The sequence below is a fragment of the Bufo bufo genome, chromosome 3 (assembly GCF_905171765.1).
Source record: "Bufo bufo chromosome 3, aBufBuf1.1, whole genome shotgun sequence".
In the NCBI taxonomy this organism is placed as follows: domain Eukaryota; kingdom Metazoa; phylum Chordata; class Amphibia; order Anura; family Bufonidae; genus Bufo; species Bufo bufo.
The window spans coordinates 134,951,130-135,239,487 of NC_053391.1; positions in this window are offsets into that span (position 1 = coordinate 134,951,130).

Below are 288,358 nucleotides of genomic sequence, written 5' to 3' on the forward strand. Positions count from 1 at the left end.
TGACCCAGAGCAGTCACCACACACACACTACCTGCTGGGCTATCTATCACGGCACAGGCTGCCACCATGTCAGGAGCTCCTACTACAGCCGCTGACTACGGTAACTTGTGCCTCCGCTGGGAGCTGACTTCCGGCCCGCGGCGCCCGACTTCCGGCCTGCACAGGAGCGCTGATAACACTGCGGTAAGCAGCCCGGACTTGCTGCACCGGGCTGTGTATTAGAGGAAAACCCGGCTCAACCCTAGCCCTGCTACCTGCCCGCAGGGCTAAGCTGCCTGCACAAACTACGGTACCTGCCCGGCGCCCGGAACTGCATGTCCCGGGCGTCGGGCGATAGGAATTCCACACCCCTGTAACATTATATCGGCATTATATCGGCGTATAACACGCATACATCATTTGCCACCTATTTTCAGGGGGGAAAAAAGTGCGTGTTATACGCCGATAAATACGGTAATTTACTCAGTCTTTTTAAATAAAGTCTGTCAGCAGTTCTGACCAGGCTAAACTGCTGCCAGCACTAGGTAGGGGCTGGGTAAATCAGGACAAACATACATTTTGTGGAGCTTCTATCATCAGTATTAGTGTGAATATGAAGTTTTAATTTTGCCAGGTTCCACACCTGCAGGTGCACAGGACAGGGCTTTACTTTTAAATGCTCTCTGCATTGAGCTACTTCATAGTCCTTTCCCTCAGATATGAGTGGAAACTGTAGCATTAAACCAAGAGTCCACTACAGCTATCACTCAGAGGAGAAGGACTATGAAGCAGCTCAATGCAGAGTACACTTCACACTCCCCTCTCTGGCACTTCTTAGGGCCCTTAAGGAGCCGAAGCTGGCAGAATAAATCTTTATATTCACATGATGATATTTCCATAAAAGGTCTGTTTGCCCTGCTCTCTCTAGCACTTACTGTATATACTGCTGGCAGAGGTTTAGCATGGTCAGAACTGATGGCAACATGGTTACTGTGTCATTAAAGTGTAAGGGGTGGAACTGCAATACCACACACAAAACTGTGGACAAGTGTGATTGACATTTTTAGGATGTCAACCACAAAGAAGGTGGCATCTTTTTCTGATGCCGGACAACCTCTTTAAGGACATGGCACCAAAGTTTGTACTTGCATCTGGGATATTAAACGGATCATATATTGTAAAGAAGGTATACAATTACAGTGATGCTTCAAAGTTTGTGAACCTTTCAAAAATGTTCATGTGCCTTGATAAACCTAAATGTTTCTGGTAATTATTGATTAGTCCTGCACATCGGCTTGAAGGAATTTTAGCCCATTTTGCCATACAAAACAACTTCACTACAGGTCCTTCTACAACATTTCTGTTGGATTAAGAAGATCAAGACTTTGACTTGGTCATTCTAAAACTTAGACTATTCTTGTTTAACCATTCTTTGGTAGAATGACTTGTGTTCTTAGGGTTGTTGTGTTGCTGTATGACCCATGTTCTCGAGAGTCAGCTCACAGACAGATGTCCTGACATTTTCCTTGAGAATTTGCTTGTATAAATCAGAATTGATAAACCGTCCTGGCCCACATGCAGCAAAACAGGCCCAAACCATTATACTACCACTACCAAGGGGTGAGGTTTTTTTTAATGCTGGAATACAACTTTTATATTTTATTAAATATAATGCTTCCCATTTAAACCAAAAAGTTCTATTTTGGTCTTATCTATTCACAAAACATTGCTCCAATACCCTTCTGACTTCTCCAGGTGATCTTTCGCAAAATGCAGGTGGACAGAAATGTTATTTTGTAAAAACCAAGCCATGAGGAAGAAAGAACTGCATGTAGATCTCAGAGAGGGCCAAAGGTTCAACAAAACAATAAGCCTAAGTATACAGCAAAGACAACACAGGAGGCGCTTAGGGACAACTCTGTGAATGTCCTTAAATGACCCAGCCAGAGCACTGACTTGAAAATGGCTGCCCAACGAAGGTCCCCATCCAACCTGACAGGGTTAAGAGGATCTGCAGAGAAGAATGGCAGAAAATCCCCAAATGCAGGTTTTCAAACCTACAGAGTATGACACCCATTTATGCATCCCTCACACAGTGTGATGCCCCTGTTTGTTTCCCAGCACAAATTAATGTCACTTATGTTGCCCCTTATGAGCCACCAACACAATATGGTCCTCCCTTATTCCACCCCCCCCCCCCCCCCAGCACAATAGGATGCCCCTTTAGTGTCTCCAAAGTCAATACTCTGCACATCTGCTCCAGCTAGGCACAGCAGGAGCAATAATGTGATTTCATCACACCTGTCAGCATCACAGCGTCAGTAGCAGGTTGAATGGTGGAGCAGGGAGCCTTCAGTATCCTGCTTCACCATTCTATTCTTGAGGACACAGATGCAGCTGAAAGTGGAGCCACTGCTGGGGAGAACCTGGTGGCTGGGGCTAGCAGGAGGCCCTTTGATCTCTGGGAACCCACACAATTATGTTTTCTCTGTGGTAGCCAAATCTGCCCCTGTGCTCACTGAAGACTCCACAGTGAAAGCTGAAATGATGTGATAATGGGTGAATAAACATCTATGTTCTTTCCAGTAAAATTTGATATATATGTACATACTGTAAGGGGTTACACTCTTAGGCAGGGCGGCGATGACAGATCCTCTTGCAGACCACAGGGTTAAAGTCCAAATGTTGCTTTATTTTTATAACACTCCGGCAATACAGGCAAACCCAGTTATAAATCACTGGCTAATACAGCGAAGATCCTAGCTCACCTATTGAATACAGGTCACACAGAGAATTCAGCTTCTCTAGCCAGCAGCACAACCATCTTCCCAGACTTTCTCCAGGCATTGCTCTCCCCAGACTAACAGCCTGGACTGTGCTTTATTTCCCCTTAACGATCCCAGCTGGTTTCAGCTGGGGATCCCTCAGGCTAGGGTAAAATCTGCCCCGGAATGGGGTGGACTGGGGAGGTCCCTCTACCAAGCCTACCTTCACCCAGTCCAATAAAATCCAGCCCATAAAGTTAACAAAACTGTCTCAGCAACCTACACATTGCTGAGACCATTTTAACCTTCTGGATTTTATTTACCTCACCTAGTTGAAGCTGGGTGGGATATACACCCCTTCCAGGACTTTACCATACACTTTTCTGTTCACCTTACCACAATACATACATGTATTTTTCTTCTGTAAGGAACTTGGAATGTATAGTAAAGTCTTCAAAAAAGACATATTACATATGAAAGTTTGGCATCACTTTTCTGTAAAAATGGAGATGAATTAGGGTAGGTCAGTTCAACCTGGTGTTGTTCATTAGCCTACATCATATCGGCATGGGGTTTGTTAAGTGATATGATTACAGATGAGCGAATCGAAGATGACAAAGTGGTATTTGATCCGAATTTCAGGAAAAATGGGATTCGCACTGAATGCGAATTTCCTCACGCTTCATGGTAAAAAAAATAAAAATAATATTTACAAGTGCAGGGAAAGATTACTCAAGGTGTAGGGAAAGGATATGGAGGAATCATTCCACAGCATTTGTGTTGAACAGGATTCATTCGGGGAGGTGACAGCCTGGGTAAGGCCTCATGCACACGGCCATGTTCCACGGCCGAGAGCGGTCCGTGGTAACCCAGCCGGGATTCCTGCCGACAGCAGGAGCGCACGGCGGCATTGGTTGCTCTGACGCCGTGCGCTTCATGCAGCCGCTGCTGTACAGTAATACACTTGTATAGATCATACGAGTGTATTACTGTACAGCAGCGGCTGCATGAAGCACACTGCGTCATAGCAACCAATGACGCCGTGCACTCCTGCTGTCGGCAGGAATCCCGGCCGGGTTACCACGGACCGCTCTCGGCCGCGGAACACGGCCGTGTGCATGAGGCCTAATAGGAACAATTCTATTACTCCTTGCCGCTCTGACTGGGGATCCAAATTGCCATTATACAGCTCTGTAATTCCAGCAAACCTGCCTTATTAGGGTGCAAGGGCTGTTTGATACAGGCATTAACAGGGTTTATTACAAGGAAATATGTATACGTTTTATTTGCCCTTGTGTGGTGCAGTTATATGTTCTAAAGCATTTTTTGGCTTGTATTAGTGGGGAAAAGGCTTATAAGCCAATGTGTGGTGAAGTGCGAAAATTACAGCCCTTTTTGTCGTGTATTAGTGGCAAAAGTAAAATATATTTTCCGCTCAGCGGTGCAGTTATCTGTTATAAAGCCCTTTTTTCCTGTGTATTAGTGGGAAAAATATATATATATTTGCTGCTTAGCAGTGCAGTTATCTGTTTTAAGGCCATTTTTTGCGTGTATTAGTAGAAAAAGGAAAAAAATATTTGCCGCTCAGCTGTGCAGTTATCTGTTCTAAAGCCCTTTTTTCCATGTATTAGTGGAAAAAGAAAAAATCTTTGCCGCTCAGCGTTGCAGTGATATGTTCGGAAGCCCTGTTTTCAGTGTAATAGTGGCGAAATAAAAATATATTCGCCTTCCAGCGTTGTGCTTCTCTGTTGAAAAGCCTGTTGTGTAAAAGTGGAACAAAATGTGGGCCTAATTGACGTTCTGCGGTGCAGTGATATATTCTGAAGCCCCGTTCGCAGTGTATTAGTGGCAAAATAAAAATATATTTAATCTAACATTGGATTATTTGATCTAACGGTATGTCAGACAGAGAAGTACCAGGCCCTGCACAGGGGAGTGGCAGAGGCGTAAATGTTTCTGGCGCAGGCAGAGGTCGCAGCAGAGTAAGGGGGCGTGTAGCAGGGGTCGCAGCGAGAGGCCTGAGCTCCCGGTGTCATCTAGCGGTCATGTCTTGATTAGCAATCCAGCAGTTCTTGAATGGTTGATTCGAAGTATTATATGCTGTGGGCTCGGCTCCACTTTTCAGCAAGGACGAGCTACTAGAGGACAGTCAGCAGCTACTGCCCAGCCAAGATCTGGATGAGACTTCCTCCGCTTCCTCTACTAGGCGGGCAAGTACTGATGAGGAGAGTGGTGTGGGAGCTGGTGTTGCAAGCGGTCAGGCTCCTGAACCAGAGACGGTTGAGGACGACATCAGTGACGTGCAGACAGTACTCGATGATGATGATGTGGCTGATCGCACTTGGGAGCCAGGTGATGAAGGGGCTTCATCATCATCGGGAGAATAGGGTGGCAGCTTGCCCGTGAGCCAGCGGCGGAGTCAGCAATTCGCTAGTGTGGCCGGGAGTCAGCAGGATGGCAGCAGTGGGAGGTCGGGAGTGAAACGTGGGAAGTAGTGGTGCATGGATTCATGGAGGCAGCGGCGTTAGCAGTCAGTCAGTGTGAAGTGTTGGGGTAAAATCACCTACTCGGCGGTGTGGCAATTTTTATGTTAAGCTGCCGGAGGAGGTGAACATGGCAATATGTAGAATATGTGGGCAGAAGGTGAAGCGTGGCCAGGGTGTTAATTAGAGATGAGCAAATCGAAGCTGACGAAGTGGAATTCTATCCGAATTTCAGGAAAACTTCAATTCGCAACTAATGCGAATTTCCTCACGCTTCGTGGTAACGAATTGCAATTTTCCTAAAATGGCTGATACACGTGTGAGGACTGAGGACATGGGGCAAGAAACTCTGGGAAGGCGGGACCACCCAGATTGACATGCCTGCATGCAGCCAATCAGCAGCCAGGCAGCCCTGTGATGTCACAGCCCTATAAATACGGCAGCCATTTTAGATTCTGCCATTTTCTAGCGTTCAGAGTTCAGGGACAGACGTGTGAAGGCGCTAGGTTACAGCTATTGGAAAAACCCCTATGTTTAAAAAAAACCTGAAAAAGGGATTTATAAGTGCAGGGAAATGATAGGGAGGAATAATTTCACAGCATCTTAGTGCAGGGAGAGACGTCAGAAGGTGCTAGGGACATTGATAGGAAAGTGATTTACAAGTGCAGGGAAGATTATTTGGGGATCCAAATAGTCATTAGACAGCTCTGTCATTACAGCTTTTTGTTATTGGGCCGCAAGTGTTATTTTGAAAAGCCTTTAGTGGCTTATATCTTAGTATCTTATTCAGTACGATAAGAAAAATATATAGGCATTTCACTTCTGCAGTTATTTCTGTTGAAAGCGTATAGGGGCGTATTTCAGTACAACAAGAAAATATATACGCACTGCACTGTTGCAGTTATTTCTGGTCAAAGTGTATAGGGACATATTACAGTAAAAAAAGAAAAATATATACACACTGCACAGTTAGTTATTTCTGGTGAAAGCATATAGGGGCGTATTTCAGTAAAAAAAGACAAATATATACGGACTCCAGTGTTGCAGTTACTTCTGGTGAAAGCGTATAGGGGCGTATTTCAGTATTACCAGAAAAATATATATGCACTTCACTATTTAATTGTTTTCTGGTTAAAGCGTATAGTGGCCTATTTCATTCCAACAAGAAATATACGGTATATTCTCAGGTCACTTCAGCAGTTATTTCTGGGGAAAGCGTATAGAGGCGTATTACAGTAAAAAAAGAAAAAATATATACGCACTGCACTGTTGCAGCTATTTCTTGTGAAAAAGTATAGGGGCGTATTTCAGTACTGCAAGAAATATATATACGCACTTCACTCTGTATTTTTTTCTGGTTAAAGCGTACAGTGGACTTATTCAGTCCAACAAGAAATATATATTCTCAGTTCACTGCAGCAGTTATTTCTGGTGAAAGTGTATAGGGGCATATTTCAGTACTGCAAGAAATATATATACGCACTGCACTCTTTAATTTTTTTCTGGTCAAAGCGTATAGGGTCATATTTTAGTACAACAAGAAAAATATATTCTCAGTGCATTTCAGCAGTTAATTGTGGTGAAAGCGTTTAGTGGCCTATTTCAGTATAAAAAGAAAAAGATATTTGTCGCTTTTAGGGGTGTTTTAATTTCCATTTCATTTGTTTTGTTCAGCTACAAGTATGTCAGGAAGAGCAGTACCAGGCCATGCACAGAGGAGTGGCAGAGGCCTGAATGTTTCTGGTGCAAGCAGAGGTCGCAGCAGAGTAAGGGTTCGTGGCAGCAGTAGTCGAAGCAAGAGGCCTGGGCTCCCGGTGTCACCTAGCGGTCATGTCTTGACCAGCAACCCTGCGGTTCTTGATTGGTTAACTCGGTCATCCACGTCATCCCAAGTGACATCAGACACCCCATCCAAAAGTCGGTGGGTTCGTCATACACAACCCTTAGTTGGCATGGCCCGGGAGCAAGCCCTGTGCCCTCACCTGTACTCAACCTGCCTCAAGCCTTTTCTGTTTAATCAACGCAAGAAGTTCTACATGCAGTGGGCTCAGCTTCACTTTTCAGCCAGGATGAACTACTAGAGGACAATCAGCAGCTACTGCCCAGCCAAGATGTGGAGACTTCCGCCACTTCCTCGGCTATGCGGGCAAATAGTGATGAGGAGTCGGGTGAAGAAAGGGCTTCGTCATCATCAGGAGAAGAGGGTGGCAGCTTGTCCATCAGGCAGTGACTAAGCCAGCAAGTCACTAGCGTGGCCGGGAGTCAGCAGGGTGGCTGCAGTGGGAGATCAGGAGCCAAACGTGCCCGGGGTAGACCACCTGCTTCGTAGAAGCCTACCTGTCCGGGAAGTAGTGGTGCAGGGATTCACAGAGGCAGCAGCGGTAGCAATCAGTCAGTGCGGAATGTTGGGGGGAAAATCACCTACTTGGCGGTGTGGCAGTTTTTTTTCAAAGCGCCAGAGGAGGTAAATGTGGCCATATGTCGCATCTGTGGGCAGAACGTGAAGCGTGGCCAGGGTGCCAATGTTGGCACTACGGCCCTGCGTTAACATATGCAGCATCGCCATACAGTGGCCTTGGAGAACTGTGGCTTCTATGTGGTGGTCCAGCTTGCCGCAGTAACTGCTGCATCAGCCAGTGGCACGCACCAGGTTTCAGGCAGTCAAGGCTCCTCCACCTCAGCCAAAGGGAGCGGTCTGTCATTCCCATCTTCTACTGGTCCAGATGCTACTGCTCCTCCTACTCCTCGACAGTCATTCCGTCAGCAATCGATCACCGAATCGATTGCCAAGAGACAGCAGTATGCGCAGAAGCTGAACGTGCTCCTGTCCAAGTTGCTGGTGCTGCAGTCCCTCCCTTTCCAAGTGGTGGACTCCGCACTTTTCAGGGAACTGATGGCTTGTGCCGAGCCGAGGTAGAGAGTCCCAAGGTGTAATTTATTTGCGAAAAAGGCAGTACCAGCCCTGTACAAATATGTAGAAAAGAAAGTGGGCCAGTCCTTGAGCCTGTTGGTGTCTGCCAAAGTGCACGGCAGTGCCGACATGTGGAGCTGTAACTATGGTCAGGGACAATACATGTCCTTTACGGCCTACTGGGTGAATGTGGTTCCTGCACAGCCACACCAGCAACTTCGCCAGGTGATTCCGCTTCCGCCTCCACATTGCCATGCCATTGGTCCTACAACAATGTCCGCCTCTGCCTCCTCATCCTCCACCATGTCCTCAGCTTCCACTGCAGGGACAATTCACAGGGGCCCTCCGGCATACCACATGTGCAGGGCACGGCGGTGTCACGCTGTCCTGCACCTCGTTTTTCTGGGTGAACAGATTCACTAGGGGAGGATGTCAAGGTGGGCTGAGCGATGCGCCATGCATGGCACACGTGTTCAATCTGGTTGTCAAGCTCCTGAAGTCTTCCACCCCTCTGCAAAACATACTAAAAAGACCTGTAAATTTGCATGCACTTCAGCCACCCGTACACCGCAAAGCACACCCTCCTTGAGCTGCAGCGGCAGAACGGCATCCCCCAACATAGGCTGATATGTGACGTTTCCACCCATTGGAATCCCACCCTCCATATGTTCGACCGACTATACGAACAGAGGAAGGCGATGAACAATTTCTTAATGATTTATGCAGACAAAAGTACTCCCCTGTGTAACTTCGATGTCAACCAGTGTAGTTAGTTGCTAACTCATGGGGGTCAGTGCACCAAGGGATCAGACAATACTCAGTCAGGACCAGTCCGAGATTAGGGCAGGCAGAGTTTCTGTGAATCCATAAAATAAAGCCTCATTCACACGTCAGTGTTTGGTCAGTGATTTCCATCAGTGATTGTGAGCCAAAACCAGGACTGGAGCCTCCACAGATATAAGGTATAAGGGTAAGATCTGCACCTGTTCTGTGTTTAGAGCCGTACCTGGTTTTGGCTCAAAGTCACTGATGGAAATCACTGACCGAACACTGACTGTGTGAATGAGGCCTAAGTCTGAGGCCAGGGCAGGCAGCTGAAGGTCAGAGTTGGTAATCGGGCAAAGTTCAGTACACATGCAGACAGACTAAATAGAACACCTTAGCAAGGTAGAATATGTATTGCTCGGGTACTACTTTCTTGGGAAAAGTGCTTTTAATATCCACAAGTGCCAAGCCATTGGCTGGAAAAGATAATGTGCAGGTACTCTGTCTCCTTAAGGGTCCGGGAACATGCGCATCTTATGGGAAAGAGGAAGAGGCCTGGCAGCCAAATTGTGGCCACCAATGCCAGACACAGGACCCCAGTGGCCAGCCCCGCTACTGGCAGGCAGGGAGGATTCAGTAGTGCTTGGCTGCTGGGCAACAGCATGGCAGAACAGTGGAGGGCATAGAGTGCTGCCTTAACATGGTAGAGATAGAAATAAAACCTATACTGTGCAAAAGTATACCCAGAAATGATTGACAAATTAACATATTAAGTGAATGGATATGCTAACTAGGCATTTATACTCTAAATAATATAATCATCCATTGCCTGTAAAACACTGCTGTCTGGCATCTGTTACACAACAATGGTTTGGGATTCACCTTTGGGAAGTTTTAACACTGGCAGTACATACTGCCAAAAAAATATCCAACCATCTGGAAATATTCTTTATGTACAATAAAGGGTGCAAAACCAATCAAATAGATTAAACTCTAAAAGTGTTCATGGAAATTTGACATTCACCTCCATATTGCAGCATTTATTTAAGTAAAGACAGATGAAGTGTTTGTTAAACAACTTGATTTACTGGGTCAAGGCATGGGATCATTGGTATGCAACCTGGAATATGTCAAGTGAGAACCTTTTAATTTAATAAGGCAAACACGAATATTCAGTCTTTTGAAGCCTCCTTTGGTGCTTGGCAAAATCTCCCAGAATGTTGGTAAGTCGATCCAAGGGATCTCTTGTAAGTTACAGAGGAGGTGCATATTACGACATCAAGTAACCACTGCTATCAACTAATAGCCTAATAACTCCCCTGCAGTAACAAATACATTGTATGCCTACATTTAAAATTATAAGTGAATATCACTTAAAACTATGATTTGTGGTCGGATCGGCTATCAGAAAGGTGAACCTAACCTATCTAACCCTATCTACAACGAGCAGTAGAATTATGCCATAACTGCTGTGGAAGGGTAGCCTAAAGTGGGCCACCCTAATGTGAAGTGACTGTAAGATGGTGTGGGTGGGTGGGTGAAATCAGCTGAATCGGCGTCAGCCTGGGCCCACAGGTGCCTATAAATAGCCTAGTAATCAGCCAGCCTGGGCCCACAGGTACGTATGAATAGCCTTGTAATCAGCCTCCCCTCCCACAAATGCAGCAATATCTTGCTTATACTTGTGGTCGGATCGGCTATCAGAAAGGTGAACCTAACCTATCTAACCCTATCTACAACGAGCAGTAGAATTATGCCATAACTGCTGTGGAAGGGTAGCCTAAAGTGTCCAAAAAGAGCAGACCTTAGTTTAGAGTAATATATACATACCGTTACGACACCCACTTTGAACGAGACGGAGAAGCCATGCGTGAGAGACTAATGGCGGAGTCATCCGTGAGAGACTAATGGCGGAGTCATCCGTGAGAGACTAATGGCGGAGTCATCCGTGAGAGACTAATGGCGGAGTCATCCGTGAGAGACTAATGGCGGAGTCATCCGTGAGAGACTAATGGCGGAGTCATCCGTGAGAGACTAATGGCGGAGTCATCCGTGAGAGACTAATGGCGGAGTCATCCGTGAGAGACTAATGGCGGAGTCATCCGTGAGAGACTAATGGCGGAGTCATCCGTGAGAGACTAATGGCGGAGTCATCCGTGAGAGACTAATGGCGGAGTCATCCGTGAGAGACTAATGGCGGAGTCATCCGTGAGAGACTAATGGCGGAGTCATCCGTGAGAGACTAATGGCGGAGTCATCCGTGAGAGACTAATGGCGGAGTCATCCGTGAGAGACTAATGGCGGAGTCATCCGTGAGAGACTAATGGCGGAGTCATCCGTGAGAGACTAATGGCGGAGTCATCCGTGAGAGACTAATGGCGGAGTCATCCGTGAGAGACTAATGGCGGAGTCATCCGTGAGAGACTAATGGCAGAGTCATCCGTGAGAGACTAATGGCAGAGTCATCCGTGAGAGACTAATGGCAGAGTCATCCGTGAGAGACTAATGGCAGAGTCATCCGTGAGAGACTAATGGCAGAGTCATCCGTGAGAGACTAATGGCAGAGTCATCCGTGAGAGACTAATGGCAGAGTCATCCGTGAGAGACTAATGGCAGAGTCATCCGTGAGAGACTAATGGCAGAGTCATCCGTGAGAGACTAATGGCAGAGTCATCCGTGAGAGACTAATGGCAGAGTCATCCGTGAGAGACTAATGGCAGAGTCATCCGTGAGAGACTAATGGCAGAGTCATCCGTGAGAGACTAATGGCAGAGTCATCCGTGAGAGACTAATGGCAGAGTCATCCGTGAGAGACTAATGGCAGAGTCATCCGTGAGAGACTAATGGCAGAGTCATCCGTGAGAGACTAATGGCAGAGTCATCCGTGAGAGACTAATGGCAGAGTCATCCGTGAGAGACTAATGGCAGAGTCATCCGTGAGAGACTAATGGCAGAGTCATCCGTGAGAGACTAATGGCAGAGTCATCCGTGAGAGACTAATGGCAGAGTCATCCGTGAGAGACTAATGGCAGAGTCATCCGTGAGAGACTAATGGCAGAGTCATCCGTGAGAGACTAATTGCAGAGTCATCCGTGAGAGACTAATGGCAGAGTCATCCGTGAGAGACTAATGGCGGAGTCATACGTGTAACTAAAACGGAGAAGCCATGCACGAGAGACTCTAATGGCGGAGCCATATATGTAAACCTAAAACGGAGAAGACATGCGTGAGACTAATGGCGGAGTCATCCGTGAGAGACTAATGGCGGAGTCATCCGTGTAAAACTAAAACGGAGAAGCCATGCTTGAGAGACTCTAATGGCGGATTCCTTTTTTTTTTTTTTATAAAATATAAACCACTTATGCAGCACCAGTATGACTTGTGGACTCGTATAACCAATGACCCTCTCCGATAATAAACCTAGGACGCTAACCAGCCTACAACCATATTGTACACCTAACGAACATGAAGAACGGTCATCGGGCCCCCGAGGCCATGAAGCCCCCCGAAGCCAAGAGACTGAACTGAATGACCTTACAGTGACAAGTAATTAAAACGTGACCCAGACCTAAAGAAGAATGCATAGACATTAGTGATCTGAAACACGTGCATAAACGAAACATTAAACCGACCGCGAAATGGAAACAGATGGGAGAAAAACAAGAGCCAGAGGCATTGCAGTTCGCTAAGAGAAGACCCTTATCGTGACAAACGAATGAACTACTGTGAAAACATAGTAGGGGCCCACTGACCGCTGGGGAGCCATTTGGTTAACTGGGGCAGGAGACCAATCTGAGTGAATACGAACCAGAAGTCAAGGAGACCAGTCTTAGTGAATGCAAACCAGGACTAAAGAACACCACAAATTTATTTTATTTTTTTGAAGTGAACAGAAAAGTAGACCTATGGAATGTAACAAACCACCAAGGAAAGAAACGTAAGCCTGAAAGGAAAGTAGCTATGTTTGTTTATCGGAAGAGTAGTATCAGAGCGGTGCGCCTTTTGCGCTAGTAAGAATACTGAGTAACCATAATGTAGCAAGGAAAGGAAATGCAGCTTTAAGTGGAAGCAGAGTATAACACGTAATGTAAGAACAAGTGGGTGAATGCAGCTCTGGATGAGAGTGGTGTCTAAAACATGGTATGGGCACAGCTCTGGGTACGAGCATGAAGAGCATGGTATAAAGCAGCCGTATGAATGCAATCTGAAAGTGAGCAGAGTATTAACATAATGCAACAGCGGACGTATGAACGCAGCTCTAGTAGTGAATGGTGTATAGGAAAAAATTTAAATGCAGACACACAGACGTAGTTTTGAAGGTAACAATCCTAACCACAATCATTCGACCATTAGCGCCAAACCCCCTTCGTCCCAGAACACTGCAAATCGCGGACCGCAGTGTGGGTCCTGTGCAGCAAGGCCGATGCTACCGTGAGCGCCAGCATTCACATGGCACCTTTTGCTGTTTACCCAGATGTGAACGAGATGCCACACAATGCTGCATTTTTATTTTTTTTAAATCGACCATTGATCCATATTTACCATCACTTAACACAGCGTGCATAGCTTGAGCCCCCTGCAGACACGCGTCCTGCATGTGAACCAGGTATCGGAAAACATACAACCATGCCTACTCTAAGCGCATGCTACCCCAATAACTGTATGCACTGGCCCCACCAGGCCTCTGAATAGCCAGACAAACAATACTAACAACCATCGTTTGACCATTAGCGCCCAAACTCTGCTTCATCCCAGAGCGCTACATGTCGCGGACCGCAGCGTGGGTCCCGTACAAACAACTCCGATCCTACCATGAATACTAGCGCCCTCCTGAGACATTCTGCCGTCGCCCAGCCGTAAGGAGCCTCCACACCATGCTGCTGTATCCTAGAGCTGAGGTAGTGAAATCAGCTGAATCGGCGTCAGCCTGGGCCCACAGGTGCCTATAAATAGCCTAGTAATCAGCCAGCCTGGGCCCACAGGTATGTATGAATAGCCTTGTAATCAGCCTCCCCTTCCACAACTGCAGCAATATCTTGCTTATACTTGCCATAATACTGGTTCATATTTTAAAAGTGCCTTCTTAATTAGAATCAGTGGTGGCCCAGAGGATAAGTTACATCACGTATATCTCTATAGATGGTGAAAAGTCCCTGGCAGCAATTACAATCAATGATTTAGGAGTGGAATACGATGTAAAATGAAGGGGCATGCAGACAGACAACAGATAATTTGTCCTCCATCACATCCTACATCTCAATGTGAACCTAACATTTCGTTCTTGTGCTTGCAAAAAAATGTCCTCCATAACACAGCTAAAAAATGCTCACATCTGCTTTGGATGTTGTGTTGAAATCAAATGGACGCCATAATATGTCAATTGTTTACATCATGTGTCAGTGTTATCCATCAGACATCAGAATTAGAACACTTTTTTTTATTTTTTTTATTTATCATTTTGAAAAATAAACTTTTGAACAGTTGAAACTGAACAAAAAGCATACAAACTGATAAGACATTGCAGCAGCGACTAGGTATATGATAGAAATTCTACGTAAGACTATCGGACTAATTCCTTCAAGCCTGCGGTTTCGCCGTTGCTTCTGTATTATTGTATTCTGAATTTTAGATACCATTCACTCACTCATACACACCACAACAGCGCCTCAGGAACCCCACCTCCATCTAAGCTACCGAAGTTCTACCAGCTATCCATAGACCCCATATTTTATCAAATAAACCCGGACTTCCTCTGGCAAGGTAAGTCACTTTATACATTGGCAAGGCCATTTCAATAAGTTGCATCCAATGTTGGACTGACGGAGCCTTGGGAGGCTTCCAGTTCAGCAGGATAGACTTCCTGGCATAGAACATTAAAAGTCAATATAAAATCCTAGAGTGTCTGGTTTGCAACAGACCAGTCCTAACAAGCTATTTTCACGGGAACACACCGCCAGTAATCCTAACTTCAAATTTAGGAACTCATGGACCACACACCAAAACTCTGCAATTATCGGACACTCCCAGATCATATGGATTAAAGTGCCAATCCCTCCATTGCATCTAGTACATAAAGAGCTGTTTAGGCGGATCATTCATTCTAGTCTTACCGGGGTCAAATAAACACAATGTAGCCATTTAACTTGTATCAACTGATCTCAGGCACATATAATTGTACTCCTCCAATTGTGCATAAGTTCCTTCTCATGTCTGTCCTCTAATCTCGGAATGTCTTTTTCCCATCTTGCCAAAGCTCTCGTCAACGGAGTGTCACGAGGGAGTCAAGAGCCACGCCTGACTCCGTTATACCTGGGGTCAGGAAGTCGCAGCGGGTGGCTGCGCGCTCTATGTATAAAGATAGGGCTGAATCTTAATGGTAGCTTTCTGGGTTTGCCTTGCAACCCTTTTTGGCTCACTCAGGGATCCGTAGCTCCTTCTCCTCAGCTGTTTCTTGTCCAGCAATCCCAACCTCCTTATATTCCCATCTCCCACTTCTCTGGTTGCCAGATATAGAGCTTCCTGCCTGGACCTCTATACTGACCCACTGGAGCTGTGTAGCTGTGTTCCCTGGTTGTTGTTCCAGAACTTTACCCTCCGGATCTCTGTTGGGCTTTTGTTGTCTGCTGTTGTCGTCCACATGGGATTATATGTTTTGCCTGTATTGTCTGTCCTCTCCTTGGTGTTTTCCTTTTAGTGTCAGTGGTGCGGACTAGTGTTTCCACCGCCCCGTTCACTACGTAGGGCTCATCTTGGGGAAAGCCAGGGTTTAGGCACGTGATCGGTGTACGGGTGAGGAACCCGTCTAGGGACGTCAGGGCAGTCAGGTGTCAGCCTCAAGGTGAGTTAGGGGTCACCACCTTTCCCTCTCCCTTGGACAGGGCCTTCCCATTTCCCTCCCTTTGCGTACTCCGGTCATGACATTATATCTGGCCCTTATTTTTGTGTAGGTAGAAAAAAAAAATAATAATAATAATTTTACTTTTGCTTTCTGCCTATCTAGAATCCAGCATGGATCCTATTGCTGCTTTGACAAGACAACTTCAAGGCCTGTCTATGGAGGTGGCAGGATTGAAGGCGTCGGTCCTCCAGCAACAGCAGCAATTGCAGCAGACCGCAAGCCCAGCAGTTGCTATAGGTAACCAGGTTGCTGCGGAACCCAAGGTTGTTCTTCCTGACAGATTTTCTGTGGGAATGGACAAATTTGTGACGTTCCGTGAGGCCTGTAAGTTATATTTTAAGCTGCGCCCGCACTCCTCTGGTAATGAGGAACAGCGGGTGGGGATTGTTACTTCGCTGCTTCAGGGGGACCCGCAATCCTGGGCGTTCTCTTTACCCACTGATTCCCAGGCTCTCCGGTCAGTGGATGAGTTTTTTGGGGCCTTGGGTCTCATATATGATGACCCTGACCGAGTCGCCCTGGCTGAGTCTAAATTACGGAGACTCAGACAGGGAGAGCGGCCAGCAGAGGAGTAATGCTCAGAGTTTCGTAGGTGGGCTACGGATACCCAGTGGAACGACCCGGCTCTCAGGAGTCAGTTCTGCTCTGGGTTATCCGAAAGGGTTAAGAATGCGCTTGCGCTGTATGAGACCCCCTTTTCCCTTGATGCTGTTATGTCCCTTTCTATCATAATAGATAGACGTCATAGGGACAGATTGAAAAATCCTGAGCAATTGGTAACCCCTCCCAAGCAGCAGTTAGTCTGTACGGACCTAGAAGAGCCTATGCAGCTAGGAGAAACTACTCGTCAGGTCCATCCTCCTGAGGCTCGCCGTAGACAGGGGGTTTGTTTTTTCTGTGGGTTAGGGGTCATTTCATTAATGTCTGTCCTTCCTTTCTAAAAAACATAAGACCATCGGAACTACTAACCCCAGGCTATGTGGAGGATGCCAGCCGGGGGGTATACGTTTCCTCCATTCGTACATCTCAATTTGTGTTGCCAGCAGCTGTTGTTTCTGGTGTTAAGAAGGAGACTATTTTTTTCTTTCTAGACAGTGGAGCAGGGGTAAATTTGATAGATGCCCATTTTGCCAGCACTATGGGTTTTTCTCTCTGTACACTACAGAGACCTATTCCCATATTCGCTATTGATTCTGCTCCTCTGTCTCAGAGAAACCTCACTCACATTGTCCATAACTTACACCTTCGGGTAGGGGACCACCATAACGAGTGTCTTTCATGTTATGTTCTGGAGGGGCTTCCCACTCCTGTGGTATTGGGTCTTCCCTGGTTGGTAGCGCACAATCCAGTGGTGGATTGGCAGGCCAGGGAGATATTGGAGTGGAGTGAGCATTGCAGAGAAAATTGCTTAAATAGCAATTGCTTAGTTGCTTCCATAGCTACTCTACCTACATTTGTCTCAGACTTTGAGGACGTGTTTTCTGAAAAGGGTTGTCAGAAGTTACCACCTCACCGTTCTTATGATTGCCCGGTTAACCTGATTCACGGTGCAAAATTACCCAAGACCAGGTTATATAATCTTTCGGGTCCCGAGAGACAAGCCATGAAAGATTATATCTCCGAGAGCTTGGCTAAGGGACACATCAGACCCTCTTCTTCACCCGTGGCTGCAGGGTTTTTCTTCGTTAAAAAGAAAGATGGGGGCCTGCGTCCTTGCCTAGATTTCCGCGAACTAAACCGGATAACCATCCGAGACCCATACCCTCTTCCTCTCATTCCTGACCTGTTCAATCAGATTGCGGGTGCTAGGTGGTTCTCCAAACTTGATCTTAGGGGGGCCTACAATCTGATTCGTATCAAGGAAGGGGATGAGTGGAAGACAGCTTTTAACACCCCTGAGGGGCATTATGAAAATCTAGTCATGCCTTTCGGTCTGACCAATGCTCCTGCTGTCTTCAAACATTTCGTTAATGACATTTTTAGTCATCTTATCGGCAGTTTTCTGGTGATATACCTAGATGATATTTTAATTTATTCGTCTGATCTGAAAACACATGAGGTGCATGTCAGACAGGTACTGCAGGTCCTACGGACGAATAAATTATATGCGAAAATTGAAAAGTGTGTCTTCGCCGTTCAGGAAATACAGTTCCTAGGTTATTTATTATCTGCTTCAGGTTTCCGTATGGATCCTGGGAAGGTCCAGGCAATTTTAGATTGGGATCTTTCTGAGAACCTCAAAGCACTGCAATGGTTTTTGGGCTTCGCAAATTTCTATAGAAAGTTCATTAAAAATTATTCGGTGATTGTCAAACCCCTTACTGACATGACTAGGAAGGGGACTGATTTTTCTAAATGGTCTGACGCCGCTAAAACTGCTTTCGCCTCTCTAAAAGAGAGGTTTACCTCGGCACCTGTACTAATTCAACCTGATGTCTCCCAGCCTTTTATTGTTGAAGTAGATGCGTCAGAGGTGGGAGTGGGGGCTGTACTGTCTCAGGGTCCGTCTCCTGGCAAATGGCGTCCTTGTGCTTTCTTTTCTAAAAAACTATCTGCAGCGGAGAAGAACTATGATATTGGCAATAGGGAACTGTTGGCTATTAAACTAGCGTTTGAAGAATGGCGTCACTTTTTAGAGGGGGCAGTCCACCCCGTCACGGTGATTACAGACCACAAAAACCTTCTGTACCTCGAATCAGCTAAGCGTCTCACCCCTAAACAAGCTAGGTGGTCGCTATTTTTTACCAGGTTTAACTTTTTTATTACCTATCGTCCTGGGGCAAAAAATACTAAGGCGGATGCATTATCTCGTAGTTTCCCTGGAGGGGATAATGTGAGTGATCCGGTACCCATTCTACAAAGAGGAGTGGTTGTTGTACACTCTGTTCTGGAGGGGAAGGTGTTAGAGGACCAGAGGGACCCCCCGGTCTCTTGCCCCTCAGAGAAATTGTTTGTACCGTTAAACCTGCGTCTCGAATTATTAAAGGAACATCATAATTCGGCACTTGCTGGGCACCTGGGTAGTAAAGCAACCTTGGAGCTATTGTTTCCTCATTTTTGGTGGCCAAGGTTGCGTCAGGATGTAATGGATTTTGTGTCTACTTGTTCTACTTGTGCACGCGCGAAAGTCTCTCATACATGTCCTGCAGGGTCTTTATTGCCACTTGTCATTCCTAATAGGCCATGGACACATCTGTCAATGGATTTTATCACTGACTTACCTTTGTCTGCGGGTAAAACAGTTATCTTGGTAGTAGTAGACAGGTTTAGTAAAATGGTACACTTCATTGCGTTACCCGCACTACCTAATGCTAATGTAGTGTCCCACTAGGTAAAGGTGGGCACTACACAAGGGTTAATGTGTTTTACATGCAATGTATTTCCCTGTGTTATCTGGGTGTCAGGCCTGTTAGGGTGCAGTTTAGCCTCCCAGGCGTTAGAGGGAGCTAGAGAGCCCTAGATATATATAGGTAGGCCGAGACAGGGGAGTGGTAGTGTATTCCAGAGGACTAGAGGAGTCACTTCGTCTACCTGAAGCTCCTGAGGCTAGGATTAGCTCAGTTGAGATACCCCAGTTGTAGCACAGCACCTCCTGGGAGAAACCTGCAGCTTCCCTCACAACAGGAAAAGCACCCCAAGATCAGATAAGTAACCTGATGAGCAGAGGATCTGTAAAGTAAAGCAAGTGCCAATACTGGAGGAAGATTATTCAAACCAAGGATTTAAGCCAGCAATTAGGCATCCGGGCCTTGGGACCCAGCCAGCTAGAATAGCTGAAGGAAATAGAGCAGCATAGCACTGCAAAGCATTGACTGCTTGCCCTCCATGTATCTTGCATGATTAATACCTGCCATCTTGTGAAATAAGCCTGCTTGTGAAGCATTCGATATAAGGGACTGCATGACCATCTTGATGTATAAAGTTGGACTGTTTTAAGTAAAGCAACGTTTGGTTCACTATACCACCTGTGTGCCTCACTTATTGCTGCTGAAACCGGTGTGCCACCGTTGCAGGCACTGGCGTCACGATCCTAGGGGGGACCTTGCTTCAGGCACTCTAAACACCTGCAACATCCAGGGCACCTCACACAACATCAGGCCAGGTCTCTACATACAGAGTGTGCCCCAGAGGAACTTGTGTCTACCTCTCCTTCACTGCCGCATGCCTGCCCAGGGTTCTCCTTCAAATAGTGAGTAACCCTCGATTGCCTATAACTGTGACCTCACTTCGCAATACCCTGCAGGTCTGGCAGGCTGCATAAATTGGCGTCACGAACAGGATTCACGAACATTCCTGCGCCATTGCGGATACAAGAACTGTGTGCTAATATATGCCTTAAAGTGACCAAGCCCTAAATGCTTTATTGAAAAATTGTTGGGCCAAAGCACTGTAATAATTTGCGGTGTGAAGATTATATTGCATGGACTGTTTGCTGCTTATTTGAGCCACCGCTTGCTGTCAGTGAATAGACAGCGATTTTGCCACTTAACCTGAGGTGGATTACAAGTGCGCCTTGTGGAACCGTTTGGAGCGAAAAAGAGGACTGTGGCGCTAAAAGAACCAGGCGGAGTCATCGCCCAGCCAGCAAGGAGGAAGAACGCCGCCCTGTCTGGAAGAAAAGGTGCCGCCTACCTGAGTCCCGGAGCTACGAGAGGCCGCGCCCACCTGCTGACGCTGTACGCAGGAAGCTCAACGCCCGTAGCCACGCATCTCGCGAGACCTGGAGCGAGCATCACCGGAGTAAGTACAGACTTTGAACTGTTGCCGGCTCTTCTGTTTAACTTACCGGAACATTCCCGACCCTGCCAGGGCACCGGAGGGAACCCCTTTAGTGACCAAAGACTTTACTGTGAAAAAAAATAAAATAAAAAGTTATTACTATTGCCGCTCCGGTCCGCTCCGCTGCATTTAAAGGACCATACCCACCTAGCAATGCCATGCCCACACCTGAGGAAATCGGACAGGTGGCCCAGTCGTGCCTTCTGAAGTATCCACCGCCAAGCCTGATACAGCCAACCATGCCGTATTATTTTGGGGCCCCCTGGTTCCCACGTTATTCAGGGGAAGCCCACAAGTTAAAGGACTTTAGGGAACAGATACTGGCCTTGTTCCGGCTTTACCCCATAACTGCTGAACAACAAATGGAGATCCTCCTAGCCCAGTTAGAAGGGGCCGCCCGCAGGGAAGTCATGTCATGGCCCCGCTCTGAGAAGAGTAGCCTGGAACAGATTTTTGACCGTTTGGGCACCACATTCGAGGCCAAAACGATGTCAGAAGTTAAAATGCGTTACTTCAGCAGAAAGCAGCAGCCTGGAGAGTCGCTCCGCGATTTTGCCCTTTCCTTACAAGAGACACTGAGAGCTGTATTCCAAGTGGATCCCAAAGAATCCGAGGATCAGGACCGGACTCTTAGAGAGCAATTCATTGCGGGCATAAGTACTGAGCATTTAAAGGGCCAGCTACGGATGTTGTCAGCTCAACACCCCCATTGTACATTTTTGGATTTTAAGGAATTGGCCATCAGTATACTAGGCCAGAACCCTGCTCCAGGGCCAGCAGCCTTCCCTGAACCTCAGGCTTGTCAGCCAAAGACTGTTAATGTGGGGCCTGCGGGAGTCAGTCAGGCCACCCAGGCTCCAGTCACAGATGTAGTGGCAGCACTAATGGAGCAAGTGAACCATCTTACTCTAAGCTTAGAGAAGGTGTGTAAGAAGATAGAGGAGTGGGAGAGACCACTGTTACTGGAGGATGAAGGCCCCTTTCCTTCGAGGATCCCACCTGCCTACAGGGATGTATATTCAAAAGAACCTGATGGGCGACCGAGTTACCGGCCCAGATGTAGGAAACAGCCTGTCTGCCATCATTGTAAGAAATATGGACATACCGAATCAATGTGCTGGCAGTTAAACGGGCAACCCCTGAGGCAGAGGACCGCCCCTCGGGAGGTAGAACAGTAGGTCCAAAGGATCCAAGCTGGATGCCTAAGTATGTAGGATCCCGTCCAAAAATTAATATATGTATCAACGGGAAGCCCTTTGAAGCCCTCTTGGACACTGGGTCTGCCTTTGATAAGTTCTGGGATCCAAGTCTTCTCACCCAGCCACCAGAGTCCTGGCTAGATATCATTGCCAGCAACGGTAAGCCAGTGAAAGTGCATGGGTATTGGGAACCTACCCTTCAGGTGGGAGAAGCCACCCTGCCACAGCAAGGCGTGATTGTGGTACAAGCAGGAGATAAAGGAGGACACCCTGTGATCTTAGGGACTAACGTTCTAAAAAGTTGTTACTCTGAAGTGCTTGACGCATTAAATCAAACTATATCTTCAGCCTCACCTGCTTCCAGAAGAGTTATTCAAAAGACTATTAGTGTGCTGTGTGCTCAACAAAGGTTCGCCAACAAGAAAGGAGAAATTTGCACTGTCCGGATCCAGGATAACCGGCCGGTAATTCTGCCTCCAAATTCCCAGATCATCCTGTGGTGCCGTGCTGTGTTAGGGATCCAGGGCCAGGACTATCAAGCCCTAGTGGAACCTATTCCCATTGAAAATCATCCCTTCATACGGACAGCCAAGAGCCTGGTGACCGTGTCTCAAGGTAAAGTGCCTGTCCGTTTAATTAACTATGGTGATCATCCCGTTACTCTCCTTAAACACTGCCCCGTTGCTCAGCTTTTTCAGGTGTCTTTCCAGGATGTGATCCGTCTGCCTGCCACGGAGGTGTTCCAAACCACACAGAGCAGCAGCAACCCTACAACATCCTGGTGGGAAGAATTACATGTGGGGAGCGAATCCATCCCAAAGGAGCAAATAGAGGGAATCCTGAAGCTGGTGAAGGAGCACCACCAGGCTTTCAGCAAGCACTCCACGGACTATGGAGAGGTCAGTGTAATCACACACACCATACCCACTGGCTCTCATCCTCCTATTAAGGAGAGACACCAACCCATACCACCTACTACCTATCAGTCCGTGAAAGAGATGATAAAAGAGATGAAAGACTCTAATATAATCCGGGACAGTCATAGTCCCTGGGCTGCGCCCCTAGTTGTTGTCCGAAAAAAAGATGGCAGCATAAGGTTCTGCGTGGATTACAGAAAAATTAATCAAATCACCCACCAATATGCATATCCATTGCCACGCATTGAAGAGTCCTTGACTGCCCTGGGGTCATCAGCCTATTTCTCCACCTTGGACTTAACCAGTGGGTACTGGCAAGTACCCATGGCCCCAGAAGATCGAGAAAAGACTGCTTTCACTACACCTATGGGCCTGTTCGAATTCAATTATATGCCGTTTGGACTGTGTAACGCTCCAGGAACGTTCCAGAGCTGATGGAACGTTGTTTAGGCCATAGAAATTTTGAGACTGTACTCTTATACCTGGATGATGTCATTGTATACTCCAAGACGTATGAGGACCATGTAGAGCACCTGGGTGAGGTGTTTCAAGTTCTTGCTCTCCACTAGAAAGAATGACTATTAAATCGTTTGATGCATGTATCTTTACAGAGGAAGATGTTCTAAGTTTTCTGTCTAAGGTGAAGACAGATAAGTCACAGGGGCCTGATGAGATACACCCAAAATTATTAAAAGAGCTTAGTGGTGAGCTGGCAAAACCGTTAACAGATTTATTTAACTAATCATTAGTAACAGGAGTCGTCCCGGAAGATTGGAAATTGGCAAATGTCGTGCCCATTCACAAGAAAGGTAGTAGGGAGGAATCGAGCAACTATAGACCAGTGAGTCTGACATCAATAGTAGGCAAATTAATGGAAACCCTATTAAAGGATAGGATTGTGGAACATCTAAAATCCCATGGATTGCAAGATGAAAAACAACATGGGTTTACTTCAGGGAGATCATGTCAAACAAATCTTATAGATTTTTTTGACTGGGTGAATAAAATAATAGACGGTGGAGGTGCAGTAGACATCGCATATCTAGATTTTAGTAAGGCTTTTGACACTGTCCCACATAGAAGACTTATCAATAAACTGCAGTCATTGAGCATGGACTCCCATATTGTTGAGTGGATTAGGCAGTGGCTGAGTGACAGACAACAGAGGGTTGTAGTCAATGGAGAACATTCAAAACAAGGTAATGTTACCAGTGGGGTTCCACAGGGATCTGTACTGGGACCGATTTTGTTTAATATCTTCATAAGTGATATTGCAAAAGGCCTCGCTGGTAAGGTTTGTCTTTTTGCGGATGACACAAAGATATGTAACAGGGTTGATGTTCCTGGAGGGAAACGCCAAATGGAAAAGGATTTAGGAAAACTAGAAGAATGGTCAGAACTCTGGAAACTGAAATTTAATGTGGATAAGTGCAAGATAATGCACCTGGGGCGTAAAAACCCAAGGGCAGAATATAGAATATTTGACACAGTCCTGACCTCAGTATCTGAGGAAAGGGATTTAGGAGTAATTATTTCAGAAGACTTAAAGGTGGGAAGACAATGTAATAGAGCAGCACGAAATGCCAGCAGAATGCTTGGATGTATAGGGAGAGGTATAAGCAGTAGAAAGAGTGAAGTGCTTATGCCGCTGTACAGAACACTGGTGAGACCTCACTTGGAGTATTGTGCGCAGTACTGGAGGCCATATCTCCAGAAGGATATAGATACTCTAGAGAGAGTTCAGAGAAGAGCTACTAAACTAGTACATGGATTGCAGGATAAAACTTACCAGGAAAGGTTAAAGGACCTTAATATGTATAGCTTGGAAGAAAGAAGAGACAGAGGGGATATGATAGAAACTTTTAAATACATAAAGGGAATCAACTCGGTAAAGGAAGAGAGCATATTTAAAAGAAGAAAAACTACCACAAGAGGACACAGTTTTAAATTAGAGGGGCAAAGGTTTAAAAGTAATATAAGGAAGTATTACTTTACTGAGAGAGTAGTGGATGCATGGAATAGCCTTCCTGCAGAAGTGGTAGCTGCAAATACAGTGAAGGGGTTTAAGCATGCATGGGATAGGCATAAGGCCATCCTTCATATAAGATAGGGCCGGGGGCTATCCATAGTATTCAGTATATTGGGCAGACTAGATGGGCCAAATGGTTCTTATCTGCCGACACATTCTATGTTTCTATGTTTCTATGTTGCTAAATATGGCCTCAAAATCAAGCCATCCAAGTGCCACCTGCTGAAACCAGCGGTCAAATACCTTGGGCACGTTGTCAGTGCCGAAGGAGTACAGCCTGATCCTGATAAACTTGCTGCTGTCCGCAACTAGCCTACTCCTACGACCGTAAAAGAGGTGAGAAGCTTTCTCAGTTTTGCAGCGTACTACAGGCGTTTCATCCCGCATTTCGCACAAATTGCGGATCCCATCCAGGAACTTCTGAGAGGGCACCCAAAGAAGAGCCCGAAAACTCCTATTCCTGTTGAATGGAATGAAGAACGAGAAATTGCCTTTCAACTCCTAAAGAAGAAGTTGACTGAACCCCCTGTTCTGGGTTACCCAGATTATCAAAAGCCCTTCCACCTCTACACATATGCCAGTAAAAGAGGCCTGGGGGCCTTGTTGGCTCAAGTGCAAGATAACAAAGAAAGGGTGATTGCCTACGCCAGCAGATCCTTGAAGGGAGCTGAAAAGAACGACCAGAACTACAGTTCTTTCAAGCTGGAATTTCTTGCCTTAGTGTGGGCTGTGACTGAAAAGTTCAAAGACTATCTCGCCGCCACACCATTTGTTGCCTTCACGGACAATAATCCCCTGGCGCATCTGAATACGGCCAAGTTAGGAGCACTGGAGCAAAGATGGGCCTCCCGCCTCGCCAACTATGACTTTGCAATGAAATACCGGGCGGGCCGCTCCAATGATAATGCCGATGCCCTGTCGCGGCTTCCCACTACAGAGGCCCCAGATGAACTGAAAGATGCCTGGGAAGAAGTGGAAATGCCCGCGTTCTACAATAAATTTGCCCAGCACGATAATATCCGTACTGAAGATCTCCCTGCTGCTGATCCTCCCTCATCAGATAGTCCTGAGTCCAGAGGCGATCAAGAAAGATGGATTAAGCTCCAGTCCGAAAGTAGAGTCCTCGGTGAACTGCTCGACTTCCTTACCAGTGGGAAAATCCCTGAGAGAATCCGCAGGAAGAGTGCAGACCCAGAACTAGTGAGACTGTGGAGACATCGCCACCAACTATTCCTTCAAAGAGGCCTGTTGCTCAGAAGGAGTCTGGATCCAGTGTCCTGTGATAGAGTTTACCAAATTCTCCTGCCACGTCGGGATGCCAGCCTGGTACTAGATATGTATCACAACCAGTCCGGACACTTCGGTGTGCAAAAGACTGAGGCCACCATACGTAGAAGATTCTATTGGATTGGGATGAGAGAAGATATCGAGAAATGGTACCGAGAATGCACAGCCTGTGCTGTGGGGCGAACAGAACGCCATGACCAGAGGGCGCCTCTCAATACTATCTTAAGTACAGCTCCTTTAGAACTTGTCGCTATTGACCATGTGAAGTTGGAGCCGAGTCGCTCAGGGTATACGTATGCCATGACTATTATTGATCACTTCACCAAGTTTGTCGAAGCAGTGCCTGTGAAAGACCTGACAGCCAAGACTACAGCGGAGGCGTTTTGGAAGCATTTTCTACTGCCCTACGGCTGCCCAGAAAGGATCCTCACTGACCAAGGGTCTGCGTTTGAGTCCCAGCTGTTCCATGAGATGTGCCTGCTGCACAACTGCCAGAAAGTCCGGACCACCGCCTATCATCCGCAAGGTAACGGACTCTGTGAAAAAATGAATAAGACTCTCATTGAAATGCTGAGAGCAGTACCCCCTGAGACGAGGGGTGATTGGCCTACTTTGTTGCCACAGCTCATGTACACCTACAACAACACCATCCATTGTTCCACCGGTTACACCCCGTTCTATCTGATGTTTGGGCGACAAGGGAGATTATCTGCGGATCACTCCCTGGGGGTACAAGTGCCGGATGTGATTAACCCACTGCCCAGGACTGATTGGGTAGTGGAACACCAAAGGCGTCTCCTCAGCGCTAAGGAGATTGTCCAATAACGTATGGAAATTGTTCGAGAAAGGCAGCAAAAAGACTACGACCAGACTGCCCATGCGGAACCCCTGGCTCTTGGAGACAAGGTGTGGTTAAAAAACAACCACCGGACCAGCAAGTTGGACAGTAAATGGGAAAGGATTCCCTATATTATCACTGCCATACCCAATGCTGCAGCCCACATTTACCAAGTCTCCAGGGAAGGAAAAGGTTCCCAAATCGTTCACAGGAACCGTCTCAAGTCTTGTATAGAAGGAGAACCAGCGGCTGAGGATATGGAGCCTGAGCCTTCTGAAGAAGAGTTGCCGGCTCCACCTTTGGACCCTATGCAGGCTGTGGAGAACTTGATCCATGATAAAGAGCCGCTCCACTGGGCCCTGCTCCTGCTCCTGTTAGTTCTCCGCCTCAGGATATCTTACCCCAGAGAGCTCCTGAAGTGGCTCCAGAGGCGGTGAGCTCCCCTGACCTTCCTGAGTCAAGGCAGGAAGAATCCCTGCCACTAAGAAGGTCCACTCGTTCTACCAGGGGACACCCACCTGTGAGGTTTGGGGACTACATTATGGGCCTAGGTAGCCCCTCACGGGAAACCCCTGTTTAACCCTTTGCAAGCCTGGGTACGGACTCATTTGATCCTGTGAGCCTCCAAGGACTTATGGTTGTTTGCGTTGTTATGGACAATTTACATTTTCATGGACTATCCTGGTTTATTGATACGCTGCACCAGGTCAGCGCCCCTGTTCCCTTACATTATCCTGAGAGAAGAGAACGACGCCCCTTTTCACCATTCCTTGCAGTGACACTGTTTGTTAATTTTTATATGGTTACTGTGGTGATTGCTGTATGTGCATGTTCTCATTTGTCTTTCAGCTTGCCGCTTCCAGATGGGCGGATCCTCCATGTTGCGCCGAGGACGGGCAACGTCATAGCGTGGGTGTATGTAGTGTCCCACTAGGTAAAGATGGGCACTACACAAGGGCTAATGTGTTTTACATGCAATGTATTTCCCTGTGTTATCTGGGTGTCAGGCCTGTTAGGGTGCAGTTTAGCCTCCCAGGTGTTAGAGGGAGCTAGAGAGCCCTAGATATATATAGGTGGGCCCAGACAGGGGAGTGGTTAATACCTGCCATCTTGTGAAATAAGCCTGCTTGTGAAGCATTCGATATAAGGGACTGCATGACCATCTTGATGTATAAAGTTGGACTGTTTTAAGTAAAGCAACGTTTGGTTCACTATACCATCTGTGTGCCTCACTTATTGCTGCTGAAACCGGTGTGCCACCGTTGCAGGCACTGGCGTCACGATCCTAGGGGGGACCTTGCTTCAGGCACTCTAAACACCTGCAACATCCAGGGCACCTCACACAACATCAGGCCAGGTCTCTACATACAGAGTGTGCCCCAGAGGAACTTGTGTCTACCTCTCCTTCACTGCCGCATGCCTGCCCAGGGTTCTCCTTCAAATAGTGAGTAACCCTTGATTGCCCATAACCGTGACCTCACTTCGCAATACCCTGCAGGTCTGGCGTGCTGCACTAAGACTCTTGCTCAGGTATTCATCAGTGAAATCGTGAAGCTTCACGGGGTCCCTTCCGATGTTGTTTCGGATCGGGGAACCCAGTTTATTTCTAACTTTTGGAAAGCTTTTTGTTCCCGTTTGGGGGAACACTTGTCTTTTTCCTCGGCTTTCCATCCTCAGTCGAATGAACAGACTGAGCGTACCAACCAAAACCTTGAGACATATCTAAGGTGTTTTGTGTCTGAGAACCAGGAGGTGTGGTCATCATATTTACCGTTGGCCGAGTTTGCCATAAATAATCGCCGTCAGGAATCCACTGGCAAGTCACCATTTCTTGGTGCAATTGGTTTTCATCCCCAATTCTGTAGTTTCAAAGAGGACGGGTCTTCTGGGGTTCCTGAAGAGGGACGGTTTTCGTCATCTCTTTCATCTGTATGGCAGAAGGTGCAAGCTAACTTGAAAAATATGGGAGGTAAATATAAATGCATGGCTGATAAGAGACGGTCGCCAGGTCCGGACCTAGGAGTGAATGACTATGTGTGGTTGTCTACTAGGAATATTAAATTAAAGGTTCCCTCTTGGAAACTGGGTCCTAGGTTCATTGGCCCTTACAAAATAGTAGCCATCATTAACCCCGTGGCTTTTCACCTGGAGCTACCTCAGACTTTTAAAATCCATAACGTCTTCCATAAGTCGTTACTCAAGAAGTATGTTCCACCTCTAGAACCGTCACCTCTGCCGCCCCCTCCTGTTGGGGTGGATGGTAATCTAGAGTTTCTAATATCCAAAATTGTTGATTCTCGTCGGGTCCGCCGCTCTCTTCAATATCTGGTGCATTGGAGGGCTTACGGTCCCGAGGAAAGAATGTGGGTTCCAGCGTCTGAGGTAAACGCCGACAGGTTAGTTCAGGCTTTTCATGCCTCTCATCCTGAGAGACCTAGTCCTGAGTGTCCGGAGGCCCCTCGTAGAGAGGGGGGTACTGTCACGAGGGTGTCAAGAGCCACGCCTGACTCCGTTATACCCGGGGTCAGGAAGTCGCAGCGGGTGGCTGCACGCTCTATGTATAAAGATAGGGCTGATTCTTTTTTATTTTTTTTTACATATATTTATTCATAATGCATCGTCTTACATGTCATTTTCTCAGCATGTCACAAATGTAAGCATATGATACATCACATTTTTTCTGTTATGAGTACATCAAAATAACAAAATCAATAAAATAATAGCAATAACAAACTCCCCCCTCCCTCCCTATCCCCCCGTCACACCCCCCAGGATGTCTGTTCCTACTACCCCCTCCCATATCGTAACTTCAAGCATGTGTGTTTGACTGTAACCCCCGGTTATCTACCCTCAAAGTCGATATGCTCCCATTTAGCACTGCATTCGAGTACCATTCTGTATATCTGAAGGATGCCATCAGCTCATTGATATCTCCCCGCGGGATATGTTTTTCAATAAATGCTTGCCATTTGCGGAAAAAATTCTTAGTCTTCTTCTCCTTTTGATGTTCCGTGTCTAATTTGTCTATGTACATAAATTGAGACATCTGAGAAATCAGATCTCTAATTTGAGGGGTATTGGGCTTCAACCAGTTACTTAGAAGACCACGGAGAGATACCAATAGGGCCACATCAATTATCGATCGAGGCTTGGAGGCATCATCGAAAATATGAAAAAGCAGTGCAGTAGGGCTATGTACCAGCGATTTCCCCCAAGTATCCCTAATCCAAACAGCTACTGCCTTCCAGAATGTTTGAACAGAACCACACTCCCACACACAGTGTAATAAATCTGCTTGTTCAGCCCCACATTTCGGACACGCCGTTAAATAAACAATCCTAGGTGAACGTCTTGAAACATTAAATGCATAAATCGCCGAATGTATGAGGCGAAAATGCGACTCCCTCCACTTTTCGCAGGGTACCGCTTTACACACTCTCTCCCACCCCATCAGAACCTCCTCCACCGACAATGAGACCTGCAATTTCCTTCCCCATTTCTTGAAGAGTGCGGCCTCTACTTTTTTTATCAGTTGACTCTCTCATGACATGGTATAATTGGGAAATAGAGTATCTCGTTTCCCTGTGTCCCAGTGAAAATGCCAAGTATTGGTTTGTGCACTCACTGGAGACATCTAATAGCCTCTGTTTACAAAAATGAATAACCTGTTGGTAAGCTAAAAACTGGGAGTTGTCTAGGTCGAACTTCTCGCATAGTTCCGGAAATGTCAAGTATCTCTTCCCGGAAATATGGAGCATATCTAGAAATGTATGAATTCCTTTGGCCCTCCAAGCCCCAAACATTTTGTTTTGAGCCCCTAGAGGCAACTCTGGATGCTTCCAAAGTTCCATGTTCCTGGAAGCCAGAAATGGTCTTTTGGCTAATTTGCCCACTTCTTTCCATGCGACAATAGTGTCCCTTAGAATCAGTGAGTGTTTCAGATGGGGTGGAAGTGTCTGCCTCTTGGTATGCAATAAATTCACCAATGGCCAAGTAGCAGAGAGTTGTTGCTCCAAAATGGGGTCCGAGCAAAAGTGTGTTTTGTGTGTCCAATCCAGACAATGTCTGAATAGACAAGCTAGATTGTAAATCCTCATATTTCGGATATTCAGACCTCCCTGGTGTCTGGGCAGCATTAACTTAGACAAGGACACTCTAGGTTTTTTCCCTGACCACAAGAAAGCTGAGAACATGGACTGAATACTCTTAACATCCGAATGTTTTAGGAGCAGCGGCAATGTTTGCATGGGATACAATAGCTTTGGGAAGCAGATCATCTTGATCAGGTTACCTCTGCCCGTTAGAGACAATGGCAGGTTTTTCCATCTCTCCAAGTCATTTCTAATTGTTTTAAACAACGGGATATAGTTCAAGGTATAGAGAGACTCAGGGGTTTTCCCTATTTTGATTCCTAAATATTTGATGTACCTTTCAGCTACTACAATCTGACTACATGACTCTGGCAATTTAAGTTTAGACGCAGGCGTACGCAATGTGAGTAACATACATTTGTCTATGTTTATCTTAAAGCCTGAGACCGGTCCGAATGAGGACAAGACTCGGAGCTGTAGCACCTTCTCTAAGTCCGCCATCTGATCAGCTAAGATGATGAGTAAATCATCAGCAAAAAGCGACGTCCTCACCTCCTGATTCCCAACTTTAATACCCTGAAAAATATCCCCCTCCTCTAGTAACCTAATCAAGGGCTCTAAAGCTAAATTGAATAATAATGGCGATAATTGGCATCCCTGACGTGTTCCCCTTGCCAGCTGAAAAGGTGTCGACAAGAATCCTGGTAACGAGATTCTGGCCTTGGGGTCTCGATATAATGATGAGGTGAAAACTCTAAAGGGGCCCATGATCTGCATCCTATCTAACACCCTATTCAACCAGTCCCATATCACATTATCAAATGCCTTTTCCGCATCAAATGCCACCAATGAAGGCATTATAGTTCCCATCGTACTGCGTCTAATACCGTAAGGACTTTGCGTATATTAGTAACTGCAGCTCTGTTCCTGATGAAGCCCGACTGAGATGGGGACACCAATTCTGGCATCATCAGTGACAATCTATCAGACATTATTTTAGCTGCAATCTTCAGATCGACATTGATAAGTGAGATGGGACGGTACGAAGAAGGAAGTATGGCGTCTCTCCCTGGTTTGGGAATTAGTTTAACATAAGCTACATTGTCAGAGGGTGATAAGGGAGATCCCGTAAGGACACCATTAAAAACTTTCGTGAGGGGTTCTGTTATCTCCCCACCCAGCATCTTATAGAATTCTATTGAGTACCCATCCGGGCCTGGAGCTTTGTGTAATTTCGATTTTTTTATAGCCCCCAAAACCTCAGATTCAGTGATCGGTGAGTTCAAGGTATCTAGCTGAGCCCGTGATGACGAAGGCAGATTAGTGCATTTTAAAAAGAACTCGGACATGGGGTCTGCCGGACCAGGGTCTTCATATAGCTGTGCATAAAAATCTCGCAGGATAGAAACTATTTTCTCAGGATTTGTATGTATTCCGCCCTTGGAATCAGCAATGGATGTTATGTGATTCTGTTTTCTAGAATTCCTTACTAGTGACGCCAATAGTCTACCTGCCTTGTTTCCTTCCCTAAAAAATTTAGCTGTGCTATTTGACATATCCATCTTCGCCTTTCTCTCATACCATAACTCATAATTAACTCTGGCCTCCTTCCATTTTAATATGGATCGTTCAGTTGGCGCATTCATATATTCGGTATAGGCCAAACGTAGAAGCTCACTATAGTTCCGCAGTGCTGATGCTACTTTTTTCTTCAACCCCCACGTGTAGGCCATTATGCGCCCTCTCAACACTGCCTTTGCTGTATCCCAGTAGAGAGACGGTGAATCTTGACATGAACTATTATCCCCCTTATATTCCCAGCACCAACCCCTAAGGTGATCAGAGAAGTTCTCATCCTGATATAGAAATGATGGGAAGCGCCATAAAATGTCAGAGCCTTTAGGCTGCAGCTCTGATATATTTATAGAAATGGAGGTATGGTCGGATATAATTAGATCGTGAATTCTGGTGTCTGAGATCCTGTTTGTCAGGCTACCAGAAACCAGAAGATAGTCAATTCTCGACCATGAGTCATGGGGATTTGAATAAAATGTGTATTCCCTACTATCAGGGTTTAACAGTTGCCAAGAGTCTATCAATGCTGTGTCCTCCATAAAATTTGCCAGGGCCCCTTCAGTAACAGGAGAGCGCTCACCAGGTTTCCGTACCGGTTTCCTATCCTCCCTCAATGAGGCCACGGCATTGAGGTCTCCCCCCACCAATTTATTGACTGACGCATCCTTAACAATGAACCCAGCCAAGTCATTCAAAAAAGGTCTACTATCTCCATTAGGGACATAAACATTATATATCTGAAGCCTCTGTCCCTAGTGAGATCCTCGCTGTGCACCATCTCCCCTCGCCATCACTTGACTGATCCATGATATTACATGACAAATTTTTGTGGAACAAAATCATCACTCCTGCTTTGCGGTTTACCGCTGCAGAACCCAGCACATTACCCACCCACATCCTCTTCATCCTGGCATAGTCCTCCTCTATCAAGTGGGTCTCCTGTAGGAGGGCTATATTAGCACAAAGATTTTTCAGATGCCAAAGTATCTTGCTGCACTTCTGAGGCGAGCGCAATCCTTTAACGTTCCAGAAAACTACTCTCATGGAGGGTTCCACTGGACACTAGAGCTGAATAGAAAGCGATTGTAGGCAGACATCCCAGTAATAAGTATGAACACAAACCTTCCCATAATCCCTCTAAAACAATAATAAGGAAAACAAAAATGAGCAAAAAACATTAGGGCGCTATGCCCTGAAGGTGACCTTAAAGGCCACAATTGTTTGCTTAGAACCTTCACTTTTTTCCCCATGTGAAAGCGAGCGATAATGATGTTTTGATCGCTCTGCTCCCCAACTCCGCTGCCCTTTGGAACATAACCTTAAATGCAACCCAACAGAGCATGTAATACTTTTAAGAACTTGGCACATCGTACCTCATTAATCTGATCCATTTCTCGGACCCGGGAGATCATGGCCCCAGGGTCAAAGACTACGCTCGGAGATCCTGCAGGAGCAAATCGCCCACAATCTCCCCCGCCCGGGAAGCTGTCCCAGGCAAACTCATAAATTGAGCAGATCATAATCATAATCATAATCAGCAGTGGCATCCCCACTCGTAAAGTTGTTAGCAACAAACATATAACACTGCAGGATATGTTAGCGGATCCACCCCCCAGATCTGGAAAATGGGGGGCCCCTAGGCCAAACATCCCCAAGGGAGCAAAATCGTCCCCGGCCTCCCCTATCTAGAAGATTTACCCCGAAACATACCAGCTCCTGCGTCACAGTCGTCCTGGATTCTCCCAAGTCCACATGATGAGGCAGATTAAAAAGTCAGAACAGGAGAATCATCTTGCTCCGCGATGCTGGCTCGGACTGATTCGATCCACTAGGGGTCGCTCATGGGTATTCGATCTTGACGGGTCCTCCGCAAAGCCTTGGGATCCCCAGTCGCGATGTCGTGGCGATATCTGTGATCTTCGGATAGTTGGTGAGTGTCCCTCCATGGAGGTAAGCGCTTCACTCGGAGAATTATACAACGTGGACGAACCATCCGAGCGATAGATCCGGAGCGAGGCCGGGTAGATCAAAGCAAATCTGACGTTTTTATTGTGCAGTTGCGTGCAAATCGGAGAGAATGCCTTACGCCTCTTTGCCACCTCAGCAGAGTAGTCTCCGAATAGCAAGACTTTCGCCCCTCTCAGCGTGATAGGGCCTTTGCGCGCTTTAAAAGCTCTGAGAATGGCCTCCTTGTCAGAGTAGTCCAAGTAGCGCATTATGACCTGTCTAGGTCTGGAAGATTGGCGGTCATCGCCACGGTTATTTGGGCCCACTCTGTGTGCGCGCTCTACTTTGCAAATGCGCGAGATTCCCAGGGCACTAGGTAGCTCAGTTTCACAGATAGCCACCAATTCACTTGCCGGGATCGCCTCCCTCAGCCCCACTAATCTCAAATTATTGCGCCTGGATCGATTTTCCAAGTCTTCCATCTTTTCACAAAGTCTCTTATTTTCTGTAAGGACTTTCTGTAATTTGTGAAGGATAGATTCTGCAGTATCCTCCATCCACCTGTATTCTGGACTCTGCGGCATCTAGCCTGGTGTCATGCTCTTGGACGGCTTCCTGCAGTTGTTGCATAACATGGGTGACGGATGAGGCCAGAGTCTCCCTCAGGTCAGGAGCTAGGTGCGCAGCCACTTCAACTGCAAGCACTTTATAATCAATATGCCTAATTAGGGAATCTGGCATAAGATTCCGTACCTCGTTCCCTTTACTTGGCTGTTGCAGCAGGGTCTGAGCCTCGTTGTTGTCCGCCGTCTCTGAATTCGGCGCCATGTTGGCGGGAATTACGTCTTCTTGTAACGGTGACGAAAGCACTCTGCTTTTCAGTTTTTTGCCCATGTTTACAAGATACCGATCCATGCAGCGTAAACGGACCTTGTATTCCCCCTTACCACACCGATAGAGAGGGTGCATGGGCAGTATGTCTTGGTTTGCGGCAGGTATATGGGGAGCTCACTTTCCAAGCGACTTCACATGGCGGCGCCGAAACCGGAAGTCAGGGCTGATTCTTAATGGTAGCTTTCTGGGTTTGCCTTGCAACTCTTTTTGGCTCACTCAGGGATCCGTAGCTCCTTCTCCTCAGCTGTTTCTTGTCCAGCAATCCCAACCTCCTTATATTCCCATCTCCCACTTCTCTGGTTGCCAGATATAGAGCTTCCTGCCTGGACCTCTATACTGACCCACTGGAGCTGAGTAGCTGTGTTCCCTGGTTGTTGTTCCAGAACGTTACCCTCCGGATCCCTGTTAGGCTTTTGTTGTCTGCTGTTGTCGTCCACCTGGGATTATATGTTTTGTCTGTATTGTCTGTCCTCTCCTTGGTGTTTTCCTTTTAGTGTCAGTGGTGCGGACTAGTGTTCCCACCGCCCCGTTCACTACGTAGGGCTCATCTTAGGGAAAGCCAGGGTTTAGGCACGTGATCGGTGTACGGGTGAGGAACCCGTCTAGGGACGTCAGGGCAGTCAGGTGCCAGCCTCAAGGTGAGTCAGGGGTCACCACCTTTCCCTCTACCTTGGACAGGGCCTTCCCATTTCCCTCCCTTTGCGTACTCCGGTCATGACACGGAGAGGTCAATTGAGACAGAAGCGCTAAATGAAAGTAAGATACTGGTTTACACAAAATTGTTTGTCTACCAATTTTTTTGATCTCTCCATATTCTATCTTAATTTTACCTTTCCCAAATTGCTTTACACAGGCATGTCGTAATTGGAAGTATCAAAAGAGACTAGTTCGGGGCAGACTGAATTCATTGTGTAGATCTAAGAAGGTTTTAAAGACTTCTCTGAGTACAATTGTGTCACATATTTAATGCTATGACGCAGCCAAAACTCAAAGTCAGGTAGTGTATATAACTCCCAGGAGACACAGGAGACCATCCTTCCCCTCTTCCTCTGTCGCCTCACACCCAAACATGTTCCTTCCATACTTTTATTACCGCAGTCATATTTGAAGTCAGAGATCTACCTAAATACAGTGGGATGCGAAAGTTTGGGCAACCTTGTTAATCGTCATGATTTTCCTGTATAAATCGTTGGTTGTTACGATAAAAAATGTCAGTTAAATATATCATATAGGAGACACACACAGTGATATTTGAGAAGTGAAATGAAGTTTATTGGATTTACAGAAAGTGTGCTATAATTGTTTAAACAAAATTAGGCAGGTGCATAAATTTGGGCACCACAAAAAAGAAAGGAAATCAATATTTAGTAGATCCTCCTTTTGCAGAACATACAGCCTCTAAACGTTTCCTGTAGGTTCCAATGAGAGTCTGGATTCTGGTTGAAGGTATTTTGGACCATTCCTCTTTACAAAACATCTTTAGTTCATTCAGGTTTGATGGCTTCCGAGCATGGACAGCTCTCTTTAAGTCACACCACAGATTTTCAATTATATTTAGGTCTGGGGACTGAGATGGCCATTCAAGAACGTTGTACTTGTTCCTCTGCATAAATGCCTTAGTGGATTTTGAGCAGTGTTTAGGGTCGTTGTCTTGTTGGAAGATCCAGCCCCGGCGCAGCTTCAGCTTTGTCACATTGTGGACATTGGACATTTGTGGACATTGGTCTCCAGAATCTGCTGATGCTGAGTGGAATCCTTGCGTCCCTCAACTTTGACAAGATTCCCAGTCCCTGCACTGGCCACACAGCCCCACAGCATGATGGAACCACCACCATATTTTACTGTAGGTAGCAGGTGTTTTTCTTGGAATGCTGTGTTCTTTTTCCTCCATGCATAACGCCCCTTGTTATGGCCAAATAACTCAATTTTAGTTTCATCAGTCCACAGCACCTTATTCCAAAATGAAGCTGGCTTGTTCAAATGTGCTTTAGCCCACCTCAAGCGGCACTTTTTGTGCTGTGGGCGGAGAAAAGGCTTCCTCTGCATCACTCTCGCATACAGTATCTCCTTGTGTAAAGTGTGCCGAATGGTTGAACGATGCACAGTGACTCCATCTGCAGCAAGATGATGTTGTAGGTCTTTGGTGCTGGTCTGTGGGTTGACTCTGACTGTTCTCACCATTCGTCGCTTCTGTCTATCCGAGATTTTTCTTGGTCTGCTACTTCGAGCCTTAACTTGAACTGAGCCTGTGGTCTTCCATTTCCTCAATATGTTCCTAACTGTGGAAACAGACAGCTGAAATCTCTGAGACAGCTTTGTGTATCCTTCCCCTAAACCATGATGGTGAACAATCTTTGTCTTCAGGTCATTTGAGAGTTGTTTTGAGACCCCCATGTTGCTACTCTTCAGAGAAAATTAAAAGAGGAGGGAAACTTACAATTGACCACCTTAAATACTCTTTCTCATAATTGGATTCACCTGTGTATGTAGGTCAGGGGTCACTGAGCTTATCAAGACAATTTGAGTTCCAATAATTAGTTCTAAAGGTTTTGGAATCAATAAAATGACAACAGTGCCCAAATTTATGCACCTGCCTAATTTTGTTTAAACAATTATAGCACACTTTCTGTAAATCCAATAAACTTCATTTCACTTCTCAAATATCACTGTGTGTCTCCTATATGATATATTTAACTGACATTTTTTATCATAACAACCAACGATTTATACAGGAAAATCATGACGATTAATAAGGTTGCCCAAACTTTCGCATCCCACTGTATTTGTCCACTCTGTACAAAAGGTTTGTCAGAGCTTCATAGGATCCTAGAAGTGCTGCTTCCAGCACTATTGCCGGGTAGTTGGCGTCTACCCTCACCCAGCAACTCGCATACGTCAATTGGACAGCACATTAATATCTATACATGTCTGGTAGGGCCAGACCACCTCTAGTATATGACGCTTTCAGAGTATCTCTAGCCAATCTGGGTTTCGTATTGGCCTAAAGAAATGGAGTCAGCAATTTGTTAATTGCCACAAAGTGGGACTTCTGAAGAGCGACTGGTGCTGCCCTATACACATAGAGAAGTTTGGGTAAGAGTATCATCTTGAAAATGTTAATTTGCCCTACAAGGGACAGAGGAAGAGTCTCCCACGCCTTCAGCTCTCGGACAATGTGTTCCATGGTCAGTAGAATGTTAGGTGAGTAGAAATTTTGTATGTCTTTATGCACTATGATTCCCAGATACTTAAATTGATCAGCTTATAAGTAGTTTAGATCTGGGTGAGACCAAGCTCCCATCTCCCCCTTCCACCAAATATAGCACGGACTAGGCCCAATTGACTCTCAAACCAGAAAACCTCCCATTTTAATTCACTACTGCCAATAGCGCCTCCAGCGATCTCCCCGTATCCCTCAGATACACCAGCATATCATTTGCGTATAGGGATAACTTTTCAGTGATTCCTGCAATGTTCCATCGGTCTATACGATTGGAGCTATTTAATAGACTTGACAGAGTTTCCATCACCAATGCAAATAACAGCGGGGACAATGGACATCCCTGCCATGTGCCTCTGAATAAGGGGAAAGGTTCAAAAAGTATCCATTTACTCTGACTCGGGCTGTAAGTTTCAGGCAGAGGAGTGTCAACCATTTCACAAAGTTTCCTGGGAATACAAATCTTTCCAAGACCTTCCATAAAAAGACCCATTCTACCGAATCGAAGGCCTTTTCATTAACTAGTGAGGATATAGCTCTACTTCCCACGTTATCATGTTTGATCTGCAAGTTAGTATAGAGGCACCTGAGATTAATATCTGTGGATTTCCCCAGCATAAAGCCAGATTGGTCTGGCCGTATAATGGACAGGATAACCCCTGCCAGTCTTAAAGCCAAGACCTTAGCCAAAATTTTGACATATAAATTTATAAGTGAAATAGGGCGATATTGTGAATCGCCACAATCATGGCTTCTAAGGCACTAAGGCCCTCAGCATATTGCTTATACCACTCGGCAGGAAAGCCATCCAGACCCGGGGTCTTGCGTGAGGCCATAGAGTTTATAGCAGTCTGAATCTCCGCAACAGAGATTTGGGAATATAGCATCTCTTCATCCCCCTTAGACAATCTAGTGAAATCAATCTGGTCAAGGCATGCCCTCAAACCATCAGCCGTGGGAAAATAGCTTGACGTGTAGAGCTTACGATAATAAGAGGCAACTTGGGCACATATCTCTTCCGGTTTAGACTCCTCCCCCCCAGACTTCAATCTGATTGCTGTTACCACTGTTTGAGGGACCTCAGTCCTGGGCAGAAAAGCAAGACCTCTCCCACTTTTGTCTCCTTCTGAAAATATAGTTTGTTGACGCGCGAGGATCCGCCTCTGCGTGTACTCAGTAAGGTGCAGCCTATAGTTAGAGATGAGCGAATCAAAGCTGACGAAGCGGAATTCGATCCGAATTTCAGGTAAAATTTGATTCGCAACTAATGAAAATTTCCTCATGCTTCGTGGTAACATATCGCAATTGTTCCTAAAATGGTGGATATACCCGTACGTGTGAGGACATAATGCCATGCATGCAGCCAATCAGCAGCCAGCCAGCCCTGTGATGTCACAGCCCTATAAATACGGTGGCCATCTTGGATTCAGACATTTTACAGCATTCAAAGTGCAGGGACAGATGTGAGAAGGCGCTAGGGACAGCTAAATGAAAAACCACATTGTGACCAAAAAAAATAAAAAACGAATTATAAGAGCAGGGAAAGAATAGGTAGGAATCATTTCACAGCATCTTAGTGCAGGGAGAGACGTCAGAAGGCGCTAGGGAAAGTGCTAGAAATGCAATTTACAAGTGAAGGGAAAGATTATTTGGGGATCCAAATAGCCATTATACAGCTCTGTCATTCCAGCAATTTGTTCTTGGGGTGCAAGTGCTATGTCGAAAAGCCTTTAGTGGCTTATATCTGTTGAAAAAGAAAAATATATACGCAGTTCACTTCTGCAGTTATGTGTTGAAAGCGCTTCACTGTTGCAGTTATTTGCGGTGAAAGCGTTTAGTGGCGTATTTCAGTACAAAAAGAAAAATATATAAGCACTTTGCTGTTGTATTTAATTGTGGTGAAAGAGTTTAGTGACATATTTCAGTACAAAAAGAATAATATATGCGCAGTTTACTGCTGCAACTCTTTTTCTACATTTTCTACGTACACAAAAGACCCATTACTCTGAAATATTGTTCACAAATCTGTCCAAATCTGTGTTAGTGAGCACTTTTCCTTTGCCGAAATAATCCATCCCACCTCACAGGTGTGGCATATCGAGGTGCTGAGAAGACAGCATGAATATTGCACAGGTGTGCCTTAGACTTCCCTCAATAACAGGACACTCTGAAATGTGCACAGTTTTGCCCACTGTATCATGAATCCTCTTGTGACCCTGACTGACCATGTCTCTAACCTGACACAGATGGTGCAGGAGCTAGGAGAGAAACTCCGTTCTTTTGAGTTAGGGCAAGGTTCTTCCACTCCTCAGCCCTCCAGTCCACATTTTGAGCCCCAGATCAACTTCCCAGAACCCTTTTCTGGAAACCGGAAGAGGTTTCTCTCCTTTAAGGAGAGTTGCAAACTCTACTTCCGTTTGCGCCCCGTGTCCTCCGGTCCCGAGAGCCAACGCGTGGGTATTATAATTTCTCTACTACAGGGTGATCCCCAGGACTGGGCATTCTCGTTACCTCCTGGGGCCAGTGTCTAACTTCTGTGGAGGTTTTTTTTCAGGACCTGGGTACCCTCTCTGACGAACCAGACAGGGTCCTGGTAGCTGAGACGGCTCTTAGGGCACTGCTTCCGGGCCATCTCCCTGTGGAGGAGTATTGCACCCAATTCAGACGGTGGTGTGTCCCCTCAGGATGGAATGAACCAGCCCTGAAGAGTCAGTTTAGGTCTGGTCTGTCTGATAATTTAAAAGATCTATTAGTCAGTTATCAAATTCCAGAGACCTTAGAGGGGATGATGACCCTAGTTGTCCGACTTGACCGACGAGTTAGAGAGAGACGACAAGAACGACAATTCTGTTCTCAGGTGGTGGTCCAGCCAGAGGCCTTTTTCAGGGACAACACTGAGGTCTCCACTGAGGAACCCATGCAGGTTGGAATGACCCGGGGTAATCTTCATCGCAGACACGGAGAGTGCTTCTACTGTGGAGATCCTGGCCATTGGATCAACAAGTGTCCTAAGAGGGTCCTCTCTGACAAGTCTCCTAAGGCAAGACAACCTAAAGACCAGGTACACCCTGATTTTTCTAAATGTAAGCTTTTGGTAACCATAATAATTTCTCTGGGGGTTAATAAGTGGCTGGGTAAGGCCTTTATTGATTTCGGTTCAGCGGCCAGCTTTATTGACTTTGAATATGCTAGTAAATTGGGTATTCCAATGTTTGCTTTACCTACACCTATCCATGTCATGGCTATTGATGCTACTCCCCTGATTGGTGGTACGGTGAGGTCATGTACCTCTGAAATTTCTCCAACCGTGGGTGTGTGCCACTCTGAGAGATGTTCTCTTTTAGTCCTGGAGAACCTACCAGTTGAGGTGGTACTAGGGTTGCCTTGGCTCCGTTTACATAACCCCACAATATATTGGTCCAAAGGAGAGTTGGTGAAATGGGGACCTAAGTGTGACTCATGCTTATCCATGGTCCAGGCTGGGGTTTCAGTAAGGTCTAATACATTACCCTCAGTTATTAAGGAATATTCTGATGTATTCTCATCCCCTACTCCAGAGGTTCTACCCCCTCAGAGACCTTATGATTGCGCATAGAAATAATAGAGGGGGCCAAATTTCCTAAAGGGCGAATTTATAATCTTTCTAAGCCCGAACGCAAGGCTATGGAAGAATATATTAAGGAGAGCCTTGCTAAAGGGCATATTAGACCTTCAGTCTCTCCTATGGGAGCAGGGTTTTTCCTTGTTAAGAAGAAGGATGGTGGTCTTAGGCCTTGTATTGATTACCGGAGATTAAATAAAATCACTGTCCAAAATAGATTATCTCTCCCATTGATTCCGGATTTATTTAACCAGGTTCTGGGGGCAACCTGGTTTTCCAAGATTGACCTGAAAGGGGCATACAATCTAATCCGAATCAAGGAGGGAGACGAATGGAAGACAGCGTTCAATACTCCGATAGGACACTTTGAATATCAGGTGATGCCTTTTGGACTCAGCAATGCCCCAGCTGTGTTCCAAAACTTAATGAACGATATTCTTAGGGAGTTCTTAGGTAAATTTATTATTGTCTATCTTGACGACATTTTGACATTCTCTCCTGATTTCGAATCTCATGTGTCTCATGTCAAACAAGTATTAGAAGTGTTGAGGGAGAATCAGCTATCCGCTAAGCAAGAGAAATGTGTCTTTGGTGTACAGAAGATACTGTTTCTAGGGCATGTTCTGACTCCTCACGCCTTTAAGATGGATCCTGGTAAGGTTTTGGCAATTAAGTAATGGGTAAGGCCTTCATCCTTAAACGCCTTACAACGGTTTTTGGGTTTCGCTAATTACTATCGTAAATTTATCATGAATTTTTCTGTAATTGCTAAACCATTAACCGATCTTACTAAGAAAGGGGCGGATTTGGAGGATTGGTCTACCAAGGCCATTTCTTCATTTGAAACATTAAAAAAGGCATTTAGTAGCGCTCCCATTCTGATCCAGCCTGATCAGGAGAGACCCTTTATTGTGGAGGTGGATGCGTCCGAGGACGGCGCAGGAGCAGTCCTTTCACAAGGTCCTGCTAGTCTCACTAACCTGAGACCATGTGCCTTCTTCTTCAGGAAATTCTCTCGCACGGAGAGAAACTACGACATAGGGAATAGGCAGCTGCTGGCTATTAAATGGGCATTTGAGGAGTGGAGGCATTTTTTGGAGGGGGCAAGGCATCGGGTAACTGTTGTCACTGACCATAAAAACCTAATGTTTCTCGAGTCTGCTAAGAGGTTAAATTCCCGGCAAGCCCGATGGGCTCTGTTTTTTACCCATTTTGTAAAAATGTGAAGGCAGACGCATTATCTCGGAGCTTTCATGCTTTTCAACCCACTGAGGCACCGCCTGAATCCATCCTACCAGCAAACTTCTTCTTAGCAGCTCTAACCCAGGATATCTTGGCTCGCATTAAGGCTGAACAACATCTGCCACCGGCATCCACCCCAACAGATAAGTTGTTTGGTCCCGTACAATTTCGTCTCCAGCTGTTGGGTGAGTGTCACGATTCTGCCTTTTGTGGACATCCGGGTTTTGAGGGCACTAAGGATCTGGTTTCTAGATCTTATTGGTGGCCCACTCTGACCAGGGATCTCAAGTCTTACATGTCAGCCTGTGAGGTTCGTGCCAGGTCTAAGACACCTAGGACTCGCTCTGCTGGTAACCTTCGACCCCTACCCATTCCCAGTAGAACCTGGTCCCATATCTCGATGGACTTTATAACTGACCTACCGCTGGCGGAGGGTAAGACTGTGGTTTGGTTTGTGGTCGATAGGTTTAGCAAGATGGTTCATTTCATTCCTCTGTCTAAACTCCCGAATGCAAAAACCCTGGGCGTCTATTCTTGTGAGAGAGATTGTTCGTTTACATGGCATCCCGGAAAATATTGTTTCTGACAGGGGTGTGCAGTTTGTGTCCAAATTCTGGAGGGCCTTCTGTCAAAGATGTAAAATTTAATTGTCTTTTTCTTCCGCCTACCATCCTGAGAGTGATGGGCAGACTGAACGCCTTAATCAGTCTGTCGAACAATTCTTGAGGTTGTATGTTGCTGATGACCAGCAATTATGGGTCAAATTCCTTCCGTTGGCTGAATTTGCTTTGAATAACCGTATCAATTCTTCTGCTGGGGTCTCCCCTTTCTTTTGTAACCATGGTTTTCATCCCCGTTTTCATTCTGGGTCATCCGTCTCCTCCTCTAACCCTGAAGCAGATAAACTCTCCTCCGAACTGTGCACAGTTTGGGCCCGGGTTCAATCGAACCTAGAAAAGGCTCAAAGTTCTCAAAAACTCAAGGCCGATTAGAGACGTTCCAAGGGGGTGAACTTTCAGGTTGGGGATAAAGTATGGTTGTCCTCCAAGAATCTATCTCTCAAGGTAGCTTCTAGAAAATTTGCTCCTCGTTTTATTGGACCGTATAAGATCACGGAGGTGATTAATCCGGTATCGTTTAAGTTGGAGCTGCCCGAGTTGTTCCACATTCATAATGTATTTCATAAATCTCTACCTAAAAAGTATTTTGAACCTGTTGTACCATTGAAAGCCTCGCCTCCGCCGGTTCTTGTTAGTGATGCTGTCGAGAATGTGGTGTCTAAGATAGTGGATGTCAGGAGAGTGCGTAATTCCTTACAGTACCTGATTCACTGGAAGGGGTATGGACCCGAAGAGAGATCTTTGGTACCCACCAGGGAGGTTCATAAAAGGGGGGGTACTGTCACGGGGCGCCAAAGGCGCACTCGGTCTCCCATCAGCCGCAGACCTGCTGCTTAGCTTCGGGAGCGAGGATCTGTGTTTGGCCTTGTTCCTAGGGTGGCTTTGCTAGCTGGGAGGCTCCCTGCTCCTAGGTCTGCCTTGAGCGCCTAGCTGATCACTCGGTGCTCGACTTGTCTGTCTGTCGGTCATGTGACGCTGGCCACGTCACATGACCCTCAGACCCCACTATAAATACAGGCAGCCTGCTGGCCACAGGTTGCCTGTAAATTCTAGGTTCCTGGCTATTTGTTGGACTACTGAATACTCACCTGATCCTGTTCCCTGACGATCCTTTGCCTGCTCCTCCTGTACTGCGCATCCCTCCTGGTATTGTGACCTCTGCTCCCACCTGACTACTCTTTGCAGACTCCTCTGGTACTTATCTACTCTCCTGGTATTTGACCCCGGCTTCTCCTGACCATTCTTTGCTTAACCCTTTGTACTGCGTAGCTCTCTTGGTTCTGACCCGGTCCGTTCACGTTCCGTATTTTGTCTTGTCTGTCTTCCCTGCACATATCCTAAGTAAGGGACTGTCGTCCAGTTGTCCCCTGTCATCAGGAGTCGTGAGGCAAGTAGGCAGGGCCAGGGGTGAGGGTGGAGCGCAGTGGTCACTATCCATCCCCCTGTGTGTGTGTGGACGTGACCGTTACAGCGGCCTATTTCAATACAAAAAGAAAAATATATAAGCACTTCACTGTTGCAGTTATTTGTGGTGAAATGCGTTTAGTGGCCTTCTTCAGTACAAAAAGAAAAATACTTTTTCAGTTAACTTCTGCAGTTATATGTGTTGAAATTGTTTAGTGGTCTATTTCAGTACAAACAAAAATATATATACGCGCTTTAACTGTTGCAAGTTATGTGTAGTAAAGCGTTTAGTGGCCTATTTCAGTACAAAAAGACAAATATATTTTTAGTTTACTTCTGCAGTTATATGTGGTTGAAAGCGCTTAGTGGCCAATTTCAGTACAAAAATAAGAATATATTCTCAGTTCACTTCTGCAGTTATACGTGGTGAAAGCATTTAGTGATGCATTTAAGTACAAAAAGAAAATATATACGCAGTTCACTGTTGCAGATATTTGCCGTAAAAGCATTTAGTGCAATATCTCAAAAATATATACACAGTTCACTACTGCAGCTATATGTGGTAAAAGCGTTTAGTGGCCTATTTCAGTACAAAAATATATATATACGCAGTTCACTTCTGCAGCTATATGTGGTAAAAGTGTTTAGTGTCCTATTTCAGTACAAAAAGAAAAATATATACGCATTTCACTGTTGCAGTTATATGTGGTAAAAGCATTTAGTGACGCATTTAAGTACAAAAAGAAATTATATATGCAGTTCCCTTTTGCAGATATTTGCCATAAAAGCATTTAGTGACGTATTTTTAGTACTAAAAGAAAAATATATACGCAGTTCACTGTTTCAGTTATTTGTGGTAAAAGCATTTAGTGGCCTATTTCAGTACAAAAATATATATACGCATTTCACTGTTGCAGTTATATGTGGTGAAAGCATTTAGTGACGCATTTAAGTACAAAAAGAAAAATGAAGTCTCAGTTCACTTCTGCAGCAATATGTGGTGAAAGCATTTAGTAGCGTATTTCAGTAGAAAAAAATATATATTTGTGGTCAGGACCTAAACGAGTGGAAGATGCCCAACCACCACCCCCCTACCTAATTGGCCTGAGGTGTGCCTTGGCCTCACTAGGTCGGTATGCCTGAAAAAGGGGGCAAAACCCACCAGTGAGGGAAGTATTGGCCTGAGGTGCTACTCTGCCAATGTACTGAATGCTTGGACCAGCTCCGCTTGTGGCTCCGGGATATACCGTACAAAGCACCCCGAGCGCCAGCGCCCCAAGTGTTTGATGATATGCACAGGGACTCCATGCTTGGACGCTGCGGATGCCGCACCGATGCGGAAAGAATGCCCCGAGAATTGAGCCGGATTCAATCCTACACTGGTCAACAGGATGCGAATATGTTTTGAAGAACTGGCTGGACGTCAGTGGACCAACAGGGAATGGAAGTAATGGGTCGTTGGGGCTGTGGAAGACTAAGGGCCAGCAAGAGTTTGTCCAAGACTGTCACTGGACACCATGCGTTTGTGGTCTGGAAGAACTTAACTACATGGGCCGGGACCTACCTGCCTTGTTTTGTTGTGAGGCAACTGCAAATGAAAGTTACTGCCCATCCTGACTAAATCTCCCTTGCGGAGAGCCACCGCCCCTTGTCTGGCCTGTGTCTCTTTCACCCTGGTCTTAAAAAACCCGTAAAACGCAAGTGACAAAATCGCCGCCTTGATCACCAGCTGGGAAGGACTCCAAATGGTGACAATGTGAGAACTTCCGACAGGCTACGAAACGTGTCCCCCGTAATAGGTCGACGGACCGACTTGACCGTGACCTGGCTTTTTTGAATGCCTCTGAGGATGGCCTTGATCGGGTGAGCTGAAAATATAGAGGGTCTGTCTGGCTCTTGAAGTGACAAAAAATGCTGCACCCCAGCCAAATATAGCCTAATGGTGTTGTAGGATAAAGCCAATACCGAATGACAATAAGACACGAAAGCCACCATATACTTGACCTGACCTGTGTCACCTCTAGGATATGCCAACTGAAAGTTTGAAAAAACCACCCACGCTTGGCAGTATGACCACAACGTACTGGCCGACAAAGACTTGGTAATGAGTGAACTGGCGACCACCATCAGAGAGTCTAATCCAAGACCAGCAGCCGCCAGTCCGGTACCGGGGTGCCCACTGAGTCTGCTTCTGGGTTCTGTAAGAAAAAGCGAGAAAACTCAAAACGAGATAAAGCATCAGCTGCAACGTTGCTGACGCCGTCCAAAAACAGGGCATGAAAATGAAACCCCTGTTCCAGAGCTATCCAGGTCAATCTACGCATGAAAGACATGATGAGTAACGATTTAGATCTGCCCTTGTTAATGATCTCTGCGGTCGCCATGTTGTCAGTGTGGAAAACCACCGTGTGACCCGACCACCTATGCCCCCAGACTATAGCAGCTGCTACGATAGGATAGATCTCGAACAATGCCGACGTCTGAGAAAACCCCGGAAACTGTAGCACGTGTGTGGGCCATGAGCCGGCGAACCAATGTGAGCCAAATATGGCCGCAAAACCTACCGAGGCAGCCGCGCCTGAAAATACGTGTGGAGAATCAGAAGTGGCCCTCGGAATAAACATGGAAATGCCGTTCCACCCGCTGAGAAATCTGTCCCACATGAACAGATCTGCTCGGGCGTTCTCATTAAGATGCACTGATGCGTCCAAATCACTGGTCTGTTGTAATAAGACTAGCAATCTTGAAATGAATGATCTACCCTGAGGAATGATCCTCATGGCAAAGTTTAACATGCCCAACAGACTGCAATTTCTCTTCTTGGTGCAAACCTGAGACATGAGCAAGGAACGGACACCTGATTTGATTCTGTCGAGTTTGTCTTGTGGCAGACTGGCTGACATGGCGCGTGAATCCAGAGAGATCCCCAAGAACGTGACAACCTGCGCAGGCCCTTCTGTTTTGTGTTCGGCCACTGGAATGTTTAACTCCTTGAAGACATACAAGAGAACCTGCAAGTCAACAGGTGCCTGGGAGGGTTCTTCGATCAACAGAAAATCATCCAGGTAGTGAATGACATTCTGGCAACCCTGTTCCAACAAAATCCATTCCAGTGCCTGCGCTAACTTGTCAAACAGACTGGGGCTGCTCTTGGAACCAAACGTCAACTTGGTGGCAAAATAGTACGCATCTCTCCATTTGATGCCATGCCACTGCCAGAGAGATGGGCTAATGGGCAGCAGTTTGAACGCATCAGAGACATCTGCTTTGGACAGCCAAGCCCCCATGCCTGTCTGAAGAATGACCTGGATAGCCTGGTCTACGGAAGTATACTTTAAAGAAAATTCCTCGGACGGAATCAACGAGTTGAGACTTGGAACGTGGGAAGAATGTGGAGCAGACAAATCATAAATCAAACAAAATTTATTAGAATATTTTCCCTGCACCACCCCCACCGGGCTCACCCTCCAAGTGCAGAAAGGAGGGGACTGGAAAGGACCAATGATGAAACCCTTGTCCAGCTCAACTGCCAAGAGTGAATCCACCAGACCAGCATGTTTAGAAGCCGACTGCAAGTTGGGGCATCCATGAGTCTGCTGGGGCAAGGTGATGAGTCCAGTGTGAAACCCCCGTGAAAACCCTTCCACCAGGAATGTACGGAACGGCTGAACCGGATGAAGCCGCAGCAGCTGGTCTAGTGCCTCCACATTCACCCAGCTCAGTCACGCCGGCTTCAATGTGCAGACCGTGACCGGATGTGCCCTAAAACATGTGGCACAGACATGCAGGAGCCTGCACTGGCTGAAGTTGCAGATGGCGTAATTAAAGTTATTGCAGAGCTGGGCTTTGCCTAAATAATGAATGGGTCTCCCTAGCTTGTCAAACTGGGTTGACTGCTGGCTAGGACCCGGGTTGATCCCACCTCTGGAGGTACTGGGGGCGGCTGTGAGGTCAGCCAATGGGCACCAAGCGGTAGTATGAGCAGGAGACTGACATGTAGCGCACACCGGGGACTTCAAACGGGCGAAGTGCCTGCAAAATAGTTTGATGGTGGTATTGTCGCTGGTAGCAGCAGGCCTGGCCTGTGGAGTAGCGGGGAACAGAAGCCTGAAGAGTTCCGCCTTTCTGGCTGTAGCCGCGAACGGAATTCCTCTCCTGAGCAGTTCGGCCGTCAGTTTAGGCACTGTCCAAGACCTAAGGGATGGAGTACTGCCGTGTTCGGACCCTCTTGGAGACGGAGGCAAGGACACAAATTCCTCAATGTCTGAAGGCTGAGATATGACCACTGCAAACAACACAACAAACACCACAAAAAAAAAAAAAAAAAAAAAAACTGTTAACCCTACGACCTGCTGCCCGTAAGCTGACAGACAAGATGACGGAATCTAAGCCCCTCCCCTTCCCCCCCCCCCCCCCCAGCAGCGTGAAACGATTGAACGAAAAGCCTTCGAGGCTGACAGGGAGTATGATAGTCGTTTCCACTGACGTATGAAGCGAGCCCGAGTTTGTGTGAATCTGTGACGTGGCAGATTAATTAAAAACGAATACTGCGGGCTAACGAACCTACAGACGTGGTAGGTGATGTATGTAAGTATAGGATTTGTGGAAAACAGACCGTATGACGTATGACACTAGTCTACGAGATGAAACGGGGTGTGTATGTCGTGCGAGCGTGTAGCTGTATTGGCGGATGTACCTATGCTAGAGGTGTATGGATGAAGCTTGGTGGATAAAGGTTCCCAAAAATGTATTTTTTTTTTTTTTTTAAATCCCAAAAAATTCTTTTTTCTTTTTTTTTCTTTATTTGAGCAACCCACTCTTTTTTTTTTTTTTTTTACTTTATTTAACAATCCACTTGTACCCTTTTTTTTTTTTTTCGTCAAACTGCCTGATGTGCGAACTATGTGTCTAAGGTATGTATGTAGTGTATGTGATGAGTGTCAAACATGTGCACAAGCAGCAACCTTGTAAGTAATCAACTCAGTAATGGCACCAGGACCCAGCTGCCAGAGTTTAACCTGCTGAGCCCAGATGACTCGCAGCCCCTGTATGAACTTAGATACAGGTTATGCTGAAAGTGTTGAACAGGCAATGAGCTCCAACTATGTGACAATGCTGCCCCCTGGTGCCAAAACTTGAATTGCATGTGCCTGAACGCAGTGAGGAGAAGCGATCCTCCGGCACACTTCCCCCTCTCTACACACCCTCCTACCCTCCTCCACGTTGCCACGCTCCCCAAACAAACCAGTTATCTTGGAAAACGATCTGAACAGCTTGCAGACTGAAGGGAAAGGTACACCCGGCTTCTCTGAGATCCGACTCGTGCAGGACGCTTGCTGATGACGTCACACCCGGAAGTAGCAGACGTCCGAATGCCGACGTGCTGCCTGGGAGAGCCGGACTGCTTAAGACAGGTACCGGCCCCTCCCACAAATCCAGGCTAGCCTGCGGCCAGCCTTAACACATACGCAGTTCACTACTGCAGCTATATGTGGTGAAAGCATTTAGTGGCCTATTTCGGTACAAAAAGAAAAATATATACGCATTTCACTGTTGCAGTTATTTGTGGTGAAAGCGTTTAGTGGCCTATTTCAGTAGAGAAAGAAAATGTATACACACTTCACTGTTGCAGTTATTTGTGGTGAAAGAGTTTAGTTGCCTATTTCAGTACAAAAAGAAAATACATTCTTAGTTAACTTCTGCAGTGATATGTGTTGAAATTGTTTAGTGGTCTATTTTCAGTACAAACAATAAATTATAACTTGCACTTTACTGTTGCAGTTATTTGTAGTGAAAGCGTTTTAGTGGCCTATTTCAGTACAAAACTACAAATTGCGTGGTATTAAAAAGCAGGAAGTGCTCAACCCCATATGCATGGTGCATCTATCACCGGGGGGGGGGGGGGGGGCGACGGACGGACAGATCCTGCACTTGTGGCCCGTTGCTAATGGCAATCCCCAGCAAAAATGCATACAATGGAGGATGCCTGCAGAGGACCACAATGGACATCCTACACAGGATAGCAATTGTGTGGATGTGATAAGCAGTCAAAATAACATAACAAAAACAAAAACAGGTGCACTCTGCGGTCTTACTAACCCTCGTTCTGGTGTAAAATTGAGAATTAGCCAACATATCCTGCTTGGAGGACATGTCTGAGCCTGAGCACCGCGCCCAAGGTTTCTCAAGTAGCTCGGGACCTAACGCTAAACCTACCGGGCCGTATTGGCAATACCAGGAGCCAGGGGGCGAATTACAGGGCGCGCAAGGTCCGACTCAAAGCAATCTCCCAGTAACCTCCAGCATGTGACCATGCATACAATGGGAGGAGGCAGAGAGCTCTGAGCCCCACCCAAGACTGGCTGATATAAGCCCGGGCCTCACATGTGCACCAGAATGCTGCCTGTGATGGAATAAATGCACATTCAGACTAGAAGTTTCTACACCTCCAAAAATTCAAAATACAAACTACAAATTGGAGTGATATTAAAAAGCAGGAAGGGCTCAACCCCATATGCAGTGGTGCATCTATACCGGAGGGGGGGGGGGGGGCAGATCCTGCACTTGTGGCCCGTTGCTAATGGCAATCCCCAGCAAAAATGCATACAATGGAGGATGCCTGCAGCGGACCACAAGTACCACAATGGACATCCTACACAGGATAGCAATTGTGTGGATGTGATAAGCAGTCAAAATAACATAACAAAAATAAATACAGGTGCACACTGCGGTCTTACTAACCCTTGTACTGGTGTAAAATTGAGAATTAGCCAACATATCCTGCTTGGAGGACATGTCTGAGCCCGATCACTGCGCCAAGGTTTCTCAAGTAGCTCGGGACCTAACGCTAAACCTACCAGGGCGTATTGGCAATACCAGGAGCCAGGGGGCGAATTACAGGCGCGCAAGGTCCGACTCAAAGCAATCTCCCAGTAACCTCCAGCATGTGACCATGCATACAATGGGAGGAGGCAGAGAGCTCTGAGCCCCACCCAAGACTGGCTGATATAGCCCGGGCCTCACATGTGCACCAGAATGCTGCCTGTGGATGGAAATAAAGGCACATTCAGACTAGAAGTTTCTACACCTCCAGAAATTCAAAATACAAACTACAAATTGGCGTGGTATTAAAAAGCAGGAAGTGCTCAACCCCATATGCAGTGGTGCATCTATACCGGGGGGGGGGGCAGATCCTGCACTTGTGGCCCGTTGCTAATGGCAATCCCAAGCAAAAATGCATACAATGGAGGATGCCTGCAGCGGACCACAAGTACCACAATGGACATCCTACACAGGATAGCAATTGTGTGGATGTGATAAGCAGTCAAAATAACATAACAAAAATAAATACAGGTGCACTCTGCGGTCTTACTAACCCAAATACTGGTGTAAAATTGAGAATTAGCCAACATATCCTGCTTGGAGGACATGTCTGAGCCCGAGCACCGCGCCAAGGTTTCTCAAGTAGCTCGGGACCTAACGCTAAACCTACCTGGGCCGTATTGGCAATACCAGGAGCCAGGGGGCGAATTACAGGCGCGCAAGGTCCGACTCAAAGCAATCCCCCAGTAACCTCCAGCATGTGACCATGCATACAATGGGAGGAGGCAGAGAGCTCTGAGCCCCACCCAAGACTGGCTGATATAGCCCGGGCCTCACATGTGCACCAGAATGCTGCCTGTGGATGGAAATAAATGCACATTCAGACTGGAAGTTTCTACACCTCCAAAAATTCAAAATACAAACTACAAATTGGCGTGGTATTAAAAAGCAGGAAGTGCTCAACCCCATATGCAGTGGTGCATCTATACCGGGGGGGGGGGGGCAGATCCTGCACTTGTGGCCCGTTGCTAATGGCAATCCCCAGCAAAAATGCATACAATGGAGGATGCCTGCAGAGGACCACAATGGACATCCTACACAGGATAGCAATTGTGTGGATGTGATAAGCAGTCAAAATAACATAACAAAAACAAAAACAGGTGCACTCTGCGGTCTTACTAACCCTCGTTCTGGTGTAAAATTGAGAATTAGCCAACATATCCTGCTTGGAGGACATGTCTGAGCCTGAGCACCGCGCCAAGGTTTCTCAAGTAGCTCGGGACCTAACGCTAAACCTACCTGGGCCGTATTGGCAATACCAGGAGCCAGGGGGCGAATTACAGGCGCGCAAGGTCCGACTCAAAGCAATCTCCCAGTAACCTCCAGCATGTGACCATGCATACAATGGGAGGAGGCAGAGAGCTCTGAGCCCCACCCAAGACTGGCTGATATAGCCCGGGCCTCACATGTGCACCAGAATGCTGCCTGTGGATGGAAATAAATGCACATTCAGACTAGAAGTTTCTACACCTCCAAAAATTCAAAATACAAACTACAAATTGGAGTGATATTAAAAAGCAGGAAGGGCTCAACCCCATATGCAGTGGTGCATCTATACCGGAGGGGGGGGGGGGGCAGATCCTGCACTTGTGGCCCGTTGCTAATGGCAATCCCCAGCAAAAATGCATACAATGGAGGATGCCTGCAGCGGACCACAAGTACCACAATGGACATCCTACACAGGATAGCAATTGTGTGGATGTGATAAGCAGTCAAAATAACATAACAAAAACAAAGACATGTCCTCCAAGCAGGATATGTTGGCTAATTCTCAATTTTACACCAGTACGAGGGTTAGTAAGACCGCAGAGTGCACCTGCCTATTTCAGTACAGAAAGAAAAATATATACGCACTTCACTGTTGCAGCTATTTGTGGTGAAAGTGTTTAGTGGCCTATTTCAATACAGAAACAAAAATATATTCTCAGTTTACTTCTGCACTTATATGTGTTGAAAGCGTTTAGTGGCCTATTTCAGTACAAAAAGAAAAATATATACACACTTCACTGTTGCAGTATTTTTTGTGGTAAAAGTGTTTAGTAGCCTATTTCACTACAGAAAGTAATATATACGCACTTCACTGTTGCAGTTATTTCAGGCGAAAGCATTTAGTGGCCTATTTCAGTACAGAAACAAAAACATTTATGCACTTTACTGCTGCAGTTACCTGTGGCAAAAGCGTTTAGTGGACTATTTCAGTACAGAAAGAAAAATATATACGCACTTCACTGTTGCAGTGTTTTGTGGTGAAAGCGTTAAGTGGCATAATGCAGTACAAAAAGACAAATATATTTTGAGTTCACTTCTGCAGTTATATGTGTTGAAAGCGCTTAGTGGCCTATTTCAGTACAGAAAGAAAAATATATACGCACTTCACTGTTGCAGATATTTGTGGTGAAAGTGTTTGGTGGCCTATTTCAATACAAAAATTAAAATATATTCTCAGTTCACTTCTGCAGTTATATGTGTTGAAAGCATTTAGTGGCGTATTTTAGTACAAAAAGAAAAATATATACGCATTTCACTTCTACAGTTATATGTGTTGAAAGCATTTACTGGCCTATTTCAGTACAAAAATAAAAATATATATGCACTTCACTGTTGCAGGTTTTTTGTGGTGAAAGCTTTTAGTGGCCTATTTCAGTACAAAAAGAAAAATATATTCTTAGTTCACTTCTGCAGTTATACACTGACCAAAAATAAAAACTCAACACTTTCAGTTTTGCTCACATTTTGCATGAACTGAACTCAAAGATCTGAAACATTTTCTACGTACACAAAAGACCCATTAATCTCAAATATTGTTCACAAATCTGGCTAAATCTGTGTTAGTGAGCACTTCTCCTTTGCCGAGATAATCCATCCCACCTCCTATATTAAGGTGCTGAGTAGACAGCATGAATATTGCACAGGTGTGCCTTAGACTGCCCACAATAAAAGGCCACTCTGAAATGTGCACAGTTTTGCCTTACTGTAGGGGGGGGGGGGTCAGAAAACTAGTCAGTATCTGGTGTGACCACCATATGCCTCAAGCAGTGCAACACATCTCAGTCACATAAAGTTGATCAGGTTGTTGATTGTGGCCTGTGGAATGTTGGTCCACTCCTCTTTAATAGCTGTGAGAAGTTGCAGAATATTGGCAGGAACTGGAACATGCTTTCGTATACGCCAATCCAGAGCATCCCAAACATGCTCAATGGGTGACATTTCAGAAAATAAATAGATAGATTCTCTGTTCAGAAATACTAGTCCCCTCAAGCGCTGCAGATCTGAAGACAATGTGGGAAAAGTCTATAACTTGAAGAAAATATGTAAAAAAAGATTGCGCTGCAGGAGAGGAATCTTGTTTGTGTATAAAAGTTCACTTATAAAATCTTCAACTAGTGGGATCACTTGCCAACCTTATAATCCAACGTGTGTATGGAAACCTGTAGGTAATGGAAAAAACGCACTATGGTGTAGCAGTAGTCAATGGGTGACATGTCCGGTGAGTATGCTGGCCATGCAAGAACTGGGATGTTTTCAGCTTCCAGAAATTGTGTACGGATCCCTGCAATATGGGGCTATGCATTATCATGCTGCAACATGAGGTGATGGTCGTGGATGAATGGCACAACAATGGACCTCAGGATCTCATCATGGTATCTCTGTGCATTCAAAATTCCATCAATAAAATGCACCTGTGTTCGTTGTCCATAACATACGCCTGCCCATACCATAACCCCACCATCACCATGGGCCACTTGATCCACAACATTGACATCAGCAAACCACTCACCCACACGACGCCACACATGCTGTCTGCCATCTGCCTTAAAGAGTGAAAACCGGGACTCATCCGTTAACAGAATGCATCTCCAATGTACCAGATGCCATCGAAAATGTGAGCATATGCCCACTCAAGTCGGTTATGACGACGAACAGCAGTCAGGTCCAGACCCGATGAGGACGACGAGCATGCAGATGAGCTTCCTTGAGACGGGTTCTGATAGTTTGTGCAGAAATTCTTTGGTTAGGCAAACTGATTGTTGCTGCAGCTGTCCAGGTGGCTGGTCTCAGATGATCATGGAGGTAAACATGCTGGATGTGGACGTCCTGGGCTGGTGTGGTTACACGTGGTCTGTGGTTGTGAGGCCGGTTGGATGTACTGCAAAATTCTCTGAAATGCCTTTGGAGACGGCTTATGGTAGAGAAATGAACATTCATTGCACGGTCAACAGCTCTGGTAGACATTCCTGCAGTCAGCATGACAATTGCACGCTCCCGCAAACGTTGTGACATCTGTGGCATTGTGCTGTTTAATCAAAATGCACATTTCAGAGTGGACTTTTATTTTGGGCAGTCTAAGGCACACCTATGCAATATTCATGCTGTCTAATCAGCACCTTGATATGCCACACCTATGAGGTGGGATGGATTATCTCGACAAATGAGAAGTGCTCTCTAACACAGATTTAGACAGATTTGTGAACAATATTTGAGAGCAGTGGGTCTTTTGTGCATGTAGAAAATGTTTCAGATCTTTGAGTTCAGCTCATGCAAAATGGGAGCAAAACCGAAAGTGTTGTGTTTATATTTTTGGTCAGTGTATGTGTTGAAAGCGTTTAGTGGCCTATTTCAGTACAAAAAGAAAATTATATACAGGTGAAACTCAAAAAATTTGAATATCGTGCAAAGTTTATTTATTTCAGTAATGCAACTTAACCACCCCAGGACCGCCGTACGCAGGATTGCGTCCTGGCGGCGGCCCTTTTATTCCTCCTGGATGCGCCGGCACATCATCTCGCGAGAGGCAAGATTTCCTGTGAACGCGCGCACACAGGAGCGCGCGTTCACAGGAAACGGAGGTAAACGAGTGGATCTGCAGCCTGCCAGCGGCGATCATTCGCTGGCAGGCTGTAGATGCGATTTTTTTAACCCCAAAAAGGTATATTAGACGCTGTTTTGATAACAGCATCTAATATACCTGCTACCTGGTCCTCTGGTGGTCCCTTTTGCTTGGATCGACCACCAGAGGACACAGGCAGCTCTGTAAAGTAGCACCAAACACCACTACACTACACTCCCCCCCCGTCACTTATTAACCCCTTATTAACCCCTGATCACCCCATATAGAATCCCTGATCACCCCCCTGTCATTGATCACCCCCCTGTAGGGCTCCATTCAGACGTCCGTATGTGTTTTACGTATCCACGGATCCGCAAAACACATACGGACGTCTGAATGGAGCCTTACAGGGGGGTGATCAATGACAGGGGGGTGATCACCCCATATAGACTTCCTGATCACCCCCCTGTCATTGATCACTCCCCTGTAAGGCTCCATTCAGACGTCCGTATGTGTTTTGCAGATCAGCGGATCCACGGATCCGCAAAACACGGACACCGGCAATGTGCTTTCCGCATTTTGCGGATCCGCACATTGCCAGAACTATATCGAAAATGCCTTTTCTTGTCCACAATTGCGGACAAGAATAGGACATGTTCTATAGGCTCTACAAAAAACGTAGTGTTCGCCCGATCAGGCCTGATCTTGTGCGCACACTTGCGTTCAGTCCGCCCCACCACAGTGACAGAAATTTATTTTTTTCTGATCACTGCACAAACACTGTAAAATCACTGCGGCGCTATAAAAAGATCACTTTTGAGGGGCATGGCGAGTTCATAGAAGATTTTAGCGGAAATTGATTATTTTCTTTGTTTTTTTGTTTTTTCTTACAAAGTCTCATTTTCCACTAACTTGTGACAAAAAATTAAATCTCACATGAACTCACCATACCCCTCACGGGAATCCAAATGCGTAAAATTTTTTAGACATTTATATTCCAGACTTCTTCTCACGCTTTAGGGCCCCTAAAATGCCAGGGCAGTATAAATACCCCATATGTGACCCAATTTTGGAAAGAAGACACCCCAAGGTATTTCGTGAGGGGCATGGCGAGTTCATGTAAAATTTTATATTTTGTCACAAGTTAGTGGAATATGAGACTTTACCTCCGGTTCACAGGAACCGGAGGTAAACGAGTGGATCTGCAGTCTGCCAGCGGCGATCATTCGCTGGCAGGCTGTAGATACGATTTTTTTAACCCCAAAAAGGTATATTAGACGCTGTTTTGATAACAGCATCTAATATACCTGCTACCTGGTCCTCTGGTGGTCCCTTTTGCTTGGATCGACCACCAGAGGACACAGGCAGCTCTGTAAAGTAGCACCAAACACCACTACACTACACTCCCCCCCTGTCACTTATTAACCCCTTATTAACCCCTGATCACCCCATATAGAATCCCTGATCACCCCCCTGTCATTGATCACCCCCCTGTAGGGCTCCATTCAGACGTCCGTATGTGTTTTACGTATCCACGGATCCGCAAAACACATACGGACGTCTGAATGGAGCCTTACAGGGGGGTGATCAATGACAGGGGGGTGATCACCCCATATAGACTTCCTGATCACCCCCCTGTCATTGATCACTCCCCTGTAAGGCTCCATTCAGACGTCCGTATGTGTTTTGCAGATCAGCGGATCCACGGATCCGCAAAACACGGACACCGGCAATGTGCTTTCCGCATTTTGCGGATCCGCACATTGCCAGAACTATATTGAAAATGCCTTTTCTTGTCCACAATTGCGGACAAGAATAGGACATGTTCTATAGGCTCTACAAAAAACGTAGTGTTCGCCCGATCAGGCCTGATCTTGTGCGCACACTTGCGTTCAGTCCGCCCCACCACAGTGACAGAAATTTATTTTTTTCTGATCACTGCACAAACACTGTAAAATCACTGCGGCGCTATAAAAAGATCACTTTTGAGGGGCATGGCGAGTTCATAGAAGATTTTAGCGGAAATTGATTATTTTCTTTGTTTTTTTGTTTTTTCTTACAAAGTCTCATTTTCCACTAACTTGTGACAAAAAATTAAATCTCACATGAACTCACCATACCCCTCACGGGAATCCAAATGCGTAAAATTTTTTAGACATTTATATTCCAGACTTCTTCTCACGCTTTAGGGCCCCTAAAATGCCAGGGCAGTATAAATACCCCACATGTGACCCAATTTGGAAAGAAGGACACCCCCAAGGTATTTCGTGAGGGGCATGGCGAGTTCATGTAAAATTTTATATTTTGTCACAAGTTAGTGGAATATGAGACTTTGTAAGAAAAAAAAAGAAATCATCATTTTCCGCTAACTTGTGACAAAAAATAAAAACTTCTATGAAATATGTAAAAATACACCCCAAAACACATTGCCCTACTTCTCCTGAGTACGGCGATACCACATGTGTGACACTTTTTTGCAGCCTAGCTGTGCAAAGGGGCCGAAATCCCAAAGAGTATCTTTACGATTTCACAGGGCATTTTTTACGCATTTGGATTCCAGACTTCTTCTCACGCTTTAGGGCCCCTAAAATGCCAGGGCAGTATAAATACCCCACAAGTGACCCCATTTTGGAAAGAAGACACCCCAAGGTATTCCGTGAGGGGTATGGTGAGTTCATGTAAAATTTTATTTTTTGTCACAAGTTAGTGGAATATGAGACTTTGTAAGAAAAAAAAAAGAAATCATCATTTTCCGCTAACTTGTGACAAAAAAAAAAACTTCTATGAACTCACTATGCCCATCAGCGAATACCTTAGGGTGTCTACTTTCCGAAATGGGGTTATTTGTGGGGTGTTTTTACTGTCTGGGTATTGTAGAACCTCAGGAAACATGACAGGTGCTCAGAAAGTCAGAGCTGCTTCAAAATGCGGAAATTCACATTTTTGTACCATAGTTTGTAAATGCTATAACTTTTACCCAAACCAATAAATATACACTTATTGCATTTTTTTTTTATCAAAGACATGTAGAAAAATAAATTTAGAGAAAAATTTATATAGAAATGCAGTTTTATTTGAAAAATTTTACAACCGAAAGTGAAAAATGTCATTTTTTTGCAAACATTTCGGTAAATTTCGATTAATATCAAAAAAAGTAAAAATGTCAGCAGCAATGAAATACCACTAAATGAAAGCTCTATTAGTGAGAAGAAAAGGAGGTAAAATTCATTTGGGTGGTAAGTTGTATGACCGAGCAATAAACCGTGAAAGTAGTGTAGTGCAGAATTGTAAAAAGTGGTCTGGTCATTAAAGGGCTTCTGTCACCCCACTAAAGTCATATTTGTTAATATTTATTAAATTCCTTATACTGCGATATATGAAAATATAATGGTCTTACTTACTTTGCTTCAGCAGTTTCTTATAAAAACTAACTTTTATAATATGTAAATTAGGTCTCTACCAGCAAGTAGGGCGTCTACTTGCTGGTAGCCGCCGCAAAAAACCGCCCCCTCGTCGTGTTGATTGACAGGGCCAGCCGCGATCTCCTCCTCCGGCCGGCCCTGTCAGCATTTCGTGCGCCTGTGTTCATTCGCGCAGGCGCTCTGAGATGAGGAGGCTCGCCTCCTCAGCACTCCCTCAGTGCACCTGCGCAGATGACGTCTTCTCTTTCGGTGATGTCATCGGCACAGGCGCACTGAGGGAGTTCTGAGGAGGCGAGCCTCCTCATCTCAGAGCGCCTGCGCCGAATCAACACAGGCGCGCGATTTTTGAAGTGCTGACAGGGCCGGCTGGAGGAGGAGATCGCGGCTGGCCCTGTCAATCAACACGACGAGAGATCGCAAAACATTAGGCGTGGCCAAAACAACTGTTTGAACATTCTTAAAAAGAAGGAACGCAGAGATGAGCTCAGCAACACCAAAAGACCCGGAAGAACACGGAAAACAACTGTGGTGGATGACCGAAGAATTGTTTCCCTGGTGAAGAAAACACCCTTCACAACAGTTAGTCAGATCAAGAACACTCTCCAGGAGGTAGGTGTATGTGTGTCAAAGTCAACAATCAAGAGAAGACTTCACCAGAGTGAATACAGAGGGTTCACACAAGATGTAAACCATTGGTGAGCCTCAAAAACAGGAAGGCCAGATTAGAGTTTGCCAAACGACATCTAAAAAAGCCTTCACAGTTCTGGAACAGCATCCTATGGACAGATGAGACCAAGATCAACCTGTACCAGAGTGATGGGAAGAGAAGAGTATGGAGAAGGAAAAGAACTGCTCATGATCCTAAGCATACCATCTCATCAGTGAAGCATGGTGGTGGTAGTGTCATGGTGTGGGCATGTATGGCTGCCAATGGAACTGGTTCTCTTGTATTTATTGATGATATGACTGCTGACAAAAGCAGCAGGATAAATTCTGAAGTGTTTCAGGCAATATTATCTGCTCATATTCAGCCAAATGCTTCAGAACTCATTGGACGGCGCTTCACAGTGCATATGGACAATGACCCAAAGCATACTGCAAAAGCAACCAAAGAGTTTTTTAAGAGAAAGAAGTGGAATGTTATGCAATGGCCAAGTCAATCACCTGACCTGAATCCGATTGAGCATGCATTTCACTTGCTGAAGACAAACCTGAAGGGAAAATGCCCCAAGAACAAACAGGAACTGAAGACAGTTGCAGTAGAGGCCTGGCAGAGCATCACCAGGGATGAAACCCAGAGTCTGGTGATGTCTATGCGTTCCAGACTTCAGGGTGTAATTAACTGCAAAGGATTTGCAACCAAGTATTAAAAAGTGAAAGTTTGATTTATGATTATTATTCTGTCCCATTACTTTTGGTTCCTTAACAAGTGGGAGGCACATATGCAAACATTTACACTACTGTACGGCCACACGGCGGGGCGTAGAGGGAAAGGAGCGCCGTGTGGTTTTTGGAGGGCTGATTTTTATGGACCGGTTTATTTACACCGTGTCCTGTTTCAACCCCCCTGATGCACCCCTGGAGTAGAAACTCCCTAAAAGTGACCCCATTTTGGAAATTACAGGATAAGGTGGCGGTTTTGTTGGGACTATTTTTAGGGTACATATGATTTTCGGTTGCTCTATATTAAATTTTTTTGAGGCAAGGTTACCAAAAATTGAAATTCTGAAATTTCATCTCCATTTGCCATTAACTGTTGAGGAACACCTAAAGGGTTAATAAAGTTTGTAAAATCAGTTTTGAATACCTTGAGGGGTGTAGTTTCTTAGATGGGGTCACTTTTAGGGAGTTTTTACTGTAGGGGGGCATCAGGGGGGCTTCAAAAGGGACATGGTGTCAATAAAAAAGGCCATCAAAATCGGCCTTCCAGAAACCATGTCGGTCCGTTCCTTTTGCGCCCTGCCTTTTAGTGATACAGCAGTTTACGACCACAAATGTGTAGTTTCTGTAAACTGCAGTATCAGGGTAATAAATATTAAGTTTTGTTTGGTTGTTAACCCTGGCTTTGTTACCGGAAAAAACGGATTGAAATGGAAAAGTGCCAAAAATAGCTGTTTTGGCACCGTTTTTAATAAAAAAAATTGACCGTGTTAATCTGGGGGGTAGGTCATGGGGTATTTTTATAGAGGAGATTCTTACGGACGTGGCGATACCTAATAAGTCAACTTTTTTTTACAATTATTTAGGTTTTAGACTATATTATCCTTTTTGATACAAAATCTTTTTTTTTGTATCTCTAAAGTCTAAGAGTCATTATTTTTTGGGTTTTTTTTAGACGATTATCTTATGTGGGGGCTCATTTTTTGGGGGATGAGAGGACGGTTTTATTGGCACTATTTAGGGGGCTATATGACTTTTTGATCGCTTGCTATTAAACTTTTTGTTATGTAAGCCGATACCTTACTTGCATCAATCTTGACAGGATTCGTCTCCAGGTGGAGAGAAATTGTTTTTTCAAATGCTTTTTCCATCTCAAACCACCTGTTTAACCTGTTGGAATTGGTTACTATATGTAAGAACCAAGGTAGGCATGTTGTTGCGATCTTTCCTACCTGCTGTATTCTCACCGTCCCCAACCTTATCACTCCTCCCGAAAAGTAAAGTCTTGCGATTTTTCATCTGTGCTATTTTTTCAGCTCTTTTAATCATCCAACTAGGATAACCCCTTGCCAACATACGTGACGTGATGGTTTGGCATTCCATGGTGAAGGCCGCATCATCACTACAGTTTCTTCTGGCACGCAACATTTTGCCTACCGGTACAGATTTAATAGTATGCATATCCCATGCATACTATTAAATCTATACCGGTAGGCGAAATGTGGCTATTAGCTCTCAAAATCGCATTACCGGCAACCGGTTTACGATAAGTAGATGAATGTATATTCGAATGGGGAATACCCGGAAGAGTTAGATCTAGAAAAGCGTAGACGATCACTTGGAACACTGGGGTGATGCTGTCACTGTATGGATCTGTACTATATTGAATAAAGGAACCCACATTATTTTCAACTTCGATGCTGGATTTATTTCTTCATTCCTTGGTAACGGTCTTACCAAGGTATTCCGTGCATCAGGGAAGTCGATTCAAGGGATAGAGGCAGCAGGTGAGCTGGATATTGTCCACAATTTGACTTTCTTCTGATCTGTCAGAAGGAAGGAAAAATGAGACGCACAACGGATCCTGTCTGTATAGCAGCTGTAAGGCCTGTATGGTCCCATCAGAATTGGCTTATGATTTGGTAGCCAAAAGCAGGAGTGGGTACAAAACATAGAAGACATGCAAATATTCCATTCACTAGTCATCTCTGTTTTAGATCCACTCCTGTTTTTTTGGTATTAGCAATACTGATTGATTATTGAGCAAATGCTGACCGAGTGAAGGCGTATGCTCCCCAGACAGGATCCGTATGTTTGGGGGTTATTGTTCTGATGGATCAGAGGAAGGGCAAATTAATCAGTGACGTCAACACAAACTTACTGCTGACACTCTGTTAAGGGGGGCTCTACTTGTATAAGCGTTTACTAGAACAGGTTCTGTAGACATCTATGCACAATCGGCTGACGACAGTGTAAAAGGAGTGCGCTTCTTCTTGGCGCTAACATCGACCTGTAAGGCTGAGTTCATACTTCAGTTATTTGGTCAGTTTTGGCCCCATGATTGCCCAAATAAGTGAAGTGTGCAGTGATTCTAAGAGCGACGCCTGTCATCTGTATGTCATGTGGACTAACAGTATTATTTCACTGCCAAAGCAGACTCCCTATGCGTGTTACTGCAAGGCAGAGTGTTCTACACCACTATAAAGGCTCTCTGCAGCCAGGAAATAGCAGTTTTTAACGTAATTCGCTGCAAATAAATTCGGATACCAAAAAATTCGACAAACCGGCAAATCTATTTTTTTTTAAATTCGCTCATCTCTAGTGACAAGTTCTCATGGTGATACTGATATATATATAATTTGTGGAATGTTATACAGCCACATTATTGTACATGCAGATATGAAAAAGATTGGAAAAGTTCACTGGTAATATATTCCATGATCAATTGCAAAATTGTTGTTCTAGGCATACCAAGCTGCTTAGTAAGAGGTCATAGCTGATCTACTTAAAGGCTTACAGAAAACAGTTTGCTAGATCCATATTGTTCTATGCCATAATGGCTGGGAATTAGTCTGTACCTGTTGTGCATATAATTGTAGACCCTCTTGACATTGAGCTTTTACGTTTTCCCAGCTCAGACAGACAAGCCTATACATTCTGTTCTCTATCAAGATGTGCAGCATTAGCCCTTTTTTTTATGCCTAGCCAACAATTTTCACTTGGGACCTGTAATTCCACATTATGTCAAGGCAAAGCTATTCACAGCCAGTCACAAAGTTTGTGTTATTCCAAGAAGTCCTTTACTGTAGACTGTGGCACTTAATCCTTCTAGCATTCCCGTGTCCTTTCACTCTTGGGATCCCATGTTCACATTGCATCACTGATTAAGGATTATTTAGATAGGTGAGGGTTAGTGGGTAAGTCTAAGGTCAGAATTTAAAGTGGAAGCCCTGGAATACAGTAATACTCTAGTTCTTGGCATAGGTTTCATGATGTACAAACTTCATTACACAGTGTGAGATGGAAGTAGTAAAACATTTGTTTTCTTACCATATAGCAAATGTTTCTACTGTTTGTACCTATTTTGGTTTTAAAATTTAATTTAAAGAAATTTCTGATTTAAATTTTCACATAAAATGGTAAAACATATTGGATTCATAGAATCAAAAAAAAATAAAAATAAAAAAGAAGGTAAGAACGTACTTTGCCATGCTATGTTAGCTCTTATGGGGCAGCAATGTTTTATGACTTGCTGATGGGCAGGTTGGGAGTAGTTGTGTGCTCAATAGTATGGCATCCTGGTTGACCAAGAAAATGTAATAAACACTGTTTAAATCAGAGAAGCAACCATGGGCTATTAGTGAACACCTTTTGGTCAGCTCTCAGTTCAGATCCCCATCTCAGACCTTTAAATCAGACCCCCATATCAGATTCTTAGATCACATTCCCATATCATATCCTCAGATAAGAACCCCATATCAGATCCTCAGATAAGACCCCCGGATCAGATCCTCAGATAAGACCTCGTGGTCAGATCTCAGATCAGATCCCCATCTCAGACCTTTAAATCAGACCCCCATATCAGATTCTTAGATCACATTCCCATATCATATCCTCAGATAAGAACCCCATATCAGATCCTCAGATAAGACCCCCGGATCAGATCCTCAGATAAGACCCCATATCAAACCTCAGATCAGACGCACATATCAGAATTCAGATCAGACCCGCATATCAGATCCTCATATCAGCCCCAATATCAGATCCTCAGATCAGGCTCCTATATCGTATGTCAGGAAATCAGATAAGACCCCCATATCAGATCCTCAGATCAGACTCTCATATCAGACCTCAGATCAGACCTCCATATCCGACCCCTATATCAGATCCTCAGATCAGACCACCATATCGGACCTCAGATCAGACCCCCATATCAGAGATAAAATAAGTAAATTATCTTACTTCTGCTGCTCTGCTATTACTCTGCCGGTCCAGAGGTCTCTCCTGCAATCACCAGTCCCTGGTCTTCTCTTTGCCCATGCTGCTCTGTGCCCTGACTTCGTGCAGTGTCAGATCATAGTGCGTGCACTACATCCTGACACTGTATGCAGTCAGGACAGTGCAGCACAGGCCCAGAAAAGACCAGGGAGCAGTATGTACAGCAAGCGTGGGCAGCACTTCACTGACTACTCTTCGTGTCTCCTGCATACTAATGAGTGTTTCCATAATGGAAGAGCTCATTAGCATTCACTTTCTAAGACGTACTTCCATTTTTATGAAAAAATTTGGTAAATCAACAATCAGTCTCTCTTAATGCAAAGGGGAAAGCCCTTGAAACACAGATCCACCACTTTACCCACAAGCCAGGACAACTTCAAGAAAGAGTTCTTACAGGGGTATCTGTTCAGCATAGAATCTGATAATGAAGATCCCTGACAATGATATTCCAGGTCCCTTGGCACAGTCATACGAATAGCCACAACATATAAAAGAATAAGTACCAACATTCAGTCCTCCTGTGTATTAAATATTTTTCCTCAAACAGCCAGTATACGATATATAACTTATTTTATAATAGTGGCCTAAGGCATGTAGAGATCTCATAGGGGCCCCATTACTAAACTTAGTATTGGCCCCCATGCATCGCCAATTTTCCAATATGCAGTGTCAAATACTCCCAGGCAATGTGAAAAGCAAAGCAAAATGCACCAGATTTTTAATGGATTTTGGATTGTTTTTTATTAAGCTGAACACATTTTTATAAAAAAATGTAATGAAAAGAAGTCACCATTGGCCTCACTCAATCCAATTTCTGTGATGGAAAAAGTGGAACAGGTTCATCAAAAATATGGTGCTTATCCTGAACAGCAAATTTCAAATTTTATTATAGATACATTCAGAAATTATTCAACTTTACTTCAAATATTATAAAACTGTTTACCTGCAGCTACCACTAGGGTGAGCTCAGTGCAAAGGAATTTATACAGTGCAATGGAATTTATTATAATGTCTTTGCACTGAGCTTCCTCTAGTGGTAGCTGTATGAAAATGCAATGTTTTCACCCTAGAACGGAAGAAGGAAAGAAGGAGATAAATGCTGGGCCCCTGCCCATTCCAGGGCCCTATTCCCCCCCAGGAACCATAGCAGTTGTATGGTCTGTCTTTATTAAAGGTACATCACTGATAGTGGGGAGTGATAAATGATCCACTTACCCATTCCAGGTTCATGTGTACAATGTATCCAGATTCCTATAGGCACAGATCCGGAGCAAAACCACGGATGAATCCAACCAGAGAGGGCTACAGGTAATATGCTCAATTTATTGCATGGTACAAAAGCCTTTCTAAAATTACAAAGATGTGTGAATTTTGCAAGAATGTGATTCCTTCAGATTTGCCTGAACCTGCAAAGAAAATAGATTCAGGTAAAAATCTATTCTACCCCAATAAAACAAAAAGAGAGAGTCATCCGTATGAAGAGTCTTACAGCCAAAACAATCCTCCAAAAGGAACAGAAAGCATCCAATGCCACCAGATGTTAGATACCAATCCAATAAGTCATTGCTTAGCATTGTAAACAGGCCTTGAAACATAACTTGAATATCCCACCATCAATGCAGAGTAAAGAAAACTAGCTTAGCTAGGTGAGAGGCCTTGGTCGGGATCCAGGGAATACTATTTCTCCTTATGGAGAGCACCTGTACGTGTTATAGGCCAGGTACCGCCCCTTCAGGTGTTATAAGATAGAGATATGAAAATTAGCTTTCCTTCCAAAATGAAAAAAATTAATAAAACTTATCTGAGAAAGGTGGCAGTCTGCTGCCAAAACATGCTATGAGCTGATCAATATTTCCCCCTTTTCTATCTCTTAGTTTTTATGTCCAGTTTTTATTATTTTATATGTAATATTTAGCTTTACTATTGAATAAACAGTCCTTTTTGTGCAGCCCTCACTTGAGAACCCTTCTTCTACTGACATAAGCAGCATCTCTACGGACGCCCTTTGGATATTCCTTCACTACCACCCCTCCAATTTGTGGGTCCTTTTTGACCTCGAGGATTATGCACTAGGGGAGCACCTCCTCTTCTCTATTTCATAAATGAAAAGAAAGTAAGGGTGGATTTCTGTGTGGACTACATCCCCTATTGAAGTGAGTGGAGACTTTAACTTCAGGAAGTCTGAGAAAAACCATTATTTACACTGTGGCATGGTAATTCTGCAGAGGAACTCAGGGCAGGTATTGACAATTTTCATCCCCTTTAGGAAGGAAAGCTAATTTGTATGAGGTCTATTGTAGGCCAGGCAACACTCCTCAGGGTTCCTGTTAAAAAGACATACAAATTAGAATGGGGAACGGAGTATGCCGCTCCCCCATATAGTGAATGGAGCGAGGCGGACTTCCGGCAGCTCAGCGATGTACAGTGTAGTTACGGAATCCCTGCCGGAACAGCCTGCCAAAAATAAGTAAATGCCAGTGTGAAACGTGCCTCTTGACAGTTCTCATGAGAGTGAATCTCTCTTCCTCTCTCAAAATTCGCTCATGGAAAGCCCCCTTTATCAAGTACAATACACGGGGAGATGACATTCTCTATCAGTGTCCCCAATCCTCTGTTTATAAGGTGCACAGATTTACTGCGCAGACTCAAGCTCACATACCACCCATACAATCGGCATGCATTCTAGTCAATGTAATTTACTATCAACCAGAGAATCATTTTATTTTACGGATAAAGTACTGCTAATGTTTATTCCTATAGAGAAGTACATTATATCATTTTTTTTTATGTTTTGGAAGGCAGCCTACATTTTAGATCACATATATGCTATTGGTGAAGTAAACTTATCAGACTCATGCAAACTTTCGTATGCATAGTTTTTTTTAACCTTATCATTTATCAAGGGGGTTTCTACATCATTGTGTTTTCCTAATTAATATTAGCATTATTACTTATGGGTGGATCCTTTGTATTGACTGGGTTAATAAAAAAGCTCCTATGTGTCTTATTTGCACATGGAATCTACACTTGAAAAAAGTAGGTACGTAGGGTTTACCAAGAGGGACGGAGTTTTTTATGGCCTGAAAAATGTACTGCAGTTTATCGCCTACACTATATCACATTTCTGTAGGAAAAGATTTAGAGGGTCATTTATAAACAATATACTACACTTTGGTGGCATATATCTGGTGCAGATTCTGTCGCATGCCATGTTGCGGCAGAATCTGCGACTTCTTCCCCACTCATGCCAGGTCTAAAAGGGGGCATGGTGTAGGCAGGGAAGGGCCAGAAGGTCCCTCTGATTAGTAATTTTCTACTCCTGGTTTAGGCGTATAAAATTATTTAAATGTAAGACAGCAAGGAAGCCGTCTTACATTTAGAATCTGCACCGCCAGCGCAGGTGCGTATTAAGACCGGCGTCTAACAGACGGTCTTAATAAATGTGCCCCTTAATCTTAATATGTTTTGTACTTTACAACAAATACTTGCAAAATAAAATTGGCTGGCTCAGAGTAATTTATTTGCGACTTTTATGAAATCCCCCCTATACATACAAAAGTCTATAAGTTCAAAACATTTCTACACAAGGAATACTATACAATTCATATTTTATTAAAACCTTATATATAAAATTTAATACATTAGATGATCCAGGTCCCTAAATGCGGAGCTCTCGCATTATTAGTAAAAAATAAAATAAAACTACAAGCGGCTATAAAGTTAGTGGAATATTTCCTTGTGAACAGTTCTGCTTATACTGTATATTTTAAATATATACCTTTTCAGATTAGCTAGACAGAATCCCGTTGTTATAAATGACTCCGAGCCCGTATATTTTTTTTTTCTACCATGGAACTGTATGGTGAATGGACGCCACTGTACGGCATCAGTCTGAGGCATCTGTTAACGCATACATTTTTGGTATGCATTAAATGGATGGCAAAAATAGGATGTGAACCCAGTCCTAGTGTCAGAATAAGCACCAGTACACAGCGAAGCAGCGTGGCGGAGAGGCCGGCATGTACTGAGAGAGCGCTAACTGGTCCTGGTGGTCAGGGATGTGGACTGTGTTTCCCAAGGATCATTTTCTACTGGGAAATACAGGGCACAGTATAATACACTAGAATCTATATAATATAAAGTTATTAGCCCTACCCCCGAATAATAATACAATTAGGTGGTCATTTATTATATAGAAATACATCTATGTAAGGCGTATTTCTGACACAGATTGTGGCGCAAAGGTCCTTAGCACCGCAATCTGGATATTTCTCCCGCCCATGCCAGGTCAAAAAAGGATGGCGTGGGCAGGGAAAGGGATACAGTTATGGCCATTCAGTTATTGGATACCACCGCCATACATTGACCGGGTAACACCTCTGTACAGTCACCAGATAACACCGCCATACCGTGACCGGATAAAAGGGTATAAGAGGGCACAGTACAGGGAATGACTATGGGCACTGCACAGAGTGTGGTAAGAGGGCACAATGCAGGGTATAAAGGGGCACAGTACGGGGTGGGGGGCACAGTCACATGACCCTGTGACATTAGAAGGTCCTTATGGTGAATGCGGTTCATACGCCACCATAATGAGAGGCAGAGGAGTGAGACAAGGGTGTGATTATGTGGCTAGAGATAAAAAAAAATAACTGTCGGAAAGTACATGCCCCAAAGTTAGGCAATAGGCATTGACCTGACAGCAATTAACTTTGGATTCTGTGGCTGGAGGTGCATTAGGCAGTCATAGGATAAATATGTAAGTGTCGGCCAGTACATGCCCCAAAAATTAGGCAATAGGCATTCACCTGACAGCAAAGAACTTTGGATTCTGTGGCTGGAGGTGCATTAGGCAGTCACAGGATAAAAATAATTAGTATAGGTCAATATAAAAACACACAAATATGGGTCCGCGCTAACAGCTCTCAGTCTTGGGGAATATTCACATGTAGTCCCTTTGCACAGGCAATTTTTCCTTTTCTTTGTTACTGGCTTCCTTGGTCCCAGTACCGACCGACAACAGAAACCTTTACTCCTTCAAAAGGAAAATGGACATAGTACAGACCTGCAAACAGATTGGTTCACCACTACGCTTTATTGTACTTACAAGGGTAAAACTTGTCACATTGCACATAAAATTGGTATTTTAACCCAACCTGGGTTTCGCTTGCCAGCTTCGTCTGGGGCGTCCTAAGGGGACGCCCCAGACGAAGCTGGAAAGCGAGACCCGAGTCAGGTAAAAGCACCAATTTTATGTGCGATGTGACAAGTTTTACCCTTGTAAGTACAATAAAGCGCGGTGATGAACCGATATAATATCCATAGGCTGTACATTCAGCCAACACTGATCTGTATGGTATTTTCAAATATCAACAAGATACCATATATAATAGGACCTTTTAGATGACTAAAATATACCGCGCCATGTGAATACTGTCTAAAAAGAACTAGACATGGCATATTTCCCCCCACACCAATCACATTCACCTGGGATGGATTAGTCAGTGAATCTTATGTGAATGACATTTTACTGAAATCAACATGGTGAATAGTGCCTTATAAGATTGACCCCACTTACTATGGGAGAAGCGGATTGTGATATGCTGGCAATGCTGGGAGGGTGCCGGGTTGTTGGTAAAATAAGGTTCTATAATAAAAGGCAGGAGGCATAGATAAAAATAAGGTACAAAAATATAAAAAGCAAGAGTAAAGATTTTGTGTAGGGAACACACATGCAGAAAACTATAAAAAGAGAAAAGACTTCCTATAAAATGCCCTATGTGAGTATTGTGGATCTAGGCATCCCAGTTAGATAAATATATAGTGTAGAGTCATCCTATACAATAGCATAATAATATGTAAGGTAGAATTTTTTATTAGGGTGAAACATCAATAAAACCCTTGGTGTGAATACCGTTTGGAGAGGCATGTGCGATATATCCATGTTTGCACAAATTGACAGCAACGGAGCGAGGCACAGACATAGTGGAGTGCGTATTGACTTGGGGGGAAGACCTCAGGCTAGCAAGGGGTTAAGGTTAGGAAGCTTGCTGGGGGGAGGAGTAGCATTTTCGCGGGCAGTATATAGGGTTTGTGGGAGTGGTTTGTGAGGCAGTCGCCAGTGTAAGAAAGAGTGTCTAGGGGCAAGATGTCATCACTGGAGGACCTTTTGGTAGCGGTCAGGGCTGCAGTTCAGGAGCACGGTGCGGAGCGTTTGCAGCAGACCATTCAGGCTGCTCTGAACCCCTCTTCTGCGGCAGCGGTGGCGGCGCGTCCATACAGGGCCAGGAGGTCGGTCCCCCCAGAGTGCCTGAGTCCGGAGTCTACCCCACGGGTACGTCGGCGTCTCCGGAGCTCCCCTGTGAACCCTCCGTTGTGGCATGCGGTGCCTGTGCACAGCGCTGCACCCAGGCGCAGCGGGAGGACTTTGTCTGTTCACGGCGGATCGGCGGGAGAGGGTCGGGCTACCCCTGGTTCTGTCTCCCAGGCGGCGAGAGGTAGGGATCGCGGACATGCGGGTGTCTCCCCTAGGGCAGTTCGATGTGGGGAGCGAACCCTTGCGGCCTTACCTTCTTCTCGGAGGGGCAGTGCGGTCGGGCGGTCCGGCAGCCTGGGCCTTCCGGCGGTCAGGGAGGTGAGATCTTCAGCGCCGGCCTGAACGGCGGCCTGAACGCTCTGGGACTGGTGAGCGCAGAGGAGGTGAGAGGGATGTGAGTTCGTCGCGGCCCCTGGCGGTGGGCCGGCGAATTAGCAGCGTTACCGGGACCGTGGCGGTGGCTCCGCCCCCTGGACTATTGCAGCAGGACGCGGCTTTCAGCACCCAGGCCGAAGAGCCTGTGATGATTAGGATGGTGGAAGGGGAAAGTGTGCGGCCCTGTGTGGATGCCGGTACTGCGGGAGAATTGCTGGATGACGGTCACCTGCATTTGCAGGGTGACGCAGAGCTGTCGCCATTGGAGGAAGGGGAGGTCGAGCTGGGTGAAGATTCTGCGGCAGGCACTATGGACGTCCCTCTGGAGGAAGACGCCGTGCAGGTTGACCATGCCACTGAGGACGACTGGGAGGAGCTCTGCGGCTGCCGGTGATGTCATCCGGGGACGGCCAGGTGAGAGACCGACGGGTCAGAGTCATGTTGTGGGTGGTGGGGGTGCTGTTTCTAATAATGTGGGGGGTTCTGAAGTTTTGGTGCGTGAGGTATTGTTGGGAATGTTGTCTTTGTTGTCGCAGTTGGGTAATGGGTCCATGGCGTCCCCGGTGCCAGTCTGGGCTCCGGTGCAAGCATTGGCGCTGGAACAGGGGCCGGACCGGGGTTTCGGGGGGGCTGGGGAGGACGGCATTGCGGTGGGTACCCAGGCTGCCGGGTCGGGTGTGGTAGCGGGTGTTAGGGGTGACGTGGGTGATGGTGTTCGGTTGGCGGACGCGGCTAAAGGGGAGATTTATGTGTGTTTTGAGGGGCCGCTGGGGGCTCACTTGAAGCAGAAACTTAAGGAAAAGATATGGAAGGACGAGTATGTGGAAATTTTTTTGTTGCTTCCATTGGAGAAATTTAACTTGGATATGGGTAAGCCGGACGAGAGTAAGAAGGAGGAGGAGGAAAGGAGGCGGTACAGGCTGATTCCGCGTACCCTTTTAAAATTGGCTTCAAACCTTTGCAATTTTGGCTTTTGTTGTTGGGGAGAAGGCGCCGGAGCACTGCTCTGCTCTCTTCTGTTATATGGATGCTATTGGTGAAGCGCATCGGACGTATGGGGGTGTGGTGGCTTAGGTATGATGAGCAGTTCCGCAGTGGAAGGCGGTCAGGCCTAGCATTCGTTGAGACCACAAGGATATTGGTCTGTGGATGCGATTGATGGAGGCACCTAGGGGGGGTCCTCAGCCCTTTCGTGGAGCGGCCGGGGGTGCCTCGGCCTCGGAGTCCTCTGGGGGAAATAGGAGGGGTTGTTGTTGGCAGTATAATGAAGGGCATTGCAGGTTCTTGTCCGACTGCCGGTACAAACATGAGTGCTCCAGCTGCGGCGGTTCCCATAGCTTGTCGCGGTGTTTCAAGCGGGATCCGAGGTTGTGCAGAAGAGGGGTGACGCCGGTAAGGGTGGACGAGATGGAGCCTTATTTAAGGATGTATCCAAATAGGGAGGCTGCGCAGTTGCTGTTGGCGGGGTTTACCAAGGGTTTTGTTATTCCATGCGGTTTGGTTGGGGAGAGTCGGGCTTCGGCGTTGCGCCATCCGGCGGTGGTGAGGGACAAGATTGCAGGAGAGATTGCTGCTGGCAGGGTTGTAGGCCCCTTTGCGGAGTGTCCTTTGCTGGATTTGTGGGTTTCTCCTTTGGGTTTAGTTCCTAAGAAGGAGCCTAATAAGTTTTGGCTTATTCATCACTTGTCCTACCCGCTGGGGGGGGTCGGTGAATGGTGGTATAGCGGATGAGTTGTGTTCTGTTTCGTACACGTCTTTTGATGAGGCGGTGCGGTGGGTACGGTGTTTTGGGCAAGGCGCCCTACTTGCGAAAACGGACATTGAGGCCGCTTTGCAGTTGTTGCCAATTCACCCTGATAGCTTGCATTTACTTGGTTTTCAGTGGGATAGCTGTTACTACGTTGACTGTTGTTTGCCGATGGGTTGTGCGATTTCGTGCTCATTGTTTGAATCGTTTAGTTCTTTTCTGGAATGGGTGGTAAAGAAGGAGGCGGATGGAGTTCGGTTTTGCACTAACTGGATGATTTTTTGTTTTTGGGTCCGGCTGGATCCAGGGTGTGTGCTGTTTTGTTGCACACCATGGAAAGGGTGGCGGCGTGCTTCGGTATTCCGCTAGCGGAGGATAAGACTGAGGGCCCGTCCACAGTTATAAAGTTTTTGGGGATCGAGATTGACAGTGTGGCCATGGAATGTCGGTTGCCTGACGATAAGGTGTCTGATCTGTTGGATGAGGTTGTGTTCTTGCGGAAGGCGAAGAAGGTTCAGCTCAAGCGGGTCCAATCGGTTTTGGGAAAATTGAATTTCGCTTGTCGCATCTTGCCGATGGGGCGGGTTTTTTGTCTCGTTTGGCGCTTGCAACAGCAGGGGTTACTGCCCCTTTTCATTACTTGCGTTTGCCTGCTGCGGTGAAGGAGGATCTAGTGGTGTGGGAGGCCTTTTTTTTCAGAGTACAATGGTCGGTCTGTGTGGATGGAGGCGGTGGTTAGTAGTGTTGATTTGGAATTGTTCTCTGATGCGTCGGGTTAGTTTGGATATGGGGTCTTCTGTAGGGGTCAGTGGAGTGCGGGTGCGTGGCCGGTTGAATGGAGGCAGGCTGGTTTTCTTACCAACTTGGTCCGATTGAAGCTTTTTCCTATTGTTTTGGCTACCAAGTTGTGGGGGGACTGGCTTAGGAATCGGCGGGTTCGTTTCTACTGTGATAATATGGGTGTTGTGCAGGCGATTAATAGCCAGACAGCGAACTCGCCTCCGGTGTTGAATTTGCTGAGGCATCTAGTATTGCGGGGTTTGCGGTTGAATGCATGTTTTGTTGCAGTGCATGTTCCTGGAGTAGATAACTCACTTGCCGATTCCCTTTCTCGCTTTCAGTGGGATCGTTTTCACAGCCTGGCGCCGGGTGCCCAGGTTCAGGGGTTGCCCTACCCCCAGTAGCTCTGGAGCGTGGCCTTGGGGTGTCGGCAGGCCTGATTAGACAGTCGCTTAGTAGAGGTACGTGGTCGGCCTATTCTTCAGTGTGGACGTTGTGGGAGGAATTGATTGAGAGGATGGGTGGTTGCAGTTCATTAGAGGATTTTAGGGTGTTTTTGGTTTAATGGTCATTTTACCAAGCAAGAAGGTGTCAGTGTGGTTATTGAAAAGGGAATGGGGTTTGGTGAGGCTAGCCGGAGGAATATTCTTCCATCCTAATAAGTCATATGTCCACCTGTGGTCAAGTGCAGACACGATGTGAGCCACAATGTTTTATTGTGGTGAATGAACTATATGTTCACTTCTAACAGTGACACGATTTACTATAAAGACAGTCTTTCGATTGACCGTGTTAATGTGAGAGGTGCAAAATTCGTAAGATGCACCATGTGAATTACAGGGAAGGAGGCAGTATCCTGTGAGTAGAAGCTGAGATATGGGTGCACCTATACTAATTAGTATATACAAGAAAAACACAATATTTACATGCGTGAGCAAATCACTATAGGAATTGTTTGTTTTTGAAAATGTCAGTATTGAATAGTGAACGAGCGATTTAACTCACATGATCTAAATCGCACACTGGAACACTGAGTGCATCAATGAACTGCATGAACTTCACTGGAGCTGCTGCGGTCGGATATCGCTACCATGGGCTGTAAGCAACTGAGACGAACAAAACGTCCGTGAGTAATAACAAAAGGATCACATTTGGCACTAACCCAGTGTGTTTGTAGCTCAGTGTTCAGTACTTTAGCATATGTGGACAGACTATCACTAAGGCCTCTTTCACACGATCGTATGGCTTTTTCAGTGTTTTGCGGTCCGTTTTTACGGATCCGTTGTTCCATTTTTTAAATTCCGTCGTGTTTCCGTTTCTGTTCCGTTTTTCCGTTCCGTTTTTCCGTATGGCATATGCAGTATACAGTAATTACATAGAAAAAATTGGGCTGGGTATAACATTTTCAATAGATGGTTCCGCAAAAACGTAACTGATACGGAAGACATATGGATGCATTTCCCTATGTGTTCCTTTTTTTTGCAGACCCATTGACTTGAATGGAGCCACGGAACGTTATTTGCGGACAATAGTACAAGACTCAAAATGTAGCGGAACGGAAATGCGGACATACGGAAACGGAATGCTCACGGAGTACATTCAGTTTTTTTTGCGGACCCATTGAAATGAATGGTTCCGTATACGGACCGTATGCAGAACGCAATAAACGGCCCGTATACGGAATGCAAAAAACGTTCGTGTGAACGAGCCCTTACACCTTGATCACAATATATCTGAAGAAGCGCATGAATTTTGCTGGAAGTGCGGCGGTCAGATATCGCTCTCATGGAATGCAAACAACTGAGAGGATAATACGGCACTAATCCAATGTGTTTCTGACACTAATCTAGTGTGTTTCCAACTGAGCGTCTACCATTTCACTATATGTTCTAGTCAGCACACAAAGCGCTGAAGCACAGGTGTAGCTGTGCTAAATATACGGGCTCTGAGCCATCTATAACGACGGGATTCTGTCTAGCATACCTGAAAAGGTATATATTTGAAATATACAGTATAAGCAGAACTCTGTTCACAAGGAAATATCCCACTAACTTTAAAGCCACTTGTAGTTTTATTTTATTTTATTTTTTACTAATAATAATGCGAGAGCTCAACATTTAGGGACCTGGATCATCTAATGTATTACATTTTATATATAAGGTTTTAATATATAAATTGTACAGTATTCCTTGTGTACAAATTTTTAGAACTTATAGACGTTTGTATGTATAGGGGGGATTTAATAAAAGTCGCAAATAAATTACTGTGAGCCAGCCAATTTTATTTTGCAATTGTTTGTTATATTTCAGCTGATCAGCGGGCCAGGCTCCAGTACAGCTGGTGAGCATCCTCAAGTTTAGTGTTTCAGTATGTTTTGTACTTTGTCCATTTAAATCTCTGCTCTGGCTCATATTAATTTTATCTGAAACTTATGTTTTCTTTAGGTCACTATCACATGGTCATTATTTGTAAGCCAAAACCAGGAGTGGTGCCTACTGAGATGAAATATAATGGAAACATTTGTACCTCTTGTCTTTTGGACCCACTGGTTTTGGCTGAGAAATATTAGCGCAAAATACTGACTGTAAGGATGAGCGAACCAGTTCGGACCGAACCTGATTCAGTCCGAACTTTGCTATTTTTCAGACGGCAGACAAACCCGAATATTTTCAGGATTGTTTCAGACGAATCCACTAAAACTGAATGTACCATAGCACCATTTTAGTGTAAATGTTGGCAGGAAAAAAGCACTAGGGAGGAACAAGAAGGGATCTCACATGACCCTGAGAGGAAGTGGGGGAGGGCTTGCCCTGAATGGCTCCCAGGCTGACAGACAGACTCCAGGCAGGGAGCTGCCCTAGCAGAACAAGCAGAATGCCATTCTGTGCTGGGCTGTGAATGACGGTGGTTGGGTGTAATGTATGCCAGGAAAATGGTCTTAGGGAGTCAGGGACAGTCAGAAATAAATCAAGCTTATTGCTAGGGAGATTGAAGGGAAAGGCTTGGACTCCAAAGAAGAATTGTGTGTGTGTGTGTGTGTGTGTGCATATATATATATATATATGTGTAGAATACGGACAAGCAGAGCAGACAAGCAAGGCAGCTGACAGACAGGGAAAGAGAAAACAGGATCTGACTGAGCCTGCTATCAGAAGCAGAGGTTCTGCACTGCAGAGCTCAAGAGCAGCTACCTGCATGCAAATATTTTCATCCCCCCCTATTTTCACAGAAATCCTTTTTTTGAATAGACCTCACCTTGCTCCATTTTGCCACTGTTGCCGTCTGTCTGCATCAAAAGCCAAGATGTGGCAGCAATTTATTGGTGTGTATTAAGGTGAACTTGAGGGTCAAGCCTCAATCATCCTTTTTAAGTATATTGAGTTTCCACACAGTTGCAATTCAAATATTTTAGGGGGGTTCCATTTAATTAACACCTTCACAACCTACGCAATATATGTATGGCTAAAGCGCATCTTTAAACATGACATCCACTTGTGTCTACACTGTACCAGTGCAGTAGAGCCTTTTATTCTCAAGTGGCAGAGAATGCAGGCCAATCCTTGCAATTCTCATTGTGTGGCAAGGTGCACTCCACAGTGAGCACTTGGAGCAGCTGTTACAGGCAGGGACTACGGTTGAGTGAGCATGCCAGTTCGGCTCAAGCATCGCTATGCTTGGCTGAATATCGCATGTTCTTGAGTCAGTGTATTTAAATCTAATTTAGCCTCTATTTCTGAAAAGTTTATGGCAGGATTCAAACTCACAACCTTCTATATTACAGCCAAGAATGTTAACCACTACACTATAGAGCTGCATGGCCAGTTCCTTAAAAAAAAAAAAATTATGAGACTTCTGTATAGGAATACTTACTGGTAGTCATTTTTTTATTAATTTTTTTTGTAACTGGCCATGCAGCTCTATAGTGTAGTTGTTAATATTCTGGGCTGTAATGTAGAAGGTTGTGAGTTTGAGTCCCATCAGAAACTTTTCAGAAATAGAGGCTAAATTAAATTTATATATAAAAAAAAAAATTGTAATTGTAAAAAATTTGTAATTACTAATATATATATATATACACAGTACAGACCAAAAGTTTGGACACACCTTCTCAGTCAAAGAGTTTTCTTTATTTTCATGACTATGAAGGAATCAAAACTATGAATTAACACATGTGGAATTATATACATAACAAAAAAAGTGTGAAACAACTGAAAATATGTCATATTCTAGGTTCTTCAAAGTAGCCACCTTTTGCTTTGATTACTGCTTTGCACACTCTTGGCATTCTCTTGATGAGCTTCAAGAGGTAGTCCCCTGAAATGGTCTTCCAACAGTCTTGAAGGAGTTCCCAGAGATGCTTAGCACTTGTTGGCCCTTTTGCCTTCACTCTGCGGTCCAGCTCACCCCAAACCATCTCGATTGGGTTCAGATTCGGTGACTGTGGAGGCCAGGTCATCTGGCGCAGCACCCCATCACTCTCCTTCATGGTCAAATAGCCCTTACTTTCATAGTTTTCCAAATTTTTGGGCTGACTGACTGACCTTCATTTCTTAAACTAATGATGGCCACTCGTTTTTCTTAACTTAGCTGCTTTTTTCTTGCCATAATACAAATTCTAACAGTCTATTCAGTAGGACTATCAGCTGTGTATCCACCTGACTTCTCCTCAACGCAACTGATGGTCCCAACACCATTTATAAGGCAAGAAATCCCACTTATTAAACCTGACAGGGCACACCTGTGAAGTGAAAACCATTTCAGGGGACTACCACTTGAAGCTCATCAAGAGAATGCCAAGAGTGTGCAAAGCAGTAATTAAAGCAAAAGGTGGCTACTTTGAAGAACCTAGAATATAACATATTTTCAGTTGTTTCACACTTGTTTGTTATGTATATAATTCCACATGTGTTAATTCATAGTTTTGATGCCTTCAGTGTGAATCTACAATTTTCATAGTCATGAAAATAAAGAAAACTCTTTGAATGAGGTGTGTCCAAACTTTTGGTCTGTACTGTATATATATATATATATATATATATATATATAAAATCATACTTCTGATATATATGAATGCATAATATGTGGGAAACTATTACTGATGTTTTAGCCATAATATATTAATATATATTATAATATATTATATATTAAAAATATATAATAATATATGTAAATATATTTGGCTAAAAACACACACATATATATATATTTATATATTTATTTAAATTTAACTCGCAACCTTCTTCATTATAGCCTAGAATGTTAATCACTGCACTATAGAGCTGCTAGTAAGTATTCCTATACATCAGAAGTCTCATATTTATTTATTTATTTATTTATTTATTTATTTTAAAGCAACTTGCCATGTGGCTCTATAGTGTAATGGTTAAGATTCTTGGCTGTAATGTTGAAGGTTGTTAGTTTGAATCCTGCCAGATACTTTTCAGAAATAGAGGCTAAATTAAATTTAAATACACTGGGTGTCCCCAAGCACTGACTCCATATATGGATATAGCTATATATGGAGTCAGAGCAGGGACTCCTAAGCCAAACTAGAGTCCTGACACCCTCACCTCTTCAGAGCAGGGGGTGCCTGGTTTAATGCTCGGGTTCTCCAATTGACTTCCATTGACCTCTAAAGAGCACCCGAGCATCGGGAAGTGTTCTACTCGAGGACACGAGCACTTTGGTGCTCGACCAACACTAGCAGGGACAGTACATGGCCCACTGGGTCAATGTTTTTTGTGACAGTACCCCAGCAACATGGCCAGGTCCTTTTAACCCTTTCCCATCATATCATGGGGTTGGCTCTCACAGCAGGTACTTATCTGCCTCCTTCACCTCCTCCTCCTTTGACCTGGTCCCGTCGCTCATACTGTCTCTCCTGACTATAACGTGTCAAGTCAAGCATTGCTAGGCCTTGTTGGAGCTGATCGGCTTGAAAGAGAGTAGCCATACCGGCGAGCAATTGCTCAAGTACATCAAGCAGCAAACATCCCGCTAGCCTCTTCACCTCGTCACCTCTTTAACTTCAACTGGGCAAGGTGACCAGCAACAATAGGAACAACATTTTGGCCACCATGAACCTGGGGAAAATATCACATGCTCCCTGCATGTTCAGGAGACTGTACCTCTTTTCAGCCAGCCATTCTCACATGGTGAGGGACGCTCTCCTGGACTTGCAGCATCAGAAAGGTCTGCACCTACACCACTTAATTTGCGATGCTTCAGCTCTCTGGAATTCAATATTGCACATGGTCAAGCGTCTGTACAAGCAGCTGAAAGCCGTGACTGATTTGGTCATGCAGCAGACCACCTTAGCAGGGAGCATGTGTTGTTTCCAGGTTGAGCAGTGGCAGCTCATGCCATTCATGCTACAGTTGTCCCTCATGTTCTGTATGTCTGCTGCGTTTACCCATAGCTATGTATGTCAGTGTCACTCAGACATCATTTAATATTGAGGTCATTGAGCACCAGTGCTTGGGGAGGGTAAAAAAATAATAAAAAAATAAACAAAATGAGTATCTCCAATAAATTAGGAGGCCAGAGGGGGTTATATACCAACTTTAAGGGTAATTGGAGCAAGTTATGTTTTGCCTGAACCAATTTTGGTCCAAACCAAACATTTTTAAAAATTCAGCGAACTGAACCCGTAACAAATGTTGACTGAAGCAGAGGGGAAAAAAAACTATCAGCAGTTTGGTTTGAAGTTGTTTGGGAGCAGCACCTATACAAGCAGACAAAAAACGCAAGTTTGTGAGCGTTCGCGTGTTTGATTTCAAGTGTGTGTTTGTATTAAGTGTGTGACTTAAGATTAAGTGACCTTTAGATTCAGAGACTTTAAGAGAGGACTACACTAAGTCAGTTGCTTTTCATTGCACTGCATTATTGTATTTTTATTTTCTCTTTTTTGTTCAGAAAGGATCGTCAAAACAGCAGAGGGGGAGGGGTTTGCCTTTATGTAAAGTCCTTTTTAACCACCTCAGGACCGCCGTACGCAGGATTGCGTCTTTGCGGCGGCCCTGCTCTTCTGGGTGGACGCGCCGGTGCGTCCTCTCGCGAGACGCGAGATTTCCTGTGAACGCGCGCACACAGGCGCGCGCGCTCACAGGAACGGAAGGTAAGAGAGTTGATCTCCAGCCTGCCAGCGGCGATCGTTCGCTGGCAGGCTGGAGATGTGTTTTTTTTAACCCCTAACAGGTATATTAGACGCTGTTTTGATAACAGCGTCTAATATACCTGCTACCTGGTCCTCTGGTGGTCCCCTTTGTTTGGATCGACCACCAGAGGACACAGGTAGCTCAGTAAAGTCCCACCAAGCACCACTACACTACACTACACCCCCCCCCGTCACTTATTAACCCCTTATTAGCCCCTGATCACCCCATATAGACTCCCTGATCACCCCCCTGTCATTGATTACACCCCTGTCATTGATCAACCCCCTGTAAAGCTCCATTCAGATGTCCGCATGATTTTTACGGATCCACTGATGGATGGATCGGATCCGCAAAACGCATACGGGCGTCTGAATGAAGCCTTACAGGGGCGTGATCAATGACTGTGGTGATCACCCCATATAGACTCCCTGATCACCCCCCTGTCATTGATTACCCCCCTGTCATTGATCACCCCCCCCTGTCATTGATCACCCCCTGTAAAGCTCCATTCAGATGTCCGCATGATTTTTACGGATGCACTGATAGATGGATCGGATCCGCAAAATGCATCCGGACGTCTGAATGAAGCCTTACAGGGGCATGATCAATGACTGTGGTTATCACCCCATATAGACTCCCTGATCACCCCCCTGTCATTGATCACCCCCCTGTAAAGCTCCATTCAGATGTCCGCATGATTTTTACGGATGCACTGATAGATGGATCGGATCCGCAAAACGCATCCGGACGTCTGAATGAAGCCTTACAGGGGCGTGATCAATGACTGTGGTGATCACCCCATATAGACTCCCTGATCACCCCCCTGTCATTGATTACACCCCTGTCATTGATCACCCCCCTGTAAAGCTCCATTCAGACGTCCGCATGATTTTTACGGATCCACTGATAGATGGATCGGATCCGCAAAACGCATCCGGACGTCTGAATGAAGCCTTACAGGGGCATGATCAATGACTGTGGTGATCACCCCATATAGACTCCCTGATCACCCCCCTGTCATTGATTACCCCCCTGTAAAGCTCCATTCAGATGTCCGCATGATTTTTACGGATGCACTGATAGATGGATCGGATCCGCAAAACGCATCCGGACGTCTGAATGAAGCCTTACAGGGGCGTGATCAATGACTGTGGTGATCACCCCATATAGACTCCCTGATCACCCCCCTGTCATTGATTACACCCCTGTCATTGATCACCCCCCTGTAAAGCTCCATTCAGACGTCCGCATGATTTTTACGGATCCACTGATAGATGGATCGGATCCGCAAAACGCATCCGGACGTCTGAATGAAGCCTTACAGGGGCGTGATCAATGACTGTGGTGATCACCCCATATAGACTCCCTGATCACCCCCCTGTCATTGATTACACCCCTGTCATTGATCACCCCCCTGTAAAGCTCCATTCAGACGTCCGCATGATTTTTACGGATCCACTGATAGATGGATCGGATCCGCAAAACGCATCCGGACGTCTGAATGAAGCCTTACAGGGGCATGATCAATGACTGTGGTGATCACCCCATATAGACTCCCTGATCACCCCCCTGTCATTGATTACCCCCCTGTAAAGCTCCATTCAGATGTCCGCATGATTTTTACGGATGCACTGATAGATGGATCGGATCCGCAAAACGCATCCGGACGTCTGAATGAAGCCTTACAGGGGCGTGATCAATGACTGTGGTGATCACCCCATATAGACTCCCTGATCACCCCCCTGTCATTGATTACACCCCTGTCATTGATCACCCCCCTGTAAAGCTCCATTCAGACGTCCGCATGATTTTTACGGATCCACTGATAGATGGATCGGATCCGCAAAACGCATCCGGACGTCTGAATGAAGCCTTACAGGGGCATGATCAATGACTGTGGTGATCACCCCATATAGACTCCCTGATCACCCCCCTGTCATTGATCACCCCCCTGTCATTGATCACCCCTCTGTAAGGCTCCATTCAGACATTTTTTTGGCCCAAGTTAGCGGAATTTTTATTTATTTTTCTTACAAAGTCTCATATTCCACTAACTTGTGTCAAAAAATAAAATCTCACATGAACTCACCATACCCCTCACGGAATCCAAATGCGTAAAATTTTTTAGACATGTATATTCCAGACTTCTTCTCACGCTTTAGGGCCCCTAGAATGCCAGGGCAGTATAAATACGCCACATGTGACCCCATTTCGGAAAGAAGACACCCCCAGGTATTCCGTGAGGGGCATATTGAGTCCATGAAAGATTGAAATTTTTGTCCCAAGTTAGCGGAACGGGAGACTTTGTGAGAAAAAAATAAAAAATATCAATTTCCGCTAACTTGTGCCAAAAAAAAAAAATTTCTATGAACTCGCCATGCCCCTCATTGAATACCTTGGGGTGTCTTCTTTCCAAAATGGGGTCACATGTGGGGTATTTATACTGCCCTGGCATTCTAGGGGCCCCAAAGCGTGAGAAGAAGTCTGGTATCCAAATGTCTAAAAATGCCCTCATAAAATGAATGTGGGCCCCTTTGCGCATCTAGGCTGCAAAAAAGTGTCACACATGTGGTATCGCCGTACTCAGGAGAAGTTGGGGAATGTGTTTTGGGGTGTCATTTTACATATACCCATGCTGGGTGAGAGAAATATCTTGGTCAAATGCCAACTTTGTATAAAAAAATGGGAAAAGTTGTCTTTTGCCAAGATATTTCTCTCACCCAGCAAGGGTATATGTAAAATGACACCCCAAAACACATTCCCCAACTTCTCCTGAATACGGCGATACCACATGTGTGACACTTTTTTGCAGCCTAGGTGGGCAAAGGGGCCCATATTCCAAAGAGCACCTTTAGGATTTCACAGGTCATTTACCTACCTAACACACATTAGGGCCCCTGGAAAATGCCAGGGCAGTATAACTACCACACAAGTGACCCCATTTTGGAAAGAAGACACCCCAAGGTATTCCGTGAGGGGCATGGCGAGTTCCTAGAATTTTTTATTTTTTGTCACAAGTTAGTGGAAAATGCTGATTTTTTTTTTTTTTTTTTATACAAAGTCTCATATTCCACTAACTTGTGACAAAAAATAAAAACTTCCATGAACTCACTATGCCCATCAGCGAATACCTTGGGGTCTCTTCTTTCCAAAATGGGGTCACTTGTGGGGTAGTTATACTGCCCTGGCATTCTAGGGGCCCAAATGTGTGGTAAGGAGTTTGAAATCAAATTCTGTAAAAAATGACAAGTGAAATCCGAAAGGTGCTCTTTGGAATATGGGCCCCTTTGCCCACCTAGGCTGCAAAAAAGTGTCACACATCTGGTATCTCCGTACTCAGGAGAAGGTGGGGAATGTGTTTTGGGGTGTCATTTTATATATACCCATGCTGGGTGAGAGAAATATCTTGGCAAACGACAACTTTTCCCATTTTTTTATACAAAGTTGGCATTTGACCAAGATATTTATCTCACCCAGCATGGGTATATGTAAAAAGACACCCCAAAACACATTCCTCAACTTCTCCTGAATACAGAGATACCAGATGTGTGACACTTTTTTGCAGCCTAGGTGGGCAAAGGGGCCCATATGCCAAAGAGCACCTTTCGGATTTCACAGGTCAATTTTTACAGAATTTGATTTCAAACTCCTTACCACACATTTGGGCCCCTAGAATGCCAGGGCAGTATAACTACCCCACAAGTGACCCCATTTTGGAAAGAAGAGACCCCAAGGTATTCGCTGATGGGCATAGTGAGTTCATGGAAGTTTTTATTTTTTGTCACAAGTTAGTGGAATATGAGACTTTGTATGAAAAAAAAAAAAAAAAAAAAAAATCATCATTTTCCACTAACTTGTGACAAAAAATAAAAAATTCTAGGAACTCGCCATGCCCCTCACGGAATACCTTGGGGTGTCTTCTTTCCAAAATGGGGTCACTTGTGGGGTAGTTATACTGCCCTGGCATTCTAGGGGCCCAAATGTGTGGTAAGGAGTTTGAAATCAAATTCAGTAAAAAATGACAAGTGAAATCCGAAAGGTGCTCTTTGGAATATGGGCCCCTTTGCCCACCTAGGCTGCAAAAAAGTGTCACACATCTGGTATCTCCGTACTCAGGAGAAGGTGGGGAATGTGTTTTGGGGTGTCATTTTATATATACCCATGCTGGGTGAGAGAAATATCTTGGCAAAAGACAACTTTTCCCATTTTTTTATACAAAGTTGTCATTTGACCAAGATATTTATCTCACCCAGCATGGGTATATGTAAAAAGACACCCCAAAACACATTCCTCAACTTCTCCTGAGTACGGGGATACCAGATGTGTGACACTTTTTTGCAGCCTAGGTGGGCAAAGGGGCCCATATTCCAAAGAGCACCTTTCGGATTTCACAGGTCATTTTTTACTGAATTTGATTTCAAACTCCTTACCACACATTTGGGCCCCTAGAATGCCAGGGCAGTATAACTACCCCACAAGTGACCCCATTTTGGAAAGAAGAGACCCCAAGGTATTCGCTGATGGGCATAGTGAGTTCATAGAACTTTTTATTTTTTGTCACAAGTTAGTGGAATATGAGACTTTGTAAGAAAAAAAAAAAAAAAAAAAAATCATCATTTTCCGCTAACTTGTGACAAAAAATAAAAAGTTCTATGAACTCACTATGCCCATCAGCGAATACCTTAGGGTGTGTACTTTCAGAAATGGGGTCATTTGTGGGGTGTTTGTACTGTCTGGGCATTGTAGAACCTCAGGAAACATGACAGGTGCTCAGAAAGTCAGAGCTGCTGCAAAAAGCGGAAATTCACATTTTTGTACCATAGTTTGTAAACGCTATAACTTTTACCCAAACCATTTTTTTTCTACCCAAACATTTTTTTTTTATCAAAGACATGTAGAACTATAAATTTAGAGCAAAATTTCTATATGGATGTCGTTTTTTTTGCAAAATTTTACAACTGAAAGTGAAAAATGTCATTTTTTTGCAAAAAAAATCGTTAAATTTTGATTAATAACAAAAAAAGTAAAAATGTCAGCAGCAATGAAATACCACCAAATGAAAGCTCTATTAGTGAGAAGAAAAGGAGGTAAAATTCATTTGGGTGGTAAGTTGCATGACCGAGCAATAAACGGTGAAAGTAGTGTAGGTCAGAAGTGTAAAAAGTGGCCTGGTCTTTCAGGGTGTTTAAGCACTGGGGGCTGAGGTGGTTAAAGCCCACATTCCGGGAAGATATAAGTGAGGGACATGAACTCATGGGGTCAAAAACAATAATGAAATACTAATAGGAGTTTACTATAAGCCACCGAATATACCAGAGTCCACAGAAAATCTACTACTAAACGAGATAGATGAGGTGGCAAATCATGAGATCGCTATTATGGGGGACTTCAACTACCCAGATATAGACTGGGAAACTGAAACCTGTACATCTCATAAAGAAAACAAGTTCTTGGCAATAAGCAAAGACAATTACATTTCCCACTGGTTCCGGACCCGACTAGAGGGATGGCATACTGGACTTAATACACTGAACAAAATATAAAACGCAACACTTTCGGTTTTGCTCCCATTTTGCATGAGCTGAACTCAAAAATCTGAAGCATTTTCTACACACACAAAAGACCCATTACTCTCAAATATTGTTCACAAAAATCTGTGTTAGTGAGCACTTCTCCTTTGCCGAGATAATTCATCCCACCTCACAGGTGTGACATAGCAAGGTGCTGATTAGACAGCATGAATATTGCACAGGTGTGCCTTAGACTGCCCACAATAAAAGACCAATCTGAAATGTGCACAGTTTTGCCTTACTGGGGGGGTGTCATAAAACCAGTCAGTGCTCACTAGTATTCGCTTTATAAGATGCACTGCCATTTCCCCCCACTTATGGTAATAAAAGGGTAAGGAACAAGAAAAAAACAATGTGGATAAATAAAATTGTAAAGAAAGCAATAAATGACAAAAATAAAGCTTTTAAATTACTAAAACAGGAGGGTAGCGAGGAAGCATTGAAAAACTATAAGGAAAAAAATACAACATGTAAAAGACAAATAAAAGCAGCCAAACTAGAGACCGAGAGATTCATTGCAAAAAAGTTAAATTAGCCAAAAAATGTTCTTCAATTATATAAATGGTAAAAAGTATAAATCTGAAGGTGCTTTCAGAGTGATGAGGGGTGCAGTTGCAGACAGAGATGAGGAGATATTTTTTCTCTCCACTGTATTCACTGAGGAAAATAAACTGTCAGATGAAATGCAGAATGTAAAAGTAAATTCCCCATTAAAAGTGTCCTGTCTGACCCAGGAAGAAGTGGAGCTGCATCTTAAAAAAATTAAAATAGACAAATCGCCAGTACCAGATGGCATACACCCTGTACCTAAGAGAATTAATTAATGTCTTAGCCAGATCCTTATTTCTGATATTTAAGGACTCTATATTGACAGAGAATGTTCTACAGGATTGGTGCATAGCAAATGTGGTGCCAATATTCAAAAAGGGTCCAAAAACAGAGCCTGGAAACATCTGTTGTGGGTAAACAGTTTGAAGGTTTTTTAAGAGATGCTATCTTCGAGTACCTCAATGAAAATAAGCAAATAATGCCATATCAGCATGGCTTCATGAGGGATCGGTCATGCCAAACTAATGTAATCAGTTTCTATGAGGAGGTAAGTTCTAGACTTGACAGCTGCGAATCAATGGATATCGTATATAGACTTCTCCAAAGCATTTGATACTGTGCCAAATAAAAGGTTAGTATATAAAATGAGAATGCTTGGACTGGGAGAAAATGTCTGTATGTGGGTAAGTAAGTGGCTCAGTGATAGAAAACAGAGGGTGGTTATTAACGGTACATACTCAGATTAGGTCACTGTCACTAATGGGGTACCTCAGGGGTCAGTATTGGGCCCTATTCTCTTCAATATATTTATTAATGATCTTGTAGAAGGCTTGCACAGTAAAATATAAATTTTTGGAGATGGCACTAAACTGTATAAAGTAATTAACACGGAAGAGGATAGTATACTGTATATAATCCTTCATTCAGTTTACATCGAGCAGTGTAAAAACAAGTGATGATTGGCTTGTATATAGATTGGCAAATGTTTAGGGCTGAAATTGCCTTGAATAAAACAACCCCAAGAGCCCTTCCCAGATAAATCTGATATATTCAGTAATATGTTATAAATGTAACCTAACTTTCCTGCTTGAACTGTGTAGCTTTATGACAGTGTAGCTTTATGACAATCATCTTTTGAATCTTCACTCACTTGGTAAGGCATTTTGTCCCAGAGCTTTCCTTCATTTTCCATGTCATTACCATTGTGCTATACTGGGTGACTTAAGGGCATTTGACGCTCGAAAATGAAAGAATTATATTCACTACAATCTAACATCTACCACTTATGATAGGCTTTAGATCTCCTCTTCAGGCTTTACAACTACCCCATTTGTACTAGGCTCTGTATGTTCTAAACCATCCGGTCTGGATTTAATCCATGCAAAGAAAGGATTTTTGGAGATGACCCAAATAGTTTCCCTAAATATTCTGTGCTTTTCTTTTTGTAAAGTCAGCAAACAAACATGAAAATGCACTCAGTTTGTGTTTGCAATAGGGGTATGGAGTATTTATTCCTACACATGGCCAATGTGAGGTAAGAGGAAGAGATATAAAAACCAATGACTTATTGGAGTGAGTTTTACAAAATGATTTCTTGATTTGTTATTGAGGAATGGGATGAAGGTCAATAGTATGAAAATATTCTTACCTATCCTCTGAAATAGAGCTTATGAGTGGTCTAAATGCTGATTCCCAATCATGTATTCAGAAGTTGAATAACATTTGGCAATGAAGCGGTGTTGAAATAGGGTTATTGCTACAAATATATACATGTGAGGATCCGGTTAGGTTTTTCTAATTTCTTCTGGAAAGTTCAATTAAAAAGAATATATAAACAATTTACTTCAAAGAAAAACACAATCTTTTTTTCCAATTAGCTACAATGGATAACTGAAAGAATTTTGATTGTCTCTTTTCTTTGCGGATAGTAATGTTTTCTTTTCTTTATTTTGGCCAAGAAAAACCCCCCACATATATTACATATAACTATTGCTGGATTTTGGCCAATCACAGCTGTAACAGTGTGAGACCACAACACTAATATTAGGAGCAAATGTCACTCTTAGAATTTTATGCATCTGCTATGTATAGCTTATGAAGTACTTAAGGATATCTCCACCTTTGGGATCATTTAGGTTAGCAACGATACTGCAACCATGCACTGTTACTAATATGCTATACAATTTCATAACGATCCCAAGCTTTGTTTCCCCTGGAGCTTTTATTTGTATATGCTTTTTATTCCTTGAGGACACAACAGGAATGGAATCACACGTCTATCGTACTATGTGCAGCAGAGTATGTCATTCACCTGGGACAAAGATGACATTTACTGCCCTAACATTGCATCTGAATGCATACCCCCATCACCACTAGATTACACCCTGCTTTTTGGGACCTCTTAGGGTGGGTTCACATGACATTTAAGCCATCCATTTAACATATACAAAAAACATATATGTTAAGCAGATGCCTCAAAAAAAGTATGTTAGCATAGTTACATAGTTAATATAGTTGAAAAAAGACATAAGTCCATCAAGTTCAACCAAGGGATAGGAGGGGACGCTAATTTTTAGAAAAAGGGGAGTAAGATCCAGATTTCTACACATTTTCATAAGCATTAATGTCATCTACTTTTAAGAATTCATCTAAGCCCTTTTTAAAACTGTCCACTGTTCCTGCTGTGACCACATCCTGAGGTAGTCTATTCCACAGATTTACAGTTCTTACAGTAAAGAATCCTTGACGCCTCCAGATGGAGGCAGTGCCCCCTTGTCTATTGAGGAGGTTTACATGAAACAGCTTTTCACCATATTTTTTGTATGGCCGATTTATATATTTTTGTAGGTTACTCATGTCCCTCCTTAGACATCTCTTCTCAAGACTAAATAACTTATTTTAATCTTTCCTCATAACTAAGACCCTCCATGCCCCTTATCAGTTTAGTTGCTCTCCTTAGTAATTTTTCCAGCTCCAGAGCATCCTTTCTATGGGCTGGTGTCCAGAACTGAACTGCATATTCCAGATGAGGCCGCACCAAATTAGTAATATTACATCCGTGTCCCCCGAGTCCATGCCTTAAAAGCAGATGATTTTACCGTATGCTGTTATTTAATCAAGATCTACAAGTGCACCGAAATTCTCCTCTACAAGTGACTCTCCCAATGTTACTTCAGCAATGACATATGATGCACGAAGATTATTACTACCCAGATGCATAACTTAAAATTTATGCCTACTGAATCTCATTTGCCAAGTTGATGTCCAAACACTCCAAGTCAGCTTGTAATATAGACATCTTCCATAGACTGCACAATACTACATAGATTGGTGTCATCTGCAAAAATAGAAATAGTGCTATTAATCCCATCTCCTATATCATTAATAAAATAAATTAAGTAATAGGGGACCCAACACTGAACCTTGGGGTACACCACTTATAACTATTCAGAATTGAATCATTGACCACAATTCTCTGAAACGGTCCGTCAATCCAATTATAAACTATATTTTCTAAGCCTATAGACATTATTTCGCCTATTACACGCCTGTGAGGGACAGTAACAAATGACTTTCTAAGTCCAAGAACACTACATCCACAGCTGCCCCTCTGCCCAGTCTTCTACTCACCTCCTCATACACAAATCAAGTTAGTCTGACAACTTCTGTTCTAGGTAAACCTATGCTGGTTATTACTTATGATATTATTTACAGTCACATACTCCTGTATATAGTCCCTTAAGAGTCTTTCAAACATTTTTCCTACAACAGAAGTTATGCGAACTGGTCTATAATTACCTTTGCAGGACCTAGAGCCCTTTTTGAATATGAGTACCACATTTGCCTTTCGACAATCACTTGGCACTGTACTAGTCCCTAGAGAATCTCTAAAAATTATGAACAGTGGCACAGCAAGAACTGAACTGAGTTCTTTAAGAACTCTTGGGTTTAATCCATCTGGACCTGGAACCTTGTTCATATTTACCTTATGTAAGGGATCGCTCTCTCTCAGGGGGTCTCACTCACAGATTTCTTGCAGACAACCGGATTGACGTTCAAACGATGCTTTATTTTCTAGCACTTTAGCACAATACAGCAACCAAAATAACTCATGCCCTTCTAGGCACTACCTAATACATAATTCATTCCCTGACTCACCTCTAAAGAACACAGTTCACACACGTTATCAGATGAAGATTTCTCAGCCCAAACAGTCCAGCAGCCTCCAGGCTGTGACTACAACAATGTCAGTACCTTTGGGGGATTGTGGCCCAGAAGTCCGCCTGACTCTGGCCATGCGACCCTCTCTCCGCAGGCGTCGCTAGGTCCCACAAACTAAGACGTTTTCAGTAGAGATGGCCTTGCGGTTCGCCCGGCGCTCGTTTCACTGCAAACATTACCGGCGCCATATTCTTTTACATTGTGAAGAACTTTGACCCATGACACATCCATCAGGTGGTGCAGGACAGCCAATTGAGACGTTTCAGCACATGGACATACCCCCAACCTTATAAATAAACCCGATCTGGCCGCCATTTTACATTCAGTCTTTTGCCAGTGTAGGGAGAGGTTGCTGTGTGGAGCAGGGACAGACTGTTAGGGACACCAAATGCTAGCTAATAGGGCCACAGAAGTCCTTTTAAGGACTGGTATAGGTGTGCTATTGATAGGTGTGACTTACTGAGGGGTGAAATATACTTAAAATATACACTGCTCAAAAAAATAAAGGCAACACTTAAACAACACAATGTAACTCCAAGTCAATCACACTTCTGTGAAATCAAACTGTCCACTTAGGAAGCAACACTGAGTGACAATCAATTTCACATGCTGTTGTGCAAATGGGATAGACAACAGGTGGAAATTATAGGCAATTAGCAAGACACCCCCAATAAAGGAGTGGTTCTGCAGGTGTGGACCACAGACCACTTCTCAGTTCCTATGCTTCCTGGCTGATGTTTTGGTCACTTTTGAATGCTGGCGGTGCTTTCACTCTAGTGGTAGCATGAGGCAGAGTCTACAACCCACACAAGTGGATCAGGTAGTGCAGCTTATCCAGGATGGCACATCAATGCGAGCTGTGGCAAGAAGGTTTGCTGTGTCTGTCAGCGTAGTGTCCAGAGCATGGAGGCGCTACCAGGAGACAGGCCAGTACATCAGGAGACGTGGAGGAGGCCATAGGAGGACAACAACCCAGCAGCAGGACCGCTACCTCCGCCTTTGTGCAAGGAGGAACAGGAGGAGCACTGCCAGAGCCCTGCAAAATGACCTCCATCAGGCCACAAATGTGCATGTGTCTGCTCAAACAGTCAGAAACAGACTCCATGAGGGTGATATGAGGGCCCGACGTCCACAGGTGGGGGTTGTGCTTACAGCCCAACACCGTGCAGGACGTTTGGCATTTGCCAGAGAACACCAAGATTGCCAAATTCGCCACTGGCACCCTGTGCTCTTCACAGATGAAAGCAGGTTCACACTGAGCACATGTGACAGACATGACAGAGTCTGGAGACGCCGTGGAGAACGTTCTGCTGCCTGCAACATCCTCCAGCATGACCGGTTTGGCATTGGGTTAGTAATGGTGTGGGGTGGCATTTCTTTGGAGGGCCGCAAAGCCCTCCATGTGCTCGCCAGAGGTAGCCTGACTGCCATTAGGTACCGAGATGAGATCCTCAGACCCCTTGTGAGACCATATGCTGGTGCGGTTGGCCCTGGGTTCCTCCTAATGCAAGACAATGCTAGATCTCATGTGGCTGGAGTGTGTCAGCAGTTCCTGCAAGACGAAGGCATTGATGCTATGGACTGGCCCGCCCGTTCCCCAGACCTGAATCCAATTGAGCACATCTGGGACATCATGTCTCGCTCTATCCACCAATGTCACGTTGCACCACAGACTGTCCAGGAGTTGTCAGATGCTTTAGTCCAGGTCTGGGAGGAGATCCCTCAGGAGACCGTCCGCCACCTCATCAGGAGCATGCACAGGCGTTGTAGGGAGGTCATACAGGCACGTGGAGGCCACACACACTACTGAGCCTCATTTTGACTTGTTTTAAGGACATTACATCAAAGTTGGATCAGCCTGTAGTGTGTTTTTCCACTTTAATTTTGAGTGTGACTCCAAATCCAGACCTCCATGGGTTGAAAAATTTGATTTCCATTTTTTTATTTTTGTGTGATTTTGTTGTCAGCACATTTAACAATGTAAAGAACAAAGTATTTCAGAAGAATATTTAATTAACTCAGATCTAGGATGTGTTATTTTTGTGTTCCCTTTATTTTTTTGAGCAGTGTACTTTCTAAGATAGAAAGTATATTATAGTGCATTTGTATTGTACAGCAGTTGTGGTCGGTTCTGCTGCGATACTGCAGCTACACAGAGTGCCAAATGCTATTGGAACAAATAATTTCTACTGCTGTGATATACCAGTTGCCCTCCAAAAAAAACTGATTGAAGCAGGGGTGTTATATACCAATAATATACTTTCCATATAGTGAATTTAGGTAGTGCAGCATTTGTTTGCGGTTTTGCTGCATTACCGCAGCTACAAAGAGTGACAAACGCTATTGGAACAAATAATTTCTACTGGTGTGACATACCACTTGCCCCCCAAAAAAACTTATTGAAGCAGGGGTGTGATTTACCAATTATATACTTTTTATATAGTGCATTAGGGTAGTGTAGCATTTGTTTGCGGTTTTGCTGTGTTACCTCTGCTACACAGAGTGACAAACGCTATTGGAACAAATAATTTCTACTGGTGTGATATACCAGTTGCCCCCCCAAAAAAAATCTGATTGAAGCAGGGGTGTGATATACCTTCTTCCACAAATACTGCTCTTCTATAGGGACAGGGTAATTTTGAAATTGACAGGCAGAGGAAGAGGCAGGCCATTCCACAGGGGTGGTAGGGGTCGGGAAGGTGCACCAGGCCGGAGCCTAAGTGGGAAGTTGCAGAAGGTGCGTGCCATTACATCAAAGGACGCACCAGACTTCGTTGAGTGGCTCACTCAGCCTTCTGCTTTTGCACCCTCCTCATCCTCTGTATCTGCACCCTCCTCACTCTCTGCTGTGTGCACCCCCAAAGACACCACCACCACCACCATAGCCACTTCACTCGAATCAGAGGAATTATTTTCCCAATCATTCCCAGACCCTACCGATGCAATGGGATGAGGAAGAGGGGGTAGCAATGGCCCCCACCCAGCAGTCTGACGACAGTACCCAGATCTCTAATGTCAGTGGTGGTGAAGGTGACGATGATGACGTGTCGATGATGTCACGTGGGTGCCCACAAGAGAGAAAGAGGAGGGGCGTTCAGAGGGAGAGACGGAGCAGCAGATAGGGAGGAGAAGGAGGAGAAGCAGGCAGAACTTACAGTGCACAGGAGGCAAAAAGCAGACTGCTAATGTATCTGGAACAAGCCATCCACCATGCACCGTCACATCTGACGGTCCCAGGATGCCAGGGCTTTTTTTTACCTTGTCCGCTACTGACAATAGTGTTGCCATTTGCAGCCTGTGCTGTTAACGCATAAATCGCGGTAAGGCCAACACTCACATAGGGATGACCGCCTTAAGAAAGCACCTGGCCTCCCATCACCGAGCCCAGTGGGAGCAATATCGTCGGAACCCACAAAGCCACACTCCCAGCGCTCCACATCCTGCGTTTTCTCCTTCTCCTTCTCCTTCACATCTCTCCTCCCATTTGTCCTCCACTCCACCTTCCACCGTGCTGTCATCGCGTTCATCTGGCAAAAGGCAGGTTTCCGTGGCCCAAATGTTCGAGCGAACAAAGATGATGACACTGGATAACCCTCTTGCCCAACGTCTGACCGCTGGCTTGTCGGAACTGCTAGCCCGCTAACTACTGCCATATAAACTGGTGGACTCTGAGGTCTTCAGAAAATTTGTGGCCATTAGCACACCGCAATGGAAGGTCCCTGGAAGGAAATATTTCTCCGGGAAGGGCATCCCGGAGCTATATGGCCACATTCAGCGGCAAGTGAATGTATCTCTGGCACACAGTGTCGGTGCCAAGATACATCTGACCACAGACACGTGGTCTAGCAAATACGGGCAGGGAAGGTACATAACTTTTACTGCCCACTGGGTGAACCTTCTGACGGTCATCAAGCATTTAACCCGTGGCACCCGTATGGATTTGGTGTTACTGCCACGGATTGCATGCCTCTTCTTCTCCTCCTCCTACTCCATCCTCCGTACCCTCATCGGCTGACTCCTCCTTTTCCATTGCTACTACCGCCTTTTCCGCTGCGCCCCCCAAGCTCCCCAGAACCGATTCGATGTGCCAGATGAGACGCTGCCATGCTGTGCTGGGGCTGTTGTGCCTGGAAACCAAGATCCACATTGGTCCTGCAATCCTTTCAGCTTTGCGGTCACAGGCCGATCAGTGGCTAACCCCACTCAATTTCACAGTTGGTAAAGTGGTGTGCGACAACGGTGCCAATCTGCTGAGCGCGCTGAAACAGGGCCAAATGACACATGTGCCGTGCATGGCACACGTCCTAAACTTAGTTGTGCAGCGAGTCATTGCCAAATACCCCGGGGTCCAGGACATCTTGCGGCAGGGCAGGAAAATCTCTGGCCATTTTAGAAGATCTTATACGCCCATGGCTCGCCTTGCTGACGTTCAGCGGCGACACCACTTGCCCTTCAGTTGTCTGATTTGTGACTGCCTGACGCGCTGGAACTCCACCTTGTATATGCTTGATAGGCTCCTGCAGCAGAAATGTGCAGTTAACGAATACCTGTACGAACTCTGCGGCAGGACAGGTTCTGGGGAGCTTGGTTTTCTTTCACTGCGCCAGTGGAATGTCATGCGCAACGCATGCAGACTTCTGCGGCCATTTGATGAGATCACCAAACTGGTCAGTCGTGTCCAGGGTGCCATCAGTGACATCGTACCTTACGCCTTCTTTCTTGAGCGTGCATTGCGTCGTGTCATTGATTAAGCCATCGAGGAGCAGGAGCAGGAAGATGAGGAAGTCGCAATGCTGAATGAATTCCCAGAGGGGGCTACTCCATCTGAGATAAGTCAATGGGAGTCTGAAGAGGAGTCAGAGGAGGATGGTGCCGGGACAGAGGAGAAGCAAGAAGAGCATGCTTTAAACTTTTTTGGGATCCCTGGTGTTGTCCGTGGCTGTGGGGAGGAGACTAAGGACGCCATTATCCTGGACGATGAGCAGGAGCCAGGCCACTCCACCGCTTCCAGTTTAGTGCAAATGGGGGCCTTCATGCTCCAGTGTTAGAAGAGGCACCCCCATATAAAAAGCATAAAGGGCAAGGACCAGTACTGCGTGGCAACGTACTTAGACCACCGGTACAAACACAAAATGGCGGACATGTTACTAGCATCACAGAGGGCTGTCAGAATGTAGCACTTCTAGGCCTTGCTTCAAGAAATGCTGCATTCTGCTTTTGCGGGCGCTGTCAGAGGAATTTCCACTCACAGAGAAACAGTAGAAGGTACCAATCCAACAGCGCATGCACAAAGAGGGCAGTTTGAAGAAGTGTTAGTCACTTCGGATATGAGATCATTCTTGCAGCCAACCCATCGACAGCCGCCCTCCAGATCCATTCTCAGGGAACGCCTAGACCAACAGGTGTCTGATCACATCGGGTTAACAGCCGATGTGGACGCTATGAGAAGCGAAAAACCCCTGGACTACTGGGTGTGCAGGCTTGACCCGTGGCCAGAGCTGGCACAATTTGCCATGGAACTCTTGGCTTGCCCCTCGAGCAGTGTCCTGTCCGAAAGGACGTTCAGCGCAGCAGGGGAGATCGTGACCGATAAGCGCACTCGCCTAGCTCTAAAAATGAATGAGGCATGGATCTCGGAGGAATTCAACTCATGTGACGAGTCGACCAAGTTTAATTGAAATTCCTCATGACAGCCCACAAATATCCTCCACCACCCAGAACAAATAATGGTTCCTGTCTTAGGTAAATACAGCAGCATAAAAGGCCTTTTCTGTCCGTTGAATGCCTAATGTTTTTGGCCTCTGAGGAATTCAACACCTGTGACGACCACGTGTTTCAACTATTATCATTAGGGTTTGTTTTCAAGAGGGGGGATTTCATTAGCCATGTTTTTAATCCAATTTAATATTTTTAGTTATTTTAAACATATGTATTTGACCTGTATTTGTAGTGGCCTGCAGTAAAATTGATATCCATTGACCATCTAATAGACCTCCAGCCACATACTTACTTGTTCTTTTCTGTCCGCTGAATGCAAAATTTTTGGGGCCTGTAGTCCACTGGCCTGCTCTAAAATTGATATCCAATGACAGTGTAATCTTCCTCCAGCCACATACTTACTTGTTCTTTTATGTAAGCTGAATGCATAATTTTTGGGGCCTGTAGTACACTGGCCTGCTGTAAAAGTGACATCCAATGTCCATGTAATCTACCTCTAGCCATATACTTACTTGTTCTTTTCTGTCCGGTGAATGCATAATTTTTGGGGCTTGTATTACACTGGCCTGCTGTAAAATGATATCCAATCCAGCCACATACTTACTTGTTCTTTTATGTACGCTGAATCCATAATTTTGGGGCCTGTAGTACACTGGCCTGCTGTAAAATTGATATCCAATAACCGTGTAATCTACCTCCAGCCACATACTTACTTGTTATTTTCTGTACGGTGAATAAATAATTGTTGTGGCCTCGGAGGAATTAAACACCAGTAACGACCACATGTTATCGAATTTCAACTATTATCATGAGGGTTTTTTTTTCAAGAGGGGGGATTTTCTTAGCCATGCTTTTAATCCAATTTTATATTGTTAGTTCTTTTAAACATATGTATTTGACCTGTATTTGTAGTGGCCTGCAGTAAAATTGATATCCATTGACCGTGTAATATACGCACCTCCGGCCACATAATCACTTGATCTTTTCTGTCCGGTGAATGCCTAATGTTTGGGGCCTATAGTCCAGTGGCCTACAGTAAAATTTTTATCCATTGACCACATAATGTACCTTGAGCCACAATTGCCATAACAATGCCTAATTTTTAAGGCCCGTACTCCTGTGGCCTAAAATAAAAAATTTCTAGGCTCCAACAGGGCACATTTCAGAGAATTTCCCTTTAAGGCGCATTAAAATGTCCCCTGATTAAGATACAGATTTTTTGTTGGAATTTTTGTCATTGATCCCCCTCTAGTATGTCACTGTCTATGTTGTGGGACTATTTGTACACTTCTACTAAGTATTTGGTGGCTGCAAATATGAGCTGAAGGTTTTTCAGGTTTGCCTGCCATTAAAGTGAATGGGGCCCACCTCGAACTTGCGGTTCGCGAACATTTGATCGCGTTCGCGAACCGTCCCGGCCGATATTTGTCCATCACTATTCCTCAGCCTTTCTCTCTTACTCTCAGGCCTCCTCATCCTTTTCTTCCCCCTGACTAACATACAAAGGGTTGGTTTTATGCCTCCTTCGTTGGAGCAGGCCTCACTTGCGATCACCTCGGGTGAAAGGGAATACATGTGCCGGAAGGGTGTGGACTGGCAGATCCCACTACCAAACCTATCTGCTAATCCAAGTAAAATCCAGACCAGAAGAAAATGTATACAAAACTGTCTCAGCAAACTATACTTTGCTGAGACCACTGCAGGTTTCTGGATTTTAGTTATCTCACCCAGCTGAGGTATCTGGGTGGGATACACATGCCTTCCCCCACTGTCCACATTACCACACTTATTTAACTTAGCTTGGACCATATCTACAGTTAGCCGATTGAGTATATTACTGGATGTACTAGATGTCCTTTCTATTCTTTTGTATATACAGAGCTAAAAAAACATTTAGTAACTCTGCCTTTTCCATATTTCCAGTGACCATTATTTAGGAGACCTACCTGCTGTGACCTTGGTTTTTTAGCATTTATACATTTAAAGATTTTTGGGGGGATTTGCTTTGCACTTTTCACCACCTGCCGTTCATTTTGTATTGCTGCAGACTTTATCTCTTTTTCACAGATTTTTTTAAGCACTTCATGCCCTTTTTTGTCATTTGTTGCCCTTTTTACAGTAGCTGTAAGCCATGTGGGGTTTAATCTTAGCCATTTATACTTGTTACCTACAGGAATAAATTTTGCTGCATAATGTGGATTTAAAGCTCTCCCATTTATCCTCTGCTTTATTATGTGACAGTAGCTCCCAATCTATGCCCTGAAATGCAGCACTCAACCCGGGGAAATTGGCCTTTTTAAAATGCAGTGTTTTTGCTCCCCTATCCAAAGTGGGTTTTTTATAGTTCAGGGGGATTATAATTATATTGTGGTCACTATTACCTAGTGTTTCACTAACAGTAACATTTCTAACAAGCTCTGCATCATTAGAAATGACCAGATCCAACAGAGCATTGCCCCTAGTGGGAGCTTCTACAAACTGGCCCATAAAGTGGTCCTGCAGGAAGTTGAGGAATTTTCTCCCCTTTGCGGTTGAGGCAGAACCATGACCACAGTCAATGTCTTGGAAGTTAAAATCTCCCATTATGACCACTGTACCAGCCTGTGCAGCCCACTATTTGATTATAAGGCTGAACATTCTCCTCTGTGATGTTAGGGGGTCCATAGATTACACCAAGTATTAACATGTACATTTTTTACCGGACTCTGCAGGATGGAAAAGCGCGGTGTGCTTAGAGTATGCCTACACAAAGGATTTAGAGAACACTTTGAAAAAATTAGCACGTAATCCGTGCTGATTTTCTGTGCAGTTTTTAGCACACTTTTTCAGCTTTCCATATATTTCAAGGGGAGAATCAGCGTGGATTTTGCCCAAGATAGAGCATGCTGCTTCATTTCATTCCACAATGCTTTTTCAGCGTGGAAAAAAGGAGCAAATTCTGAAAAATGAAAATGAATGGGAGGCTTTTTAGAGGCGTCTTTTTAAGTGGATTCCGGTTGGAAAACACGTGAAAAACAGTGCCAAGAAACGTGTGAACGGGCCCTTAAAATCACAGTATAGTTCTGGCTGAAGCACTGAAACAAACATAATGCATTTGGATGCTGGGGAATATGAGCAACCAAGGACATGGTCAGATTTCAAACTGTAATCTCAGTGGTCTTCATTAGACAACCCCATAAAAGATCCTACAAAAGGAGGTATTCTTAAAGCGTTTGCCCGAGCATTTGTAAAAGAAAAAAATATATTATATATATATATATATATATATATTTATATATATATAAATAAAGAAATAAATATATATATATAAATATATATATATATTATTATTTTTTTATATATATACACACTAGTATATGAACACTAACTTATCCCCAGCCATTTCCAGCGCAGCTGCTCCGATCCCCCTGCCAGGCTGTGCTAGTTTAGCTGTAGTGATGATGTCCCCGTATACTCTACCTGACCGCTGCAGCCAAACACTAGCCTCAGTGGTCATGTGTCATATACTGCTGTGAACAGTGATTGGCTACAGCAGACACTGGGATATATGGGCTGATATCATGACTGCAGCAGTTGGGAGGCTTGGATCCACAGCGCTGGAAGGAGCCGAGATGACATAGGTGAGTATATGTTATTGTATTATCTTATCACACCTGCTGCCTTGGATGGCAAGGTCCTAGACTATTTGGACCGAATTTATCATTAAAGTATGCCACTTTTAGTGACGGTGGCATGAAAAAGTCGCCGAAAAAGGGGCATGGCGAGAGTGGGTAGGGGTCAGGCCAGCAGTCCCACCACATTAATCATCTTCTGTGTCAGTATGCCGGTGTAGAAGAACACTGAAATGATAGTTGAGGCACACAGACTGCTGGACACTGCATAAATCAGGCATAGCATTTGAAAGCACGCCTGGTCATTATAGCCTGGCATACGCCGCCGGGCTATGATAACTCAGGGCCTGTGTGTTTTGGTTCAGCATGTCATGCTGCGGGGTGTAATAACTGGACAGAAGGATTAACTTCATGGTACATTCATACAGGATGGATACGCTAGTTTTGCTGCCATTAATTTGCGTGCTGTGAAAAAAATCTGCAGCATAAATTGGCCCACAATGTGATCCACATCAAGTCAATTAATTTCACTTTCCTCAATACACTGGATGAAATCTGCAGTTAATGCACTGTAAAACCCCCTGTAGATCAGCAGTTGAATTTCGGCTGCATGCAGGCTGTACCCTGGGACCTCAATAAATCACAAAAAAGGGAGTCCTTAGGCTCCATTCACACGTCCGCAAATGGGTCCGCATCCGTTCCGCAATTTTGCGGAACGGGTGCGGACCCATTCATTTTCTATGGGGACGGAATGGATGTGGACAGCACACAGTGTGCTGTCAGCATCCGCATTTGCGGAGCGCGGCCCCGATCTTCAGGTCCGCAGCTCCGCAAAAGATAGAACATGTCCTATTCTTGTCCGCAGCTTGCGGACAAGAATAGGCATTTCTATAGGGGTGCCGGGCGGGTTTGTTGCGGATCCGCAATTTGCGGGTCAGCAACACACCACGGACGTTTGAATGGAGCCTTATAGTGAAGAGATCGGTAGTACGCATGTTTCACCACAACTCCATACACTTTCTTTCAGACTGACTAATACAGTCCTCAGCTATCTTCAGTTTGGGGGTGGCTGTGGAGCTGGACAGAGGGGGCCTTTTAGAGATTGGGGCCCTGAGCAATTGCCCTGTTTTCCCCCACTCCCCACCACGAGCCCTGTCCATAGAAGTGAATAGAGCAGTGATCACACACGTACATATACTACCTGTCCATTTGCACCAGAGATTTGGGAACTCAATTCTTAATAATCACCATCCATCCAGTAGACATTGATTCAGTTTGGCAACAAACGTTTGCACCTGAGAAATACTCCCTGCACTAGACATAACTTAAAGGGGTTGTCCCACGAAAAGCATTCTAAAGTTTTCAAACCAGCACCTGGATCTGAATACTTTTGTAATTACATGTAAATAAAAAATTATTATAGCTACTGAGTTATTCAATGAAATCTATCTGTATAGCGCCACCTGCTGTTTTCTCTTTTTCTAATTTCTCTGTCCAGCTCACTGAGACGGAAGCACATGCTCAGTCCCATCCTTCAACTGCCATCAGCTGGAGCAGAAAGAACATATGAGAAAAGATACACCCCCTAAGCTGATAGCTTGAACTAAATCTAGCACAGGGACCAGCTGTTGTAAAACTTCGGTTCCCAGCAGACTCTATTCACGTCTGTGGGAGCTCTCTAGGAAGACCAGGGCAAGTGGGCATGCTGGGAGTTGTAGTTTCCAAACAGCTGGAGTGCTGGAGGTTGCCTACCCCGATCTAGCAGAACAATTGGAGCAATGAATGGAGAAATCTCTGGGACCATGTAAGGAACAGGGCTGGTTCTAGCTTTGTTAGAAAGAGATTTACTGTATATCTAATTTTCATTTTTACATTATTCATGGGATAACCTCTTTAACAGTTTTACTCAGAATATTTCTCTAAAATATCAATCAGCTTTCTTTTGATGCAGTTAAGTATCAGGCGTAGAGATAATACTATATAGCATCTATATTATAAAAATCAATGACTGTTTGTCTATCTGTCCTCTATAGGCATCCAAACACCTGAACCGCCTGACACCAAGTTGGGCACATAGGTACATCAGATGTCTGGGAAGCTCTCTAAGATGTACTCTTCTTGAGATATTCCCCAAAAAATGCAAATATGGCACTCTCTCTCTTGACCCGTATTAGCCAGTTCTGTTTCAAATTTCTACAGCCAGTGAAATTCCTGTGCTAAATATTTTAATTTCTGTCAAACCTGATCCCCCAGGCTGCAACTCACCAGCAACTGGGGTAGGGTGGGCAGATGTCGGCTTTAGGCCAGACAGTCCTGTTTCCTAGCTCTCTGTGCTCTGTCCGGCACAAGGCCTGGTGAGTCAGGCCGGACTGGAGCGCAGCGGTGGGGGAGGACGCGCATGAAGAGGCCGGGCGGTGAAGGACTGGTGAGGAAAGGGTTAGTTGTTTGTGGGGGCGGGTTAGGAGGAAAGGCGGGAGTTGCTAGGGCGGCGGGGGGCGTGGCCGGAGCGGAGACGGAGGAAGGAGACGGAAGTGAGGTCAGTGCGGCAAGGGGATTCAAACGAGCAGGACGGACCTCAAGATGTCGGCGCCAGGGATGTCGGTGGAGGAGATGCTGGAGAGGCTGCGGCGAGAAGCGGAGGTGAGGGGGCCTGGCTGGCTGCAGGAGCAGGTGGGCGCCTGCATTGTATCGCCTGCTCCGGTGGCTACCCCCATTGCTAGGGCTGCCCGGCTGCGGCGGAGTATACCGCCGGCACGCCTAAGCCCTGAAATCACCCCCCGGGCCCGGCGCCGAATAGGGAGCCCCCCTGTGGACCCTCGGCGGCGGAGAGCGGCCGCTCAGCCTCCTGCGAGCCGCTCTCGCCGTGGGAGGAATCCCGATTCTCGGCGGGGCCCTGGTAGGAGCGGGACGACCCTTCCCCCGTTCCCTGCAGCAGTCGACACGGATGCGGGACCAGGGACGGTGGACCGGCCCAGTCCTTCCTTAAGCGGGCGGTCCACTCGGCAGTCAGAAAGCATCAGGGTTCCTCGGGCTGCTCTGAGGGGAGAGGAGTTCCAGGGCAGGCCCAGAGAAGATTCCAGCAGTGTGGAGGAAGATCCCCTTGCGGCGGTGGGTGCTGCGGTCTCGTCCAGGCGTCCAGCCAGCGTGGTGCAGAGGGTCGTGCAGATGGTCCAGGAGGAGCAGCCGTCGACATCCAGGAGCTTTGATGGTGAAGTGGCGTTACGGCGGGAGTCAGGATCTACGGCAGCGGGAGTCACAGCGCCCGTGGTGCCTGGTGAGATTGGTTGGGGATCTGTTTTAGCTCAGGGTTTCCCGGGTGGGGGGGGTGGGAACATGGGTGAATTTGGTAAAGGTTTGGGGCAGTTTTTGGGGGGATTGGCGGGTTGGTTGTCAGGTATGGGGGCTGGTGCTGGGTCTCCATTGCCGGGGTGGGGAGTGGTGCCGGGGCTAGGGTCAGGGACGCAGGTTGTAACAGCAGGGGCAGGGTCGGTGTCGGTGGAGACGCAAGCGGGGGGGGTGGAGGAGGTGCAGAGGTTGGATGATAGGGCTCGGGGTGAGGTGTACGTGTGCTTTGAGGGGCCGCTGGGGGCTCATTTAAAGCAGGAAGTGAGAGAAAAGATCTGGAAGGGGGAGTATGTGGAGATATTCTCGCTGCTTCCGTTGGAAAGGTTTAACCTGGATAGGGGTAAGAAGGATGAAGGGAAAAAGGAGGATGAGGATAAGCGTAGGCATCGATTGATCCCACGTACCTTTGCTAATTGGCTACAGGCGTTTGCCATATTAGCAAGTGTCATTGGGGAACGGGCGCCGGAATGCTGTTCGGCGCTGTTTTGCTACCAGGACGCTATAGGGGAGGCTTATAGGTTGTATGGTGGTGTGGGCTGGCTCCGTTATGACGAGCAGTTCCGGCAGCGTAAGGCGGTGAGGCCTGATATCCGGTGGGATCATAAGGATATTGGGTTGTGGTTGAGGGTGACGGCGCCTCCTAGGGCTGGGCAGTCCTTTCGTGGGGAGTCCGGGGGGTCATCCCCTGGGGCGTTGGCAGCGGCATCGGCGAAAGGGTTGTGCTTCCTTTTTAATGAAGGAAGTTGCAGATTTGGTGCCAAGTGCAAATTTAAGCACGAGTGCACGGGGTGTGGGGGAGCCCATGGAGCTAACCGTTGCTTCAAAGGGGGTAAGAATAGGGGGGGTGATGGTGCTGGAAAAGGGACGGACGCCGGTGCGGGTGGAAGAGATGCAGGTGTTCCTAGATAGATATCCGGATCGGGTTGCGGCCGGGTTGTTGGGGGATGGTTTTAGGTTTGGCTTTCGTATTCCATCAGTGGTTACGGCGGGGCCTACGGTTCTTAAGAATCTTAGGTCCGCGCTTGTTCACGCGGGTGTTGTGGCGGAAAAGTTAAGGAAGGAGGTGGAGTTGGGGCGGATGGCGGGTCCATTCAAGGAGCCGCCGATTCTGGGATTGAAGGTGTCCCCGTTAGGTGTGGTGCCTAAGAAGGAGCCGAATAAGTTTCGGCTCATTCATCATTTGTCTTATCCAAAAGGTGCGTCGGTCAATGATGGTATAGATCCTGAACTTTGTTCGGTGGTATATACCTCCTTTGATGCGGCTGTAAGATGGGTGAGGCGGTTGGGGCAGGGGACGTTGATGGCTAAGGTGGATGTGGAGGCGGCCTTTCGATTGCTTCCGGTACACGTGGAGAGCATGGGTTTGTTGGGTTGTTTTTGGGATGGCGAATATTTTGTGGATAGGTGTTTGCCAATGGGGTGCTCTCTGTCATGTGCATATTTTGAGACCTTCAGCTCGTTTTTGGAATGGGTAGTGGTGGAAGTTTCAGGTTGTTCATCCGTTATCCATTATTTAGACGATTTTTTGTGTTTAGGGCCGGCGAATTCGCGGGTGTGTTCTTTGTTGCTGCACACGGTGCAGTCGGTTTTTGCACGTTTTGGGGTACCATTGGCGCGGGAGAAAACGTTGGGGCCGGTGACAGAGTTGTGTTTTTTGGGGATTGTTATAGATACTGAGCGGATGGAGTGCAGGCTTCCGCAGGATAAGTTGGTGGATTTGCGTTTGGAGATTGATAGGGCCTTGGTCAGGGAGAAGATTAGGCTGAGGGATTTGCAGTCATTGTTGGGTAAATTAAATTTTGCTTGTCAAATTATGCCAATGGGTAGAATTTTTTGTAGACGACTGGCTGCGGCTACGGCGGGGGTGGTAGCGCCGTATCATTTTATCAGGTTACGCAAGGAGTTAAAAGGGGACTTAAGGGTGTGGGCGGAGTTTTTGGGTCAGTACAATGGCAGGTCTTTAGTGATGGCGGAGTTGTGTGATAGTGTGGAGTTCGAGTTGTACATTGATGCGTCGGGGGGAGTGGGTTTTGGGGCTTATTGCCAAGGACAATGGTGTGCGGGAGTATGGCCGGATTCGTGGGTAAGTCGGGGTTGGGTGAGGAACATGGCGTTGTTGGAACTTTTTCCCATTGTGATGGCGGTGGTATTGTGGGGTGAGAAATTTGAAAACAGGAAGGTGCGTTTTCATTGTGACAATTTGGGGGTAGTTCAGGCTATCAACAGTTTGTCCGCATCTTCCCCGCCGGTGGTTAGGCTGTTACAGTTTCTGGTATTACGATGTTTGTCGATTAACATGTGGTTGGTGGCAGAACATGTGGCTGGAGTGTCTAATTCAGTGGCGGATTCTCTTTCTCGTTTACAGTGGGAGCGGTTCCGGCTTCTTGCGCCAGAAGCGGAACTGGAAGGTCTGGAGTGTCCGCCGTGGCTGTGGGGGATCCTGGAGGAGAAGTGATTGGGATGTTGAGGGATTCGTTGAGCCCGGGTACTTGGAGGGAGTATGGTAAGGCGTGGGCGACTTGGGAATCTTGGAACGGATCCTGGGGGGCTGGTGTGGGGGATGGTGATGTGAGGTTGTTGATGTTGTTAGGACAGTTGAAGGGCGAAGGGTGGTCGGTGTCAAAGGTGAACCACTTGATTGCGGGGGTAGCGTTTGGCTTTAAGTTGCGGGGGTTGCCGGATTTGACTAAGGGTTTTTTGGTTAGGCAGGTGTTGAAAGGGTGGCGTAGGGGGGCAGGCAGGGTGCCGGATTGTCGGAGGCCGGTGTCCTTCGAGTTGCTTGTGCAAATGGGTGAGAAGTTGAGTTGTGTTTGTAGTTCTGGTTGGGAGTTAGTGCTGTTCAGGGCTGCATTTGCTTTGGCGTTTTTCGGTGCTTTTCGCTTGGGGGAGTTGGTGTGTGACAGTGTGAGTAGAGCGGGGGGACTTAGGAGTGAAGATGTTGAGTTAGCGGGGGATAGGGTGTATGTCCGGATTCGGAGGTCAAAAACGGATCAGGAGGGCAGGGGGCAGCGTTTTACGTTGTTCCAGGTACCAGGTTGTAGTATGTGTCCGGTGCGGTGTGCAGGGTCTTATGGGGCGGGGCTGCAGCGTAATGAGGTTCCTTTCCTTAGGCATGAGGATGGCTCCTTTTTGTCTAGGTTTCAGTTCCTGGCGGTTTTTAAAAAATGTTTGAAGCTTTTGGGTGTGCCGGTCAAGGAGTATTCTGGTCATTCGTTCAGAATTGGTGCGGCAACTGAGGCAGCCAGGTGGGGCGCCAGTGAGGAGGTGATTAGGAGGATTGGGCGTTGGGAGTCGGTGCGTTTCAAATCATATGTGAGGCCTGCATTATTGTAGTGGTACGGTTGGTGACAGGTGGGTTTTAATTTGTTTCTTTTTGTGTTTACAGGTCGGACGGTGGCGGCTTTGGTATGGATTCTGGGGCACTCCTATGTGTTCTGGGGTGCGATCAGAGCGGATGTGAGGCCGAGTGGGCGACAGTTGGGTTTTAGTCCGGAGTGCGCTACGGTCAGGTGGTTAGGTGTTAGAGGTATGTTGTGGGGTGGAGTTTTGCGGGAGGTGCATCATTTCGTGCGATTGGATCGTCCTCCGGATGTGTTAGTTTTACATGTGGGGGGGAATGATTTAGGTAAGCGTCCTTTTAGGGAATTGGTCCGTGACGTCAAGTTTGACTTGCTCAGGATTTGGGCGTTGTTTCCAGGGATCATAACAGTTTGGTCAGACATTGTGCCGCGGAAGGCGTGGAGGGGTGCGAGGTCAGTGGAGAGCCTTAATAAGGCTCGGATTAAGGTGAACAGAGCAGTTGGCCGGTTTATGGCAAGGAATGGCGGTGTGGTGGTGCGGCATGAGGTGTTGGAGAAAGGTGAGGGTGCATTTTGGAGAGCAGATGGAGTGCACCTGAATGCGGTGGGTACGGATTTGTGGGCTCTGGGGCTCCAGAGTGGTGTTGAAATTGCTTTGCGTGTGTGGAGGGACGCGCAGGGTTGAGGTGGTCAAGCTGCGCGTTCTTGGAGGCGGGGGAGGTCCTTGAAGTGGAGGAATATGGTGGTACCTGAGGATGGGAGGGCCCCGCGGGAGGGGCTGGACTCTTATTGAGGAGCTGGTAGGAACTAATTACACGTTCCATCAGTTGCTGCCTCCGAGCTGGGTTCAACGGCTGGGGGCAAGATGGAGACGCAGGTGTTCCAGCGTTTATGGAGTTATTGGGGCTTCTAGGACCTCCCTCGTCATGGGTTAACTTATGTTATTTATTTTGTATGTATTCAATAAACGGCTGCTGTGGCCGATTAAATCCAAGCAGTGGTGTGGTGTGTTTATTTCCTGGGTTAGGATGTGGGGTTGGTGGTAGGATGATGGTTGAGCTTGTGGGACTGAACAAATAGCCAGTGCCCTCTTCAAGTCAGGCCGGACTGGAGCGCAGCGGTGGGGGAGGACGCGCATGAAGAGGCCGGGCGGTGAAGGACTGGTGAGGAAAGGGTTAGTTGTTTGTGGGGGCGGGTTAGGAGGAAAGGCGGGAGTTGCTAGGGCGGCGGGGGGCGTGGCCGGAGCGGAGACGGAGGAAGGAGGCGGAAGTGAGGTCAGTGCGGCAAGGGGATTCAAACGCCCACCCACCCGACCCTATTGGAGGTGGAATGAGGGGAGCGTTGTTGTGTTATATGTCGCGGCAGTCGCGGAGGTGGGGGAGGTCCTTGAAGTGGAGGAATATGGTGGTACCTGAGGATGGGAGGGCCCCGCGGGAGGGGCTGGACTCTCATTGAGGAGCTGGTAGGAACTAATTACGCGTTCCATCAGTTGCTGCCTCCGAGCTGGGTTCAACGGCTGGGGGCAAGATGGAGACGCAGGTGTTCCAGCGTTTATGGAGTTATTGGGGCTTCTAGGACCTCCCTCGTCATGGGTTAACTTATGTTATTTATTTTGTATGTATTCAATAAACGGCTGCTGTGGCCGATTAAATCCAAGCAGTGGTGTGGTGTGTTTATTTCCTGGGTTAGGATGTGGGGTTGGTGGTAGGATGATGGTTGAGCTTGTGGGACTGAACAAATAGCCAGTGCCCTCTTCATGTCCTCTTTTTCTGTAGCTCCATATTCTGACAGCAGCATTGCACTGTCTGAGCGTGTGCTACTGCTACAAACTGACTGATACTTCTGTTACTCCCAGTCAGTCACTAGAGCACACTCTGTGACTGACTGAAGGTAAGAGAAGCACTCTGAGCAGTTTATCTTAAGGTAGCTACCTTTTTTTTTTTCTCTTGCTGGGCACCGTTACTGGGAGAGGACGTGTAGCTTAGTGGGGTTAAGGTGTGGCCTAGGATGTCCTCTTTTTGGGGGTTAAGCAAGTTTCCACCCTAGAGACACCTAACTCACAATTTTAAAAGCAATGCTGTAAGTGACTAAGTGACATAGACATTAGGCCCATGAAAGTTAATGTGGCTTACAGGTCTACATTTCTAGCTTCTACATCCTGTTCCGGCACAACCAGTTGAGCTTAAAAGACCCTGCACATGACACATAAGTGCACTGCCTAGTTAACCTTTTTAGCTGATGGTAATCTTTAATATAAAGTATAGAAAAATTCTTTCTCCCATAAATTGTCCATCACAGCATGACGTTATATTTTGAATTACCACCAAGGACATAGTGGTCCAATTTTTTATGTACATGTAACATAGTCCAGTGATTTGGACACCAATGAAAAAATTATTGATGTCATGCAAAATAAGCTGTAAAGTTCTTAGGGACTTTTAAAGTCATAAAATTTTTTGGTAAAAGTGGCCGCCCATTGGAAATCGTCCTAGCTAGTTATAAAATTTAACTTGCATGTTTAAAACAATGTATTGTATAATATCTAGAGAATGTACATTTGCCTGACCATTTATCTTATAAGATTAAATCAAGCACATAGGCAGTAGTCAAAAACCATCTTGGAAATCCTAGTAAGTCTTATAATCTAGAAGTTCTGTTCATGTCATTATATAATGTTACTGGATATTCACAACAATCTGATACAAATGTTATCATTAGAGAAAGCTGCCACTTTCGGTTGGAATAGGAATCCATTTCTGTTTGGTGGTGTCTTGACTCTCACAGAAATAAGGTAATAATGTAATGCACTTAATAAAATAGAGGCAAGCATTATATATGGACAAAGTCCTCACTCTGATGTGATAAAATCTTAGACACTTAGCCAATATATTTTGATCAAAACACATCTGTGCCCGCCTACCAAGCGCCAAGGTGGTCTTAGGTCAGGCGGGTCCTACGCTAAACCTACCTAAGCCATTGGGCTTCTATGTTCAGGAGCGCAGACCCTGCACATATGGTGTGCTGCTCCTAGTCACCTCCATGTGCATCAAGCAACCAATGGGAGGACGAGCAAGATAGGAAGGGTAAAAGTGCAAAGAAATGCTACTCACAAGATAAAATAGGAGCGCATTCACACTTGAAGGTGCCACTGCCTCAAGCATATACTACATAAACAAAAAAAAAAAATCACAGGAAAAACTAAGATAAAAACATCCTGCACGGTATGATAAATAAATGTGCGGATGTCCCTGGCCATATTCATGTAAAAAAATAAAAGACCCGCCTGACCTGAGACCACCTTGGCGTTTGGTAGGCGCTCACAAATGTGTTTTGATCAAAATATATTGGCTAAGTGTCTCAGATTTTATCACATCAGAGTGAAGACTTTGTCCATATATAATGCTTGCATCTATTTTATTAAGTGCATTATTACCTTATTTCTGTGATTTTTTTTTTTCATGAATATGGCCAGGGACATCTGCACATTTATTTATCATACCATGCACAATGTTTTTATCTTAGTTTTTTTCTGTGATTTTTTTGCTTATGTAGTATATGCTTGGTTGCTTGGTGCACATGGAGGTGACTAGGAGCAGCACACCATATGTGCAGGGTCTGCGCTCCTGAACATAGAAGCCCAAGGGCTTAGGCAGGTTTAGTGTAGGACCCGTCTGACCTGAGACCACCTTGGCGTTTGGTAGGAAGGCACAGATGTGTTTTGATCAAAATATATTGGCTAAGTATCTCAGATTTTATCACATCAGAGTGAAGACTTTGTCTATATATAATGCTTGCTTTTATTAAGTGCATTATTACCTTATTTCTGTGATTTTTTTTCATGAATATGGCCAGGGACATCCGCACATTTATTTATCATACCGTGCAGGATGTTTTTATCTTTGTTTTTCCTGTGATTTTTTTGGGTCTCTTGAGTCTCCCCATATGGCAGATGTGGGGAGGAAAGGAGGATTGTACATGTTGGGCATGTTCATGCACTGTCAATCAAAGTGGAGAGGGTGCTGCAGTTGCAGAGAGAACTGAGCCTCTAGGAGTAATGTCAAGGCCCCCGTTGCTCATAGAGGCTCATTTGCTTATATTAAAACATAATTTTTCTCAGCAATCCGGGCACATTTGAACATTGGACTAACACAGATGGCTTTACCTGCCAAGTACACATGCAACAGGACAGACAGTTTCATAAGTACAAGTCTGCTGACAGATGCTCTTTAAAGGGGTTCTCCGGGAGTTAAGAAAATGCAATTACTGATAATACATAAATATTACTTGATTATAAACACGTTCCTAAATAGCTTTCAATATTTATAATGTCTTGTTTTCTCTAGGGGACAAGCATCAGGAGAAATAAAATTCCCGCTCTTCTGCTAGCACAGAGAAAGTCCGTCCTCATAACACAGCTGGGACGGGATACATCAGATGTTCAGTGCAGTTAGCTTAAGAGCTCTCTCAGCCCTCCTAACCAGTATGGCTGTAATAAGTTGCCATCTTAAATACAGCTGATGAGATATCAACTGTGTGTGGTAATAGAGCGAAGTGAAAGTAGGGAGAGGACGAACTTTCTCTGTGCTAGCAGCAGAGCCGCCATTTTATTTCTTCTGATGCTTGTCCCCTAGAGAAAACAAGACGTTATAAATAATGAAAGCTATTTAGGAAAGTGTTTATAATGAAGTAATATTTATGTATTTTCAGTAATTGTATTTTCTTAATTCCCGGAGAACCCCTTTGAGGTAGCAGTAGATCCTTTTACATACTGGTTGTACAGGTTGTCCACCCCTGCCTTTGCCTATTGAGAACACATGTACAGTCGGCCAAGACCAGCAGTGTTAAGCTGATCATACACATTCAATAGCGGTTGGCCAAACTCTCATGTTTCCCCCATACACAAATACATTTGGCTCGGCTAAATGTGTCTGTATATGCTAGAGGAGGAGAAGAGAAAGCTGCTGCCAGACCCTTCTGATGGTGGCTTTACTCCCTGAAGAACAAAAGGATCTGGTTAAAATATTAATTTCACCTGATTCTTGTCTCCCCCAAATCATCTCTCAGAGGAAAGTTGGAAGCTTGCCACACACATTAGTGTGTTGGACGAACCTCTATAATATGTATGGCCATCTTTAGACTGGAGTACCTTACGCCCACCACAGGAAATCATTCTAGACCAGAATACATCTGTAATGGTTATGATTAGAGTTGAGCGAACCTGAACTGTAAAGTTCGCGTTCGTAACGAACTTTAGGGTTTTCGGCACCCGGACCCGAACATTTACGTAAAAGTTTGGGTTCGGTGTTCGGCGATTTTTTGGGTGCTTTTTGAAAGGCTGCAAAGCAGCAAATCAACAAGTGTCATACTACTTGCCCCAAAAGGCCATCACAGCCATGCCTACTATTGGCATGGCTGTGATTGGTCAACTGCAGCATGTGACCCAGCCTCTATTTAAGCTGGAGTCACGTAGCGCCGCCTGTCACTCGGATTAGTGTAGGGAGAGGCTGCAGCTGCTGTGAGGGAGAGATCAGGGAGAAATCTTATCAAGAACTGGTTTATGTACTCAGCGATCTACAGAAAAAGTGTTTTGTGGGTGCAGTGCACAATTTTTTTAAGCCTGCCCTGAGCCAACTACTGCTGAAAACGAACTTTTTTTTCTTCAGTTAGTCAATATCAATACATGATCGGCAGCCATTTTATGCAACAATAGTGCACCAGCATAGGCTATCTGCATGTCCAGAAATACAGTTTTGGCATACTGGGGTGAAAAAACCCTCTAATATACTGCACATATGGGATTAGACGTGCATAAGTGACTGTCACATTTAGGACAGAAATACAGCTTTTTGGTTAGGGTGAAAAAAGCCTCTAATATACTGCACATCTGGGATTACACGTGCATAAGTGACTGTCACATTTAGGACAGAAATACAGCTTTGGCATACTGGGGTGAAAAAAGCCTCTGATATAATGCACTTCTAGGATTAGACAATCATAAGTGACTGTCACATTTAGGACAGAAATACAGCTTTTTGGTTAGGGTGAAAAAACCCTCTAATATACTGCACATCTGGGATTAGACAAGCATAAGTGACTGTCACATTTAGGCCATAAATACGGCTTTGGCATACTGGGGTGAAAAAACCCTCTGATATACTGCACATCTGTGATTACACGTGCATAAGTCACTGTCACATTTAGGACAGAAATACAGCTTTTTGGTTAGGGTGAAAAAACCCTCTGATATACTGCACATCTGTGATTACACGTGCATAAGTGATTGTCACATTAAGGCCAGAAATCCTGCTTTGTCATACTGGGGTGAAAAAACCCTCTGATATACTGCACATCTCTGATTACACGTGCATAAGTGATTGTCACATTTAGGCCATAAATACGCCTTTTTGGTTACTGGGGTGAAAAAAGCCTCTAATATATTGCACATCTGGGATTACACATGCATAAGTGAGTGTCACGTTTAGGCCAGAAATGCCCCTTTTTGGTTACTGTTGTGAAAAAAGCCTCTGATATACTGCACATCTGGGATAAGACGTGCATAAGTGAGTGTCACATTTAGGCCACAAATACCGCTGTCATATAGAGTTTTAAAAAAAAAATTTTTGTGCAATACCCTACATCAGGGTTTTTATTGGCGGTTAATTTTTTTAACAGACTTAACCACTTTTTACTTTGCTTTGTAAACGCTAACTATGAGGCAAACATCTAATAAGGCACGCGGTCATGGTCGTGGTGGTGGTGTTGGTGGAGCCTCTGGTGCAGGGAGAGGACGTGGCCGTTCTGCCACAGCTACATGTCCCACTGAACCTACTACCTCAGGTCCTAGTAGCCGCCAGAATCAACAGCAATATTTGGTCGGGCCTAATGCCGTTCTAAGGATGGTAAGGCCTGAGCAAGTACAGGCGCTAGTCAATTGGGTGGCCGACAGTGGATCCAACACGTTCACATTATCTCCCACCCAGTCTTCTGCAGAAAGCGCACAGGTGGCACCTGAAACCCATGCCCATCAGTCTGTCACATCACCCCCGTGCATATCGGGGAACCTGTCTGAGCCTCAAGTCATGCAGCAGTCTCTTATGCTGTTTGAAGACTCTGCTGGCAGGGTTTCCCAAGGGCATCCACCTAGCCCTTCCCCAGGGGTGGAAGACATAGAATGCACTGACGCACAACCACTAATGTTTCCTGATGAGGACATGGGAATACCACCTCAGCACGTCTCTGATGATGACGAAACACAGGTGCCAACTGCTGCGTCTTTCTGCAGTGTGCAGACCGTAAAGGAGGTCAGGGAGGAAGACTGGGTGGAAGACGATGCAGGGGACGATGAGGTCCTAGACCCCACATGGAATGAAGGTCGTGCCACTGACTTTCAGAGTTTGGAGGAAGAGGCAGTGGTGAAACCGGGCCAACAGCGTAGCAAAGGCGGCAGCAGGGTGAAAAAGCAGAGCAGGCGTCACAAAAACAGTTAGCCTGCTACTGGCCACCGTCAACAGGGACCGAGCACACCAAAGGCAGCTTCAAGGAGTTCCCTGGCATGGCACTTCTTCACACAATGTGCTGACGACAAGACCCGAGTGGTTTGCACGCTCTGCCATCAGAGCCTGAAGCGAGGCATTAACGTTCTGAACCTTAGCACAACCTGCATGACCAGGCATCTACATGCGAGACACGGGCTGCAGTGGAGTAAGCACCTTCAAAACCAAGAAAGGGCTCAGGCCCCTCCTGCTCCCTCTTCTGCTGCTGCCTCGGCTTCTTCCTCCGCCTCTGGAGTAACGTTGGCACCTGCCGCCCAGCAAACAGAGGATGTGCCACCAACAACACCACCTCCGTCACCAAGTATCTCCACCATGTCACACGGAAGCGTTCAGCTCTCCATCTCACAAACCTTTGAGAGAAAGCGTAAATTCCCACCTAGCCACCCTCGATCCCTGGCCCTGAATGCCAGCAGTTCTAAACTGCTGGCCTTTGAAATGCTGTCATCCAGGCTGGTGGAGACGGACAGCTTCAAACAGCTCATCTCGCTTGCTGTCCCACAGTACGTCGTTCCCAGCCGCCACTACTTCTCCAGGAGAGCCGTGCCTTCCCTGCACAACCAAGTATCGGATAAAATCAAGTGTGCACTGCGCAACCACCTAACCACAGATACGTGGACCAGTAAGCACGGCCAGGGACGCTATATCTCCCTAACTGCACACTGGGTAAATGTAGTGGCGGCTGGGCCCCAGGCGGAGAGCTGTTTGGCGCACGTCCTTCTGCCGCCAAGGATCGCAGGGCATCATTCTTTGCCTCCTGTTGCCTCCTCTTCCTACTCGGCTTCCTCCTCCTCTTCTACCACCTCCTCATCCGGTCAGCGACAGACCTTCACCACCAACTTCAGCACAGCCAGGGGTAAACGTCAGCAGGCCATTCTGAAACTGATGTGTTTGGGGGACAGGCCCCACACCGCGCAGGAGTTGTAGTGGGGAATAGAACAACAGACCGACGAGTGGTTGCTGCCAGTGGGCCTCAAGCCCGGCCTGGTGGTGTGCAATAATGGGCGAAATCTCGTTGCAGCTCTGGGACTAGCCGGTTTGACGCACATCCCTTCCCTGGCGCATGTGCTGAATTTGGTGGTGCAGAAATTCATTCACAACTACCCCGACATGTCAGAGCTGCTGCATAAAGTGCTTGGCTGTCTGCTCTACAGCGTAACTTCGGCCTTCCCGCTCACCGCCTCATATGCGATGTGCCCACCAGGTGGAACTCCACCTTGCACATGCTGGAGAGACTGTGCAAGCAGCAGCAGGCCATAGTGGAGTTTCAGCTGCAGCACGCACGTGTGAGTCGCACTGCGGAACAGCACCACTTCACCACCAATGACTGGGCCTCCATGCGAGACCTGTGTGCCCTGTTTTGAGTACTCCACCAACATGGCCAGTGGCGATGACGCCGTTATCAGCGTTACAATACCACTTCTATGTCTCTTTGAGAAAACACTTAGGGCGATGATGGAAGAGGATGTGGCCCAGGACGAGGAGGAGGAAGAGGGGTCATCTCTAATACTTACAGGCCAGTCTTTTAGAAGTGGCTCAGAAAGAGGATTTTTGCAACAGCAGAGGCCAGGTACAAATTTGGCCAGCCAGGGCCCACTACTGGAGGACGAGGAGGAAGAGGATGAGGAGGAGGATGGGGATGAAGCATGTTCACAGCGGGGTGGTATCCAACGCAGCTCGGGCCCATCACTGGTGCATGGCTGGGGGGATACGGAGGATGCAGACGATACGCCTCCCACAGAGGACAGCTTGTCCTTATCTCTGGGCAGCCTAACACACATGAGCGACTACATGTTGCAGTGCCTGCCCAACGACTGCAGAGTTGCCCACATTTTAACGTGTGCTGACTACTGGGTGGCCACCCTGCTGGATCCCCGTTACAAAGACAATGTGCCGTCCTTAATTCCCTCACTGGAGCGTGATCGGAAGATGCGCGACTACAGGCGCACGCTGGTAGACGCGCTCCTGAGAACATTCCCGACTAACGCCGGGGGACAAGTGGAAGAACAAGGCAAAGGCAGGGGAGGAGGAAGAGGCTGCCAACGCAGCTGTGTCAGCGCCAGCACCTCAGAAGGCAGGGTTAGCATGGCAGACATGTGGAAAAGCTTTGTCACCTCGCCGCAACAACCGGCCCCAACTGCTGATATGGAGCGTGTTAGCAGGAGGCAGCATTTGAACAACATGGTGGAACAGCTCTGCATTGCTGACAGGGGCCTAAATCTCTCAAAATCCTCTGTTCTATTGCTGGGTGACATGAAACCCCTTTTGCGGTAAATGAACCACTGCTCTGCATTGCTGACAGGGGCCTAAATCTCTCAAAATCCTCTGTTCTATTGCTGGGTGACATGAACCCCCTTTTGCCGTGAATGAACCCCTGCTCTGCATTGCTGACAGGGAACTAAATTTAGTGAAAACATCTGTTACTGGTCGGAAGATGCGCGACTACAAGCGCACGCTGATGATGGCATTCCCACCTGACAGCGGGGGCACAGTGGAAGCACAAGGCGAAGGCAGAGGAGGAGGAAGAGGTCGCCAACGCAGCTGGGGCACCACCAGCACCTGAGAAGGCAGGGTTAGCATGGCCAAAATGTGGAAAAGCTTTGTCAGCCTTGGAGGTGCTGACCTGCCCTGCAGCCAGTGTATAGTGTGAACGTGTGTTTAGCACGGCAAAGAGCATTATCACAGGCCGCAGCCAATGTGGACAAGCTTACGTTTATTAAAATGAACCAGGCATGGATCCCACAGGACTTGTCCGTACCTTGTGCATTTATACCAGCCTCAACCATCCATTCTTGTACTCAAGTGCACTTATTCTTAGTTTTATTTTGTTATATGTCCCAATATTTTGGGGGATACCCCAATTCCAAAATAAAAATAACACAAATCAGTGTTGGCTACCTATTCCTCCTTCACCGCTGCTTCCACCTACACCGCCACGTCAACCTACACCGCCACATCCACCCATCCACCGCCTCCTCAACCTCCTACTCCTAGATCCAGATTGTTATTTTTAATTTTTCAGTATTTTATGTTATTTTAAGTCATTTCCCTATCTACATTTGTTTGCAGAACAGTTGTCATTCTCTTAAGCACATTTTGATGCCTTTTGCAGCCCTCTAGCCCTTTCCAGGAATATTTTAGAGCCATTTTAGTGCCCAAAAGTTTGAGTCCCTATTGACTTTAATGGGGTTTGGGGTCAAGTTCGGGTCAAGTTCGGGTCCCGAACCCGAACTTTTTTTTCAAGTTCGGCCGAACCCGAACATCCAGGTGTCCGCTCAACTCTAGTTATGATTAGTAACTCTATGATATGATATTATTGGGTTCCCCACTGGAACCACCACTTGTGCACCAGCAGGCTTACTACCTTACTACTACTTTTTATTGAGAAACAGTGACATTATTGTTGCGCTGGTGGCCATGTCCGCCACTGTCCAGCTTTCCTGGGTGGGCGCGGTTTTTGCTCCACTCTCCCTGTGTGATTTAGGACTGGTGTTCAGCACTGCCAGAGTTAATTCTTCTCCCTTGCACCCTGTCCAGCTGCTGATTAACAATGTATTTTGCTTGATTCCTTGGCGCTTCGCACCAGTGTCTCTGACCCCCATAGTTCAGCAGCCAACTACACCAGGACTACTTCAGGAGCTAGCAGGCTGGTTAGTTTACTGCAGATCCCTGTAAAGGGGTTAAAGGGTGAAAACCAGGGCCCCCGCCAGAACAATGTCCTTAAGTTTAGCCCAAAGTCAAGCTGGTTAGTTGACAAAGTGGGTCCATGGCCATTGACTCCGCTGACCCAAACCAGGCTCTCTAAACTATTTCAAGAAATGGCATGGCAGTGCCCGTCTGAACACTCTGACAACTTCTGCAGTGGCACCGCAGCCCTCTGCAGAAGCCGCAGAACCCACACCATCACCACAGACTGCTTCCATGGCAGGAGAATGAAAGAAAACCGGCACTCCCAAAAATTTGCTGGTGATAGATTTAGATTTATATGACGCGCAGCGTTTCGGCACTCACAGGTGCCTTTTTCAAACAAGAAGTGAGCAGCAGTATGATTTTTGGGAGTGCCGGTTTTCTTTCATTCTTCTGATTTTGGGATTACCTCCACACAAACCGAGCACCCCTCAACCAGTATGCTGTGCCACCTGACTTCATTACACTGCTTCCATGGCAGGGTCTGGTCCTCGTTTATCTGCTCCTCCTGGATATGATGACAATCCCAAGCAATGCTGTGGGTTTATAAACTAGTGTTCCCTGCACTTTGAGCTGTGGTTTCATCAATTCCTAACTGACCACTCCAAGGTGAGATGCTGAAATGGATAACCTTGCTCTGGGAAAGAAATGATCTGGTTACTAACAACTTGGGTGTTTTTTTGAAGATCTACCAAAGGCTCTTTGATGATCCCAGAGGCACCACTTTTGCTTCATCCTCCCTACTGCGACTACGTCAGACAGTCTCTGTTGAGCAATATGCCATCTGGTTCCAAATAGTGTTGGACGCGAATATTCCAATCGTGAATATTAATCGCAAATATTATTATTCGTATTGCGAAAAAATATACGCATCATTTAATTGCCGAAAATTGGCAAGTGAATATCTTTGAGCACTCTATCTGCATATAAAGATATTCTAATGTTCTGCCATGCCAACCATTTTCTCCAGTCTCAGGAAACTTATACCAGCTTGAAAAATTTAGCATAAGTGACCCACGCCTGTATTTTGCGTGCATTACGTGAATATTACATTGCCGATTTCGAATTCGAATATTACATTGCCGGTTTGCAAATTCGAATATTGCCCCTGCCGCTCGTCACTAGTTCCAAACCCTGGCCTCGGAACTGGGATGCAATAGTCAGGCTCTAGTGGCGGACTTTTGGGAGGGTTAGGCAGGCCGAATCAAGACATAGTATCAGCGGGTCGTGACATTCCTTCTACTCCGGATGTTTTGATTTCTCTGACTACACACATCGAGCAAGGAGGAGTCCTGGAAAAGGAGACCTCTTCCACTGGCACCCAAGTTCCAGAAACTACTTTCTTCATATCCTACTACCAGGAGTGGATTGGGCATTTAAAGTGGCCCTGGCAAGGCAACACAAATAGGGAGAGCCAACACAAGCCACAAGTAGGCAGGGACAACAGAAGTTGGCAGGGCCAGCAATACTGCAGTGCAGCACAAAATACCATTTCAGCAAAGCCAAATACCAAAATGCAGCATGAAATGTAAAACATTTAATTCAGGAGGGCATCTGGCTATTGTCCAGGTGTATAAGTACCTGATGCTCCTAGCATTCGCTAATGCTGGGAACATCAGATCATTATGTACCTGGACACAGACCATGAAGAGAGCTCAGGAGGCCCCCTGGACATTGGCTCACCGCTAAATTTCCCTGTAGGGTCTATGGTCAATCCACCCCTGTCTACTATCTCCTTAGCTACTGACCTAGAGCCTATGCAGGTGGAGAGGCTCAAACCAACGGAGGAGGAGCAGTTGCACAGATGCACCAATAATCCCTGTATGTTCTATGAACTCAAGGGGCACTATGCCTGTAGCTGCACTCTTAAGCCGGAGAGACTCTGGAACCTAGGGTCAGTAGGAGAGGTTGGTGGAGCTTATAGTCTAATCCGCATATACCAGGGTGTTGAATAGAAGACAGCATTCAATACCCGAAATGGTCACTATGTGTATTTAGTAATTCCCTTTGGGTTAAGCAATGCCCCAGTGGTCTTTTAAGAATTTGGCAATAATGTCTTGAGGGATCTTCTCTATGTGGTGGCAGTGGTGTCCCAGGACAATAATCTGATCTTTTCTTCAGACCTTCTCTCACATCGCAGACACATCTGATCCCATCTAGTCTTTGTGCAATTCAGCAGTTTCTGTGATTTGCAAACTGTTATAGACAGTTTATCCCTCATGTTTCTACTTTAACTGCTCCTATATCCACTCTGACTTGTAAGGGAATAGAGGCAACAATGTTGACTCCTGAGGCAGAGTCTGCCTTTCTTGCTCTGAAAAAAGCATTCTCTTCCTCTCCAGTACTTCACCACCCAGATATCTCCAAACAGTTCTTTGTGGAGGTGGCTGCATTCTCCATTGGGATGGGGCAGCTGTTACGCAGAAAGGTGCTTCTGGCAGGATGGTGACTTGCATTTTCTTTTCTAAGGCTTTCTCACCTCCAGAGCAGAATTACTCAAAAGGGGACAAAGAACTGTTGACAATTAAAGGGGTTGTCTGGGTTCAGAGCTGATCCCGGACATATCCCCTTCTTCCCAGGAAGACTTTTGTACCAGAGTCAAAGAGGAAACTCATCCTGTCTTGGGGCCAACACTCCAAAATTGCTAAGCATTCTGTTCAGCTCAAAACTATACATTTATTTTCTCGTTATTATTGGTGACCCTCTATGGTGAAGGATATCCGCCCAGAATAAAACTCCCAAGTAAAATCTGCTGGTCTGCTTCTTCCATTGCTTGTGCCTGAGGCCCCTTGGCAACATATTACTATCGATTTCATCACTGACTTACCTCTCTCTTCCTGCTGCACAGTTATATTGATTGTGGTGGATCACTTTTCTAAAATGGCTCCTTTTAATACCTCTATCTCGTTTGCCCTCTGTCAGTCTCCGAGCCAAGGTTTTTATCAAACACATCTTCCGTCTCCATGGGTTTCCTCTTCATATTGTGTCTGACAGAATAGTGCAATTGTGGAGATCGGTTTGTATTAGTGTTGGTCGACCACCAAAGTGCTTGTGTGCTCGAGTAGAACACTTCTTGATGCTCGGGTGCTCTACAGAGCACCTAAGCACAATGGAAGTCAATGGGAGAACCCGAGCATTAAACCAGGTACCCCCTGTTCTGAATAGGGGAGGTGTCAGGACTCTAGTTCGACTTGGGAGACCCTACTCTGACTCCATATATAGCTATGTACATATATGGAGTGAGTGCTTGGGGACACCCAGTGTATTTAAATCTAAATTAGCATCTATTTCTGAAAAGTTTCTGGTGGGATTCAAACTCACAACCTTCTACATTACAGCCAAGAATCTTATCCACTACACAATAGAGCTGCATGGCCAGTTGCTAAAAAAAATAAAATGCGAGACTTCTGGTGTATAGGAATACTTACTACTAGTGGTTAAGATTTTTGGCTGTAATGTAGAACGTTGTGAGTTCGAATCCCATCAGAACCTTTTCAGAAATAGAGGCTAAATTTAATTTAAACATATATATATAAGTTTTTAGCCATAATATATTTACATATATTATTATATATTTAGAATATATAATATATTATAATATATGTAAATATATTATGGCTAAAACATCAGTAGTAGTTTCCCACATATTATGCATTTATATATATCAGAAGTATGATTTTTTTTTTAGATATATATATATATATATATATATATATATAAAAAATTGTAATTGCACATTTTTTACAATTACTAAAAAAATATAAAATATATAAATTTTATTTAGCCTCTATTTCTAAAATGTTTCTGGCAGGATTTGAATACTAGGTTAACATTCTTGCCTGTAATGTAGAAGGTTGTGAGTTTGAATCCCGCCAGAAACTTTTCAGCAATAGAGGCTAAATTAGATTTACATACACTGATGCTCACCCAACACTAGTTTGTATACTCCAGGATATAACCCTGGATGTTTCTTCTACTTTCCATCCTCAAACCAATGGACAGGTGGAACATATCAATCAGGTTTAAACTATCTGCGTCACTTTACTAATGCACTTCAGGATGACTCAAGCAAGTGAGTGTACAGGCAAAGCGCCTTTCTCCGTTGTGCATGGACAACAACTCATAGCTCCTCTTTCTGTCTCTGTATCTTCAGGGGTACCAGCAGCTGACTCTTTCTAAGGTCTGGCGGGAGACCAGGGCTGCTTTAGATATAAACTGTCCGGATAAAGATCTATTCAGACCATAAAGTTAGCCCTCACCTCAGTTCTCTTCTGTGGACAAAATGTGGTTGTCTGCTAAAAACATCAGGCTCAAGGTACCATCTTACAATTTGGTTCCTTGTTTCCTTGCTCCATTTAATCCATTAAGAGATTGAATCCACTTTGCTACAAGTTGCGCCTCCCTGCCTCTCTGTGACAACCTAATGCCTTCCATGTTTCTCTCCTCAAATCTGTGAACTTCAGTCTCTATTCCAAATGTTCATCTCCTGCTATTTCTCTGATCAGTTCTGAAAATGTGTATGAGGTCAAGAACATACTCAATATGCAGAAGATGAGGGGGGGCTTACTACTTGGTGGCTTGTAAAGGAGAAAAGGTCATGGGAGCCTGCTCAGAACATCAATGCTCCTATCCTCCTGAAAAAAATCCAGGCACAAAGAAGGTGCATAAAGGGAGGGTGGCCTGTGTCTGCCGTTGTCCTGGGCAGGTGCGGTCGTCACCCTATTCTCCCTGTGTGAATCAAGACTGGTGATCAGTGAACTTCAGAACTGCAAGAGTTATTCCTTCTCGCTTGCTCCCTGTCCAGCTGCTGATTAAGTTGCCTCTTAATAATCTCCCTATTTAGCCAGGTTGCTTGTCTCACCCCCTTGCCTGAGCTTTGAAGTTTTCTAGTCTATAGTAACCAACAAAGATGTGATCTCTAGTCAGACCACCCATGTATTATACCTTGCCTGACTATCAATTCAGCTCCTTGCAGCTCGCCCCAAACTTGGAATTGCTATCTGGATTATACACATACTCATGAACACCAAACCTACTTTCCCTTCTAGACTAACATTAACCTATATACATGATAGACTACAAAAACCAATAAGAGTATATGTAGTTGGATAATAAATCACTTAAGTGATTTATTATCCAACTACATATAATCTTATTGGTTTTAATACACATGCTTAGCCTGCTCCAACCTTGGAATTGTAATATGGAATACACACATAAAGAGCTTGCCTAGACCTTGGACTGTATTCAGATAAGTCTTTTGCCTAAGGGCTGTATTACACCAACAGATTATCTGACCCCCATGGGTCAGCAGTCAACTACACCAGGACTACTCCAGGAGATAATGACCTGGTTAGTTCCCTGCAGCAAGGTTTAGATCCCTGTACAGGGATTAAAGGATGAAAACCAGGGAACTGCCAGAACAACACCCTGAGGTTTAGCCCAAAGTCAAACTGGTTAGTTGGCACAGTAGGTCCACAATTACTGTCCATTACAGGAATGCAGATACAACCCATGATGCTTTTTGGATACTAATCTAACTATATAGATCTCTGACATAATATATAGCATCTTCATTCCTGTTGTTTAATGTTGGGCAAGAAACTGAAGATAACTCAACAGGTTAAAGAAAACTTGGCACCCACTCAGACCGGATTGGGAATAAAAAATCCCTGTCACATAAACTCCACCTGCTCACATACAATATTGCACCCCCATATAATGCTACAGTGATTTATGTCCCTCACCACTTCCTTAAATATGTGAACCAGTGAAATATAGAAACACCTAATTAAAAATGGAGGTATGTTAGCTTTTCAGTCAGGGACAGGTGTATGCCACCAGTGTACAAGCATTGGCAGATTTACTATTTGCTCTGGATTGTTCACAATTCTCCTTCTCCTCCTATATGTTTAGTCATCAGGACCAGGCTGTATCTCCGTAGTGACACCAGCCCCAGCGATCAGTCACAACTACATGGTTCCTGAAGGTGCTACTACACATTGCAGCTGAGTCATGTGTCTGTCATTAAAGGGAATCTGTCACCTATTTTGACCATATAAAACCGTTAACATAGCAATGTGCAATAAAGTACCTTCATTCCAGCATGTGTCCTCTTTCTTTTATTCAACTTTTCATTCAGATGAAAAAGCGATTTTTCTGATATGCAAATGAAGTCTCAAGGTGCCTAGAGGGGCGTTATTACTCTGCTCTAGTGCCCAGTAACGCCCCCCTGCAGTGCCCAGCCCGCCTTTCTTCCAAGCCCAGCACGCCTCCTAAGAAATAAATGTACTCCTACATCCTTGCCAAACGGCGCCGCCCCCTCCACTACGTCATTTCATTTATTCCTTGCTTCTTCCTCTCTTGGCCTCCGAAATCCCTCGCAGGCGCAGTATCGCTGAGTGCCTGCGCCTGTACGATACTCCTGCTCCACAGGGCAACAGCGATCTGATTACGTCACTGGGCTCGGTGCATGCCCAGTGACACTATTGAGGCTGTTGCGCGGGATTTCGGAGGCCAAGAGGAAGAAGCAAGGACGGTGCAGTGAATAAATTAAATGACGTAGTGGAGGGGGCGGCGCCATTCGGCAAGGATGTAGGAGTACATTTATTTCTTAGGAGGCGTGCTGGGCTTGGAAGAAAGGTGGGCTGGGCACTGCAGGGGGGCGTTACTGGGCACTAGAGCAGAGTAATAACGCCCCTCCAGGCACCTTGAGACTTCATTTGCATATCAGAAAAATCGCTTTTTCATCTGAATGAAAAGTTGAATAAAAGAAAGAGGACACATGCTGGAATGAAGGTACTTTATTGTACATTGCTATGTTAACGGTTTTATATGGTCAAAATAGGTGACAGATTCCCTTTAACAGGTACAGTATGTCCTGTAAAAAAACTTTAATTTTTATACACAGTATATTATTCTCAATCAACCTATATGTTTGCTTTTAGCTTCTGGTAGAACTACTTACTAATAACGAGTATTTGTATAGGATTAAGAGGGGCACTCTCTTCATAAGGGGTCACACACAAAGTGATAATATTTAGTATTTAATGTCTTCACTGCAAATAACAATAGCAATAGGCAATCCCTAAAATAAATGATTAAAATAGTAAAATATTTCCCCAAAAATAAAACACATCAATCAATCTTACAATACAATACTAAAATCTGCCATTATGTGGAAGATAAATAAGAAAATAGTCCACTGTATATATATATATATATATCTTCCGCAGATTTTAGTATTGTATTGTAAGATTGATTGATGTGTTTTATTTTTGGGGAAATATTTTACTATTTTAATCATTTATTTTAGGGATTGCCTATTGCTATTGTTATTTGCAGTAAAGATATTAAATACTAAATATTATCACTTTGTGTGTGACCCCTTATGAAGAGAGTGCCCCTCTTAATCCTATACAAATACTCTTTTTCTATATAGGCCCGGGGTGAGGCCTTTAGAGGTGAGCACCTCGTATCCAAAGCCGATTGGTGGGTGTAGCCGCTGTTCACTACGATATATACTTACTAATAACGATTAATAAATACACCGTATCAAGGGTTAGTAATGAGATCACGTCCATTATCTAATTATACCCAGGACTATGTCTACGTCTAAAGGAAAGAAGGTTTCTACACCAACATAAAAGAGGATTTTTTTACTGTAAGAACTCACTAAAACAGTTCAAGAGGGACCGGATGTATTTCTGGAGTATAATAATATTACAGGTTATAGTTACTACAATTCTGGAGAAGATTCGTTGATCCAGGGAGTTATTCTATGAAGGAATTTCTTTCCCTAAAAATGGCTTCTACCTCATGGCATGTTTAGACTTTATCTGGATCAGCTTTGTAGGTTAATAGGCTGAACTGGATGGACTTTAGTTTAGCCTTACAAACTATGGGGCACATTTATTAAGATCGGCACAGGCCTCTCCATAACTTCAGCACATCCAGTGCCAGTTCTAAATGCAAGACAGCTTCTGAGACCATAGACCATTTTCTACACCTAAAAACAGCGTAGAAAATGAATGAGAGGGGCCTGCTGGCCAGTCCCCTTCCCAGTTCACAATTTTAGACCTGGCGTGAGCGAGAAAAAGTCACAGATAGTGGCACAATTGACCATTGTGCCGCCATCTGCTCCTGAAATACACCTAATTTAGGCATATTTCAGATTAGTAAATGACCCCCAATGTTACTATATTCCTTAAAAGAGTATACCCATCTCTTTGATGGCATATTGTTGGAAATGCCATCAATGTCACATAGGTAAGGGGACCACCTCCAGAACAGAGGGCTCAAATTGAAGGAGAGCACACTGCTCATTAGAGATGGCCTTGTGGTTCGCCCGGCGGTAGTTTCGCGGAAAACTTTGCTCGTTCACTGTTCACTGAACAGGCGAACATATGGCGATGTCCGCAGGCACCATATTCTTTGCATTGTACAGAACTTTGACCCATGACACATCCCTCAGGTGGGACAGGACAGCCAATTGAGACGTTTCAGCACATGGATACACCCCCTACCCTATAAATAAACCCGATCTGGCTGCCATTTTACATTCAGTTTTTTGCCAGTGTAGGGAGAGGTTGCTGTGTGAAGCAGGGACAGACTGTTAGAGACACCAAACGCTAGCTAATAGGGCCACAAAAGTCTGGACTGGTATATAGGTGTGCTTTCGATAGGTGTGACATACTGAGGGGTGTAATATACTTATAATATACTTTATAATATACTTTCGAACATAGAAGTACATAGAAATACAAGTGCATTTGTATTGGCAGCATTTGTGTGCCGTTCTGCTGAGATACCGCAGCTATACAGACAGACAAACGCCATTGGAACAACTAATTGCAACTGGTGTCATATAACAGTTGCCCCCCAAAAAATCTGATTGAGGCAGGGGTGCAATATACCTAAAATATAATATCTATACAGTGCATTTGTATTGTGCAGCAGTTGTGCGTGGTTCTGCTGCAATACTGCAGCTATACAGAGGGACAAACGCTATTGGAACAACTAATTGCAATGGTTGTGCTATACCAGTTGCCCCCAAAAAAATCTGATTGAGGCAGGGGTGTGATATACCTATAATATAATTTCTATATAGTGCATTTGTATTGTGCAGCATTTGTGTGTGGTTCTGCTGAGATACCGCAGCTATACAGGCAGACAAACACCATTGGAACAACTAATTGCAACTGGTGTGATATACCAGTTGCCCCCCAAAAAATTGGTTTGAGGCAGGGGTGTGATATACCTATAATATAATATAATTTCTAAAAAGTGCATTTGTATGTGCAGCAGTTGTGTGTGGTTCTGCTGCGATACCGCAGCTATAAAGAGGGACAAACGCTATTGGAACAACTAATTGCAACGGGTGTGCTATACCAGTTGCCCCCAAAAAAACAGATTGAGGCAGGGGTGTGATACACCTATAATATAATTTCTAAATAGTGCATGTGTATTGTGAAGCATTTCTGTGCGGTTCTGATGAGATACCGCAGCTATACAGAGGGACAAAATATATTGGAACAACTAATTGCAACTGGTGTGATATACCAGTTGCCTCCAAAAAAAATCTGGTTAAGGCAGGGGTGTGATATACCTATAATATAATTTATATATAGTGCATTTAAATTATGTAGCATTTGTGTGTGGTTCTGTTGAGATGCCGCAACTATACAGAGGGACAAACGCCATTGGAACAACTAATTACAACTGGTGTGATATACCAGTTGCCCCCCAAAAAATCGGGTTGAGGCAGGGGTGTGATATACCTAGAATATAATTTATTTATAGTGCATTTGTATTATGCAGCATTTGTGTGCGGTTCTGCTGAGATACCGCAGCTATACAGAGGGACAAACACTATTGGAACAACTAATTGCGACTGGTGTGATATACAAGTTGCGCCACAAAAAATCTGGTTGAGGCAGGGGTGTGATACACCTATAATATAATTTCTATATAGTGCATTTGTATTGTGCAGCATTTGTGTGTGGGTCTGCTGAGATACCACAGCTATACAGAGATACAAACGTCATTGGAACAACTAATTGCAACTGGTGTGATAAAACAGTTGCCCCCAAAAAAATCTGATTGAGGCAAGGGTGTGATATACCTATAATATAATTTCTATATAGTGCATTTGTATTGTGCTGCATTTGTGTGCGGTTCTGCTGAGATACCGCAGCTAAACAGACATACAAACGCCATTAGAACAATTAATAGCAACTGGTGTGATATACCAGTGGCCCCCAAAAAAATCTGATTGAGGCAGAGGTGTGATATACATATAATATAATTTCAATATAGTGCATTTGTATTATGCAGCATTTGCGTGCCGTTCTGCTGAGATACCGTAGCTATACAGAGGGACAAATGCTATTGGAACAACTAATTGCAACTGGTGCGATATACCAGTTGCCCCCCAAAAAATTGGTTTGAGGCGGGGGTGTGATATACCTAGAATATAATTTCTATATAGTGCATTTGTATTGGCAGCATTTGTGTGCCGTTCTGCTGAGATACCGCAGCTATACAGACAGACAAACGCCATTGGAACAACTAATTGCAACTGGTGTCATATAACAGTTGCCCCCCAAAAAATCTGATTGAGGCAGAGGTGCAATATATTTCAAATATAATATCTATATAGTGCATTTGTATTGTGTAACATTTGTGTGCGGTTCTGCTGAGATACCGCAGCTATACAGAGGAAAAAAACTTCATTGGAACAACTAATTGCAACTGGCGTGATATAACAGTTGTCCCCCAAAAAATCTGATTGAGGCAGGGGTGCGATATACCTAGAATATAATTTCTATATAGTGCATTTGTTTTGTGCAGCATTTGCGTGTGGTTCTGCTGAGATACCACAGCTATACAGAGGGGCAAACGCCAATTGAAAAACTAATTGCAACTGGTGTGATATACCAGTTGCACCCCAAAAAAACTGATTAAGGGGTTCTATATACCTGCTTCCACAAATACTGCTCTTCTATAGGGACTTTGTCACAGGGTCATTTTGAAAATGACAGGCAGAGGAAGAGGCAGGCCTTTGCGCAGGGGTGGTAGGGGTTGGGCAGGTGCACCAGGCCGGAGCCTAAGTAGGAAGTTGGAGAAGGTGCGTGTGATTATGTCAAAGGGCGCACCAGAGTTGGTTGAGTGGCTCACTCAGCCTTCCGCTTCTGCACCCTCTTCACTCTCTGCTGTGTGTACCAGCAAAGACACCATCACCACCACCTTAGCCTCTCCACTCGAGTCAAAGGAATAATTTCCCCATCAATTTCCAGACCTTAACAATGCGCAGCCATTCTTGGCATCGGATGAGGAAGAGGAGGAAGCAACGGCCACCACCCAGCGGTCTGACGACTGTACCCAGATAAGCCCAAGGAGGGTGGTCCCCGCTGTTGCTGCCTACTCCGAGATCTCTAATGTCAGTGGTGGTGAAGGTAGCGATGATGACGTGTCGACAGACATCACGTGGGTGCCCACAAGAGAGGGAGATGAGGGGAGTTCAGAGGGAGAGACGGGGCAGCAGATAGGGAGGAGAAGGAGAAGAAGCAGGCAGAACTCGCAATGCACAGGAGGCAAAAAGCAGACTGCAAATGTATCTGGAGTGAGCCATCCACCATGCATGGTCACATCTTGTGCTCCCAGGACGCCAACTACTGCCAAATAAATTGGTGGACTCGGAGGCCTTTAGAAAATTTGTGGCCATTGGCACACTGCAATGGAAGGTCCCTGGAAGGGAATATTTCTGCCAGAAGGGCATCCCTGAACTATATGGCCACGTTCAGGGGAAAGTTAATATATCTCTGGCACACAGTGTCGGTGCCAAGATACATTTGACCACAGACACGGGTGCCCACTGGGTGAACCTTCTGATGGCTGTCAAGCATGTGACCCGTGGCACCCGTGTGGATTTGGTGCTACCGCCACGGATTGCATGCAGGCCTGCCTCTTCTCCTCCTCCTCCTACTCCATCCTCCATCTCCTCATCGGCTGACTCCTCCTTTTCTACGGCTGTCGCCTCTTCCGCTGCACCCCCCCAGCTGCCCAGAACCTATTCAACGTGCCAGGTGAGACGTTGCCATGCTGTGCTGCGGCTTTTGTGCCTGGAAGCCAAGAGACACACCGGTCCTGCACTTCTTTCAGCTCTGCGGTCACAGGCGGATCAGTGGCTAACCCCACTCAATTTGACAGTTGGTAAAGTGGTGTGCAACAACGATGCCAATCTGCTGAGCACGCTGAAACATGGCAAAATGACACACGTGCCGTGCATGGCACATGTATTGCAGCGATTCGTTGCCAAATACTCTGGGGTCCAGGACGTCTTGCGGCAGGCCAGGAAAATATCTGGCCATTTTAGAAGATCTTACACGGCCATGGCTCGCCTTCCTTACGTTCAGCGGTGACACCACTTGCTCGTCAGACGTCTGATTTGTGACTGCCTGACGTGCTGGAACTACACCTTGTATATGCTTGATAGGTTTCTTCAACAGAAACGTTCCGTTAACGACTACCTGTACAAACTCTGCGGCAGGACAGGTTCTGGGGGGCGCGTTTTTTTTTTCACCGCGCCAGTGGCTGCTCATGCGCGACCTATGCAGACTTCTGTGTCCATTTGATGAGATCACCAAACTATCTGATCAGTCACAGCCAGGGCGCCATCAGTGACATATTACCTTATGCCTTCTTTCTGGAGCGTGCACTGCATCGTGTCATTGATCAAGCCATCGAGGAGCAGGAAGATGAGGAAGTCGAAATGCTGAATGAATTACCAGGGGGAACTACTCCATCTGAGAGAAGTCAGCAGGAGTCTGAAGAGGAGTTAGAGGAGGATGGTGCCTGGGGGGAGGAGGAGGAGCAAGAAGAGCGGGCTTTAAACTTTTCTGGGATCCCTGATGTTGTCCGTGGATGTGGGGAGGAGACCGAGGACAATATTCTCCTAGGCAATGAGCAGGAGCCATGTCGCTCCACCACTTCCAATTTAGCGCAAATGGGGGCCTTCATGCTCCAGTGTTTGAAGAGGGACCCCCGTAGAAAAAGCATAAAGGGTAAGGACCAGTACTGGGTGGCAACTTACTTAGCATCACAGAGGGCTGTCAGAATGTAGCATTTCCAGGCCTTGCTGCGAGAGATGCTGCATTCTGCTGTTGCGGGTGCTGGCAGAGGAATTTCCACCCACAGAGAAACAATTGCGAGTACCAATCCTACAGCGCATGCAAGAAGGGGGTGGTTTGAAGATGTGTTGGTCACTTCGGATATGAGATCATTCTTGCAACCAACCCATCGACAGCCGCCCTCTGAATCCAGCATCAGGGAACGCCTAGACTGACAGGTGTCCGACTACATCGGGTTAACAGCCGATGTGGACGCTCTGAGAAGCGAGGAAGCCGTGGAGTACTGGGTGTGCAGGCTTGACCTGTGACCAGAGCTGGCACAATTTGCCATGGAACTCTTGGCTTGCCCCTTGTCGAGTGTCTTGTCCGAAAGGAAGTTCAGCGCAGCAGGGGGGATCGTGACCAATAAGCGCACTTGCCTAGCTCACGACAGTGTTGACTACCTCACATTTCTAAAAATTAATGAGGCATGGATCTCGGAGGAATTCAACACCTGTGATGACCACGTTTAATTGAATTTCCTCATGACAGCCCACAAATATCTGCCACCACCCAGAACAAATAATGGTCCCTGTCTTTGGTAAATGCAGCGGCATAAAAGGCCTTTTCTGTCCGAAGAATGCATAATGTTTGGGACCTTAGAGGAATTCAACACCTCTGACGACCACGTGTTATCGAATTTCAACTATTATCATTTGGGGGTTTTTCAAGAGGGGGGATTTTTTAATCCAATTTTATATTTTTTGTTCTTTTAAACATATGTATTTGACATCTATTTGTACTGGCCTGCAGTAAAATTGATGTCTAATGACAGTCTAATATACCTCCAGTCACATAATCACTTTGTCACGATGCGCCCTGTGCGTGGTTCCAGGAGGCGTGAACGGCCAAGGTGCGCTCGCATAATCAGCGCACCCGGCGTCGCCCGTTCCCGTGGGAACCACACTGGGGCTGAGTGCTGAGCTGATCACTCGACGCTCGGCTGTATGGGCTGTATTGGAACTCAGGAGTCATGTGACGCTGGCCACGTCACATGACTCCACTAGTGCCCTATTTAAGCAGGCAATCTGCTGGCCACAGATTGCCTGTTATTGAGGTCCTTCCTGCGAGTTAATCACCTGGATTGTGTTCCTGCTTGGCTTCCGATTTCCCGTCTGTCTCATCATTTGGTCTTGGCGTTCCCTCCTGGTTTTGACTTCGGCTTGTCCTGACTATTCTCTGCCTGCTCCTCTGGTACCTTTCTGCTCTCTTGGTTATTGATGTGGCTTGTTTGACTGTTACTGTGTTGTTGTTACTTGTGTTTGAATTGCCTGCACTATCCTAGCTAAGGGTTTGTCGACCAGTTGTCCTTTGTCGCTAGGACTTGTGAGCAAAGTAGGCAGGGACAGGGGTGCGGGTGGAGCTCAGTGGTCACTACCCCACCCCCTGTGTGTGTGACACACTTGATCATTAATGTACGGTGAATGCATAATGTTTGAGGCCTGTAATCTAACTGGTGTGGGGGGATAAGCTCGGGATCGCCTTTGCTGGGGTCAAAGGACACTTGTCTGTTTCACACAATTCCGACCAGCCACCAAGGTATAAGTTTTCAGCTGGCCTGTAGCCAGGTTTATTGAGCAGGTTGCATAAATAAAATAAAACAACAAAAAGAAAAGTCTTGCCTGTCCGGCACTTACTAAACATTAACGGTTCCTATCTATCTGCTGGAGGGCTTCTCCCAGCCAGCTCACAAAACAAGGCTTCAGCAACCTAGTACTCACAGTTTGCTCACTCACACAGACATGCTTTCTGTGTCCCCAGGCAGAGAGAGACTGACTGACCTCCTGACTCTGTTATATCCCCACCCTCAGTGCTGCTTCATTAATTACCTCACAGGTGAGAGTCTTTCATCTGCTACTTACATAGGAGAGGAATCTTGGGGAAATATACCTCCCTTCCACTACCAATCCAGCATTGGTATCACATATCCCCCCCCTCTGCTCAGGCAAGTGGGTCTGAGCAACTGAAACCAGCAGACAATGCACACGTGACAACTCATCCGCATTTCCTTGCCACTTTCCTGGCCTGTGCTCTACTGTAAAACTGTAAGCCTGCAGGGCCAAAAACCATCTTGTCACTCTGCTATTTTTCTCTCTGTTCAGGTTCATCCACTTCAGAGGGGCATGATCAGTGACCAGGCGAAACTTCCGACCCAGCAAGTAGTATTTGAGGGATTCTAAGGCCCACTTGATGGCCAAACACTCTTTCTCTACAACTGCATAGTTCTTCTCATGCTTATTTAGTTTGCGACTCAAGTAAAGCACAGGATGCTCCTCTCCATTAACAGACTGTGACAACACTGCCCCTATTCCTGAGCTGGAAGCATCTGTCTGTACCACAAATTCATTTCTAAAGTCAGGGGTCATCAATACTGGTTGGGAACAAAGAGCCTGTTTTAGAGTCTGAAACGCTTCTTCTGCCTCATAATTCCATTTTACCATCACCGACCCATTTCCCTTGGTGAGATCGGTTAAGGGAACTGCTATAGCTGCAAAATTGGGTATGAACCGCCTATAATAGCCAGTAATCCCCAGAAATGCCTTCACTTGTTTTTTATTTACAGGCCGGGGCCAGTTCCGTATAGCTTCAATCTTGTCAACTTGGGGCTTGACTACCCCTCTACCAATAATGTAACCCAAGTATTTGGCTTCTTCTAGGCCAATGCAACATTTCTTGGGGTTTGCAGTCAACCCTGCTCTCCTCAAATCATCAATCATTGCCTGTACTTTGAGTAGGTGTGTTTCCCAGTCTGCACTGTGTATCACTATATCATCAAGATAAGCAGACGCGTACTGTCTATGTGGTCTCAACACTCTGTCCATTAGCCGCTGAAATGTTGCAGGAGCCCCATGTAGTCCAAAAGGCATAGTTACATATTGGAATAGGCCGTCAGGTGTGGAAAATGCTGTCTTCTCTTTGGCAGCGTCCGTCAGGGGTATTTGCCAATAACCCTTTGTCAGGTCTAAGGTCGTAATGTAACGGGCTGTACCAAGTCGGTCTATAAGTTCGTCCACTCGTGGCATAGGGTATGCATCGAATTTGGACACAGTATTTAACCTCCTAAAATCGTTACAGAACCTTATGGTACCATCAGGCTTTGGAATTAACACAATCGGGCTTGACCATTCACTATGAGACTCCTCAATTACTCCCAACTCCAGCATATCTTTTACCTCTTTTGAGACTGCTTCTCGTCTGGCCTCAGGAATCCTATAAGGTTTTACATGGACCTTAACCCCAGGTTCAGTTATGATGTCATGTTTTATGAGTGATGTTTGCCCCGGCTTCTCTGAAAAAAATTCTCTGTTCTGAGCGACCAACTGTCTAGCTTCCTTCTTTTGGACATCGGACAGAGTTTCGGCTATTCTGACAGCAGGTATTGCTGCCCCATTATTAATGGGTGGAGCAAGTGCTGCTGCCAGGACTGGCCGGTCCTTCCAAGGTTTTAACAGATTTATATGGTAAATCTGTTCTGGCTTCCTTTTACCTGGTTGGTATACTTTGTAGTTCACCTCACCTACTCTTTCAATTATTTCAAACGGACCTTGCCATTTAGCCATGAATTTACTCTCCACGGTGGGGACAAGAACTAGTACTCGATCCCCTGGCGCAAATGTTCGAATCTTGGCCCCTCTATCATAAATCATTTTCTGTACTCCTTGAGCCCGTTCCATATGTTCCTTAACAATAGGCATGACTGATGAAATCCTGTCCTGCATCTGGGACACATGCTCTATTACACTTTTGTACGGTGTGACTTGTCCTTCCCACGTTTCTTTAGCCACATCTAATAAACCACGTGGATGTCTACCATATACAAGCTCAAAAGGTGAAAACCCTGTGGATGACTGTGGTACCTCCCTTATAGCAAACAGCAGATATGGGAGCAAAAAGTCCCAATTTTTGCCATCTTTATCTACCACCTTTTTCAGCATTTGTTTTAGGGTTTTATTAAATCTTTCCACCAATCCGTCAGTTTGGGGGTGATAGACTGACGTACGTAGCTGGGTAACTTTAAAAAGCCTGCAAAGTTCCTTCATGACATTAGACATAAAGGGCGTCCCTTGGTCTGTGAGTATTTCTTTTGGAATACCAACCCGACTAAACACCTGGACCAGTTCTTTTGCGATGGTCTTTGACGAGGTATTGCGCAAAGGTATGGCCTCGGGGTAACGGGTAGCATAGTCCATTATGACTAAGATATGCTGGTGACCCCGAGCTGACTTTATTAGGGGACCCACCAAATCCATCCCGATGCGCTCAAAGGGTATTTCAATAATCGGCAGGGGCACCAAAGGGCTACGGAAATGGGGCATAGGGGCTGTAATCTGACACTGAGGGCAGGATTCACAATATGCTTTAATGTCCCCATGCATTCCAGGCCAGAAAAACCTCTCTAAAATCCTTTCAGTAGTTTTATGGATCCCCAAATGGCCACCCATAATGTGTCCATGTGCCAGATCCAGAACAGTTCTCCGGTAGGGCTTTGGGACCACTAACTGCTGTACCACCTCCTCTCCCTTCTTGTCTATCTGATACAACAATTCATTCTCTAAAGCCATGTGGGGAAAAGCCAGCCTAGCACCGGACTCCACAGGATTCCCATTTATCACTTTTATATTCTCTCTGGCTCGTGTAAGGGTGGGGTCCTTCATTTGCTCACTTTGAAAGTCGTCTTTCCTAACGTCTAGGTCAGGCATACCCTGAAGTGTTACCCCTTCAGTCTCAGTCTCTGATGTGGACTCCTCTAGGTCTCCTGCCATAACAGAGAATGGAAAAGGGGTGGAGCTATCTGCTGATAGCTCAACTACATCCCCTAGTGGGGAATCCTCTAATAGTTCTGGGCCTATCTCAGATGCTGTCAATATCTGCGGTGTACTTTTTTTTGCTTCCAACTTGGATTCCCATAATTTCCAAAAATGTGGAAAATCTCTCCCAAGAATAACCTCATACAATAGTGCTGGGACTACTCCAACTTTATGACACACAGACCCATAGGGGGTGGTAATATAAGCAAGGGTAGTCTGGTATTCACATGTATCCCCATGCACACAAGTCACAGTGAACGTGTCTGATTGACTGTCAGAGGGGGCTATAAGGCCTGCTTTCACCAGAGTTACTACACTCCCTGAGTCTAGCAGCGCAGTCACACTCTTATTATCCACTTTTAATTCACACAAATGTTTGTCCGCACTGTCTGAACCTGCCGCAGTACACACCACTTGCGCAAACATAGACATGCGTTTTTTCATAAAGGCAACATCACATTGCATAGGTTCAGTAGTCATAGGACACTGCAATGTGTCCCAACCCATTACACCGAAAACATCTTATGGGACCTTTGTTTAGTCCAACATTATAACCTTTGGGCTTTCCTGAGCCCACAGTCTCATTGTCTTCTTCACTTAAAGTCTTTACATTTCTCCCAGTTCTCTTAAACCCTGGAACAGTCTTACCCGGAACCCTTGGACTCCGTGGGGTTGAGAGCTGAGAGTTGTTTAGAAGATCCTCAGCCGCAGAGTATCGCTCCACCAGGTCAATAAGCTGGTCCGCTGTATTAGGGTCCCCGTGGCTCACCCACTTCCTTAGGGCTGGGGGTAGCGACCTCAGGAACTTGTCGAGGACCACCTGCTGCACGACATCAGGTGCTGATAGCATCTCGGGTTGTAGCCATTTTCGGGCCAAATGGATGAGATCGAACATCTGCGAGCGTGGAGGTTTATCCATTTTATATGTCCACTGATGTACTCGTTGTGCTCTAACTGCTAGGGTAACACCTAGCCGAGCCAGGATCTCCGATTTAAGTTTATCATAGTCCTGGGCAGCCTCAGGTTCCAGGTCAAAATAAGCTTTTTGCGCTTCACCTGCAAGAAACGGGGCTAGCAGTCCTGCCCACCGTGGCTTTGGCCACGTTTCCCGCACTGCTGTCCTCTCAAATGTAGCCAGGTAAGCTTCCACATCATCCTCTGCTGTCATCTTTTGCAAAAAATGACCCACATGGAAAGTTGTCTGCTCTTTTCCTGGCTGTACCACTGGAAGACTTGCCACACGCTGCACCACTTCCTGCAAGATTTGGCGGTCTTTATTCGCGGCATCTATCAGGGTGGTTAGCTGTGCAGACAGTAAGCGGTTTGCTTCTTGCTGGGCTGCATTGGTACGCTGTTGTTCTCTGGTTGCCTCCTGCTGGGCTGCTGCGGACTGTATCAGGGCCTTTACCACGTCATCCATTTTCAGACTTTAAACGTGTTGCCCGCTCCAAGCCACCACTTGTGGGGGGATAAGCTCGGGATCGCCTTTGCTGGGGTCAAAGGACACTTGTCTGTTTCACACAATTCCGACCAGCCACCAAGGTATAAGTTTTCAGCTGGCCTGTAGCCAGGTTTATTGAGCAGGTTGCATAAATAAAATAAAACAACAAAAAGAAAAGTCTTGCCTGTCCGGCACTTACTAAACATTAACGGTTCCTATCTATCTGCTGGAGGGCTTCTCCCAGCCAGCTCACAAAACAAGGCTTCAGCAACCTAGTACTCACAGTTTGCTCACTCACACAGACATGCTTTCTGTGTCCCCAGGCAGAGAGAGACTGACTGACCTCCTGACTCTGTTATATCCCCACCCTCAGTGCTGCTTCATTAATTACCTCACAGGTGAGAGTCTTTCATCTGCTACTTACATAGGAGAGGAATCTTGGGGAAATATACCTCCCTTCCACTACCAATCCAGCATTGGTATCACACTGGCCAACACTAAAATTGTTATACGGTGACCGCCTAATTTACCTCCAGTTGAAGAAATAGCTAAAATGACAATGAAAGGAGAAGTTATCATTATGGGAGATTTCAATCTTCCAGATATAAACTGGAAAACCAAAATAGCAAGTTCTACCAGGAGTACAGATATTCTAAATTCCCTACTGGGGTTATCTCTACAACAAGTGGTTGAGGAGCCAACCCGGAGGGAGGCCATTTTTGATTTGGTATTCACAAACGGGGATTCGGTATATGATGTCATTGTAGGCGAAACCTTGGGATCTAGTGATCACCAGTCAGTGTGGTTTAATATAAGAACTGTGAAAGAGTCCCACCACACAAAAACAAAAGTTTTAGATTTTAGAAAAACAGACTTTTCAAAAATGAAATTAGTCATAAATGAGTCCTTATCAGACTGGAACGGATTACATGGAGTCCAGGAGAAATGGGACTACTTAAAAGGTGCATTATTGAAGGCAACAGAAAATTGCATTAGACTCGTCAGTAAAAGCAAAAAAAGGAGGAGACCAATGTGGTACTCAGCAGAAGTGGCCCAAATCATTAAAAATAAAAAGCTAGCATTTTGTAATTATAAAAAAACCCAGAGCAATGAAGATAAGGAAATCTACAAGATTAGGCAGAGAGAGGCCAAGCAAGTTATAAGAACTTCTAAAGCGCAGGCAGAAGAAAAACTAGCTCAGTCTATGAAAAAAGGGGATAAGACATTCTTCAGATATATAAATGAAAAAAGGAAATTAAAACAAGGAATAACTAAATTAAAAACAAAGGACGGAAGGTATGTAGAAGAGAATAAAGGGCTAGCCGACTGCCTTAATGAATACTTCTGTTCAGTTTTTACAAAAGAAAAAGGAGAAGGACCTCCACTAGAAAGAATGACTATTAAATCGTTTGATGCATGTATCTTTACAGAGGAAGATGTTCTAAGTTTGCTGTCTAAGGTGAAGACAGATAAGTCACAGGGGCCTGATGAGATACACCCAAAATTATTAAAAGAGCTTAGTGGTGAGCTGGCAAAACCGTTAACAGATTTATTTAACCAATCATTAGTAACAGGAGTCGTACCGGAAGATTGGAAATTGGCAAATGTCGTGCCCATTCACAAGAAAGGTAGTAGGGAGGAATCGAGCAACTATAGACCAGTGAGTCTGACATCAATAGTAGGCAAATTAATGGAAACCCTATTAAAGGATAGGATTGTGGAACATCTAAAATCCCATGGATTGCAAGATGAAAAACAACATGGGTTTACTTCAGGGAGATCATGTCAAACAAATCTTATAGATTTTTTTGACTGGGTGAATAAAATAATAGACGGTGGAGGTGCAGTAGACATCGCATATCTAGATTTTAGTAAGGCTTTTGACACTGTCCCACATAGAAGACTTATCAATAAACTGCAGTCATTGAGCATGGACTCCCATATTGTTGAGTGGATTAGGCAGTGGCTGAGTGACAGACAACAGAGGGTTGTAGTCAATGGAGAACATTCAAAACAAGGTAATGTTACCAGTGGGGTTCCACAGGGATCTGTACTGGGACCGATTTTGTTTAATATCTTCATAAGTGATATTGCAAAAGGCCTCGCTGGTAAGGTTTGTCTTTTTGCTGATGACACAAAGATATGTAACAGGGTTGATGTTCCTGGAGGGAAACGCCAAATGGAAAAGGATTTAGGAAAACTAGAAGAATGGTCAGAACTCTGGAAACTGAAATTTAATGTGGATAAGTGCAAGATAATGCACCTGGGGCGTAAAAACCCAAGGGCAGAATATAGAATATTTGACACAGTCCTGACCTCAGTATCTGAGGAAAGGGATTTAGGAGTAATTATTTCAGAAGACTTAAGGGTGGGAAGACAATGTAATAGAGCAGCACGAAATGCCAGCAGAATGCTTGGATGTATAGGGAGAGGTATAAGCAGTAGAAAGAGTGAAGTGCTTATGCCGCTGTACAGAACACTGGTGAGACCTCACTTGGAGTATTGTGCGCAGTACTGGAGGCCATATCTCCAGAAGGATATAGATACTCTAGAGAGAGTTCAGAGAAGAGCTACTAAACTAGTACATGGATTGCAGGATAAAACTTACCAGGAAAGGTTAAAGGACCTTAATATGTATAGCTTGGAAGAAAGAAGAGACAGAGGGGATATGATAGAAACTTTTAAATACATAAAGGGAATCAACTCGGTAAAGGAAGAGAGCATATTTAAAAGAAGAAAAACTACCACAAGAGGACACAGTTTTAAATTAGAGGGGCAAAGGTTTAAAAGTAATATAAGGAAGTATTACTTTACTGAGAGAGTAGTGGATGCATGGAATAGCCTTCCTGCAGAAGTGGTAGCTGCAAATACAGTGAAGGGGTTTAAGCATGCATGGGATAGGCATAAGGCCATCCTTCATATAAGATAGGGCCGGGGGCTATCCATAGTATTCAGTATATTGGGCAGACTAGATGGGCCAAATGGTTCTTATCTGCCGACACATTCTATGTTTCTATGTTTCTATGTTTCTATTATCAATTGTGCTTTTCTGTACGGTGAATGAATAATTTTTGGGGCCTGTAGTCCACTGGCCTGCTGTAAAATTGATATCCATTGACCGTCTAATATACCTCCAGCGACATAATCACTTGATCTTTTATGTACGGTGAATGCATAATTTTTGGGGCCTGTAATCTAACTGGCCAACAGTAAAATTGTTATACGGTGACCGCCTAATGTACCTCCATCCACATTATCAATTGTTCTTTTCTTTCCGGTGAATGCCTAATGTTTGAGGCCTGTACTACACTGGCCTGCAGTAAAATTGATATTGAATGACCTTCTAATATACCTCCAGCCACATAATTACTTGTTCTTTTCTGTCCGGTGAATGCCTAATGTTTGGGACCTCTGAGGAATTTAACACCTGTGACGACCACGTGTTATCGAATTTCAATTATTATCATTTGGGGTTTTTTCAAGAGGGGGGATTTCATTAGCCATGTTTTTAATCCAATTTTATATTTTTTGTTCTTTTAAACATATGTATTTGACATCTATTTTGTACTGGCCTGCAGTAAAATTTATATCCAATGACCGTCTAATTTACCTCCAGTCACATAATTACTTGTTCTTTTCTGTCCGGTGAATGCCTAATATTTGGGGCCTGTAGTCCACTGGCCTGCAGTAAAATTGTTGTACGGTGACCGCCTAATGTACATACCTCCAGCCACATAATTACTTGTTCTTTTCTGTACGGTGAATGCCTAATATTTGGGGTCTGTACTACAGTGACCTACATTAAAATTTTTATCCATTGACCAAATAATGTACCTCGAGCCACATAATCACAATTTCTTTTATGTCAGGTGAATGCCTAATTTTTAAGGACCGTACTCCTGTGGCTTAAAATATAAATTTTCTAAGCTACAGCAGGGCGCATTTCTGAGAATTTCCCTTTAAGATGCATAAAAATGGCCCCTGATCAAAATACATATTTTTGGGGGGAATTTTTGCCATTGATCCCCCTCTGGTATGTGGCAATGTCCATGTTATGGGACGATTTGTGCACTTCTAGTAAGAATTTTGTGGCTGCAAATATGACATGAAGGTTTTTCAGGTTCGCCTGCCATTAATGTGAATAGGGCCCGCTGCGAACTTGCGGTTCGCGAACATTTGATCGCATTCGCGAATCGCCCCGGCCAATGTTTGTCCATCACTACTGCTCATATGCAGGTCCAAAAATAGCCAAGTGAGCACAATCAGCTATTTTCATAAGTCCCATAGCAGTGCATTTAGAAAACACCACGCATGTACGGTTTCTCCTTTCACTTCTATGGGACTGCTGGAAATAGCCGAGCCAGTGCTCTTTTTCACTTCGGGGGACCCATTCTGGAAATAGGTGCTGGTCCCAGTGTTGGGACCTGCACCTGTCTAACTTTGATGGCATATCCTAGCCTTATGCCATCAAAGACTGAGATGAGAATACCTCATGGTTATCTGATCAGGAACCCACACTTACTGTGTGCCATTTATAATACTGGCATCTTCTTGCTGTATGTGTCCTTTTGGTATCTACAGTCGTGGCCAAAAGTTTTGAGAATTACATAAATATTGGAAATTGGAAAAGTTGCTGCTTAAGTTTTTAGACTAGTAATTTGCATATACTCCAGAATGTTATGAAGAGTGATCAGATGAATTGCATAGTCCTTCTTTACCATGAAAATTAACTTAATCCCCAAAAAAACTTTCCACTGCATTTTATTGCTGCCATTAAAGGAACTGCTGAGATCATTTCAGTAATCGTCTTGTTAACTCAGGTGAGAATGTTGACGAGCACAAGGCTGGAGATCATTATGTCAGGCTGATTGGGCTAAAATGGCAGACTTGACATGTTAAAAGGAGGGTGATGCTTGAAATCATTGTTCTTCCATTGTTAACCATGGTGACCTGCAAAGAAACGTGTGCAGCCATCATTGCGTTGCATAAAAATGGCTTCACAGGCAAGGATATTGAGGCTACTAAGATTGCACCTCAATCAACAATTTATAGGATCATCAAGAACTTCAAGGAAAGAGGTTCAATTCTTGTTAAGAAGGCTTCAGGGCGTCCAAGAAAGTCCAGCAAGCGCCAGGATCGTCTCCTAAAGAGGATTCAGCTGTGGGATCGGAGTGCCACCAGTGCAGAGCTTGTTCAGGAATGGCAGCAGGCAGGTGTGAGCGCATCTGCACGCACAGTGAGGCGAAGACTTTTGGAAGATGGCCTGGTGTCAAGAAGGGCAGCAAAGAAGCCACTTCTCTCCAAAAAAAACATCAGGGACAGATTGATCTTCTGCAGAAAGTATGGTGAATGGGCTGCTGAGGACTGGGGCAAAGTCAGATTCTCCGATGAAGCCTCTTTCCGATTGTTTGGGGCATCTGGAAAAAGGCTTGTCCGGAGAAGAAAAGGTGAGCGCTACCATCAGTCCTGTGTCATGCCAACAGTAAAGCATCCTGAGACCATTCATGTGTGGGGTTGCTTCTCATCCAAGGGAGTGGGCTCACTCACAATTTTGCCCCAAAACACAGCCATGAATAAAGAATGGTACCAAAACACCCTCCAACAGCAACTTCTTCCAACAATCCAACAACAGTTTGGTGAAGAACAATGCATTTTCCAGCACGATGGAGCACCGTGCCATAAGGCAAAAGTGATAACAAAGTGGCTTGGGGACCAAAATGTTGACATTTTGGGTACATGGCCTGGAAACTCCCCAGATCTTAATCCCATTGAGAACTTGTGGTCAATCCTCAAGAGGCGGGTGGACAAACAAAAACCCACTAATTCTGACAAACTTCGAGAAGTAATTATGAAAGAATGGGTTGCTATCAGTCAGGAATTGGCCCAGAAGTTGATTGAGAGCATGCCCAGTCGAATTGCAGAGGTCCTGAAAAAGAAGGGCCAACACTGCAAATACTGACTCTTTGCATAAATGTCATGTAATTGTCGATAAAAGCCTTTGAAACGTATGAAGTGCATGTAATTATATTTCACTACATCACAGAAACAACTGAAACAAAGATCTAAGAGCAGTTTAGCAGCAAACTTTGTGAAAACTAATATTTGTGTCATTCTCAAAACTTTTGGCCACGACTGTACATGCACCAGGGCCAAGGTGGGACACCTGCACCACCTGTAGCTATGCCTCTTTATCTAATGTTAGGCATACATTGCCTTTTCACTATGTCACAGTGCCTTCATATTTTTCATCAGTCAGTCTGAGACATTTTTTGCAATCCCATAATAGAGAAAAAATTATGTAGTGGCAGTTTATTTGTATAATAACAAGATAGATGGACTAATAGACAAGAGCACTTCAGTGTTATAAGTACCTGGCAAATGCTTAATTCAAATCACAGTGATTAAAGTTCCTGGTCCTATACACTTACAGTACAAGAACACAATTCATCTATCAAGATGACTTTGAGGTGATTGTCCTGTGTCCCTGGCAGACAGGGTCCGTCTGTGACTGTAGCCTTGCTATTTATTTTCTGCTGATATTTATACCACAGACTACACTTTCAGGCTTCTCCTGGCGGTTGGGACTGGATCGGTGCCTCACCTGGCTGCAGAGATGCATGCACTGGCCAAGACACATATTGCTGTTGGCTCCCAGCTGAAATTCCCTGGACACAGAATTCCTAATGCTTAAACACAGCACATGAGAGAGAGGGGGAACAGCTGTGCTAAAATGGGGAAGGGGGAGGGGGCCAAGGACCACAGCTGTGTCAGGTGAGAGATAGAACTGAAGAACGGAGGACAGATAGCTGTGAACTGAGAATAAAACAATTTCAGTCGCTGCACTTGGGAAGATAGCTGAAAACAAATTCTTAAGTGCAGTAAAATAGATGAAATCTTACTTCTACATAGTTTGTTCTATAGAGTAAGACAATGCTTCATGCAATAGCCACAATGCACAATATGCAGACCCGATATATTCTAAAAGAACAATACCCCTTGGGTCACATTATTGGCAAGATGCAGATCTTGGGAACAGCATTAATCACTAGAGCAAGGACACAAAAGCACACAGCTATCTGGTCTGTCTGTAAGAATTTAACGTGTTCTCACAGCTCAGAGCAGCCTGTATGCAGAACTGGGGCTGCAAACAAACGGAAATGACTCTATGTGCATTACATATCCATATGTTCACAAGTCTGTTCCACAAAACAATAGAACATGTCCTTTCTTGTCCATTTTGGTATTGTTGCAATGGATCTGCAAAAAATACGGATGTAACACGGACCTCACAAGGATTTAGTGGACCGCGGTTGTGTGCATGAGCTCTAGGAGTCATCCTTATTCTGTGATCACTTCTATGAGCCAAACTACAACTTTTTTGAACCATTTTTGCTAAGGGAAGAATGCAAAAATCACAGAAAATAATGAATTAACACAGTAGATGCAAACATTATATAAGGACTAAGCCCTCACTCTGCTATGATAAAATCAGAGACTCTCGGCCAATATATTTTGATCAAAACACATCTGTGCCCACCTACCAGCGCCAAGGTGGTCCCAGTCAGACAGGTCCTACTCTAAACCTACCTATGCCATTGAGCATCTATATTCAGGAGAGCAGACCCTGCACATATAGTGTGCTGCTCCTAGTTACCTCTATGTGCATCCAGCAACCGATGTGATGAGGAGCACGTACAGCTATATGTATCACCTAATCAAGGTCGCCTATGGGATTGAAGGGGCAAAAGTGCACAAAAAATGCTGCTCCAAAGACAATAGAAGCCCATTCACACTTGAAGGTGCCACTCCTTTAAGAGTACACTACAAACTAATAAAAAAAATCACAGAAAGATACAAAGCATCCTGCACAATGTAATAAGTAATAAGTAAAAATGCAGATGTGCATGGGTACATTTATAAAAGTAAGATCACTGAAAATAATGCACTAACACAACAGATGCAAACATTATAAATGGACTAAGCCCTAACTGATATGATAAAATCTGAGGCTCTCAGCCAATATATTTTGATCAAAACACATCTGTGCCCGTCTACCAGTGCCCAGGTGGCCTCAGTCAGGCAGGACCTACTCTAAACCTATCTACAGTATGTCGGGAAGAATGCACCTTTATCTGTAATATGCTGTTCAGACACAGGGTTGTGCATTCAGGAGACATAGCTACTTTCAGGTGCAATTCAAAATGACTCACCTGGTCATGGACCACCTGTTAATTAGGTCCCTAAACGCCACATTATTTAAGGCACAGGCTTTAGCCGTCTGCCCAAGCAGTTGGGCAGGTGAATGTTGAGTCCTCTTCTATTAGAGATAGTTGGGGACCCTGGAGAAAATACATAACCAGTGAAAGCTTATTCTGTCTTCTCCAATCTTAGAGATTTATCAAGAATGACATTCCCTATGCCAGTCTTGATCTCTTGTATGCTGAAGTGAGACAGATGCCCGTTAAAAAATTAGTTACATCACTATTCCTCCACCATGCTCCAGAAACTCAAATAAACAGCTAGGGGCTGACGTAAAATTGAGGTATACTTAATGCCAGTTTCTGGCGTAAATGATAGTAAATCCGGTGGACAGCAGAGGGTGTGTCCCCTCCCACTAAGCCCTATCCTTTAGCAAAGCAATAAGCAAATTATGGTGCAAATATGGTGTGTGCCTAAATTTGTGACATTTTAAAACCACAAAAGTGAAGAAAGGGTACTTTCACACTTGCGGCAGAGGATTCCGGCAGGCAGTTCCGTGCGGAAATCCGGAAGCAAACGGATGGCATTTGTCAGACGGATCCGGATGCGGATCCGTCTGACAAATGCATTGAAATACCGAATCCGTCTCTCCGGATCTGGTATTTATTTTTTTCAATTTTAATGGAAATGAATGCCGGATCCGGCATTCCAGCAAGTGTTCAGGATTTTTGTCCGGAGAGAAAAATACAGCATGCTGGGGTATTTTCTCCAGCCAAAAAATGTAAGAGGGACTGAACTGATGCATCCTGATGCATACTTAGCAGAATGCTCTCCATTCAAAATGCATTAGGATAAAACTGATCTGTTTTTTTCCGGTATTGAGCCCCTGTGACGGAACTCAATAACGGAAAAGAAAAACGCTAGTGTGAAAGTACCCTTAAAGTGTTGATAAATCTCGACCCTAGGACTCAACGAGTGCTATGGATACAACAGAACAGAAGTGCTGCTTCTCTTCCTTTACGGTATTTATGTGACTCGCTGGGATGCCACTACTATGCCGGTGCTGTGGACCCAACTTGACCCAATACAGCCATAGCAGTAAGAATAATCACCATAACAAAGCAGATTTTCCCTGTAGCTTAAAATATTAAAAATATTGCTTTGCTTGGCTTCTGCAGTCATATGCTACAAGTTGCAGTATGCTATTCACAGTGAAATCCATCAGTCTGGCTGTCTGCTTGGTTTCCACCCTCCCTCTCTTCAAAGCTGATTTATGACCAAATCAAGGTTAAAGAGGTTCTCTGGGATCTTCATATTTATGGCCTATCCTTCGGATAGGTCATCAATAGAGATGAAAGAATCGAAGTTGACGAAGTGGAATTCGATCCGAATTTCAGGAGAAATTCGATTCGCACCGAAGCCGAAATTTCCTTGCGTTTCATGGTAATGAATCGCATTGTTTCCTAAAATCGTTGGTGCACATGTGAGGACATGGAGCAAGGAACTCTGGGAACGCAAGATCACCCATAATGCCATGCATGCAGCCAATCAGCAGCCAGCCAGCCCTGTGAAGTCACAGCCCTATAAATACACCCATCTTGGATTCTGCCATTTTCCAGTGTACTTAGTGCAGGGAGAGATGTCAGCAGGAGCTAGGGACAGTGCTAGAAAAAACGATTTACAAGTGCAGGAAAAGATTATTCAAGGTGTAGGGAAAGGATAGGGAGGAATCACTCCGCAGCATTTATGTTGAACAGGATTCAGTAGGGGAGGTTACAGCCTGGGTAATAGGAACAATCCTATTACACCTTGATGCACTGACTGGGCACCCAAATTGCCATTATACAGCTCTGTAATTCCAGCAAACCGTTTTTGTTATTGGGGTGTTACAGCCATTAACAGGGTTTATTACAAGGAAATATTTCTGTCTTTTTTGCCCTTGTGCGGTGCAGTTATATGTTCTAAAGCATTTTTTGGCTTGTATTAGTCGAAAAAAGGGGCTTATTAGCCGTTGTGTGGTGAAGTGCTAAAACTACAGCACTTTTTGTCGTGTATTAGTGGTAAAAGTAAAATATACCGGTATTTGCCGTTCTGCGGTGCAGTTGAATGTTCTAAAGCCTTTTGTGGCGTGTATTATTGGAAAAAGAAAAAATATATTTGCCGCTAAGTGGTGCAGTTATACACCCTGTACAGAATTATTAGGCAAATGAGTATTTTGACCACATCATCCTCTTTATGCATGTTGTCTTACTCCAAGCTGTATAGGCTCGAAAGCCTACTACCAATTAAGCATATTAGGTGATGTGCATCTCTGTAATGAGAAGGGGTGTGGTCTAATGACATCAACACCCTATATCAGGTGTGCATAATTATTAGGCAACTTCCTTTCCTTTGGCAAAATGGGTCAAAAGAAGGACTTGACAGGCTAAGAAAAGTCAAAAATAGTGAGATATCTTGCAGAGGGATGCAGCACTCTTAAAATTGCAAAGCTTCTGAAGCGTGATCATCGAACAATCAAGCGTTTCATTCAAAATAGTCAACAGGGTCGCAAGAAGCGTGTGGAAAAACCAAGGCGCAAAATAACTGCCCATGAACTGAGAAAAGTCAAGCGTGCAGCTGCCAAGATGCCACTTGCCACCAGTTTGGCCATATTTCAGAGCTGCAACATCACTGGAGTGCCCAAAAGCACAAGGTGTGCAATACTCAGAGACATGGCCAAGGTAAGAAAGGCTGAAAGACGACCACCACTGAACAAGACACACAAGCTGAAACGTCAAGACTGGGCCAAGAAATATCTCAAGACTGATTTTTCTAAGGTTTTATGGACTGATGAAATGAGAGTGAGTCTTGATGGGCCCGTGGCTGGATTGGTAAAGGGCAGAGAGCTCCAGTCCGACTCAGACGCCAGCAAGGTGGAGGTGGAGTACTGGTTTGGGCTGGTATCATCAAAGATGAGCTTGTGGGGCCTTTTTAGGTTGAGGATGGAGTCAAGCTCAACTCCCAGTTTCTGGAAGACACCTTCTTCAAGCAGTGGTACAGGAAGAAGTCTGCATCCTTCAAGAAAAACATGATTTTTATGCAGGACAATGCTCCATCACACGCGTCCAAGTACTCCACAGCGTGGCTGGCAAGAAAGGGTATAAAAGAAGAAAATCTAATGACATGGCCTCCTTGTTCACCTGATCTGAACCCCATTGAGAACCTGTGGTCCATCATCAAATGTGAGATTTACAAGGAGGGAAAACAGTACACCTCTCTGAACAGTGTCTGGGAGGCTGTGGTTGCTGCTGCACACAATGTTGATGGTGAACAGATCAAAACACTGACAGAATCCATGGATGGCAGGCTTTTGAGTGTCCTTGCAAAGAAAGGTGGCTATATTGGTCACTGATTTGTTTTTGTTTTGTTTTTGAATGTCAGAAATGTATATTTGTGAATGTTGAGATGTTATATTGGTTTCACTGGTAAAAATAAATAATTTAAATGGGTATATATTTGTTTTTTGTTAAGTTGCCTAATAATTATGCACAGTAATAGTCACCTGCACACACAGATATCCCTCTAAAATAGCTAAAACTAAAAACAAACTAAAAACTACTTCCAAAAATATTCAGCTTTGATATTAATGAGTTTTTTGGGTTCATTGAGAACATGGTTGTTGTTCAATAATAAAATTAATCCTCAAAAATACAACTTGCCTAATAATTCTGCACTCCCTGTATGTTGTAAAGCTTTTTGTGGTGTGTAATAGTGTAAAAAGAAAAATATATATTTGCCGTTCAGCGTTGCAGTTATATGTTTTAAAGCCCTTTTTTGTTTGTATTGGTGGGGGGAAAAAAGGGCTTATTAGCCGTTGTGTGGTGAGGTGAGAACATTACAGACTTTTTTGGGGTGTTTTAATTTCCTTTTTTTTTGTTTATTTGATCTAACAGTATGTCAGACAGAGAAGTGCCAGGCCCTGCACAGGGGAGAGGCAGAGGCCAAAATGTTTCTGGCGCAGGCAGAGGTCGCAGCAGAGTAAGGGGCCATGGCAGCAGGGGTCACTTCGAGAGACCTGAGCTCCCTGTGTCAGCTAGCGGTCATGTCGTGACCAGCATCCCAGAGGTTCTTGAATGGTTGACTTAATCTTCGACTTTGTCGCAAATGACATCAGACACCCCTAGCCAAGAGTCAGTGGGTTTGTCAGACACAACCACAGAGAAGTATTGTATGTTGTGGGCTCAGCTCCACTATACAGTGAGGACGAGCTGCTAGAGAACAATCAGCAGCTACTGGCCAGCCAAGATGTGGAGGAGACATCCACCGCTTCCTCCACTAAATGTCCAAGTAGTGATGAGGAGAGTGGTGTGGGAGCTGGTGTTGCGAGAGGTCAGGCTCCTGACCCAGTGACGGTTGAGGAGGACATCAGTGACGTGCAGACAGTACTTGAAGATGATGATGTAGCTCATTGCACTTGGGAGCCGGGTGACGAAGGCGAATCATCATCATCGGGAGAAGAGGGAGGCAACTTGCGCATGAGGCAGCAGCAGAGCCAGCAAGTTGCTAGCGTGGCCGGGAGTCAGCAGGGTGGCAGCAGTGGGAGGTCGGCAGCCAACGTGCCCTGGGTAGACCACCCGCTTCGCAGGAGCCTACCTTCCTGGGAAGTAGCGGTGCATGGATTCACGGAGGCAGCTGCGGTAGCAGTTAGTCAGTGCGTAGTGTTGGGGGTAAAATCACCTACTCGACGGTGTGGCAGTTTTTTGTTAAGCCGCCGGAGGAGGTGACCATGGCCATATGTAGAATCTGTGGGCAGAAGGTGAAGCATGGCCAGGGTGTCAATGTTGGCACCACGGTCCTGCATCATCATATGCAGCATCACCATAAAGTGGCCTGGGAGAACCGTGGCTTCGATGTGGTGGTCCAGCCTGCTGCAGCAACCGCTACATCACCCAGTGGCACGAGGAGCAGTCAAGGCTCCACCACCTCAGTTGAAGGGAGCTGTCTATACTTCCCATAATCTGCTGGTCCTGATGCTCCTGCTCCTCGCCCTCCTACTCCTTGTCAGTCATTCTGTCAGCAATCAATCACCGAAGTGATTGCCAAGAGACAACAGTATGCGTGCACGCATCCAACAGCGCAGAAGCTGAATGTGCTCCTGTCCAAGTTGCTGGTACTGCAGTCCCTCGCTATCTAAGTGGTGGACTCTGAACCTTTCAGAGAACTGATGGCTTGTGCTGAGCCGAGGAGGACACATGTAGAACAGAAGGTGGGCCAGTCCTTGAACCTGTCGGTGTCTGCCAAAGTGCACAGTAGCGCCGACGTGTGGAGCTGTAACTACGATCAGGGACAATATATGTCCTTTATGGCACACTGGGTAAATGTGGTTCCTGCACAGCCACACCAGCAACTTGCCAAGGTGATGCCGCTTCTGCCTCCACGTTCTCACGCCGTTGGTCCTGCGACAATGTCCACCTCTGCCTCCTCATCCTTCACCGTGTCCTCAACCTCCACTGCAGGACAATTCACAGTGCCCATCCAGCATGCCACATGTGTAGGGCACAGCAGTGTTACGCTGTTCTGCACCCCATTTGCCTGGGCAAACAAAGTCACACAGGGGAGGAATTGCTCTGGGTCCTTCATTAAGAAATCGAATCCTGGCTTTCTCCGTGACAACTGAAAATCGCAACCATGGTGACCTACAACGGGAAAAACATGGTGTCGGCACTGCGTCAAGGAGGGCTGAGCCATGCGCCCTGCATAGCACATATGTTCAATCTAGTTTTCAAGCAGCTCCTGAAGTTTTCCACCGATCTGCAAGACATCCTAAAAATGCCCGGGAAACTTTGCATGCACTTCAGACACTTACACTCCGCAAAGCACACCCTCCTTGAGCTGCAGTGGCAGAACTGCATCCCCCAACATAGGCTAATATGCAATGTTTCCACCCATTGGAGTTCCACCCTCCATATGTTGGACCGACTCTACGAGCAGAGAAAGGCCATAAACAATTTCTTGATGATCCAAGCGGACAAGAGCCATGTTATTTGTCAGTTCCCAGGACTACGGGATGAACAACGTCATTCCACTGCTTCATGTCCTGGAACAGATGCTGGTAAATCTGGCTAGTCAGGGGACTGGAGACATGGTGCCTACATCTCATGGCCACATGAGCCCTGTGGGGGCTGAACTGGAGGACATTGGAGCACAAGCAATGTGTAGCGAAATGGGTGGTTTTACTACATAGTTGACAGGAGAGGAGGAGCAGGAGCAGCCAGAGGAGCTACAGGGCGATGAGGAAGAGGAGGCAGAGGACCCAGACACACTGTGGCAGTATGCAGTGGAGATGGAGGCGGGGAGTCCCTCCGAGTCACTTGTACAAATGGCCCGATGCATGCTCACTTGCTTGCGTAGTGACAGCCGAATTGTCAACATTCGGCAGAGGGATAACTTCTGGCTCTCCAACTTATTCTACCCTCGCTACCAGTCCAAAATGGGGGCCTTATTTACACCCGCTGAGAGGGAGGACAAACTGAACTACTATATAGACATCCTATGAAGTCAGTTGGCCGCTGCCTATCTGCTCTATCGTCCATCCTCTCGCAGTTCTGACCAGGGGGGCCCTCTGCACTCACGTTCCACTGCCATGACTGCTGGGGAGGGGTGGGGTGGCAGGAGCAGTACCAGTTCCATCATCAGTAGTGTTGAGCGAACAGTTCGAGCATAGTTCGGGTCCGTACCGAATTTTGGGGTGTTCGTGACACGGACCCGAACTTTTTCGTAAAAGTTCGGGTTCGGGTTCGTCGTTCGGCATGTATTTTGGCGCATTTTGAAAGGCTGCAAAGCAGCCAATCAACATGCATCATACTACTTGCCCTAAGATGCCATCGCAGCCATGCCTACTATTGGCAAGGCTGTGATTGGCCAAGTGCAGCATGTGACTCAGCCTCTTTATAAGCTTGTGCGCACGTCGGGACGTGCTCACTCCCGATGTGAATAGAACAGGGATAGACGCAGCTGATGCTAGGGCGAGAATAGGCAGGGATAATTGAATAACTGGAAGCAAATTTCTCTCCTCCACCTGTGATTCATCTGAACAACTGCAGCTGAGCTGCTTTTTTGATAGGGATTGGCTATTTTTAGAGTGGCCAGAGTGATTTTTCCATCCACATGTACCTGGGCTGACCGCCGGCCGCCATTTTGCGACTTGTAGTGCTGCAGCAGAAGCTGCCACAGTGTGCATTCCAAAGCTCCAAACAAGTCAGACATCTACACCTGGGATTCAGACCAATAGCGATTTAGCAGCACAGTCCAAGGCTATTTTTTTTAAAGGTTGTGCAGACCATTTTGTGGCACATGTTACTGGGCTGATAGGCGGCGGCCATCTTGGGACTAGTGCTGCAGCACAATCTCTCCCAACGTCCATTAATCACTTGTAATAGTGGTCTGTGCCATAGAAATCCTACATCAGGGACTTGGGTGTGCTTGTGTCACCCCTACTAATACCAGTCCACCTGTAATCCATACAGTGAAAAGCCATAAAGTATTCCAGTGAGGGAATTTTTTTTTTATTTAAAAAAGGCCAAGTTAGTTTATCTGGCGTTCAATATACTAGATACAGTTAGGCCTGCGTTTCATACATCTGGAATTAGCAAACTAATGTGCTGGGGTTGGGAAAACATATATGTACCCATACTAGAATCTGTCAAAGAAAGCGGTACTCACATATAACAGTCATTCCATCTGTAATCCATACAGTCAAAAGACTGAAAGTATTCCAGTGAGGGGATTTTTTTTATTTAAAAAAGGCCAAGTTAGTTTATCTGGCGTTCAATATACTAGATACAGTTAGGCCTGCGTTTCATACATCTGGAATTAGCAAACTAATGTGCTGGGGTTGGGAAAACATATATGTACCCATACTAGAATCTGTCAAAGAAAGCGGTACTCACATATAACAGTCATTCCATCTGTAATCCATACAGTCAAAAGACTGAAAGTATTCCAGTGAGGGGATTTTTTTTATTTAAAAAAGGCCAAGTTAGTTTATCTGGCGTTCAATATACTAGATACAGTTAGGCCTGCGTTTCATACATCTGGAATTAGCAAACTAATGTGCTGGGGTTGGGAAAACATATATGTACCCATACTAGAATCTGTCAAAGAAAGCGGTACTCACATATAACAGTCATTCCATCTGTAATCCATACAGTCAAAAGACTGAAAGTATTCCAGTGAGGGGATTTTTTTTATTTAAAAAAGGCCAAGTTAGTTTATCTGGCGTTCAATATACTAGATACAGTTAGGCCTGCGTTTCATACATCTGGAATTAGCAAACTAATGTGCTGGGGTTGGGAAAACATATATGTACCCATACTAGAATCTGTCAAAGAAAGCGGTACTCACATATAACAGTCATTCCATCTGTAATCCATACAGTCAAAAGACTGAAAGTATTCCAGTGAGGGGATTTTTTTTTTATTTAAAAAAGGCCAAGTTAGTTTATCTGGCGTTCAATATACTAGATACAGTTAGGCCTGCGTTTCATACATCTGGAATTAGCAAACTAATGTGCTGGGGTTGGGAAAACATATATGTACCCATACTAGAATCTGTCAAAGAAAGCGGTACTCACATATAACAGTCATTCCATCTGTAATCCATACAGTCAAAAGACTGAAAGTATTCCAGTGAGGGGATTTTGCTTATAAAAAATAATATATTTCATTGTGGTGCGAGTTGAATCGCAACAATGAAGAAAAATACTATTAAGGGACGAGGACGCGGTCGTGGTGGTGTCCGTGGAGCCTCTGTTGCTGGTAGAGGACGTGGCCGTTCGGCCCCAGGCGCACACAGTAGGGAACGAACTCCCTCAACTAGCCGGCAGAATGTACCGCAATATCTCGTGGGGCCCAATGCCGCTCTTAGGATGGTAAGGCCTGAGCAGGTACAGGCATTAATCGATTGGGTGGCCGACAGTGCTTCCAGCACGTTCACCACATGGTCTTCCACCCAGTCTTCTGCGGAAAGCGCACAGGTGGCACCTGAAAACCAAGCCCATCAGTCTGTCACATCACCCCCAAGCATATCAGGGAAACGGTCTGAGCCACAAGTTATGCAGCAGTCTCTTCTTCTGTTTGAAGACTCTGCTTCCAGGGTTTCCCAGGGGCGTCCACCTAGCCCTTCCCCAGTGGAGGAAGACATACCATGCACTGACGCACAACCACTTATGTCTCCAGATGAAGAGGACATGGGAATACCACCACAGCAGAGTCACCGACTCTCTGATGATGACGAAACACAGGTGCCCACTGCCGCGTCTTTTTGCAGTGTGCAGACTGAACAGGAGGAGGTCAGGGAGGGAGACTGGGTGGAAGACGATGCAGAGGACGATGAGGTCTTAGACCCCACATGGACTGAAGGTCGTGGCGATGACTTTCACAGTTCAGAGGAAGAGGTAGTGGTGAGACCGAGACAACAGCGAAGCCAAAGAGGGAGCAGGGGGCCAAAGCAGACGAGCCGCCGCCCCCAGAGTTCGCCTGCTACTGGACATCGCCAACAGGGACCCAGCCCCACAAAGGCAGCTTCAAAGAGTTCCCTGGCATGGCACTTCTTTAAACAATGTCCTACCGACAAGACCCGAGTGACTTGCACGCTCTGCCATCAGAGCCTGAGGCGAGGCATTAACGTTCTGAACCTCAGCACAACCTGCATGACCAGGCATCTACATGCAAAGCATGAACTGCAGTGGGGTACACACCTTAAAAACCAGGCACTCGCTGAGGCTCCCCCTGCTCCCTCTACCGCTGCTGCCTTGGCTTCCGCCTCGAGAGGAATGTTGCCACCTGCCGAGCAGCAAACAGAGGATGTGCCACCGACACCACCACCACCGCCACCGTCAACTAGCGTCTCCACTATATCACACAGCAGCGTTCAGCTCTCAATATCTCAAACCTTAGAGAGGAAGCGCAAATTCCCCCCGAGTCACCCTCGAGCCCTTGGCCTGAACGCCAGCATTTCTAAACTGCTGGCCTTTGAAATGCTGTCATTCCGGCTGGTGGACACAGACAGCTTCAAACAGCTGATGGCCATGGCTGTCCCGCAGTATGTGGTTCCCAGCCGCCACTACTTCTCCAAGACAGCCGTGCCTTCCCTGCACATGCAAGTGTCCGATAAAATCAAGTGTGCACTGCGCAACGCCATTTGTGGCAAGGTCCACCTAACCACAGATACGTGGACCAGTAAGCACGGCCAGGGACGCTATATCTCACTAACTGCACACTGGATGAATGTAGTGGCGGCTGGGCCCCCGGCGGACAGTTCCTTGGCGCACGTCCTTCCGCCCCCTAGGATCGCAGGGCATCATTCTCTGCCTCCTGTAGCCTCCTCCTCCTACTCGGCTTCCTCCTCCACTGCTTCCACCAGCTCATCCGGTCAGCCACACACCTTCACCACCAACTTCAGCACAGCCCGGGGTAAACGTCAGCAGGCCATTCTGAAACTCATATGTTTGGGGGACAGGCCCCACAGCGCAAAGGAGTTGTGGCGGGGTATTGAACAACAGACCGACGAGTGGTTTCTGCCGGTGGGCCTCAAGCCAGGCCTGGTGGTATGCGATAATGGGCGAAATCTCGTGGCAGCTCTGGGACTAGCCGGTTTGACGCACATCCCTTGCCTGGCGCATGTGCTGAACTTGGTGGTGCAGAGGTTCATTCACCACTACCCCAACATGTCAGAGCTGCTGCATAAAGTGCGGGCCGTCTGTGCGCGCTTCCGCCGTTCACATCCTGCCGCTGCTCGCCTGTCTGCGCTACAGCGGAACTTCGGCCTTCCCGCTCACCGCCTCATATGCCATGCTAACCCTGCCCTCAGATGAGCTGGCCGTGACACAGCTGCGTTGGCGACCTCTTGCCACTCCTCTGCCTTCACCTTCCACCTGTTCCCCTGTGACATGTGGGAATGCTCTCAAGAGCGCCAGAGTAGACTCCCTGTGTGTTACTGCAAGGCACAGTGTTCTACACCACTATAAAGGCTCTCTGCAGCCAGGAAATAGCTGTTTTTTAACGAAATTCGCTGCAAATAAATTTGGACTGAACCGAATTCTTTCAAAAAATTCGGCAAACCGGCCAAATTGAATTTTTGAAAAATTCACTCAGCTCTACTCATGAATATGAGATCAGCAGAGGTTACCCATCACCCCAGCCAATCAGTTGTTTGAGGAAGCTGCAGCGCTCATCGGAGCTCTAGTGATCACCACGGCTTCCTCACATCTTACCAAGCACGGTGCCGTCCACTGGATAGTGGCTATGCTTGATATTGCAGCTTAACCCCACTCACTTGAATTGGGCCGAGCTGCACCTAAACCATGTGACCAATAAGTGTGATGTTACATAGTCTAGGAAGAGGCCTGAGTGCTCACTGACTGCCCAAGATTCTTCATATGGCTGATTGGCATGGGTGTAAGGAGTTGGACCCTGCCAATGTGATATTGATGACGTATCCTCAGGATAATCCATCAATATCAAAATCTCGGAGAACCCCTTTAAACTTTGATTTGGTCAGCTTAGAAGATCATTCAGGAGAGGAGAGAGAGGGAATGGAGAAAGAGCCATCAGACAGCCAGCTTTGTTGTACATATGTAATGCCCCAGAGTGGCATTACCACTTCTTCACCCCGCTACTATCTATAATGGGCTAATATAATGTAATTTTGTGTATTAATTTAAGGTCCACTACACTGTGCATTCCTTTTCCTAATATTGTTTGCAACTGTTATGTTCAAATGTAATATGCCATGGCAGAGCTACAGTTAGGTAGAATGGAGCTTTCCATTCCATTCTAGCACCTGTCTGTCGAGGAGTGGGCGAGTCCCACTTCCTGCAGGAAGGGTGGGGACCAGTTTCTAGGAGCAGTCTAGCTTACCCCCTGCTAGGGTAAGGAGGGTGTGCTAGGCACATCTCTGCTGAATGTGCCCAGGCCAAGAAAAGCCAAGTCAGCCAGAGCACCTTCAGCTCTGCTGGATATGGAGGACACAGTTCAGAGCCTCAGGAGCCAGGAGGAAAAGTTCCCTAGCCTAATATAGAGGCAGACTAAAGAAAGAGAGAAGTTGCAGCCTAAAGAGGAAAGCTGAGTTATACAGCCAGGCTGTCGGTACAGCAGAGTCAGAGGGCAACAGATGTAGCATAGTTGAGTTTGCCTGCCAGAGTTTTATGCCAAATCCTGCTGGGACAAAGTTTAAAGACTGTTTTTGATGAACGTTTATTCAAGTAAAGCTGCTATTGAACTTCATACAAGGTCTGGACTCAAGTTACTTCTTTCATCCCTTAATTACTACCTCCTATTTTATTGCTTCGGAGCCAAAGCCTGGGATCCAGCCGTATCCAGGTAGGAGCACCGTGACACTCATACAAAACATTAAGGGACATTCTAGGCCACCCGAAACCACTTGGCCATTCCAACACCTGGGTACCACCATCAATTACAAAGGGGGCCATGGCCATTGCCACTGCATTGCACATGTAATGTCCTTGAAAATTGACTAAATATAAAAAAATGACATTCTTCCCAGTTGCACTGGCTTTTTACTGTTCTCTGCAGACATGATAAGATATTGCCACAGTATTTGGGTCCGTAGATATATTAGAGGCAGGAGTATAGTTTGCCCGTGAGACAGACCTTGTTTGATCGTGATTCATTCAAGCAGCCATGCTTGAATATGTCCTTTGTTACATACCAAGTATCAAGGCCAAGTATTTTGTTTTGTATTCTGATCCTGCGGGTTTGTAATAGAACAAATAAAGCTTGCCCCGAGAATCCTGGGTCAATATTGCTGCTCTGCAGAACAGAATCTATTTCTAGAACACCCAAAGCACATTTACGTAATGCAGCTAAATCTCTAGCATTAGACATTGGAAACAATTTGAAAACCCAATGATAAAAAAAAAAAAAAAGAGTTACACAGTAAAAGCGAGGTTAGTGAAATCACACTACCCATTTAAGGCAGGTCTGACAAATTCAGCATTTGGTAGGCTGGTACACATAGACGGAGTTGCAGCCAAACAATTGTACTGAAGACAGGGTTGTTATAGCAATGAATATGAACTGATCAACAAACGCTCTCTGATTGATGTTCTAACTTGGTTCTTGAATAATTCACCTTCCCACAATGATGAACACATTATAAATTGTGTAATCATATTTTATGTTGCATATGAAACAAACTCCTAAACCCGTAGTTCTACTCTCAGATTTCATATCAAAATGCTACTTATACCTGAACAGTTAGGCTTCATGTATGTGGTGAATGATAGTACTGAGTAGAGATGAGTGAAGTTTGGAAAAATTTGATTTGGCAACTTTGCCTAAGTTAGCCAAGAAATTTGATTTGTTATAAATTAATTTGTCATGAATCACTATAAATCAGGTATACCCAGGCTACTCTAACTTAGGTTACTACAACATGGAGCGGCCTTGCTGTGGTGAAGAACCACGTGGCAGATTAGCCTGCAGTTGCCCTTCATTGAATAATGAAGACCCTAAGGGGTGCAGATTGGATGGGATTGGTTGGCACGCTGGCACCAAATTAATAAAGACTTCCATTTTATTGGAATTGAATTATATTTACGGCTTATGTAGGCTGACTGGGTCTGGCCCACAGGGGTACAGGTAAATCCCCCAGTGGGCCTCTGAGCAAGATGGGCCCCTAGTCTCCCACCCCCTGCACAAGTGGCACATAACACAGAAGACTGACTGCACTACATACATATATTCAATGTACAGCACCTCCACCAGCCTATGTTCATATAAAAACTTGATAGATTAAAGAAACTCCCGAGTTTATTATTATAGACACGATCAGAGCTGAGATGACTTCTAGGTAGAGATGAAAGTTGGCCAGTGTCCTCTTTTCCTAAAGACCTACCTTCTCAAAGTTGCTGCAGGACCCCCATATTCAATCATCTGGTAGCATTTAACTGCTGTGTGAGCAGGTAATATTTGAATCTATCCTTACGGTGGGCCCCCAAAATAAATTTTACTGGTGGGCCCTAGGGACCCCAGTCCGATACTGGATGTAGGAATAAATAAATAAAACGGACGCAGCAGCCTGCACTCTCCCTCCAGTCTCCATCTCCAATATTCTAATAATCGTTTTCAGCAACACTGTCCCTAGCATATGAGCACTTGCCACATGTCTCCCTATGCCCATCTCACAGGACAATGGCGGAGACAGTGCTTGATGAGTGTTTTATAGGGCTGTTACATCACAGGGGATGGCTGTCTGCAGTTTGACTGGCTGCACAGCATTATGGGTAATCTTGCATTCCTGGCTTCTTATCCATTTTAGGAAAAAATGATTTGTTACCACTAAGCGCAAGGAAATTTGGATTCGTTGCTAATTGAAGTTTTCCTAAACTTTGGACCAAATTTTGCTTCAAATGCTTTGCTTCACTCAACACTAGTACTGAGCCATAGGTACTCTGTGTGCCAGAAGTGCAACTTGAGGCTCCTGGGGCCCAGTGTTTTAAATTTAGACTAGACAGTCTATAGGTATGCCAGATTTATCATCCAGCATCAGCCACTTTGATAAATCTGGCACAGTTTAAGAGAGTATATAGTATAGACAAAAAGCTCACCCCTCTGACAGATCTGGAATGGGTGCTCTAGTCTCGATTGATTCACTCAAATCAAACCAAAAGGGAGTATAAATAATGTAGTTTGAGACTGGCACTCCTCTGTATGGGATAAATATCAGTCGTAGCAGTATTTATCTGGGTGATTCACAAGATTCAATATATCACATAAGGTACAATCTTAATATTTAATAAAATACAAACATATATTGAGACTCAATAATAATTGCTGCAGCAACAATATTGTTCAAAATCCTAAAAAATGCCTAAAAAATAAAATCAAATATATCCAAACAAACGTCCAAAAGGAGGGGGAACCATAAATCCTAGGTCAGACTCAGAGGTAATAGAAAATGTTCTTGCACAAACCCAGATAGGCCCCGAGGTGTACAAGTAAAAACCAGATGCTTTTTTGTCTTTAAATCGGACACTTACTGAACATTGAAGAACGATTTACTGAACGATTTTCTTGTCATATTCTTTATAAGAAAACCAAGCCCATTACTAGGTCAAAGGAGACTAACAGAGATATAGGAAGGATCAGGGGCGTAACTAGAAGTGACTGGGCCCCACAGCAAATATTTGTAAGGGCCCCTCCAGCGCGCTTCGCACCTCCCTCCTCCTGTGTAAACCCCACTCCTTTGGCACAGTGTAGCGGTATACTGTATATTGTGTGGCACAGTGGATACTATATGTGTATAACATAAACATATTTCATATGAAAACTTACAGTTACTTGACCCTTTGGGATCTCGGACACCACTTCAACACTTGGCCGGGGGCTCGGCAGGACTGATGTTGTGCTTTATCCTAATGAGAAAGATTTCATAATAAGGATTTGGAGAAGGGGCAGAGGGATAGCAGAGCAGGGAGAGGCTGGTGCTGCTACTAGGGGGTCATACCATGGGGGAGTAATAAAGCCCACTATAATGCCCCCCCCCCAGTAGTAATAATTCTCCTTATAATGTGACAGTGCAAAAATACCCCCTTGTAATGCCCCCAATTGAGCTAATGTCCCCATAGTGCCCCCATAGTACCCCATAATGTCCCAGCATAAAATACCCCTATATAGTGCCCCCAGTAAATTCCCCCATAGTGCTCCTCTCCCCCCCTTCCTGCTAGTGCCCCCCATAATGTACCAGTATAAAATGCCCCATATATAGTGCCCCAGTAGATGCCCATCAGTGTCCGGCCTCTGATAGGCTGCCAGCCTAGTGTCCCCCATAATGCCCCCCAATAATGTGCCAGTAAGTGTCCCCATAGATGCCCCCCCATCATGTGCCAGTATCAAGTGCCTCTGTCGTCGTCCCCACATGTCCCAGTATCATAGTACCATCTCTCCCCCAATGTACCAGTATCAAGTGCCTCTCTCCTTCCCACCCCCCATGTGCCAGTATCATAGTGCCAAACCCCCCCATGTGCCAGTATCAAGTGCCTTTCTCTTCCCCCCATGTCCCAGTATCATAGTGCCATCTCCCCCCCCCCAAAAAAGTGCCAGTATCAAGTACCTCTCTCCCCCCCATGTGCCAGTATCAGGTGTCAACCCCCCCTCACCCCCCCCCCAGGTGCCAGTATCAGGTGCCAACCCCTCTCCCCCCCCCCCATGTGCCAGTATCAGGTGCCTCTCCCCCCCCATGTGCCAGTATCAGGTGCCAACCCCCCCAGACGCCAGTATCAGGTGCCAACCCCCCTCCCCCCATGTGCCAGTATCAAGTGCCCCCCGCTCCCCCCATGGCAGTAACAGTCGGATATTAAAAAAAAATAATAAACACTTCTACTTACCTCCATGTCAGCCTCTTCCTGTGTTCCGCCCTGTATGTCCATATATGGAGTCAGTGCTTGTATTTCAGAAAAGTTTCTGCTGGTATTTGAACCCACGACCTTCTGTATCAGAGGCAAAGCACTTAACCACAAGACCATAAGATCTGCCTTGTTGCTGACTGAAAAAATATGAGACTTCTACTGTTATAGCTGGCTAAGTGTACAGTCGTGGCCAAAAGTTTTGAGAATTACATAAATATTGGAAAAGTTGCTGCTTAAGTTTTTATAATAGCAATTTGCATATACTCCAGAATGTTATGAAGAGTGATCAGATGAATTGCATAGTCCTTCTTTCCCATGAAAATTAACTTAATCCCAAAAAAACCTTTCCACTCCATTTCATTGCTGTCATTAAAGGACCTGCTGAGATCATTTCAGTAATCGTCTTGTTAACTCAGGTGAGAATGTTGACGAGCACAAGGCTGGAGATCATTATGTCAGGCTGATTGGGTTAAAATGGCAGACTTGACCTGTTAAAAGGAGGGTGATGCTTGAAATCATTGTTCTTCCATTGTTAACCATGGTGACCTGCAAAGAAACACGTGCAGCCATCATTGCGTTGCATAAAAATGGCTTCACAGGCAAGGATATTGTGGCTACTAAGATTTCACCTCAATCAACAATTTATAGGATCATCAAGAACTTCAAGGAAAGAGGTTCAATTCTTGTTAAGAAGGCTTCAGGGCGTCCAAGAAAGTCCAGCAAGTGCCAGGATCGTCTCCTAAAGAGGATTCAGCTGCGGGATCGGAGTGCCACCAGTGCAGAGCTTGCTCAGGAATGGCAGCAGGCAGGTGTGAGCGCATCTGCACGCACAGTGAGGCGAAGACTTTTGGAAGATGGCCTGGTGTCAAGAAGGGCAGCAAAGAAGCCACTTCTCTCCAAAAAAAACATCAGGGACAGATTAATCTTCTGCAGAAAATATGGTGAATGGACTGCTGAGGACTGGGGCAAAGTCATATTCTCCGATGAAGCCTCTTTCCGATTGTTTGGGGCATCAGGAAAAAGGCTTGGCCCGGAGAAGAAAAGGTGAGTGCTACCATCAGTCCTGTGTCATGCCAACAGTAAAGCATCCTGAGACCATTCATGTGTGTGGTTGCTTCTCATCCAAGGGAGTGAGCTCACTCACAATTTTGCCCCAAAACACAGCCATGAATAAAGAATGGTACCAAAACACCCTCCAACAGCAACTTCTTCCAACAATCCAACAACAGTTTGGTGAAGAACAATGCATTTTCCAGCATGATGGAGCACCGTGCCATAAGGCAAAAGTGATAACTAAGTGGCTCGGGGACCAAAACGTTGACATTTTGGGTCCATAGCCTGGAAACTCCCCAGATCTTAATCCCATTCAGAACTTGTGGTCAATCCTCAAGAGGCGGGTGGACAAACAAAAACCCACTAATTCTGACAAACTTCAAGAAGTGATTATGAAAGAATGGGTTGCTATCAGTCAGGAATTGGCCCAGAAGTTGATTGAGAGCATGCCCAGTCGAATTGCAGAGGTCCTGAAAAAGAAGGGCCAACACTGCAAATACTGACTCTTTGCATAAATGTCATGTAATTGTCGATAAAAGCCTTTAAAACGTATGAAGTGCGTGTAATTATATTTCACTACATCACAGAAACAACTGAAACAAAGATCTAAAAGCAGTTTAGCAGCAAACTTTGTAAAAACTAATATATGTGTCATTCTCAAAACTTTTGGCTACGACTGTACATCTATACACATGACAGCTGCTCATATATAGAGATATAGCAGAGCTGAGTGTGCTGGGACAGCTGTCATATAGAGATATAGCAGTGCTGGGTGTGTTGGGGCAGCTGTCATGTGTATAGATGTACACTTAGCCAGCTATAATAGTAGAAGTCTTATATTTTTCCAATCAGTTGCAATGCAGCCTTTATGGCTGTGAGGGTAAATGCTTTGCCACTGATACATTGGAGGTTGTGGGTTCGAATCCCAGACACATCAGGAGACTTTAGGAGACAGTAAGATTAGATCACATTAGCGAGGGGGCCTGGTCCGCCGCCGCTGCTGTGAAGGGGCCCTGAACATTAAGAACATAATCGATATTTAACTAACTTGAAAATAAACTGTCACAGACGCTGCCGGGGCACCGCTGTCTGTGTGTTAATAAAAAAAAAAACTGAATGCGGTCTGGACGGGCCCCCAGTGGCGTAGGGCCCCATAGCCACTGCTATGGTTGCTATGGCGATCCCTACGTCACTGGGAAGGATACTGATTGGATAAATCATATTACAACGTCGGGGCCTATCTGGGTTTGTGCAAGAACATTTTCTATTACCTCTGACCTAGGATTTATGGTTCCCCTTCCTTTTGGACGTTTGTTTGGATATATTTGATTTTATTTTTTAGGCATTTTTTAGGATTTTTAACAATATTGTTGCTGCAGCAATTATTATTGAGTCTCAATATATGTTTGTATTTATTAAATATTAAGATTGTACCTTATGTGATATATTAAATCTTGTGAATCACCCAGATAAATACTGCTACGACTGATATTTATCCCATACGGAGGAGTGCCAGTCTCAAACTACATTATTTATACTGGCACAGTTTAAGACTGTCAAAGTTTACTTGATCTTACTTTAGGAAAGTAGCAAATGTGGCCCAATATGTAACCTCTAGCATAGGAATTAGCAAGAAGCAACCAAATAGGAAAGAGCTACATCAAGACAAGCATATTAAGACTATAGAATACCCAGCCATGTAGAACCTAGTCCTAGCCCAACTAGAGATAGTTCATTAAATATTACTACTAACCAAAAGGTCACCATACTTATAATTGAGTCTCACTGTAAAATACCAGCAGAAAGCCTCTAATGCGAAGTACATACTAGAAAGTAATCTCTCTGACGAACCACTATACCACCATTCCATGCCACAAATTGTAACACTTCTTGTTCGCCTTAATCCTTGCCTTATTAAAGTGGTCAACCAACCTGGCATAATGCCACTGTAAACGAGCCACTATATCCGGCCACACCACAACAATTCTGCGAAAGAACAGAAACAGTATCCTCTGGATAGATCATCAGCATCTGATCGGCGGGGGTCCGACACCCGGGACCCCAGCCGATAAGCTGTTTGAGAAGGCAGCAGCTCTCCAGGACTGGCCTGGGCGCGACTAAGCTCCATTTAAGTGAACAGAGCTTAGCCCCACCCAGGCCATTGATACTAGTCGTGACGTCACTGGGCCTGCGGTAAACAGTGAGAAGGCCGCGGCACTCCTGAAGCGCCACTGCCTTTTCAAACAGCTGATCAGTCGGACCCCCGCCGATCAGATGCTGATGATCTATCCAAAGGATAGATCATCAGTTTAAACAAACTGCAGAACCCCTTTAATAAACTGGATGATCTAAGACCTAAATCATTCCCTCCTACTGTTGCTTCCAACAGCAGACCATACTTGGGGGCGATCCACCCTGCAATGATAATGAAATTCAGGGAGCACACAGCTCCATGTCATACCATGTATCATGATCCACCACATCAGTGCTGTCTCATGAGGCAGGCCTAAATGATGACCTATAATATCTGAGCCACACTAACCCCATAAACCCGATGGGCCTCACCAATCACATCCATGTAACCAAATAGAGACAAGTAGTTCTCAGGTTCCTTTGTGAGGCTTACCAAATAGCAAACATACATAGCCAATTAGCAAACATCCAAGGAGTTAGGCAATAACATCTCTGGCTTTACATCATCCAAGTTAAACTTCTCCAAAGAGACTAGTGAATATATTTAAACATGCTCCCCTTTTACATAATATATATATATATATATATATATATATATATATATATATTATGTGACAAGTCAGGGTCACTTGGCTCTCCAGGATTGCTATCTTCTCACCTTAGATGGTTGGTAGCCCTCAAGAAGCCGCTCCAATACTGCAGATTTTGGTGCAAACTGGCCACAACCTGCTTTATTGTCACTTTTACAGCAGTCCAAACATAAATTATAAACATAAATCTTCGGCCATCTGGCCACTGACTACACAGTATTTTCCCTCTCTATCGGGATTCGGGTCCACCACCCAGCTCCCTAAAACACCACTCAGTGCTTACCCCACACAGGGTTAGAGGGTCCTGGCTCCAAGAGGCCTTTGCGCAGCCTGCTTCTTCCTCAGACTGGGAGCCCTGATCGAGGAGCCCGGCCCACATTTACCTGAGCTCCTCAGCTGGCTGCTAATTACATTCATTACACACAGAGGAAAAACCCTATTTTCCCTGCCTTTCTTGTTCTTACCCAGCTTCCTCAGCGTGAGATGCACCATTTTAATGGCCCTCATATGGCCCTCTGGCAGCTCCACTGCCACTATATATACCACTAAATATATAAATATATATATATATATATGCTGTATACCTTGTCGTCCTTATCCTGCACCATGCCCCATGCAAACCCACTTACATCTGACTGTGGCTCACTCATGGGTGGATGGACACGCAGGAAGAGGAACTACAGCATTCCCTTGCAGCATTGGTGCTGTCCCCACCCATGACTGTCCGAGCATAAGATTAATTTGGTTTAGAGAGAATGTATGGTTATATGCCAGGCTGAACAAAAATGACAGACAAGACAAAAACATCCTGGAGGAATGGAAGGAGGGACTAGAACAGTTCAGAAGGAAAGGTGTAGGATAAAAAATATACATAAACCTCTCAAATGTATGTATACTAATGCCAGAAGCCTGACTAATAAAACTGGGGAGCTGGAATTAGTGATGTGTGAGGAGAACTATGACATAGTGGGAATAACTGAGACATGGCTGGATGATAGCTATGACTGGGCAGTTAATGTACATGGTTACAGTCTGTTTAGAAAGGATCGTCAAAACCGGAGAGGGGGAGGGGTTTTCCTTTATGTAAAGTCTTGTCTAAAGCCCACACTCCGTGAAGATATAAGTGAGGGACATGAACATGTGGAGTCACTGTGGGTAGAGATACATGGAGCTAAAAACAACAATAAATTACTAATAGGAGTTTACTATAAACCATCTAATATACCAGAGTCCACAGAAAATCTACTACTAAACGAGATAGACGAGGCGGCAAATCATAATAAGGTGGTTATTATGGGGTACTTCAACTACCCAGATATAGACTGGAAAACTGAAACCTGTATATCTCATAAAGGAAACAGGTTCTTGGCAATAACTAAAGACAATTACCTCTCCCAACTGGTTCAGGACCCGACTAGAGGGACGGCTATACTGGACTTAGTATTAACCAATAGGCCTGACAGAACAACAGACGTGCAGGTTGGGGGACACCTGGGAAATAGTGACCATAAAGTAATAACCTTCCAATTATCATTCAAAAGAGCGTTTCTACAGGGAGGAACAAAAATACCAAACTTCAAAAAAGCTAAATTTAACCAACTAAGAGAGGCCATAGGCCTAACTAACTGGGACAAAGTCCTCAAAAATAAAAATACAGCCACAAAATGGGATATCTTTAAAAGCATCCTAAAATCTCATTGTGAGAGGTACATACCGTATAGGAATAAAAGGTTAAGGAACAAAAAGAAACCAGTGTGGATAAATAGAACTGTAAAGAAAGCAATAATTGACAAAAAGAAAGCATATAAATCACTAAAACAGGAGGGTGGCACGGAAGCACTGAAAAACTATAAGGAAAAAAATAGAACATGTAAAAAACAAATAAAAGCGGCCAAACTAGAGACCGAGAGATTAATTGCCAAAGAGAGTAAAACTAACCCTAAAATGTTCTTCAATTATATAAATGTAAAAAAGTATAAATCTGAATGTGTCGTCCCTTTAAAGAGTAATAAGGGGGAGTCGCAGAGAGCGACGAGGAGAAAGCAAAGCTGTTAAATATTTTTTTCTCCAATGTATTCACTGACGAAAATAAACTGTTAGATGACATGCAGAATGTAAAAATAAATTCCCCATTAAAAGTGTCCTGTCTGACCCAGGAAGAAGTACATCAGCGACATAAAAAGATTAAAATAGACAAATCACCAGGACCGGATGGCATACACCCCCGTATCCTAAGGGAATTAAGTAATGTCATAGCCAGACCCTTATTTCTGATATTTGCGGACTCTATACTGACAGGGAATGTCCCACAGGATTGGCGCATGGCAAATGTGGTGCCAATATTCAAAAAGGGTCCAAAAACAGAGCCTTGAAACTATAGGCCGGTAAGTTTAACATCTGTTGTGGGTAAACTGTTTGAAGGTTTTCTGAGAGATGCTATCTTAGAGCATCTCAATGGAAATAAGCAAATAACGCCATATCAGCATGGCTTCATGAGGGATCAGTTATGCCAAACTAATTTAATCAGTTTCTATGAGGAGGTAAGTTCTAGACTTGACAGCGGCAAATCAATGGATGTCGTATATCTGGACTTCTCCAAAGCATTTGACACTGTACAACATAAAAGGTTAGTATATAAAATGAGAATGCTCGGACTGGGAGAACACGTCTGTATGTGGGTAAGTAACTGGCTCAATGATAGAAAACAGAGGATGGTTATTAACGGTACACACTCAGATTGGGTCACTGTCACTAGTCATTCAGGCGTCAGTATTGGGCCCTATTCTCTTCAATATATTTGTTAATGATCTTGTAGAAGGCTTGCATAGTAAAGTATCAATTTTCGCAGATGACACTAAACTCTGTAAAGTAATTAACACTGAAGAGGACAGTATACTACTACAGAGGGATCTGGATAGATTGGAGGCTTGGGCAGATAAGTGGCAGATGAGGTTTAACACTGACAAATGTAAAGTTATGCACATGGGAAGGAATAATGCAAGTCACCCGTACATACTAAATGGTAAAACACTCGGTAACACTGACATGAAAAAGGATCTAGGAATTTTAATAAACAGCAAACTAGGCTGCAAAAACCAGTGTCAGGCAGCTGCTGCCAAGGCCAATAAGATAATGTGTTGCATCAAAAGGGGCATAGATGCCCGTGATAAGAACATAGTCCTACCACTTTACAAATCGCCAGTCAGACCACACATGGAGTACTGTGTACAGTTCTGGGCTCCTGTAAACAAGGCAGACATAGCAGAGCTGGAGAGGGTCGAGAGTAGGGCAACTAAAGTAATAACTGGAATGGGGCAACTACAGTACCCTGAAAGATTATCAAAATTAGGGTTATTCACTTTAAAAAAAAGACGACTGAGGGGAGATCTAATTAATATGTATAAATATATCAGGGGTCAGTACAGAGATCTATCCCATCATCTATTTATCTTGAGGACTGTGACTGTGACGAGGTGACATCCTCTGCGTCTGGAGGAAAGAAGGTTTGTACACAAACATAGAAAAGGATTCTTTACGGTAAGAGCAGTGAGACTATGGAACTCTCTGCCTGAGGAGGTGGTGATGGTGAGTACAATAAAGGAATTCAAGAGGGGCCTGGATGTATTTTTCGAGTGTAATAATATTACAGGCTATAGCTACTAGAGAGGGGTCGTTGATCCAGGGAGTTAGTCTGATTGCCTGATTGGAGTCGGGAAGGAATTTTTATTCCCCTAAAGTGGGGAAAATTGGCTTCTACCTCACAGTTTTTATTTTTGCCTTCCTCTGGATCAACTTGCAGGATAAAAGGCCGAACTGGATGGACAAATGTCTTTTTTCGGCCTTATGTACTATGTTACTATGTGTTAAACAGTGTTGGAACAAAGCTGGTAAAGAAAACTAGTTTTAGTCCAAAGACGGGACTCTATTCAAAAGGAACTAAAGGAACTAAATTTGACTCATAAGCATTTTGGTTTTTCCAATCCAGACCCTAGTAGCAACTTGCAAGCACAAAATCTGGAGCAAGGTGATTGGGTAGTCCTCAAAAGGCAAGTGAGGAAAACCTTAGAGCCCAGATGTGACAATCCAGATTAGATACAGCTGACGACATCAACTTCAGTCAAGTTCAAAGGAAGACAAACATGGGTCCACACCAGTCATTACAAGTGCAGGAGCCATTTGATTGATCATTACTAGTGATGAGAGCTTTGGATGGTTCATCTGAAGTTGCTTCATTCTTAACTTCAAATTAATACTGTACGGAGATCCGTCTCCAAACAGTATTAGAATGTATGGGCTTATATGAGCCGAAGTTAGTTATTCGCGAAGTCGCGTGTGACTTCATTGAATAACTTCAGTAATTGATTTTTAAAGTCGAAAACCACTTTAAAACTTAAAAACCAAACTTGGGTGCGATTCTGAGGTACCAGTCAGAACCGAACCCGAGTTTGGTTCCAAAGCTCGCTCATCACTAATAATAAGATTCATTAGATTCATTACCATTATTATAGGAGCTGCCCAAATGGACGCTCTGAGTAAGGACTGGGACAATGAATTGGTCAAATATAATAAAGTGTTACTTAAGGAGATGCGTAATATGGAAATATCCTCTAGAACTATGTCCTACTTGTCTCTACCCCTGGAACCATGCCACCTATAGGGGAAAGGATCTTACCCTTAGTCATGTCGTCTCAATCCCACAAAACAGGGTGGGTTTCAGGGTTACTGAAAAAATGGCTTTGTAAATATTGAAGATTTCCCATTGTCTTAGGAAAGCTTCCCGAATAAGTTACCTATAGGCAGGGACGTAAATAGAATTCACTGGGCCCCATAGCAAAAATCTAAATTTGGACCCCATGCCCCTTTTATAACACATCCCATTACCCATTCTGGGCCTCTCCCTTTGCTCCATGAACTGTGCTTGCTGCTGTGTGTTTTACTGTATGCCATCAGGGCCGGACTGGGTGTATAAAACAGGTATATAGTATATACAGCAGTGTATTGACAGGTACGAGGTATAAATTACAGCATGTGCCTCACATATCAGTACACTGCTGTATATACTTTATATCTGTACACACTGCATCTATTATACCTTGTACCTCACATATCAGTACACTGCTGTATATATTATATATCTGTACTGACTGCATCTATCATACCTCATACCTCAGATATCAGTACACTGCTGTATATAATATACTTCTGTACATACTGCATTTATCATACCTTGTGCCTCACATATCAGTACATTGCTGTATAGACTATATATCTGTACACACTGCATATATTATACCTCGCACCTCACATATCCGTACACCGCTGTATATAATATATTTCTGTACACACTACATTTATTATACCTCGTACCTCACATATCAGTGCACTGCTGTATATACTATATATCTGTACACACTGCATCTATTCTACGTCTTACCTAACATATCTGTACACTGCTGTATATAATATACACTGCTCAAAAAAATAAAGGGAACACAAAAATAACACATCCTAGATCTAAATTAATTAAATATTCTTCTGAAATACTTTGTTCTTTACATAGTTGAATGTGCTGACAACAAAATCACACAGAAATAAAAAAATGGAAATCAAATTTTTCAACCCATGGAGGTCTGGATTTGGAGTCACACTCAAAATTAAAGTGGAAAAACACACTACAGGCTGATCCAACTTTGATGTAATGTCCTTAAAACAAGTCAAAATGAGGCTCAGTAGTGTGTGTGGCCTCCCTGTGCCTGTATGACCTCCCTACAACGCCTGTGCATGCTCCTGATGAGGTGGTGGACGGTCTCCTGAGGGATCTCCTCCCAGACCTGGACTAAAGCATCTGCCAACTCCAGGACAGTCTGTGGTGCAACGTGACGTTGGTGGATAGAGCGAGACATGATGTCCCAGATGTACTCAATTGGATTCAGGTCTGGGGAACGGGCGGGCCAGTCTATAGCATCAATGCCTTCGTCTTGCAGGAACTGCTGACACACTCCAGCCACATGAGGTCTAGCATTGTCTTGCATTAGGAGGAACCCAGGGCCAACCGCACCAGCATATGGTCTCACAAGGGGTCTGAGGATCTCATCTCGGTACCTAGTGGCAGTCAGGCTACCTCTGGCGAGCACATGGAGGGCTGTGCGGCACTCCAAAGAAATGCCACCCCACACCAATACTGACCCAATGCCAAACCAGTCATGCTGGAGGATGTTGCAGGCAGCAGAACGTTCTCCACGGCGTCTCAAGACTCTGTCACGTGTGTCACATGTGCTCAGTGTGAACCTGCTTTCATCTGTGAAGAGCACAGGGCGCCAGTGGCAAATTTGACAATCTTGGTGTTCTCTGGCAAATGCCAAACATCCTGCACGGTGTTGGGCTGTAAGCACAACCCCCACCTGTGGACGTCGGGCCCTCATATCACCCTCATGGAGTCTGTTTCTGACCGTTTGAGCAGACACATGCACATTTGTGGCCTGCTGGAGTTCATTTTGCAGGGCTCTGGCAGTGCTCCTCCTGTTCCTCCTTGCACAAAGGCGGAGGTAACGGTCCTGCTGCTGGGTTGTTGCCCTCCTACGGCCTCCTCCACGTCTCCCGATGTACTGGCCTGTCTCCTGGTAGCGCCTCCATGCTCTGGACACTACGCTGACAGACACAGCAAACCTTCTTGCCACAGCTCGCATTGATGTGCCATCCTGGATAAGCTGCACTACCTGAGCCACTTGTGTGGGTTGTAGACTCCGTCTCATGCTACCACTAGAGTGAAAGCACCGCCAGCATCCAAAACATCAGCCAGGAAGCATAGGAACTGAGAAGTGGTCTGTGATCACCACCTGCAGAACCACTCCTTTATTGGGGGTGTCTTGCTAATTGCCTATAATTTCCACCTGTTGTCTATCCCATTTGCACAACAGCATGTGAAATTGATTGTCACTCAGTGTTGCTTCCTAAGTGGACAGTTTGATTTCACAGAAGTGTGATTGACTTGGAGTTACATTGTGTTGTTTAAGTGTTCCCTTTATTTTTTTGAGCAGTGTATATATATTTGTGGTAGGAGCTGAGCGAGGAACAGAATAGGCATGCTACGTACTGCCCTGACCTATCTGGCTGGAGTGTGCCCGGAGCCAGAGACGAGGTAAGGCCTAAATATGTGGCCACCCAAGGAGGATTGAATAAGAAAAGGGACAGGAGGGAGGGGCAAGGAACGGGCGCCCTCCTGCTTGGACCGAGGGGTTTAAGTAGGGGAGGGCGCTCCTCCCACAATTACAGGCTGTACACAGCCTTAACTATTTGTGGTAGGAGCTGAGCGAGTAACAGAATAGTCATGCCAACGTACTGCCCTGACCTATCTGGCTGGAGTGTGCCCGGAGCCAGAGACGAGGTAAGGCCTAAATATGTGGGCAAAAACATGAGTACTGGCACGGTGTAGGGTGCAAGTATTTATTTGAGCATCATGAGACCTATAAAGCAAATGAACAAAAGGCTCTGGAGATTTTGACCTGCGGATTGGGAACGTACCTTGCGTAGCAAGACGACCGCCAACGACCCATCTTGCGGATGACGTGCGCCGGCACCTGATGACTGGATGCTGCGGAAGCGGCCCCTATGCGGAAGGAGTGCCCGGATATCGCGCTAGGGTTGTACCCCAACCCTGCTGCCAGCATGTGGATGTTGTAGACGAACAGGGCAGAAGAAAGGTCCTACCGTTTATCAGGAGCGACAGTGATGGCAGAAGCTCATTGAGCACTTTGATAGGACACCAACAATTGGACGTGGGGAAGAACTCTACCTCGGTGGGAGGACCTGCCTGATTAGTCTTGGTAGAAGGGATGGACAGTATGAAATGGTCTGAATGCCAGGCAAGATGCCGCCTGAGCAGGGTCGCCCAGTTGACTGCGCAGCAGGTGAACTCCCAGGCCTAAGAAATCCATAGAACCCCAGGTACATGGCCGCTTTGGTGATGATGCTTGCTGAGTGCCCAAAAGGGAGACCGTCAAGGTCTACGGACAATCTGCAGAATGGCTCGCCTGAGACTGGTTGCCTGCGCACCTGGACCGCCGTGCTGACCCTTGGAATGCCCCTAAGGGTGGCTTTGATGGCCTGATTAGAAAAATGGATTTGGCAGAGGGGACACCGAGCATCCGATGGAGCTGAATGCCGGCCAAATACAGTTTGATGGAGTGAATGACAGGTGGCGGTGGGAGTGGCAATGGGCCATAATTGCCATAATAAACGTGACCTCATCCACCTCCCCCCGTGGATGGGTGTCAAGGAACTGCCTATGGACTTTGAGCCCGGCGTCATAATTCCTGGCGGTGTTGGCGGCTAGCGAATGCTGGACCAAGGTCCGGGCGGATGCTATCAGGGGCCCTAGCCCAACAGGAGGGAGCTGAATGGCGAAGCTGGAATACCGACTGGGTCTGCCTCTGGAAGTTCCTGAAAGAAGATACCGTAATTAAAACGAGACAGGGCGTCGGCCGCCACCTACTGTGCCCCCTGAATATAGAACGTGAAAATATGAAAGTTAACGTTAGAGACCCGGTCCGGAGCTGCCGGGAGGAGACAGAGGAGCCGGGAAGTGAAGGACCTGCCCTGGGGCATGAACTTAAATGCACAGTTGAGGAACCCTAACAGGGACTGGAGCTCCCCCTTGGACAGGACCCTGGAAGAAGCCGCGGATGAAACGGCGGCCTGGATCTTAGCCAGCTTGGCGGCCGCCACGGGGACTTCAAGCCTGGCGAAAAGCTGGAGCAACTAGCCCCGCCCCAGGGGACGCCCTGAGGCCCCTCGATGATCAGGAATCAGGGTGCAGACTGCCCAGGTGAGATTGAGCAAAACCATGATGTAGCAATGAACAGGAGAATGCAGCTTGAGTGGGAGCAGAGTACAATACATGATGTAACAACAATTGTCGAGATAATGGATGACCATGTCCAAATCCCCGTGATGAACCCGGATCCAATGCAATCAGGGATTCAAACATGCGGAACACGAACCGGGTAAACAGGAACCACTGGATACTGCTGGAAAAAAAACCTGTGCGTTTCAGGCAAATATATATCGGATCCTGAGCGATTCAGGCAAATGTGTACAACCAGTGGAAAAAAGACCTGAGCGATTCAGGCAAATGCGAACAACCTGTGGGGAAAAAGACCTGAGCGATTCAGGCAAATGCGTACAACCTGTGGGAAAAAAGACCTGAGCGATTCAGGCAAATGCGAACAACCTGTGGGAAAAAAGACCTGAGCGATTCAGGCAAATGCGTACAACCTGTGGGAAATAAGACCTGAGCGATTCAGGGAAATACGTAACCTGAGTGAATCAGGAAAAAACATACAACCTGGAAATACCGTCAACCTGAAAGAGACAGGAAAATACAAAACCTGAGCAATTCAGGGAAATACGTAACCTGGGTGAATCAGGAAAAAACATACCACCTGGAAATACAGTCAACCTGAAAGAGACAGGAAAATACAAAACCTGAACGATTCAGGGAAATACATAAACCTGAGCGATTCAGGAAAATACCTGACCTGAGTGATTCAGGGAAAATACGGGAAATGCATGAACCCGAGCGATCAAGGGAACACGTAAAACCCGAACGACTCAGGGAAACGTAAAACCCGAGCGACTCGGGGAAATACATAAAACCCGAGCGACTCAGGGGAATAAGACCTGGGTGAATGGGGAAATACGTGAATTTTTGAGCTAACCAGGGAAATACATGAAACCTGAGATTCAGGAAAACCCACACCCGAGTGCATCAGAAAAGACTTCCCCCCAAAAAATATATATATCTATATTTTTTTATTATTTTTTTTTGGGCGGTGGCCGAGTGACCGGGCGAGCGGAAAGGAAACAGAAATGAACATGGTATAGAAAGGATCGCAACCTAACCGAATCAACGGACAGCGCTGCCAACTCTCCGGCGATACTGAAGACCTAGGAATGGAGGCTCGTGATGAATGAAGGAAGGCTCTGAGCTGCGGAGGAGCGTAATGCCGCCACTCGGCTGGATCTTACCTGAAACCCGGCACCGTGGAGTGACCGGGCACGGAGGAGCCCTGCGACACAATTGAGGATGGATCGAAATTCCGGTGGCCTGAGGCCCTGCTTACATGAAAAATAAGCTTGCGTTGGTACGAGACCAGGAGAGAGGTGCGATCTGGTGGCACTGGAAAGAAGCGACGGAGAACCAGGATGCAGCCTGGGCGCCATGGCCAACTGCTGGGTGACCCTGGACTGCCAGAATCAGAGCCCGAAGTCGCGCCGCATGCAACAAGACCTGCGGAAAACAGGAACCCAGACATGTAGGACACGAACCGGGTAACCAGGAACCAGCCGGACCCTGCTGAAAAACCCCCGAGCGTTCCAGGCCGATGCATGGAACCTGCGTGATTCAGGCGATACATTGAATCCTCAACGGTTCAGGCAACATGGAATCCTGAGCGAAGCAGGCAATTACATACACCTTCATGAAGATGACGGACACCAGGGAAAAAACAGAAGCCTGAGCGAATCAGGCCAAACCTGAACCTGAGTGAATCAGGGGAATACATAGCCAGACTGTTCAGGAAAAATATGCAACCTGGGAAAAAACCGACCTGGAAGAGGTAGCAAAAACAAAACCCGAGCGAATCAGGGAGAACATGACACCTAAGCGATTCAGGGAATACATGACACCTGAGCGATTCAGGGAATACATGACACCTGAGTGATTCAGGGAGTACAGGACACCTGAGCGATTCAGGGAGTACAGGACACCTGAGCGATTCAGGAAGTACATGACACCTGAGAGATTCAGGGAACACATGACACCTGAGCGATTCAGGGAGTACAGGACACCTGAGCGATTCAGGGAACACATGACACCTGAGCGATTCAGGGAATACATGACACCTGAGCGATTCAGGGAACACTGGACACCTGAGCGATTCCGGGAATACATAACACCTGAGAGATTCAGGAAACGCTGGACACCTGAGCGATTCAGGGAATACCGGACACCTAAATAAACCAGGGAAAAATAAAAATAAACATGAAAATAAAACACGTAACATGTGAGCGATTCAGGGAATACATGACACCTAGAGAATCAGGAGAAAAAACACGTGATGCCTGAATGATTCGGGGAATACATGACGCCAGAGCGTTATGGAAATGTATTGCACCTAAACCCTTCGTGATAAATTACACCAGAGTAATTTCAGGAAATACATGCACCTGAGCGAATCAGGGGATACGTGGCACTGAGCGACTCAGGAAATATACTGGACCTGAGCGAAACGGGGAGTGCACAGGCCTGAGCGAATCAGGGAATACCTGCACCCGCGTGGGTCGGGGAAACATGGCACCTGAGCGAATCAGGGGATGCCTGCCATCTTGCGACTGGGAACCAGATGCCAGAGCCGAACAGGGAACATGCCACCGGCGTGACACCGTGAAACGCCAGACCTATGACAATACCGACACATGGATAACCAGATCCTTAACAACACAATATATGTTTTGTTTTCTTATGACAGCCGAACCGCCCCTTGTCAGTGACGCCTGCGCCGGTAGAGCACAGTGCCTGGAGGCGGAGGCGACTGAGGATGCCGTGTATGCCCTGCGACCGGAACCCCGACGCGAGGGCCGGGCGCCTACCTCGACTGCAGGGAGGTAGGCGATGCAGGGGGAGAAGGAGGTAGGCGATGCAGGGGGAGAAGCGCTCGCAGCCGCCGGTAGGCCTCGTCCGCCTGGCCATGCCGCAGCCACCACTTACCGAAGGCGCCGCGCTCTGGAACTACGGGGACCCGAACCGGAAGTGGAGTCACGGGAGGATACGACCGGAAGTGGCGTCACGGAACAGGTACAGACCAAGCAAGGAACGGGCGCTCCTCCCACAATTACAGGCTGTACACAGCCTTAACTATATATACAGTACAGACCAAAAGTTTGGACACACCTTCTCATTCAAAGAGTTTTCTTTATTTTCATGACTATGAAGGCATCAAAACTATGAATTAACACATGTGGAATTATATACATAACAAACAAGTGTAAAACAACTGAAAATATGTCATATTCTAGGTTCTTCAAAGTAGCCACCTTTTGCTTTGATTACTGCTTTGCACACTCTTGGCATTCTTTTGATGAGCTTCAAGAGGTAGTCCCCTGAAATGGTCTTCCAACAGTCTTGAAGGAGTTCCAAGAGATGCTTAGCACTTGTTGGCCCTTTTGCCTTCACTCTGCGGTCCAGCTCACCCCAAACCATCTCGATTGGGTTCAGGTCCGGTGACTGTGGAGGCCAGGTCATCTGGTGCAGCACCCCATCACTCTCCTTCATGGTCAAATAGCCCTTACTTTCAAAGTTTTCCCAATTTTTCGGCTGACTGACTGACCTTCATTTCTTAAAGTAATGATGGCCACTCGTTTTTCTTTACTTAGCTGCTTTTTTCTTGCCATAATACAAATTCTAACAGTCTATTCAGTAGGACTATCAGCTGTGTATCCACCTGACTTCTCCTCAACGCAACTGATGGTCCCAACCCCATTTATAAGGCAAGAAATCCCACTTATTAAACCTGACAGGGCACACCTGTGGAGTGAAAACCATTTCAGGGGACTACCACTTGAAGCTCATCAAGAGAATGCCAAGAGTGTGCAAAGCAGTAATCAAAGCAAAAGGTGGCTACTTTGAAGAACCTAGAATATGACATATTTTCATTTGTTTCACACTTGTTTGTTATGTATATAATTCCACATGTGTTAATTCATAGTTTTGATGCCTTCAGTGTGAATCTACAATTTTCATAGTCATGAAAATAAAGAAAACTCTTTGAATGAGAAGGTGTGTCCAAACTTTTGGTCTGTACTGTATATATATATACCCACATACATTGCTTGTATAATAAACACATATACCTATAATAAATGCAATGGGTATAGTAGATATATAGTATGTACAACAATGTACGAGGTGTAATTTATACCTCATACCTTACCTATTAGTGCACTGCAAAACATATCTATATATATATATATATATATATATATATATATATAAAAAAGAAAAAAAGAAAAAAATGGCAGCACCGTCACAGATGAAAAAATGGATGAAGGGTGCAAAAAGCCCAGTATGGATATAAGCCAATCCAGTAAAATGCAAGCGATGAAAAAAAGGGCAGCACTCCAATAGATAAAAATAAAAATAACTTTATTTACCCATAAGGCTGTTGCGACGTTTCGGCTCTTACACAGGAGCCTTCCTCAAGCTCCTCCTGCTTAAGGAAGGCTCCTGTGTAAGAGCCGAAACGTTGCAACAGCCTTATGGGTAAATAAAGTTATTTTTATTTTTATCTATTGGAGTGCTGCCCTTTTTTTCATCGCTTATATATATATATATATATATATATATACGTATATATATATATATAGAGAGAGAGAGCAAAAAAGTTCAGTGGCAGCACCGTCAAAGAAAAAGAAAAAAATGCGGGTGCAGCTGGCCCAGCGTGGATGAAAGCCAATCCAAATAGACAGAAATAACAAAAAGGGCAGCACTCCAAAAAGTAAAAGAAGAAAAAATCTTTAATTACCCATGCGGGACAAGCGACGTTTCGGCTCAATGTGTGAGCCTTTCTCAAGCCCCTCTGTATAATATAAATTGAGCCGAAACGTCGCTTGTCCCACATGGGTAATTAGAGATTTTTTCTTCTTTTACTTTTTGGAGTGCTGCCCTTTTTGTTATTTCTATATATATATATATATATATATATATATATACAGTGCTGCCCATAATTATTCATACCCCTCGCAAATTTTGACCTAAAGTTACTTTTATTCAACCAGCAAGTAATTTTTTGACGGGAAATGACATAGGTATCTCCCAAAAGATAATAAGACGATGTACAAGAGGCATTATTGTGGGAAAAAAAAACATTTCTCAGCTTTTATTTACATTTGAGCAAAAAGTGTCCAGTTCAAAATTATTAATACCCTTCTCAATAATCAATAGAAAAGCCTTTATTGGCTATTACAGCAATCAAACGCTTCCTATAATTGCAGACCAGCTTTTTGCATGTCTCCACAGGTATTTTTGCCCATTCATCTTTAGCAATGAGCTCCAAATCTTTCAGGTTGGAGGGTCTTCTTGCCATCACCCTGATCTTTAGCTCCCTCCACAGTTTCTCAATTGGATTCAAGTCTGGACTCTGGCTGGGCCACTCCAAAACGTTAAGGTTGTTGTCTGCTAACCATTTCTTCACCACTTTTGCTGTGTGTTTTGGGTCATTGTCATGCTGAAATGTCCACTGGTGCCCAAGGCCAAGTTTCTCGGCAGACTGCCTGATGTTGTCGTTGAGAATCCTCATGTATTGCTCTTTTTTCATGGTGCCGTTTACTGTGATTAGGTTCCCTGGTCCATTGGCTGAAAAACACCCCCAAAGCATTAGGTTCACACCAACATGTTTGACAGTGGGGATGGTGTTCTTTGGGTTGAAGGCTTCTTCTTTTTTACGCCAAATGAAGGAAACATCATTGTGACCAAACAATTCAATTTTTGTTTCATCTGACCATAACACAGAAGACCATAAGTCTTCTTCTTTGTCCAGATGAGCGTTTGCAAAGGCCAAGCGAGCTTTTGTGTGCCTTATCTGGAGAAGTGGCGTCCTCCACAATAATGCCTCTTGTACATCGTCTTATTATCTTTTGGGAGACACATATGTCATTTCCCGTCAAAAAATTACTTGCTGGTTGAATAAAAGTAACTTTAAGTCAAATTTTGCCAGGGATATCAATAATTATGGGCAGCACTGTACATATATATATATACAGGGGCGTAGCGTGGGGGGGCCAGGGGGGCCGTTGCCCCGGGCGCCAAATTGTAGGGAGCGCCAGGCAGAAGGCCTATGGCTCCCATCCCCTCCGATCCGCCTGGCCTGAAGCTTTAAGAAGCAGCAGAGCGGCGCAGGACTCCAGGAGATCGCGATTATATCACCGAGACCTCCTGCGCTGGGTCTCGCGAGATGACACGATGACGTGATGGCGCGGCGCATGAGGGCAGTGTGATGTGTTCCTGACCACCTGCGCCGGGACGCCCAAGCAAAGACTACAAGAAGTGATGAAGAGAGGTGAGTATTATTATTATTATTTTTTATTATGTAAGTACTGGGGGCACTATGGAGGTGAGCAGAAAAGATACAAAGAAGGCCAGTATATTTAGAAAGAATGGGCACCATTTTATATTATACAGAGGGGCCGTGATATATTATACAGGGGGCCATTATATATTATAGTTATACAGTGGGGCCATAATATATAATAATTATACAAGGGGGCCATCATATATTATACATAGTGGTCATTATATATTATACAGGGGGCCATTATATATTATAGTTATACAGAGAGGCTATTAATAATGGGCCCTCTGTATAATTCTAATATATAATGGCCCCCCTGTATAATTATTATATATAATGGCCCCCCCCTGTATAATTATTATATATTATGGCCCCACTGTATAACTATAATTTATAGTTATACAGTGGGGCCATAATAAATAATAATTATACAGGGAGGGCCATAATATATAATAATTATACAGGGGGGGCCATAATATATAATAATTATACAGGGGGGCCATAATATATAATAATTATACAGGGGGGCCATTATATATTAGAATTATATATTATGGCCCCTCTGTATAACTATAATATATAATGGCCCCTCTGTATAATATATAATGGCCCCCTTGTATAATTATTATATATTATGGCCCCTCTGTATAACTAGAATATATAATGTGTGTGAGGTACATGAGGTAGTGTTCATTGTAACTGTCTGCAGTATTATATACCGTATGAGTGAGCAATTTGTAAAAACAGAGCATGGGTGGGGGGCAAATGAAAAGAAAAGTAGAGGACCTCCTCTTACTTCCAGTCTCAATGGATCAATGCAGAGCACATTGTGCAATTCTAAACCTTGAAGGACCTGTGATGATATCATCACACGTCCTGGCAGATGCACATTTCAAATCTGGGACCTACACCATTCTTGGTGCTGTTCCTTTGCTAGATCCTGCAGGACCTGTGATGCTGAAGATGATGTCATCACAGCTCATGGCAGTTGCACTGTTCTAACCTGGGAACTACACTATACTTTGTGTAGTTCCCTTACAGTACCTGGGATGACATCATCAAAGGTCCTTTAGCATTTTCCACAGACAATAGGAATTCCTGACAGAAGCTGGATGGGAGCCATTGAAGCATTGAAGTTAATTAGGGGGCGGGTCTATCCTTCACTGCGGGCCCTTCTTCCTTAGGGGCCCCATAGCAGCTGTGTGATCTGCCTCTATGAGAGGAACGCCACTGCCTACAGGCCTCTTAAGTAGGTTGCCACCTTCCCCAACAAATTAATAATGCCCCCATAAGTGCCCCCAGTAATAGTAATGCCCCCATCAGTGTCCCCCAGAATTAATGCCCCCCATTAGTGACCCCCAGTAAAAGTAATGGGCCCATTAGTGCCCCCCAGTAAACATATTGCCCACATCAGTGCCCCCAGTAAGAATAATGCCCCCATTAGTGCACCTCAGAATTAATGCCACCCATTAGTGCCCTCTGCAAGAATAATGCCCCCAGTTAGTGCCCCCATTTAGAATAATGCCACCATTAGTGCCTCCAGTTACAATAATGTCCCCCATTAGTTCCCCCCAGTTACAATAATGCCCCTCATTAGTGCCCCCATTTACAATAATGTCCCCATTAGTGCCCCCGGTTAGAATAATGCTCCCATTAGTGCCCCCAGTTAGAATAATGCCCCCATTAGTGCCCTCTTCTCTGTCTCTGCAAAAAAAATAAAAAAACACCCTCACCTCCTCAATTTGCTTGCGCCGCTGAGAAGGCTAACTGCTGACTGGAAGCTCAGGACAGGACCTGCGCTCCAGCGTAATGTCTCACAGGTCCTGTCCTCCAGTCAGCAGCATGAGCATGGAGGAGGTGAGTGTTTTTTTTTTTATTAACACAAGTGGGGGAGGGGGAGGTAAAGACTGCACTAATGAGCGCTCCGCAATGGACGCACTCATTAGTAGCAGTCCTGTAAGGAAAATACCGTCACCGGCAGGGCCACTAAAATACTGGCCATGCCATTGAGATACCGAACGGTTTTCAACCCTACCTCTAAGTGTGCACGCTCCTCCTTCAGATTATGAAACATTGTGGAGACTGATGTCACAAACCAGCAGGTGTGGACCCACTGTGCCACATGGCCCACCTCCTCTAAAGACGTTGAAAGCCACTAGTTCCAGAAGACAAGCACGGGTCAGGAGTTCAGGAACACAAGCACATACGAAAGCAACCTTAGTAGGACACAAGGATGTTTGACGCTCAGGCACCTGGGAAGAGGGCTGGACCCCTTATATTAGTGCAGGAAGTCTGGGATTGGTCAAAAGGTCAGCACAAGTCACATGTACTTAAACCTTAAATCACAGGCGGTGACATTCACCGGCCCTTAAACAAATGTGCTACAGGGAACAGGCTGGAAGGCATGCTGTGCCTGGGGCTGGAAGGAAACCATGGTGGCAGTGTCCAGGGAGGATGACGCCTGCAAGGACAGGGCCCAAGACTGCAGCAGTAAATAGGTAGACACTGGCAGCTGACCACCACCGCTATCTGCCCCGCAATGTAGCTGGACATAGACAATGATGGAGGCGGTCAAGTAGGACAGTGCTCACCTGAACACGCAGTGGTGAGTAGGGGAAAATCGGCGGTCAACAACCACCGTTACAACTGACAACTATTAATCATTTATATGAGTAGTGTCAGAGCACAGGTGTACCGGAGATGGTGAGCAGCGCGGATTGTGAGGGAATTGAGTTAAGAAACATCCAAAGTCTTCCTGCTCCAGGGTGAGGTAACACCCACCCTCGGATGGAATGTACCTCCATGACATGTTGGTGTTCACTGTCCCTGGCATCCACAATGCATAGTGTCGGCTTTTTGAACAAGAGAAAAGAGAGCAGTTAGTGCTGAAGTAATGAACGCGTTAATATAAATATATACTGTATATCAAAATATGTCTCTTATGTCGAAGAGCCAACTTTTAGATTGCCTAGGAGCACTTCCTCTTATGTCTACAGTTTGCAGATTCTAACCACAACGCAGACATGAAACCACATTGCAAATACCAAGTTCCCTTTTACCCTTCAGCATTAATTAAGGTCAAAGTTTTATCCACGTATGGAAGATGTCAAGTTACCTATTTTTTAAATATCTGCCTAGCTACCATACTAATGGATATTAAATGTTTAAATGGTGCTATACGATCATTGGCTGATTGACTCCTTACGTAAAGGATGCCACAATAACATGTGTATCTCTAACTGGTTAAACACTTTTCTATAAAAAAAACACGGTATACAAGCCCAGGTTTCAACAACTTCACTGAGACATTTTAATCCACATATGTCTCTGTGTCACGGTGTGGTTCACTGTGACAGTTTTGGCCGTGTAGGCTGGCTGCATGCTCTCTTGCGTACTGGCTGCAGGCCGAAACCTGTGTATGCTGGTTGCTTGAGGCTGCATGCTGGCTGCGGTGTCTTGTGTGAACTATGCCCATGAATGTGTGTACTCCTTGTGTCTGTATCTCTGTGCATTTCCTGTCTCTGGTGCCGTGTAGGCTGGATGAAGGTTCCATCGCCTACTGGCTGAAGGCTGACTCCTGTGTATGCTGTTTGCTTGGGACTGCGTGGTGGCTGTGGCCTTGTGTGGTGTGTGAACAGGGTCTGAATATGGATGTTTTTCTGTTTGTCACTGTGACACAGGTTGTTTGTACTCTGGTGTACTGGCTGTGGTGGACTCTGTGTATGCTGGTTGCAAGGGGCAACATCCTGTACTGCAGCCTGTGTGTTTTGTAGTTCTGTACTCCTGTTCTGAAGGGGTTAACTTCCCCTGATCTGTGCCTGAGTGTGGCTTTCAGGTGCCCTCATTAAGCAGATATATCTACCTGTGAGCTGTGGGGCTTGTGGTCAGTCTTTCCTGTGCCTTACTGGGTGTAGCCCCTTGCTGCTGACCCAGGGGGTCTTTGACATCTCCCCCTGTTTGTGGTGTCACCTGGTAATGTGTTGTTGTACCTGTTCTGTGGTGTTGTTGTGGTTATGATGTTTTGTACCTGTCCTGTATGATATGTACCCTAGCAGTGCTCTACTGCATCTGATAGCCTGGCAGTACTAAACTGCTTCTGATGTATTCTGTCCTATGTCCTGCCTGCCAGTGCCTACTGCTTCTGATCCTTGTCTTTTCTTGTCTGCCTGTAGTTCCTTTCTGGTCTGTTTCTATCCCATGTTTGTCCTGCCTTCGTGAGAGGGTCCCTGGCTTCCCCGGAGGGGGAATCTCTAGTCTGTGTAGAATCTCTAGTCTGTGTGCAGCTCTGCCTGAGACCGCCATGCTTTCATTCTGCTTGGGGTCCAGGCATCTGCTTCTTTGCTGGTTCCTGTTTGTCTTGTTGTCTGTTCCATGTCCTGTGTTTGCTTGGGTTCCAGTTTTTTGTCTTTCAGCCTGGTTCTCTGCAGGTAGGGGCCAAGTGTACCGGGACCGTTCTGGATGTGCGACCAGTTCATCCCCATCACCAGGGGCTCTGTGAAGAACAGGGCTCACTGTCTCTCTGCTTTCTGGGTTTTGCCTCTGGTCTGCCAGTGCACTTGGTTCTGTGGTAGTGCTATTGCCTAACCTGCTTACTGTCATGTGCTTTCATTACACTTAATATAGTTCTCTGTGGCTCCTTGGTCTGTTTTGCCTGTGTCCTGTTTGCATGACGTCCCGGAGGTCTGCCTTGGGCCTCCTGCACGTGACACTCTGCCAAGTTTCTCTATGGTATACCATATCTCCCTATATTTCGAAACCTAAAGTGATTGTGTAGTGCCCTAGAGCAGGGATACTTTGAAATCTCGACATTTGAATCCGGTTTCCCCTATGCAAAGTTATTAACTCCTTATTTTATTTCACTTTAAAGGCTGTGTATACTGTGAGGCAGTGACAGGCCTCATATATGAAGGAAGGTATGTGTCTCCTAGAATGGTGCAGGAAACATATTAGAGGAGATGCATAGTATGGTTTGCTGTGTTTTCCCCACAATCCACTCTGGGTTTCACAGGTGGCCCATGTCCATGGTTCTCATTTAAAAGTGAGAAACAATGCTCAGGTTGGAGAGGATTTTGGAAAAGGAAGCCTGCAAAGGCTCTGTGGGGTCCCAGCCAGGAGGGCTGTGGGGCTACCAGGCTGAGGAAGACTAAATTTGGGGGGGCTCAGCCACGCCTGAGGAAAGAGGTGTCACATGTTCAGAGTCAGTGGGACTCTTGGACCACATCGCCCCAAGGTACTGGTGTGGTCAGAGCCAGGAGGGTGCTGGACCGTATGGCTGAGTAAGGCCAGATCTCCCCCCTTGTGTGAACTGCATCTTAGATGTGAGTTAGGGAGACCTATGTATTAGGTAGAGCCTAGATGGGTAGGTGTTTATTTTGTATTTGTGGTGTTGGTGCTGGAGCCTCACCCAGTTAGGGTAACTGGGTGATCCTCTGTACTGCTTAAAGTGACACAATAAAGCACTGTTTGAGCTTGAAAACCCCGTTTGATGAGAAGTCTGTCATTGCCAGAGGCAATTTGTTTATGATTTCATTTTACTTATTTTTGGCTAAAATAGTTAACTGTTATTCTATTGTGTGTGAATCACACTTTCACTTTGTGACGGTCATCTAATAAACCTTATCTCTAAACTACTGAGAGATCATAAACACCTAAGATAAAAACTAAGCTACAATAAGTGTTTAGGATGTAAAAGAACAGAGACAAGGAGTCCGTCAGCTCCTGGTCTGATGAAAAAGACAGAATATCTAAAGGATGCTACTAGAGCATTTCAGCTCTGTACAGAAAAAAGGGCTCCATATTTTAAAAAAATTATTTTAGTTTAAAGTAAGTACAATGCAATAATAAAAAATATTGCCCCCAAAGGTTTACATAGCCTTTAAAGGGTTAGCTTGCATTGATTTATACTGTTTAATGCTTTTTACATGCATTTTATGTTTGTTATTATATAAATCCTGTTCATTTGCACAGTTTGCATGGCACTGTGTATTCACAGATTACCACTATTAAAACATTAACCCTTTCCACAGTGCCATGCATATTTTCATAGCTAAGAAAATAACCTGCCAGAAAGTATAGTCCACAAAAGTGTGGAGATATTATTTATTTACTCATATTCTCCTATCAAATAATGAAACGATGTCCCCTGATGAGCCCTGAGATTGAAGGGGCGAAATGCATTGAGACAAGGTCATCATTAGTCAGGGCACCATTTTGGTGGTTCTTTTGATGTATCCTATTTAAGGAATTGATATGCTAACTGTGGCGGACATTATATCTATGGTGGTTCAATATTTGATTTGTGTTTATTATTTTTGGTACTTATGTTAATCTATCAGCCAACTTATATTAGTAGGCTTTCTATCCCTTTATCAGAGCCATCCTAGGGGCACTTAGGAGGTTCCTGATATGGGATCGCCCACTATCAGGATGGCCATTCCGTTTTGTAGGCAGGGTATCAAGAATAGGGTGAGACTTAGGGACAGTGTCCCAGAAATTAATCAGTCTACACCTACGCAAAACTACTTTCTTTATTTTCACCATTTATTATTTTAATTTTTTTTCGCTATCAGTAATTATCTTTTCTTCATGTATTTGGGGGGTTATTTTAATTTTAATGTGACTAAAATAAAGGCTATGTTTTAATGGTGGTAAAACTTGTTGACTTGGATACCACTTTTGTGGACTATATCGTCTGGCAGTTTATTGTCTTAGCTATGAAAATATGCAGGGCACTGTGGAAAGGGTTAATGAATGCTAAGAGACTTTGGGACTTTCTAGCTAAGCTATGCCTCAGGGTTCTTACACCTCCCCTCTCCATGTTAAGTGAAGCAAGCCCTGTGAAACATTACAGCGTAAATCATGTTGGGTTTTGTTAGAAAACTCAGCAGGATGCAGCTGAAAAAATGTAGTTCTGCCAGGATCCAGTGATGATGAGAAAAGAGGATGGAAAGTGCTGACATGAAAAACGGGTATATGGGGCAAAAATATGCAGCGTTTGGGCAGATAAAAAAAAATATGTCTTTATGAAACCGAAGAACCTTTTTAAAGGGGTTGTCTGGGTTCAGACCTGAACCCGGACATACCCCCATTTTCATCCAGACAGCTCCCCTGATATGAGCATCGGAGCATTTCATGCCCCGATGCTCTCCTTTGCCCTGTGCTGAATTGCACAGGGCAAAAGCTTTTTATGGAGAGCCGGTTACGTACCGGGCTCTCCATATAGTAAGCTAGGCAGAGGCTCCTGCCTAGCAGTGAGCCCAGTGACATCACCGACACTGATGGGAGGGCTTTAGCGCTGCCCTAGCCACTGGATTGAAGTTAGAAGTGGTATAGTTTAAATGCCCAAGGTGTGGAAGTATTCGAGGAGTGGTGACCCTGAATTGTTCAAAATAAACAAATATTATGGAATTTTTATCATTCTAGCTGAATGTTTGTGCTGTTATGATACACCACACCTCGGTATTTATGTAAGTTTTCTTCACTGTGTGTATGCTTTTACAAATTTGACTGTTCTTATAGTTATTCCACCTGGGAGTCTGGTCTGGGAGTAGGAAGTGTAGACATCAGATTCATCAGACCCTTGCAACGTGACTTCCTCTACTGGGCAAGCAAAAGCTAGGCATTGGGTTTCCAGTGAACTTTGGATAGCAACTTGGGAGGCAGACACTAAATCACAGACTGGTCTCCATACATTTTAGCACAGAAAAGCCACTAGTCCCTAACTCTTTGCATGGTCTTCTGGATTGAAAGGTTGGGGAAAATATCTTGGACCGTATCTGCTCTTGTATAGTAGGACTAGGCATAGGCGTGCGCACGGGGTGTGCCGGGTGTGCCTGGGCACACCCTAATCAGGCCCGGTGGCTGTGAAACTTTTTAATTTTTTATAAATCACTTTCTTTGCGCCACTGGCCTCCCGTCACCGTTCCATTGACTAGAGTGGATCCCGTCCTCATCCGCCATCTTTACACAGACCAGTAGAAGCTAAGCTAGCGGGAGTCACGGGCCGCATCCAGTCTCCGCCTTCAGCCCCTGGGGTGAGTGACGCTACAGACCCGGCCGGCAGCATGGACGTCCGGCAAACTTTCTAGTTGTGGAGTAAGAGGGAGCCCGGAGCAGGTGTGTCCCCAGCAGGTAAGTGCGTGGCGTGCACCCCTCTGACTGCAATGAGTGGGAGCTGAAGCGGAGTGAGCGCTGAAGTTGGGGTTCACCTTGCAGCCAGGCTGTTCTTATAGTCTCGAGGGTAGTCATGTGGAAATGGTGACTTGCTTTGCTGAAGTGGGTGACCCCGACCCTCTGATAAAGTGGCAGTGAAAGAGGGGCTTTGTGGGGATCTGAACCCCCTGATAGAGAGGCTTTGTGGAGACCACTACCCCCTGATTGGGGCGCTTTGTGGGTACCTGCACCCCATGATAGAGGGGCATTGTGGGGATCTGCACCCCATAATAGAGAGGCATTGTGGGGACCTGCACCCCATAATAGAGAGGCATTGTGGGGACCTGCCCCCCATGATAGAGGGGCATTGTGGGGACCTGCAACCCATGATAGAGGGGCATTGTGAGCACCTATATATATATATATATATATGTAAACACGTGTGCGTGGCTTGTGTGTTAGTGCTTTAGGGTGCACACCCTAATGCAATAGGCTGTGCACGCCTATGGGACTAGGTTGATCTAAAAAGCATACACTTAGGCTTTCAATAAATGAAACACACTCTGGCTAAAAGCTATTCAGAGCTACAGTATCTGTAGCACCAGGCAACTGGCCCCTAACATCTGGTCTAGAAAATGTACATTTCCACATTCAATTGCACTTTCCAAAACTGGTGCAGTATCCCAGGGGGTCAGTATAGCAGCTTTAGGTAAGCAGGGAGTCGTAGTGCAGGGCAACCCACTAACCTGGGATTCACTGTCGTCTTCAATCCGGGTCAATACTGGAACAGGCAGTTAATAAATGTCGTGACGCCAGTGTCAATTGAACGGTGACACACCGTGTAGTGATAGGTGGAATAATGGAGCAGTCCAGATATTCATATAACAGGTCAACTTTACTGAATGAATTTGTAGTCGGATGAACAGCCAGTGAATACAGTTCCAGAGTTATTCCACACTTTACCATACAGTTAACAGCAGTGGTTCAGGCTTTTACTTACAAAAAGACTAACTTCCAGGCAGGCCTCCTAGGATCAGGGATTCCCTCTTATGCTCAATGCAGCAATACCCTCAAGGTCCAGACACCCAAATCCTGGTAAAAACCCTTGAGCAAAGATTTGGTAGAGGTCTTCTTCCCTCCTGATGGCAGGCTCTATCTTTGGAGTTCCTCAGGTATAATTAACCTGGAAAACTGGGTGGGAATGATCCTTCACACCAGTAGTGCAGTTTCTGCACTCCTTGATGAATCCTGAATCTCACAGAACTAACTCTAGAAACTTCCAACTCCCTTCCTAGGCTAGGCCCTAGCCTATTTATACTGAACTGGGGGCTCCCTCTGCTGGCTGGAATAAGGATTGCCTGCAACAGGCCTAACTGGCTTAAAGGGAAATACACATTACAATCTAGCAGTGTCGGGTAAACTACCCGTATGCTGCACACCCCCAGACTTTAACGTGAGTAAGGCCTCGTACTCACACACACTTTCCTGAACCGGCATAAAATGGTACATAATTTAAGCATTACATTATAAATATGATAAATAACTATTTCACACAGAAAATATAACATTTGTAACTTAATGAACAAATGACGCAAGGAAAAGGGGCGTCTTCTTGCTTCTTAGACACGGCCGCTGACCTGGCACAGCGGACTTAAGGTGAACCAGGTTAGTCCATTTTTCTTGGTTGCAGGATAATAACAGAACTACCCAGGGGTTTCCTGCGGGTGTATAACAGGCAAGGGCTCACGTGGAGGAGTCCATTCTTGCGCACAAACGTCAAGCAAGCTATTTCCAGTAGCAACTGCTCGGGAGGAGACACCACCAGCATAGTCAAAGTCCCCTAAACGGACTGGCGGACGTCCCCTGTTCATCCGGGTGGACCTTCTCAACACAGGGGTATCCTCTTCCCTTAACATCGAGGTAGAAGAGAGAGGAGCAACAGGAGGGTCTCCATCAGTGAGACCCTGGTCAGGCACAACAGGAACAACTAGATCCCCTAGAAGGGGGACTGGATCCGGGGCATCTTGAACCGGCTCTTCTGGAGGTGAAGATACAGTAGGGACCGGAGCGGGCACCAACAAATTCAACCATGGTGTCAGGAGCCAATGCATGGGATCAGGGTCATACCTTAGATTACTGACAGCCTGCATAGGATCCTCGGGCTGTATTGATGGCTCTGACACAGGTGATTCAGATCCAGAACTCTCAGCACTGTGTTCTTGCGTCAGGCAGAGTTTTAACCGGTTTCTGTGCACAATTTGGGATCCCCTGCCTTCCCGGGTGATCTCATAAGTGTGGGTCCCAACATTTTGGATTGCAGTGACAACATAGGGACTCTGCTCCCATTTACTGTCCAGTTTACTTGTACGGCGGTTATTTTTTAACCACACCACAGCCCCTATTGTCAAGGGTTCTGCATGGGCTGCTTGATCATAGTCTCTCTGCTGTCGGTCTCTAGCATAATCCATACCTTCCTGAACAATGGCTTTGGCCGTATTCAATCGCCTTTGGTGCTCAGCAACCCAGTCGGTATTAGGTAATGGGTTGATGCAATCAGGTACGTGTATGTCCAAGGAGTGATCAGCAGGCAATGTCCCTTGGCGCCCAAACATCAAATAAAAAGGGGTATACCCAGTGGAACAATGGATGGTATGGTTGTACGTGTACATGAGCTGTGGCAACAGACTGGGCCAATCTCCTCTGGTTTCAGGAGGCACGGCCCTCAGCATCTCTATCAAGGTCTGATTCATTTTTTCACACAATCCATTACCTTGAGGATGGTAGGCCGTTGTCCGGATCTTCTTACAGTTGTGTAAGCGGCACAGTTCATGGAACAGATGGGACTCAAAAGCAGGTCCTTGATCAGTGAGGATCTTTTCTGGACATCCGTAGGGCAGGAGGAAGTGTTTCCAGAACAGTTCGGCTGTAGTCTTGGCCGTCTGGTCTCTCACAGGCACCGCTACAACAAACTTAGTGAAATGGTCAATAATAGTCATGGCATAAGCATACCCTGAGCGACTAGGCTCCAGCTTCACATGGTCGATGGCGACAAGTTCAAGAGGACGGGTACTTACAATGGGTCTCAGTGGTGCCCTCTGGTCGTGGTGCTCACTCCGTTTTAAGGCACAGGCTGTACACTCCCGACACCACTTCTCAATGTCTTCTCTCATGCCCACCCAATAGAACCGCTGGCGGATATTAGCCTCAGTCTTTTGGACTCCAAAATGACCAGATTGATTGTGGTACATCTCCAACACCATACCTGCATCTCGTCGGGGTATGAGAATCTGGTGCACTCTTTCGTTGGACACTGGGTCTAGGCTTCTCTGTAGCAATAGGCCTTTTTGTATAAAGAGCTGATGGCGCTGTCTCCACAGTTTGATGAGCTCTGGATCTGCACTCTTACGCCTAATCCTCTCAGGGGCTCTGCCACTAGTAATAAAATCCAACAACTCACCCAGCACTCTACTTTCAGACTGTAGTTTCACCCACCTTTCCTCTTTGGGCTCAGGCCTACTGGAGGGTGAAGGGGCTGCGGCTCTGTCATGGGTAGCTCGAGCCTGATCCTGTTGAGCAAATTTGTTATAGAAGGCCGGCATCTCTACATCTTCCCAAGCATCTCGTCCATCATCAGGAGCTGTCTCTGTGGGAAGCCTGGATAAAGCATCAGCATTTTCATTAGTACGTCCAGCACGATACTTTACAGAGAAATCATAGTTGGCGAGGCGAGAGGCCCATCTCTGCTCCAAGGCCCCAAATTTAGCTGTATTTAAATGCGCCAGAGGGTTATTGTCAGTGAATGCAATGAACGGGGTGGCGGCTAGATAATCTTTGAATTTCTCCGTCACTGCCCACACTAATGCCAGGAACTCTAGTTTGAAGGAACTATAATTCTGGTCATTTTTCTCAGCTCCTTTCAGGGAGCGGCTTGCATAAGCTATCACTCTTTCTTTTCCCTCTTGAATCTGGGCCAACACAGCTCCCAGGCCTCGTTTGCTAGCATCGGTATAAAGATGAAATGGTTTGCTGTAGTCTGGATAACCTAACACAGGAGGCTCGGTCAGTTTCTTTTTTAACAATTGGAACGCTATCTCTCTTTCCTCATTCCACTCAATGGGCACAGGAGTTCTAGGACTTTTCTTGGGTTGCCCCCTCAAGAGTTCCTGGATAGGATCAGCTATTTGAGCAAAATGGGGGATAAAACGTCTATAGTAGCCTGCAAAACCAAGGAAACCCCTCACCTCTTTGACGGTAGTGGGGACCGGCCAATTACGGACAGCCGCTAGCTTATCAGGGTCAGGCTGCACGCCCTCTGCGCTTACCACATGCCCCAGGTATTTTACTGCAGGTTTGAGCAAGTGACACTTGGATGGCTTTACTTTCAAGCCATATTTGATAAGGATTTCAAATACTTCTGCTAAATGTTTCAGATGGTCCTCATATGTTTTTGAGTATACAATGACATCATCTAGATACAGCAGCACTGTTTCAAAGTTTTTGTGGCCCAAACACCGCTCCATTAGTCTCTGGAAAGTCCCTGGGGCATTACATAGCCCGAATGGCATACAATTGAATTCGAACAGGCCCATGGGAGTGGTGAAAGCAGTCTTTTCCCTATCTGCAGGGGCCATGGGTACTTGCCAGTAGCCGCTGGTCAAGTCCAATGTTGAGAAATAGGCGGAGGAGCCCAGAGCAGTTAGTGACTCCTCAATGCGGGGCAGTGGGTATGCATCTTTGTGGGTTATTTGATTAATTTTCCTATAATCCACACAGAAACGGATACCACCGTCCTTCTTCTTTATAAGGACCAGGGGTGCCGCCCACGGGCTACGGCTGTCCCGGATTACATTAGAGTCTTTCATCTCTTGGATCATTTCCTTGACAGTCTGATATGAAGTAGGCGGTAAGGGTCTGTATCTCTCCTTGATAGGAGGATGAGAGCCAGTAGGTATGGTGTGTTGTATGGCACTAACCTCTCCATAATCAGTAGCATGCTTACTGAAGGCCTGGTGGTGCTCTTTGACAAGCTGTAGAATCCCTTCTTGTTGATGTTGGGGGGTAGTCTCGTCCCTTATATGGAGCTCTCCCCACCAGGGCACTTGTGGCTGGGTCACCGACGGACATCCACTGCCTGCAGCTGGCGGCTTTTCTGTCACTGGAAGACGAATTATGTCTTGGAAGGACACCTGAGAAAGCTGGGCAACACGGCAATGCTTAGTAAGCGCAACAGGATGATCACTCAGGTTAATCAGACGGACAGGTACTTTACCTTGGGAGACGTTCACCAGGCACTTGGCAGCTCTCACATAGGGGTAGTTCTCCATCTGGATTGGTTCCACTAGGGCTGGATAATCTTGGCCTTGGACTCCCAGGATAGCACGACACCATAAGAGAGTTTGAGAATTAGGAGGCAAAGTCACAGGCTTAATATCACGGATCCTGGCAGTACAAATTTCTCCTTTTCCATTAGCAAACCTCTGCTGAGCACTTAACACAGTAATAGTCTTCTGAATCACCCTCTTGGATGCAGAGGAAGCAGTGGGCAAAGTCTGGTGTAATACGGCAAGTATTTCAGAATAACAGTTTTTGAAGACATTGGTGCCTAGAATGACAGGATGTCCTCCTCTGTCGCCGGCCTGTACTACTATCACTCCCTGTTGAGGCAAGGTTACTTCTCCCACCTGCAGGGTGGGTTCCCAGTATCCATGAATCTTTACCGGTTTGCCATTGCTGGCGATAATCTCTCCCCAGGATTCAGGCGGCTGGGTTAACTGGTTGGTGTCCCAGAACTTTTCAAATGCGGGCAGCTGAATGGTAGTGACCTGGGACCCAGTATCTAATAGGGCTTCAAAGGGGACCCCATTGATCTCTATATTGATTTTAGGATGGGATCCCACATACCGGGGCATCCAACTTGGATCCTTTGGACCTATTGTTCTACCTCCCGAGGGGTGGTCCTCAGCCTCGAGGGTAGCCCGTTTAACTGCCAGCACGTGGATTCTGTGTGTCCCACCTTTTTACAGTATTTACACACGGGCCGCTTGCGATCTTTGGAACGATCTCTATTACGCCTCCCAGGATCCCTGGGGTGAGTCTCTTGGTATGGAGGTGGGAACGGCCTAGGAGGTGACAGGAACTCTTCCTCTGACATTATGGGTTTTTCCCATTCCTCTATCTTTCTGCACACTCTCTCTAGACTTTTAGTGAGGTGATTTACCTGCTCTGTCAGCATGGCAATAGTATCGGTAGCTGAAGCTTGAACAGCTTGACCGGCCTCAGCTTGGTTAGTGATAAGCGGTTTTGGCCTGCAGGCTGATGACTCAGGTGGGGTGCTCAACTCCGTAGATACTGCTGACCCCAGAATTTTTATAGCCAGTTCTTTAAAATTCAGAAAGGTACTGTTAGGGTGCTGGGCGGACAGCATCTTTAATTGGGTCCTTATTCGTTCACTAGACACCCCGGTGATAAATTGTTCCCTCAGGGTCTGGTCCTGATTATCAGCCTCCTTGGGATCTATCTGGATTACAGCCCCTAAAGCCTCCTGAAGTGATAGGGCATAGTCACGGAGGGACTCACCGTTTCTTGCCAAAGAAGTGCATCTTTATCTCTGAGGCAGTCCTTGTTTCAAAAGTGGCCCTGAGGCGGGTGAATATCTGCTCTAGAGTACTCCGCTCAGCAGCAGGCCAGGATAATACCTCTCTGCGGGCAGCTCCCTCCAGTTGTGCTAGCAGGATTTCCATTTGCTGGTCGTCATTTATGGGGTACAGTTTGAATAATGCCAACAACTTTTCTTTAAAGTCTCTTAGGGTATGGGTCTCTCTTTTATAGCGGGGAAACCATGGGGCCCCAAAATAGTAAGGCATGGTAAAGGGCATCATGCTGGGGGCCATAGGATGATTAGGAGCCGCAAGCTCTCCCGGGGCCGGCTGCTCAGGCACTCCCGGTTCTGACATGTTAGCTTATTACTATGTGGCCGCTGGCGACTAAAGGGGCCGGAACTATCCCCTTCCCTCCGGTTACAAGTCCTTACTGGTATCGCCGGGCTTTCGCAGGCCAAATCTCGAGAGACTCCGGACGTCCTGAGTACGCGGTGACGTAGAAGAAGCAGGGCCGCGGCGGTGCGATGATGAAGAGGGGCGGGATTCTCTGTGTCTTTGAAGGGATCCGCCCACGAAGGTCCTCAGCAGCGCGGGAAACTTTACTCCAGGCGGCCGGTGGCCATCTTGGTCACCATTCCCTGACAGCAAGCAGGGTTGTTGACAAGTGAATAAATTGTAATCCACAACCACGATTTTCCTTTCCTGGGGGTAGCGCAACACAGCACAGCGCCTCCGATTCCTCCCAGGCACAATTGTAATCCACCGACTTGGAAATAAAGGGTATAGTCCTTGCAATACGGTGGTGGAATAGTTAAAGCACACAGTTCACACTTCTCTGCACTCCAGAAGCATGCGTATCCTGTTCGGGACGCCAAAAAGGGCGATGCAGTATCCCAGGGGGTCGGTATAGCAGCTTTAGGTAAGCGGGGAGTCGTAGTGCAGGGCAACCCACTAACCTGGGATTCACTGTCGTCTTCAATCCGGGTCAATACTGGAACAGGCAGTTAATAAATGTCGTGACGCCAGTGTCAATTGAACGGTGACACACCGTGTAGTGATAGGTGGAATAATGGAGCAGTCCAGATATTCATATAACAGGTCAACTTTACTGAATGAATTTGTAGTCGGATGAACAGCCAGTGAATACAGTTCCAGAGTTATTCCACACTTTACCATACAGTTAACAGCAGTGGTTCAGGCTTTTACTTACAAAAAGACTAACTTCCAGGCAGGCCTCCTAGGATCAGGGATTCCCTCTTATGCTCAATGCAGCAATACCCTCAAGGTCCAGACACCCAAATCCTGGTGATAACCCTTGAGCAAAGATTTGGTAGAGGTCTTCTTCCCTCCTGATGGCAGGCTCTATCTTTGGAGTTCCTCAGGTATAATTAACCTGGAAAACTGGGTGGGAATGATCCTTCACACCAGTAGTGCAGTTTCTGCACTCCTTGATGAATCCTGAATCTCACAGAACTAACTCTAGAAACTTCCAACTCCCTTCCTAGGCTAGGCCCTAGCCTATTTATACTGAACTGGGGGCTCCCTCTGCTGGCTGGAATAAGGATTGCCTGCAACAGGCCTAACTGGCTTAAAAGGAAATACACATTACAATCTAGCAGTGTCGGGTAACCTACCCGTATGCTGCACTGGTCCAGCCTAGAAAATATAAAGGACATTTTTTGTCAGTTCATGTGCAGCAGGAAGGGAAGAACATTACACAAAAACCAATTAAATGGTTTGACATGTTAGATGAAGCACTATTACATTACTTTCAAGGAGTTAAATTTAATTTAAAGTCAAACAAAATAGTCATATGTATGTACCAAATATACAAAGCATGTTGGTTTGATTAAGAACTAATTAAAGGATCACGCCCAATTAACAGGAAATGGTTCAGCGGTAACAGATTCACTCAGAAAATATACTACGATGAACATTTCTTACATTACTCATAAGTAAAGACTATGAACTTGTCTGTAATTAGAAAGTCATTGGAATGATATTGAAGTATATGAAAAGGGTAAGAAGTCAACCTGCCCTGCTACTCACCATGTTGCCCAGCGTCCTCTGCAAGTTGCTGTCTCCATTGCTCCAGTCTCTGTTCCCTTAGGGCACATGCACTCACCTGTGGCCTCTTGAAGGACCAGTGCATACATCTGCAAATCCTTCCCCAGCCAATGGCTGAGGTTCCCTGGATATTTAAGGCACCGTCTCCAGGGAGAGGATGTCTGAGCTTAAGGTTCCCTGTGACCAGAAAAGGTGTTTGGAAGACTTATGCTTCAGCAGATCTCTTGTGTTATCCAGTCAGATGTTCCCGTCTGTGTTCCTGCTGTGTACCCATCCTACCTGTGTACTTCTGGCTCCTCATAGTTCAGCTTTCAGTTCATGCTAAGTTTTCCTAGTCTGTCTGCCTATCTGTGCTGCAGTCTTGGTTCCCGACTTGTTCCTGCATCCACTATACCCACCCACAAGCTCCTAGTGTCTTCAAGTCTGTGTTGCCATTATCTGCAGTTCCAGTATTAGAAACTGCCCAGACTGCTTCTGTGATTGTGGTGTAGTTTCTATGCCTCAATCATCCAGCCATGTTTCCTACTGTCAAGTTCTGCCAAAAACCACATAATCAGCATAAGTGACCGTTCAGACTGTACCTGTGTTTTTAGTGCATTTTCTGTGTCTAGCACTTTTGGGGGTCAACTATACTAGGACTATCCCAAGAGGTAGCAGCCTGGTTGCTTTCCTGCAGCAAAGTCCAGATCCCTGTACAGGGGTTAAAGGGTGAATTTAGGGGAGCACCAGAATACCACACCTAGGGTTTAGCCCACAATCACATCAGTTAGTTCGCACAGTGGGTCCATACTTAATGATCCGTGACACAACCTCAGAGAGAAATCTGTTTACGGTGCCTGCATCTTATAGAGAAATATAAATTATTTCACTTCTCTGCTTTTTGATACTTTTGTTATGTCTTTTGACTAACTGCAGGAGTGATCACTTGCTGAGAGGTTACTTTGCATGGCTCTCCTAATTCTTTCCAGGAGGGAAGAAGAGTATTTGGAACACGAGTAGAGATTTGTGATTGCAGCTGCAAAGTAATAAATAAAGCAGTGCCCTATTCTGCACCTTTATGCTCCTCCAGCCTTGAGCCGGTTTGATGTCTGCCCGGGTTTTACTTGATTCAGACTATTTTATATTCAAGACAACAAGAATCCTCTGACCTCTGGCTGAAGGGAGAATGAACAGGGAATATTTATGCAAACAAGGTTATGACCAGTGATTGTTCCATGTTGGGTATAACGCACCTGCAATTTATGTCTTTTGTCTAGAAGGATTTACAGTGACTTGCACTATGTAAGCTTAACCTATGCATATGCATGAGGAAAGCACAGATGACTAATATTCAAGAAATAAAATACACAATGCACTAATTCAAAATGCCTTCATTCCTTATTCATCATCTAACTTGTTTTTTACCCATATCTGATGCATTTGTTGCAGAGTTAGTTATATTCACATCTCATTAGCAGAACTTCCCTGGAACTTTATGGGGGAAATTATTAGAACTGGCATTTTATACGCCAATCTTAATTTAAAAAAAATATGTGCTGGAGTAAGATGTGCAAGGCCTCTTAATACATTTTCCACACCTCCCAAAGCCTCATTCACATGTTTGTACTCAAATCCGTGAGCAGATGGTCAGTGATGCATCCGTGAAGCTGTCCATGAAGGATCCGTGTTGGGTCCATGTGTCTGTTTTTTGCTGTTCGTGTTGCATCTGTGTTTTACTGACACTGAACAGCTGAAAAATAATTTTCAAAGCATCTCTTCCTAATGATCCGTGAAACACGGATGGCATCCGTGGTTTTCACGGACCCATAGATTATAATGGACGTGATGGATCCGTGAACACGGACGAAAGAGCATGCATCCGTGCTAAAAACACTGACCCACGGACAGTGCTAAAACACTGATTAAACACACATTAAAATGAATGGGGACGTGTGCTGTCCGTGGAGAACACGTACAGCACACGTCCATGAAACACTGACGTGTGAATGAGGCTTAACAGTCCGTACACCAGAAAATCAAACTTAGACCAGCTGATGCAAATTATAATAAATCTGTAATTTGTCTGACCACGGGAGGCCATTTCCCCTCTACTAAGCCCAATCTGCCAACAGTGGTGAGACTGGTGTAATATAGATACTGTATATACAGTACAGACCAAAAGTTTGGACACACCTCATTCAAAGAGTTTTCTTTATTTTCATGACTATGAAAATTGTAGATTCACACTGAAGGCATCAAAACTATGAATTAACACATGTGGAATTATATACATAACAAACAAGTGTGAAACAACTGAAAATATGTCATATTCTAGGTTCTTCAAAGTAGCCACCTGTTGCTTTGATTACTGCTTTGCACACTCTTGGCATTCTCTTGATGAGCTTCAAGTGGTAGTCCCCTGAAATGGTTTTCACTTCACAGGTGTGCCCTGTCAGGTTTAATACGTGGGATTTCTTGCCTTATAAATGGGGTTGGGACCATCAGTTGCATTGAGGAGAAGTCAGGTGGATACATAGCTGATAGTCCTACTGAATAGACTGTTAGAATTTGTATTATGGCAAGAAAAAAGCAGCTAAGTAAAGAAAAACGAGTGGCCATCATTACTTTAAGAAATGAAGGTCAGTCAGTCAGCTGAAAAATTGGGAAAACGTTGAAAGTAAGGGCTATTTGACCATGAAGGAGAGTGATGGGGTGCTGCGCCAGATGACCTGGCCTCCACAGTCACCGGACCTGAACCCAATCGAGATGGTTTGGGGTGAGCTGGACCGCAGAGTGAAGGCAAAAGGGCCAACAAGTGCTAAGCATCTCTGGGAACTCCTTCAAGACTGTTGGAAGACCATTTCAGGGGACTACCTCTTGAAGCTCATCAAGAGAATGCCAAGAGTGTGCAAAGCAGTAATCAAAGCAAAAGGTGGCTACTTTGAAGAACCTAGAATATGACATATTTTCAGTTGTTTCACACTTGTTTGTTATGTATATAATTCCACATGTGTTAATTCATAGTTTTGATGCCTTCATAGTCATGAAAATAAAGAAAACTCTTTGAATGAGAAGGTGTGTCCAAACTTTTGGTCTGTACTGTATATATATTTTTTTTTAAAAGGTGCCAAAACAGTGGCACACTGCTTCTTATAGATTGTCTCCTATTTATTTTTGAGAGCATCTCAACGGAAATAAGCAAATAACGCCATATCAGCATGGCTTCGTGAGGGATCGGTCATGTCAGACTAATTTAATCAGTTTCTATGAGGAGGTAAGTTCTAGACTTGACAGCGGCGAATCAATGGATGTCGTATATCTGGACTTCTCCAAAGCATTTGACACTGTACCACATAAAAGGTTAGTATATAAAATGAGAATGCTCGGACTGGGAGAAAACATCTGTATGTGGGTAAGTAACTGGCTGAGTGATAGAAAACAGAGGGTGGTTATTAACGGTACACACTCAGATTGGGTCACTGTCACTAGTGGAGTACCTCAGGGGTCAGTATTCGGCCCTATTCTCTTCAATATATTTATTAATGATCTTGTAGAAGGCTAGCATAGTAAAGTATCAATTTTCGCAGATGACACTAAACTGTGTAAAGTAATTTACACTGATGAGGACAGTATACTACTACAGAGGGATCTGGATAGATTGGAGGCTTGGGCAGATAAGTGGCAGATGAGGTTTAACACTGATAAATGTAAAGTTATGCACATGGGAAGGAAAAATGCAAGTCACCCGTACATACTAAATGGTAAAACACTCGGTAACACTGACATGGAAAAGGATCTAGGAATTTTAATAAACAGCAAACTAAGCAGCAAAAACCAGTGTCAGGCAGCTGCTGCCAAGGCCAACAAGATAATGGGTTGCATCAGAAGGGGAATAGATTCCCGTGATATGAACATAGTCCTACCACTTTACAAATCGCTAGTCAGACCACACATGGAGTACTGTGTACAGTTCTGGGCTCCTGTAAACAAGGCAGACATAGCAGAGCTGGAGAGGGTTCAGAGGAGGGCAACTAAAGTAATAACTGGAATGGGGCAACTACAGTACCCTGAAAGATTATCAAAATTAGGGTTATTCACTTTAGAAAAAAGACGACTGAGGGGAGATCTAATTAATATGTATAAATATATCAGGGGTCAGTACAGAGATCTATCCCATCAGCTATTTATCCCCAGGACTGTGACTGTGACGAGGGGACATCCTCTGCGTCTGGAGGAAAGTAGGTTTGTACACAAACATAGAAGAGGATTCTTTACGGTAAGAGCAGTGAGACTATGGAACTCTCTGCCTGAGGAGGTGGTGATGGTGAGTACAATAAAGGAATTCAAGAGGGGCCTGGACGTATTTCTGGAGCTTAATAATATTACAGGCTATAGCTACTAGAGAGGGGTCGTTGATCCAGGGAGTTATTCTGATTGCATGATTGGAGTCGGGAAGGAATTTTTTATTCCCCTAAAGTGGAGAAAATTGGCTTCTACCTCACAGGGTTTTTTGCCTTCCTCTGGATCAACTTGCAGGATAACAGGCCGAACTGGATGGACAAATGTCTTTTTTCGGCCTTATGTACTATGTTACTATGTAAGAAAAAAATATATAATTTCCGCTAACTTGGGCCAAAAAAATGTCTGAATGGAGCCTTACAGGGGGGTGATCAATGACAGGGGGGTGATCAATGACAGGTGGGTGATCAGGGAGTCTATATGGGATGATCACCCCCCTGTCATTGATCACCCCCCTATAAGGCTCCATTCAGATGTCCGTATGTGTTTTGCGGATCCGATCCATGTATCAGTGAATCCGTAAAAATCATACGGACATCTGAATGCAGCCTTACAGGGGGGTGATCAATGACAGGGGGGTGATCAATGACAGGGGGGTGATCAGGGAGTCTATATGGGGTGATCACCCCCCTGTCATTGATCACCCCCCGATAAGGCTCCATTCAGATGTCCGTATTTGTTTTGCGGATCCGATCCATGTATCAGTGGATCCGTAAAAATCATATGGACATCTGAATGCAGCCTTAAAGGGGGGTGATCAATGACAGGGGGGTGATCAATGACAGGGGGGTGATCAGGGAGTCTATATGGGGTGATCACCCCCCTGTCATTGATCACCCCCCTATAAGGCTTTATTCAGATGTCCGTATGTGTTTTGCGGATCCGATCCATGTATCAGTGGATCCGTAAAAATCATACGGACATCTGAATGCAGCCTGACAGGGGGGTGATCAATGACAGGGGGGTGATCAATGACAGGGGGGTGATCAGGAAGTCTATATGGGGTAATCACCCCCCTGTCATTGATCACCCCCCTGTAAGGCTCCAATCAGACGTCCGTATGTGTTTTGCGGATCCGATCCATGTATCAGTGGATCCGTAAAAATCATACGGATGTCTGAATGGAGCCTTACAAGGGGGTGATCAATGACAGGGGGGTGATCAGGGAGTCTATATGGGGTGATCACCCCCCTGTAAGGCTCCATTCAGACGCCTGTATGTGTTTTGCGGATCCGATCCATGTATCCGTGGATCCGTAAAAAACATACGGACATCTGAATGCAGCCTTACAGGGGGGTGATCAATGACAGGGGGGTAATAAATGACAGGGGGTGATCAGGGAGTCTATATGGGGTGATCACCCCGTCATTGATCACCCCCCTGTAAGGCTCCATTCAGACATCCGTATGCGTTTTGCGGATCCGATCCATGTATCAGTGGATCCGTAAGAATCATACGGACATCTGAATGGAGCCTTACAGGGGGGGTGATCAATGACAGGGGGGTGATCAATGACAAGGGGGTGATCAGGGAGTCTATATGGGGTGATCAGGGGTTCATAAGGGGTTAATAATTGACAGGGGGGGTGTAGTGTAGTGTAGTGGTGTTTGGTGCTACTTTACTGAGCTACCTGTGTCCTCTGGTGGTCGATCCAAACAAAAGGGACCACCAGAGGACCGGGTAGCAGGTATATTAGACGCTGTTATCAAAACAGCGTCTAATATGCCTGTTAGGGGTTAAAAAAAAATCGCATCTCCAGCCTGCCAGCGAACGATCGCCGCTGGCAGGCTGGAGATCCACTCGCTTACCTTCCGATCCTGTGAACGTGCGCGCGTTCACAGGAAATCTCGCGTCTCGCGAGATGACGCATATATGCGCGACTCTGCGCCAGGTTGCCACCTCCGGAACGCGATCCTGCGTTAGGCGGTCCGGAGGCGGTTAATTTACCATCTCTTGTATTGGAAAAACAAATGTGACCAGTACATTTTGTGAATTGTATGGCTGTTTGTATGTTATTAGTTTAGTTAGATATTGCATTGGTCTATAATTGTGGCTTAGAGAAAAATCTGACCACATTTTATTACTAATCATTGCAGAAATCCAAGTAATTCCAAAGGGTTCACATACTTTTTCTATCAATAATAACTAATGAGCAAATTGGATAAAGGTTAAGGTTTGTAAACTTGTATTTGTCACGAGTTGGAGGTCCCAAGAGAGACCACCGCGTCGTCATGCAATAAACGAACGGAAATCAGGTACAGACAAATAAGAGTTTATTGCACAAACAAAACAAGAGCTCTATGTACCGTCAGCACAGTGGGAGAAAACCCCCACTGCGCCACTGTCTAGTAATACTCCAGAGGGGCGTATCTAAGCAACTCCTGGTATTCACTAGAGCCCTAGATGGTAGGGATAGACTTAGCCGCAGGAAGTTGCCAGGGTCCACTCTGGAGCGTGACCTAGACAGTGACAGCAGGAGCAAATGGACAACAGGTACCAGAAGGTACCGACGGCACATAGGCAAACATAACAGATAGGTAAATACAAAACAGGGCAAATAATAACACAAGCAGGAGTTCATGCAAGGGAGCAGGAGTGGCAATGAGCAGAGAAGGACTTGCTCCACCAGTAGTAAACTGCATGGCCTTGTCATGCCACTCTGCTGCAAAGGCTTGCTGAACACAGACATCAGAATAAACACAAAGTAACTAAAACATAACAGGCAGATCAGATATCAGAAAGACAGGAAAGAGGACATCAGAGAACGTAAATGAACAAGTAGGGAAACTCACAGAGCACAGACAGACAGACAGACACAGATCCCATGGGTCAGCCGCATGGGAGAGAGAGTACAAACCAGGACAGACAACACACACCAGGAGAGCTGACCCGGAACTGAGGAAACCTCAGCCTTATATACAGGTTCCATGGGTGCAGCAGAGAGACCACACCCATGGAGCAGACAGAGGATTAACTCCTAATAGGCACACAGGGGAGTTAACCCATAAAGAACCACAAATTAGCACACAGGAGCAGAACTTCAGCGAGGAGCGCCGAATGAGCAAGAACGGAAGGTCACAGTCAAAGGTAACGACTGACACTCCCACCCCTCAAAGCCCCCTCTCCTCCCAAACAGTAAGGGGAAGAAGTGGGGCAACAAACCAAACAGAACCAGGCAAGGGGACAGAAATCAAAGGGGGGACGAGGTACAAGGGCAGGAACACATACGACGACCGCAACCAGCCCAACCCCTGAAAACCAGCCTACACGGAGGGTCCGCAGCCAGTACGCCAGGGGAAGATAGCCAGCCAACACGGCATACACGTCAAGTGAACTGCACCAAGAAGTTACCTCCCCCTCCACTCTCCCTCCGGTGAATGACATGTCTGCCAAGAACTGATTGGCCAGACATGCAGACACCCCCTTCCGGAGGATTGGGACCAGGAACAGGAACCAGACAGGAAAAGAAAATCAGAATCAAAGGGGTACAGAGGTACACAAGCAGAACACATAAGACAACCGCAGCCAGCACGCAGCCCCTAGCAACCAGCCTACACAGTAAACACAGCCAGTACGCCAAGAGGAATGCAGCCAGCCTACACGGCCACAAAAGTCATGGTGAACTGCAGTGTGATAACACCTCCCCCTCCACTCTCCCTCCGGAGAATGGCATGTCTGCCAAGAACTGATTGGTCAGACATGCTGACACCCCCTTCCGGAGGCCAGGACCAGAAGCAGATACCTGCGCCGATAACAGAAAACACGGCCGTAGGCAGAACTGCAAGCAAAAAGGTTAAACCGGACGTCGCCCCTGGCAACCAGCATACACGGAGAACACCGCAGCCAGTACACCAAGGCAACCAAATCCGATACCTAAAGGCAGCATACAGAGGGAAATACAAAAAGCACACACATTACAGATAAGCAGAAAACAGAACAAAAAAAACTCTGTGAAAGTTCACTTGTTCATTCTGTCACGAGTTGGAGGTCCCAAGAGAGACCACCGCGTCGTCATGCAATAAACGAACGGAAATCAGGTACAGACAAATAAGAGTTTATTGCACAAACAAAACAAGAGCTCTATGTACCGTCAGCACAGTGGGAGAAAACCCCCACTGCGCCACTGTCTAGTAATACTCCAGAGGGGCGTATCTAAGCAACTCCTGGTATTCACTAGAGCCCTAGATGGTAGGGATAGACTTAGCCGCAGGAAGTTGCCAGGGTCCACTCTGGAGCGTGACCTAGACAGTGACAGCAGGAGCAAATGGACAACAGGTACCAGAAGGTACCGATGGCACATAGGCAAACATAACAGACAGGTAAATACAAAACAGGGCAAATAATAACACAAGCAGGAGTTCATGCAAGGGAGCAGGAGTGGCAATGAGCAGAGAAGGACTTGCTCCACCAGTAGTAAACTGCATGGCCTTGTCATGCCACTCTGCTGCAAAGGCTTGCTGAACACAGACATCAGAATAAACACAAAGTAACTAAAACATAACAGGCAGATCAGATATCAGAAAGACAGGAAAGAGGACATCAGAGAACGTAAATGAACAAGTAGGGAAACTCACAGAGCACAGACAGACAGACACAGATCCCATGGGTCAGCCGCATGGGAGAGAGAGTACAAACCAGGACAGACAACACACACCAGGAGAGCGGACCCAGAACTGAGGAAACCTCAGCCTTATATACAGGTTCCATGGGTGCAGCAGAGAGACCACACCCATGGAGCAGACAGAGGATTAACTCCTAATAGGCACACAGGGGAGTTAACCCATAAAGAACCACAAATTAGCACACAGGAGCAGAACTTCAGCGAGGAGCGCCGAATGAGCAAGAACGGAAGGTCACAGTCAAAGGTAACGACTGTGACAGTATTCTGCTTTTGAAGAGATTTCTCACTTTCAGAAACTCACTTTGATTTCATTTTTAACCCCTTAATGCAGTATGCGCAGGTTTCGATCAGTGACCATGACAGCCTGGGGTTGTCACGGAAAGTATATCAGCAGGGAAATAACTAAACACAGGGAAAACAAACAGAACAATAGACTAGGCCCAAAAGCTAGGGAGAAAGGGTCCCCTCCTAGCGATCCCTGAAGCTTTCCCTATACTGCTGTGCACATGTAAATACCCTTATGGTCGATATGCACATGCCCTCGTGCCTACGTCTTTATACCCTGGGACAACCCTGAGCAGAAGAGAAAGGGGAAGAGGCGACCTGCTTCCTCAAGCAGGAGGAAGCAAGCGTCTCCCTAGAGGCCTAGACAAAAGACAACAAGGGAAGAAACAGAGAGAAATTCTCTTGAGCTGAACTGGAGCAGAGAATCCACAACACATCCAAAGCCCACAGGAATGAACTATAACCCGCACAGGTCACTGGGAGAAGGAGGAATAAATAGCCTCGCTAACAATCAACCCAGTACACCTGAGGGAAGGTGGATCCAGCTCAACTTAAACCAAAACAAAGAGATGAGTCAAACATGTGCAGCCAGCCTGGCAGATCTCCGCAAATTCACAGGGCAAGGCGTGACAGGGGTCTGCTGAAGGTTCCCAGGCCTGTCATGGTAATCACATGCATAAGACACAGCTAAACATGCAGCGTGTCAGAATCCCATTCACCATAATAGATTTCTATTATGGTGTATGGGACAAGGGATCAAAAAACCCCAATAAAAAAAAATAAACGTAACAGGTATCACGCCACGAAAATGTACTAAACTATTAAAATATATTTCCTGTGCTGTGAACAGTGTAACGGAAAAAACTATAAAACACGCAATTTGACATTTTTAGTCACCTTATCGCCAGCAAAAAAATTAATAACAGTGATTTAAAAATTGAACATATCCCAAAAATAGCAGCACTAAAAAAAATCATGCCCTCATACACCTCTGTAGGCCGAAATATAAAAAAGCTATGGCTGTCAGAAAATGGCGATGCACAGAATTTTTTTTACGTGTTTTGAAAGTAATAAAACAAAAAAATATATACAAATTTGGTATTGCCATAATCATGGTGACCTACAGAATAAGGATCATTTTTAGCACACAGTGAATGTTGTAATATCAAAACCCCAAAAACCTTGGCGGAATTGTGTTTTTTTTTGCTCAATTTTACCCCACAGATTTTTTTCCCCAATTTCCAACACAAGACATGGTAAATTAAATGGTGGCATTAAAGCCCTCATATGGCTATGTCAACAGAAAATTTGAAAAGTTATGGCTGGAACGTGGGGAAGAACAAAAATGCAAAAACAAAAATAGGCCCAGTCCTTAAGGGGTTAAAATCTCATTCAGGCATCATAATGCATCTGTAAGTACTGGCCCAACTGCAGGGTTAATGACCCAGACTAACGATATCACAGATCATGGTCAGGCCAGGCATAATGCAGATGTTAAACTGCAGCTGTATTACTACCATCTGAGTGAGGCCTTATCATTCTTAGTTTTTTTCTTATGGCCGCATTTCTTTTGACCATTTTACCCCCAAATCCATTGTCGTGTGATGCCTGGTTTATAAAGCATTTTACAAACCAATTTTGCTACATCATATACTATACATTCACTATTCTTTATGTACTTAGTTTGTATATGAACTTTATTGAATACAACACATAGATCAAAAGTCTGTATTTTATCTGTGGCTGTCCGATACTGATTTGTGCATCCAAACATTATTCAGATTCTTTAATCTGCATTCACAAATTAAATGATTTGCTTTCTAAAGTGCTCCATAAGCATTTATTCCAATAAATCTAACCATAAAAATGTCATAAGCTGTGACCCATTCTTCCCGTATCAACCATAAAAAAAAAAAATGGATGTCACATTTATGGCTCAGTCACACTTCTGCATGAAAGGAAATGTCTACTTTAGATAAATGTACTTCCTTATCTTGTTGGTGTTCATAAATAAATGTACAATCACAAAAGATGTAGAAGAAAATACTGTCCATACATAGGTTCACACAAAATGTAGTTCTGGTGAGTTGAGAGTGTCCATGTTGTCACAGATGAGAATGGAATTTATTAAAGGTTCTTTGGAGGTCTGCTGACATACAAAAGTGGCAAACGTTTTCTCAATCCACGTTTTGCACAAAAATTTGCCACTTTTTGCCATTTTATGCCACATCCACCAGGGTAGGTGGGATAGGCCGGGTGTACACAACCCGACAGATGTCAGTTTTCTAAAGCAAGCTAGGACCTGTCGAGAACAAAATGATTAGGGTTTGCCCCATGACAAACACTTATCCCCTATCTCCCATCATGAAAATGAGGGCCCCCTGTTCCACTGTTTCAGTGTGCAGCAAGCCCTTAAAGGAGTTATCCAATCTCTATAATGACCACCAGAATGCCCAGGCCCCTCCTCTAGAGCATACTTACCTGCTACCCGACACCCATGTCCCTCTGGATCCCTGCACGGCCGCCGTTGCTAGGTAGAGATGTCCTGAACTATTCGCCAGTGAACAGCTCCCGGCAAACATCGCTTGTTCGCGTTCGCCGCGGCGGGCGAACATATGCGATGTTCGGTCCGCCCCTATACGTCATCATTGAGCAAATTTTGACCCTGTACCTCACAGTCAGCAGACACATTCCAGCCAATCAGCAGCATACCCTCCCTCCTAGACCCTCCCACCTCCAATCAAAAAGCAAGGACAGCATCCATCTTAGATTCATTCTGAAGCTGCAGTGTTAGTGAGAGCAGGGAGAGTGCTGCTGCTGCTGCTGCTGATTTAATAGGGAAATCGTTAGCTTGGCCAGTGTTCTGTGTCCACTCCAGTCCTCAAAGACTCATCTGATCTGCTGTAAGGACAGCATCCTGACAGCACCCCAAAAAGCCCTTTTTAGGGCTAGTACATCAGTCTGCTTTTTTTTTTTTCTTTCTCTGTAATATAATTGCAGTTGCCTGCCAGCATGTGTCAGGCCCACAGAGTGTACTGTGCCCACTGCCAGTGCCCACCACTCATATCTGGTGGAACAGTAGCTTGCAGTTAAAACAGTAAAACAATTTTTTTCTCTGTAATATAATTGCAGTTGCCTGCCAAAGTGTGTCAGGCCCACAGAGTGTACTGTGCCCACTGCCAGTGCCCACCACTCATATCTGGTGGCACAGTAGCTTGCATTTAAAACAGTAAAACATTTTTTTCTCTGTAATATAATTGCAGTTGCCTGCCAGTGTGTGTCTGGAACACAGAGTGTACTGTGCCCACTGCCAGTGCCCACCACTCATATCTGGTGGCACAGTAGCTTGCAGTTAAAACAGTAAAACAATTTTTTCTCTGTAATATAATTGCAGTTGCCTGCCAGTGTGTGTCAGGCCCACAGAGTGTACTGTGCCCACTGCCCACCACTCATATCGGGTGGCACAGTACCTTGCACGCATAGTACCACTAATCTAAAAAAAAAAATGACAGGCAGAGGCAGGCCACCCCGCAGGGGCCATCGTGTTCGTGGTGCTGTGATTTCCTTTGGCCCTAGAATAATGCCCAGTGTTCAGAGGCCACGTACCCTGAACTCGAAAAGTTCTGAGGACATAGTTGACTGGCTAACACAGGACACCCAATCTTCTACAGCTTCCGCTCGGAACCTTGACGCACCATCCTCCTCCAGCTCAGCTTCGGGCACCTCTCAAGTTACCACTCGCCCACCTGCCGCCACCACCAACACTAGCACCACAGCCGCTTCACTTGATCTGTCAGAGGAGTTATTTACACATCAGTTGGAAGAAATGGAGGATGTAGATAACAGGGATATGTCTGAGTCAGGCAGCATTACACACATGGACGTACGGTGTGATGATGATGATGTTGTACCCGCTGCTGCTTCCTTTGCTGAGTTGTCAGATACAAGTGAAGCGGTTGATGATGACGATGTGTCCGTGGATGTCACGTGGGTTCCCGCTCAAAGATAAGAAGAACAGGGGAAAAGTTCAGATGGGGAGACAGAGAGGAGGAGGAGACGAGTTGGAAGCAGGGGGAGGTCGTCGCAAGGAGCTAGTGGCACAGTCAGACAGCAGGTATTGGCACCCGGGGTCAGCCAGACAGCACGCCAATCTACGCATGCTGTTGCCACCACCAGAATGCCGTCATTGCAAAGCTCAGCAGTGTGGCATTTTTTTTGTGTGTCTGCCTCTGACAACAGCGATGCCATTTGCAACCTGTGCCAAAAGAAACTGAGTCGTGGGAAGTCCAACACCCACCTAGGTACAACTGCTTTGCGAAGGCACATGATCTCACATCACAAACGCCTATGGGATCAACACATGATGAGTACAAGCAGCACACAAACTCAAAGCCACCATCCTCCTCCTGGTCCAGCATCTTCAGCCATGTCAACCACTGCTGTCCTCCTTGCCCCCATTCAACCACCTGCCACTCCGCCTCTCACCTTCAGCAGTTCCTGCTCATCAGCCCACAGTCAGGTGTCTGTCAAGGAAATGTTTGAGCGTAAGAAGCCAATGTCACAGAGTCACCCCCTTGCCCGGCGTCTGACAGCTGGCTTGTCGGAACTCTTAGCCCACCAGCTTTTACCATACAAGCTGGTGGAGTCTGAGGCCTTCAAAAAATTTGTAGCTATTGGGACACCGCAGTGGAAGGTACCCGGCCGAATTTTTTTTTCACAAAAGGCAATCCCCAACCTGTACTCTATTGTGGAAAAGGAAGTCATGGCATGTCTGGCACACAGTGTTGGGGCAAGGGTCCATCTGACCACTGATACATGGTCTGCAAAGCACGGTCAGGGCAGGTATATCACGTACACTGTGCATTGGGTAAACCTGCTGACGGCTGCCAAGCATGGAATGCATGGCTCTGCAGAGGAGTTGGTGACACTGCCACGACTTGCAGGCAAGCCTGCTGCCATCTCCTCTACTCCTCCTACTCCATGCTCTTCTCTAACCTCCTCGGCTGAGTCCTCTTCTGCTGCTGTGACTTGCTCCACATCAACTGCACCCCACCAGCTCCCCAGGGGCTATTCCACATCCCGGATACGACAGTGTCATGCCGACTTGGGGTTGACTTGCCTGAAAGCAGAGAGTCACATCGGACCAGCACGCCTGTCCGCCCTGAACGCACAGGTGGCTCAGTGGCTGACCCCGCACCAACTGGAGATCAGCAAAGTGGTGTGTGACAACGGAAGCAATTTGTTGGCGGCATTGAATTTGGGCAAGTTAACACATGTGCCGTGCATGGCACATGTGTTGAATCTGATCGTACAACGCTTTGTGCATAAGTACCCAGGCTTACAGGAACGTCCTCAAGCAGGCCAGGAAGGTGTGTGGCCATTTCAGGCGTTCCTACACGGCCATGGCGCACTTTTCCAATATTCAGCGGCGAAACAACATGCCAGTGAGGTGCTTGATTTGCGACAGCCCGACACAATGGAATTCAACACTCCTAATGTTTGACCGCCTGCTCCAACAAGAAAAAGCCGTCAACGAGCATTTGTATGACCGGGGTGCTAGGACAGCCTCTGCGGAGTTGGGTATTTTTTTGCCACGTTACTGGACGCTCATGCGCAATGCATCCTTTTGAGGAGGTGACAAACCTAGTCAGTCGCACTGAAGGCACCATCAGCGACATCATCCCATTTGTTTTCTTCTTGGAGCGTGCCCTGCGAAGAGTGCTGGATCAGGCCGTAGATAAGCGTGAAGAGGAAGAGGAAGAGTTGTGGTCACCATTACCACCAGAAACAGCCTTATCAGCATCGCTTACTGGACCTGCGGCAACGCTGGAAGAGGAGTCTGAGGAGTCAGAGGAGGAATGTGGCTTTGAGGAGTAGTGATGAGCGGCAGGTGCCATATTCGATTTTGACGAAATTCGCGAATATTCGATAGAATATTCATTTCATATTCGTCGAAATCGAATATTCGTCATTATTCTAGTTATCGCGATTATTATGCGATTTAAATAATCGCGTATTGCGATTTTAACTTAAGGCTACTTTCCTATTGGTTTGATATCTAGAATTAGCGAATATGACGAATGTATTCGTCATATTCCTCAAAACGAAGATAACGAAGTATTCTACATCTTCGTTTTAGCTACCTATTCGTCAACTTCGCTAATTCTAGCAATCAAATAGGAAAGTTGACTATAGAGACAGCTAGGTTTAATTCGCTATCCGGTTATATTACTTTGCTTTTTTTATTTTTTATTGAATAGATGAATGCTTGATTACTATAATGATTCTATTTATAAAAAAAAAAAAAAGTAAAGTAATATAATCGCATAGCGAATTAAACACAGCTGTCTCTATAGTCAACCTTACTATTTGATTGCTAGAATTAGCGAAGTTGACGAATAGGTAGCTAAAACGAAGATGTAGAATACTTTGTTATCTTCGTTTTGAGGAATATGACGAATATATTCGTCATATTCGCTAATTCTACCAAGCCAACAATAGTAAACCAGGTCTAAGTTGAAATAGCAATTCGATTACCGTAATTCAAGTTATAATAATCAAATTTCGATTTCAACTTAGCACTGCTATATTCCATATTCGTTAATTCTAGCCTAATATGATATTAGGCTAGAATTAACGAATATGGAATATAGCAGTGCTAAGTTGAAATCGCAATTCGATTATTATAACTTGAATTAATCGCATTGCTATTTCAACTTGGACCTGGTTTACTATGGTTGGCTTGGTAGAATTAGCGAATATGACGAATATATTCGTCATATTCCTCAAAACGAAGATAACGAAGTATTCTACATCTTCGTTTTAGCTACCTATTCGTCAACTTCGCTAATTCTAGCAATCAAATAGGAAGGTTGACTATAGAGACAGCTGTGTTTAATTCGCTATGCGATTATATTACTTTGGTTTTTGTTTTGTTTTTATAAATAGAATCATTATAATAATCAAGCATTTAACTATTACATTTTTTGAATAGTTAAATGCTTGATTATTATAATGATTCTATTTATAAAAAAAAAAAAAAAAAAGTTATATAATCGCATAGCAAATTAAACTTAGCTGTCTCTGTAGTCAACTTTCCTATTTGATTGCTAGAATAAGCGAAGTTGACTTGAATTCATCGAATTGCGATTTCAACGTAATTCTCTAATCCGACAGTACATTCTAGTATGGAGACGTTCCCATGGTGATGGGGACGCTCCATGAGCACGGAAGTCGTCAGAAGCGGCAACGGGCACTGACTGGAGCAGCCAGGAAGCCAGGAATCCTAAGGACAGGTAAGAACTACTTTTGGTAAGTGGGAACGAAAAAAAAACAATAAAAAATAAAAAATGAATATTCGAAAAATCAAATTTATAGCACTATATTCGAAATATTTGCGAATTATTGAAGTGCCGATATTCGCTAAAAAAATTTGATATTTGAATATTCGTGCTCAACACTATTGAGGAAGAGGAAGACCAACCACAGCAGGCATCCCAGGGTGCTCGTTGTCACCTATCTGGTACCCATGGTCTTGTATGTGGCTGGGGGGAAGAACAGACCTTCAATGAGATCAGTGAGGATGAGGAACGGGACATGAGTAGCTCGGCATCCAACCTTCTGCAAATGGGGTCTTTCATGTTGTCATGCCTGTTGAGGGACCCTCGTATAAAAAGGCTGAAGGAGAACGACCTGTACTGGGTGGCCACGCTACTAGACCCCCGGTATAAGCAGAAAGTGCCTGAAATGTTACCGAATTACCAGAAGTCGGAAAGGATGCAGCAGTTCCAAAACAAGTTAAAAAGTATGCTTTACACAGCGTATAAGGGTGATATCACAGCACAACGGGAATCTAACAGGGGAAGAGGTTAAAGTAATCCTCCTCCTACCACGACCACGCTGTCAAGGACAGGACGCTTTACAGACGTGTTGTTGATGGAGGACATGCAGAGCTTTTTAAGTCCTTCGCATCGCCACAGCCCTTCGGGGTCCACCCTCAGAGAACGACTCGAGGTATTGTCACTGAGAAGAGAAGTCGCCTAGGTCAAAAAAGTCTAGATTACCTCACCTTTATTAAGATGAATGAGGCATGGATCCCGAAGGGACTGACAGTGGGGGGTGCATTTGACTAAAAAAGGCCTGATGAGATGCCTTGGGCTAAAAATGGTCCACACGCTGCTGTATTTAATCTCTGCATACCGGATGACTTGCGTGACTTCTCCGCCACCAATTAGAGTTCAAGCCGCAATGTTTTAGTGCACTTCTGCCTGGAAAACATCAATAGCGGCTGCAACAATACCTAGTTTTTCAGACATGTGTACATGCCTAATTTTTCTGGCCTCTGGTGCTGCACTGTGGCTGCAAAAACAAAACAAAAAAAAAGGCACATACATGTGTCAATTCCCCTTCGTGATCGTTACCTTGTTGTGGTGAAGGGGCTTGCGTATCACAATGAAGCAATCACCTCTATGAGTGTGTTGGCAATGGCAATGTTGGCACACCCCAGATGATAAGGTCGTTGCTTCATTGTGAACAGACCAAAAGCGATCGGCTGGATAATTTTGCATAGAAAAACATTAATTTTCTTTGTGATCATCTAAGGTGATCATTCAAGCCTACTAGGCCAACAATGGGCCCACACTGCAGAATCATTGTTTTCTGGGTCACTTAACTGTCACTGAACTACCTCAGCACGACCATAGGCTTTGAAAAACCGCCATCGCCTGCAATCTCCCAAACGTGCACACGAGCACAGTCATCACTACACCAAGATTCACGCATAGAGGAATAAAATTTATGTCATGAGTGTGTCAACTATTGACAACTCCTTGAGGTTGTCTAAACTCTATTCGATACACGTCCCCTGATAGGGGACGTAACAGGGATTAAACTGATAAGAATAGTACTACTTAACATACCACTCATATCGGGTAGCACAGTACATTGCACGGCGCACGCGCCGTGCCCCAAATTGGAAGTAAGAGGACCGACCAAGCATCTTTTTCCATCTCCCGGTTCCTAAAATCTATTCCATACACCGGCCCCTGATAGGGGACAAAACAGAGATTAAACTGGTAAGAACAGCCTCTGCGGAGCTGGGTATTTTTTGGCCGCATTACTGAACGGTCATGCACAATGGCTGTAGGCTCATGCGTCCTTTTGCGGAGGTGACAAACCTGGTCAGTCAAACCCAAGGCAGCATCATCGACCTCATTCCATATGCGTTTTTTCTGGAGCGTGCCCTGCGAAGAGTGCTTGATCAGGCCATATATGAGCATGAAGAGGAAGAGTTGTAGTCACCATCACCACCAGAAGCAGCCTTGTCGTCGTAGATTGCTGGATCTGCGGCAACGCAGAGAGAGGAGTCTGAAGAAGAGGAGTCAGAGGAGGAAGGTGGCTTTGAGGAGGTGGAAGACCAACCACAGCAGGCGTCCCAGGGGGCTTGTTGTCACCTTTCGGGGACCCTTGGTGTTGTACGTGGCTGGGTGGAGGAAGAGACCTTCAATGACGTCAGTGAGGACAAGGAACGGGACATGGCTAGCTTGGTATCCAACCTTGTGCAAATGGGGAGTTTGCAGTTGTGCAAATGGACTGTTTGCGGTTCTTTGCGGTGCGTTAAACAGGGAGTTTGGTCTGTCAGAGTTTGGTCTGTCACTGTGAAGCGGGCCTAACACTTACACTACCTGATCGATACAACATCATACCTGATCGTATACACACACTGGATGTTTTAAAGCACGTTATTCTAAACAATTTAGGAATGTTAGGTGATTTATGCCCTTTATGGATTAAAACCCGACTCTGTGTCAACTACGTAATTTTCCATGGGAGTTTTGCCATGGATCCCTCTCCGGCATGCCACAGTCCAGGTGTTAGTCCCCTTGAAACAACTTTTCCATCACTATTTTGGCCAGAAAGAGTCCCTGTGGGTTTTAAAATTCGCCTGCCTATTGAAGTCTATGGCGGTTCGCCCGTTCGCGAACATTTGCGGAAATTCCCGTTAGCCGTTCGCAAACTGAAAAATTTATGTTCGCGACATCTCTACTGCTAGGGTGGCTAGTCACTAGAGATGAGCAAATTTCTCAAAAATTCGATTCGTCCAGATCGCCGAATTTTTGGAAAAAATTTGGTTTGATCCGAATTTATTCGCTGTGAATCGCGTTAAAAAACGGCTATTTCCTGGCTGCAGAGAGCCTTTATAGTGGTGTAGAACACTGTGCTTTGCAGAAACAGACATAGGGAGTCTGCTTTGGTAGTGAAATAACACTGTGAGTCCATATGACATGCAGATGACAGGCGTCACTCTTAGAATCTCTGCACACTTCACTTATTTGGGCAGTCACGGGGCCAAAACTTACAAAATAACTATGAACTCAGCCTTACAGGTTGATGTTAGCGTCAAGAAGAAGCGCACTCCTTTTACACCGTCGGCAGATGATTCCACATAGATGTCTACAGAACCTGTTCTATTAAACGCTTATACAAGTAGAGCCCCCCGACAGAGTGGAAAGAGTGTCAGCCAGGGGCGTAACTACCATAGTGGCAGACCATGCGACTGCTATGGGGCCCACGGCAAGAGGGGGCCCAGTAGTAGTTGGGATTATCTCCTCTTCTACTGGAGGTGAAAACTTGGTCAGGATTCTACCCTCTGAAGAAACAACTTTTAGCAAACGAGGCAGTGGAAAAAATGGTCCAGGGGTCATTAAAAGGGGTTTAGGCGGAAACCATTCTGTGTGGGGCCTGGTTGGATTCTTGCTATGGGGCCCTTACTTCTCTATGTACGCCACTGGTGTCAGCAGTAAGTTTGTGTTGACGTCACTGATTATTTCTGTCAGAACAATAACCCCCAAAAAACGGATCCTATCTGTTGAGCATCCGCATTTGGTCAGTAATCCATCAGTATTGCTAATGCCCAAAAAAAACAGGAGTGGGTCCAAAACAGAATCAACCATTCAAGAAACGCTGGGTTGCTGGTCAAGACACGACCGCTAGATGACACCGGGAGCTCAGATCTCTCGTTTCGACTCCTGCTGCCACACCCCCTACTCTGCTGCGACCTGTGCCTGCGCCAGAAACATTTAGGCCTCTGCCACTCCCCTGTGCAGGGCCTGGCACTTCTCTGTCTGACATACTGTTGGATCAGATAAATTAATTAAAAGGAAAACATCCCAAAAAAGTCCGAAATTTTCTCACTTCACCACACAACGGCTAATAAGCCTTTTTTTTTTTACTAATACACGCCAAAAAGGGCTGTAATTTTCTCACTTCACCACACAACGACAAATACTTTTTTTTGTGCCACTAATACACGCAAAAAAGGGCTTTAGAACAAATAACTGCACCGCTGAACAGCAAATATATTTTTCTTTTGCCACTAATTCACGACAGAAAGGCCTTTAGAACATATAACTGTATTGGTGAACGGCAAATAAAAAAAAAAATTGTGCCACTAAAACACGACAAAATGGGCTGAAATTTTCGCACTTCACCACACAATGGCTAATAAGCCCTTTTTTCCCACTAATACAAGCAAAAAATTGTTTAGAACATATAACTGCACTGCACAAGGGCAAATAAGACGTAGAAATATTTTTCTTGTAATAAACCCTGTTAATGGCTGTATCAAACAGCACTTGCTCCCCAATAACAAGAACGGTTTGCTGGAATTACAGAGCTGTATAATGGCAATTTGGATCCCCAGTCAGTGCAGCAAGATGTAATAGGATTGTTCCAAATTGAACCCTGTTCTATATAAATGCTGTGGAATGATTCCTCCCTATCCTTTCCCTACACCTTGAATAATCTTTCCCTGAACTTGTAAATAGTTTTTTTCAGCACAATGAAGTATTTTCTAGCACTGCCCCTAGCGCCTGCTGACGTCTCTCCCTGCACTAAGTACACTGGAAAATGGCAGAAACCAAGATGGCTGAGGCTATTTATAGGGCTGTGACATCACAGGACTGGCTGGCTGCTGATTGGCTGCATGCATGGCATAATGGGTGATCCCTTGTTCCCAGAGTTCCTTGCTCCATGTCCTCACATGTGCAGCAGCCATTTTAAAAATGTGATTCGTTAGCACGAAGCGTGAGGAAATTCGGATTTGGTGCGAATCAAATTTTTCCTGAAATTCGGATTGAATTCCACTTCATCAACTTTGATTTCGATCGTCTCTACGGGTCACCATCACGACCTGCTATTGGCTGCCCCCTCCCCTGTCGCCAGATGTTTTTATCCACGCGACGGGGAGATGCAGTGGGTGGCTGTGCAGGGATCCAGAAGGATGCGGGTACAGGGGAGCAGGTAAGTATGCGCTAGAGGAGGGGCCCAGGCATTCTGGGGGTCATTATAAGGATTGGAATAACTCCTTTAAGGAGACAGTGCAGACGATGGGAATGGTAGTGGCCCTAATGGGATAATATGTGTACTTTCTTGGGGCACTGCTTCCTGGGGATCATTGCAAGGTGGAAGTTGTAGTACATCCAGCAGCGATTTGTACACAGTGCAACTTCTATACCCAGGTAATGAAGGCCAGGACTTGCAGACATAATATAGATGTTAAAATGCAACTATATTACTGGAAGACCAGCAGCCATTGAGTAGGAGTGGTAGGGGGCAGATGAGTGTGTTCTCCACAGATAGTGCTGGCTGGAGGGGTGAATTTAACCCCTTTGCTACCAGCTCCGTACATGTAGGGCGCTAAAAGGGTCTTTAAATTTGGCGCCAGCTCACAAGTGCAGCGGGCGCCATAGCCGGCAGGTCTCTGCTGTTTCAAACAGCAGAGGCCCGCGGCTAACGTCCGCAACCGTCAATAATGGTCATCGCAGTCAATAAAGCCTTTAGATGCAGTGGTCAAGTGCGACCACAGCATCTAAATGGTTAAAAACCCAGAAATGCACGCTTCTGGGTTCAGACCAGCACCCTCGTGTGATGATCAGGGATGCCAGTTCCTCTGAAGGGACCCAGTGTATTAGAGCTGCAGTTCCTATGTTGGCCAGCGGGTGGCAGGCCAACATAGGAAAGCAGCTATTAGAGATTTTACTATACTCCTATGGGAGTATAGTAAGTCTTAAAAAAACAAACTAGAGGGTCTAGATAGAAATAAAAAAAGTTAAAAAAAATAGCAAAAAAATATATAAAGAAATTTTTTTTAATTAAAAATTACCCCCCCTTTCCTCAGAACAAAAAATAAATACATAAATAATAAAAAATATAAACATCATGGGCATCACCGCATCTGAAAACACCCGTACTATCAAAATAAAAATAAATTGTTTTCCAATACAGTTAATGGTGTAACGGAAAAAAGTAGCAAAATGGCCGATTCACTATTTTTTTCATCACTTCTCTTACCCCAAAAAATTTAATAAAATGTGATCAAAAAGACACACACTCCAAAATGGTATCAATAAAACTACATATCATCCTGCAACAAATGAGCCCAGACACAGATCAGTAGACATACCGTAACTATAAAAAAGTTATGGAGGCCAAAATATGGTGATGTAAAAAGAAAAAAATAAATGTAAAAGTTTAATTTATTTTTCCAGTATTTAAACATATAAAACCTATACATATGTGGTATCGTTGTTATCGTACTGGCCCAGAGAATGAAGGGCACAGGTCAGCTTTGCCGCATAGGGAACACCATAGGGACAAAACACATAAAACCCAATTTTTTCCAATTCCACCTCATTTGGAATTTTTTCCTGCTACCTACTACATTGTATGCCATATTAGGCTACTTTCACACTCGCGTTTGGTGCGGATCCGTCATGGATCTGCACAAACACTTTTGTTTAGATAATATAACCGCATGCATCCGTTCAAAACGGATCCGTTTGCATTATCTGTAACATAGCCAAAACGGATCCGTCTTGAACACCATTGAAAGTCAATGGGGGACAGATCTGTTTTCTATTGTGCCATATTGTGTCAGTGAAAACGGATCTGTCTCCATTGACTTACATTGTGTGTCAGACTGTCAGGACAGATTCGTGTGCCTCCACATCGTCAGGCGGACACCAAAACGCTGCAAGCCTCGTTTTGGTGTTCGCCTCCAGAGCGTAATGGAGGCGGAACTGAGGCAAACTGATGCATTCTGAATGGATCCTTATCCATTTAGAATGCATTAGGGCAAAACTGATCCATTTTGGACCGCTTGTGAGAGCCCTGAAATGGATCTCACAAATGGAAACCAAAACGTCAGTGTGAAAGTAGCCTTAAATGGTGGCATTAGAATGTACAACTTGTCCAGCAAAAACATGCCCCTATATGGACATGTAAATGGAAAAATGAAAAAGTTATGGTTCCAGGAACACAGGGAAGAAAAATGAAAATGCGAAAAACAAAAAAGAACCTCCCGTATCCTAGGGGTTAAAAAGAACTATTTTTTCAGGGTTATTCAAAGTATTCACCATAGACAGCTTCAGAGTTCCTTATTTTTGCAAAATAGTCATTGTTGTCTATATCAAATAAAACCTTATGTCCTATTTGTAAGTGGTTTGTAAATGCAATGTAATGTAATGACATGCTATACACTGTGTTCACCAGCAGATGGGGTACAGTTAACAGTAGTTGGGAACAGGAATGGGACTTAGCATTCCATTCCTCCCCTCTTGGTAGGAGTGGGCTGATTCCGACTTGCTGCCAAAGGAGGGGCTGAGCTAATTAGGATCACTATACAGAAGAGAGTGAGAAGTGGGGGAGAATGCAATCCATCTCCCACTCCTCCAGGCCATGTGGACCATAGAGGCATCTCATCTAGGAGTACAACATTGTCCCAGAGAGCTTGCAAGGTCCTAAGCTACAGAAGATTTGTAAACTACGGAATATTTTTGTCAGCAGAGTGATCAAGCAATCAAGCTATCTGTCACGGCGAACGGGATCTCAGATACACAGATAAACCAACAAACAAGTATCTAGGCGAGAAGCTGGGGAAAGGTCACCCTCTAGCAAATCCCTGACTTCTCTCCCTACCCTGCTAAGCCCACATTCAGACCTCGAAGGTAGGAATAATGTGTCCTCGTGCCTGGGCTGAAAATACCCTAGAATCCGTGAGATGGTGAAAGGGGAATAGGGCAGCCTGCTCCCTCAGAACCTGAAGGGGACAGACGACACACAAACAGCCTAGACAGCAAACAACAAAAACAGAAACCAAACTTATCTTATCTGAGCTGGAACAGACAATCCTTCCTTCCTTGCTTCCAAGGCCAGACTGATTTCTATAACCCACACAGAAGACTGGGACTGAGTGAAATTTAAACCAATGACCCCACCCAGTGCACCTGAAGAGAGGCGGATCTAGCACGACTCCAAAACAAAACAAAAAACTAAACATGTGCTGCTATTCTGGCCGACCTCCGCACATAGTCAGAGCAGGGCATGACACTATCAAGACTCTGCTGCAAGGTGGTGGGAAATACATTAAGTCACCATCACCGCAGTTCAGGATAGACATAGTTGGAAGCCTCCATCATGCAGTGAATACCGTACCTACAGCCACAGTTGTCAGAGTAATGCCACAGGGAAGAGAATCCAGAGAGAGACATTGTCGGCTACCAAATATCTGAGTGTCATTTTCTGCCACGCTGCCAGCCACTATTCCCCATTATCTGGGAGGGGAGATTGTACTGGATGTGCTGCTATCTGTTTTTGCACTCAGTAAAGAAAGACATTCTTTGTCTATAATCTCTGCCTGGTTCCTTCACATGATGTCCTTTTTTATAGCACTTAACCCCAAGGGGCGAAGGCCTGAGGAACTACAATATCTCATTAGGGCCACTACCACTCCCATCCTCTGCTCACTGCATATTCATCCCAATGGCAAATCTGATCTTCCACATGTATCAGTAAAGGGATTGTAACAACTTTACTCCACTGTCTATTTTTTGCATCCCATAAGTGCCATGAATTACAACTTTAGCAGTTAAGGGATTAAGATAAGAAGAAACAGTGCCTTGTGAAATGACAGATTTATTGTGATTTATTCTAAAGTAAAGAAGCAGCGGGAAGTTTTTTTCGGGATTAAGTTAATTTTCATGGCAAAGAAGGACTATGCAATTCATCTGATCACTCTTCATAACATTCTGGAGTATATGCAAATTGCTATTATAAAAACTTAAGCAACAACTTTTCCAATTTCCAATATTTATCTAATTCTCAAAACTTTTGGCCACGACTGTACAGTATAAGAGAGAAATTTGGAAGAATATTATACTGGTGACTGATCCAGAAAGCTAACAAACCCAAGAGAGGACAGCAGAAGCTTGACTAGCGGTTCGTCCCACTCATTTAAAGCAGTTATCCAAGTGTTTAATACTGATCTAGCCTCAAGATAGAGCATCAGTTTCAGATCGATGGGGATATAACTCTCGGCACCCCTACCGTTCAGCTGTTTTCAGCTTTGATGAACACTGCAGCCTCTTCCTAGGCCAGTGACATCACGTTCATCGGTCACATGACCTATGCGCAGCTCAGTCCCATTCAAGTGAATGGGGATGAGCTGCAATACCAAGCACAGTTGCTATCCAATGGATGGTGCTGTGCTTGGTAAGCTGTGAGGAGGCCATGGTGCTCTGAATGGCCGGGGTGACCTCCACCAATGAGATACTGATGAGCTATCCTGAAGATAGGTCATCGGTGTTATAAACCCCTTTAAGGCCCTTCTTCATGGGCCAGTGATTGGGGCAATTATCAGGAACCACAGTTCCCAGCAATGGTCATTCCTGATAATTGCCCTGAGTAAATGTGCCACTCAATATCACCTGTTAAACAAGCAAACTCTAATACCTGACTGCACGAGATATTCACTGGGCAGCAGTGAAGGGATTAACGTCCTGCAGCTTGTTTTGGTATTGGTTTTAGCACCTTCCCCCTTTTTCTGTTTAACTTTGACTTCAGGGCACACGGCAAGAGGGTGTTTTGATTGTACTGTATGTAGGCCAGTGCTTCACTTTGTGCCTACCACAATATCCCCCCGCCTTGTTCCAATGGCAGGAATCTAGAGGTGTTCCCTCTCCCCCTGTCTGGCAAGGTGTTATAATGGGCCATGTTACCTGCTTTATTAGTCCTCTTTTCCCAGCTGCCTTACATAAGTTTCATCCCCAGGTATGGCTGACGAAAGACTAGGTTTCAAGCTGAGGGTGAAGGCTTCTAGTCCCACATGCTGGCTGGATTAACAGGGATCTTGCTCCGCTTCTCGGCTCTCTCTTACAGCCGCTGTTGTGGGCAGGCGGACCTCTCGGTGAACCCATCTTCTGCTGTGACTCACTCCAAGTCTACCCTCTATCTCACATCAGCATCATGGCCATAAGCAGCAGTGTGGGGGTGCTCTTTCCAGTGTTATGCTGCTTAATGCAGCTGTGATTCAGGCCAAGCATTCTGTGGCTCCGTCCCCTGCATCCCTGTGCGGTGCACCATGTGCTCCCGGCCTTCCTGCCCTCTCTCAGCTTCCTTTAGCTAAAGTGCCTCACACTCAGGGAATGGGGAATCTGGCCAGCAGCTCCTCCTCTCCTGAGTAGCTGATTGCTTCACCTCCAGTTCAGTCTCAGCCAGTATCATGTGGACTCCCTTTCAGAGATGGACTATCTGAACTGATAAGCTTTTGTGTCTATGTACTTTCTATGGACTTCTACGGAATATTGGATTTAAGATGTATGTTACAAGTTATGGATTGAAGGATATATTATGGCAATGAATTGAAATACATATGAAACTGAAAATGTCCCGTGTCATTTTTTGTTGAGATGCATTGTGGACTGGGAAAGTCTGACACCCCAGCTGGTACATTGTGGCTGGTGCATACCTTCTTGACATATTTTGATTGTTTGATTGATTGAATATCAGCTGGGTGTCAGATCAGGCATTGCCTATGAATGCTAATATGGCCATCTCCTTACCTGTAGTGTTGAGTGCGAATATTCGTAATAAGAATTTTTATAGCGAATATCGGCACTTCGAGAATTTGCGAATATTAAGAATATAGTGCTATATATTCATAATGACGAATATTCATTTGTTTTTTTTTACACAGTACACATCAGATGATCATCCCTCCCTTCTTCTAGCTTGTTGGCCAATGAGAAGGCTTTGTCACAGCTTAGCAACATTCCTGGTAACCAATAGTAAAGTTGCCTAACCCTTCACTAAATAAATTCCGACATTCCCCAGCAGCCATTTTGTGGAGTTTCATGTGAGAGAGAGAGGAGCTTGAATACTGTGCTGTGCTTTTTCAAATTACATTCCAAATCGCATATAAATAATCCTGATAGTTAGTGTTAGATTGTAATAGGGAATTATGCAGCTGAATAGCTGATAGGGTCCAGTGCAGGGTGTAGTGTAGGTTATAGAGATAGTTAGCTGAAATATATAATCCATATAGTTAGTGTTAGATAGTATAGGTTAGTTAGGGCATAGTGTAGCAGATAGATTCCAGTGCAGGGTGTAGTGTAGGTTATAGAGATAGTTAGCTGAAATATATAATCCAGATAGTTAGTGCTAGATAGTGTAGGTTAGTTAGGGAATATTTTAGCTGATAGTTTCAAGGGCAGGATGTACTTTAGGTTAGATAGGGATATAGGATAGTGTAGGGTTTAGCTGTCTGTTTCATCTTTCTGTGAAAAAAATGTATTTTAGTCCTAGTGTTTTTTGTTTTTAGTTTGTGTTTTGATTTGTGTTTGCGTCCTTTGTCAGTAAAAAAATAAAAAATAAAAAAAAGTATTTTAGTCCTAGTGTTTTAGGATATATATTTTTTTTGATTAGTGTCTGCGTCTCTTTTGTTAGTGTATTAGGGTTCATTTGGTGTAGTGATTATTCTCTGCGTAATTTTTCTTTGAAACAAAAAAAAAGTTCTTTATTGTTAGTGTTTTAGTGTTTAGTTTGTGTAGGGATTAGTTTGTGTCTTGCATCTGTGAAAAAAAAACAAACACCAAAAAAAAGTATTTCATTTAGTGTTTAGTTTGTATAGGGTTTAGTTTCTGTCTTGCATCTGTTAAAAAAAAAAAAGCCCCAAAAAAAACTTTATTGTTAGTGTTTTAGTGTTTAATTTGTGTGGGGATTAGTTTCTGTGTCTTGCATCTGTAAAAACAAAAACACCCAAAAAAGTCTTAGATTGTTAGTGTATTAGGGTTCATTTGGTGTAGTGATTATTGCCTGCATTAGTTTCTGCGTCTTTTTTCTTTGAATAAAAAATGTCCCTTATTGTTAGTGTTTTAGTGTTTAGTTTGTGTAGGGATTAGTTTCTGTGTCTTGCATCTGTAAAAACAAAAACACCCAAAAAAGTCTTAGATTGTTAGTGTATTAGGGTTCATTTGGTGTAGTGATTATTGCCTGCATTAGTGTCTGTGTCTTTTTTCTTTGAAAAAAATTAAAAAAACTTTATTGTTAGTGTTTTAGTTTGTGTAGGGTTTAGTCTTTGTGTCTTGCCTCTGTTTAAAAAAAAAAAGTCTTTGATTGTTAGTGTATTAGGGTCCAGTTGGTGTTGTGATTATTGTCTGCATTAGTGTCTGCAGCTTTTTTCTTTGAAAAAAAAGGGCTTTTACTGTTAGTGTGTTATTATTTCTTTTATATTTAATTTCATTTTTACGCCATTGTCCCAATCCCAATAAAAATTCCCTCATTATTTTCTTTATTTTTTGTTCTGCATATATAATATAAACAACACAGTATGAGTGCACGTGGGCGTTCAGGCAGCCGTAGTAGGGAAGTTGGTTCCAGTGCTGGACCACTGCCAGCAAGGGGGCGCTCCTCTACCCACGGAAAGGCGGGCGCAGGTGTCAGGGGTCTCCACCTCATTTGTGATTTCTTTGGGTGTGGCAGCCACCCCATTTCTACTCAGGACGCCGAGGCAGTAGTGGCTTTTGTGGCCCAAGCCAGTGGCATGGAGTCATCTGCCCCAGCTCTGAGCAGCAGCAGCACTCTGCCTCCTGCAGGACCAACCCCCAGCCCCCAAGATTCTACCCTGCTCCTGTTTGAAAGCGACAGTGAGAGGGACATCTTAGGGGATGTAATGCAGGAGAGTGAATCGCAGTTCAGTCCTCCTCATGGTCAGGACCTTTTGGAAGGGATGGAGGAGGAGGAAGAGGAGGGGGTACCGCCTGTCAGTACCCCAGTGACATCCCTTCCAACTGGTGCGGGTGGTTTTAGCCACAGAATGTCACGGTCATATTGGTGTTTGACCATGATGCGGTTGCCATGCAGACTGGTTGCCGGTGGCAACGTGTTGTTGGCAGTTTGTATGTGCACTTCCCCTTTAAGGTTTGCCTCCCTGCTGGTTGGTGAGCAAGGGGTTAATCTTCATGCTAGTGGGGATTAAGGTGTTTCCTGGGTGTGGCCGCGGGCTTGATATATACCTGTGGCTTGCTGGCTGGGTGCAGTTGTACTACAGCCTTGCTTGGTGTTGGAGCTTTGCTCCTTGCCTGAGTGTTTCTGCCCAGTCCTTGAGGGCCACCTTATGGAACATACTTTCACGGTGGGGAGTGGGGGAAACCCCCCACCGTAAAATGTAAAAGGGATAGAGGTAGCAGCTAGACCAGGCTACCAAAAAAAGGGAGCTGGTCACCTCCCATAGCATCCCTAAATCTGGCCCTATTCTCCTAACTGTATGAGCTAGCCCTTAAAGGGTTTCTGTCACCCTGCAAAACTCTTTTTTTTTTTTTTGGATAGTTAGATTGCTCATAGTGCGATATAGCAGAATATAATGCTCTTACTTACTTTCATGCGGCCGATTCTTTATAAAACGAACTTTTATAATATGTAAATGAGGGCTCTACCAGCAAGTAGGGCGTCTACTTGCTGGTAGCTGCTGCAGAAATCCGCCCCCTCGCCGTGTTGATTGACAGGGCCAGCCGTGATCTCCTCCTCCGGCCGGCCCTGTCAGTAATTCAAAAATCGCGCGCCTCGCGTCATTCGGCGCAGGCGCTCTGAGATGAGGAGGCTCGTATCCTCAGCACTCCCTCAGTGCGCCTGCGCCGATGACATCACCGAAAGAGAAGACGTCATCGGCGCAGGCGCACTGAGGGAGTGCTGAGGAGACGAGCCTCCTCATCTCAGAGCGCCTGCGCCGAATGACGCGAGGCGTGCGATTTTTGAATTACTGACAGGGCCGGCCGGAGGAGGAGATCACGGCTGGCCCTGTCAATCAACACGGCGAGGGGGCGGATTTCTACAGCAGCTACCAGCAAGTAGACGCCCTACTTGCTGGTAGAGCCCTCATTTACATATTATAAAAGTTCGTTTTATAAAGAATCGGCCGCATGAAAGTAAGTAAGAGCATTATATTCTGCTATATCGCACTATGAGCAATCTAACTATCCAAAAAAAAAAAAATGAGTTTTGCGGGGTGACAGAAACCCTTTAAGGTAGGAGGGCCCATACACTGGAAACCTCAGAACCAGATTTAGGGATGCTATAGGAGGTGATGAGCTCCATTTTCTTGGTAGCCTGGTCTAGCTCCTACCCCTATCCCTTTTACATTGTACGGTGTGTTGTTTCCCCCACTCCACACCATGACAGTATGTTCCATAAGGTGGCCCTCAAGGACTGGGCAGAAACACCCAGGCAAGCAAGGCTGTAGTACAACTTACTATCTTACAGCGTACTATCTGAGCGGACATTCAGCGCGGCAGGTGGGGTGGTCGCCGACAAGCGGAAGCGTCAGTCCACAGACTCCTGGATCGGAGGCGACTTCTTGGCCCCCGCAGTCGGTTCAGGGCACTGAAGGGTCCCTTGTCCATCCCTCTCCTTGTCTCTCCCTCCAAAACGACGTTGTTTTTTAATCTTTTTAATCTTTTTATGTATTTAATCATGCATATATTTATTTATTCATTTATTTATTTATGGACGAATTTTTTAATTAATTTATTTACTACTTTATTGATATATTTATATATTGATTACCTTTTTTAATCATGTATTTCTATATTATTTTATTTATTGAACCTTTAATTATTTAATATATTTATTTAATAATATATTTATATTTTAATGAATTATTCTAATCATGTTTTTGTAGATTACTAAATTTATTTATCGATTGCAATTTTTTTTATTTATTTATTGTCATATTTCTGTATTGACATATTAGTTTAATCATGTATTTTGAGCTTGATTTATTTATTGATATTTAGATTTTTTTAATTTAGTTATTTATTTATTTATAGATATATTTGTAGATTGTTGATTTTTTATATAATGTATTTTGAAATTAATTCATTTATTTATTTATGGTTGAATGTTTTAATACAGGTCCTTCTCAAAAAATTAGCATATTGTGATAAAGTTCATTATTTTCTGTATAGTACTGATAAACATTAGACTTTCATATATTTTAGATTCATTACACACAACTGAAGTAGTTCAAGACTTTTCTTGTTTTAATATTGATGATTTTGGCATACAGCTCATGAAAACCCAAAATTCCTATCTCAAAAAATTTGCATATCATGAAAAGGTTCTCTAAACGAGCTATTAACTTAATCATCTGAATCAACTAATTAACTCTAAACACCTGCAAAAGATTCCTGAGGCTTCTAAAAACTCCCAGCCTGGTTCATTACTCAAAACCACAATCATGGGTAAGACTGCCGACCTGACTGCTGTCCAGAAGGCCATCATTGACACCCTCAAGCAAGAGGGTAAGACACAGAAAGAAATTTCTGAATGAATAGGCTGTTCCCAGAGTGCTGTATCAAGGCACCTCAGTGGGAAGTCTGTGGGAAGGAAAAAGTGTGGCAGAAAACGCTGCACAACGAGAAGAGGTGACCGGACCCTGAGGAAGATTGTGGAGAAGGACCGATTCCAGACCTTGGGGGACCTGCGGAAGCAGTGGACTGAGTCTGGAGGAAGACTGGGGAGAGGGAAATGCCAAAATGCCTGAAGTCCAGTGTCAAGTACCCACAGTGAGTGATGGTCTGGGGTGCCATGTCAGCTGCTGGTGTTGGTCCACTGTGTTTTATCAAGGGCAGGGACAATGCAGCTAGCTATCAGGAGATTTTGGAGCACTTCATGCTTCCATCTGCTGAAAAGCTTTATGGAGATGAAGATTTCATTTTTCAGCACGACCTGGCACCTGCTCACAGTGCCAAAACCACTGGTAAATGGTTTACTGACCATGGTATTACTGTGCTCAATTGGCCTGCCAACTCTCCTGACCTGAACCCCATAGAGAATCTGTGGGATATTCGGAAGAGAAAGTTGAGAGACGCAAGACCCAACACTCTGGATGAGCTTAAGGCCGCTATCGAAGCATCCTGGGCCTCCATAACACCTCAGCAGTGCCACAGGCTGATTGCCTCCATGCCACGCCGTATTGAAGCAGTCATTTCTGCAAAAGGATTCCCGACCATGTATTGAGTGCATAACTGAACTTAATTATTTGAAGGTTGACTTTTTTTGTATTAAAAACACTTTTCTTTTATTGGTCGGATGAAATATGCTAATTTTTGAAGATAGGAATTTGGGGTTTTCATGAGCTGTATGCCAAAATCATCAATATTAAAACAAGAAAAGGCTTGAACTACTTCAGTTGTGTGTAATGAATCTAAAATATATGAAAGTCTAATGTTTATCAGTACATTACAGAAAATAGTGAACTTTAGCACAATATGCTAATTTTTTGAGAAGAACCTGTATATACACACTGATTCAGACACCACTGCAGACAAGAGATCATCATGGGTTCATGAATGCAGCAGTCACTTTCAGTCTGTGGTAGTTTCTATCCTAGGAAGGGGCAATAATCTCCGAGCATTTAGGAGACTGATTGTTTTGGGGTAAAAGCTGTTCTTCAGCCTAGTGGTGCGGGCTTGTAGGGCTCTAAGACGCCTACCAGAGGGTAGGGGAATGAAAAGGCTGTGGCCGGGGTAGTGTGGGGTATATAGTGTGTGGCAGGAAAATAAATGTGCATGTGAGAGAGATTTCTCTGCTGTCCATACATACATGCTACAGAAATAGTGCTGTGATGTCAAAACAATACTAAGTTCAACAATCAGTATTACTGTATGTTGTCAGACCTGATTAAAGGTGAAGTTGTATGTATTGCACTAAAATATTCCAATCATTTGTGGCGATTTGCACGATCTCGAATACTTTGAAAAACTCTATCTGCACATAAAGCTATTTTTATGACATGCATGGAATTGTAATCTAAAACAGTGCTGTAATGTAAAATTACTTACCGTGATCAGGACTTCTTCCTCACCATCTCGAAAGTTGCTGCCAACTATTTTCATCACTTATGTAGCTAATAGTGCATGCGTACGTACATGCGTGCTCGCATAATAGCCCAATCGAAAAGAATTTCACAAATATCACGAATATTTGGCTAAAATTTTGCCTAAATATTCGTGATATATCGCGAATTCGAATATTGCCCCTGCCGCTCATCACAACTTACCTGTACCTCTAGAAACTGAAGCTCCAGCTCATAGTACCATAGCACCGCAGTTACTGTAGCCACCTGTAGCCCAACCAGTGGGTGATGCATATATTCCAGGCTCCCGAAGTTCAGCCTGCCATGACCATTATAGATCTCCTGGTCATAGGCATAGGTTCTCTGGTCATCGTTCCAAGTCCTCCAGGCAGAGACAGTTGTCCAATCATTCGAGGTCATCCGATTGGAAGTCCTTTGTTCATTGGATGTGAGTTCTGGCAGCTGCTGCTCTGGCAGGTTGGAGTCCCGAAGAACAAGCAAGTAGGGCCAGTTGGGCCGGCATGATTCCAGAGGTTTTGTCCACGGTTTCTCCTGCGGATTCTCCAGCTGTGTCCACTACTGGTGAGTTTAATGAAATGGGAGCCTGAGGCCCAGGGATTAGTAGGTAGAGACATTGTTCCAGCCCTTAAAAGCATATTCTACTTAGAGAAAGTTACCTGCTTTCCACAAGATAGGGGATAACTTTCTGTAACAGGAATACCCTTTTGAGGCTTTGTTGTCCCAACTAGATCTGGTTTGCCCCAGGAGCTTTGTGCGTCACCTCAGGCACAGGCACAGACTGGAGAATATATAGATGGTTTCTTTTGTGAGATAAGTCCCTGATGTTTTGGCACAACCAATATGTGGATATCTGGTCTTTAGAATCTGTAGGTTAGCACACTGTGGATAAGGAGCATAGGCTCAATTTGGATCATTTAATTGATAGGGAATCTAAGGTGGCTCGTACAATAGGAAACTGGATTCAAGCGTTTGTGGTTTTGGCATATGTTATGAGCCGGCAACACTCAGAGAGTTGTTCTGATTTATTTTTTTACATGCACTCTATTTATAGCTCTTATAAGTCGCATGGTGGTGGCTCATGGTGGAGATATGTTGAGGAATTTTGTAGATGACTTGTGTTGCCACCGGATATCGACTGGGGGGTAAAAGCCACCGTTGTTTGGCTTTGCTCCATGATGGCACCAAAAATCACCCCCTTTCACTGACTGTCCATAGACCAGAAGCATGCATCTTCAATGAAGGGCACTGCAAGTTTTTTGGCTTTTGCAAATAAAAGTACATGTGGCATGCCTCATGCAGCTACTCATTGTTCCCATTCAACAAAGGCCCCTAGCAAGCCGGCAGGGTCTATTGAAGGTAAAGATGTCGGTGATCATGGCTGTGATGTCCCCTTGGCTCAACCTGTATCCCAATAAATAGGCCTTTGCTGAAATTCAAGCTGGTTTCTTGTTCAGGTTTTTCATTCCCTTTTTTCTTTTCGGGTTGTCTGTTTTTTGCTGATAACTTGAAATCTTTTCTGGAGAACTCCATGGTTTAGTTTGGGTAGATTAGTGGGAACTTTTGCTTTCCCTACTTTTCCTAACATTCTTTTTTTCTTTGTTGGGTGTTGTGCCTAAGCATGATCCCAGTAAATTTTAGGTTATTCACCACCTGACGTTTCCAAAAGGGTTGTCGGTAAATCATAGTATTTCTAAGAAAGAAACATCTGTCTCCTATGCTTCATTTGAAAGGGCCATTGCACTTGTAAGGTCTGTGGGCCCTGGAGCACTCATGGCTATGTTGGATGTGAAGTCTGCATTGAGCCTGTTTCCGGTTCATCCTGATTGTCATTACCTTCCGGGTTGTATGGTGGATGGTTTCTATTACTACTAGAGATTAAATTGAAGCTGATGAAGTGGAATTTGATCCGAATTTCAGGAAAAATTCAATTTCCATGCATGCAGCCAATCAGCAGCCAATCAGCAGCCAGCCAGCCCTGTGATGTCACAGCCCTATAAATAGCCTCAGCAGTCTTGGATTCAACCATTTTCCAGTGTACTTAGTGCACGGAGAGATGTCAGCAGGCGCTAGGGAAGGTGCTAGGAAAGACTTGAAAACTTTTATTTTGCTGAATAGAAGTTCAGGGAAAGAGCATTAGAAGTGTAGGGAAAGGATAGGGAGGAATTATTCCACAGTATTGAAGCAGAATAGGGTTCAATAGGGGAATTTACAGCCTGGGTAATAGGAACAATCCTATTACACCTTGCTACACTGACTGGGGATCCAAATTGCCTTTTACACTGCTGCTTTCAGGTTTGCAATAGATGATACCTCTAATTCCAGCAAACCTTTCTTGTTATTGGATTGCAAGTGCTGTGTGATAGATGCAGCCATTAACAGGGTGTATTACTAGGAAATATTTCTACGTCTTATTAGCCCTTGTGCGGTGCAGTTATATATTCTAAAGCCTTTTTGGGGGTTGTGACACAGTGAGGGGTTGTGTCTGGCAAGGCAGGTATTTCCTCCCAGCATGTGCGGCTGGGCAGGTTTCTAGCCAGGTGAGGTCAAATACCAGACCAGAGTTTAAGTGCCGGTCCAGGTTTTAGCAGCACCTGGCTGTCTTTAAATCGGCAGCTGGGCTCAGCAGAGATGTCTCTGTTTTGGGATATAAGGCTTGGTGCCGTGCTGGAGGGCTGAAAGCCGCATGCTGGGGAAAGAGGCCCCCTGAAGCCTGCTCTTGACTACTGGAGGAAAAAACTGCCAGCAAGGTGACTTGTGTTATATGAACTTTCCATTGTGTGTGAATTAACACCAAGACTGCAAAATCACGTGCTGTTTTGTGCAATTGCCTCGAGTGTGAATAAACACTGACGTTTTGAGTTAAGAACTTATATTTTGCCTCTGTACTGCGCCCACTTACCCTATCTACCAGAGCGAAACCCAGGGCCGGTACAAGGCAGGGGCCGAAGGAGCGGGTGCCCTGGGCGCTACCATTTGCGGACAGGAGGGGGGCGCAGGTGAAGTGCCAGCAGCAGTGGCGTCGCCAGGGGGGGGGCCAGAGGGGGCCACGGCCCCCCCTACATCATGCTGTGCCCCCCCATCTAAAATGACCCCCCCCCCCCAAGTGAGCAGCCGCCGCCGGGCACAGGGAGATGAGCGCTTCCATTGCGCTCATCTCCATTGTAAACTGTCTGTGCCAGCGGAGGTGCAGGGGAGGGAGAGGCGTGTCCCTTCCCTTTCCTCTGATAGGCTGCAGGCAGGCACCGAAGTGGAGGAGAGGCCCCGCCCCCTAATTACTCCTGTTTACCTTTCTAAAGCTAAAGGACCTTTGATGATGTCATCACAGGTCCTGTAAGGGAACTGCACAGTGTAAAGTGTAGTTCCCAGGTTAGAACAGTGCATCTGCCAGGACCTGTGATGACATCATCTTCAACATCACAGGTCCTGCAGAATCTAGCAAAGGAACTGCACCAAAAATGGTGTAGTTCCTAGGTTTCAAAGGTACATCTGCCAGGACCTGTGATGACATCATCACAGGTCCTTCAACCCCTAACAGCAAGTATTAAAAGTTCACAAGCAGCTCTGTATTGATCCATACAGACTGGAATGGAGAGGTAAGAGGAGGTCCTCCACTTTTCATCATTTAACCCCCCCCCCCTCCATGCCCTGTTTTTACTCATTGCTCACTCATGTATACTACTTCAGACAGTTACCACTACCTCATGTACCTCACAGTGACTATAATGCATAACTGACCACATATTTCTATAAACACTGCATCTACAGTATTATACCTTCTATGTGTCACATCAATACACTGCTCTGTATATATATATATATATATATATATATATATATATATATATATATATATATATACACACACACATACATGCACACACACTGCATATATTACACAGTATTATACATGCAATATGTACAGATATATAGTATATACCGCAGTGCACTGATATGTGAGGTATGAGGTATAATAGATGCTGTGTGTACAGATATCAGTACACTTCTGTATATACTATATATGTGAGGTACGAGGTATAATAGATGCAGTGTGTACAGATATATAGTATATACAGCAGTGTACTGATATGTGAGGTACGAGGTGTCAATACACTGCTGTATTTACTATATACCTGTACACACTGCATCTATTATACCTCGTACCTCACATATTACACTACTGTATATACTGTATACACTGCATATATTATACCCCGTACCTCACATATCAGTACACTGCTGTATATACTATATACCTGTACACACTGCATCTATTATACCCTGTACCTCACATATCAGAACACTAGGGAATATACTATATACCTGTACACACTGCATCTATTATACCGCGTACCTCACATAACTGTACACTGCTGTATATAATATACATCTGCATCTATTATACCTCTTTTGTGTGCCAGGGCTGTTTTGTAATCCCATTCCGGCCCTGATGGCATAAATTATAAAACGCAGCAGCAAGAATAGTTCATGGAACAAAGGGAGGGGCTATAAAAGGGGAATGGGGGCCCAATTTAGATTCCTGCTATGGGGCCCAGTGATTTTTATGTACGCCCCTGGCTGCAGGCACTAGGCCGGCAGCCTATCAGAGGCCAGCGCAATGACGTCATCGTGCCGCCTGAGCCTTACATTACAGCGTGGGACACAGGAAGAGGCTGCATCGCATCGCTGACACTTAGGTAAGTATAAGTGTTTTTTTTTTGTTTTTTTTTACAATAGTGTTACTGGCACATTGGGGGGGCTTATTACAAAACTGGCACATGATGATTGGGGGGACTTTATACTGGCACATGATGATGGGGGGGAACTTTATAGTGTCTGTGACTTTCAAAGTCCCACAGTCCTTTGTTCTATTGCTTTAAGTATATTCTTGTTTTGAAACAACATTGATTCTTTCTTAAAAACGGGGGGGAAGGGGGGGGGGCGCAGTTTGCCATCTTCGCCCTGGGCACCAAATGGCCTTGTCCCAGCCCTGGCGAAACCCCACAGGGTGTATTAGTGGGGGAAAAAAGGGCTTATTAGCCATTCAGCTGTGAGGTTATATGTTCTAAAGCCTTCTTTGGGGTGTATTAGTGGAAAAAAATGCTTATTAACCTTTGAGCGGTGCAGTTATTTGTTCTAAAGCTTTTTTTGTCATGTATTAGTGGGAAAAAATGGCTTATTTGCCGTTCAGCAGTGCAGTTATATGTTTTAAAGCTTTTTTGGATGTTCAGCAGTTTAGAACAGTTATGTGTTTTAAAGCTTTTTTGGCATGTATAAGTGGGAAAAACAGGCTTATTAGCTGTTGTGTGGTGAATAGTGATCAGCGGCATAGGCAATATTCATTTTTGCAATATTTCACGACTTTTTCACGTAATATTCGCTATAAATTCGCGAATTCTAGAATTTGTGATCTCTAGTCATTATTTTCGCAAATTGGCACTAATGATGCGCAGATTTTTTGCGTAATGCATGCAACTTCACATTTTATCAGGTCTGAGTAGATATTTCTGATTGGTGCACTAAGTATTGTTGTGACATCACAGCACTATGTCTGTAGCATGTAAGTATGGACAGCAGAGAAACAGTAATTCCTATCACACTACCTAACACTCTGTACTGGAACCTATTAGCTACACTATATCACTATCTAACCTACTTTCACTATCTTCCACTAACTATCTGTATTATATATATGAGCTAAGTAACTATCTAATGTAATTGGATAAGAAATAGGATCCAGATAAAAGCACAGAGCACAGCAATGACACTGTTCTCTCTCTCAAAACTGAAAAAAAAAACAACAGAAAACGGTTGCTGGGGAGTTTCTTATATAGTAAGGGGCAGGCGACTTTCCTATTGGTTGCTAGGGATGTTGCTAAGCTCTGACAAAGATATTGCAGCATTCTCATTGGCCCACAAGCAAGAAGGGAGGTTACTGATGAAAAAAAAAAGTTGAATATTCGCGATTACGAATATATAGCACTTTATTCTACATCTTTGCGATTTCTCAAAGTGCCTATATTCGCGATAAAAATTTGCAAATTGAATATTCGTGATCAACACTAGAGGTGAAGTGAGAAAATTACAGCCCTTTTTGGCGTGTATTAGTGGCGCAAAAAAATATTATTTGCCGTTCAGCGGTGAAGTTCCATTGTACTATAGCCATTTATGGGGTGTATTAATAGGATAGATACGTACGTCCTATTTACGGTTCTGCGGTGAATTGGGTGTATTAATAGAAAAAAGAATACGTCTTATTAGCCGGTCTGCAGTGAACCGACATTGTTATACAGCCATTGTTGGGGTGTATTAATGGGAAAAGTAAGTACGTGTTATTAGCTGTTCTGCAGTGAATTTACATTGTCATAAAGACATTGTTGCGCTGTATTAATAGCAAAAATAAGTATGTGTTATTAGCCGTTCTGTGTTGAATTGACATTGTCATACAGCCATTGTTGGTGTTTATAAATAGGAAAAATAAGTACTTATTAGCCATTGTGCGGTGAATTTATATTGTCATTTAGTGGTGAAATGTTTTTGTGATACAGCCTTCTTTGGGAAAATTGGTTAGTGAATTTAGATTTTCTTCTGTAGGGACTGAGTAATTGCGTCGATTAGCCATTCAGTGGTGAAATTTTTTTGTGATACAGCCTTTTTTGGGAAAAATTGATGGATAATTGTAGATTATCTTCCGTAGGGACTGAGTAATTGCGTTGTTTAGCCATTCAGTGGTGAAATTTGTTTGGTGTACTGTCTGTTTTGGGGGGTTTTATTGTAATTTTAATTTAATTATTTTATTATACAGTATGTCAGACAGACAGGTGACAGGGCCTTCAAAGGGAATGGGCAGTGGACAAAATGTTTCTGTCGCAGGCAGCAGAAGTCACAGCGAGAGGCCTGAGCTCCCAGGGTCATCTAGCGGTCGTGTCTTAACCAGCAACCCAGCGGTGCTTGAATGGTTGACTCGACACCCCCAGGCCCATTTCAGGCAGTCAAGGCTCCACCACCTCATCTGAAGGGAGCTGTCTGTCCTTCCCATCATCTACCGGTCCTGATGCTCCTGCTCCTCCTACTCCTCATAAGTCATTCCGTCAGCAATCAGGTCCAGGTCTTGTGGAGCTCTGCCAAGTGACAACAGTATATGTGCACTCATCCAACGACGCAGAAGCTGAACTTGCTCCTGGCCAAGTTGCTGGTGCTGCAGTCCCTTCCTTTCCAAGGGGTGGACTCTGCACCTTTCAGAGAACTGATGACTTGTGCCGAGCCGAGGTGGAGAGTCCCAAGCCGTCATTTATTTTCCAAAAAGGAAGTACCAGCCCTGCACACATACAGTCCCTTGACAAAAGTCTTGTCGCTTCTCTATTTTGTAGAAACTCCTGCTATTAACCTGACTTTTAATTAATCAATTGGTGTTAGAAATAGCTCATATGAAAAGCTAAAGCCCTCCCAAATGATGTTTAATGCACTGAAATAGCTCATATGAAAAGCTAAAGCCCTCCCAAATGATGTTTAATGCACTGAAATAAATTAGTTTCACTGAAAAAAGATTTATCATTTAATCAAGACAGAAAGGTCAAATTTTGGCAAGACAAATGTTTTGTCGCCTATACAGAAATTGAACAACTTTACTGCAAATCCAAAAATATGTCAGCAAATTAAGTAGTGGTGCTGTGAGACCCAAATCTAATATATTGTATGACTTCCATGAGCTTGAAGGACAGCATCCATGCGGTTTGGCAAGGATTCATACCATTTATTGATGAAGTCATCAGGAATAGCAAAGAAAACAGTATTGCATGCCTCCCAGAGTTCATCAATATTCTTTGGTTTCGTCTTCCATGCTTCCTCTTTCATCCTAAACCACATATGCTCAATGATGTTCATGTCTGGTGGGCTGGCCAATCCTGGAGCATCTTGATCTTCTTCGCCTTAAGGAACTTTGATGTGGAGATGGAAGTATGCGATGGAGCACCATCCTGCTGCAGAATTTGGCCTTTTTTATGGTTGGGAATATAAGAGGTAGCTAAGATTTCTTGGTATTTTAGCCTATTGATGTTGCCATACTGGATGTAACCCAAGACCATGATTTTGCCTCCACCAAACTTCACTGTTTTCTGGGTAAATCTCGGCTCAATGCGGGTTCCAGTAGATCTCCTGCAATATTTGCGGCGACTGTGGTGTAATTCAACAGAAGATTCATCTGAAAAACCCACCTTCTGCCACTTTTGAAACGTCAATCCTTTTAGCAGGCTGTGGCCCTTGGCAAATGCCACACGTTATTTCAATTGTCTTTTGTTTAGTGCTGGCTTATGGGCACTGATTCGACCATGGAGTCCATTTCGAGACAGAATCCGACAAACTGTTCTGGTTGACACAGGGACTTCAGGTGACCAGGTCTTGGGGAGCTCTGCTGCAGTGGAAAATGGTCTGGCCTTGGATTTTCGAGCCAACAAACGATCCTCTCGAGCAGTTGTCTTGCGGGATCGGCCTGACCTAGCCTTGTCCAAAACGTCTCTTCAAATCTTTTTTTTATCCTCTGAACTTGACGCTGAGACACATTGAAGGTGTCTGCCACATCAGCAGTGGATCTGGACTTCAGCCTCTTGATAATCAACACTTTAGTCTCCGGGAGAATCTTAGGCATGTTTGCAGAGGTCTAGTTGCAGTTGATGTGAAGGTCTAGTGTACTGGGGTTCTTTTTATACACACCTGAGACCTAATTGATCCATTATTAGTCACAGGTGAAGCTCATATGACAAGGCGACAACACTTATGTCTTGGCAAAAATTTACTTAATGGGCTTTACCAAGCTGTGAATATTAGAATACTTTTTGTCAGTTTCGTTTTGCACTGAAACATTATTACAAAAGCTGTTGGGATTAAAATTACCCATTTCTTGTAACAAAATCTTGATTAGAAATATATTTTAGCGGCACTTCAGGTCAATTTGTACACAAGCGACAAGACTTTTGTCAGGGACTGTATGTAGAAAAGAAGGTGGGCCAGTCCTTGAGCCTGTCAGTGTCTGCCAAAGTGCACGGCAGCGCCCACATGTCGATCTGTAACTACGGTCAAGGATAGTGTGAGGAATATGGATTAATATTTACTGTCAGCCATGTCCTCACACCCCCATTTGCTGACAGATAGCGGAGGTAGTGAACTCCACAGGAGGGCACTGCTTCAAAGCCCCAGCCCTGATTGTCATTTTATTCACCTCTTGGCATGTTCAGTGTACATGCAAAATAAGTTTCCACCCCCCCAGCCATCTGAGTGTGAGTTGGCAAGGAAGAAAGCCCCAGGGGGTCCAGGCTTCAAGGAGGCCCCAGGTGGAGAAGGTCACCCCTCAGTCCACCAGTTTGGAGCCAAGCTAAATCCTGCAGGAAAACCCCCAGCATGGGGTATCTGTCATTGCCCAGGATCAATGAGACCTCCCGGACATGTTGGCACCTACCTTTTATAAGGAATTATGAATCGCCTGGCCATCGCAGGCGCAAACCGGATACATATTTGTGTCCCAGTGGCCACTATGTACGTGCCCATGGTCTTTGTTTAATGGAACGAGGTCAGGGGAGGGAGATATCCATATCTCCCCATAGAAACCACATAATGGTACCAGGTTTGGACTCTACTTGTAGCCGGAACCCAGGCAGGTCCATTGGTCCCAGAACCATCTCCCTGTGACCCTCTGGTCTGGAGCTATGAACCCTAAAGGGTTTTGTGGGTCATTTGCTGCCAGCCCAGAAGAGGGGGAGTGGACCCCTCCCTGAGGCCGGGAGGGGAGGGGCCGGCTACAGGTTAAAAGTCTGGTGCCAGCAAGCAGGAGTGTCTTTTTTTGAAGAAGGGTCACATCTTACAAATGTGTTTAGAGGGACCCAGGAACCCGCTGAGATCACGGCCCTTCATGTGGACTCCAGCAAAGAACATCTCCCAACCAAAAGTAACTTTCATTTTACCCGGTAACTGACTTTTACACTGCTTAACCCTGTTGTACCCATATAACCTGTAATCTGTAACCTCAGACCACTGTATATTATTCTCTGTGTATATTGTGTTAAATCTAGTGTGCCCTTACGGTGATTTAATCTATAATTTAATATTGTGCTATCTTGTATCTCGATCACGAATCCCCACGTCCGTGCTTCGGCCTAGTCATAAGCTACCGCAGGTTGGTGTCTCACCCTATATAATCCCGTTAACGGACCGGGCTTATATCAAATGAGACCTGGCGGCAGATTTACCAGGCTGAGACAGCGCTGTTTTCACTGCGGCAGTGGAAAGGCTCTCTCAGCTTGTTGCCTCTCTGTGCCCGCGTGGACAGGAGGTGTGTGTGTAAACTGTACCAACCTGACCTTACGTGCTCCTCTGGAGGGAGTAACTTCACGTTTTTGGTAAACCCATGACCATACCGCTTCTCGTGAGCTTGACGTAGTTGACGTCAAGCGGGTGTCACGGCGAGGAGTGGGGGAAACCCCCCACTGTACAATATCAGTCGCTGCTACGCCGGATAGCAGGGAACAGGGAGCAGGTCACCTCCTAACGCGACCCTGAAGATCTCCCTAAACTCCTAATGCATGAGCCGCCTCAGAAGGTAAGGGGGCTCATGCTCACCAACCTAGAACCATAAGTATCCCTGCTATTGCAGGACGCAGCCCTGCAGGGTATTGCGATAGTGAGGTCACGGTTACTAGGCAAACGAGGGTTGCTCTTGGTTACTCACAGTTTATAGGATGACCCTGGGCAGGCGTACAACAGTGATGGAGAGGCTGGCACAGAAGTCCTCTGGGGGACTCTCAGTTTATAGGGACCAGGCCGGTGGTAGGTGAGGTGCCCTGGGTGTTGCAGGTTTAACGTGCCTATGGCAAGATCCCTTTAAGATTTGTGACGCCAGTGCCTATAACGGTGGCACACCAATTTATAGTAGTAAGAATTGAGGAACACAGTTTGTAGTGAACCAAAACTTTTGTTTACTGAAGCAGTTAACTATTTACAGTTCTTTAGGTTCAGTTCCATATGACAGTAGCAAATCACAAGCAGGCTTTTATAAATGATGGCAGGCAACAATGTTCTTACTAGATACTCAGAGGGGTAAATACACTCACAGATCAGGCTGCACCTTTTCCTCAGAAATCCTGTGCACTATTCCTCAGAACTCCTGTCTGTCTTGATCCCAAGGCCCGTATGCCCTATTGGTGGCTTTATCCTTGGTAAAGAAACTTCCTCAGTTATATATCTCCTTGCATTAGATAGATCCTTCTGCCCTTCAGCTCACTTGTCTGGCTGGAAACACTTCTGCTCTGCTCTGTACTGTACTTTATAGGAACAGCAGGTTTCTCAGGATGTAACTCTTTCCCTGGTAACAACTAGAAGCCTGGGCTGTTTAGCTGCATGTCAGAGCCTGCACCTCAGCTCCTCTCTGGCTAAAGTGTCTTCTTGCTTCTGACTCTACACACCTCTCCCTGAACAGGACCTGACTATTTATATTAGGGGTTCCCTAGCTCCATCTACTGTCTTGGAGGAGGAATTACACCCTAACAGGCCTGATACACATTTAAACAGGAAAATGCACATAAATAACATGAATAAAGTGACATTATGCATCAATATGACATATAATGGTACTGTTCCACAGGAGGTGGAGAACAACGTGGCGCAATTGACCCTTGTGTAGTGCCCACATTTACCTAGTGGGACACTACACTATGCCCTAAGCCTGAAGACAGGGCAGAGACCACCCATTCATCCTACACCCATTCATCCTACACAACGGATGCATGGTGTCTCCAGAAGCCCAGCAGCTGGCCACCAACTAGCCAGGGTTCACAGCCAAACGACAGGTAAGTAACAAAAGGCAACAGACAACCTAGGTTACCAGAACTTACCTGCTGCCGACGAGATGGACCGGAAACGCACTGTCTAGATGTTTGCTTAAACCCCTCCGGGAAAGCAACCCCCTTTCGGAGGAAACACACCTTAACCCCGTGCACACCAGGATGGGAAGAGACACACAATTTAAAGGGGAAGTGTCGCACGAGGTGTGGTATTCGTCACAGACAGTATATGTCCTTTACGGCCCACTGGGTGAATGTGGTTCCTGACCAGCCACACCAGGAACTTGGCCAGGTGATGCCGCTTCCGCCTCTACGTTGTCACGCCGTTGATCCTTCGACAGTCCGCCTTTGCCTCCTCATCCTCCACCGTGTCCTCAGCCTCCACTGCAGGGACAATTCACAGTGCCCCACCAGCATACCACATGTGCAAGGCATGGTGGTGTCACACTGTTCTGCACCTAGTTTGCCTGGGCGAACAGAGTCACACAGGGGAGGAATTGCTCAGTGTCCTTCATCAAGAAATGGAATCCTGGCTTTCTCTGCGACAACTCAAAATTGGTACCATGGGGACCAACAATGAGAAGAACATGGTATCGGCGCTGCATCAAGGAGGGCTGAGCCATGCGCCCTGCATGGCACACGCGTTCAATCTGGTTGTCAAGCGGTTCCTGAAGTCTTCCACCCATCTGCAAGACCAAAAAATGGCCAGGAAACTTTGCATGCACTTCAGGCACTCGTACACCACCAAGCACACCCTCCTTGAGCTGCAGCGGCAGAACGGCATCCCCCAACACAGGCTGATAGCAACGTTTCCACCCATTGGAATTCCACCCTCCATATGTTGGACCGACTATACGAACAGAGAAAAGCCATAAACGATTTCTTGATGATTCAAGTGGACAGAGGTACTCCCTTGTGTAACTTTGATGTTAGCCAGTGGCAGCTCATGCGTGACACCTGCCGTTTGCTCATGCCCTTTAAGGAGGCCACATTATTTGTCAGTCGCCAGGACTATGGGATGAACAACGTCATTCCACTGCTTCATATCCTGGAACAGATGCTGGTAAATCTGGCAGGAGGAGAAGGAGGACCTTGGAGCACAAGCAGTGTGTAGCGAAATAGGTGTTTTTTCTACACAGGTGACAGGAGAGGAGGAGTAGGAGCAGCCGGAGGAGCAAGAGGGAGATGAGGAAGAAGAGGAAGATGACCCAGGAGTCCCCCCGAGTCACTTGCGCAAATGGCCCAATGCATGCTCACTTGCTTGCATAGTGTAACGGCACGTTTCAGCAGACAAGGGGTTAAAATCCGTTTAGGCGATTTGCCCCTTTCTGAGAGACAGGCCCAGCTACTGCAGAACACCAACCTCCTGAACTGGATACAAAGTAGCACTCCAAACTGGAACCTCACGAATAGCTGCTAGCAGACGAACAGGAATCAGCTTACACTCCTGGCAATCAGTCGCTAACAGCATACAGCGGATCCCCCCAATAACGAGACAAGGCTCCGTGTTGAGGGTCAAGCAGTGGTCTGAGGTGCTGGCACACCCAGCCTGGTTTTTATTACAGTTGTTGCAAATACAGGTCCGCCCACAGGGGTTTGAAATACAGCCAATCAATATGTTACAACACATACAATGTAAGTACACGCCCCTAGGGGACCAGAAGGAAGACTTGTGACATAGGACAGATATGCAGCACTGTAGGATACACAGAGACAATACATCCCCACAATGCATCATGGTTTCCTCCTCTCTGCCCTGGAGACACCCGAGGCGTAATCCAATTATCTCTCAAGACAAAGAGAAGTCACCAATACACATGTGCAGACAATAGGACAGACATCACCATTTAAAAACACAATGGGACAATGACACAATAGAAACACACCCAACATTTTCCTCCCAAGCTGACAAGTTACACTTATTATAAATTGTTACAACTTTGTGAGTTTACATTGGCCATACATATAACTTACATCAATTTAAACAGTATAACTTGGGGACAAACCTATCCAAAATTCACTTGAATAGGTTCAGGGGTTTAAAAGTTAGTATATGGCCCATAATCCTGGGGCAAGAGGCCAGCAGCCAGGCCTCTCCAAAACCCAGTGGCGAGGTTGGTTTCGCCACACATCTCCCCCCCCAGGGAAGACTAACCAGATACCTGACCTCACGCTGGTCGGTACCTGAGTTAGTCTGGCAGCCCACCCACAACCCAATACTGGACCTGTTGCATTTGGTAGCCTGTCTCTGTCCAGTGACTCCACCAAGGTTATGTTGGAAGCTGGTACTCCCGGTCTCTGTGTTGCTCCCTGGCTTAGAGTCTGGTTGTTGGGAGGGAGACCGACTGTCTCTACCCCCTGTGCTGTAGGTGCAGAGACCACGGTCCCATCTGCATTGTTGTGGGGGTTACTGTCTCCCCCTGGTGCATTAAGCTGCCGCTGGGGAGAGAAGGTAACGAGCTCCTCTCCCATACATACTTCCAGCCGCTGGGGAGGGCGACCGACCGTCTCCGCTCCCAATACAGTGTCCTGCTGCTGGGGAAAGGAGACTGGGCTCTCTATTCCCTGCTGGACACTCTGCCGCTGGGGAATGGAGACTGGGCTCCCAATTCCCAAAAAATCACTCTGCTGCTGGGGGGCAGGAACAACTACCTCTGCCCCCTGTAACTCAGCCTGCCGCTGGGGAATGGAGACTGGGCTCCCAATTCCCAAAAAATCACTCTGCTGCTGGGGGGCAGGAACAACTACCTCTGCCCCCTGTAACTCAGCCTGCCGCTGGGGAGGGAGGACGCTGCTCTCCTCTCCCTGCACTTCACACTGCCTTCCCGGCATATCACTCTGCTGCTGGGGGGCAGGAACAACTACCTCTGCCCCCTGTAACTCAGCCTGCCACTGGGGAGGGAGGACGCTGCTCTCCTCTCCCTGCATTTCACACTGCCGCTGGGGAATGGAGACTGGGCTCCCAATTCCCTGCAGGACCGGTGGAGAGACCTCGGTCCCATCTCTACCGGCCACCTGGGGTCCTTCACAGTAACACTCTACAATATCTGCCCAGCTGAATGGGTCTGGATCTGGGTTTGTCACCTTACCGTCCTGCTGAGCCTTCTCAATGGAGTGGAAGAGATCTCGGTAGTCCTGCTCCAGTTCCCACTCCAGGGTTGCTAGGTGAGCCAGGTCTTGCTCTACCTCATGGGGGTCATCCCACTCATGCCTAGCCTCCCTCTCATAGAAAATGTCCTGAAGTCTGGACTGTGCAGGGCTCCCGAAGTCAGGCTCTGCAAAGGACTCCCATAAGCCAGGACCATCAAACGCCTCTCCCTCTGGCTTGTCATTTTCGGCTGTCCAGGGTATATACTGTGCCATATACCACCAAAGCGCCTGGTAGGCATCCTCCAGCCATAGCTCCTGCCATACCCGGTGCTCTAGATCCTTCACCCATTCCTCCAGGGGCTGCTCTCCCAGGAAGGGCATCCGCAGGGCCACTCGCTTCTGCAACCGCTGCTCTTCACTGGGGAGACTCTCACCCCGCTGGTATTGTACATTATCCAGGGCCTGGTACCAGATGCCTTTCCTTAATGCATCCCGGCCATCCAGGTCCTCCTCCTCGTATAACACTGCTGGTTCCATCCTGTTGCTTTTAGGGTCGCTGTACTGGGACATGCGTTGCCTTTAAATTGTAGAATCCAAAGAAATGGTGTCCCCTGTAGCTGTCCTTCTGGCTGTAGGAACGATCCCGCTGCTTGCCACCAATGTAACGGCACGTTTCAGCAGACAAGGGGTTAAAATCCGTTTAGGCGATATGCCCCTTTCTGAGAGACAGGCCCAGCTACTGCAGAACACCAACCTCCCGAACTGGATACAAATTAGCACTCCAAACTGGAACCTCACGAATAGCTGCTAGCAGACGAACAGGAATCAGCTTACACTCCTGGCAATCAGTCGCTAACAGCATACAGCGTATCCCCCCAATAACGAGACAAGGCTCCGTGTTGAGGGTCAAGCAGTAGTCTGAGGTGCTGGCACACCCAGCCTGGTTTTTATTACAGTTGTTGCAAATACAGGTCCGCCCACAGGGGTTTGAAATACAGCCAATCAATATGTTACAACACATACAATGTAAGTACACGCCCCTAGGGGACCAGAAGGAAGACTTGTGACATAGGACAGATATGCAGCACTGTAGGATACACAGAGACAATACATCCCCACAATGCATCATGGTTTCATCCTCTCTGCCCTGGAGACACCCGAGGCGTAATCCAATTATCTCTCAAGACAAAGAGAAGTCACCAATACACATGTGCAGACAATAGGACAGACATCACCATTTAAACACACAATGGGACAATGGCACAATAGAAACACACCCAGCATTTTCCTCCCAAGCTGACAAGTTACACTTATTATAAATTGTAACAACTTTGTGAGTTTACATTGGCCATACATATAACTTACATCAATTTAAACAGTATAATTTGGGGACAAACCTATCCAAAATTCACTTGAATAGGTTCAGGGGTTTAAAAGTTAGTATATGGCCCATAATCCTGGGGCAAGAGGCCAGCAGCCAGGCCTCTCCAAAACCCAGTGGCGAGGTTGGTTTCGCCACACATAATGACAGCCGAATTGTCACCATTCGGCAGAGGGATGACTACTGGCTCTCCACCATGTTAGACCCTCGCTACCAGTCCAAAATGAAGGCCTTTTTAACACCCGCTAAGAGGGAGGACAAACTGAACTACTATCGAGACATCTTATGTAGTCAGTTGGCCGCTGCCTATCTGCGCCATCGTCCATCCTCTCGCAGGTCTGACCGGGAGGCCCTCTGCACTCACATTCCACTGCCATGGCTGCTGGCCGAGTTTGCCCTGGGTGTTTAGTGCGGCGGGGGCCATAGTTACCCCAAGAAGAACTCGCCTGTCCACCCAAAATGTGGAGAGACTGACCTTTGTCAAGATGAATCAGGCGTGGATCTGCCAGGATTTCCATCCACCAATGCCTGATGCATTAGACTAGATCATCCATGCTGCCTCACCCAAACCTTGACAAAAGAGACAGGTTTCTTCTGGCTACCTGCCTACTATTCTGATGCTGCCACTCGCCTGATGCCACACATCTGATGACAAGTGCGCCTTCTTACACCCACCATTGTCAGTGGGTACTGTTATTGCCACCCACCTCCCCACTCTGTCACCGGGTCACTCTGTGGTCTCCTGATGCTGCTGCTGCCACCTCCACACTATGTCACCTTGCCATTCTGTGGTCTCCTCATACTGCTGCTGCAACCTCCACACACTTTCATTGTGCCACTCTGTGGCCTCCTCATTCTGCTGCCACCTCAACACTGTGTCACCTTGCCACTCTGTGGCCTCCTCATGCTGCAGCCACCTCCACACTCTCTCACTGTGCCACTTTGTGGCCTCCTCATGCTGCTGCTACCTCAACAATATGTCACTGGGCCACTCTTTGGCCTCCTCAAGCTGCTGCCACCATACCACTATGTCACTGGGCCACTCTGTGGTCACCTCATGCTGCTGCCACCACCTCACTATGTCATTGAGCCACTCTGTGGACTTCTCATACTGTTCCCACCCTCCCCACTTCCTGATTGGGCCACTATTTTGTCTTTTTGGCCTGGTTGACATCACCATTTATTTGACCCTTCTTCTGATCTGTCAGAAGGAAGGAAAAATGAGACGTGCAACGGATCCTGTCTGTTTAGCAGCTGTAAGGCCTGTATGGTCCCGTCAGAATTGGCTTATGATTTGGTAGCCAAAAGCAGGAGTGGGTACAAAACACAGAAGACATGCAAATATTCCATTCACGTGTCATCTCTGTTTTGGATCCACTCCTGTTTTTTTTGGCATTAGAAATACTGATGTATTACTGACCAAATGCTGACCGAGTGAAGGCAGATGCTCAACAGACAGGATCCGTTTTTTGGGGGTTATTGTTCTGAAGGATCAGAAGAAGGGCAAAATAATCAGTGACGTCAACACAAACTTACTGCTGACACCCTCTCCACTCTGTCGGGGGGTTCTACTTGTATAAGCATTTAATAGAATAGGTTCTGTAGACATCTATGTAGAATCAGCGGACGACTGGTGAGTGAAAGGAGTGCGCTTCTTCTTGACGCTAACATCGACCTGTAAGGCTGAGTTCACACTTGAGTTATTTGGTCACAGTATTGTTTCACTACCACAGCAGACTACCTATGCGTGTTACTGCACTATAGAGGCTCTCTGCTGCCAGGAAATAGCTGTTTTTAACTACGGTAGATTCGCCACGAATTAATTTGGATCGAATCGAATCTTTTCGGAAAATTCGGCAAACCGGCCGAATCGAATTTTTGAAAAATTCACTCATCTCTAATTGCTACACCTGTTTACCCATGGGTTTCTCTATGTTGTGTCCTTTTTTAAAATTTTTCAGATCCTTTTTGAAATGGGTAGTTTGATACGAGACTGGATCTCAGTTGTTTATTAATTGAATGATTTTAAAACAAATTTTTATTGGATACTTTCCATCTTTATACGTGTCATTTAGGTGTTCCCCTTTTTGAGGAAAAGAATGTTGACCCTACAACTGAGCTGACCTTCCTGGTTATTGAGATTTGGATGCAATGGTCTTTTGCCTCCCCCAGGATAAATTAACAAAGTTAGGGCTCATGCACATGAACATATTTTCTTTCCGTGTCCGTTTTTTTTGCACACAGTATGCGGAACCATTCACTTCAATGGGTCCGCAAAAACAACAGAATTGACTCAGTTTGCATTCCGTTTCCGTATGTCCGCTTGGCCGTTCCGCAAAAAAGTAGTGCATGTCCTATTATTGTTCTTAACTCATGGTCCTTGGCTCCATTCAAGTCAATTGGTCTGCAAAAAATACGGAATGCATACGGAACACATCCGTATGTCATACGTATTTTGTGGATCCATGTCCACTTTGCCCATGTATTTACTGTTTGCAAACATTACAGTACATTACAGTAATGATAACAAACTTCCTGTTTCTGTTTGCGATCCGTACGGAAACCATACGGATATGTTTTGTGGCATAACGGAACGGATGCGGCCACAAAACAGAAAAAAAAAACTGAGATACGGAATAACGGATCCATTAAAAACGGACCGCAAAACTACAACGGTCGTGTGCATGAGCCCATATTTGAATTGTTGGATAGTTTCTGTTTTGTTAAATCCGTTAACCTAAAGCAGGTGCAAGTTCTATTTGGCCCTTTACTATTCTCCTGTCAGGTAATGCCTATGGGTGGGGCCATGTTTTTCCCCAGCGTCTTTCCCTTTCTAATTAGGGTATCTTGCGGCCAGAACACCACATTCATTTGTCCAATCGTTTAAATGAAGATTTTTTTGTATGGGGGGATTTTTTATGTCTCTATAATGGTCACACTTGGTCTAATATCGAACTGGCCCTTTATATGGATGTTACAGGCTCTTATGACTTTGAGGCAATATTCGGGGCTTTGGGCCCCTGACCTGATGCCTGGCGTTCTGAATGTTTGTGCAGTAACTTTACCCTGCTGGAGATGTTCCCCACAGTGGTGTCAGTGGAGTTGTGGGGGTCACGTCCTTCGGGACCAGCATGTCTGTTTTTGGACCATTAATATGTTGTTCACTGTATCAATAACCTATTATCTGCTTCTCTTCCAGCTCTGGCTTTATTATGTCATCTGGTATTCAACTGTTTGGAATTTAACATTTGGTTCCTCTCCTGGCATGTTCCAGGAGTGAACAACGTAGTAGCTGATGCTCTTTCCCATTTTTTTGGGCAGGAATTCCAAGCCTTGTTGCCGGATGCACCACAAGAGGTTGGTATCTGCCCACCTCATCTTTGGGAGTTAGTGATGAACGCTTAATGTCCATAATCTGTGCTTTTGTGGTCCCTAGTACCTGGAGAAGTTACGATAAGGCATGGAATGAATGATGGGCTTTTGTTGCAACCTAAACAAGTTGAGACCAGTAGGTTGACCGTTTGGAGAATACCCTGTCGTTTTTGGTTTAGCTTCATGAGATGGGGGTTTCGGCAAGCTTTGCTCACCGATGTTTGGTGGGTATAAGTTTTCACTTAAAGCTATGCATCAACCGCCCAAGGGCTAGAAGAGGGAGTATGTCAAGAGGAAGTGTAGGCACCCTGTTTCTTATCCTTTATTACTTAGCTTTTTTTGTGAGTTACTAACTTGGCTATTTTGGGCTAGCTTTTGTTTAGCCTTTTTTGTTGCTCTCTGAGTTGGAGAGTTGGTTCCTGCTTTGACAATTCAATGCTGTAATGGGACTATTCCTTTTAGTTAGCATTGAAAAACTGATAGCTTGGATCGAGGTACTTGGATTCCTCTTCACAATGTTGATTGGTCTGTGCTGTTATAGAATTTTAGTTTTTTTGGAAAGGTGGAAAGTATTTTCTATCCAAAGATTATGGTTCCCCTTGTCACATTTTCAGTTTACTCAGTTCTCAAGTGATGTCTTGTCACATTAGGGTTGTCCCCTAAGGAATTTGGGAGCCATTTCATTAGAATAGAGACAGCAACACAGGCTGTCAGGGGGTCATTCAGAAAAACACAGTTCATAAAATTGGTCGCTGGAGATCTTTTTATTTGCTGGCTACATTCGCCCTGTACCGCTGATCTAATTTTATTCTATTTCTTAGATGCCTGCTGCCCTGTTGTCTATCTTCTATTATATCCTTATGTCTTTTGGTCCACCCAAATAGTAGAAAGCAAGCGTGGATTTTCAAAATATTGATGTGAACTGGTAGGGCATTTCAGGTCTTCATTGGTCATAGGTACTTTTGGAGACTGTGGATTTTAATGTGGCGTTTAGTCACCAGTAGTATTTTTTATTCAAGTTGACAGCAAAGACCTTTGCTTCCTTAAGCTCGTGGAGTTAATTACCCTAATCCGAGCTGATCTCAAGTGAATTACAGAATTCTTCTTGGAAACTATCCTAGTATGAAGGAGATACTTCCCAGATTCACGTGGCAAGGAGCCTGGGATTCTGCGGTGGTCGAAAAAGCTAAAAAATCTGTTACTGCCCATATTGCCCGTTTTGTACGGTCTTGTGTGGTTGCAGTGGTCAGGCACCGGCAGCTCGAAGGTGGCAAGGGGGGCAATTGCCCCCGGGCCCCCAAGTCTTTAGGGCCCCCCGGGACCGGCCCGCAACTAACTATAACTAACAGCGCTGCACTAAGCAGATGGTCCTGGAGTCCGGACTAATGGAAAGACTGAGGCGGCGCTGGTGAGACACACTGCAGGGGGCCCGCGGCTGCTCTGAGCCCCTCTCTGCTGCCGCTGCTGGAGAGTGCCGCCGCTGCCGTCTTCTGTGATGTTGCCACTGCCAGCTCCGCCCCCAGAGAAGAAGAAGGAGCGAGCGAGTGCCAGCCAGCCACTGTCTGCTAGGGAAGGCCCACACACAGCCAACAGCAACAGGTACAAATAACAACTGGATCTCACCCGTCCCAGTGGCAGTGGCAGTGGGAGCAGAGATGTGGGGGGGGGGGGGGTTGGCACTTGATACTGGCACATGGGGGGAGAGGGAGGCACTTGATACTGGCACATGGGGTGGGGGGGTTTAGCACTTGATACTGGCACATGGGGGGGTTGGCACTTGATCCTGGCACATGGGGGGTTGGCACTTGATATTGGCACATGGGGTTGGCACTTTATACTGGCAATTGGGGGGTTGGCACTTTATACTGGCAATTGGGGGGTTGGCACTTGATACTGGCACATGGGGGGGTTTGGCACTTGATACTGGCACATGGGGGGGTTTGGAACTTGATACTGGCACATGGGGGGAAGAGAGGCACTTGTTACAGGCACATGGGGGGGTGGCACTTGTTACTGGCACATGGTGGGCATGGAGAGGCACTTGTTACTGGCACATGGGGGGCATGGAGAGGCACTTGTTACTGGCACATGTTGGGCATGGAGAGGCACTTGTTACTGGCACATGGGGGGCATGGAGAGGCACTTGTTACTGGCACTATGGGGGCTTCTACTGAGTCCGCAAAGAACGGGTATTTTATATGGGGTGCTCTGTGTGGTACTAATATTATCAGGGGTATTATCTGTTTCTGCGGTATAGTATTGGGGAGCAGAGCGGCACAGTATTGGGAGTAGTAGGGTGATTTGTCCAGAAGATGAGAGGATGATGGAAAACTAGTAAACTAAGATTTTTTTTGTTGTTGTCGTCAAACTGCAGAGACGGAAAATGGCGACAAAATGGTGGTCTGGTCTGAAGGTCTGAAAGGAGAAGAAGAGGACAGAGAACATCTACATCAAAGGAGACGTCACTGGATGTAAGAGGTATGGGGCGCTGTATTTCTGTAGTGATGGGGGGGGACGTTAAAGTCAGCAAGTGTCATGTGGGGGGGGGGCCTTATTGTTTTTCGCCCCAGGGCCCAATTTAACCTAGAACCGGCCCTGGTGACAACAGACATTTGATGTGGCCAGACCGGGTTCACTTAAATGAGATTGGTTTGGATATCTTCTTGTTTGACCTGCAGGATGTGATTGAGCAGGCCTTAGGTGGGCGTCAGAGCTCCGCTTAGGAGTACAGAGGCTCATCCTTGGGGGTTGGTTTTATAGAATGAAACAGAAGGCACACTTGCCCACTGGGAGGCTGGTGATCAGCATAAAACTTGTTACCCCCTCTTGATATGTTATGATGATGCTATTAACTGTTTTGTGGTGAAATTTGTTTGATAAACATCAAAAGATGTGACGACCCCCATACAACAAATTATTATGGTGTCCAATGTATTTTTTATTATTATGGGAAGCTGTATGACATTGCTTAGTTTGATTGTGCTAATTTTTTAGACAGTCTGATGTACACCATACTGTATAAGGAAGGTGTACCCAACTGCTCAAGACATTCACTGGGGAGTGTTGAAGGGGTAAATGTCTTGCAGCGTCATCCATGAGCTTGCTTTGGTATAGGTTTCGGCACCCTCCTCCCCCTCCCTTCCCCCCCCCCCCCCGTCTTTTCTGTTTAACTCACATTTATTTTAAAAGGCAGTGTTTTGATAGTACTGTATGTAGCCATTGCTTGGTTTTCCTAGACACGCCTTCTTCTCTGACTCCCCCCCAACCTTGTTCCAAAGGCAGGTTCCTAGGGATATTACCCCTTCCTCTCTCTGGCAAGGTGTTATAAGGGATCGTGTTACCAGCTTTAAGCCTCTTTCTCCAGCTGCCTTGCAGGAACTTCCCGCCCCCCATCCTACACTTGCTGCTTGTTGCATATGGTTTCTCCTATTTGTTTGCATAATATTTTGCTTTATTTTAGTAATGTTGGTTAATTCTTCTCAAGTCACAGCTGGCGGTCACTTTTATGCAGAGAAATGGAATGGAACAGAAGGCGGATTTACCCAATGGGAGGCTGGTGGTCGTCATACCGCTTCTTTGATATGTTATGCTGATGCTATTAACTGTTTTGTGGTGAATTTTTTTTGGTAAGTATTAAAAGTTGTGACTGCCCACATCCAACAGTGTCTTTTTTATTATTATGGGATTTGATGTTGCTAATTGTTCTATGCGGTCTTATAATATATTATTAGCCCTTATTGTAGTAGTGCATAGAACACATGCCTAAACTACATATGTAAACAGAGGTATATAATCAAATCCATACATAAAGTAAGAGACCCAAGGTGTGGTGCATAAAGAAGAGGCATTATAATCCACATCAGTTTCCATTACCTCCCATATATAAAATCTTTCAATATTTAATTAATAACATTACACATGAAATCTTTGAAATGATAAAGGTTGTTGAAGAAACAAAAGAAAAACTTCTAGCCTCATGCCTTTGACTGGTACAACTGTATGTTCCGCAGAGTTTTCCTAGGAATACACTCCCACCTTGTGTTTGGATTCTGCATTTGTCATAAATATCAAGTATTTCCAGAATTACAATTGCATAAATAAAGGCAGAGAAAGATTCAGGTTACAGGAATAGAGTCTGGTGAGCATATGCTTTCTAGATCACCAGTCCACCGTTATCTTTCCACACCAATAATAGTGATGAGTGGCAGGGGCAATATTCAAATTCGCGAAATTTCGTGAATATTTTGTAGAATATTCGTCATATATTCGCAAATTCGAGAATTCGCTAATATTTTCTTGATTGCGAAAATTGGCAATGTAATATTTGCGTAAAGTGCGCGCAATGCAGGCGTGGGTCACTTTTGCTGCATTTTCCAAGCTGCTCGAAGTTTCCTGAGACTGGAGAAAATGGTTGGCATGGCAGAACATTAAAAATGGCTTTATATGCAGATACAGTGCTCCAATATATTCCCGTTTGCGCTAATCGGCAATTAATGATGCGCATATTTTGGCGCAATACGTGAAACTTCACATTTTATCTGGTCTGACTACATATTACTGATTGGTGCACTATGTATTGTTGTGACATCACAGCACTATGTCTGTAGCATGTATGTATCACACTACCTAACACCCTGCACTGGAATCAGCTACACTATATGAGGATATAACCTACACTGACTATCTCCCACTAACTATCTGTATTATATATATATATATATATATATATATATATATATATATATAAGCTAACTATCTATCTAATGTAATGAGTGGAAAGCACAGACAATGACACTGCTGTATTTCTCAGAACTTTAAAAAAACTGTAGAAAATGTCTGCTGGGGAGGGTCTTATATAGTAAGGGGTAGGCAACTTTCTTATTGGTTGCTAGGGATGTTGCTAAGCTCAGACAAAGACATTGCAGTATTTAGAATATAGTGATATATATTCGTATTTTCAAATATATATCACTATATTCTAAATATTCGCAAATTCTTGAAGTGCCGATATTCGCAATTAATATTCGCTATTCGAATATTCGCGCCCAACACTAACCAATAGTAGTAAACAGCAATAACTGCAGTATTATGTTAGTATTAACTAGATATTTATCTATAAACACATCAGGGTTTCTAACTGCCCATAGTTCTCCACATGCCAGTCAAAAAGGGGTCATCTGTTTTGTATGATTTCTGCCTGCCCGCCAGTCTGTTGATTGCTTATAACCCTTGTACTCTCTCCCCTTCTTGGGCATTGACTACGACAGTTCTGCACGGTACAGTTGAAGCTCTTCTATTCGCTCCACTTATTGTCTTTCCCTCTCCAGGTTCTTTGTACCCATTCTGTTCTGCTATATGTCCCTAGTAGAGTTGAGCGGACACCTGGATGTTCGGGTTCGACGGGTTCGGCCGAACTTCGGAAAAAAGTTCAAGTTCTGGACCCGAACTTGACCCCGAACCCCATTGAAGTCAATGGGGACCCGAACTTTTGGGCACTAAAATGGCTGTAAAAATGTCATGGAAAGGGCTAGAGGGCTGCAAATGGCTTCAAAATGTGGTTAAGAGCATGGCAAGTGCTCTGCATACAAATGTGGATAGGGAAATGACTTTAAAACTTAAAAATAAAAAAATATAATCTTGATCTAGGAGGATCAGGTCCATATGGAGTAGGAGGTTGAGGAGGCGGTGGATGTGGTGGTGTAGGTGGAAGCGGCGGTGGAGGAGGAGGTAGCCTACACTGGTTTTTGGTTTTAAATTTTATTTTTTAAATTAGGGTACACCCCAAAACATTGTGAAATATAACTTGTGATAACCCCCTCCAGTCATGCTAAACACATGTTCAGACAATACACTGGCTGCAGGGCAGGCCAGCACCTCCAAGGGGTAAAGGGCAAGCTCAGGCCATGTGCCCAATTTGGAGACCCAGAAGTTGCAGGGGCTGACCCCTGTCAGTCAGTTCATGTAGGCGTGTGCACACTTACTGCCCCACCATGTCGCACGTCCCCGTGATGTTCACGATCCAATTTGATATCTGCTCTATCAACTTTTGATGTTCTTTTATGCGCCTACCATGGTGATCACGGGTGGCGGGGAATCAGGGTTCCAGCCCAGAAATGGAGCGTGAGAAAGAGAGACCACATCCAAGGGAGGATTCATTTTTTTCAAATTTAAAATTAGAGTTGAAATATGGGAGAAATTATTAAAGCATAAAAGTGTGACAACTTTTCAAAGTTTAAGCATTGAATGAAAGGATGTGGTGCGCATTAATTACTGAATAATTTATAAAATTTTATTCTCTGTCACCTATGCATAGCAGGTGTTTATTAACATCTAAAATTGTATAATGTCAACCCAAGAATGTAACAGAAAAATTATTAAAATTTATTAAGCTGTCAACTAGGTAGAGGAGGGGTATATTACACCCAAAAATTTGTTAATTTCACCATAAAATGTAACTGACAATTTTTATTTTTACCGGTCCACTAGGTATAGCAGTGGTACTATACACACCAAAATTGGTGAATTTCACCCTAAAATGTAAATGACAATTTATTTATTTTTTAACCGACCTACTAGGTATAGCAGTGGTACTATACACCCAAAAATTTGTTAATTTCACCATAAAATGTTACTGACAATTTATTTATTTTTTAACCGGCCTACTAGGTATAGCAGTGGTACTGTACACCCAAAAATTTGTTAATTTCACCCGAAAAAGTAAATGACAATTATTTTTTTTTGTTTAACCTGTCTACTAGGTATAGCAGTGGTACTATACACCCAAAAATTTGTTAATTTCACCATAAAATGTAACTGACAATTTTTTTATTTTTTTTTACCGGTCTAGTAGGTATAGCAGTGGTACTGTACACACCAAAATTGGTGAATTTCACCCTGAAATGTAAATGACAAAGTAGTGAAATGATATAAAATAAAACACGTACAAAAAAATTAAATGGATTTATGAGGTGGAGTTCAATATGGAGTAGGAGTTTGAGGAGGCGGTGGACGTAGAGGTGTAGGTGGAAGCGGCGGTGGAGGAGGACGAAATAGCCAACACTGGTTTTTGGTTTTAATGTAATTTTGTAAAATTAAGGTAACCTCCAAAAGAGTGTGAAATATCCAAAATATCCAAAATATCCAAAATGAGCAATTGCGCTGCAGTATAATAATGGCTGCTTAGTGCCGGTATACATGTCTATTCTGCACAAGGTACGGACAAGTTCTGAGGGATCCATGCCTGGTTCATTTTAATGAACGTGAGCTTGTCCACATTGGCTGTGGACAGGCGGCTGCTCTTGTCTGTGATGACGCCCCCTGCCGTGCTAAACACACGTTCAGATAATACACTGGCTGCAGGGCAGTCCAGCACCTCCAAGGCGTAAAGGGCAAGCTCAGGCCATGTGCCCAATTTGGAGACCCAGAAGTTGAAGGGGGCAGACCCGTCATTCAGTACGAGTAGGCGTGTGCACACATACTGCTCCACCATGTTGGTGAAATGCTGCCTCCTGCTAAGACGTTCCATATCAGCTGGTGGTGCTGGTTGCTGTGGTGTGCTGACAAAGCTTTTCCACATTTCGGCCATGATAACCCTGCCTTCTGAGGTGCTGGCGGTGCCCCAGCTGCGTTGGCGACCTCTTCCTAGTCCTCTGCCTTTGCCTTGTGCTTCCACTGTGCCCCCGCTGTCAGGTGGGAATGCCACCAGCAGCGCATCTACCAGCCTGCGCATGTACCCGCGCATATTACGATCACGCTCCAGTGAGGGAATTAAGGACCGTACGTTGTCCTTGTAATGGGGATCCAGCAACGTGGCCACCCAGTAATCAGCACAAGTTAGAATGTGGGCAACTCGGCGGTCGTTGCGGAGACACTGCAGCATGTAATCGCTCACGTGTGCCCAGAGGCAACGAAAAGCTGTCCCCTGTGGGAGGTGTATCAACTGTGTCCTCCTCTATCCCCCCAGCCACGCACCAGTGATGGCCATGAGCTGGTTGGAAAGCGCCTGACTGTATAGGGAGGGTGCTTAGGGACTGATGGTCATCCCCCTCCCCCCTTTTCCCCTTAGGGGCATTTAGGAATCTGTCCCCGTCTCAGTAATGGTTAAGTAGGTTGCAGATTAGGGTCATTGAGGGTTAATCACTGGGGAACCTCCTTAGACAGGATGGGGGCGGTGCAGGAAATCCTGAAGGTCACATATACCTCCTCTGTCCTGGTCACTTCCTCTTGCAAGTGGAAGCAGATTGGCCCTCCCTCCCTCCCTTTGCGGTTATTCTTGGGAGGCGGGTCGAAGTGCACGGTTCTGTTCAGTTATGGATACTTGGTTATTCTGTTTTGTTTTTCTATTTTTAAGAGACCCTGCTGGGAGTCCAGCGGTTTTGGATATTGCTCCGATGATTACGGCTTTGGAGAGCTGCGAATTTTGGTCGAGTTTATCAATAAAGTGAAAAAAAAAAAAGTCACAGCTGGCGGCATTTGAGTACAGCGGAGATATGGTGGTTGCAGATGGAGTAACTGCCCGCTGGAGGTCCAGCGGTTGGCAGACAGCTCTGATGATTACGGTTTAACTTGCCCGCTGGGAGTCCAGCCTTTGGCATACCGTTCCGATATTATGGTTTATTAAGGTTTGCCGCTTTAATAAAGAAGCTGTGGCCGATCACCATCCAGCAATAAAGTGATACAGTTGTCGTGTCTTTTGTTATGGGTCAAGGTTGGGTAAAGGGGCCAAGGGTGAGTTAAAGGTGGTATCCCCTCCCCCTGTTACCCTGGATACCAGCAGTCCTGGGTGCCACCCTGCTGTGAACATGGTTCCTCCTCCTCCATCTCCTCCTCCTCATCCTCCACCTCGTCATCCTCCAGAACAGTGCCCTGGCTGGACAATTGTGTACCTTGGGTTTGTGGGTGCAGGAACCCACCCTCGGAGCCACTTGGGAATGACTGGCCGGAAACCCTACGAAATTATCCCTGTTCCTCCTCCTCCTCCTGTGCCACATCCTCTTCCATCATCTCCAGAAGCGTTTTTTCAAGGAGGCATAGAAGTGGGATAGTAACACTGAGAACGGCGTTATCGGCACTGGCTATGTTGGTGGAGTACTCGAAACAGCGCAACAAGGAACACAGGTCTCGCATGGAGGCCCAGTCATTGGTGGTGAAGTGGTGCTGTTCCGCAGAGCGACTCACCCGTGCGTGCTGCAGCTGAAACTTCACTATCGCCTGCTGCTGCTCGCACAGTCTGGCCAGCATGTTTAAGGTGGAGTTCCACCTTGTGGGCACATCGCATATGAGGCAGTGAGCGGGAAGGCCGAAGTTACGCTGCAGCGCTGACAGGCGAGCAGCAGCAAGGTGAGAACGCCAAAAGCGCGCACAGACGGCCCGCACTTTATGCAGCAGCTCTGACATATCGGGGTAATTTTGAAGGAATCTTTGCACCACCAAATTCAGCACATACGCCAGGCAAGGGATGTGAGTCAAGCCACCAGACGGAATGACAGCATTTCAAAGGCCAGTAATTTAGAAATGCTGGCATTCAGGGCTAGGGATCGCGGGTGGGTAGGGGGGTACTTCCTCTTCCTCTCCAGCGTTTGGGAGATGGAGAGCTGAACGCTTCCGTGGGACAGTGTGGAGATGCTTGGTGACCCAGGTGGTGGTGTTGCTGGAGGATCCTCTGTTTGCAGGGTGGCAGGTGGCAGGTGGCACTGTCACTCCAGAGGTGGATGCCGAGACTGCAGCAGAAGAGGAAGCAGGAGAAGCCAGAGACCTTTCTTGGTTTTTGAGGTGTCTACTCCACTGCAGCTTGTGCTTAGCACTTAAATGCCTGGTCATGCAGGTTGTGCTCAGTTTGAAAACGTTTATGCCTCGCTTTAGGCTCTGATTGCACAGCGTGCAAACCACTCATGTCTTGTCGTCAGCACATTGTCTGAAGAACTGCCACGTCAGGGCACTCCTTGGAGCTGGCTTTGGTGTGCTCGGTCCGTTGCTGCGGTGGGTAGTAGCAGGCATACTGTCTAGAGGACGGCCGCTCCGCTTTTGCACCCTGCTCCCTTTTCTGCTGTGCTGGTGGCTCTGTGCGACCACCGCCTCTTCCTCCGAACTACATAGGTCACTCGCATGACCTTGATTCCATGTGAGGTCGAGGACCTCATCTTCCTCCACATCATCTTCCACCCAGTCCTCACCCCTGCCTTCCTTGTCAGTCTGCACACTTTCGAAAGCCCCAGCAGTTGGCACCTGTGTTTCGTCATCATCCGAGACGTGCTGCAATGGTCCTCCCATGTACTCATTTTGAAAGATAAGTGGTTGGGCATCGGTGCACTCAATCTCTTCAACTTCTGAGGCGGGCTAGATGGATGGCCCTGGGAAACCCTGCTAAGAGAGTCATCAAAAAGCAGAAGAGACTGCTGCATGACTTGGGGGTCAGACTGCTTGGCTGATTTGCAAGGGGGTGAGGTGAAAGACTGATGGACATCGGCTGCAGGTGCCAACTGTGGTCTTTCAGCAGGAGACTGGGTGGGAGACAATGTGAAGGAACTGGAGGCACTGTCAGCAACCCAATCTACCATCGCCTGTACTTGTTCAGGCCTCACTATTCGTAGAGCCGCATTAGGCCCGACCAAATACCGCTGCAGCTTCTGTCGCCTACTCGTACCTGAGGAAGGGTTTTCACTTGTGCGTGTAGCTGGCACAGATCGACCACATCCTCTCCCTGCAACAGGAGCTCCACCAGCAACACCACGACCTGGGCCATGTCCCTTATTTGACGCTCTCCTCATATTTCTCGAATTTAGGATCTTGCCTTAAATGGGTGTTTAATTAAGAGTAGAATATAATGACAGTATGTAAATGGTGTATCTCACACAGCCTGACCCATAGTAGGCCTCAATTAAAGATTTGTTTGCCCAAAATGGTTATATTTCAAATACCTGAATCAAACCCCTGTATGTAAAGGGTGTATCATACAAGGTCCTGACCCACAGTAGGCCTCAATTAAACATTTGTTTGCCCAAAATGGCTGTATTTCAAATACCTGAATCAAACCCCTGTATTTAAAGGGTGTATCTCACATGGCCTGACCCACAGTAGGCCTCAATTAAACATTTGTTTGCCCAAAATGGCTTTATTTCAAATACCTGAATCAAACCCCAGTATGTAAAGGGTGTATCTCACACGGCCTGACCCACAGTAGGCCTCAATTAAACATTTGTTTTCCCAAAATGGCTGCATTTCAAATACCTGAATCAAACCCCTGTATGTAAAGGGTGTATCTTTCACGGCCCGACCCACAGTAGGCCTCAATTAAAGATTTGTTTGCCCAAAATGGCTGTATTTCAAATACCTGAATCAAACCCCTGTATGTAAAGGGTGTATCTCACACGGCCTGACCCACAGTAGGCCTCAATTAAATATTTCTTTGCCCAAAATGGCTGTATTTCAAATACACCCTTTAAATACAGGGGTTTAATTCAGGTATTTGAAATACAGCCATTTTGGGCAAAGAAATCTTTAATTGAGGCCTACTGTGGGTCAGGCCGTGTGAGATACACCCTTTAAATACAGGGGTTTAATTCAGGTATCTCACACGGCCTGACCCACAGTAGGCCTGAATTAAAGATTTGTGCACCAAATGGCGGTATTTCAAATATCTGAATATAACCCAAATGTATAAAGGGTGTATCTCACAATGACATATGCAGCAAAGGCTGCCAAATAAACTTTTTTTGCCCAAACGGGTGTTTGTTTAATAACTGAATTTGACAGCAGTATATAAGCCTGTAATTTCACACGTGCTGATGCTGCAAGGCCTGAAAATTGTGTTTTTTGGCAAAAAAGTGTGTTTTTTAAACCCCAGAAAATTATCGCTATATTTCTAGCTTAAATTGCACACTGACAAATTCAGATGTTGTATATTGCCCAAAAAGTTTTTTTTTGGTAACAGAATATGAAAGCTGTATATATTAAACTTGAATTTAACACTTGCAGATCAGGAAAATTTGAGTGGTTTTGGCAAAAAAGTGTGTTTTTAAAACCCCAGAAAATGATGGCTGTATTTCTAGCTTAAATTGCACACTGCCCAAGCCTGCAAATGCACCAGATGTTGTAAATTGCCCAAAGAAATTGGGATTTTTAATGTCCCAAAAGCTCAGATGCAGTGCTGGTGCTCTGAGCTTGCATAAAATGACCGCCGCCCACCTAACTGACTTATTAAAGTTATTTTTTTTCGGTCACTGGGCTCAGGGCAGGATAAAAAAATTGTGCCCTGCACCCACAAAACACAATGGGCCAGATTTATCATTAGCTCAAGTCAGAATAATGGAGTGAAAAAGTTGCAAATTTTTGCGCAATCGCTTAAACTGCGCACAAATTTGCAACTTTTTTCTGCTCTGCACTATGCTCACCAGTTTTCTGATAGTCGGCGTGTTTTCCTATGTAAATGAATCTCTAGACAGATTTACTATTGGGATTATTTAAAAAGTCGCAAAAAAATGCGCAATTTCACTCCAGTGAGGACCATGCTTATCTTATGAGACTTTTTAATAGAACATGCGACTTTTTCGTAAAGACGTACGACTTTTGTAAAGCTGCTTACTGACAGATAAACTGCTACCATCAAACAACCTTTATTACAGTCTAAAAGGGCCGATCATAAATCTGACTTTAGCCACATATGAAAGTGGAGTGAGCTGTCAGAGTAATGATAAATCTGTATGTAGATCGCTGAGTTAGATTCAGATTTTGAGCAAAGACTCTCTCCTATTCTCTCCCTGAAATCACCAGCAGCATCCTCTGCCTACACTAAGCACAGCAGAGTGACGTGCAGCGCTACGTGACTCCAGCTTATATAGAGGCTGGGTCACATGCTACACTGGCCAATCATAGCCATGCCATTAGTAGGCATGGCTGTGATGGCTTCTAAGGTCAGACAGTTAACCGCTTGTTGATTGGCTGCTCTGCAGCCTTTCAAAAAGTGCCAAGAAAGCACTGAACACCGAACCCGAACCTAAACTTTTACTGAAATGTTTGGGTTCGGGTCCGGGGTCCAAAAATCCTAAAGTTTGGTACGAACCCGAACTTTACAGTTCGGGTTCGCTCAACCCTATTTATGAATACTTAGCAAACAGTCTGCAATAGTAGCCAACTGAGCGTTTCCAGTTGGGAAGAGGGGGTGTCCCTGCACAATCTGATATTATCCAATCAGTCATGGCAAGATGGGGGTGTGCAGGGACACACCCCGTAGTGGTGACACCCAGATGAATGCTACTGCAGACTGTTGGCAATGTGCAATGAGCAGGACCGTGGTACGGTGGGCAATTATGCAGTGGGTCAGGATATGTGTATAAAAGTCTATGATTTGTTCGTGACGCCAATTGCAGTTTGCGCAGGGTACTGTTGCAGGGCCCTTTAAGATGTTATAACTGACGTACCAGGTGAGGAATGCCAGAGTGGGGATAGTGTCTCTGTGTAATGTCAACGGTGTCTCCTACCTTGGTACGGCTGGACTCCTGGATCCTGGCTCACTTGCAATAAATTGAGTGTGGTTAGTAGGAGTAATTGCGGGATTTTGGTAATAATAAATGCGATCCAGACTTGTAATAAAGTTTAACTTGTCTTTACTGGTTGCAGCATTAATCCATACAAGATACAGCATTAGTCTTAGGTCCCAGCAGGTTTCTGGCAATGTATGGCAGGGATAAATATCTCTTCTGCTTCTATACTAAGTGCCTGGAGAATATGGCAGGTATCTGTCTTCTGCTCTATCTTCTGCTTGGTGTGGGCCTGACTAGCTGAGGAGGAATTTGACTTCTCCTGGTCTCTGGATAAGTTACTCACAGTTCTGCTCACAGGGAATGGTTCATCCTGGAGATCTGTAGTTCTGGAGGTGCTGCTTTCTTGTCAACCAGCTGAGGCTGAGGGCTCAGTCTGGGAAAGGTGATCTTTGGTCTCAGCCAAGACAGATCCTGGTTTGGAATCCCTATTTCTTGGAGCTCCTACTAACACAGCCTTCCCCTAGCAGGGATAGCTGGTACACACCGGATCTAACTGGTTTCTTCCCTCCCTTGCTGCAGGGCATGGGAAACTCCACTTTCCTTAAGCAGGGGGGCAGAACAGAACTGGAATGTTCCAATCTGAATGGCCATAACATTAAAACTATTCCTACCAATGATGCTGCCACCTACTGGTAGACCTGAAACACTACAAAGGAAATATAACATTTAAAATGGTGTCAACTGCACAATAGTGAATGACATGAGGGAAATCACATCAGATGACAATATTAATGCACTTAGCAGATTGTAGCGAGGTAAAAGCGTTAGTAACCCCACTCTGGGGTGTTACATTCCCCCTTATTTTGAATGAGGAATGAGCTCTGGGGGTACCCAAATTAATACAAAGGGCTGCCTGAAATACACATAATGACATACATAGACAAAACATGAAACGGCTTTCCCCAGGTTCCTTCCCGCTAGAGTAAGGTGTCCAACACACAGTTTCCTACTCTTGGTATAACCAGGTAACCTAATACTGCACTAAGCAATCATTACTGACTGACTTTGTAGTGTTCTGGATCCTTTAAACACCAAAGGAAGCATGGGGGTGTCCTTACTCTGTAGTCCCACCATGGTGTAATGAAATACTGGCAAATGAAAGGGTGGCATTATCCTGTATTCCCTTTCCTGCACCAAAGCCTGAGAAATGTGGCTTAAAGCACGATCACTATGGTGACTATGGGGTAGCTAGAATAAGTGGCTCTAAGGTTTTAGGTACCATACTTTAGGCAAAGGAACAATCCTGAACATGAAACAAGCTGGAAGGAGCAGTCTAGGACTTCTAACGATTCCCAAAGCAGCGGGGTTTACCCTTGCTGGACCTGCCTGGACTTACCACTTGGTCCTACCCTGGGTACCCGGGATATATGACTCCAGGTGTAGGCCATTAGTATTAAGCTTTCAGATAGGCAGTCCGTGTAAAGAGAACAGAGCTGTAAGGCAAGACACGCAAAAGTAAGGTGCTACTGCTCTGGCTAAAGGCAAAAGTTAGTGCAGTTTCACAAACATAAATGCACATAAGTGCATAAATTCACATTGCAGCATCTGTAAAAGAGTCCATACAATGGGCACAAGTGCTTGAACGTTGCTCAACCTGTAAACTTGTAAGCAAAATTAGTGCAATATTTAAACAGTATAAGTCACAAAGAGCTCAGGTACACGTTTGAGTCCTTTCTTTGGGTGCAAGCTTGTAACGTTGCATAACTTGTATCAAGTAGGAAAAACACAAAAATCTAAAATAATTTGTAATCCAATATGAAGTATGGTTTGGCTGATAGATGGAGTCCATTAAGTCCAGGCACAAAAAGGTGAGATGAAAAAGGCCAAAAATGTCAATAAATAGTGGGCAATGTTTCTTACCAGTCAAAATGTGTCCATGGCTTGGCTCCTGTAGTCTCTGTAGCTAAATATTTACTTTGAGTATTCCCGATAACGGACAGGTTGCACGCCCTTGTTGGTCCGTTGGGATCTCCGCAAGGATAATCCAGAGTCGCCGAGGGCTGAAATAGAGTCTGGGCCTTGTGAAGGAGGATCAGCCGATGAACTTGGTTCCATAGGCGCAGTGGTTTCTGCAACTGGCATCAGGACTCGGATTAGAGGCCGAAAGAAGCACTGAAGGGGGTCAAGCATGGAAGGCAACTCTTTTGGAGTCTCACTTTCTGAAGACAATGGCAGCTCAGGTGATGTATCCTCTTCTCTTGGCTGCTCCTGAACAGGTTCCTGTAGGCATTTCTTAAGCCTGTTACGATGGACTCACTGTGTACCTTTATCCTCTCTCTGGATTTCGTAGACCTCCGATGAGGGAATGGCCACTATTGTATATGGCTCACGCTCCCAGCGACTATCCAGTTTACTTACAGGGTGATTGTTTTTTAGCCAGACCTGGTCTCCAGGCTGTAAGGGCTCAGCATGTGCATGTATATCAAAGTCCTGTTTTTGTTTTTGTTGAGCCTTCTCTATTTTAGAGTCCACTATTTCTTTAGCATCCTCCAGGCGTTTCTGATGCTCTTTGACCCACTCAGATTGGGGAAGGAGTGGTTCAGCGTCCGGCACAGAGACGTCAAGGGCAAGATCTGCGGGTAGACGGCCATGTCTTCCGAACATGAGGTAGTATGGAGTGTACCCAGTGGAGCAATGGGTTGTATTGTTGTATAGGTACACTAATTCAGGGAGGAGTAACGGCCAATCAGACCTCTGGTGAGGGGGCACAGCCTTGAGCATGTTGATCAGCGTCTGATTCATTTTTTCGCATAGTCCGTTTCCCTGAGGGTGGTATGCGGTAGTTCTCAGTTTTTTGCAGTTGTATAAGGCACAAGGTTCATAGAATAACTGAGACTCGAATGCAGATCCCTGATCAGTGAGTATTTTGTCAGGACACCCATATGGCAAAATGAAGCTCTTCCACATGGCAGCAGCTGTAGTTTTTGCAGTTAAGTCCTTTACAGGTACAACCACAACAAACTTGGTATAGTGGTCTATGATGGTCATAGCATAGACATACCCAGATCTGCTGGGTTCCAGTTTCATGTGGTCGATGGCCACAATTTCAAGAGGACCTTTACTCACTATTGGATGAAGGGGGGCTCGCTGATCATGTCTTTCTCCTTTCGCCACTGCACAGGTGGGACACTGTCGGCACCAGGTTTCAATGTCACTTCTCATGTCAATCCAGTAGAAACGTCGTCTGATGGTGGCTTCTGGTTTTTGGATTCCAAAGTGACCAGACCGGTTATGGTACATGTCCATCACCATCTTGGTATCTCTTCGAGGCACCACTATCTGGTGGAGGCGCTCACAGGTGACTGGATCAAGCGTTCTCCTGAGGAGTAGGTCTCTTTGTAGGAAGAGTAGTTTCCGTTGTCGCCAGAGGTGAACTAGCTCTGAGTCAGCTCTCTGCCGTCGGATTCTCTCCAGTATGCGCCCACTGTAAAAATAATCCAACAGTTCTCCAATGGCTCTGCTCTCTGATTATAGTTTAATCCAGAGCTCTTTCTCAACTGGAGGTGAGGGGTCACAGGTCTGTGGAAAACAAGTGACTTTAGAGGTCGGGCTCCTAGTGTGTAGGGCCTCCTGTCGGGCAAATCGGGAGTAGAATAGTGGCATCTCCACATCTTCCCACTGATCATCAGTAGAAATTGGTTCTTTCTGGGCAGGTAGCCTAGACAAAGCGTCGGCATTGTCATTAGATTTCCCAGTCCGATACTTAATGGTAAAGTTGAAGTTCGCCAGTCTAGAGGCCCATCTTTGTTCCAGAGCTCCCAGACGTGCAGAGTTCAAGTGGGCTAGTGGATTATTGTCAGTGTAGACCGTGAAAGGTGTAGCAGCTAGGTAGTCCTTGAATTTCTCGGTGACAGCCCAGACCAAGGCTAGAAACTCCAGTTTGAACGAACTGTAGTTATGGTCATTCCGCTCTGGCTCGCGTAAAGATCTGCTTGCATAGGCGATGACTCTTTCAGTTCCAGCTTGTGTCTTGAGATAGTACAGCTCCCAAACCTTTCTTACTCGCATCAGTATAGAGGCAAAATGGTAGGCTGTAGTCAGGATAACCCAGGACTGGAGGTTCTGTAAGTCTTTCTTTCAACAGTCGGAAAGCAGCTTCTCTCTCTTCATTCCACTCCACTGGTATCTTGGAATTCTGACATCCTTTAGGGTGACCTTTCACAAGCTCCTGGATAGGTTCCGCAATCTGAGCAAAGTGCGGGATAAATCTCCGATAGGAACTTGCAAATCCGAGGAAGCTCTTGACCTCTTTGACTGTTTTGGGAGCCGGCCAGCTTTGTACTGCTGCTATCTTGTCAGGGTCCGGTCTCACGCCTTCTGCACTCACAACACAACAATATTTCATTTGGGGCTTCAGTAAGTGGCACTTTGAATGTTTCACTTTCAGTCCATGTTGGGTCAGAATCTGGAACACTTCCGCCAGGTGCTGTAAATGTTCCTCGTAGGTCTTAGAGTAGATGATCACATCATCCAGGTACAACAACACAGTCTCAAAGTTTTTGTGTCCAAGACATCTTTCCATGAGTCTCTGAAATGTCCCAGGGGCGTTGCATAGCCCGAAGGGCATGTTGTTGAACTTAGACCCATTGGGGTGGCAAAAGCAGTTTTTTCTTTATCTTCTGGTGCCATGGGAACTTGCCAATAGCCACTGGTTAGATCCAGAGTTGAAAAGTAGGCAGCCGATCCCAGAGCTGCCAGGGATTTTTCAATTCGTGGCAGGGGGTACGCATCCTTGTGCGTAATGTTGTTGATCTTACGGTAGTCCACACAAAAACGGATGGTTCCATCCTTCTTCTTTACCAGGACTAAGGGGGCAGCCCAGGGGCTGTGACTATCCTGGATGACATTAGCTGTCTTCATATCCTGAACCATCTTCTTCACTTGCTGGTACATGGCAGGAGGAATTGGTCGGTATCTCTCTTTGATTGGAGGATGATTGCCAGTTGGAATGGTGTGCTGTATTAAGAAAGTCTGTCCATAGTCCAGAGGATGTTTGCTGAAGACTTGATGGTGTTGTTTGACTAAGTCCAGCACACCGTTGAGTTGCTCGGCAGAGGTTGTGGTATCCCCGATGTGTAGTTCGGCCCACCAGGGCTGTTCTGGCGGGTCTTTGGCTTCCTCCACTGTTTGGAGTGATTGTTGAGCCGCAGCAGTGGGATAATCCAGGATATCCTGCGGGCGGATGTGGTATAGGCAGACCACTGGATAGTGCTTTTTTAATCTCACCGCTTCATCACCCAGATTGACTAAGCGTATAGGTATCTTTCCTTGGGACACAGTGACCACGCTCCTGGCGGCTAGGACAAGGGATGATCCTGAAGAAATATTGGCTCCACAAGGGCCTGATAATCCTGACTTTGGATACCGATGCAAGCCTTGCACCATATCAGAGTCTCTGCTCCAGGCTGGAGTTTGATAGGATAAGCATCCTTGATGCGGACACGGCAGATTTCACCCCGTTGATTGCTGAACTTTTGTTGGGCGGATAGCACTCGAATGGTCTGGTGTATAACCCATTGAGTTTCCTGTGGTGTAGTCAGTAGGGTTTTCTTCAAGGCTTTCAGCACTTCAGGGTAGCAATTGCTGAGTACATTCATTCCCAGGACCACAGGGCAATTGTCATAATCTGGGACCTGAATCACGATTACTCCTTGACATGAGAGTTCAGTATCTTCAATCTGTAAGGTAGGTTCCCAATAACCTAGTATAGGCACTGGTTTGCCATTGGTAGCTATGATCTGGAGCCAAGATTCAGGAGGTTGTATCAGTTGGGCTCCATTTCGGCATATGTCAAATGCTGTTTGCCGAATGGTAGTCACTTGAGATCCGGTATCAATTAAAGCAGAAAACTTCTTTCCGTTGATGTCAACTTCCACCACGGGGCGGGTGCCCACATACCTTGGCATAAAGGCTGGATCTTTGGGACCTAGTATTCTTCCTCCCGAGGGGCGGTCCTCGACCTCAGGGGATACCCGTTTAACTGACGGCAGTCCTTTGCAATGTGTCCATACCTCTGACAATGCAGGCATCGCTGTTCCCTGGTGTTTTGATAACCGGGTCTGGCAATCTACTGACTGGTTGACGTCGATATGCTTGCGGACCGGGCGTAGGGCGGTCTCTGTTTGCAAAAGTTCTTTTCCCTTCCTTGGGTTGCTGTTCTAGTCGCTCTAGCTGTTTCCTCATCCTTTCCATATTCTCAGCTAAGAGGGAGACTTGAGGGGTCAGAGCTGCTACAGTATCTGTAACGGGTGCCTGACCTCCGTGCTCAGCTATTTGGCTGTGAGTAGCAGGTCGTAGTGCGGGCCCTGCCTTCTTGTTTTCAGGAGGTTCAGCTTGGTGACTTTCCCCTAGAATGCCAATAGCAAGTTCCTTAAAGTCCAAGAAAGGGGTATCTGGGTGCTGAGCTGAAAGCATCTTCAGCTGATGTTTGAGGGATTCATCAAGGACACCTTCAATAAACTGTTCCCTGAGGGTTTGATCTTGTCCCTCAGTTTCACGGGGATCAATCTGAATAACAGCTCGCAGTGTTTCCTGCAGGGACAGGGCAAAGACTCTCAAGGTCTCCTTTGACTGCTGCCACTTTCCAAAGAAGTGCATTTTAAGTTCAGAGGCGGTCCTAGTCTCAAAGGTGGTACTGAGTCAGTCTAGGATCTGCTCAGCGGTTTTCCGCTCTAAATGGGGCCAGGACTTGACCTCCCGGAGCGCAGCTCCCTGTAATTGGCCAATCAGGATTTCCACTTTCTGATACTGTGATACAGGATATAGCTTAAACGTGGCTAGCATTTTATCACAGAATTCCCTGAGTGAATGGGGTTCTCCTGAGAAACTTGGGAGCCAGGGTGCCCCAAAATAGTATGGCATAGTGAGAGGCATAATGCAGGTGGCTGCCGCTGCTGCTGGCGGATCGCTTCGGTCAAAGTGGGTGCTATCTTCATTGTCAGACATGTCCCTTGATGCCCAGTACCGGATTGAAGGGGTTAGTACTGGCTACAATGCAATTTTAGATGCAGGTTGCTATGAGTGACTGCAGCAGAATTGGTGCATGGCTCCTTTAAGAGTCGCTGCAACTGCTCAATTTCGGGACTTATGGTGCTCTGGCAGACACATAACAACTATTAACAGTCTTTAGCAAGGTTATTTGCACAATTGTACTCAATCAGGTTTAATAGCAGACGATTTTCCACCATACAATGAAGACAATGCTATTTTTCCCTTTCTTAAAATGGCCGCCGCTTTACTTCCTGTTTCCTGTATGGGCAGCAATCTCTTTGTCTTCCTGGGAACTTGTATTCAGCACTTTCGTTCCTGCTGCTGTAGGAATGCTTTCTCTGTGGAGGCAGGCTGTTTGGTTCCCTCCTTTCTGCTGGGTGGAGATAGCTGCTTAACCCCTGCGCTGCCACTGTGCCGCAACTGATGCAAGTCCACACTCCTCAGCAATAAGTACACGCAATCGGGCACAAAGGTAAATCCTGGTTAGGCACACTATTGGATCCGGTTCTGTTGGACAGGGGTAGGCACACAATTCAGTCCGATCCTGTTCGTGATGCCACTTAAATGTAATGAGCAGGACCGTGGTACGGTGGCCAATTATGCAGTGGGTCAGATTTATTTGTGACGCCAATTGCAGTTTGCGCAGGGTACTGTTGCAGGGCCCTTTAAGATGTTATAACTCACATACCAGGTAAGGAATGCCAGAGTGGGGATAGTGTCTCTGTGTAATGTCAACGGTCTCTCCTACCTTGGTACGGCTGGACTCCTGGATCCTGGCTCACTTGCAATAAATTGAGTGTGGTTAGTAGGAGTAATTGAGGGATTTTGGTAATAATGAATGCGATCCAGACTTGTAATAAAGTTCAACTTGTCTTTACTGGTTGCAGCACTAATCCATACAAGATGCAGCATTAGTCTTAGGTCCCAGCAGGTTTCTGGCAATGTATGGCAGGGATAAATATCTCTTCTGCTTCTATACTAAGTGCCTGGAGAATATGGCAGGTATCTGTCTTCTGCTCTATCTTCTGCTTGGTGTGGGCCTGACTAGCTGAGGAGGAATTTGGCTTCTCCTGGTCTCTGGATAAGTTACTCCCAGTTCTGCTCACAGGGAATGGTTCGTCCTGGAAATCTGTAGTTCTGGAGGTGCTGCTTTCTTGTCAACCAGCTGAGGCTGAAGGGCTCAGAGTGGGAAGGGTGATCTTTGGTCTCAGCCGAGACAGATCCTGGTTTGGGATCCCTATTTCTGGGAGCTCCTACTAACACAGCCTTCCCCTTGCAGGGAGAGCTGGTACACACCGGATCTAACTGGTTTCTTCCCTCCCTTGCTGCAGGGCGTGGGAAACTCCACTTCCCTTAAGCAGGGGGGCAGAACAGAACTGGAATGCTCCATTCTGAATGGCCATAACATTAAAACTTTTCCTACCAATGATGCCGCCACCTACTGGTAGACCTGAAACACTACAAAGGAAATATAACATTTAAAATGGTGTCAACTGCACAATAGTGAATGACATGAGGGAAATCACATCAGATGACAATATTAATGCACTTAGCAGATTGTAGCGGGGTAAATGTGTTAGTAACCCAACTCTGGGGTGTTACAAATGCATTAAGACATTTCTAGCAGAAAGAATGGAGGAATGGCCCAGCGAAACTGAATTTTTTGGGCCAGATTTATCATTACTCTGACAGCTCACTCCACTTTCACATATGGCTAAAGTCAGTTTTAGCTAAGTCAGATTTATGATCGGCCCTTTAAGACTGTAATAAATGTGGTTTGACGGTAGCAGTTTATCCGTCAGTAAGCAGCTTTACAAAAGTCGGACGTCTTTACAAAAAAGTCGCATGTTCTATTAACCACCTCCGGACCGCCTAACGCAGGATCGCGTTCCGGAGGTGGCAGCGCTGCGCACAGTCACGCATATACGCGTCATCTCGCGAGACGCGAGATTTCCTGTGAACGCGCGCACACAGGCGCGCGCGCTCACAGGAACGGAAGGTAAGAGAGTTGCTCTCCAGCCTGCCAGCGGCGATCGTTCGCTGGCAGGCTGGAGATGTGTTTTTTTTAACCCCTAACAGGTATATTAGACGCTGTTTTGATAACAGCGTCTAATATACCTGCTACCTGGTCCTCTGGTGGTCCCCTTTGTTTGGATCGACCACCAGAGGACACAGGTAGCTCAGTAAAGTAGCACCAAGCACCACTACACTACACTACACCCCCCCCCCCATCACTTATTAACCCCTTATTAGCCCCTGATCACCCCTAATCACCCCTGATCACCCCATATAGACTCCCTGATCACCCCCCTGTCATTGATTACCCCCCTGTCATTGATCAACCCCCTGTAAAGCTCCATTCAGACGTCCGCATGATTTTTACGGATCCACTGATAGATGGATCGGATCCGCAAAACGCATCCGGACGTCTGAATGAAGCCTTACAGGGGCATGATCAATGACTGTGGTGATCACCCCATATAGACTCCCTGATCACCCCCCTGTCATTTATTACCCCCCTGTCATTGATTACCCCCCTGTAAAGCTCCATTCAGATGTCCGCATGATTTTTACGGATGCACTGATACATGGATCGGATCCGCAAAACGCATCCGGTCGTCTGAATGAAGCCTTACAGGGGCATGATCAATGACTGTGGTGATCACCCCCCTGTCATTGATTACCCCCCTGTAAAGCTCCATTCAGATGTCCGCATGATTTTTACGGATGCACTGATAGATGGATCGGATCCGCAAAACGCATCCGGACGTCTGAATGAAGCCTTACAGGGGCATGATCAATGACTGTGGTGATCACCCCATATAGACTCCCTGATCACCCCCCCTGTCATTGATTACCCCCCTGTCATTGATTACCCCCCTGTAAAGCTCCATTCAGACGTCCGCATGATTTTTACGGATGCACTGATAGATGGATCGGATCCGCAAAACGCATCCGGACGTCTGAATGAAGCCTTACAGGGGCATGATCAATGACTGTGGTGATCACCCCATATAGACTCCCTGATCACCCCCCTGTAAAGCTCCATTCAGATGTCCGCATGATTTTTACGGATGCACTGAATGAAGCCTTACAGGGGCATGATCAATGACTGTGGTGATCACCCCATATAGACTCCGTTTGGCAAAAAAAGAAAAAATGTGCAGCAGCACTACGAAAAATATAGAATGTTCCTTACTGTGGTGGTGCTCGCTGTGTCAGAAGCCAGTCCTTAGCTTCCCCAGATCCAGATGCAATTGTAACAGAAAAACTGCAGCACTCTCCAGCCTTGATCCTTAATGCTTTATTTCACCAACAAAATGCGACGTTTCGATCAGTGTGATCTTTCTCAAGCAATCTAACAATGTGAACTAAACAGCGGATACATATACCCTACACAGTCGGTCACATGACCTAATCAGTTATGCAAATACATCATTAACAAAGGCTGTGAGTACCACCCCTTTCTCTGCTCATCTTGCAGCAAATTCAACATAATGTGTCTTTCTAAAGTCTCATACAATGTGTATACATAAAAAATCATACGTATCATTCCATCAACTTACTAAGATGCTGGGTGTGAACTGGGGAATATCGCCACTGTGGTAACTTCTATTATTTCAACCTTGTGTGAGGCCGAACTCCTTGCTTTACTCGGCGTTCCTCCATGTCAATTGCGCCTGCGCGTCTGTCTCATGACGTCAGCCTCAGGACGCTTAGCAGTCGCCCAGGAGACCAGACGCTTCCAATCCACGTCACCACTAGGTCAAGACGCGCATGCGCGCCCGACTCCAGTGGCGACAGGGCCCGGCGTCAAGTCTCCCGTCGCTGTGTAACGCCCCCTCGGCCGTTGTCATGGTATCCTAACACTTTGTGTCGTCCTCTTATACAGACCCTGTATAAGAGGACGACACAAAGTGTTAGGATACCATGACAACGGCCGAGGGGGCGTTACACAGCGACGGGAGACTTGACGCCGGGCCCTGTCGCCACTGGAGTCGGGCGCGCATGCGCGTCTTGACCTAGTGGTGACGTGGATTGGAAGCGTCTGGTCTCCTGGGCGACTGCTAAGCGTCCTGAGGCTGACGTCATGAGACAGACGCGCAGGCGCAATTGACATGGAGGAACGCCGAGTAAAGCAAGGAGTTCGGCCTCACACAAGGTTGAAATAATAGAAGTTACCACAGTGGCGATATTCCCCAGTTCACACCCAGCATCTTAGTAAGTTGATGGAATGATACGTATGATTTTTTATGTATACACATTGTATGAGACTTTAGAAAGACACATTATGTTGAATTTGCTGCAAGATGAGCAGAGAAAGGGGTGGTACTCACAGCCTTTGTTAATGATGTATTTGCATAACTGATTAGGTCATGTGACCGACTGTGTAGGGTATATGTATCCGCTGTTTAGTTCACATTGTTAGATTGCTTGAGAAAGATCACACTGATCGAAACGTCGCATTTTGTTGGTGAAATAAAGCATTAAGGATCAAGGCTGGAGAGTGCTGCAGTTTTTCTGTTACAATTGCACCCATATAGACTCCCTGATCACCCCCCTGTAAAGCTCCATTCAGATGTCCGCATGATTTTTACGGATGCACTGATACATGGATCGGATCCGCAAAACGCATCCGGTCGTCTGAATGAAGCCTTACAGGGGCATGATCAATGACTGTGGTGATCACCCCCCTGTCATTGATTACCCCCCTGTAAAGCTCCATTCAGATGTCCGCATGATTTTTACGGATGCACTGATAGATGGATCCGATCCGCAAAACGCATCCGGACGTCTGAATGAAGCCTTACAGGGGCATGATCAATGACTGTGGTGATCACCCCATATAGACTCCCTGATCACCCCCCTGTCATTGATCACCCCCCTGTCATTGATTACCCCCCTGTAAAGCTCCATTCAGATGTCCGCATGATTTTTACGGATGCACTGATAGATGGATCGGATCCGCAAAACGCATCCGGACGTCTGAATGAAGCCTTACACGGGCGTGATCAATGACTGTGGTTATCACCCCATATAGACTCCCTGATCACCCCCCTGTCATTGATCACCCCCCTGTCATGATCACCCCCCTGTCATTGATCACCCCCCTGTCATTTATCACCCCCCTGTCATTTAGCACCCCTCTGTAAGGCTCCATTCAGATATTTTTTTGGCCCAAGTTAGCAGAATTTATTTTTTTTTTTCTTACAAAGTCTCATATTCCACTAACTTGTGTCAAAAAATAAAATCTCACATGAACTCACCATACCCCTCACGGAATCCAAATGCGTAAAATTTTTTAGACATTTATATTCCAGACTTCTTCTCACGCTTTAGGGCCCCTAGAATGCCAGGGCAGTATAAATACCCCACATGTGACCCCATTTCGGAAAGAAGACACCCCCAGGTATTCCGTGAGGGGCATATTGAGTCCATGAAAGATTGAAATTTTTTTCCCAAGTTAGCGGAACGGGAGACTTTGTGAGAAAAAAATTAAAAATATCAATTTCCGCTAACTTGTGCCAAAAAAAAGAAATTTCTATGAACTCGCCATGCCCCTCATTGAATACCTTGGGGTGTCTTCTTTCCAAAATGGGGTCACATGTGGGGTATTTATACTGCCCTGGCATTCTAGGGGCCCCAAAGCGTGAGAAGAAGTCTGGTATCCAAATGTCTAAAAATGCCCTCCTAAAAGGAATTTGGGCACCTTTGCGCATCTAGGCTGCAAAAAGTGTCACACATCTGGTATCGCCGTACTCAGGAGAAGTTGGGGAATGTGTTTTGGGGTGTCATTTTACATATACCCATGCTGGGTGAGAGAAATATCTTGGTCAAATGCCAACTTTGTATAAAAAAATGGGAAAAGTTGTCTTTTGCCAAGATATTTCTCTCACCCAGCATGGGTATATGTAAAATGACACCCCAAAACACATTCCCCAACTTCTCCTGAATACGGCGATACCACATGTGTGACACTTTTTTGCAGCCTAGGTGGGCAAAGGGGCCCATATTCCAAAGAGCACCTTTAGGATTTCACAGGTCATTTACCTACTTACCACACATTAGGGCCCCTGGAAAATGCCAGGGCAGTATAACTACCCCACAAGTGACCCCATTTTGGAAAGAAGACACCCCAAGGTATTCCGTGAGGGGCATGGCGAGTTCCTAGAATTTTTTATTTTTTGTCACAAGTTAGTGGAAAATGCTTATTTTTTTTTTTTTTTTTTTTTTTTTTCATACAAAGTCTCATATTCCACTAACTTGTGACAAAAAATAAAAACTTCCATGAACTCACTTTGCCCATCAGCGAATACCTTGGGGTCTCTTCTTTCCAAAATGGGGTCACTTGTGGGGTAGTTATACTGCCCTGGCATTCTAGGGGCCCAAATGTGTGGTAAGGAGTTTGAAATCAAATTCTGTAAAAAATGACCTGTGAAATCCGAAAGGTGCTCTTTTGAATATGGGCCCCTTTGCCCACCTCGGCTGCAAAAAAGTGTCACACATCTGGTATCTCCGTAATCGGGAGAAGTTGGGGAATGTGTTTTGGGGTGTCATTTTACATATACCCATGCTGGGTGAGAGAAATATCTTGGCAAAAGACAACTTTTCCCATTTTTTTTATACAAAGTTGGCATTTGACCAAGATATTTATCTCACCCAGCATGGGTATATGTAAAAAGACACCCCAAAACACATTCCTCAACTTCTCCTGAATACAGAGATACCAGATGTGTGACACTTTTTTGCAGCCTAGGTGGGCAAAGGGGCCCATATTCCAAAGAGCACCTTTCGGATTTCACAGGTCATTTACCTACTTACCACACATTTGGGCCCCTAGAATGCCAGGGCAGTATAACTACCCCACAAGTGACCCCATTTTGGAAAGAAGAGACCCCAAGGTATTCGCTGATGGGCATAGTGAGTTCATGGAAGTTTTTATTTTTTGTCACAAGTTTGTGGAATATGAGACTTTGTATAAAAAAAAAAAAAAAATCATCATTTTCCACTAACTTGTGACAAAAAATAAAAAATTCTAGGAACTCGCCATGCCCCTCACGGAATACCTTGGGGTGTCTTCTTTCCAAAATGGGGTCACTTGTGGGGTAGTTATACTGCCCTGGTATTCTAGGGGCCCAAATGTGTGGTAAGGAGTTTGAAAATCAAATTCAGGAAAAAATGAGGAGTGAAATCCGAAAGGTGCTCTTTGGAATATGGGCCCCTTTGCCCTCCTAGGCTGCAAAAAAAGTGTCACACATCTGGTATCCCCGTACTCAGGAGAAGTTGAGGAATGTGTTTTGGGTGTCTTTTTACATATACCCATGCTGGGTGAGATAAATATCTTGGTCAAATGACAACTTTGTATAAAAAAATGGAAAAGTTGTCTTTTGCCAGATATTTCTCTCACCCAGCATGGGTATATATAAAATGACACCCCAAAACACATTCCCCACCTTCTCCTGAGTACGGAGATACCAGATGTGTGACACTTTTTTGCAGCCTAGGTGGGCAAAGGGGCCCATATTCCAAAGAGCACCTTTCGGATTTCACAGGTCATTTTTTACAGAATTTGATTTCAAACTCCTTACCACACATTTGGGCCCCTAGAATGCCAGGGCAGTATAACTACCCCACAAGTGACCCCATTTTGGAAAGAAGAGACCCCAAGGTATTCGCTGATGGGCATAGTGAGTTCATAGAAGTTTTTATTTTTTGTCACAAGTTAGTGGAATATGAGACTTTGTAAGGAAAAAAAAAAAAAAAAAAAAAATCATCATTTTCCGCTAACTTGTGACAAAAAATAAAAAGTTCTATGAACTCACTATGCCCATCAGCGAATACCTTAGGGTGTGTACTTTCAGAAATGGGGTCATTTGTGGGGTGTTTGTACTGTCTGGGCATTGTAGAACCTCAGGAAACATGACAGGTGCTCAGAAAGTCAGAGCTGCTTCAAAAAGCGGAAATTCACATTTTTGTACCATAGTTTGTAAACGCTATAACTTTTACCCAAACCATTTTTTTTTACCCAAACATTTTTTTTTTATCAAAGACATGTAGAACTATAAATTTAGAGCAAAATTTCTATATGGATGTCGTTTTTTTTGCAAAATTTTACAACTGAAAGTGAAAAAATGACATTTTTTTGCAAAAAAAATCGTTTAAATTTCGATTAATAACAAAAAAAGTAAAAATGTCAGCAGCAATGAAATACCACCAAATGAAAGCTCTATTAGTGAGAAGAAAAGGAGGTAAAATTCATTTGGGTGGTAAGTTGCATGACCGAGCAATAAACGGTGAAAGTAGTGTAGGTCAGAAGTGTAAAAAGTGGCCTGGTCTTTCAGGGTGTTTAAGCACTGGGGGCTGAGGTGGTTAAAAAGTCTCATAAGATAAGCATGGTCCTCACTGGAGTGAAATTGTGCATTTCTTTGCTACTTTTTTGCGACTTTTTAAATAGTCGCAATAGTAAATCTGTCTAGAGATTCATTTACAGAAAACTGGCGAGCATAGTGCAGAGCCAATTAAAGTCGCAAATTTTTGCGCAGTTTAAGCGATTGTGCTAAAATTTTCAACTTTTTCACTCCATTATTCTGATTTCAGCTAATGATAAATCTGGCCCACTGTGTCCTGATGGTCAGGCCTCATGTACACGACCGTATGTATTTTGATCTCCGCAATATACAGATCCGCTAAAAATACGCATGACATCCGTGTGCATTCCGTATTTTGGGGAACGGAACAGCAGGCCCTTAATAATGCGGACAATAATAAGACATGTTCTATTTTTTTGCGGAACGGAAATACGGACATACGGAAACGGAATGCACACGGAGTACCTTTTTTTTTTTTTTTTAAATGAATGGTTCCTTATACGCAAAAAAAAACGGAACGGACACAGAATGAAAATATGTTCATGTGCAGGAGGCCTCAAAATGTGTTCTTTTCAGTTCAATACAGGAAATAGAGCATTAACAGGGCACATCATTTATTTTTCTTTTATCATACCACATGTTTCTATTAGGGCCCTGAGACATCACTTGAAGAGAACTAGAGGGAGATTTATCAAACTGGTGTAAAGTAGAACTGGCTTAGTCCCATAGTAACCACTCATATTCCACCTTTCATTTTTCACAGCTCCTTTGGAAGATGAAAGATGGAATCTGATTGGTTGCTATGGGCAACTAAGGTCATTTTCCTTTATGCCAGTTTGATAAATGATTCTCTTTGTGAATTTATGCTGCAGGTAATGACTTTATGATGACACATAATTTATTTTCGTTCAAGAATCATTTTTACATTCTGGTTAGAGGTGTATACATGTGCGGGGGGCAGGGGGAGGTGTAAGTACTCCCTTCCCTGCCAAATTTAGTGATGGCATATTAGGAGGAGCTTAATTTTTTGATGTGGAGAATCCATTTATAGGGGTGAGACACTGGTGCAGCAGATACATCAATGACCTCCTGTTCATCTGGCAGGGAGATGCATCTGCCATATCGGTGTGTTTGCAGTTCCTCAATGACAATTCATTTGACTTGCAATTTACCAATTTAAGAGATTTAAGTTTGAGGGAATTGTCTGGTTTTCCTGTAATAACTAGAACATATAGGAAGCCAACTGCGGGCAATACTGCCCTGCATGTGCACGGGCACCTCCCCCTAGGGCCTTGCTATGTAATGCGACCAGGTATAGGAATGCCGAGCAGTATAGTGCAGCTAAAATGTCCCTTTATATGTGTCACGGTGCTCCTACCTGGATACGGCTGGAACCCCAGGCTTTGGCTTCAAAGCAATAATAGGGGGAATAATTAAGGGGTTTGCAAGAAAAATTGAGTCCAGACCTTGTATGTACAGTCAGGTCCATAAATATTGGGACATAGACACAATTCTAACATTTTTGGCTCTATACACCACCACAATGGATTTGAAATTAAACGAGCAAGATGTGCTTTAACTGCAGACTGTCAGCTTTAATTGGAGGTATTTACATCCAAATCAGGGGGAACAGTGTAGGAAGTACAACAAATTGCATATGTTCCCTCCACTTGTTAAGGGACCAAAAGTAATGGGACATAATAATAATCATAAATCAAACTTTCACTTTTTAATACTTGGTTGCAAATCCTTTGCAGTCAATTACAGCCTGAAGTCTGGAACGCATAGACATCACCAGACGCTGGGTTTCATCCCTGGTGATGCTCTGCCAGGCCTCTACTGCAACTGTCTTCAGTTCCTGCTTGTTCTTGGGGCATTTTACCTTCAGTTTTGTCTTCAGCAAGTGAAATGCATGCTCAATCGGATTCAGGTCAGGTGATTGACTTGGCCATTACATAATATTCCACTTCTTTCCCTTAAAAAACTCTTTGGTTGCTTTTGCAGTATGCTTTGGGTCATTGTCCATCTGCACTGTGAAGCGCCGTCCAATGAGTTCTGAAGCATTTGGCTGAATATGAGCAGATAATATTGCCCGAAACACTTCAGAATTCATCCTGCTGCTTTTGTCAGCAGTCACATCATCAATAAATACAAGAGAACCAGTTCCATTGGCAGCCATACATGCCTACGCCATGACACTACCATCACCATGCTTCACTGATGAGGTGGTATGTGTCACGGATGGTGTACAGGAAACAAGACAATACAATATAAACAATGACTCACTGGATCCACAACTAAGGAACAAAAGGGAGACCCCTGCATGAGACCTGCCGCTCTCCCTTATTGCTCAGCCTATGCGACCACCCCAAAGGTGGATGGACGCATATCCACGTACCTCGACTATCTTACACCTGAAGACCCTACAATAGTGAGGGGATACGACCACCTGCTCCCTACACAGACACGGAGGGAGTCAGGGTCACCGGGATCCAGAAAACAGAAAATCATAAATACATAAACAGCACTTATCTTGCAGACGACTGGGGACTGTGGACTGAGAACTAGGAACAGCATGCACACAAACTCCAGGAAGTTGTATAAGCCGCACACTACTGCATTCTGGGGAGGAACTTAAAGGGCAGCAATCAGTCCAACTGCATGACAGCTGAGATAGACTAACGAGATGAGGAACTCAACCAAAACAAAGAAATTCAAGGAGGAGGATCTGAAAGGCTCCTGTCAGAGCTTCTCAGCTGTCTGGCTGTGACAGTATGCTTAGATCATGAGCAGTTCCTTTCCTTCTCCATACTCTTCTCTTCCCATCACTCTGGTACAAGTTGATCTTGGTCTCATCTGTCCATAGGATGTTGTTCCAGAACTGTAAAGGCTTTTTAGATGTCGTTTGGCAAACTCTAATCTGGCCTTCCTGCTTTTGAGGCTCCACCAATGGTTTACATCTTGTGGTGAAGCCTCTGCATTCACTCTGGTGAAGTCTTCTCTTGATTGTTGACTTTGACACACATACACCTACCTCCTGGAGAGGGTGCTTGATCTGGCCAACTGTTGTAAAGAGTGTTTTCTTCACCAGGGAAAGAATTCTTCGGTCATTCCACCACAGTTGTTTTCCGTGGTCTTCCGGGTCTTTTGGTGTTGCTGAGCTCACCGGTGCGTTCCTTCTTTTTAGAATGTTACAAACAGTTGTTTTGGCCACGCCTAATGTTTTTGCTATCTCTCTGATGGGTTTGTTTTGTTTTTTCAGCCTAATGATGGCTTACTTCACTGATAGTGACAGCTCTTTGGATCTCATCTTGAGAGTTGACAGCAACAGATTCCAAATGCAAATAGCACACTTGAAATGAACTCTGGACCTTTTTATCTGCTCATTGCAATTGGGATAATGAGGGAATAACACACACCTGGCAATGGAACAGCTGAGAAGCCAATTGTCCCATTACTTTTGGTCTCTTAACAAGTGTGAGGCACATATGCAAACTATTGTAATTCCTACACCGTTTACCCGATTTGGATGTAAATACCCTCAAATTAAAGCTGACAGTCTGCAGTTAAAGCACATCTTGTTCGTTTTATTTCAAATCCATTGTGGTAGTGTATAGAGCCAAAAATGTTAGAATTGTGTTGATGTCCCAATATTTATGGACCTGACTGTAGTTCAATGGCAGCTTTACTTGAATAAACGTTCATCAGAAACAGTCTCCAAACTTTATCTTGGTCCCAGTAGGCTTTAGCATGAAACTGGCAGGCAAACTCGTCTCTGCTACATCTGTTTCTCTCTGGCTCTGCTATACTGACAGGCTGACTGTATCTCTCAGCTTCTTCTGTTGCTGCACTTCTTCTCTGTAGTCTGACTCTTAAGTTATGCCAGGGAACTATGCTCTTGGTTTCTGAGGCTTTAAACTTTGGCCTCCAAGGCCAGCAGAGCTAAGGGTGGCGCAGGCTGGCTTGGGCACGTCCAGCAGAGATCATGCCCCCCCCCCACACCTTTCCCTAGCAGGGGGGAAGCTATAACTGGCTAGAAACTGGGACTTCCTGCAGGAAGTAAGACTTTTGTAAGTCTTTAGCTGACACTCTAGGATTCTTCTTCACCTCATTGAGCAGTCTGCGCTGTGCTCTTGCAGTCATCTTTACAGGACGGCCACTCATAGGGAGATTAGCAGCAGTGCTGAACTTCTCCATTTATAGACAATTTGTCTTACCGTGGACTGATGAACAGCAAGGCTTTTGGAGATACTTTTATAACCCTTTCCAGCTTTATGCAAGTCAACAATTCTTAATCGTAGGTCTTCTGAGAGCTCTTTTGTGTGAGGCATCATTCACATCAGGCAATGCTTCTTGTGAAAAGCAAATCCAGAACTGGTGTGTGTTTTTTATAGGGCAGGGCAGCTGTAACCAACACCTCCAATCTCATCTCATTGATTGGACTCCAGTTGGCTGACACCTCACTCCAATGAGCTCTTGGAGATGTCATTAGTCTAGGGGTTCACATACTTTTTCCACCTTCACTGTGAATGTTTACATGGTGTGTTCAATAAAAACATGGTAACATTTAATTATTTGTGTGTTATTAGTTTAAGCAGACTGTGATTGTCTATTGTTGTGACTTAGATAAAGATCAGATCACATTTTATGACCAATTTGTGCAGAAATCCATATCATTCCAAAGGGTTCACATACTTTTTCTTGCAACTGTATTGATCTAGTGATTTTCATCAGCTAAGCTTATCCATTCAGAATGGTTTGATGCCTCATTCACATGTCAGTGTTTGGTCAGTAATTTCCATCAGTGTTTAGAGCCAAAACCAGGTGCGGCTCTAAACACAGAACAGGAGCAGATCTTTCCCTTATACCTTATGTCTGTGGAGGCTCCAATGCTGGTTTTGGCTGACAATCACTGATGGAAATCACTGACAAAACACTGACGTGTGAATAAGGCTTAAAGCTTAGTTGGTTACTTCCTGGACATTTAGGGTTAAATTCACTTTGTTCCCTTGTGTGACTTAACCAAGTGTTACCTACTTAGAGATTTATGTATATAAGTGATTGTGCAATGTTCCTATAAATGCTACACCATGCCCATTGTATTGCACTTATGCTATGATTAAGATCGCTCACCCAATCGAAACGCGAAAGCAGCGGATGTTTTTAAATTATGCTATAATACATTTTTTGGAAGTTTTACTTTACCCCAGGAGCTGGATTTGTTTCTTGATTGTCGATACACTACTGGAGTGGTATCCATGCACCAGAGTTTACTAACCTCATCGTTCCAGCTAGCTGGTCTTCTCTCTGTTTCCAAAAAGAAGTTTGTGCCTTTTTACTGACATGTGGAGGAAAGTGTAACCTTGTTACCTCTATGGACCATTCCCAGTTTGGAACAGCAGTTAGGAAATAAGGACTTTACGATAAAGCTGTCACTGTATATAGGCTATTATATGGTGTCTACTTTATGCTCTGCTTCACCTGATAACATCACACAAAATTAGTGCATTATTTTCCTCCTGTCAAGATATTTATCTGGCAAACATAATGCAAGCAAAGTTACATATATTTTTTTTTTACCTAACCATTGGAACCCTGTGTCTGACTTGACGGTGGATGTTTTAGCACTAGAAGTGTTTTGCCTCAACGACTACAAACAGGATTTGAGATGCGGTCATGTGTTTTTGGTGTCTCTGGTGAATCTGTATGCAGTGAGAACTGATACAGATTGAAACCTGCTGTGAGATTGTTCAGAGGTCCTGGCTATGCACCCACTGAGGAGGACACCCTTGGCTTTATGAAGGCTCCCTGCCTGCCATACTTTAAAGGGTATCTGTCAGCAGACTTGTACCTATGAAACTGCTTGACTGTTGTATGTGCACTTAATAGCTGAAGGCATCTGTGTTGGTCCATTCTCATAAAAAAAGTTTTATTATAAGCACATGAGCCTCTAGGAGCAACAGGGGCATTGCCGTTACTCCTAGAGGATCAGTTCTCTCTGCAACAGTCATGCCCTCTGTACTTTGATAGGACAAGGCTGGGAAAATGACATAAAAACCTGAGGCAGGGCTTAAAAGGACACAGTGATTTTACAATAAACAGCAATTGTGGTCAGGGCTAAGGATGGTGGAAGTGGGGAAAGGGGAAACCCTTAACCCTGAACCTAGTGGCTGGGGTGTGCCGGGAGCCACGATCGCGGGTACGCCAAGGAAAAGGGGGCATACCCCAAGGTGAGAATGGAAAGAAAGGGGAGGGAGGGGCACGCCGCAGGAAGCGCCAGGCTGGAGAGGAGGTGCGTGCCGGCCTAAATACTGCATGCCCCTCCACAATTACAGGCTGCGCTGCAGCCTTAACCATTGTGGTCAGGGCTAAGGATGGTGGAAGTGGGGAAAGGGGAAACCCTTAACCCTGAATCCTAGTGGCTGGGGTGTGCCGGGAG